The 288358-nt window shown below is 40.6% G+C and overlaps 2 protein-coding genes and 9 pseudogenes across 3 annotated transcripts; all 11 read right to left on the reverse strand.

The window, feature by feature from the left end:
• Positions 1–3390: 3390 nt before the first annotated feature.
• XK (X-linked Kx blood group antigen, Kell and VPS13A binding protein) lies at positions 3391–26493 on the reverse strand. The gene is made up of 3 exons (XM_024557565.3): positions 25941–26493; positions 18008–18270; positions 3391–7228 (listed from the first exon to the last, which is right to left on the reverse strand). The coding sequence occupies exons 1-3, from the start codon at positions 26183–26185 to the stop codon at positions 6402–6404; spliced, it is 1335 nt and encodes a 444-aa protein (XP_024413333.1). The 5' UTR covers positions 26186–26493; the 3' UTR covers positions 3391–6401.
• A 2329-nt stretch (positions 26494–28822) lies between these two features.
• On the reverse strand, positions 28823–140165 carry LANCL3 (LanC like family member 3). Of its 2 annotated transcripts, XM_045192976.2 has the most exons (6): positions 139269–140165; positions 54746–54869; positions 52288–52485; positions 45622–45829; positions 40857–40933; positions 36541–36617 (listed from the first exon to the last, which is right to left on the reverse strand). In XM_045192976.2, the coding sequence occupies exons 1-5, from the start codon at positions 139839–139841 to the stop codon at positions 40894–40896; spliced, it is 1143 nt and encodes a 380-aa protein (XP_045048911.1). In that variant the 5' UTR covers positions 139842–140165; the 3' UTR covers positions 36541–36617; positions 40857–40893. The 2 variants fall into 2 exon arrangements, with proteins under 2 accessions (XP_024413337.1, XP_045048911.1); XM_024557569.4 differs by lacking the exon at positions 40857–40933 and having other exon boundaries at positions 28823–36617.
• A 38503-nt stretch (positions 140166–178668) lies between these two features.
• LOC112301990 (ferritin heavy chain pseudogene) lies at positions 178669–179224 on the reverse strand (annotated as a pseudogene).
• A 22220-nt stretch (positions 179225–201444) lies between these two features.
• Positions 201445–201993, reverse strand: LOC128779934 (ferritin heavy chain pseudogene; annotated as a pseudogene).
• A 5977-nt stretch (positions 201994–207970) lies between these two features.
• LOC112301997 (ferritin heavy chain pseudogene) lies at positions 207971–208522 on the reverse strand (annotated as a pseudogene).
• A 9791-nt stretch (positions 208523–218313) lies between these two features.
• LOC128780004 (ferritin heavy chain pseudogene) lies at positions 218314–218869 on the reverse strand (annotated as a pseudogene).
• Positions 218870–241088: 22219 nt separating this feature from the next.
• LOC128779935 (ferritin heavy chain pseudogene) lies at positions 241089–241637 on the reverse strand (annotated as a pseudogene).
• A 5977-nt stretch (positions 241638–247614) lies between these two features.
• On the reverse strand, positions 247615–248166 carry LOC128779936 (ferritin heavy chain pseudogene; annotated as a pseudogene).
• A 9789-nt stretch (positions 248167–257955) lies between these two features.
• Positions 257956–258510, reverse strand: LOC128780005 (ferritin heavy chain pseudogene; annotated as a pseudogene).
• Positions 258511–273206: 14696 nt separating this feature from the next.
• On the reverse strand, positions 273207–273755 carry LOC112301991 (ferritin heavy chain pseudogene; annotated as a pseudogene).
• Positions 273756–279732: 5977 nt separating this feature from the next.
• Positions 279733–280284, reverse strand: LOC128779937 (ferritin heavy chain pseudogene; annotated as a pseudogene).
• Between the last annotated feature and the right edge of the window lie 8074 nt (positions 280285–288358).

Here is a 288358-nt window from a genome sequence, read left to right on the forward strand (position 1 = left end):
GGTAGGAGACGTGGAACAGGCCAGTCCACACCCGTGTGTGGTGGATAAAATCGAGGGGGATATCTTGAGAGTGAGGGGGTTCCAGCCCCACACCAGGGTCCCCAGCCCCGGGTTCCAGTGCCAGGAAGAGAAGCCCTTGTGACTTCTGTCTGTAAAAACCAGTGGAGATTGAGTCGGTGAAAGAAACTGCTGAATTCCCAGGCAGTTCCTCTTAAAGAACCCACATACACATTTACTCAGACTCATTCCCACTGAGTTCCACCACGAGGGCAGCAGCTTGAAAGGCAGCAGTGGCATGTGGGGAGGAACTGAAGTGTCTGGCATCAGAGTGAGAGCCTGGGGACAACCTTCTCCAAGACAAAACTGCTGGCAGAGGCCATTGCTCCTCTTCTGAGCCCTCCCCCCACAGAGCCACAGAGAACGATAGGCATCATATCTGAGACACGATCAACCTGGCTCACACTGTTTTCCCCGCCCAGTGATTTCCCGAGACTTCACCTCACCCAACTCACTGGCCCACCCAAGCAGTTAACAGTAGCTTTTCCATATGAATAACTTGTGTTGGTACATGCTTCTGATCTTTCAAAATCCCCTCAAAGAAGCCTCTGTACCTTGCTAAGTGGACCCAGGCCTGGCACTAGCAAAAGCTGACCTTGGTTCACAGCCTGGCTTCAATAGAGCACCTCCAAGCCCAGCACAGGAAGCAGCCAGCTGCTGATCACTTTATAGCTTATACCAAGTGGACCCAGGTAGAGCACAAGGAGGTACAAGAGCCCTGCTGAAGCCCTGCTCTGTGGAGTGGGGCCCCTGCACGGCTGATCTTCCACAGACTGGAAGTTGGTGGTCAGAGGTCACAACCAGTCCTTGTAGCTGATGGACCTGGGTAAATCCCTCCCATTGACCTGCCAACAGCAACCAAGGCTCAACTACAAGAGGAAGGTATACTCAGCCCACATGCAGGGTGCATCTCAGGTACTCAGCTTGGGTGAGAGGGGAGGCTGTGCCACTGAACCCTACAGGACACCTACTACATTAGGCCATACTACCAAGACACAGAGTCAAAGCAGCTCTATCTAATACAGAGAAACAAACACAGGGAGGCTGCCAAAATGAGGAGACAAAGAAACATGGCCCAAATGAAAAAACAGATCAAAACTCCAGAGAAAGAGCTAAACGAAACGGAGATAAGCAATCTATCAGATGCAGAGTTGAAAACACTGGTTCTAAGGATGCTCGAGGAACTTAGTACCTCAACAGCATAAAAAGGTTCAGTCAGAAATGAAGGATACGCTGATTGAAATAAAGAACAATTTACAGGTAATCAGCAGTAGAGTGGGTGAAGCTGAGAATCAGATCAATGATTTGGAACATAAGGAACCAAAAACCAACCAACCAGAAGAGCAAGAAGAAAAAAGAATCTAAAAAAAATGAGGATAGTGTGAGGAGCCTCTGGGACAACTTCAAGCATTCCAACATTCGCATCATAGGGGCTACCAGAAAGAGAAGAGAAAGAGTAAGAAATTGAAAACTTAGTGGAAAAAATAATGAAAGAAAAATTCCCTGATTTGATGAAGGGAATACACATACAAGTCCAGGAAGCATAGACAGTCCAAAACAAGAAGGATGCAAAGAGGCCCACTCCAAGATACATCATAATTAAAATGCTAAAGGTTAAAGATAAAAAGAGAATGTTAAAAGCAGCAAGAGAAAAGAAGTTGGTTACATACAGGGGAGTTCCCATAAAACTGTCAGCCAATTTCTCAAAAGAAACTTTGCATGCTATAAGGGATTGGCAGAGAATATTCAAAGTGATGAAAAGCAAGGACCTACAACCAAGATTACTCTATCCAGCAAAGCTATCATTTAGAATCAAAGGGCAGATAAAGAACTCCCCAGACAAGAAAAAACTAAAGGAGTTCAACATCACCAAACCATTATTATATGAAATGTTAAAGGGACTTATTTAAGAAAAAAATCAAAACTATGAACAATAAAATGGCAATAAATACATATATATCAAGAATTGAAGCTAAAAAGCAAACTAAGCAAACAAGAAGAACAGAGACAGAATCATGGATATGGAGAGCATTTTGATGGTTGCCAGATGGCAGGGCGATGTGGGGGAATGGGTGACGAGGTGAGGGGATTAAAAAGTACAAATAGGTAGTTACAGAATAGCCGTGGGTACATAAAGTACAGTATAGGAAATGGAGTAGCCAAAGAACTTATACGCATGACCCACGGACATGAACAATGGTGGGGAGATTGCCTGAGGGAGTGGGAGGTGCTGGGTTGGGGAGGCAAAGGGGGAAAATCAGGACAACTGTAATAGCATAATCAATAAAATATAATTTGAAAAAACTTACTGATAAATTTAAACAAAAAGAACCTCATAGAAGAGAACTGAGTAAATCTTCTTTGTTGAGGAAGTTTTGTGAAAACAAATGAAGTGAAGGCACAATTGTTAAACAGAGTATGGACTCTAGATAAGATGCTAGTATTGTACCCGTGTTAAATTTCCTGAATTTGATCACTGTATTGTGGCTACGGAACAGGATGACTTTGTTCCTAGGAAATACACACTGAAGTATTTTAGGGAAAGAGGGGTCTCATTTTCTTAAATGAGGAAGATAAAGGAAACATAGCAAAATGTTAATAGGTGAATATGGGTGAAGGATATGAAGGAATTCTTTGCAGTATTCTCAAGGATCTTCTACTAATTAGCTTGAAATTATTTCAAAATAAAACATTTACACATACCAAATGAAGTAATTTTAGTTTAACGTACTTAAACACTATATTTGTAGACATTTGGTTTTCTCAAGGGATTGATTTAACAGCAAGAGTTCTCCTTCAAAAGACTTGTCCTATAGTTAAGTCTTTCCCAATTGCAAGGCCACCTTCAGAAGAAAATTAAGTAGCGAAACAATTCATGTCTATCTCATACTCTGAAGTGACCCCTTTAATGATAAATAACTGATGTTTTTTTTCTAACCATGGATCATAATTTACATTTGATTATATGTTTATGTTAATATCAAGTCACCACTTTGGTATTTTATATTTCGGAATCAGTGTACCATTTATATTCATCTAGAAGAGATTTATATCGCCTCTCTTCTTTTGTATTGCTCACAGCAATCAACAGACAGCTGAGCAGAATCTTAGTATCCAGCGATGCAGCTTTAACAAACAGAGTAAATGCTAACAAAAACAATCAGAGGAGATTCCATGCACTGTTATTCTCACAAGGCAGAATCCTAGCTACCAGGTGCGGTTACAAAACCATAATTAATCACAGCAAAAACCATTTTCAAATTGCTGTTTTTAAAACAGTCCCTGAAGTCAAAAAGCCATAAAATGACTGTAGAAAGAATGAAAGGCAAGGAATATTTCAAAAATTAATTTATTATGTGAAGAAACATAAACAATATTAGCATCAATGGCTGTAGAGCATCAGCCTGCAAAAACTCACATCCACAATTTACTGGCTGAGAAGTACTGACACATACACTCATAAACATAGCAGTAATTTTCCAAGGTGGTTTCCAAAAAAAAAATGCTTCACTTGACAATCAATTTGTTTGTTTCCCATTTACAAGGCTGAAAAGATTAAACCCACATTCAGCAAAAGTCTAGCAGGATCTCAGGCATTTGAGTTGTAAATGACCCAAACATGCTGCTATGTCCTTTATGAACGATGACAGATACAAAAATCATAAACTCATCTGCCATCAAAAGCAGTTTCTCAGACTGCAGTGGGTCTTTTCGCTCCAAGAACTGTGGGTTTCGGTGCGAATTTTTGTAAGCAAATAACGTTAAGAGAAGGGCAAAGGCTGAGTTTTCTCCAAAAGTAAAGACAACTTACACTTGCCCTTCCATAAGGCCAAAGGCCAATGTATTTACTCCACACTCATGTGGATGATCCTACTTGTTTCTTTTCTAACAGTAAAAAAGTAACAATAACCTGTTTATCAATTTGAATAACTATAATAATAACTCCTTCAACATACATGGCACTTGAAAAATATTTTCAAAGCATTTTCACACTATAATTTAATTTGATCTTCCTGACAACCTTGTGAGGTAGGCTGGGCAAATAAAACTTCAAATCATTCCAATTTGGTGGGTGGGGAAACTGAGGCATAGAGCTGTTAAGTAACTTGAAGGGCTTGACAGGGAGATGCCAATCTCTATACCACACTGTCTCCAGTAATGAAGAGAGAAAGTTTAAACATGTCTGATGATCTTATTTCAATATATTTTAAGAAAATACATGACTTCCATCGAGCCAAATGATAGTAATTCAATTAGGCATGACAAGTTATGGTGGCATATAATTAATTAGATAAAGTTCTGAGAGTTTTAAAAATTGAAGTTCTAACTGAAAACCACATTTTAACTCTCAACATGTAAGGGAATTTGCTGGTTTGTTTGTCTTTAGGGCAACGCAGATCTGCAGTCTGTACTATAGTTTTACTATTTCAGAGATATAATCTAAAACATTTTAAAACAAAAATTCTTAGTTCACCATGACTTAACTTTTCACCATGCAGAAAAAAAGCAGTGTTTTTTCTCTTCCAAAGTGAATGGACACACATGGTCCCAAAGCAAAGGTATCTGTATATCAAGGGTTAAAGATGACAAAATATCCCATTTAGTTACCAAACCTCTTTGCCCTTATATAAGTGGCTTATACTTGAGCTTTGGAAATCTGACAGGTCATCAATGTTAGTTTGATTTGAGGTCACTCAAAATGCTTACCTATTTTCTACATTAAAGTAATTTAAAATGTATTTGAAGACTCAGATTTCATAATGGTTCTTGAAATAGTCTTCCAAACCAAGGCTGGGAAGTACCAGTCTCTCCATCCCTGTCTAATTCTGACTACTACTCCTGCTCAAACTCACCATTTTTAACCTGTTGGCTCACAGACTAGCTGTTAGAAACTGGATGGGCCAGAAAGTTCAGCCAAGTATTTAGACTGTCAACTCCGACAGACATGCAATGTCCAGCCTAGTTGGTGACAGGTCACCTGCTTCTAGGTATTTCATTATCAAGTTGCTTATGGTAGAAATAATGGCACTAAATCCAGGCATTTTTCTAAGACTATTGAGGATATGCTACACAGTCCTTTTATGAAACAAATAGGGTTCAGAAAGTGTACTGAAGATAGAAGGATGTAGAAGAATAAAATTGGAGATCTTGTACAAATTAACTCATAATCACACCAAATCAAAATGCATTCAGTTAAAGACAAGTATCTTCTAGTCATTTCATCACTTTCTATAATTTAAAAGTTTCTGAGGACAATATCTCACTTGGTGGGAGGAGATAAACATTTTTCCTTCAACTAATAAAAAATGAAATGTCTTTTATACCCACACTAGGTGAAAGATTTCTGTGGAATTTTCTAGAAAAAAAAAAAACTTAAGTTAACCAAAGTAACTATTGTCTGCAATTTTCCTAACAGGCATGGATGAAGCACAGTAAAGACTATAAATTTTATTTTCTTCTCTATTAAGGAGGTAAATCCTAGCAAATTGTACTAGAAATTTCCCAGAATTGTAGGACAGGACTGAACCTCGAAAAGGTTTAAGCTTCACATTTTCAACCTTCCAAAGAACTTAAGAATTCTGCTTACCAAAAGCCTACATCATTTTGATTTTTTAATGATCCTCTTTTTCCAGAACTTCTTCAACATATTGAAGGAACACACAATTTTCCTAAAATTCTAGGGCTCCCATAACCAAATTTAGAATTCAATTTTGTATCCATGGATCTTTGGGTATAAAGTCTCCAAATCTAGACTTTTAAATCTATTACATATAGCAAACCAAGGTGCCTAGAGTTGATTATCTAAAAAGAGTCCTAATGAAATGAAAATGGAACACCTCTCTATTCAAAAACCAAACTTGAATAGCTCTCTCTGAAAATTCTGACAGTAATGATGTTGCCAATGGCAAAACCCCAGTAAACTTCTCTGATCACCAAGCCAGCTCTTGGGTGAAAACTATGCTTGGTGACAATAAAATATTAGTCTACCCGGATCAGAAATCCAGAAAACTAGAAAACAAGAAAGCCCCTGTCCTCATTCCACCTGACAGATCTAACCAGCTCAACTCAGATATCATGGGTACTTTGTCAGTGGAAAGGCCAGTAATGCCTGGGAGAACAGTCAACTGTGAATGGTGGTGCCTTAGACTGCTCCTCTAACACTCAGACGTTTCCCTGGCTTCTCTCCACGTTCCCACACACCAAAGAGCTCTCTAAAGGGAAGCAACTCACAAGGAGTTGAAACTAACTTCCTGCTTTGTTACCTGTGCAGGACTCATCACTTGTATCATGAGCAGCAATGCACCCAGAAAACAATGTTTTTGCCCCAAGTGACTCAGGTTCCATTAAGCAGAGCAGAGCTCATCAGCATTCAAGATCTGGCTGGGCATAGAACTTATTTTACTGCTAGAAGGTGTCTCATCTCTGTCTCCAGATGACCTTACATCTGTCTTTCCTACAGATGTTGAGGATTTCTGCCACCGGCACTGACAGCAAATACACCTCAGCCACCGCTGAAAACTTTCAGAAACACTGGAGGAAAAGAGCTTTTTGCAAGGATGGAAAAACTGGTAGAATATCAGCATGAATAGAATGGCTGTGCAGTACCCAATGAGCAACTTCAAAATCAACAGAGGCGCACACACATACATATAGATGTCGGTCTTGAATATATACCACATAAGGAGGAGGAAGGCGTTCTCAATGAATCTCAGCATGTAGTACACCAGGAGCCGGTACCAGTTCTGGGACTTGCTGATAAGGTCGGGACTGTTGATTTTCAACTGCACAGCTGACCAGCAGAACATGTTGATACCGGCATAAAGGAAGGTGAGGAAACATAGGACGATGGTGGTGCCCACTCGACTGAGGGCCTTCTCAATGTTCTCAGGGAATGGGGAGCCACTGCACCAGAAGAGGATCCAGGGGTACAGGAAGAAGCTGAAGAAGTTGATGAATATGACGAGCACCACCCAGGCCTTCAGAACGGAGGTAAAGAGGACCAGGACAATGACTCGAGTAGCAATTTCAAAGCTCCTCCAGAGGAAGATGCAGACATAGGCCAGAGGCTTCACTTTGACATCGTATTCATCATACTTGATCTTGATGGCTAGGATGTTGCAGCGCAAGGCTCCATACACAATGGACAACAGGGATAGCAACATGCAAACACCTGGGGAGAGATGAGAAAGAGCACTGTCAAGTCTCACCTCCACCACGAATCCTACTACGATAAGCCCTGGCCAGATAGCTCAGTTGGTTAGAGTGTCATTCCCATATGCTAAGGTTGTGGGTTGACTGCAGGTCAGGGCACATACAAGAATGAACCAATGAATGCATAAATCAGTGGAACAACAAATGGATGTTTCTCTTCCTCTCTCTCTCTCCCTCTCTCTCTCCCTTCCTCTGTCTCTAAAATCAATTTTTTAAAAAGAGAATCATACTATGGCAGTCCACTATCCATATTCCTTGGACACTTCTGTTTTATGTGCACAAGCTGACTTCCACCTGTCAGTTTCTGTGCACTGTGCCTGAGGGCATTTTCCAGGGCTGTAGAAGACTGCTCTGGCAAGGTGCTGGACAGTTCTGGAAGAGTCCTCATCACTACGTTAGCTCCCCCACCCTCTGAGTATAATAACTGTGAGGTATATGTTCTATACCCTTTACCAGTATTTTCTCATAGGATTACTTGCTAGTCACCCATGGTGATGCTATCTAGTAACGCTCCCTTTACTGGCTGCCTTCCCTTCCCTGTTTCCTTTCCCTTCTCCCATGGTCCTTCCACCTTCCACCAAAAATGCATGGCCTCAAATCCTCGTCTCGGGGTCTGCTTCAGAGTCAACTCAAACTAAAACACCTTCCTGACCCCATGTTGCTCTGCCTGAACATATAGGGTACTTTACATGGTGTGTTTTGTTTCCTCAATTGGCTTATAAGTTTCTGAGGAGTCAAGAGTGACAAGGTCTGATATTTTTTCTTGATCTCAACATATACCAGCAATAGGTACACAAACAGAAGGGGCTGAATAATAAATTTCTCAGTGAGTTCTTCTTTATGTGCAGGATCTTTTATATTTATATACTGACTACAGAATGCTCACTTTCCTTTAATCTTTAGTTATAGTCCCAAATTCTGCAGATTGCTAAAGAAATGAGAACCTCACTGTTACTGTGAGTCAATCTACCTTGGGCTGAAAGATCTCAGTGTTTCAAGAAGTCTCAACTCAAAGTAGTTTTATTTCTTAAAATGACATGGCTAATGGGTTTATACAGTTTATACAAAGCAGCAGGACAAGCTATGGCTCATTTAAATGGAGCATGGTACTGTGTTTGAGAGCATGACACTGTTTACTATGAATTCTACTACCTAAGAAATGTGCTGCCAACTCATGAGTACAAACTGTGTGGTCAAAAAAAATATATAATCATTTAACACATGCTGCCACCAACTCCAAATACTGGAGCAAGGAGGAACAGGAGGCAGGGCTTGGAGTTAAAAACCAAGAATCTAGCTCTGGTTTTAGTCTTATATTGCCAGGCTACACTGGGGAAATGGCAATCTCTCTGGGTTCTGTTTTCTTACCTGTAATATTGACCTAACACTTTGCATGCCTGCTTCTTAAAATGCAATGTCGTTGTAACATAACTGTCTCTTCCTAAATGTATAAGTTTAAATGAATGGGAATTAAAGGGTTTGAATCTTATTTAAGTTCTGAATCAATGGAAAAATATCCATATTTGGTGGGCATAAAAACTCTGAAGCCTTGGTACTTATTTCCCTGGGAGAAGCTCAATCTTACTCATCAAATTTTCTCATAGTCTTTGGCACTGGTTTAAATTATTAATATCATTGACTGGAAAGACCATTGTCTATTAATCAAATTTAAAAGATTTGGGGGAGTAATGGGGGGGAAATGGAGACAACTGTACTTGAATAACAATTAAAAAATGTGAAAAAAAAAGACAAATACTATCACAAGAGTAGACCGAGAAGTAACTGGACTGAGTCATTTTTCTGGAGAGGTTAATTCAGTGAAATATTATAAAGCAGTACATGTTGGTGAAATGTTTTTCTACGTGTGCTTACAAATTTCTGTACCCTAAGAATCTAGTATTGAATCCTTTTCTTTTAGTCCTTATATTTTTCAAGTACAATAGCAGAGAAAGGCATATCTTTGTAAAATCTCTAAACTTACTTTTAAACGTGTTTTAATGCTAAAATAGAATGTCGATCTGTCTATGGACAAATCCAGATTTGACCAGAAAAAAATACTTCAGATGCAGAATATGAGTTAAGTGTAAATAATTAAAGTGTAAATTATGTATTCATACACATACAGTATTTATATTGTTATATTTATGGTACTTTAACTCCAAATTATTTTTCCTTTTTATTAAATGTATTGGGGGTGACAATGGTTAATAAAATTATACAGGCTAAATTATACAGGTTTCAGGCGCACAATTCTACAATACTTCATCTGTATATTGTATTGTGTGTTCATCACCCCATGTCAAGTCTCTGCCCATCACCATTTATTCCCCCTAAACCCTCCTCCAACTGCCCTCACTCTACCTCCCCCTGGTAATCACCACACTGTTGTCCGTGTCCATGAGTTTATTCTCTTTTTTGCTCAATCCCTCCACAGGCACCCCAACAAGCAATCCTCCTGGCAGCTGTCAGCCTGTTCTCTATGAGTCTCTCTTGAGTTTGCTTCAATTTCACTAGCTGTAATCTGTCTATTCAGATTATCTGATTCTTCCTGATTTAGTTTTGGAAGATTGTTTCTAGGAATCTATCCATTTCTTCCAGATCATCCAATTTTGGGCATATAGTTGTTTGTAATATTTTCTTACAATCCTTTGTATTTCTGTAATGTCAGTTGTTACTTCTCTTTAATTTCTGATTTTATTTATCTGGGTCTTCTCCATTTTTTCTTGATGAGTCTGGTTATAGGTTTGTTAACCTTGTTTATCTTTTCAAATAATCAGCTATTAGACTAATTTATCTTTTGTATTGCTGTTTTAACTCTATTTCATTTATTTCTGCTCTGCTCTTCATTATTTCCTTCCTTCTACTCACTTTGGGCTTTGTTTGCTGTTCTTCTTCAAGTTCCTTCAAGTATAAAGTTAGATTGTTTGAGACTTTTCTTGTTTCTTGAGACAGGCCTGTAATGCTATGAATTTCCCAGTTAGGACTGCTTTTCTATGTCCCATATATTATGCTATACTGTTTTTATTACTATACTTTTGTAGTAAATCAGAAATGAAAGAGAAGTTATAGAAGATACCAAAGAAATACAGTGGGTTATAAAAGAACACTATGAAAGGTGACATGCCACCATATTGAACAACCTAGAGGAAATGGACAAATTCTTACAGGCATACAACCTTCTTAGGCTGAATCATGAAGAATTTGAAAACTTGAATAAGGATATTGAAACAGCAATAAAAAACCTCCAGAAAACAAAAGTTTAGGACGAGACAGTTTCACTGGTAAATTCTAATTCAAAGATGTAATACCTATCCTTCTCAAACCCTTCCAAAGAATTGAAGATGAGGGAATGCTTCCTAACTCATTTTACAAGGCCAATATTACCCTCATACCAAAACTAGGAAAGGATATCCCCAAAAAGAAAATTACAGGCTACTATCTCTGATGAACATCAATGTAAAAATCCTCAACGAAATACTAGCAAATTGAATACAACAATACATTAAAAGGATCATACACCACAGACAAGTAGGATTCATTTCAAGGATACAAGGATGGTTCAACATCTAGAAATCAATCGACTTGATATACTATATTAACAAAAAAGGATAAAATTATATGATAATCACAAAAGATGCAGAAAATGCATCTGACAAGATACAATATCCATTTGTGATCAAACTCTCAATAAAAATGGGCATGAAAGGAAAGTACCTCAATATAATAAAGGCCATATAAGACAAACCCACACAGGAACTACTATAAAGGACACATAGACAAAATCAAGGGGGAGGGTGGGGGAGGGAGGGGGGTTTGGCTGGGGTGGGGTGGAGGGATGGGGAGAAAAGGCACACAACTGTAATTGAATAACAATAAAAAATTTAAAAAGACAAACCCACAGCTAGCATCATACTCAATGTTAATAAACTTAAAGCTTTCCCTCTAAGACCAGAAATAAGACAAGGATGCCCACTCTTGACACTTTTATTCAGCATAATACTGGAGGTCCTAGCCAGAACAATGAGGCCAAAAAAAGAAAAAAAAGAAAAGAAAGAAAAGAAAAAGAAAGAAAAGGCATTCAAATTGGAAAGGAAGAAATAGAGTTGTCACTGTTTGTGGATAACATACTTTTATATATAGAAAACCATAAAGATTTCACTAGAAAAACTATTGGAAATAATAAATGAATACAATAAATTTGCAGGATACAAAATTAATATACAAAAATCTATTGAATTCCTGTATACTAACAATGAACTATCAGAAAGAGAAATGAAGAAAATCCCATTTACAATGACAACAAAAAGAATAAAATACCTGGAATAAACTTAACAAAGGAGGTAAAAGACCTGTACAATGAAAACTAGAAGACACTGTTGAAAGAAACTAAAGACACAAAAAAATGGAAAGATATTCTGCGGTCATGGACTGGAATAATTAACATTGTTAATATGGTCATATTACCTAAAGAAATCTATGGATTCAATGTAATCCCTATCAAAATACCAATGGCATTTTTCATAGAAATAAAACCAAAACCCACTATAGTTTGTATATAGCCACAAACAACCAGAAATAGCCAAAGCAATCCTGAAAGAGTAGTCAATTTTAGTACATTTTTATCACTTCAGAAAGAAACCCTATACTCTTAACTATATTTCCCCACTTCCCCACCCAGTCCTAAGCAACCACTAATCTACTTCCTGTCCCTATAGATTTCCCTATCATATGTGATCTTTTGTGACTGGACTCTTTCACTTAGCATAATGTTTTCAAAGTTCATCTACATTGTAGCATGTACCAGTCCTTCATTTTTTTATGGTTAAATAATATTATAATTGTAGATATACAACATTTGTTTAGCCACTCATCACTTGATGAAAATTTGCAATATTTACACTGTATGGCTATTGTGAACAGTACTGCTATGAACATTTCTTACAAATATGTTTTCATTTTTCTTGGGTCTATATGAGTACAATTGCTAGGTCATATGGTAACTTCATGTTTAATTGTCTGAGGAAATGCCAGACTGTTTTCCAAAGTGACTACATCAATTTACAGTACAACCATCAGTGCATGAGGGTTCCAATTTCTCCACATCCTCATCAGTGTTTATTTATTATTAACTTGAATTTTTATTAACTTTTTGATTCTAGCCATCCTAGTGGGTATGAAATAGTATCTCATTGTAATTTTGATTACATCTTCCTGATAACTAATGATGTCAAGCATCTTTTCATGTGTTTATTGGCCATTTATGTATCTTCCTTAGCTGCTTATGGTTCATAACTATCACAAAAACTCATATTAGGTTTCACATTGCCCCCATATATATCTCAAAAAGTTTTCCATAATTCAAAGGCAAGATCTGCATAGTCTAATTTCAGAACAATATACTAGCCTCTCCCACAGCCATCAATGAACACTGAACTTTTTTTTTAAATCTAGGGATATTATTTTTTTCATTTTAAAAAATTGTTGTTCAAGTTCAGTTGTCTCCATTTTTACCCCACCATGCCCCCTCATGCCACCCATCCCTGCCTCCCACCCTCGAACCTACCCCCTTTGGCTTTACCCATGTGTCCTTTATACATGTTCCTTGATGGCCCCTCCCCTACTTCCCCCCACTATCCTTCTCCCCACTCCTCTCTAGTTACTGTCAGTTTGTTCTTTATTTTAACGTCTCTGGTTGTATTTTGCTTGCTTCTTTGTTTTGTTGATTAGGTTCCACTTATAGGTGAGATCATATGGTATTTGTCTTTCACCACCGGCTTATTTCACTTAGCATGATGCTCTCCAGTTCCATCCATGCTGTCACAAAGGGTAGGAGCTCCTTATTTCTTTCTGCTGTGTAGTAGTCCACCATGTAAATGTACCACAGTTTGTGATCCACTCATTTACTGATGGGCGCTTAGGTTGCTTCCAGCACTTGGCTATTGTAAATTGTGCTGCTATGAACATTGGGGTGCATGGGTTCTTTTGAACTGGTATTCCAGTGAACATTTAACTTTTTTAAAAAGTTAGTACAATTCAAACTTCTCATGACTTTTTCATTTTTTAAAGATTTTATTTCTTATTTTTAGAGGGAGGGGGATGAAGAGAGAGAGAGAAAGAGAAACACCAATGTGTGGTTGCCTCTCGCCGCACTTCCCACCCCCACTAGGGACCTGCCCTGCAACCCAGGCATGTGTCCTGACTGAGAATTGAACCAGCAACCCTTTGGTTTGCAGGCCAGCACTCAATCCCCTGAGCCACACCAGCCAGGGGCAAACTTCTCATGATTTTTAATGCCCAAAATGCATCAAAGAAGAAAACGAAGATTTCCATTCTGGCAAGAGTAGATTAGTTTGTTTTGGTTCAATTGTTTCTGCTAAGAACAACTGCACAAACACCTGTTCAATGGCATCAGAAAGCAGTGAATGCTTATGGCACCAAGATCTCAGACAGTAAAAGTCCCAAGAGAAAATTTTAAAGCTGCTTTTCCCTTCAAGACATTTGCCTATATGATAGTGAGTAGTAAGAGACTAAGAATCCAAACACCGCATTTAGCAGTCTCTCAAAGCTGGTGGGTATGTTAACATTCTGGCCCTGTAATGGTCCTGGTATACAGCGAAAACTTTCTAGTGGGACCATAAACGTCAAAACATTGGGAGTAAGGGTGACTGGAAATAGATAAGCCCTCCCAAAAACGGAAGTACAAATTTCAACCAACTCCAGTTGTGAATGAGTCAAGTTGATCTCTATCTAATCTAATTACCTGTCATAAACAAAAGTAGTAATATCTTCCAGGAGAAAGATAACTCACCCAAATTATCTCCATTTTTAATACACTCATCTGACATTTGTTTATTTAAGATTTAAAAAAATATCCTCACCTGAGGATATGTTTATTGACTTTAGAGAGAGAAGGAGAGACAGACAGAGACAGGTGTGTGAGAAAAACATCAATCTGTTGCCTCCTGTGTGTGACCCAACCAGGGATCAAACTCACAACCTAGTTATGTGCCCTGACTGGGAATCAAAACTGCAACCTTTTTGGTGTGTGGGACAATGCTCCAACCAACTGGCTCATCCAGCCAGGGCCGAACATCTGATATTTAATGAAAAATAACATGGCATGCCAAGAAACAAGATCAAAATCCAAGGATATGAGAACAAAGATGGCGGCGTAGGTAGACACACTGCACCTCCTCGCACAACCAGAGCTGACAGAGGGTCAAACGGCAAGGAGGTCCGACACCAGGGAAATAAAAAATAAACATTCATCCAGACCGGTGGGAGGGGTGGAGACGGGCAGCCGGGGCAGAGAGGACTCGAGTTGCCGTGGCGGGGCCAAGACTGGTGGAGTGTGGGACCAACAGGGCAGGCAGTCTGACCACTAGCAGACCCTGCGACCCCACATTCGTGCACAGATAAACCGAGAGGGCCGGACTCGGGGTGGCGGAGAGCGGGGCAGGCAGAGCGGCGGGTGGCACCCCGCAGCCCCACATTCATGCGCAGATGGTGGAGAGCAAAGTGAGCTGCGCGGCCCAGGGCTCTAGCGCGGGGAAATAAAGCCTCAAACCTCTGATTGAAAACGCCTGTGGGGGTTGGGCAGCAGCAGGAGAGACTCCCAGCCTCACAGGAGAGGTCGTTGGAGAGACCCACGGGGGCCTAGAGTGTGCACAGGCCCACCCACTCAGGAACCAGCACCAGAGGGGCCCAGTTTGATTGTGGGTAGCGGAGTGAAAGACTGAAATCCGGTGGAGAGGGGAGCGGGCGCCATTGCTCCCACTCGGCCCCTCCCCCACGTACAGCGTCACAGCGCAGCCCCGCCCCCGTGAACACCTAAGGTTCCGCTCCTTTAAGTAACAGCCGCGCCAAGACAAAAAAAAAAAAAAAAAAAAAAAAAAAAGGCCCAAATAACAGAACACTTCAAAGCTCCAGAAAAAATACAACTAAGCGAGGAAGAGATAGCCAACCTATCGGATGCACAGTTCAAAACACTGGCTATCAAGACGCTCACAGAATTGGCAGAATCTGTTCAAAAACCAGATGAAAAAATGAAGCCTATGCTAAGAGAAACAAAGGAAAATGTACAGGGAACCAACAGTGATGCGAAGGAAACTGGGACTCAAATCAATGGTGTGGACCAGAAGGAAGAAACAAACATCCAACCAGAAAAGAATGAAGAAACAAGAATGCAGAAAAATGAGGAGAGGCTTAGCAACCTCCAGGACATCTTGAAACGTTCCAACATCCAAATTATAGGGGTGCCAGAAGGAGAAGAGGAAGAACAAAAAATGGAAAACTTATTTGAACAAATAATGGAGAACTTCCCTCATCTGGCAAAGGAAATAGACTTCCAGGAAGTCCAGGAAGCTCAGAGAGTCCCAAAGAAGCTGAACCCAGGGAGGAACACACCAAGGCACATCATAGTTACATTCACCAAGATGAAACAGAAGGAGACAATCTTAGAAGCAGCAAGAGAAAAGGACACAGTTACCTACAAAGGACTTCCCATAAGACTGTCAGCTGATTTCTCCAAAGAGACCTTACAGGCAAGAAGGGACTGGCAAGAAGTATTCCAAGTCATGAAAGGCAAGGACCTACATCCAAGATTACTGTATCCAGCAAAGCTATCATTTAGAATGGAAGGGAAGATAAAGTGCTTCTCAGATAAGGTCAAGTTAAAGAAGTTCATCATCACCAAGCCCTTATTATATGAAATGTTAAAGGGAGTTACCTAAGAAAAAGAAGATCAAAAATAGGAACAGTAAAAATGACAGCAAACTCACAGTTATTAACGACCACACCTAAAACAAAAACAAGAGCAGACTAGGCAAACAACTAGAACAGGAACAGAACCATAGAGATGGAGATCACATGGAGGGTTGTCAATAGGGGAGTGGGAGGGGGAGAGAGGGGGGAAAGGTACAGAGAATAAGTAGCATAAACGATAGGTAGAAAATAGTCAGGGGGAGGTTAAGAATAGTGTAGGAAATGTAGAAGCCAAAGAACTTACATGTATGACCCATGGACATGAACTATAGAGGGGAATGTGGGCAGGAGGGGGTGTGCAGGGTGGAGGGGAGTGAAGGGGGGAAAGTGGGACAACTGTAATAGCATAATCAATAAAGTATATTGAAAAAAGAAAAAAATTTATTTATAAAAACAAGCAGTGCTCTCAGTTGGGTCCATGGGCTGTTGCTTGCTGACCTCTGAACTATAAGATAATCTTCATTTAGAAAAAATTGGGTCTACTTGTAAAAATCAAACAGACTATTACCACATCTGGTCTCTCGCTGTGTCTCTGCCCGCCACATGGAAAAACAATGAACTGGAAAAAGGATAGCATGGCATACAGCGAACTCGCCTCGATTAATGGTGATTCCACTAATGAGTCCTTAGAAAACAAAGATGCTGTGGTATTTATTGAGCACCTACTATTTTTTCTGTAGCTGTGGAAGTCATTTTCACCTAAATATTAACCCACCAAGGATCAAGACTTCAACTTAAGGTCCGGGATGAGGGAGACAGTTGTGATATGCAAATACCCTGTGACCCAGCCATAAATTAAGACATTTTACCATCCAGCCTGGAATATAGGCAGAAAGAGGATAATATTAAGGGCAATGAAATTAATAAAAGTGATTTACTTTTCAAATTCTAATTTTGATATTACCTTAAATATGAATTTTGTAGCTTAAGGCTTTTAAGCTCATTTTTGCTTATCTATATAGTAAAATTTATCAGAATATCTAGTTTTCATTTACCCATAATATTTACATTTGAAAGGGGCTATCTCCTCTCCACATATGAAGGTTTTTCACTGTGTCCATGCACATAGGTTTGTTTTTGTTTTTGTTTTTTTTTGAAATCTGGCTTAACCAAAACCTGCCCTTAATTTGATAATGTGAGAGTAGCCCAAAGGTTAGAGAACTGTTCATTTAAAAGCTAAGATACGTATTCAAACTGCGAGACGACAGAAGAGTGCTCTTGCTTCCATCATTTACCACAAAGAAGCTATTACAACCAACCATCTCAGCTGGTTTACAACTATCACTGAAAGATAGAGGCAAAATCCAAAGAGGCCTGGTCCCTGGCAGCTGTATTTTCAATCTACGGCAAACTGTATTTTCCAAAATGGTCACTGCTGTGAACTTACTTTCAAAACTCTACACTTCCCCAACAAGAGTCAGTTTCCTTCCCTCCTCTTCCCTTCAACTTCAGCAGGATTCATGACTGCTTCCACAAACACAATACAGCAGAAGTGATGTCACGTGACTCCCAAGGCTGCATCACAAGAAGTGATAACTCTTCTACCTGACCATCTCTCCGTCTTAGGACACTGATGCTTGAAGACAGCCACCATGCCTTGAAGAAGCCCAAACCGGTCCACACAGAAAGATGAAATGGAGAAGATCTGAGACCACCAGCAACAGCTAGCACCAACCGTAAGAAGTGTGAATAAATGGGCTTTCAATGGATTCTAACCACACATCTTTGAGCCGCGCCAGCTGATGGACAGTAGAGCATAGGTGTGTCCTCTTGAGCCATGCCCAAATCACAAATTTGTAAGCAAATAAACACTGTTATTGTTTTAACTCACTAAGTTTTGAGCTTAGTAACTGGAATGCAAACTCAGCATTGAATGCACATATGAATGAATTTCACCTAAAATAAAATCAACTTTATATTTTGCCCCCCATTTTGATCCCCACATGAAGGCAGAAGTAAAAATATATATACATACATCTTCCGGCAGTGATTGTCTGCTGCAAGGTGCTTATATATAGCTGCAGGGTCAGCTGGGGGGCTGAGCCCAAGAAAGCCTGGATCACCGATGCCCGACTGAACGCAGATCGATGGGTGAACATCTTGCCCTCTGCTTGGCCCACTTCCTTCTCAATCTCCTCTGAGAAGCCATTTTTTGGCATCTGTCGCTTCTTGGTGATGCTGACATAAGGCTCTTCAATGTGGCCTGACTGGCAATAGATACATAAGACTTCAAAACACCTGGAGACAAACCAGTAAGACATGATAAAGAGGCAGACAGGATTCTCTTTCCTCAGTTACCCTGCTTATCCTTAGGCTTCTCAAAGCCTTGACTTGGCTGCTCTGGACTGGAGCCCCTCCTCTAATATCATCCATTCCAAAAAGCAGTTTTGAGCGTGCAGTCCTCTGGAGTCCCCCCAGCAGGCCAAATGGAACTGAGTGAGAACAAAAGTGAGAAGTGACACCAAAGCCCACTGAGACAAGGAAACCAAATAGAGCTACAGAAAAATATTAAATTTGCCTTCCTGACACTAATTAGCTGTGCAGCCCTGGACAAGGCATTCGGTCCTTGAGCCACTTCCCTCAATTATAAAGCACAGATAAAACCTATTTTACCACATCGTTATAGAGATAATACAGGATATATGTTCATCCACGTACATACATACATGTCTATTTACACTTATATGCATGGATATCTATATCTAAAAGTATCTCTCTCATATGTGTGTGTGTGTATATATAATTTATTTTATACATCCAATAGATACCCTAAATCTCCTCAGTTAAAGCAGCAGCTATGGCTGAGAGACCCCCCAGCACAGAGCAGTTTGCCATTTAGTGTTCCCCTGGAAGACCACAACACGTTTCCTATGTCTCTGCTCTCACAGCCCTTACAGAAGAGGGCTAAAGCCAAACATGCAGGGGGCCGGCCAGCTATGTCTTATTTATGGAATTTCAAGCCTACCCTGGGCATAAAACTGTTACCTTTCTACACTGAGAGAGTACCTGGCTTTTTACATTGGGTTTCCTTTCCAGGTAATGAAATGGATACTGAAGGGAGGAAGAGTACTGATGTGTCTGATTTACTCTGAAGTCACACACACACAAATGTACTAATGCATTGATAGATGGATGGAGAAATTTGTGATATAAAATGTTAATTATAGAATCTAGGTGGTTAGTATTTAGATGTTCACTGTACATTTCTTTCAGGTTGTCTTCTGTATGTTCAGATGTTTTCATAATAAAATGCTGGGGAAAATATTCTTTTTCCTAGGAATAAGAAAAATACCCATGGTCTTAGGTTTAAAATTATTAAAGGGCATTTTTCCTAAACTTGTTTTTTAAAAATATTTATTTATTTTTAGAGAGAGGGGAAAGGAGGGAGAGAAACATCAATGTGCGGCTGCCTCTCACACACCCACTACTGCAGACCTGGCCCGCAACCCAGGCATGTGCCCTGACTGGAAAATCGATCCAGTGACCCTTTGGTTGGCAGGCCAGAGCTCAATCCACTGAGCCACACCAACCAGGGCACATGCTTTTTAATAACAATCTTATAAAGCTGCTGGAAGTTTTTATGGCTTCACTTATTTTATTAATATTGCTAACTTTGTACTCTCACTCCTAGGCAACTATGACAATAAAAATACATTCATAATTTGAAATAATAAAACAATGTAAAAGAAGTAATGCAGGACTATATCTGGTGAGTACAAATTAGACATATTTTGTGATAATCGCTTTTGTTCATTTGTTCCTGGGATAAAGAAGGTACATAGCAGTGTGTGTGTGTGTGTGGTCTGTCTGCTACATTTTGTCCAGTGAGGTCATAGATATGTTAACATATTACATTAAGACATGTAAAACAGCCTGGACCAATTTGTTCACCTGAAAATATGAAGTTCAAGTTATGAGTACAAGTGCAGCTGATGCAACTCAATGTATTCTGAGGAAAAATTCCAATCTATGTATGACTGAGGACTGTCTGAAGCCTAGAAACTTCACACTGTTGGACCACTGACCACAACAAGGTCTAGAAGACAGAATAAACTGACCATCGTCTTCACTCTTAAATGTGTGATGAATGGAGATGCACTTTGCTATGTGCTGTGGGGGAATTGGTATCCAGCAAAGACAGCTGGATACCAATGTCTCCTTCAGAGGCAATCACAATCTAAATGGGAAAATGGGACATATACATGATAAGAAAAATGAATAATAAATATAACTAACATTTATACAGAGCTTCCTATTTATAAAATATTTCTCACATATTATCTCACTTAAGAAAGCCTAGCGCAAGAATTTGAATATGGCATTATTTGTAATAGCAAAATTCTGGGAATACTTTAAAGGTCCCCAAATAAAACAATAATAAAATAAATTATATTATATGTATTCAATGAAATATTATCCAGTCATTTTAAATTCACAGTATACACATACAAGGTCTGTCCAGAAAAAGTCCAGCCATTGTTAATATAAAGAGACCACTTTGCTCAATATTGATGTAACCTGGCAGCCAAGGAGAGTGGACTGGAATGTGCATGTGTGAACAATGACAACTTCACTGTACTAGTCAGTGGGGGTGGTAGACACCATTGAGTGAGCATGAGTACTGTGTGGCCATCACATTCAAAATGACTGAGTGAGTAGAACGACAAATCGGCCTCGAATTCTACATAAATCTTGAAACTTCCTCCACGGATACTATTCAGATGATTCAGAAGGCCACAGCTATGGGCAACTGGTCATTAGCAGCTTCATCACGATGATGCACCTGCTCATGCATCACGTCTGGTACAGAGTTTTTTGGAGAAACATCAAATCACCCAGATGACTCAGTGCCCCTATAGCACCCTGTGACTTCTGGCTTCTCCCAAAACTAAAATCACCTTTGAAAGGGAAGAGATTTCAGACTGTAGATGAGATTCAGGAAAATATAACAGAGTTGATGGAGACTGGGAGAACTGTGTGAGGTCCCAAGGTGCCTACTTTGAAGGGGACTGAGGCATCATTGTCCTATGGACAATGTTTCTTGTACCTTGTATCTTCTTCAATAAATACCTCTATTTTTCATATGACATGGATGGATACCTTCTGGACAGACCTCTTGTATCTACTGATATATAAAAATGTCTACTATATTTGGTAAGTGAAAGGAATAAATTACAATTGAATTTATTTATAAAATTCCTTTTTTTAAAAAAAGAAAACTGCATGTGTATAAAATATACACAAATCTCTCACACACACACATATAAACAGTGGAGTACTTGAGCTGACTCATACTGTTCAATAGTTTTGTCAGCCAGTTGTTAAACAACTGGTAGCTTGAAATAGGCCATGAGGGAAATTTTACATCACATAAATCAGCAAATACTGCAAATCAGGGATTTTTTTTCCCTCTGAGAGACAGTTTACTAGCCTACTGTGTAAAAATATTAGTAAAGATATACATACAACAAAATGTTAAGAAGGGTTCTCTTTAGTCAAATTAGAGGGGGGGGGTTATTTTCTTTAATTGTCCTTATGTATTTTTTGCTCTTTGTAACAAATGTTTTACCTGAACAATGAAATCAACCTTAGAATTAAAGACTAAACAAACAAACAAAAGAAACACCAGCACATGCTAAAAGACGAATTAATAAAATGAAGGTTCGGAGGAGAAAGTAGTTCTCTTGATGCTGGCGGGGGGCATTAAACAAGAACTTACAAAATTGTAGATGAAATGACACTTCAGTGTCTACCAACTGAAATGAAAGAACGTCCCAGAATGAGCTATCCACTGTTTTTCCCAACTAAATACACTTATCTCAGCACAGAACTTTACAAGTAATAGATGTTTAATTAATTTGTGCAAGGCCATAAGACCTCCACTACTTACCACTTCTGGTAAAGAAACTGATAAGAAACAAATTTTATTTCTTATTAGAATTCTCTAAGACTCATCCAATTACTCAAACCCTGGTTTCTTTGTTTGTTTTTTGCTTGAGAGGTTGTCTAAATATAGCCATACATTAAATATATTCATTTTCATTAAAATCATTCAAGGTAGTTTTTCCATAACATGTAGACCAAGGATTGGCACACTTTTTCTGTATTTACAAAAAGTAAATATTTTAGCCTTTGCAGGTCATGGTCTCTATTGCAACTGTGCCACTAGTGCAAAAGCAGTCACACACAGCACATACATGAATGAGCATGGCTGTTCCAATAAAACTTTATTTACAAAACAGACAGAGGGGGGGTTTTGGCCTATGAGGCATAGTTTGTCAACCCCTAATGTAGATAATCAGCAGGCTGATCCTTTTTTTTTATTATTACTTTTTCTCATTTTCAAGCACCACAGTGGAAGGAGTTCATTCCTTAGCTGAAACCATGCATGCTGGTGTCAGCATAAATAATCTGGTTAACAGAAAACCTTGAAGGTAGTTAATCAAAGTATGTTTTCAAAAGAAATACTGATTATGATTTCCTATATGCCATGTTATTTTCATAAGACACATATGCTTAGCGAGGGTACACTATGAACCAAACAGGGTAAATAGAAAGTGCCACGTGACCTTTGAAAAGCCACTTGCATACTCTCACTGAGCCTCAATTCCTCAACTGTAAAAAAAAGATAACGACAGTTAGCTCACAGGGTTTTACAGTGGACGGAATGAACTATTGTTTGTAAAAGCACTTTGCAAATAAAAATGCTCTTCGAATTTGGGCTATTGTTATTTTAAAGTCTTTTGAGAGTTTACAAGAGACAAATACTATGGCGAATCATTCTGCAATGTTCTATAAACTATTACTGGAACTTCTTAGCTTTTATTTATACACCCAGATTTTCATGTGCCATTTTTTCCTCATTATACCAGTAAATAAAATGAAGAAAAATTACTCGAACTAGTAACTCATTTATATTCATTCTTTCTCCTAATTAATTTATAAAATTAACATATTGTAAAATAATAAACAAATTTTGTTGGTGGTGGTAAGATGTATTTTCCCCCCTCTGGTTTTCCAGAACATCGCTTATCATTCACAATAAGACTGTCCTTAAACTTAAAAAAAAATTCAAGACATTATTCTGTGCTCTTATCATCGAAACCCAGCATGCGTGAGTAAACAACCGCATACACCGCGACTTTAGTTTTAAATATAAGACTGATATAAATGAAATATGGAGCTCTCCGGTACTTCCCTAGAGGAAAGAAGCAGTGGGACCTAGTTTGCAGTACTTAGCCCATAATTATTATAGTATAACATAATGCAATGTAACTGAGTAAATTCAAAAGCAGCATCTCATCTGAAAAGATGATGTGCTGGGCCAGCTAGTATGCACCCCAAAATAAACAGAGCTAAATTTTTCAAAAACAATTCCAAAATATTACTAAGTCTAATCGATCAGGAAGGGAAAGAAACACACCATGACTCTCCTTTGTAAGAGAGAGATAATACTGATTCTATGGGAAAATCTGAAGAGTTAAAATAGAATCAGACAGTCAGCACGAAGAACTTCCAATAACATATTAAGTCCTGCTAATACGCAACATCAAATTGCTCATTTTTTTCATCTGGAAGCTAAGAGGCTTGGAATTGCATCTTGTGCATCTCAACTCTAAGCTCATGAGTCCAATAGTTCCTTGAAATAAATCAGCTCCATTAGAATGACAGAGCCCTTGTTGACAGAAGGGGGTTGTTTGTTGCTTTGTTGTCCATGGTTTATTTTGTTGTTCCCTGAAAGAAGACAATGACTCATTCAGAATTTTTTTGAAATACATTTTTTCATGGGGTTGAATTTTTTTTAATATACCTAGCATCCACCTTTTTCTTTCTTCAATAAAGTTAAACTATTTATTGGCAGCTGAGGTGCCTCTCTGGCCCTTCTATGTTAAAAAGTTAAAGTTAAACTGAAAAATGTAGAGGACTATATAATAAAGGAGGAAATTATGCACTTTCTATATTTTGCAGGAGAAAATTAAAATCTCCCAGAATTCCGCCATCCAGAAATTACCACTCCTAACTTGGTATATTTCCTTGAGCTCACGTTTGTAAGTGCCATCCTGTTTTTATACATAATATTGTATCATTAGCTTTGTCTTTGGTCACTGTTAGTATTTAGAAACATTTTGAATGGCAAAAATGATATGGTATTATCATTTATCTGGATGACTATTTAGGCTGTGTTTTTAAATTTTGCCAACATGACCAAACTTTCTTAAGACCGAACTATTGATAAAATACACTCCACACTGCTCTGCCTTATTTCACAGAGTATAGGGAACATAATTCACTCTACTCCATTTCTAAGAGGCCTTGTGGACACGATGTAGGGTCTCATTTTCCTCCTCTATAATAGGGACAATTACATCTGGGTAGTTCACGATGAGGAATCAGTGAACTGAGGCATATAACTACCTACAACCTATTGAGCACAAACGCATTTGAGAAATGTCAGTTCCCTTTTCTCCTGCACATTAGTTAAACATCACCAGCAATGAGTTTTATTTTCAGAGATGAGGTTAAGAAATGATAACTGCTTTGTCCAAATTCAGATCACACTGATTTTAATGAGCGGGATCACAATCAGGATGCTGTGGCCTACTTAGCCACAGAGGATGAACTCTCTCACTAATGGCTCCTGGTTGCAGTTTTTAAATTCTTCTTTCTCCCCTTCTCTTTCTCTCTCTCTCCCCTGCTCTCTCTCTCTCCTTTTCCCCCCAACTCTTCCCTTGCCCTCAAGATGTCAGTAGCAACTTCTTTTTCCTTCCAATGTACCCGTTTCTCTTCCTTTCTAGAATTTTGCAGCTTCTGGAGAACTTGTTCACCAACTTTGTCCTAACTGTGTAAACCACAAGTCCATATTCTGAGTGTCAGCTAGAATGGCTGTCTTTAATATGAAGTGCAAATATTTATTACAGTGCACTGTAAAACCTCTCTCGCTGCTTGACTTTGTGTTGTATGTGGATGTGTGGGTGGGTAGGGGGTCTTAGGGGGAGATACTTCCTGGTAGGACAGGTCCCTGGCTAAAATAGCTGAATTTTCTGGCAGATGAAATTTCACCTACTTCTCAAGTTCAATATTACTTTATATATAATCCAGATAGAAACCCCTGGTTTTGCTTTTCCTACAAAGATGAAAGACATCAAAACATCACATTTTAAACTCTCTTCATGGCCTTTGGATAAGCCAATGCCTACTTTATTACCATGTATTTCTCTTTGTGTTAATAAAAACGAATTTCCAGAAATGTCACTGGAGTTTTTCTTTCCTTAACACACCGCAAGTTTTTGTCTGCATGGCATCTTGTGTTCCAGCTTCAACAATTCGGTTTGTAACTCAGGCGAGGGTGGAAGACGGTTCTACAACCCCGTATGTTTCCACATACAAGAAAAAAAAGACTGAGGTGTGGCTTTCTAGAGCTATGTATGAAAATAGAATAAATTAATATTTGTAAAGCGCTCAGAACAGTACCTGGAACATAATAAACTCCACGTGTTTAATAAATTAAACAATCTATCCCCGCTTTTGCTCCAATGGTGATTTGGGACACACTTCCCAAGGGTTAGTCACGACACAAGCCAATCCTGCCAGAGCCCACCTGACCGCAGAGAAAGCCTGGATTTTTAGGACGTCGAACCACATGAAATTGCCACTTTTGTCAGTCAAATTCCACTGAGTGTTGGCAATTTCTTGGCAAGAACCTAACAGGAACGTCGTACGCCCAGCTTTATTGCCACTATCCCAGGATACTGTCGCATTCCCGGGACAGTAACGGTTGGGCTGACTGACAGGGTGGGCCGGCCTGGGCCCGGTCCCCGGTCCGGCCACTCGTCCCTCCCGGAAGGCCGCCCCCTTGGGTTGGGGAAGCGTTGGTGGTCTGCGGCCGGGGCCCGTAGTCCCGCACGCACCTGAAGAGGGGCCCGAGCTGCAGCAGGTGCAGCAGCAACACGAGCGGCCGGTCACGACTGAAGTCGCGGTGCACGAAGAGGAGCGTGAGCTGCACGAGCGCGCAGGGCAGCAGCGAGAAAAGCAGCGTCAGGGACTGCCACATGCGGTCCCCGCCCGAGCGGTAGGTACTGCTCAGGTACAGCGCCGCCATCGTCTCGGCCACGAACAGGAACACGGACGCCAGCACGGAGCCCGGGAATTTCATCGCCGCGCGTCAGCGGCGCGCACCGCTGGCGGACGCGGTGACTGTAGCGGTAGCGGCAGCGGCAGCGGCCTGAGGGTCGACCGGCTCGCCCGGCCCCGCCGGCTCCCGCGCTGTGCGCTGCCCGCCGAGGGCCCGGGGCCCGGGCGCTGGAGCGGAGCCTGGGGGCGACCTATCCAGCTGCGGTGAGGCGGAGAGCGCGGCCCCGATCGGACACGCCCACGCGCGCCGCGCACCGCCCTCGCGCCAGAGTGCCCGCGGCGTCTCTGCCGTGAGGGTCCCCGGCGGGTCGCGAACTCGCACCCGGCAACAGCCCGCGCGGGGCCCCAAAGCCTCCCGAGGCGCTACCGGCCCTGCGCGTAGCCTCTGGGTCCTAGAGCCCCTTGGTCGGCGTTCGCGTTAGACACAGTTCACAACCTTCTGAAAAACTGCAACCGACAGAGCCCATTGTTAGCCTTTCCAGCCCAGTCTCTATTTTCTGGGCCTAGGGAACAGCCAAATCCTCAAAGGGCCTGCGTTTCCGGTCATTTAAAAACAACCTGACCACACAGATACTTTTCAAACTTACAAGTGTATTGTCATGTACCCAGGATTACCTTTTCACCGGGCCAAGTAAGCGTGCCCCTCAGCTGTTCAAATATAATGGTCTGAAGCATTCCTTCTAGTGGTGGAAGAGCACCAGACATAATCCTTAGGAGCCAACACCATCTCTCCCAAACGAACTGTCTATAAAATTTATTCTTTTATAACTGTGACTGAGGGCAAAGACCAAGGCCTAATAAGGAAACGGTTTTCTGGCCTTGCTGGTGTGTGCCAGCCTCAAGACTAACACAATTCCTCTCCATTCACTGAATTTGTGATAACCTTCTGGGCATCAGGATGAGCTCAACCCACCTTGTTCCTCAGAGCTTAAGCAGGCCACTAAATCTCTAAAATTCAGGTCCTAACCTGTTCCAAGGGATTAGACTTTAATACTGACAATCCTTTTTCCCTGCTGAAATTAGGCGATTCCATCAATCTGCAGTAATCTCTAGCATTTTTCTATTTTGGAAAATGATGTCATCACAAATAGACTGTGAAGATTCGGTAGGAATCAAGACAAATGTTGTAAAGGGAGAAAACATGAAGAGTTGTTTTTCTTCATTCTTGTGTGGCCTGGGAAAATCTATTTATAAGGGTTAAGGGGAGGATTCAGCCAACAGCTGAGTGGTACCAGGCCCATTCTCTAAAAGGATTACTAATGTCTATTTATAGAACCCAGCCGGCCACTGTGTCCTGGATCAAGATACACACACTGTCACAAATACAGAATAGGCAGCAACACTCCACAGAGTATTTTTATAATATTTTATTTGACACTGTCTTAAGCTTTAAAGGAAACATTTATTTGTAGCTTAGACTTATTCATTAGAGCACAATGAATTTTATTGAGCATCAGATTTTATTTTAAGGCAAAGGATTATCACACGCTTTATTTTATTAAGTAGACCATACATAAATGGCGGCGGTTATAAGCCAATAAATAACATCACTTTAAACACAGAGTCCAGTTGACAGCAAATTATTTTCTACAGTACAAAACTAATACGGAAAACATTTGGAAAGATCACAGTGTTTAGAACATTGTAACAGCAGTTTTAAAAAATAGTAAGGTGCATCTCTAAACTTCTGACTCAATCCTGCTTCTAAAGAGATTTCATTACACCATGCAGTGGCTGTGAGCAAAAACCCCACGTGAAGGGGAGGCAACATCAACTGAGTGCGGCACTGTCCCCTCCAGGAACGACCGATAACAAAAGCTAAAGTCTGATGAGCTTTTGCATGTTGATCCTTGTCAGTCTGCACACCAGCTAACTTGCCCCAGTGACCGTGACTTCATGTATTCTCATTTGCCTTTTTGTCCTTGAGAAAAAAATGCATACATTCGAGCTTATGATTGCTAGTTTCCCTGTCAAATACATAAATGGATTTTGACTAAAGATCAATTTAAGACCACGTATGGCATTATACTTTCTTGCTAGGATTGAAATACCCATCATTTTTTAAAATATTATGTACACAACAATAGACTTATAGAAAGTGGTTTTTTTGGTATAATAATATGTAACATACCAGAACACTTGAAAATTTGTTTTTTTTTTAATAAAATACAGTACTACAACATTTTGTGATATAGTAAAATATCTGATTGAATGTTCTGCTCTATATTTAGACCTAACTGCTAGACATATGTCTTTGAAAGCGCCTCCCGGTACCCCTAAAGGAATATAATAATTAGCAAGAGGTCATAGAACCTGTTTTTGGCAAAAAGGCATTTTTGAAGAAGCCTCTTGTGTGCAAGACTTTCAAAATTTATATACTACAGATAAACGGTGTTGGATTTAGTGCTAATGGAAATTAGTATGATTTGAAGGTAATAACTAATCTTTATTATTTGATGTATTTTTCATAAATTTATGTTTTTAACTGCATTTGTGCTGAGGCAAATCTATTGCAAAGAGTACAGTTTTATTAATAATACTAATTTGTTGAGCAGTTCTTCAAAATTCAATAATACTTTCATAGTATGTATTCATTCCTGGATATAATTAGGAATAAGCAATTGTATTCTATCGACTGATTATTCTTTTGTATACCTCCCCCAAATAATAAAGGAATTGCACTAGTTTACTAGTGAATGTAAAAAAATATCATTAGGAAGATAAGCTTTTTTCCTCCAACAATACAATTATACTTCTGTAAGTATTGTGAATTGTGCAAAAACTATTTTTGGTGAAGTAAATTCTATTCGCTTGGGAAATGCACATTCTGAAACTGACATGGGGTCTTCAACTATTCCTGTATATGGCTTTGCAAAATTTCCCATAATCTTTGGATTCTACGAAATCCATTTTTAAATGTTTTTAAATTTAGTGCGACTAAATCCACGAGATTAAAAATCTGACTTCCTTTCCAAGCAGACCTATCACAGATGTTCACAGTTGGTAAAGCTGTTACCTTTTTGGAGAATGGGCTGCCCTTCCTTATCAGACAGATTCTAAAACCAAACTTTGGCACTTAGAATGTTCCACTCCTACTCCTGGACAGTCTACATAAAACTGATGGCAAACTTTGCATTTTCAGAAGACATCTCTGATATTGAAATACTAAAGTCCTAAAAAAAGAGACAAAACTAATCATTTTAATCAATCTTCTGACTTGACTGCATCCACATATAAAGGTTACTATAGTCAACTTGGACCAAATTCAGCAACAGAAGTTACTTTTAACTGGTAATTGCCACATAAGCACAGATTATAAAACAAAACAGGGGCAGCATCGCAGGTCCCACTAAAACAAAGGCAAAAAGATCATTTGCTAAAGATTGACAGTTGTCAAGTATAGTCTATATCTTCTTTAAACTGATTGCTAAGTTACTGCTACTCTACACACTTGACAAAAACGGTACACATTAAAGCATTGTAAATCAATACCACACACAAAGTACAAAAAAGAAAGCGTCAGCAGGATGGTATTATTCTACTTAAGAAACTGTATTCTATGTTTATACACAGGTATGCACATCCAGATGTTTCTCCCCTCATCTCTTTAGAGTGGTCATAATTTCTGAAATGACAGCAAGGTGTGCATTTAGGGACTTTTTTGAAGATTAATGTCCATGTGCAAGACATTAAAGCCATCTGCTGGTTTCAATTTAGTAGGTGGTTCCAGAACAAGAACATATATCTTGGCTCTAGGGTGATTCTGAATACAAAGGCTAAGTAGAGATAGGCTCCAAAAAGAGAAGAAAAAGAAGGGAAGTCACAGAGTTTTTCTTACTTTGAGACACTTGTGGCAATTTCCAAAATTCTTGTTCCCAAAAGTGTAGTGAAGAATGACCTCGGGTCACTGTGAGTGCGAGGTTTAGTAGGTTCAATACTGTGGCTCAGCCCCATTGTTGTATCTTTAATGGGCCTGGGCATGGGGAAGAGGGAGGGGGGCTTAGAAAAAAATAAATAAGCACATCATAAATGTACTGTGTCAGACTAAGCATGTTTTTATAGTGGTAGCTGGGCAACGGTACAATCAGGAGGTTGAACCTTACAGAGACAGAACTCAAGAACCTCAAACAGGTTTCTCTACCCGGGACAGTTTTCTGAGTCTGTGATATGTTAATGCATCATGAAAATCTCCAAAGAGGGGTAAAAGTATAGAATTTTCCTAACTTATTTAATCACAGATCCTATTTTTCCACAGGGAAGCTCTTGGTACTAGTGTTTTACATTTGGGGAAACACTGCGGTACTCAAATAACATACAGTGTTCTGTTTACATTTTCTTTTGTAACAACAAAAACACACATAAGCTATACGAAGACCCTATTATTGCTGTGAAACAGCAGTGGGATGCTAGCCCTGTGCTGTCCAATATACTAGCCAAACTACATGTGGCTCTCGAGCACTGGAAATGTGACTAGTCTGATTGGAGATGAACAGTAAGTGTAAAATATACATCAGATTTTGAAGACTCAGTACAAAAAAAAAGTAAAATAGTGCAAAAATTTTATATTGAGTACATGTTGAAATGATAATATTTTGAATATACTGAATTTTACCTGTTAGCCTTCACTTTCTTAATGGGGCTACTAGAAAATTTAAGAATTATATACATGGCTCATTTGCAGCTCTATTTGTGAAACTCACATCTGTTATCTTGTACAGATGGCTAATGGCTTTAACCCGACAGAAGAAGTTTTAATGGAAATTAATGCTTAAGATATACAACTAGAAGTGTAACTAGGGCCCTCATTAATTATGTGCTAATTTACTAGAGAGCACTCAACACACAATGGAGACCCATTCATTAATGAATGTGTACTCTCATCTATGTGTTCACTCAGATATATCTAATAGCTAAATGTTGGGTTTTATTTCATATGTGATACTGACTCTTCCTAAGCCCATCAGTCCCTCTCAGTGCTCAGTGTCTCTGCCTCTCTCTTTCTTGCACACACATACATACAATTTCCTACAGGAACTAAGAAAAACCAAAGGGAAACAAACAGGCAGTCCTTGCAAACTGTTTCCAGTCAAGCCTCCTACATCTTTTCTCCCTGTTCTTCCTCCATACTGTACAGAGAGGAGAAAGGCAAGAAAAAGAAAAGGTAGTCTGCTCTTTTAACCACACTGGTCACCAACAAATCCCCCACGAAGAACAAAAATACAGGTGATTTGGTTTTCATTTTATATAATTTTTCAAATTCAGTTCAGCGGGGTAAGTTCATAGGTACACAGAGGCAAAGACGATGCAGGAAATTCTGCAGACAAAAGACTGCCATTTGTGGAAGAGTCTAGGTGGGAATGACAAGATCCAACACTTTAAGAAAATTTAAAAAACAAGTATTTTTAAACCCTAAAGGCATTATCTATCAGGCCTCAATTTATTATCACTTTCAATTAAGGAAACCAGGAGAGAACACCCCCAGTATAAGATTTATGATAATGCAGGAGGCCCAGATATTTAACACTATCATCCCCCCCCTTTTTTTTTCCCATCACAGGACAAATAAAATGGCCAGGTTTCTTTTGGGAGAAGCAGGCTGAATGCAGCTGCCATTCTACTCTCCTGCACATCACACCTGAGGTAAGCTGGGCTGGACCTGTGATCTGGCTAAAGAACCGATCCGACTCCTTCTGCTGCTGCCCTTGAGGTCAGCCCTTTTGTCTAGAGTGGAATCTGGTCTTTACTGAGCCTGAAGCTCTTAGCTACCAATGGACGTAGATAGATGGAAGAGATAAGGAGAAAACCTGCCTGCCCAGGTGAAAGGAGGTCACATGATTAAGCACACAGGAAAAAAAAAACACATCAGTGTATAACTATTTAAAGAGGAAGAAGACAAGAAGCTGCTGAATTGGGGGAGGGAGTAATTAGAGATCCTAGGAAGCAATAAAAACCATGAGTAAGATGTGTGGTTCTTAACAGCATTGAACATACATCTACAAGTCACACTGAGATGCTGAGCTGCAGCAAGTTTTCACCCACCCACCCTTTTGCCTGCCTTCTCATTTGCTTTCCTTGCCAAGTTTATGCTAAGGTCACATGGCCTTGGTGAATCTGAGGCTTACTCATTTAGCTATTAATTTGGTACTGTGTTGAATAAATAACTGAGGTCCTAAAAGGAAGGCCTTATATGCAATGTACAGTATATTTCTATCACTATATGTCATGCAGTTCTGAGGCCTAAACTAAATACAGACCAAACTCAAGCAAAAATAGTTTATTTCCCATTTCATGTTTGCTCTGCCAGCCTAGGCTGCTAACTCCTTTTCTTGCATTACTGGCACCTTAATCCTCTATTTCAGCAAGTAAGATAAATATTTGCATTTAAAAGGAGCTCACCAGCTAAAACAGCCTATGCCTATGTACTAAGCCTCAGTAAATCAGAACCTTCTGAGGCACAAATACTACAGTCAGGATTGATTCTAGAATATAAAAAACATACACTTCGTTTTTTTACCAGGTAGGTGATCCAGAAAGTACTGCATCCACACATGCAGATTCCATTTCCCTAAAATGCTTATTTGAAGACATAATTAAGCATGATTTTTCTACGCATGTAACAGGTACTTAAAATCCAGCTTCCCTTTTTAAATATGTAAAGTAACTGCAAATTAAAAGCTCTCATCTTATCACTGACAACCCTCATCACAACCCTGTGAGGTGGAGATGGTGATAACAATTATTATTATAGTGGCCCATGGAATTGGCAGAGAAAGGCTTTAAGATTTCCAACACAGGGTTCTTTGCATTACTGATGTTTTTTCTTTTAATCACGTGTTTCCTTAATATGGTTGTAAATCACAAATTTACATTTTTTTGCATTGAAATTATTGACATTTCCTCTCTACGGAAACTGAAACAATTTGAGTACTACCTTGATTCAAATAAAATATTAGTTTGTCAAAGGAAGTTAACTACACAAATTGCCAAGGAGGAGTTGCAATTTAGCATAGACTAACAAAAGACTCTCTTTTTCAAGATATCAAAAAGTGAAAACTATAAACTTAAGAGTGTAGTCAGTTACCTGAAGAATCACAGGGCAATATATACTGTCAAATCTCTGTTCTTTTTTATTTCATTTTTAAATTTTTTAATTTAATCTTTATTGTATGTTTTCCATTACCACTTAGTCCCCTTATCCTACTTCCCCCCCCCCAGCAATCACCACACTGTTGTCCATGTCAATGAGTCCTTTTTCCTTTTCTGCTCAATCCCTCCACCCCCTAACCTCCCCCCACTAGCTGTCATCTGCTCTCCATCTATGAGTCTGTCTCTGTTTTCCCTGTTAGCTCAGTTTGTTTATTACATTCCACATATGAGTGAAATCATATGGTATTTGTCTTTCTCTGACTGGCTTATTAAATATCTGTTCTTATCAGGTTACAAATGGAACAAAAAATAAAAACTGATGGCTAAAATGGGATTGGGTAACATAAAGATATGTAATATTTTGGGATATGTGTGGGAGAGAAAGTTCATAAATGTGTTAATGAAACAAAATGCACAGAGTTGTGATATGTCTCAAAACTTCCTGTTCTCAAAATATAATGCAGTCTTCCCATTGTTAGGAGATTCTTTCAATATCCTCACATACCTCCAATGTTACCTTCAGGGTTTATAATTGTTCATGTCACATATAGTAAGTAATATTATAGTTATACTAGTGGTGGTGAATTGCCCTATAATCTTCAAGAGGCAACATGCTTAATTAAGCACTATTCGAACAATTATATTACTACATACAAGGGAAAAAAGGGTTAATTAAATAAGAAGTCACATGTCACACTTTTCTATAGCAACACCTAGGGGTATTTTTCCACTTCTTGGAAAAACAACATCATAGAAGAGTACCTTCCCAAACCTATAATTCTACTCTTTCAGGAAAATGAAAATTTACAGTATGTTTAAGTGCCAAAGAAGCTTACCCTTTTTGCTAATTTACCAGCATGTCAATTCATAAAGACACATTCAAACATGGCCTTTGCTTGGATTTGACACACAAAAGGGTTATCTTTTCACAATGGTCAGCGTAACAACGTCAGTTACCCTACTAAACCTTGAAAGGGCAAGGAAGCAAGACAGGCCAGCCTTTCTGAAGTTCCTAGAAATGAAACTGATATATTGAGCTAGATGATCACTTCTTAGTGCTTTAGGTTTCAGGTCTCAAGGATGAATGGTGGAAGGATCAGCAAACAGAAACAGAAGGTAACCTCCAGGGGTATTTTGTTTACTGCTACATCCCCAGCTTCTTCTGGTCTAGAATACTGAATAAATATACTTGGGAAGTGAAACCCTGGTTTGAAAAGCAGGTATCACTCTCATTTCAAAAGGAGCCCACTTGTAGAAAGCATTTTTGCCTTAAGGCTTTCAGAGAGGTACTTCACTATTCTTGAAAGACCTTGTAGAACCCAAGTTTGGCAGTCATCTTAAAACTGCTACTTATGTGGTATTGCCCCAATCTGAGTACCTTCAAAGATGAACAAATGAGGCCAATTTTACATAGTTATATCTGAGGATGTGAAAATGAAACAACAAGCTAAAAAGGTGCGTGCTTTTCAAAACCATTGTGTACGAGTTTGTTCTGATGAGTAAAAACATGAACAGTCATAAAGTATACACAGGCGGTTCTTACCTTTTTTCAGCCACAGATTTCTTTGAGAATCTTATGAATGCTAGAGATCATCCCAGAAAAATGAGCACACACACACACTCACACACACAAGCACATGGGCACATGCCAACACACATACATGTACATATACATATTTTTAGGCAACGGAGTATTCCCCCACTGCTCCCAAAGTTCACCTATGAATCAAGAAGTTAAGAACTACTGAACTAAGTAAGTGCTTGAATTACATGAGGATATGTGTAAAATATACATATATATATATCCAAATATTTAATTACTATTTAAATAATTGTTGAATCTTACATGGTATACAGCTTCCTCCTCCTCTTTGATACATGAAATTGCCAGTGACCAAGTCCTAGGAAAGGTGTAAACTCATGTTCTGAGTATTGAAGTGGCAGATGTTCCTACAGTGTTCTGAAAAGCACTATTTACTTGAAGTAGTTTTACAATTTCTATGTGTTTACAGCAAGGTTGAATTTATTATGACAACTTGGCTCAGTGGGAATTGTAGACAATTTCTTGTGGAGCTTGTGACTTGGAAGATAAGGTAATCAGCCAACGAGTTCACTCATCTTTTAATCTAACAGTATAAAGTTGAGCAACGTTCTTTTCACAACCACTAGCCCCTTCCTCGGCCAGTGTCTGACTGTTCTATAGGACACAGTATTCCATCAAAGGCAGAAACGACACACTTTGGTAGTGGTTACCCTGATCTTTGAGATGAGTGATTTTTACCACAAGTACATGAATTACATAGTCATTTAAAAAATTACAATAGATAATAACAGCTGACGCTTCAAATTGAGAAAAACATTTGACAGCAACACTTGTTACAGTATTTGCTAGCCTATGAATTTTACTATTCTAATTGAGCTTTAGGGGGGAAAAGGAACCAGGAAAAGAGATGCGCTGAGGCCTAAGGAAACTTCAAATTTCAGGGTTTAAATGAAGTTATGATATGTGCCCAGGGTAATGATAAAAATAGAGATTCATATGAAAATTTCTCCACTTAGTAAAAATCATGAATTTCAGTAAATAAAGGCATAGGACAACCAAGAGTTGCCTTTTTTTTTTTTTTTTTGTCCTTCAGCAGCCTGACACTTCATCCATCCTAGCAGCTTTCTGCTGGGCAATTATTTTAGTTTCAGATTGTCTTTAGTTCTGAATTTAGGGGTGGAGGGTACCCACAAATGGTCAAATTCTCTCTCCAATTGCAAAGGTATTGACATTTTATTGCCGTTGCTCACATTTCAATTTGGTTTTTTATACCCTAACTGAAAAATGAATGATTTATCTTTCCATATCTCCTGTGATTTCTGGTTTCATCCCTAGTGTCTGAAATATTGAATTTCTATGGTTTTTAGAAGAGTTGTGGTATCTTTATTTTGCAAGTTCTCAGACTATTCTCCCTTAAGTCTGGTATCACATTGCCTTCACATGCCTGATCCCTCCTCCCTCCCTTCCTTTTTTCCTTCCTTCCTGTGGCAATGTTAAGGCTCATGGTTGTGATACCATTGAATGTGGCTTGTGTGGAAACTGCCTCCAGTAGGCTCAGGAAATCTCAGGGACCATCTGCAGGGCCACAGTGGGACACGGAGCTTTCTAAACAAAGACGCTGAAGAGAGGGAACTCAGCCTGACTGGGCTGCAGCAGATCAATCAGAAAGCACACAGTCCCAGAGAAGCCTTCATACAAGCTGTATATACTTTCAAGGACGCGAGAACCTGCCTTGAATTCCTCGGTAAATAAAAACTCAGCAAACCTAAAAGAAGAAGAAGAAAATACAGAGTTTTAACATTAGTGTTTCCACATTATTGACCTTGGGTTGCTTCTTTCTCCTCTCTGCTAAATTCAAGTTTTAGCATCATTTTCTTTCCAGAATTGTATAATATTTTAAGAAAGACATTGTTACAACAACAGAGGAGCCATTATGGAACCGTGTGTGTTTCACAACAAATGATGTTGGCAGGCAAATTCAACTGTTTTGAGTATTTGCAAAGCAAATCACTGTGTTTTTTCCTTAGGATTTCATTCCTTCTGTCATCCAATAATGAAAAGTAAGAAAGACAGATAAGTAGCCATACTTTCATTTACCTTGAATAGCAAGCTGAAATATGACTGTTCCTTTTAAAAAAATAAATACGCTATTATTCTGCAGGAATATTATTTCTGAGCTAGGTGTCATTTGTATGTGACAGAGAGGAGATTGTGAAAATAAATGTGCAAGATTTTATACAATCTGTGCTTTGGGTAAACGAATAAGATGAATGAGAAAAGGTGAACCACATTTTATAATCATGGCATCAAATAGCAAACTCAGCTACAAGATAGATTATTTTTAGGACATCTGCCTTAAAAATAAATCACTGGCCTCTAAATTCTCTATGAAAGAGCTTTATACTTTTACTGGTTTTTGCCACAAATCCTATTCATGTTATTTATACTGGGTAACATTTTCAGTAGTTAATGGCATTTAAAATGCTGTCACCTATGTCATCTCTTCACTGACTTGCTCTCATCCCCATCACCAACAAAAATTATCACCAATTCACAGGCTAGCGCTCACAGGTTGGTAAGGCCTGACAGCTGATACTGCCATAAATTTAGATGATTGCTACTACACAGGGGGTCTTATGAAGAGTGATTACTCATTTGATCTTTTTAAGGTTTTTGGAATTATTGATGGCAGCTTAAAATAAATCAGCAGGACACATATTACAATTCTGTTTGGTGCAAATTTTCTATCAACTGTTTTCCTGAATATGCAGTAATTTCTAAATAAAGTTCAAAAAATTAGCCCATCGCCATTTTTGCTCAGAATAATGATGCATCCAATAAGTTAATTCAAAATTTGTAATTACACGATGAAGCTTTGTGATATAGCTTCAAGGAATATTGACATTATTAGTGCCATGGATCATTTGGCAGTCTGGACTTCATCTCAGAAAACAAATACATAAAATAAAATACATAGGATTCCAAAGAAAATTAACTATATTAAAGGCAATAGTTAGCAACAAATTTAAACCAAATTTGTGATATAATAATATGTGTATTCTTTATTAACACATTAAATAGTAGTAGATCTAATAACTGTGGACATTTCTAAGTAGTGGTGGGCATGAAATAAATTTCACAATATCTGCAACAAGAGTAATATGTGACTTCTACTGGTGACAGAGTCACAGCTACTGCTAATTTTCCTGTGGCTCATTACTTACATTCAAAATTGAAAACAATGCTACATTTCAGTTTGAGATGTAATACACAAACCCTAGATTAAGAAGCTGTGGTGAGAAAAAAAAAGCTGAGGTAGCAATACTTATATCTGACAAAACAGACTTCAAAACAAAGGCCACAAAGAGACACAGAAGGACACTTCATAATACTCAAGAGAAGAATCCATCAAGAAGACATAAATATTTAAACACATATGCACCCAACCCTGGAGCACCCAAGTACATAAAGAAAATCTTGGAGGACTTCAAGAAAGATATTGACAGAAACACAATTATAGAAGGGGACTCTAACACCCCACTGTCAAAAATGGACAGCTCTTCCAAACAAAATATCAACAAGGATATTGTGGAACTGAACAATGTCCTAGATCAATGAACTTAACTGATATATATGGAACCTTTCATTCCAAAGAGGCAAAGTACACATTGTTTTCAAATACACATGTAACATTTTCAAAGATAGACCACATCATAGGACGCAAAACCAGCTTCAACAAACTCAAGAAAACTGAAGTCACGTCAAGAATTTTCTCAGACCACAAGGGCTTGAAACTAGAAACCAACCTCAAGGAAAAAACTCAAAAATATTCAAATTCATGGAGACCAAATAGCATGCTATTAAACAATGAAAGGGTGAATAATGAGATCAAGGAAGAAGTCAAAGAGATTCTGGAAACAAATGAAAGTGAACACAAAACAGTCCAAAAGTTATGGGACACAGCAAAGGTGTCCTCAGAGGGAAGTTCATAGCAATACAGGCCTACCTAAAAGACAGAAACATTTCAAATAAACAAGCTAACCCTACACCTACAAGAACTGAAGGAACAACAACAAACAAAGCCCAGAGTGAGTAGAAGGAAGGAAATAATCAAGATCAGAGCAGAATTAATGACATAGAGACTAAAAGAACAATTCAAAGCATCAATAAATCCAGGAGCTGGTTCTTTGAAAAGATAAACAAAATCAATAAGCCTTTAAGCAGATTCATCGAGAAAATAAGAGAGAGGACCCAAATAAATAAAATCAGAAATGAAAGAGGAGAGATTACAACTGATACTACAGAAATACAAAGGATTATAAGAAATTACTATGAAGAACTATATGCCAAGAAATTTGAAAACCTGAGTGAGATGGACAAGTTTCTAGAAAAATATAGTCTTCCAAAACTGAATGAAGAAGAAGCAGAAAGCCTAAACAGACTAATAAGAGCCAGTGAAATTGAAGCGGTCATCAAAAAACTCCCATCACACAAAAGCCCTGGACCAGACAGTTTCACAGGAGAATTTTATAAAACATTTAAGGAAGAGCTATCCCCTATCCTTCTCAGATTATTCCAAAAATCCAAGAAGAAGGAAGATTCCCAAACTCTTTTTATGAGGACAGCATCATCCTAATCCCAAAACCAGACAAAAACACAACACAGAAAGAAAACTACTGACCAATATCACTGATGAACATAGATGCTAAAATCCTCAACAAAATATTGGCAAACTGCTTCAAACAATACATCAAAAAGACCATACACCATGATCAAGTGGGATTCATCCCAGGGATGCAAGGATGGTTCAATATTTGCAAATGAATAAACATAATACATCACATCAACAACAGCAAAGACAAAAATCACAAGATCATATCAATAGATGTGGAAAGCGCATTTGATAAGGTACAGCACCCATTTATTATAAAAACACTCAGCAAAGTGGGAGTAGAGGGAGCATACCTCAACATAATAAAGGCAATATATGAAAAATATAGCCAACATCATACTCAATGGGCAAAAACTGAAAGCTTTCCCACTAAGATCAGGAACAAGACAAGGATGTCCGCTTTCACCACTTCTATTCAACATAGTATTGGAAGTCCTAGCCACAGCAATCAGACAAGAGAAGGAAATAAAAGGCATCCAAGTTGGAAAGGAAGAAGCAAAACTGCCATTGCTTGCAGACGACATGATAGTGTGCATAGAAAATCCTATAGACTCCACCAAAAAACTACTCGACCTAATAAATGAATTTGGCACAACAGTTGGATACAAAGTCAATACTCAGAAATCAAAGGCATTCTAGTATACCAACAATGAAACATCAGAAACAGAAATCAGGAAAAAAAAAAACCCATTTGATATAGCAACAAGAAAAATAAAGTACCTAGGAATAAACCTAACCAAGGAGGTAAAAGACCTTTACTCAGAAAACTACACAACACTGAGGAAAATAATTAAGGAAGACACAAACAAATGGAAGCATATACTATGTTCATGGATTGGAAGAATTAACATCATTGAAATGCCCATAGTACTCAAAAGAATGTATAGATTCAACACAATCCTTATTAAAATACTAATGACATATTTCACAGGTACAGAACAAACATTTCAAAAATTTATATGGAACCATAAATGACTGCAAATGGTCATAGCAATTTGGCAAAGAAGAGCAAAGAGGGATCACAATACCTTACATCAAACTATATTACAAGGCCACGGTAATCAAAACAGTCTGGTACTCGCATAAGAACTGACACATAGACCAATGGAACAGAATAGAGGACCCAGAAATAAACCCAAGTCTCTATGGTCAATTAATAATTGGCAAATGGGGCAGAAGCATAAAATGGAGTAAAAAAAGCCTCTTCCAGAAATGGTGTTGGGAGATCTGGACAGCTACATGCAAAACAATGAAATTCGACCACCACCAACTTACACCATACACAAAAATAAACTCAAGATGGATAAAAGACTTAAATATAAGTTGTGATACCATAAAAGTCCTTGAGGTGAATACAGGGAGGAAAATCTCAGATATTCCATGCAGCAATATTTTCACCGATGTGTCCCCTAGAGCAAGGGACATAAAGGAAAGAATAAACAAATGGGACTTCATCAAAATAAAAAGTTTCTGCATGGCTAAAGAAAACATCAGCAAAATGAAAAGGGAATAGTGCATCCACTGTGTAAAACAGTATGGAATTTCTTCAAAAAATTAAAAATGGAACTTCCTTTGATCCGGCAGTTCCACTGCTGGGATTATACTCTAAGGATCCTGAATCACCATTTCTAAAGAACCTATGCACCCCAATGTTCATAGCAGCACAATTCACAATAGCCAAGTGCTGGAAGCAACCTAAGTTCCTGTCAGTAAATGAGTAGATCAAAGAATTGTGGTACATTTACACAATCGAATACTATGCAGCAGAAAGAAGGAAGGAGTTCCTACCCTTTGCGACAGCATGGATGGAACTGGAGAGTATTATGCTAAGTGAAATAAGCCAGGTGGTGAAAGACAAATACCATATGATCTTACCTATAAATAGAACCTAATCAACAAAATAAACAAGCAAGCAAAATATAACCAGAGGCATTGAAATATAGAGCAAACTGACAGTAACTACAGGAGAGGGGGAAAGAAGGGAAAGGTTTGTCAAGGAACATGTATAAAGGACCCATGGACAAAGCTAAAGGGGCTAAGGTTGGAGAGTGAGAGGTGGGGGTGGAGAGGTGGCAGAAAGTGGTGGTTGGAAAATGGAGACAACTGTATTCGAGCAACAATAAAAAATGATAAAAACAAGAAGCCCTGGTGTAGTAGAAAGAGGAAGAACTTTGAAGTTGGAATCCCCCACTCTGATAATTTCATGTTTATGCCATTTTGAAAATTTCTTAATCTGAGTTTAAAATAGTGAAGTTGCAGAGCTGCACAAAATTATCTGTAATAATTAAAGATACCATATGTTAAGTTCTGAGCATATAGGAAACATTCAATACATGGTAAATTTCATTTATTCACATAAACATAAAAATTCTATGGCAGAGTATTTGTTAAACAGAGACAACCATTCCACCATACTTTAAAAGAAGTCCACAGTTAATTTCGCTCTGTCTTCTTCCAACGTTTTCCCTAAGTTTAATTGATTTATTATATTGTTAAAATTAGTCTGTATAATATTTGGTATCCTACATTGTTTTACTTCAAATAATATGATGAATATTTTTGTGCTATTCAAAATAATTTCTAAACGATATATGAGCACAATTTAGAAGCACAATAGCAATGTAGGAGAGTCACAGTTTCATTGTGTTCTGACCTGTGTAGTGTGTTATCATATTAAAATGAAAATGATTGTTATGGTAATTATAGAACTATAAAGAATTAAAGACACTTAGATCATTATATATCAAAACCTGGTGGTTATGACCAACTAAACTCAGATGAAAATTCAGTGATTTGAGTTTTTAATTACTATTATTTTTTATTAGGATGATGAAACATTCTAATTAAACATTCTTTTAAACTGTTCAAAAATAACAAAACAAAGGAAAGGAACACTGGAAAGTCAACATATAGGCAGAAAATAATAAATTAGAGAGCAAAAGAGAAAAACAAAGAGAATTAATAAACAAAACGAAAGCCAGTTCTTTGAAAGCATGAACAACATAGTCAAAATGCTGGCGTGTCTGACCAAAAAGGAGAAGTATTAGGAGGCATATAAGCACAGATATGTGAGATTTAAAATATCATAGGACTACAGAGTTACAGCTTTACCGCAAACATTTGAAAATCCAATCAGATGAGACGTTTTTGTAAGAACACATTTCATTCAAAAATTAATTCAAGAACAGATAGAAAATCTGAAAAATTAAGTAATCACAGAAGAAATTGAAAAGGTTGTCAAATATTTTTCTGGGACCATCAATTCCAACTGTATGTTAAGAGTAATAGGCGATGACCAAGTAATGTTTATTCCAGAGAGGTATATATTGCCCCCAAACAATATATACCTCTCTGGACCATCATTGTCTTAGGAACTGCCAAAATGAAGGAAGTCCCCCCACTTTGTGGCACCAAATAATTCATTTAGCTTTGAATTATAATGAAGTAGAAATTTTAGTATTCTATGCACTTAAATGCAATGCCCTATACTATTAAGATATTACCTGAAAATTTTCATTCTGTAACTGTGAGGAATTCAAGTTTTCTAAAGGGCCCTGGACTCCAGAACCTTATAACTAAGACTCTGTAAGCTAGAACTGGCTGCCAGAAAAATAAGGAGTTGTTCTGGCCCTTTTTAATATTCTTTCCAGAGCATGACAACCTCTGATGAAATTTATCCCAAAGGTGATATAGCATCAATCTGATAAGATCCAAAAAGACTTTCTTTTTCTACATTTGGGAAATAAAGGGTCAGGTTGCAACCTGAACAGTTTAGGGAGCCATGAATCAAAATATGTTAACAGAATTCCTACACAATGGAGCCTCAAAAGAGGACTTGCATATGGTAATATTTTTTCTTCAGTACACACACACAAATATCATAAATGATATTTTATGTTTAACATTGCATATTATATAAGTTGGCTTAGGAAAGCCTTTCTGAGACAATGACTTCTGAGTAAAGGTTTGAATGAACTGAGGTACTGGGAGATATACACATACATAAAACTGAGCATTACAGGTGGAAAGAACCAAAACTTCAAAGGCCTTGAGAGAGATTGTAGCTGGCATCCTAACAAAATCACGAGGAAGCTACTATGGTGGAAAGAACCAAGAAGAAGAGTAGGGGATGGTATCAAAATGGTAAAGGGAGGCAAAATCCTGTAGGCCGCAGGGCGGGCTGCATGTGGCCCAGGATGGCTACGAATGTGGCCCAACACAAAATTGCTAATTTACTTAAAATCTTTTTTTTTTTTTGCTCATCATTTTTCATTAGTGTTTGTGTATTTAATGTGTCACCCACAACAACTCTTCTTCCAGTGTCGCCCAGAGATACCAAAAGGTTGGACATCCCTGCTTAGGGCCTTTCATTCAAAGGACAGACTTTGGCTTTAACTCTGACATATGGGAAACCACTGAATTATTCTGAGCAGAAGCATGTCATAATGTGACATGATATATGCCATGGGAAGCAAATTTAAAAAATCATGTGAAACTGAAAAGCATTCCTAATGAAATAAGTACAAAGGTGAGGATGTTCACTCTCCCTCTTATTACTGAACATTGTTTTGGAGATTCTGACCCATGCAATAGGAAAAAATTTTTAAAGAGTATACATGAGAAAGTAACAAAATTATAATTATTTGCAGGTCATATTAGTGTCTATTTAGAAAACCCAGTGGAATCTAATGTAAGTTTCATAGAAACAGTAATAGAGTTCAGTAAGCTGGATAGATATATCATTAGAATATTTATCAAAATTGAGATGTTTATAAGATGCAAAGCAGATTTATATGAAAGAAGTGCATCTTAGATTGCTAAACTGAAGTGATATGTATGTTTTAAAAAACTTTCATAAGTACCAATAATAAATTACCTGAAAATACAGAAGAGGAAAACATTCCACTCACAAATCTGGAAATAAAATACTAGGAATAAAATTAACAGGAAATATACATGATCTCCTCCGTAAGATCAAAACTTTAGCAAACGGTATTTTTTAAAACTGAAATAAAGGGACAACATACCATGTTCCTGGATGGAAAAATTCAGTTTTCTAAAGATGTTAATTCTCACTAATGTAAGCTATAAATTCATTGAAACTCCAATGAAATTGCCATAGGGATTTTTTAAATTTGAAAAACTGATTCTAAAATACAATTGGAAGAATGAGAGAACAGCTAAGGAAAATTAGAAATAAATAAATAATGAAATAGAAAGTCCAGAAACAAACCCATACATTTATATAAATTCAGTTTATGATAAAACTGGGATTTCAAATCATTAGGGTAATCAATCAACATATATTAGTGTAGTTGTGTCTTTTATTTAAAAAACACAAAGATTGATACCTGTCTGGCAGCATTAAACAAAAATAGTAAGTTCTAGAATATCAAAGACTTAAAATGTAAAATCATAATGGTACTCAAAGTCAGTGTAAATACTTTCCCCTTTTTTGTAATCTTAAAGTGGGAAGGGTCTTTTTAGCAAAACACAGATTCCAGAAAGCTTGAAAATTCAACAACTTTGACCAGAAAAATACTTAAAATTTTTGTCTGGTGAAAGACCATGAACTAAGTTGAAAGAAAAATGACAAAGTAGGAAAATATTTACAGCGTATATTGACAGAGTTACAATTGTCAATATAAGCATCATAATAGAAAAAATGGGCAAAAATGGGTTAGAAATACCTGTGGGTCTAACGTCTTCAATTCTAAAATTTCTCTTATAAGAAATGCTTGCACAAGGGCATATAAGTGTATGTACTGGATATTTAGGACAATTTAGTTTGTGTTAGTAAATACTGAACATGTACAACTGTCCATTGCTTATAGATTAAATTAGTAACGGTGCATCTACAGTGAATAACTATGTAGTCTTTAAAATTATGAGATAGATCTATATAAACTGAAATGGTGTCTCTTTAAATTGTTTATTTAAAATACAAGTTGCAATCAATATACATAGTACTGTTATACATTTAGGTGCATAGTTAATGTATTTATTTTTACACTTTTTAAACTATGTGACTCTCACCTATTCAGAACATTAGTTAGATTAACATTTGGGGAAAAATTACATGTGAGTAATGGCTGACCTTTGGGCTCGGTAGATGTATTTAGAGTTTCCTGTGAGCCGATATAGCAGCAGGAAGACATAAGCACTGCCAGCTACACCATGGCAAATTCCCGGCCCCTTCTTTAGCAGGCCCTTCTGCCATGTGAGTTCCCCACACCGGATACATGTGTCCAGGTACTGCGGTTTCTTGGAAACAAGATAAGCTTTGGCAAACAGATAGGCAATTCCTGTGGAAACATCAAAGACATTAGAGGTGACTTTCAGGGCTTAATACTATAAAGCAGAACTTCTCAAACTGTAAAAGGCTCACAAATCACCAGTGTATTGGTAAAATATCCATTTTAATCTGGTAGTTCTGAGGTGGGGCCTGAAATACTACATTTCTAACAAGTGTCCTGCTGGAGACCACATTTTGGCTATGTCCTGCAAGGGAGTCTTATTTTTTCCTGTGAGATTTAAGTTGTTTGAATTGTATCATGGTGTTGGTCCCTGGAGAAAGAGCAGCAAATACAGAGATTGATAAAATCCATAATTTAAAAATTAATATTTAACTATGCATACTCTGGTAAGCATTATGCATACCTGGCTATTTGGAATGGCTAAATGTTTATAGTTTGCCTATTTTGTCTCCCACCCCAAGGTTCAGAATTTATAATGTTAAAGTACTTATAACTATACACCTTTTCTTAAGAGCAAATCTGGGAGTCCTGCCAAAAACTATAATGGTCCCAAATGACTTGACCAAGACTTCTGCTCCAGCTGTGAAATGAATTCATCCCAACTTGATTGTTCCAAGGAAAGACATTTTCCTTCAAAGCTTCTCAACAAAGGCAATCTCAATTACATAGGCAGGAATAGAAATAACAGAAGCAACAACTATTAATAGCAACATTTCCCCCAAGTTTTAGGTGCTCATACTCAGAAAAGAGGTTAGGAACCCAAGATCACTCTCTAATACATGGGCTACTTTACTCCTGTTTAAGGTAGAAAAGACTGGAATTTAGTAAGTATCTTAACTAACTCATCGAGGTTTTCTCTGCCTTTCCTTGTCTTTGACTGGGCTCTTTTACAACTCTGTAGAAATAAGTTTACTGTTTAGAAAATTGATAGTAATTGAAAGAATTTCTGTCCCTAGGAACTCGCATTCTGTTTGATAGAGGTTGGATTGATATCCCTCAACCTTTGTGGAAGGAAGCAGCAGATTTTGCATCTACTGAGCAAATTCATGTCAGCATTACTAATGGCCTATAAATATGTCTGCTCTTTGGATTTTCTTTTGAACCAGTTGTAACACCTTTCTGGTTCCCTTATTAATTAATGAGCAAATAAAAGAATTCATATATGTTTATTTTATATTTGTCTGAGAGTCATGACTTTATTCTCTTTTAATATTTATCCTTTAACACTTCCTATGATTAACACTTACATAAGAGCATCTCTTCAGCCAGTGGTTTCCAGTCAGCCCCTGATAATGGTCATCTAGAGTAGTAGTCCCCAACCTTTTTGCACTACAGACCAGTTCTGTGGAAGACTGGGGTGGGGGGAACAGGAGGAGGAACTCAGGCGAGCTTTGCTTGAGGCCAGGTTGAGTTCGTCTGATCTATAGCATTGTCCTCCTTCAGTTTTAGGAACAAAGTATCTCCTACCAACTAAGGATGATTTAAAAATAATTGAACTGATTTAATTACACATATATTCATTCACTGTACCCATTCATTTGAAAGTGTTCAATATCTACTGTATACACAGCCCTAGGCATGGCTGATTTCATGGGCACGTACAGTGTCACAAGGGCCTCCAAAAGGGCTCCATCCTGTGTTTGATGCTCTGTTGTTGCCATCTCGAAATTCTTAATCATTTTTAAGAGAGGTACATTTTCACTTTGTATCAAGCTCTGCATATTATGTAGCAAGTCCTGGCCTTGGGTAATTCAAAATAAGTGCTAAACATGATTCTTGCCCTTCAGGAAGGCAGCTGTCTAGAAAAGAAGAGAAAAATATATACATATGACTGACACATAATAGGACATGTAGTTCATGCTTTTGCAGCATAAAATGAATGGTTCTGCCAATTATACTAGAGGGATCAGAAAAGTGGAAGTTCCCTGAGGGAGACAAGTGAAGTAAGGCTTTCTTTAAGACTATGTAGGATACATAGGAAACTCCAGGCCCAAGGTTAGGGACAGACAGCATTGTAGGCATCAATATCATCCAGGGCAAAGATTCAGAGCCTGGACAAACAATCTACATGAAGACCAGTGGGGCAATATTCTAACCAACAGGACAGCGGGGTGGAAGGCTAAATGGGGTTCACATTAGGGATGGTTTTACAAGTCCAGTTAGGCAGTTTGGAGTGTATTCTGTGAGAAACAGGGAACCAGCCAGGGCGAGTGTTTTTGTTGTGGATTGGTTGGGTTTTCTTTTTAATGATGTGATTAGTAGTATAGACAAAGTACCCCACACTGGTGTCAGGAGAGACCTAAAGAAGGGCAACGGGATAGCTGCGAACCAATCATGTGGCAAAAAGAGGGCAAAGAGGCTAATGAAAGAGATTGCTGACAGGATTTGGTGGTTCTTTAGATATTAATTGAATGCTTACTATATGCCAGGCACACCAGTAGGTGCCAAGGTTTTAAAAAGTCCCTGCCTTCATAGTGTTTACAACCTAATTGGAGGTATTAATTAGGCTATGTGAGGGGGTAACTAGGGTATGAAGAAGCACACAGGAAAGCTCCTAACCCACACTTAGAGGCAGGAAAGGTGGCCCATGAAGGGGAGTGACACAATCTAGCCTGAGTATCAAAGGATGAGGAAGAACTAGCCAGGTGAATTGAAGGCCCTTCATGCTCTGCCGGATCACCCTAACCTTGCCAGCAGGTGCCCCATCTCACATTTACTATGACCTGGCTGCTAACAAAGTTCACAGCTGCTCTCTTCTTGGGAGATATGCCCTCAGCCAAATGGGAAGTCAGGCTAGATGCCCAACCCCCAGCAGATTTCAGCCAATGACTGACACAGGGTACAAAAGGTCAGCCCCCTGCCTCAAGACAAACCAATTCTGTGGCGTAATCTGTGCCTCTTAGTTTCCCCTCAAAATCCAGGTGAAGCTAGTCTCCAGGTGAGACACAGAAAGCCCTTTGTGGCCCATCTCCTACTCTGTTCTGCAATTTTTCCCTCTATTCCCTACCTAAAGCTTTCCACTTTGGTAAAACCAAACTGCCCAGATCCCCTTCCTTCACTATGGATCCCATGCCTCTTGCTGACTTTTGCTGGAACAAATTTCCCACCTTTCTTGGCCTGGCCAACTTCCCTCAAGTATCACCTCCTTCAGGAATCCTTACCTAAACCTGGAGGAACACCAAGAATCCCTCCTCTGAGCTCCCATCACTCCCTATACAAACCTTAGCACTTATTCAGTTATCACATTAAAATTCTCCGTGTACATGTCTGCCTCCCCTAGTATAGTGGAAACTACTCAAGGGTGGGATCTCTATCTTGTTCATTTTTGCTCCCTGAGTTTGTGGCATGGTGTTTGACACAAGGCAAGGAGTTCACAAATGTCTGCTGACCCAATAATGTCTCATTTCTCAACCCAGCATAGGCCATCACTGAGCAGAGATAAGACATGGGGAAGGAAGAAGGGCTAGGATGGCCCAATTGCTATAGACCACTAATCCCAGGCACGTAATAGGTATGAGGTATAATAGGTATTATAACAGATCCTATGGTTCTGGCCAGAGAGAAAGGGTCTCTTCTTGCAGTCTGGATCACAGAATGGTAAATGGAAGGGACCTTGAAAAACTTCTAAAACTATTGTCTCCTAATCCCACCTAATGAAATCCACAATAAGACTTTAAAAGGAAGGAATGTTGGATTTCTTTGCTTTTGATGGGAACTATGTCATTTCACCATGGGAATGCTAAGGTGTACTGATGATAAGAAACCTGAGTCAGCAACAATATATGCCTCTGCCAAAGACAATTGGAGAAAGGAATTATTACTTAAGAACTAATGTTTGAGAGACTAAGTCTTTGAAAATGTGCAATGAAGCAGAGCCTTGAGACAGCCAGACTTGGCATATACAGTTTCAACATACTGGGGATCACCAGGCGGGTCCATTCTTGGATGAGTAATTTCACAGAGGCATGCACTGCACAGTGTGGACTACAAAGCTGAGTGACAATGACACCTGTGATGGACGAGCCCTTGTTGTTTTCAATTCAGTTACCTACCCAGGAGCCCTTGTGAAATGATTTAAAAAAAACCCCAGCCACACCTGTATTTCACACAGAGGAAAGGAAACGCACAGTTAGTGTTACCACAACAATGATGTTACATAATGCAATCTAAACTTTATTTTAGCTACAGCATTTGTTTTAATGACTTTTAAATGACTTTTGTCCTGTATTTCAGAATCATTAAGGCTATGACAAGGTCATATGAATCTGCCTGCTATACTTCTTTGTGTTTAGTGATAAAAACTATACAACACACTGGGTATTTATATATGAGGGCATCTGCAAATCTTTTGGGATATACCCCTCAGAGATGGCAAAGGTGCACAGGATAAAAGAGGGTCTGTGGTGATAAAAATATTGAGTTTTACTACTCCATCTCAATGGGCTCATTTCACAGATGAAGAAATAAAGACAAAATAAACAAAGTGTTTTTTTCAAGGTCACATAAATAGTTACTGTCAGAGCTACAAATAGAACCCAGTGTTATTATTTTAACTTAGAGTTAAGAACTATTTCTACACTGCATAAATGAAAACTACTAAGGTGGTCACCTGTAGAGGTGGGTTAAAGGAAAGTCAATAGGAAACAATTATAAGAGGAAATAAAGTATCACTGATGAAGTTCCACATTGTAGATGATCTGTGGCAGGTTTTTAATCACAGAATCAATCTGCTGTCCCAAACCATCTGCACTATTCATAAATCTACTCTCAAAAAATATTTTCCTCAAAAAGTAAAAATTATTTTTCTAGATCATCTTCTGTTTAATTTTTGATAATTTTTGAGAGTTTAATATTGTCATCTTCAGAGAAATCATGATGGTCTCTGACATGCACTTATCAATCAGACTTATAGTCATACTTGATGCTGTTTCTAGCTGGTCTCTTAGGAGGAAGACCAATACCCTTGAGGTGGGAGTGCAGACTGGAAGACATAATGGGCTCCATTTGGTTCTTTATTCATTTATAAATTGGTTTATTTTTGGTAGTCCAGTGAATACATGGGTTGAATGATTTTTCTTTGCAACCTGTATTTAATCTTACCAAGATACTGAACGTGAATGATACATGAGGATAAAGTTCCCAAGGTGATGAATCCTTTGCGGTATTGTTATGGTACGTGATTTATGAAGACAGATGGAGTATGGGTACAACAAAGGATGGAATAAGTACCCTTTAAGACACCCACATCAATGAACTGACCCACTCATTTTAGTAGATTATCTTGCATTTCTTTACAGGGCTGTTACTGGTACAACTGAGTCCTTTTAAAATATTCTGTATTTAACTTGGGAAATCTGTAAAATTCAAGGATCCCTGTGTGCTTGAAGGATATCTAGATATCATCACTGCCAATGATGAAAGAGAATAGGAAATGGGATTGTTAAGCATATAATGAAAAGCTATCATTTCCAGAATGGTAAATAACTTGTTTTTCTCCAAAAAGTTCAAAGCAATAAGAAATGAGCTCAAATTGTAACTGGCAGAATTAGCCTATTCATAATGCACAATGTTCTGGCACTGGTACAAGTACACATAGGAGCCTTTGAAATCCCTTCCTTAGGTAATATGGCAGGCAGAGAAAAAATGGCCAATGGAATAAAGCTTGTACTGTTAATCAACTCAAACTGTATCAAGGGAAAAATGAAATTATAGTTCGATTAATGAACACTAATTAGGTAAGGAGGGGGAGGGAAATAATAAAAACCTGGTAACAAACTAAAGAAAAATATATTTTATAGCTGTGTTTATGGCATTGAGGTATAGCCTTGAAAATTAAATCCATTCCTAATCCAAAAATTTTATGTTATTTTGGTACTTTAAATCTTCCACCTGGCCATTCAAACAAAATTAATTGATTTATTTGAATTTAACTTGCCCCTTCTTCGAAAACCTAATTAGCAGTGTAATGAGGTTTTAAAAAAGGAAAAGATGGGATCTGATAAGTTTCTAGGCTCAGTTCCAGAAAGTTCAGTGCAGATGGCTTTTCTTCTCTAGACATTTTTATTAGGTGATGATGGAAATCCTCATTTAAAAAAGAATTCTAGAACAGTGCATCTCAAATGTTAATGTGCATACCAATCACCCAGGGATCTTATTAAAACACAGATTCTGGCCCTGGCTGCTGTGGCTCAGCAGATTGAGTGCAGGCCTGTGAACCAAAGAGTTGCTGGTTCGATTCCCAGTCAGGGCACATGCCTGGGTTGCAGGCCAGGTCCCCAGTATGGGGCATGAGAGGCAACCACATATTGATGTTTCTCTCCCTGTCTTTCTCCCTCCCTTCCCCCTCTCTAAAAATAAATAAATAAAATCTTTAAAATTTTTTCATATTGACCTTTTTATCTCATGTAGTAATGATATCAGAAACACCCTCACTTCTCAGAAAGGGCACCTTTCTTTGGCTAAGCCTGATGAAAGGCAATGTTTTGAGATAATAATGGGTGTGATACCTGGGGCGCCGTGGCACCAGTGCACCAGCTCATTCTCTCTCTCAATGGCCTCGCCAAGCTCAGGAGGCCAGTTGCAGTTCTGTTCCTGTTCCATGAGGAAGTCCACACTCTGCCATACCAGCTCCTGATCTGAGGGCTTGATGTGCTCATAGTAAGAAAGAAGCATCTGGAGAATGGACGACAGGCCATGAGCTGCTCCTATGTTGACAAACAAAGCATAATTAATTCACACAATTGGGAAGAGAGCCAGTTTAATTTAGTGAAAAGACAATCATAGCATAAATAAAAAGAATGGCAATATTACTTGGAAGCACACAGTGATATAATAGTTGAGCTGACAGAGAACTAGGCTTCTGGGGAACATATGTTACAACAGGGGTGGGCAAATTACAACCAAACTAAGGCCAAATTTGGCTCATTGCCTGTTTTGTAAATAAAGTTTTATCGAAACACGAGCTTGCTCATTCATTAGTCTATTGTCTATGGCTGCTGTTGTACTACAATGGCAGAGTTGTTTATGTGATAGATACCACAGGGACCAAGAAACCTAAAATATGTATTATTTATTCATTTACTTTAAAAAGTTTAGTAATCAACCCCTGTTTTAGACGAAATATTTTTTTGAAAGCTTTGTTATTAACATATTGATAGCTTTTATGAAAATGTACTTAAAGTGCTTAAAAATAATTTATTCTGGGTATCCTAAACATTCACACATTCATTCACACACTCATTCAACACATAAGAATTAAACACCTACTATGTGCCAGATACTGTTAGAGGCTGAAGATAGATCAGTGAACAAAACAGAAAATCCTTTCTTTATTGATGGAAGCAGGGAGTTGGTGAATGAATACCCCAACTTCCTTACCCCTTCAGTGGGACAATTCTGACACATGTTCTATACAATCTCTAAGAATCTCCAGTGGAACTGAGTCTCAACTATCCACAATTGCTCATTACTACATACTCTATTAACTTCTTTCTCTAACCTGACTCAATTACTCATTCTTCTATCAACACTTTCTCAGATCATCTCCCAAATAAACTATTTATACTTTCTCTTAAGGTCTGATTCTAAGCCCCAGCTGGTGTGGCTCAGTGGATTCAGTGCAGGCCTGCAAAACAAATAAGCAAGCAAAATATAACCAGAGACACTGAAATAAAGAACAAACTGACAGTAACCAGACAGGAGGTGGGAGGGGATAATGGGGGGGAAACGGGGAAGGGTTGTCAAGGAACATGTATAAATGACCCATTGACAAAGCCAAAGTGGGGTAGGATGGAGGGTGGGAGATGGGGATGGCTGGGATGGAGGGGAGTGGGGGGGGAAATGGAGACAACTGTACTTGAACAACAATAAAAAAAATGTGGAAAAAATAAAATAAAAATATTAGCAGAAAAAGGTCTGGTTCTAAGAAAAGTTAGACAGGAACTTAAAAGTTTCTTTTAGAAAATTCTCAGGGAATTGCTTGTCTATAAGCTCATTGTTCCTGAGCCATTCATTCATTTGTGTACTCTCATTATGTTTAGGCTCTTGCTAAAGATCCAGATCACTAAGATAAATGAGATAAAGGCTTTATCTGGAAGGTGCACAGAGCCCATTAAAGCTCTTGGACAGTTAAGCCACTAATACAGTCCAATGTGATAAGGGCTGTTAGAAGTGTGGCAGGGTAACAGGATACGACCCAATTTGCTTCGGGGCAAAACCTGAACCCTGTGAACATTTCTCCAGAGAGCATTCAATAAACCCATTTTTCCAAAGCACAAAAATTCTCTATAGATCTAATGATGTTTAAACAGAGTCTTGAAGTCTGGGTATAAGTATTACAGATAGATGAAGGGGTTGGGGGAAGCCAGACATTCAATTTGCAAGTCAGACATGCAAAAAGAAAAGGCTCCAAGGTTACAAAGATATGAGAACGTTTTGCTTGTAGGAGACTGTGCTGGACAGGACCAGCAAGGGGAGGAGATAAGGTTTAGTTAGGAGAAGGAGGTAGGTGACCTATAAAGAGCCTTGCAAATCATGCTCAGAGGTAAGGGGAGCAATTAATTTTCACTTTATGTGCCTCATAGCTCAAAAGTCGCCATTGTTTTATTCAGCAATCTGTTATTGATCCACTAATACTAAAACTTGAGAATGTTAGTAGTCAAACCCTGTTTCCCTGTGCAGGCACACTACTAATAATGAGTGTATAAGCTGTTCACAAACTCAGAAAAATTGAGCCAATAAACTCACAATTTAGAATGAGCAAAGTAATTGTTAAAATAGCTACATTTCTATCAGGTAGACTGTGGAAATAAATATTAAATTGTAATTTGTATTATCTATCATATTTAATGGCATTTTAATGTACTTCTAGTTAAATGAACAGTGATGACCTGTTTCAAAAACAAATCTTGTAGTCAATGCTGATATTAGAAACTCCCTTCATCTTTCACCAGCACCTTTACTCACCCAAATATTCAGTTCCATAGTAAGAATACATCAGGGGAAATGGTTTCCTCTTTTTCATGGCATACTGCTTCCCGGAGTCTAGAATTGCTTGGCAAATTGATTTGATCTGTGCTGGAGTCAGCACCTGAGTAAGGAAATCAAGAAGCAGAAGTCAAATCAGGATCTGTTTTCCTCAGACATTGGGTTTTCTTGCTTAAAAAGGCCATCAGCATATCCCCTAAATCCTTTCCCTAGGTGTAAATAAGCTTTGCCAACTGTAAGGTTTTTTGAACTACTGATCCTCTCCTTGTCGTTTTCTCTACCTCCTTTGGAAAATTTGCTGTTTTGATGGGAAATACACGCCTTTACTACTATGGACTTTTATAAAATGCAAAGGCCACATTACAGTTGTCATATCATTAATCCTTGTCACAGGAACAAGAAATTGTTCAGAAAAGAACAAATACTGGTCCTAACTGATTATGCTTAACAGAGCTGTTACTCCTGGTGTACGGTGCAGGTCTGGCCCAGACAATGCGTCTTCAATTTGTGTCATTTTGTTGGTGCTCATAAAACCACAATTCTATGACAAGCTGCTGCATGATGGACTCACTTGTAGTCTTTGGCATTCCTGGATGAAATTAAAGTCCAATAAGTACCAAGGCAAAATCACTTTTAATATCAAAAGGATTCTGAATAGAGAATGGCTAAAATGCAGTGATTTGCATTTGTCAATATTTTATTCAATCTATCCACAGTCATTTTTAGGACTACGGAGATTAAAATGTTCTGAAGCTTGCAAAGCATTACTGAATTTATTAGGATTATGCTCAGGTTTGTGATGTTTTCTGCCTCCCTCTCCTCCTCTGGGTAGATCAGATGATCCCTTTAGCATACTCCCGTACCACTACAACTCCTTGGTGTAGCACTTACAACCTGGTGTATTATGACTTTCTCTACTAAACAATCAATTATTTGAGGACAGAGACTGTGGCCTGTCCTCATCATCAGGTCTCATCATTTTGGCATCCTTGGTTCCTAACACAGAAACTAAGAGAGCCTTTGTTTCCAACTGGTTGCTCAGAAACAATTATGTCATGGCTTTTGACTTAAATTTTCCTTTTATTACCTATGTATTTTGTCTCTTCGGTTTACTCTTCCCTTCTGCCTAAAATTCCCAAACGCCTTACCTTCCCATGCATTCCCAGAAACATTTCTGGGCTCAACCTCAGGTCTTTCCTTAGCTGAACAACAAATTTCTCCTAAATGATTTCCTGCTCTGCATCTATTCAAATTGCTGTCAGCATTTTCATTTGGTATTGAAAATATCTTACTCTTTATGCCTTTATCGGCACCAACTGATCTTACATTTAATTTTGCTGTACTTAATGTCTGGCATCACCAGTTACACGGCAAAATCCCTCCATCCTGGCTCACTCTCAAAAATCTCCTGAAAGCCTTGAATGGCATGAAATTAATAGGAATCTAATCTGGATCCCATATTTTCCCATATTTTCCTTGGAATATATGTGGCTTTTCAACTGAACTTAGGTCTCATCTGCCAATATTGCTCTTGAATCCATGTGACAGAGGCAGTTTTTGTGATAGGAAAAGGTCAGTGAATTTTGGGGGCATGTACTCATTTGAATTACTAAAATTCTCCCTGTTTGACTATTGTACCAATAATTGAAAACTGGCTTATTCTTTCCTCAGTTGAACATTTTACCATATATCCCTTCCTCTTTCTCTGTGTGTGTGTGTGTGTGTGTGAGTTCACCTGTTTGTTTTTAACCCAGAGGAAAAAATCAACTTAGGTTAATATGTGGTGCACTGTCCCATTCTTTCCATCTCTAATCCACAGCTCGGAATAGAGAATGAGTTTATATTTCAAAATGTCCTCAGTCATGCACCATGCGGGGGTGGTTTCCTCTTATCTCTTAGAAACACTGTGAAAAACAAAGAGAAACCATGCTTCCACGATAAAAACCAGTTATACATGCAGTTCTTTATCTCTGGGAACAGACAAGACCTATCCTTGAGTTTACTGATTAGTAAATAAAAAGTGAAAATAGTACTCATTAAAAGTGTGTAGAAGGGAACATTGAGGAACAGGGTGCTCTTCTGCCCCACGAACAAACAGTAGACAAAGAAGAAAGATGAGATGCGAGAGAAGGGGCCTGTTCTTGGTCTCTCATTTGTCAGCTTTCTCAGACACCCCTCCATTTCCCAGTCCCAGCACATAGGAACATGCTCATGAGCATACACACTACCTCCAAGAAGATGGCCTCTTGTGCTTTTGAAATATTCTGAGGCCTTGGGAATAAGGAAATGGCATTTCCAGTGGGAAAAAAGTGACTGGGGATGACAGAGAACTCTGCCAATTAGGCCTTTATCAACACAAACCCAAATTCCCTTTCCTGAATTTGGAACACATGAGGCCTATGCATGTGTTGATATCGTGGATGGATTTGGTTCTTTAAATAAATTTTTTACATTGAATTAAAATAAATTAAAATATCTGAAGAGTACAAAGTAAGGAAGTCTGTGGTAGTTTGGTTTAAACAGTTTCATTCATTTAACTAATTCCTTTTGCTGATTCTCAAAGAGAAATGTTTGTTGTAAAATGTTCCTGTTGGGCTGGGCTCTGAGTATGAAGAGATGAGAGAGCAATGAAGTCCATGCTTGGTTTCTTGGCCCCACCTGAAGGTCATGCTGTTACTGAACCACCTCCATGAGGAGGAGAGATGACCTTCGTTAATTACAAGAATGGAATGGACCAGGTCACCGAAGGCTTGCCTCACTTCAGACCCCTTTCTACGGCAAATGTCCTGCCCATGGGCACTTGGAAGTAGAAGTCTTTGCTAGTTATATATGAACCACTGCCAACATTACCAAGCAATAGTTCAAAATGCCCTGAGTATGTGACTGCCCATCTACACAGTGCAGAGTCACTCCACTATCATGCCAAACACATAAGTAACAGAATAAGAATCTGACATTAACTTAGGTGTTTTCTTCCAGCAATTAATTTCACGCCAATCCTTCATTCTACCATTCTGGTAGTAGCACAGGCTTCTGCTCACAGCAAGAAACAAGCCTTTTGACTACCAATGAACATCAAAATGACCTTTGATACCTAAGGATAATAGTTCTGAGGATAAAGGTTTTTGAGTTGTTAGAACCTGCGTATTTTAGTATCAATACTTAAAGTTGATAGTATATTAACAAGACAAATAATAGCAAGTGTTAGAGAGGGTATGGAGAAAAAAGAAACCCTCATTCACTGCTGTTAGAGTATAAACTGGAATAGCTACCATGCAAAAGAATATGAAGGTTCCTCAAAAAATTAACAATAGAGTTACCATATGATCCAGCAACTCCTGACCCAGGTATCTACACAAAAAATTGAAAACATTTATTCATAAAAATATATGCACCCCTGTGTTCACTGCAACATTATTCACAGTGGCCAAGACATGGAAACAACTGAAGTGTTCTTCAGTAGGTGATTGGATAAAGAAGATGTGGTCCATATAGACAATGGAATACTACTCAGCCATAAGAAAAGCTGAAATACTGGCTTTTGCAACAAGATGAATGGATCTTGAGAATGTCATGCTAAGCAAAATAAGCCAGACAGAAAAAGTCAAGAGCCATATGATATCACTCATATGTGAGATATAAAACTGAAAGTAACAAATGAACAAGACAGACACAGACAACAGTGTGGAGACACAGACAACAGTGTGGAGGTTACCAGGGGGAAGGGGATAGGTGGGTGGTAAAGGGGGTCAAATATATGCTGACAGAAGGAGATTTTCCTTTGAATGATGAATACACAATACAATATACAGATGATGTATCATAGAATTGTACACTTGAAACCTATATAATTTTTTTAACCAATGTCACTCCAATAAATTTAATTTAAAAACCAATAGCCTTGAAGTATACACCTATAGCCATCAGGAAGTTGAAAGTCAGTGTGGAGTTCCTGCTACACCCCCTTTGCCAAACCTTAGAAGAGATCCTGTAATCCCCCAGATAGGTTTAGGGATCTATAGGTAGTTAGGATGTGTGCCCCCCTCCTGCCTGGACAGATGGTAGCCTCAAAGATGTGTCTACTGCCTCAGGGTCTGGGGCCAGTAAAAGAGATACCACTACATGGCACATCCCACAGGAAAGCCAGAAACAATCCTGAGTTTTCTGTGGGTACCATGGTAGACCAGAAGAAAAATCCATCCACTGAAGCAAATTTATTTTTAAAAATTCTCAATCCAACAGTATGGATGGACCTGGAGAGCATTATGTTAAGTGAAATAAGCCAGGCGGAGAAAGACAAGTACCACATGATTTCACTCACATGTGCAATCTAATGAACAAACTGAACTAACTAGCAAAATAGAGACAGATCCATAGACAGAGAACAGGATGACAGCTAAGGAGGGGAGGGATTGGGGATGGAGGGATTGAGTCAAAAGGAAAAAGGACTTATGGACGTGGACAACAGGGTGGTGATTGCAGGGGTGGGGTTATAAGGAGACTAAATGGTAATGGAAAACTACAATAAAATATTTCCAAATAATTTCAAATTAAAAACTTGGGGAAACTTTTTGGTACAAAGTCAATTTTCACAATTGGTTAGATTTTTACTTTGAAGCCTCTTTGGGGCTGTGCTTGGGTTGGAACCCACTAACTTACAGGGAAGAATGAGGTTTCAGGAAATCTCTGGAGTGGGTCGAGAGTTACTTCAGGTGTTGAGAAGACAAAAGCTGAGGGGAGCTGCTGTGAGTCAGAAGCTTAAACAAAGAAGGTAGGGCTAAAGGAAAGCTTTTAAACAGGAAACAGACTTTGATGAGTCGAACATTTCATATTATGTGCAAAGCCTGTGCCAGGCACTTTAAGGGAAAATGTAATCTTAATAATTAGACTAAGTTAACATCTGAACCATACAGATAATGAAACATTCAGCATTTAAATTCTAAAATCACAGGTGTAAGGTGGAGAGAGTAAATACGGGGGGCTTCACTGAGGGAGAGGGATATGAGCCATGCATTGAAGGACAAGTATGAAGTGGATAAATGAAAATGGGGGGGGAGAGGGCATTTGAAGCTGTGGGATAATGGGGAAAACCCTGTGTATTAGGGCAATGCTTCTCAAACTGCAATGTGCACACAAGCCACCTGGTTAAAATGCAGATTCTGATTCAGCAGGTCTCCGGTGGGGCCAGGATTCTACATTTCTAACAAGTTCCCAGGTGATGCTGCTGCTGGTCCGTGGAAACATATGTGAAGTAGCAAGGGATTATGGAAATGGAGAGGTTGGTTGCAACAGAGAATTTCTCTTGGGAAGGGTGAGAAGTTAGACTGAAAGAACTAAAGAAGTTCCCAAAGACATGCAAGGAAGCAAAAGGGAAAACCAGGCAAGAACATTGCACACCATCATTTAAGTGATCAGATTCCCCAGAAAAGAGAAGCAGCAACAATTGGAAATTTTCTTCCAATATGTGATGTATAGGAAAAATATGTGCAAATTTGCAACCCCCACTGGGGAGTTCTCTTAGCCAGTGTGGCCAGGTTTGTTATTTTTTAAAATTAGTCTCTAAATGGGCACATGCGCTGGTGCAGAATGAGCCAGTCCCTTCCATCTGGTTTTCTTGATGCTCCCTGACCATGATTATGCTGGATGAAGAATGGGAGGTGGGTTGCTCTAGTAATGCTTATCTTCTGATCATTAAAGGGATTCGTCAGATACCATTTCAAAGTTGTTTCATTTTCCTTCTCACGTCAAGGAACACAAGCCAAGGAAACACTGGAAACCAGAAAAGTAAAACAGGTTTTACCCCATTCTTGCAGGGTGGCTGCTCACTTTAAAGATTTATTACAAGTACCTGGTAACCCAGTCTGCACCGGGTGTCAGTAGATGAATTCACTGCAAGACATTAAATGTCTCAGGGCCCAGACTTCATTATCTACAAAAAAAGGGATCACAATGGCTTGTTCCACCTACCTGCCAGTATGATGGTGAGACTTTTACAAAAAGCCGTTCTCAATATTTGGCTGTACACTGCAATCATCTGGGGATCTTATACAAATCCCAATGCACTGACCACACCCCAAACCAATGATATCAGACACTTTGGGTGTGGGACCAGGCATCAGTATTTTTTAAAGCTCTCCAGGTGATTCCAAAGTACTGTCAGATTTGAGAATCACTGTTATGAAATATTGAATGAAAAAAAAGTATTTAAAAGCAAAGTAATAATATGATGATGACTATAATGATGAAGAGAGCTAAAGGAAAGACAAGCAAAACATACTCCCAGGTAGAAAGAAATACCTTTGGTCTGAGTCATGGGAGAGTGAAAGCGAGAAACCCTATGTGAACATGAATGGACATGCTGGGTCAGGACAGAAGTCCAGTGAACCTCATCCAGTGTTTCCAACACATACGCCAATGCACACTTTGTGGTAGAGTCATGAAAGGTACAGGTAGAAACCATAGGACACAGCAGACAGTGCACCGGACTAGGATTCAGAAGATCTGGGCTTGAGAGCCAGCTTTGCCACAGTAACCATGGTTAAATCATCAGAGATCTGTTTCCTCATCTGTAATATAAAAGGACTGGATTAGACTGTGTCCACTAAGTCAGTGCTTCTTAAATTTTAGTGTGCCTACAAATCATCTAATGAGCTAGCTAAAACACAGCTTCTGGGGCCTCACCCTCAGAGATTCTGATTCAGTAGCTGTGGAATGGGGCCTTGCGCTCTGAGGTGATGTGCATGCTGCTGGGCTGGGGAAGAGCGCTGTACTAGGTAACCTCTAAGGTTTTCTAAGGCATTGAAAGAGTCTGGCTCTTAAACTGAAGAAAGAATATAGCATGGTGATAAAATAAAAATAAAACAAAACATGTGTTCCAACTTTAGCGTCACCGTTTTCCAGCAGTGTGGATTTAGGCAAGTTCCTTAATACTTTCTAAGCCTCAGTTGACTTATTTGTAAAAAGCAGTAATAATAAGACTTACTTATCTCACTGGATTGCTACGAGGCTTCCAAGTAAAACACTTAGCACAGTTCCTGGCATAAAACATGTGCACAATGTATATAAGGTATAGTTAAAACAGACATCGGCCCTCGGCTCTAGCGGGTGTGGCTCAGTGGAATGAGCACTGGCCTGACAACCGAAAGGTCACTGGTTCAATTCCAAGTTGGGGCACATGCCTGGGTTGTGACTGGGTCCCTAGTTAAGCGCATGCAAGAGGCAACTGATCGGTGTTTCTCTCCTTCTCTTTCTCTCTCCCTTCCCCTCTCTCTAAAAATAAATAAATAAAATCTTTAAAAAGTTAAAAAAACAGACATCAAAGTCCAATAGCAACTCACCTTGCACCATTCAAAACCATACGCCTTGGAGGTCTATGCCGAGGATATCTCACATAAAATAACTATGTTGTTGCTTACCTCCCATCCCCAACTTCCACCCAAAGCCAGCTTGTGTCATCTTGCATTCCCAAGTTGTTGTAACTTGTAATTCATAAACTAGTAATGTATGTACCTTCATTTGTGTATGTACTTTTCTCATCACCACACTTTGAGCCTTTCACTGTCCTGTGTTTCCCAAACATTTCTTTTTGCTCTTTCAAAGTACTTTTCAAGTTTTTCTGGTTTCCAAACAAGTCTCTGTCACCAACTATGTAAATTGAGCCCAATCACATAACCTCTCTGAACCTGTTTCATCTGAAAAAACAAGGAGTTAAGCTGAGGTGGTTTTTAATGCGCCTTTCAGTGATAGCATTTTGTTATTTTGTGATTCAACACTTGACATCAACTATTTACAAATCTACATATACCTATTTGAGCTCTAATTCTGGGATGTGGATGTGATGGTATGTTGCAGTGGTTTCATTTCTTACAGGCTAGGCAAAAAGCCCTTTGTAATGAGATTATAGCATATGTTTAACTTGTCCTCAATTCTAGGCATTTTATTTCATCAAGATACATAGCCTCTTATGTACTTCCTTCAAGATAAAAAGCTAAAAAAAATAGAAGTTGTTTTAGCCTCTTTGTATTAGTTATGTGAATATCTGGAGTCTTTGGGCTCATGATGCCCCCAAATTGAATGGCTGTGTTATTAAGGCTGAATGAGTAATTGGCCATTTTACATCAGAACCTCCTCTAAGCCAGTGTTGAATGAATATGTCATTTGCAGTACTCTTTTTTAAAAATTTAATCTTTATTGTATTTCTTTCCATTACCATTTAGTCCCCTTATACCCCCCTCCCACAAGCAACCACCACACTGTTGATCATGTCCATGAGTCCTTTTTCCTCAATTCCTCTACACCCTACCATGCCTCTCCTTAGCTGTCAGCCTGCTCTGTATCGATGGGTCTGTCTCTGTTTTGCTTGTTAGATCAGTTTGTTCATTAGCTTCCACATATGAGTGAAATAATGTGCTATTTGTCTTTCTCTGACTGGCTTATTTCACTTAGCATTGTGTTCTCCAGGTCCATTCATACTGTTGCAAAGGGTAAAATTTTTTTTTTTTTATGGTTGAACAGTATTCCATGGTGTAAATGTTCCATAGTTGTTTTATCCACTGATCTACTAATGGACACTTGGGCTGCTTCCATATCTTGGCAATTGTAAGTAAAGCTGCAATGAACATAGGGGTGCTTATGTTGTTTCAAATTAGTGTTTTGGTTTCCTTCGGTATATTCTCAGATGTGGGGTCGCTGGGTTAAAAGGCAGTTTTGTTTTTAATTTTTTGAGGTATCTCATACTGTTTTCCACAGTGGCTATACCAGTTCATTGCCATATTCTTAAATCATGGTTCAACAGATATTTTTCAAGTGCTTGCTGAGTGCATGATACAGTGCTAGGGAGTACAGAAAGTACAGAGAGATCAATAGTTATGCATAATCAGGTAGACGATAAATAGCTTTTTTCTTTTTCTTTTGAAAGGCTTATTCTTATAACATATTTGTGGCTTCCAGTATTAATTAGCTATATCATCCCCTCCTACCTCCCCTCTGGTTACTGTCAGATTGTTCTTAATTTCAATGTCTCTGGTTACATTTTCCTTGCTTGTTTGTTTTGTTGATTAGGTTCCACTTAAAGGTGAGATCACATGGTTTTTCTTATTAAGTGGTTCTGGAGCCCAGAGAAAAAGCCTGGAAAATACACTGTCACTTTGATGCCATGGCCCTGGGTGACTCCCCTAATTCTTCCACTTATCCTGTTCCAGGTCAGGGACAATGGGCACTCTGAAATCTGCTAGCATAACAGTGGATCCTCAAATCCTCAAAGTCGATATGGAAAGGCAAAGAGGAGGCCCATGGGCACCTCAGCAACAAGTGCTGTAAAGCAATTACCTTCTTTTCCAAGAACCTCTGTCACCTCAACTTAAGTGATTATATTAGGTACTACCTACTCTCACTTTAGAGACCTTTTCTCAAAAATGGTCCTAGATGAACAATACCTGAACAATTTGTGCTCTTTTGTCATTCAATAACTCTTTCACCTAGATACTTTGTACAAAACAAGCTGAAAAGGTTTTTTTTTGTTTTGTTTTGTTTGTTTTTTACTATGCTCTTTGACATGGACCCTAAAGATCACAAACTGGGGAGGGAATGCAGAGATTCTTTAAAACTGATTAATGTTGTCTTCCTTTTTCAATGCCTTACAAACACATTTTAGTAAATGTGTTTATTGGGGCTCAGGGAAGCAGTGTGATATAGTGCAGGTTTGTCCATGAATGGTACCTTCTCTCTGTGCAAAGTGAAACCTAAAGCTATTGGGGCTGGGGTGACATAGGATATATTGAGTGACCATGGTTGAGGAAATTCAGACTTTCTGGCTCTGTCATTATAAGGCAACTGATTGAACCCCTCTGGCTTCATTGTCTTCATCTGTAAAATTAACAGCTTCCTAGGTCCTTTCTGAAGGTTCATAATTTACATTATATAGATCTTTCAGAGAGCTAGATTATAAAATCCAGACGGTATCACTTTCTATATAAACAACACATCAAAAAAGGCAATTTGGAGAGGGCCAAATATATGATGACAGATTATTTGACTTTGGACGGTGGGCACACAATACAAAATACAGATCTAGTATCATAGAAATGTACACTTGAAGCCTATATGACCCTATTAACCAATGTCACCCCAATACATTTAATAAGAAAGGCAATTTGGGATGACCTGGCCATGAAGGCATGCTGAAGGGAGCTGCCGCTGCCCAACCCCCATGTCAGCCATGATGAATGAAACTGTCACTGTGGCCATTTTCATTTTACACCTAGGGGAAGGAGAAGGAATGAAGAAGCTCAGGAGGAGCTGGCTCTGTGGCTGAAGAGAAGAGTGAAGTAAACTGACACCTTGATTCTGTTAAGGACAAGAAGCTCTACAAAGCCTCTCCTTGGATTTGAGCTTCCACAAGTTCCAAGTGGTTGCTGACAAAGGAATGCAGCTAGGAAGGCTTATTCCTGATTCTTAGAGAGGCTGGGATGAGCAATTGGGATATATTACCAGTACTAAGCAAAGCAGGATTTATAACCTTGTGAGTTAGTAACTAAGGTTCTTATCTTATACATACAAGGTTTATTGTGGAAATATTATTGACCCCTGCCATGGCTTACTAGGAGAACTTCTGTGAACAAAAGAGAAACAAATCCCTGCAATCATGGAGATTACATTCCAGTCTGAATAAATTCATATTGTACTCCACAGTTTATTATCCCAAATATGGCTTATTCAGTCACTCTCCATAATTTGTTATTATTCTAATGGGGCTGTCTTCATAAAGAAATCAATATTAAGTAAATTGTCTGCCTCATCTCATGTTGCCTGGAAAAAATTTTAACAGATGAAATCCATTCACAGGCTCCAATGTGTTCAACTGAGGGTAGTCACCAGAATTGTAAGGATGGACATAGGAAAGAAATGGCCAGCTGGCCAGCTGCTATGATATAATTACATGAAAAAGTTTAAAAAGAGAGGTCACTTTCCACACCAAGATTTTATGGGGTTAGGACCACTCACGTGTTTTCAAAAAGCTCCACTCATGATGCTAAGATACAGACATTGCTTCATAGGGCTTTGCCTAACAAATCAGTACTATTTAGTATTACAAATAGCACAGGTGGTTGGAACAAGGAACTCAGCTTAATCTTATGTGGTTCATGTAGCTTTGCTGTATTTAGCCCTGGTCACAGAGTAAACTCTTATTTATAAGTTTAATGTCAAATGCCCTTGCTATAAATTTGCTTCATTTGTTGTAACACTAACTACTACTGACCATTCATCAATTTTTAAACAAACAAAAGCATGCATCCCCATAATACTGAGAGGGTAGTCCTATGTTTAATATGTAAAAATGGGCACATGCATTACATATATAATTTGTAATGGAGAGGTACTCCCAAAATAAGGCCTCCCAATTACATTATGAAGAAACAACTTAAGAAAAATTTATACAGGTGCATATGAGATCTATATCTATATATCTACATCTGTACCATTAACTGTGAAAGACGTATAATTTGGACTTCTACTATAGTATATCAGTGACAGAGAGAAATATGTACCTAGGTTCACTTGTATAAGAATGTCCACGGCAACTTTATTCATAAGAATTTATTCATAAGACCTGGAAACATCCTAAATGTCCATCAGCAGGAGGATGAATGAATAAATTGTGGTATATTCACCCAACAGAACACTACTCAACAATAAAAAGTGAACGAATTACTGATAAATGCAACAACATGGACAGATCTCCTGAACATGTTGAGCAAAAGAAGCCAGGCACAAAAGGACACTTGCTATATGATTCCACTTGTATAAAATTCAAGAACAGGCAAAATCAAACTATGGTGATAGATGTCAGAAGAGTGGCTACCTCCCTGTGTCCCTGGTGTGTGTCTAGGAAAGTGGATAAAGAGACCTTCTGGGACAATAGAAATGTTCTTTTTCATAATCTGGGTAGTGGATTTATGAGTCACAGTGAAATCATTCAATTATACACTTATGATTTGTACATTTTGTTACATGTCAATTATACTTCAATTTTAAAAAGCAAAATAAATCAGGGCATATCAAGTGGTTTAGCTGTTTGTTAATACATTTTGTCTGCATGTCAAGGTCCTTCGTTTGTAAGACACCAACTTTAGTTGCTATTCTGAAGAAGGGCCTTCCTAAGTCTTGTATGAAATTCAAAAAAATAAAAAAAGGTGTACTCTCTTCTGAGCAGAAGAGACGCATAAAGAAGCACATTACCTGCCACTAGACTGATACAACCCCAGGCCAAAGCTTATTGACCAAAACACGGAGGCTGGATTTCACTTTCCTCACCATTTTGGCCAGGTGCCCTTGTGCAGGGCACAGCTGTGGCAATCACACAGGGCTGCCTGGTTCTTGGGAAGAAAACTGGGGTAATACTGGAATCTGAGGACTGCCAGGCCAGAAAAGTGGCTAGTACTTGGACCCGGAAAGTTGTTAGGACCCAGGCAGTGTTCTCTCTCAATGACACTGGTCTCTGCCTCTCACTTTCACTGTCTACAGACCTATTATGTCTAGTTCTCTATGGCTGAAGAATGTCCTCCCATCACACATTCACATACAACAATTTCCACATTTTATTATCTATTTCCATTTTGACACACTGCAGGATGAGCTAGAACCACTAAAGCACAATTTCAAATTCCTGAGAGAGAATCTGATTGGCTCATCCTCAGTCAGGTGTGTTTAGTCCAACTGCATGAACATGGGTGCAAAGATCCATCGAGAGAGAAATGGGGACAGCGTGTCACAGAGAACTGGGGTTATTTTGAGCTAGGCCAACTTCCACAGCAGAGTCTACTACACTTGTATCAGGAATGTTTTTAAGTTAATTATTACAAAATCTGACTTCCAGTGGCTTAACCAAATAAAATGTTATTTTTTTCATATAACAAAAAGTTAGAAAGCAGCCAACTGCTGATATTGCTTAATGGTTTGTGATGTCAGAGCCAGGATGTCACAATTCTCTCTTCCTTCCCTCATGTTGGTGCATAGATACAAAATGGCTGTGGTAACTCCAGACACCATGTCTATATCCAAGGCAGGAAGAAAAGGGGAATGGCAGCACCAATCACATCTATTTTTTTTTTTTTATCAAGAAAGCAAAAGGTTTCCCGGAGCTCCCCATCAGACTTACACAGCAAACACTGATGTATCATTAGTTAGTGCTATTTGACATAGCCCCTGTGACAGAAAGGTTGAAAAATCAAGTAATTATCTAAGAACATTGCTATGTCAAACAAGATTAGGGTTCCATTAGTAAGGACAGCATGGAAAATGAATGTCTGGTAGACAATAGATGGTGTCTGTCACCAGACCGAACTAGAGAAATCCATATTCTCTGAAAAATTTGTTAGCCATTCATGATTGCATCTGAACACAGGTGATGGAAAGCACACTTAATTTTTTTTTTAATTCATTGCTTTTCACCACACACTAAGCCACTATATATTCAATTTTGCACTCCATCACCGAGGATCATTTGGCTAGGATTTGCATTCTATTTCAATAGCTGTCATGGAGGTCAAGGCAGGTTTATCAGCTCCCAGTCTAACTATCCAACCACTACACAGATGCCTTTTCTTTTCTTTTTTATTGAATTTATTGAGGTGACATTGGTTCACAAAACCACACAGGTTTCAATCGTACAACTTAAGAAAATATCATCTGCACATTGCATCGAACTCTCTTTCTGTCCCCATTTTCCCTCACCTTTGCCCAACTCCACCTCCACCCACTCCCCCTTCCCTCTGGCTATCGCCACATTGTTCTGTTTATCTATTCCTTTTGTATACCAAAACATAATACAGGGTTAAAGAAAGCATGATTAAAGTAGCTCTGCTTTCTCTAAATATACTGCTATTTCATAAGTGATCTCAAAGATAATTATTTCAACATGCACAGGTACTATCCCATTCCTTTGTGTGAAACAGATGCAGGAGATGAAGGGAGAGTAAGTAACTAACTACAGGCAGTCTTCAGCTTTAAAAGAAATCGGCGAGACTAGATAGCTTCTAAGCATCCCTACATTCCTGATGTTATGCTGTCTCAATGGACTGTAATCACAGTCTCTCCAAATCACAAAGGACATTTTAAATAATAGAGGCTAGATTACTGCTATTTTTCAACTGAGAGACAATATATTCTATGACACGAGAAAAATGCTGTGGAAAAGGACAGGCTGTACCCATCCACATGATAAGTGGAGAAAATCAAATCTTCTAGCTAATTTTCATGTATGAATAAAATGATGCTATAAGACAATTACAGTTGCTTTTTATGTTGAAATATTTTAGTTACCATACACACATTTAATGGGAAAATTGGAGGGAATTATGTTGTTAATCATATGGGGGATGGATCTTTTGTAGATATTTGTTCATACAACATATTCATGTTACAGCATGCTTATGACTTATGTTAAGCTGTTCTTACTGCAACTCATATTCTAACTTAAAAGTGAAAGGAAAAGAGCAAACTTTGGGATCTACTTATAAACCAATTTGAAAAAGAGTTCTAAATGTCTGTGGTTGGAAACTGTTATCTGTGAGTCCTTGAACAAATCACTTTTGCTGTTTGAATCTCAGCATTCTCATCCTTGAAATGTAGACACTTAAGGACCTTAAAAGCCTTTTTCTTGCTCTAAACTTCCAAGTTTCTGTTACTGTGTTAAAAATGTTTATTCATGCCCTGGCTGGGGTAGCTCAGTGGATTGAGCACGGGCTATGAACCGAAGGGTCGTCAGTTCGATTCCCAGTCATGGCACATGTCTGAGTTGCGGGCCAGGTCCCCAGTGGGGGCCACGTGAGAGGCAACCACACACTGATGTTTCTCTCCCTCTCTTTCTCCCTCCCCTCCCCTCTCTCTAAAAATAAATAAATAAAATCTTTAAAAAATGTTTATTCAGGTCATAGTTTGCTGTGGTGGCATCAAGTCTTCACTTCCAGTTCCCAAAGTCCCCATGCTGTCCTGAGTTTTACACCTCTTCCTTTAATTCTTTGAGGTTCTCCGGTATTCTGTTAATAAAACCCCCTTTATTTTTATTTTTGTGAATTTTTAGTATAGAATTCCAATAGTATAACATCTCCCATATACCACTGACCATAATCACCTTTTGTTAATATTTTGTCACATTTGCTTTCTCATTCTTTATTTTTGGAGGGAGCATTTTAGAGTAAGTTGCAGACATAGTGCCCCTTTACTCAAAAATACTTCAGCTTATACTTCCTATAAACAAAGACATTCTCTTACCTAACTACAGTACAATAGTCAAAAATTAGGAAATTTAACATCATATTGTATTGTACTATTATCTAATCTACAGTCCATATTTAAATTTTTCCAATAATCCCAATAATGTCCCTTAAATATAGAATGAATATATATATATATTCTGTTACAGGATCCAATCCAGAATCACACATTGCACTTAGTTGTCATGTTCTATAGATTCCATTAACATTAATCTGGAATAGATCCTCAGCCTTTCTTTGTCTTTCTTGACTTTGACATTTCTGAAGAGTATGGGCAATTTATTTCACAGGATATCCCTCAATTTGGATGTGTCTAATGTTTCTCGTGATCAAATTGATTCACGTTATGCACTAGGGGCAGAAATATCCCATAAATGATGTCATGATATATGGTCCAGATTGGTGCCCCCCTTTTAAAAGTAAGTTACTTCAAGCTGAATTTCTATCATCTGAGATTTTAAAAGTTATGACTAATTTAAAGCTTTCATTGCTGAAGACCCACAGGCCCTTTTAATATGGCCTCAACGGGAAGGTGTGTCATCACTTAGTCTGACTACATTCAAGCTGGGAAGAACCAGAATTTAGGACTCTTGGTCAAAGAAGACCAGATACTAAATATACTATGGAAGTCAGCTAAGTCAGGCAGGAGGTAGACAGGCCCAGGAAGTCAGAGTCCATGGGGTCAATGTCAGCAAGCTCCAGTCAACAAGGCCAGTAAGCACTGATAGCAGGGCAGGGGTTGTGGGGTCACCGCCCAGCGTTATAAAGCGAGTGGGTGGAGCTGGCCCTGGGCCCATGGGTTTTAGTCACAGACTTCGGTGGTGTGGAGGAATAAGGTGTTCCTGGTTGTGGCAGATTCAGAGGTGCCAGAACTATCTCACATACCTCAGGGGTGGCATTACTGTGAGATCTCCCTTTCCTCCAGACCAGGACTTCTCAAATTTTAATGTGCATATGAATTCCCTGGAGATTTTGTAAATGTGCAGAGTCAGATTCTGTAGGTCTGAGGTGAGGTCTGAGACTTTGAAGTTCTAACAAGTCCACAGGTGATGCTGGTGGTGCGTGTTCAGACTATACTTTGAGTCAAAGCTGGAGGAAAACACTGTTTGGGGCTGTGGCAGAATATGGAGATGCTACCCACTACCTCACATACATTGAAGTCGCCATTACTGCAAGATTCCCCTTTATTCTGTACCATCACATAGAAGCTTCTTTTACTCAGTCAATTCAGAATTCACTACATACTAAGTCATTTAAGCCCAAAAAGTGACTCCAAAAAGAAGTAAAGTGAGAAAGGAGAAGGAGACATACTTGGCATACCACCAAGCCAGAAATAAAATGAAACTCTGTAAACATTAAGCAATGGGTTATGGCTTTATAAAAAATAAATTCACATAATATCTTTTGTTGATAGCCCTGAACACCTGTGTGTCCTGAGAAAAGGTGACTCCCCTGGCAGGGAAAGTGTTGGCTTTGCATTGATCCTCAATTTTTTCCATAGAAAATGATACCCTATCTATATAACAAACCTGGTGATTCAGGCTAAATTTCCTTTCAGCAAACACCTGTAAAAGGCTCATCCCAGCTTTCCCATAATATCCCCAGATGTTCTAAAACTGGGAAGGTTAGGATTGAAGTAAAAAGGGCATTATACACAGGAAACAAGAATCTGCTTATTATTAACAATTCACATTTCTGGCAAATTCTTTAAAATCAGTGTGCTTTTAAGGCTCTGCTTTGAAAAGGCAGTTGTTACAGGTCTGTGGCAGGTAAATTTAGGACATGACTGCATAGATTTAGGACATATAGTGCAGAAACACTACATGAAAAGCCAGGCTAGCAATGCAGCAAATTGTTTATCACATTTGTTTTCATTTAAAGGGAAAGGATCTTCAAGTCTTGAGAAAAAAGATGCCATTTTACTCCAGCAGAGGGAGTCTATGAAACAGCCAAAATCAACCCTAAAATACCTGTGTTCCAATGATCTTCTCAGAGTGAATTAAGGGTCATTTGCCAAAAATAAATAAATAAATAAATAAATAAATAAATAAATAAAAGAGGAAAAAAAGTTACAGTTTATTGAAGCATGATAATGACCTTGAAATAATGGTTTTAGGCTTGCTTAGTGAATAAACGTTTTGTCTCCTTCCATAGGGAGCCTTTATCTTGGTGAGTTCTCATCCACTATCATCCTCATAGAATAAGGATGATAGACCTGACTTCTGGGAGAAACTCATTTAGTAAACTCAGAGTTTGGTGGTTGGGACAGGGGGCTAACTTTTGTTAAAGGCCTTCTATGGTGCATGGTTTATGTTTAATCTTCACACCAATCCAGAGAAAAGAGCCCAGTGCCATCTTAAAGGAAAGGAAAATAAAGTTCTAAAAAGCTAGTGATTTGTTTCTGTTCACACAACTAGAAAGTATGAGAGGTTGGGCTACTGTTTTAAGCTTCATTCTACTATAATAAAATTACACATCTACACCTTTGCCGTGTAACTATAGTACCTTCCATTGTGGATGGAGGATTATTTCCCTTTTCTCTTGATGGCCTTGGCCATGTAAGCTGCTTTGGTCATAGGCATGTTGGTGATAAAAAGCTTTAAATATACTTGCATAGTTTGCCTTGTCCTGAAACACATTGAGTTGGGCTGAACCTTACCCACAGCCTAAAGCAGAGCCACTCCTACCCTAGATGACCTGCAGACCATTAGCAAGAAAAATATGTTATTGTAAACCACTGGATTTAGGATTATTTGTGAGAAAGTAAGTTTGACTAATACAAGAACTCTGTAAATTACATCTAGCTCCAATTTGCAATGAGAACATTGAGGAGTTGAAAAATTAAGTGGCTTGTTTGAGTAGGAAAATAATTTCCCAGGGGCAAAGAGAAGACTTCTCCTGTCTCATTGGCCAGAACTGTGTAACACAGCTACTTACAGCTGCAACAGATGCTGGAGAAGTATCTGGAATCATGAACTTCTATTGTGAGGACTAGGGGCTACCATCATGGAAGGAAGGGGAAAGGAATGATTTTTGAGTAGGCACTCAACAGTGTCTGCCATTCCATTGTTGTCAGGCTCCAAAGTCCACTAACTTTACCAGTACCCAATGTTGTGTTCTGTGATAGGTAAGCAGAAGCTACATGGAAGTCCCTTCAACTTGACCTTGATGAGCTCAATATGATGGCATGAATTGACTTGTCCTTTTCTACTTCTGCACTTGCCATGAGAAAAGCATCCTCCAGGTAACTGATGGCCCAGGGAGAATGAAGACGTACATGGGGCCAACCTGAACCCACACAGACCTGCCCCATGAGTAAGGAAAAGTAAAAATTGTTGTAAGTCACTGAGGTTTAGGGATGCTTTTTATGGATTTTAAAATCAGAGTATTTTGCTCTGGCCAGGTGGCTCAGTTGGTTGGAACATCATCCCATACACCAAAGGGTTATGGGTTCGATCCCTAGTCAGGGTGCATACAGGAGGCAACTGATCAATGTTTCTCTCTCACATTGATATTTCCCTCTCTCTCTTCCTTCCTCTCTCTCTAAAATCAATGAATATATCCTTGGGTGAGGATTAAAATTAATTAATTAAAAAATAAGAGTATTTTGAAGTTCACCGAGCTGTACCTGGCTATCAATTCCACATTCCAAACTAATGGTAGAGGTGAGTTTCAATTGTAACCACCCATGGGTGTCTGCACTTCGTACAGTCAAACCATAGTCAAAGAGCACTCCAAAAAATCTTCTAGGATGTTCACCTCTCCCCAGTGCTCTCAGTTTGACTGGTATACAATACTGTGGGTTTTCCTCCATTCAGAGGCCTCTGTTTTCATGGAACTTATAACTGATTTAAATGGTATTGTTTTACGATCATTTAGTATAATAATTTCCAGATGGATAAAATAATTAAACATTAAAAAAATAATAAAAGTTGCAAAAGAAAACACATAGAAATGATTTTGTGTATGTTGACAAAATACATGACAGATGTATTAATATTTTATTTTTATTTTATTTTTAAATTGAATATTTATTTAGAATATGAAAAGAAATGGCAACAGATTACAAGTGTTTTAAAGCTGCAGGACAAGAAGAAGAACATGGGAGGAGTAAGTCCCTTCCCCACTCTCCCCTGCACTGGGGCGGGGTACTGCACTCCCCACCCCTTAAAAAGGTTTAAGTTAGAGCATAAGAAACCTGTTACAGTTTGAGGTATTGACAAGAAAATAAGAGGTCATTGCAAAAATGTTACAAATATAAATATTCAAGTCTATTTTGCCCAGATTTTACTGAGAGTTTCATACCTTATAGTAGAATAGAATTCTAGGAAAGACAAGATATTAATATTTTAAATTTTATAAATGAATCAGAGAAAAGCGGCAATTCAAAGAAAAAGTGGAAAAGTATATGAACAAGGAATTTGCATATAATGATATGGAAAGCATTTGAAACTTATGCAAAGATGATTTTCATTTATAATTAGAAAAATGCAAATTAAAATGAGATACCATTTTTAATTTAGTGGAAGGGCATAAATGGGTAAGTAAAATTTATAGAACAGGCAACTGACGGGAGACAGGCATTCATGCACTATTGAGGGCGAAGGTAAATAGGTGCTACCTCTCTAGAAGGCACTTTGGCAATATGGATCAAAAATTGCCTTAGCAATTCCAACAAATATTTCTGCCCATGTGTACAGAGAAGTATGTGTAGTGCATTGCAGCATTATATACAATGGCAAAGTTACAGAACAGACCCAGGGGTGGTGGTGAACAATATACTATTACTGAATGCACACACCCTTGTGCTCTGGGGGTCCTCCATCCCGTACTAGGTTCGCCTTACCCGCTGCCAGGGAAAGATGTCTCTCAGTGCTAGAGATTGGTGAAAAGGAAAGGGATTATTTATTTAAAGAGTTATACAAATTGAAGAGTAATGACTTAATGTCTTCATTGAGATCCCAAAGTCCTTTAGAATAGCCACAGACGCACAGTCCTTCCTTCCCCTCTGCCCAGTCCAGGGTACCGTATCTCAGAAAAAGAAATAGAAGTCCGTGGCTCTTCTCTGCCCAAGCCGCGTGGTCCCAAAAAGACACTGCGTGGCTGCCACGCCTGGGTTTAAATCCCAGTGCCAATCTTCCTCAGCTGCACCAATTCCAATTCCTCCCACAATGGGCCACAGCTCATTCCCATATTCTTCTAGCTTTACTGGGCTGCCATAGTAAGTCCAGGCAGGCATGGCCCCCTGATGTGGAGCCAATCATCTCCAAGCTCTTACTCAGGCTCTTTAACCAGGGGTAGTTGCCTCCCAGTTACATCATGGGTTGAAGTCACTCCCATTCCCCTGGCTCAAAGCATGGCCACAGCTGTTTAACGTATCTATGAAACCAGTTAAAGGTTATAGATATGTTAAACGACCGTTCTAGAGGTTATCTGCAAAACTGTTGCTATTCAAAACAACTCTCAATGGCCCTGCTCCTTGCGTCCCATCCCCCAGCTCAGACTTGTGGGGGACATCCTATATATATATTTTTTCTAATATTACCTGGACCTCATTACAAATCCCTGTTTGGGCCCCTCCCCCTTGGCTGAACCCTGTTACAAAAGGACTAAAACCAACCAAAATGCCTGCTAACAGGTACTAGATAAATAAACTGTGGTACCACCTATACAATGAAATATTATCCAGCCATGAATGGTTGTTGATATGGAAGCTCCCTAACATATATGGTCAGATTAAAAAATACAGTGCCTAACAGTGTTTGTTGCATGTTTCACTTACACATGCATGTGCATGGATATGTTTAGCATGTTCCTGGGAAGATTCACAAGAAACACACAAAATTGTTTATCTACAGAGATAAAGGAGACTCTGAGTCTGAGGTGAGAGGAAGACTTAGCTCTGATTTTATACACCCTTTGTACACTTTGGGTGTGTGTATATATGTGTGTACCAAGTATATGCAGTATTTTTAAAAATGAAAACCTAGTTAATAAAAATAAATATAATAAATAATAACAGCCCCTCAAAGTATATAGGAAAACAAAAATAAATAAATAAAACAAAACTTAATAGCCTTCCCATTATTCTAGAAAAATCAATGCATTTAAAAGGATAACTTTTTTTCCAAACAATGATCTAGTGATTAGACTGTGGAAGGCTGAATTTTCAAGGACTATTGAATTTCATTCAGTAGACAGAGAATGACCTGAAAAGGAAACGAATGACAGTTTTTCAGTCAGGAAGGGGGGTAGGGTTATTTACATAACTCTGAGGACACAGTAAAGGTAATGCCTGCATTATCTTCATAGCTCATCTTCCACTGCAGAGAGCTGGAGGGACAAGACCCTGCAGTTAAACCTATGGTATGACTGGCCCAGAAGAATTAAAATGTTTCTGAGGCACTGAGCCATTATGAAATATCAAAGCAATCACTTCTGTTAAATTAGAAAAAAAAAGGCCCATAACATTCATTTTCTCCTTAAAGTAGAAATAAGTGTATTAGGTTTTCAAGGGGTAAATGCAGAGTAGCTACATTCTCAGGGAAAATTTGAACTATATCTGGTTAAAGAAACAACACTGAATGCAAAAAACCCCCCCAAAAAACCCTGCTTATCAAAAGGTGCCTCTTCTGTCATCAAATGAACATCCTGTTATCCATTGATCATTGAAGAAGTGTTTAATGCATTTCTTATATCCTCAGAAGGAAGTAAAAAAACTAATGCAGTTAGATGTGATATGGTCATGCCTTATGGGAATGTACAGTTTTGTTTTGGGGGCAGAATTAGGTCTTAATTGGTGCTGTACTGTAGACAAAGAGTATTGGCACTTAGAGAAAGGAGAAGCTGGAAAAGGCTTCACACTGGATCTGAAACACAAGCCCCGCCTAAAGGTAAGAGTACTCAGGTTGATAAAATGGCATGCGCAAAGACTTGGAGGTGAACCACCAGAAAACTGAGAAAGTGGACACCAGCAGCAGTGCATCATGTTGTGAAGGAGAGAGCACGTTCTGTTTGAAAAAAATCGCTCAATTCAGTTTGCAGCAGGCTTGCAAGCCACAGGAAGTGTGCAATTCATGTATTACCCATGTGTTTACAAAATTCTGTCCAAACAGATAACAGATAACCCGTTGGGGGGCAGGGGGGCAGCAGGAAGTGAGGGTCCTGGTCCTTGTGGTTAAATATTTGAGAAATGCTATGTTAAAAAGGTTTCCTCCTCCCCCCCATACACAATGTAGTATTTCTTGGTGTAGTATGCATCTCCAAGAGTGGGCTAGAGCTTACAAAAGAAAATATTTGACAAAAGTGTCTTTTTTGTACAACCTCCAATAATATCACAACTCTCTGGGAAATGCCAGGGAAGCAACAGGGAACCCCTTATTCATTCCAGAGAAAGGAAATGATGCAAGGATCTGCACAAGGTCTATAAAATGAGACCTTGTAGGTTATAAAATGAGTTAAAGTACTGACATGAAACATTAGATACTTTCCTTTACGAGTACACAAGTTTCTCTCTAACTTGAGTTCCTCTCACATACCTATTCTCACATCTTTTCACTACTCTAAGAAGTGTGATATTAGGAAATTCCAAGTGTGAGGGTCAATCCTGGAGTCAGGGCCTCTTAGAATAAAAAGGAATCTGAGAATTAATTAGCATGTAAAACAGATGGTAAAGAGGAGCAGAGGCTCTGGCAACTTCTTGGGAAAGACAAAGGGAGATGAGATCAGCCTAGGCCTCAAAATTGTAAATTATCCCCAGGGGCCAGAGAAACAAGTGTGAGGGAAGCTGACAGTAGGTGCTTTGGGTTGAGCTATGGGGATGGGGGTGGAGGAGGGGGCTGAGGGAATACCACCAGTTAAGACGAGTAGGGGCAGGAGCTGAGTTGGATCTATACCAGCATAGCATTTTCAATTTCAAGCTTCCAAGTGCCTTTACATCCCTGGGGTACAATGGTTCACAAAGGTGGATCACTTGGAGTTCAAGGTCAACAATTTCAAGTTATAAAAATCAAAAAGACTGAAATTCTGGTCATAGGACCAGATGTAGTCCAAAAGAGTCTTTTAACAAATGAATATTTTCTGTAAGCAAGCAAAACAAATCATTTTATTGAAACTGGAGGGAAGAAAGACACTTCTCAAGTGAGCTGAAGAAAATGGAAAACAGGGAAAAAAAATGAAGTATTTTTAAGGTGATAAAATGTGTTATTGCCATTGTTTTTATTTAGAATGCCACTTTTAATGTTTTCTTTCAGTGAATGTGAAAATAATTGAATGGGTTGCCATTGATACACCACATTTACTTCCAACATAAAGATGACCTTCAACCAGGATTTCGTTTAGCACAAGGTTTTTCTGGAACTTCATGCCTACAGCTAGAGAAAGCATACATAATTGATCTCCCCCAGAATCAAGCAAGCATCTTGAATTTACTTGTCAGGCAATAACATCTGGGTGTTCTACAAATGCTGTGTCAAGCTCGGAGTAGAGTCTGAAAAACGAATAAAGACACAGTGCATGACCTTAAACTATGGGTAATTAGACAAGAGGGGCAGGGCTACACAAATACTTCACCATCCGCCAGTGCTGCAGACTGCCTGAGGAGTAAAATGGAGGAAAAAGGGCAAGGAGCTTGTTCCCGAGCTACCCAAAGTCAGCTTGGTCCAATCTGGAAAGGATAAAATGTTACATTAAGATTTTCTTAATTTGGATTTAAATGAGACGAGGGAGCTATTGGTGTGATGGAAACTAGGCTGTGATCTATGGGGAATCGGTGTTGAGAAATTGTGAGCTAAGAGTCTGCTGCCATTTTCCCAATCCTTTGAGTCATTCCAGGCATGTCCTAGAAGAATGCGTGCCATGGCAAGGGCCTCTCAACTTTGGCAAGGACCCTCCTTTAAGTCAGGCATGTGGGGTTCAATGCCAAAGAATAACCAAGCATCCAGATGACTGTTCAGGAAACAAGACTTCATCAGTTTCCAATAGCTGTTATTACTGGTCTGGAGATATTAAGGAATATAACTGAACCCCTCAGTCTTGGCCATGGTCTCACAGTTAATCCTACAGTCTTGGTCTCATTTGCAAGTTCTCTGGGGCATTGGGAAGCAATGCTGGGATTTCTGGTTCTGGAAGTGGGGCCAGAAATTAAGAACTGCATAGGTAGGGTGGAGTTTATGCTGGAGTGGTATCCAAAATCCAGGCTATACTGGGCTTAAAAATCTCTGGAATTTCTCTGCAACTTGCCCCAGCTTCTGTATAACCACATAGACTGTAGAGCTGGTCCTAATTTCCCCAGACCTAATGGGAACTGGGTAGATGAAATTCACTGACTCCCTCACAGGCCTAAACATCTGCCTCCTTTTCTTCTTTAGGTTTCATCCTCCAAGATCCAAGTGTTACCTAAATCTATGTGTGTTCCCTGTTGATTGTAGTTGTCTTCCTGTGTCCAAGACCCCAAGTGTCATCTGCTCTTTTGCCTTAGGCTTTCCTTCTCTTGAGATTCCCACACTCTGTATTTTACCCTAAAAGTTAGCTGACTTTTATGAGAGTAAAAGTCCCAATTAGTCAATAATGATCAGCACGTTAGGAATGTCAGACTAGGAGGGCTACAGAGAAAGAGAAGGAAGCCAAGCTGTGTCACCTGAGGATTTGTTTATCTGCCTTTCTGGAGGCTTCCCTATTTTATTTCTTCTTATATGAGCCCCAGAGGTCTCCCCTTGGCTAAGACTTGAAGGAAGAGGGACTATTTGGCAGAAAATGAAGAGGGAAACACATTCTTGGTAGAAGTGACAGTGTGATCAATGTCTAAGTGTCATGCTTAAAGGACTCTGAAGAAGATAAATGAATAGAGCTTGTTGATAGATTTGGATAAAGAAGAGAGAGGAGTTGAAGACACAAATGAAAGTTGGGGAGTACAAGGAGGGCTAATGAAGGATCTCTGCAGCTGTTTTCTATTTCCAGGGAAAACGGGAAAGGGGGAAATTTCCATTGAGTAAGAGGAAACAGTCTTAACATCTGACAACACGGTTGAGTGCAAGAAAGTGAAGAGACTATAACCTGCATGGTAACTTCTCCTTTTTTTCTTCCTTGGTCAAGGGCAGATTTTGTCACTAATAACTAATGTTTAATTAGCAAGTTTCAAAGTTTAATAATAAAGTGTACTGCCAAATTAGGACCATAAAATCTAAAAATAACTAGGCTCAAACAAATTTTAACTCCATCTTTATCTGTGCCCTTAACAAAAAAATATATATGATTTAAAAATTTTTTTTCCTTTTAGTTCTGACTGGTGTACCTTAGTGGGATGGGCATCATCCTGCAAACTGAAAGGTTGCTGGTTTGATTCCTGGTCAGGGCACATGTGTGGGTTATGGGCCAGGTCCCCATTTGGGGGTGTGTGAGAGGCAACTGATTGATATTTCTCTCACACTAATGTTTCTCTCCTTCTATTTCTCTCTTCCCCTCCCCAAAAATAAATACAATCTTTTTAAAAATTTAAAAATTTTCTCCCATTTTATATTTCTTCATTGTCTCATTTACTATCACTCTCTATCTTCCCTTACTTGGGTTTCGGCTCTGCATGAACTCTACTAAATTTAAGACGATCAGATTACCTCTCTAAGTAAAGGGCTCTTTGCAGGCAGTCCTGTCAGAAAACATCATCAAGGAAGATTTATTGAGGAGTAAAAGTGCATGGGGAAAAGAGATCGTGATCACTGGCAGAAAGAAATGTGCTTCCAAATGAGAATCTGTGTGAAAGTGCTATATATACATATATAATAGTAGTAATAATTATAATAATTAGTATTTCATCTTTTGACTTCACTTTTTTTATTCAAACTTAAGATCCCATGCACAAGATTGAATATAGCTGCAATTTAATTCTAGTTCTATTTTCATATACTATTCTACACAATCACCTCTTCAAAAACGGAGCAATTAAGATAAAATCTTCGTTAAAACAACCCACCTGTCCCACTAAATCCCACCAGTGTAAATGTTAAATGACTGGACTGTGGCCACTGAGATCAAGAGTGGGAGGGAAAAGCCCCAGAGAAAGGGAAGTGGAGGTTTGGAATATGGGACGTGTTATGGTTTAAACTGTAGGTGTTGAAGTCCTAACCTCTAGTACCTATGAAGTTGACCTTATTTGGAAATTGATGATTAAGTTAAGATAAGGTCATTAGGGTAGGCCTTAGATTTGGACTCAGATGATCATGCACACCAGGAAGACAATGTGAAGGCATAGAAGTAATATACCATGTGAAGATGAAGGTAGAAATCTACAAGCCAAGGGCCACCAAAGATTGCCAGCAAATCACCACAAGCCAAATCACCACAATCCTCCCTCACAGTCCTCAGAAGCCCTGCTGTCAGCAACCAGCCCTGCTGACATCTTTACCTCAGACTTCTGGCCTTCAGACTGTGAGACAATACATTTCTATTGTTTAAGCCACCAAGTTCATGGTACCTTGTTCCAATAGCCCTAGGAAACTCATATAGGGTGGAAAGGGTAGAAGGTGAGAAGGCAACCTACTTCTCACAAGTCATAGAGCTCCCCTTCATCTATTTGTTTTCCTGTGGTGCTCTCTTTTTCTACTGTTTTAGACATTCAGTGTCAGGAACAGGATTAAGAGGTGCAGGGCTGGCCACATGTGGTTTTTTGCAGAGTAACACTATAAAAACAGATACACGTACCCAGCCCAGATCATTATATTTTCCACATAAACCTCTGAAATTCCAGCTTGAGGACAAATGGGTGATGTTGCTAGATGCCTCCTAGACTCCTGCGAGAAGAGGGCCCCAGGGAACCATGGCTGGGGCAGGGCCAAAGGCACAGTATCTGGGGCACTGTTCTTCAGTTTGGCCTTTAGGAAGCCCTTGTAGTACAATATGATCACTATAGTTAACACTGCTGTATGGTATATTTGAAAGTTGCCAAGAGAATAGATTGTAAAAGTTCTCATCAAAAGGAAAAAAACCTTTTTTTGTATCTATATGAGATGATGGATGTTCACCTAAATTTATTGTGGGAATCATTTCACAATATATGTAAGTCAAGTCATTATGCTGCACACCTTAAAACTTACACAGTATGTTAATTGTATCTCAATAAAGCAAAAAAGATGATGTCCTTTCAGCTGTGGTAGGCCAGAGGCTGAGCAGGTCAGCAAGCTTCTCATCCTACTTTTGACCACAGTAGCTCCTTTTGTGAATTGGGCTTCCACATGTGATTCCAATTGAACAAAGTGTTCCACAGATTAATAATAAATGTATTTAAATTTATAAAGACATTTATAAGATCCCTTCATAAAATCCCTATGCTTCAATGAAGCATATCTAGTAACTATTCTTCACACACACTTCACCTTCCATGGCTTCTTTAACACCTTTCCCTGTCTTGAGAATGCCCTTACTCCTGCTTACACTGACTGAAATCCTCCTCTTCCCGATGGTGTTGGTACACTACCCAAAGATTTTTCCATTTAAAAATACTTGTACCGGGGAGAACCAAGATGGCGGCGTAGGTAGACACACTGCGCCTCCTCGCACAACCAGAACTGACAGAGAATCGAACAGCAAGGGGGACCAACACCAAGGAAACAGAAAATAATCATTCATCCAGACTGGTAGGAGGGGCGGAGACGGCACTGGGGTGGAGAGGACTCGCGTGGCTGTGGCGGGACTGAGACTGGCGGAGTGTGGGACAAATGGCGCAGGCAGTCCGAGCACTAGCAGACCCTGCGGTCCCACATTTGCACAGATAAACCCAGAGGGCCAGACTCAGAGTGGCGGAGAACGGGGCAGGCAGAGTGGCGGATAGCACCCTGTGGCACATTCGCCCACAGATAAACCGGACGAACGGCGGGCAGAGAAGCAGACCGCTGCGCAACCCAGGGCTCCAGCTCGGGGAAAATAAAGCCTCAAACCTCTGATTGAAAGCGCCCCTGGGGGTTGGGGCGGCAGGAGAGACTCCCAGCCTCACAGGAGAGGTTGTTGGAGAGACCCACAGGGGCCTAGAGTGTGCACAGGCCCACTTACTCGGGAACCAGCACCAGAGGGGCCCAGTTTGATTGTGGGTAGCGGAGTGAAAGACTGAAATCCGGAGGACAGTGAAGCGGGCGCCATTGCTCCCTCTCGGCCCCGCCCCCACGTACAGCATCACAGCGCAGCGACCAGCATTACCCCGCCCCGGTGAACACCTAAGGCTCCGCCCCTTAAAGTAACAGATGCGCCAAGACAAACAAACAAAAAAAATGGCCCAAATGACAGAACACTTCAAAGCTCCAGAAAAAATACAACTAAGCGACGAAGAGATAGCCAACCTATCGGATGCACAGTTCAAAGCACTGGTTATCAATATGCTCACAGACTTGGTTGAATCTATTCGAAAAACAGATGAAAAAATGAAGCCTATGCTAAGAGAAACAAAGGAAAATGTACAGGGAACCAATAGTGATGAGAAGGAAACTGGGACTCAAATCAATGGTATGGACCAGAAGGAAGAAACAAACATTCAACCAGAAAAGAATGAAGAAACAAGAACTTGGAAAAATGAGGAGAGGCTTAGGAACCTCCAGGACACCTTGAAACGTTCCAACATCCGAATTATAGGGGTGCCAGAAGGAGAAGAGGAAGAACAAAAAATTGAAAACTTATTTGAACAAATAATGGAGAACTTCCCTAATCTGGCAAAGGAAATAGACTTCCGGGAAGTCCAGGAAGCTCAGAGAGTCCCAAAGAAGCTGGACCCAAGGAGGAACACAACAAGACACATCATAATTACATTACCCAAGATTAAACGCAAGGACCTACGTTCAAGATTACTGTATCCAGCAAAGCTATCATTTAGAATGGAAGGGAGGATAAAGTGCTTCTCAGATAAGGTCAAGTTGAAGAGGCTCATCATCACCAAGCCCTTATTATATGAAATGTTAAAGGGAGTTACCTAAGAAAAAGATCAAAAATAGGAACAGTAAAAATGACAGCAAACTCACAGTTTTTAACGACCACACATAAAACAAAAACGAGAGCAAACTAGGCAAACAACTAGAACATGAGGGTTGTCAATAAGGGAGTGGGAGGGGGAGAGGGAGGTAAAGGTACAGAGAATAAGTAGCATAGATGATAGGTGGAAAATAGACAGGGCGAGGGTAAAAATAGTGTAGGAAATGTAGAAGCCAAAGAACTTATAAGTATGACCCATGGACATGAACTATGGGGGGGGAATGTGGGAGGGAGGGGGGTGGGCAGGATGGAGTGGAGTGGGGGGGGAAATGGGACAACTGTAATAGCATAATCAATAAATATATTAAAAAAAAAATACTTGTACCAAGGATATGGAAAAAGAGGAACCCTTTTGCACTGTTGGTGGGAATGTGGATTGGTGCAGCCACTGTGGAAAGCAGTGTGAGATACCTCAAAAAATTAAAAATGAAACTGCCGTTTGACCCAGGGATCCCACTTCTGGGAATATATCTGAAGGAATCCAAAACACTAATTCAAAAGAACGTAAGCACCCCTATGTTCATTGCAGTGTTATTCACAATTGCCAAGATATGGAAGCAGCCCAAGTGCCCATCAATAGAGAGTGGATAAAACAACTATGGGGCATTTACACCATGGAATACTATTCAGCGATAAAAAAAAAAGAAAATTTTACCCTTTGCAACAGTATGGATGGACCTGGAGAACATTATGCTAAGTGAAATAAACCAGTTAGAGAAAGACAAATACCATATGATTTCATTCATGTGTGGAAGCTAATGAACAAACTGAACTAACAAGCAGAATAGAGACAGACTCACAGGTGGAGAGCAGGATGACAGCTAGTGAGTGGAGAGGGAGGGAGGGGAGGAGGGTAGAAGGATTGAGCAAAAAGGACTCATTGACATGGACAACAGTGCGGAGATTGCTGTGGGGAGGGGGTATAAGGGGACTAAAGGGTAATGAAAAGAAAACAACAAAGATTAATTAAAATACAAAATTAAAAAATTAAAAAAAATACTTGTATCCTGGCTAAAAGAAGTCCACTTCTACTTGAATATTGGGCTAGTCTAGGATTCCTAGAAGCCACAGAAGGTCAAACAGCCCCTGGTGTACTGGTGGTCATATACCCAGTTCCAGTCAATGAAACTAGGGTGAAGTTTGTTGGGAGGCCCCTAAGAGAGAGTTGCCTCCTTGATAAGAAGGCAGGAGGAGAACTGTTTCCCTCATGCCTCTCTACTTCTTGCACTTGAACACAGTTGAACGAGGATGTGATTCTTACAGCTACAACAGCCAACTTGTGATCATAAAGGAAAAAACAGAGGGCTGCACATTTGGGACAACATGGATAGACCTTGGGGGCATTATGCTAAGTGAAATTAAGTCAGACAGAGGAAGATATATGATCTCAATATGTAGAATAAAAAAAAAACAAGCTCATAGATACAGAGAACATACTGATGATTGCCAGAGACAGGGGTTGGGGGTTGGGAGGTAGGCAAAATGGGTGAATAGTGTCAAAAGGTACAAATTTCCAACTATAAAATAAATAAGTCATGGAGATATAACATACAGCATGGCACAGCAGTTAATAATACTGTATAGCATATTCAAAAGTTGTTAGGAGAGTGGATCTAAAAAGTCTTCATCACAAGAAAAAAAGTTTTTCTAACTATGTATGGTGACAGATATTAACTAGGCTTATTGTGGTCATTTTGCAATATATACAAATATCAAATCATTATGTTATATACTTGAAACTAACATAATGGTGTCAATTATACCTCAATTTTAAAAAAGAGGACTGCAGAGACATTGATCAGAACCCTGGTCAGAACCCTGACATCCCTGAATACCTGAAGTAGCACTAGAGGCTGCCTACTTCCAGACTACTTCTTGTGAAATAAAAGAATAACTCCTCTTCTTTAATTCACTCTCAATCATATTTTCTGTTAACAGCCAAATACAGTCTTAACTGATACATTTCCTGTCCTCCAAGAAACATTCAGAGATCTCCCCACCTGCTACCAGTTAAAATATCTCTACTCCCTCTCTCTTCTTCATTCCCACAGTTACATTTGTTGATGTTCCTTATCACATTTCATTATTCATATTCAAATTTGATTTTTTCTTTTAAATGATAGTCCCATGATGGAAAGACTTTAATGTGTCCTCCCTCTGAGAGAAATGATCTTTTAAAACACTACTTCTAAAATGTTAATGTGCATACACATCATCATGTTTAAAAAATGAATATCCTTGAGCCACAACCACAAAGCTTTTTTTTTTTTTTTTGCTTTGTTCTTGGGAAGGCTTTCTTCCTGAACCAAAGAGAGGTGATAAGGAAAATCTAGGCAGGTTAGAGAGGCATTTCTGGGATAGGATTAATTCCATTTGGATATGATGGATGAGAAAGGTGCAAAAAAAGGATAGAGTTGAAAATGACCCTGGTGTTGGGAGTTTAGAATTGGGTAGGGAAGTGACACCGTGAACTGAGTTCAAAATACAGGAAGAACCCCCTTGGAAGAATGATCATAAATTCCATCTGCAGGGGGAACAAAAGCTGCCTCTGATTCAGCCAGATGGAGACATACAGTCAGCATGGGGAACTATAAATCTGGATTCAGGGAGGAATCAGAGGCAGAGCTTCTAAAACTTTAATGTGCATCATAATCATTAAGGGATTTCGTTAAAATGCAGATTCTACTTCAGTAGGTCTGTGGGAGAACAGAGCTTCTGTATTTTTACTAGTTGTCAGGTGATGCCAATATTGCTGGTCCAAGGATAACACTGAACAACAAGGTTCTCACTAATCTGAAGTAAACTCTTTAAACAGGTTCCTCATTTGGACAGAAATGGGTCTCAGATATGGACAAGCCAGGGTGGTCTGTAAATTCACCAAGAAAGAAGATTTTATCACATAATATAACTTTGGTTTTGTTTCATGTCTTCCCTTCCAGATGGAAACTCAATGAGGGATACATGACTTTAATCACAATTTTTTTTATTTAAAATGACTGCATTTAAGATATAATTTAGTGAATGTTATAATCTCAGAACCTACAAGTGCCAAACCAGAGGACAGGGTGATGGGCATGTTCATAGATTTCCCTGAGGGAAATGGTTTCCAGTTCTAGTTTGCCACCAGCTTGCTGTGTGACCATCTGGACTTTCCACTCCTTCATTAATTGAAGAATTTAATCTAGAAGATGTTTATTTCTCTCTCTCATTTCCCCATTGAACATTGTAGCCTATTAAATCATTCATCTGATCCAAAAGAACCTATGCACCCCAATGTTCATAGCAGCATAATTTACAATAGCCAAGTACTGGAAGCAGCCTAAGTGCCCATCAGCAAATGAGTGGATCAAAAAACTATGGTACATTTACACAATGGAATTCTATGCAGCAGAGAGAAAGGAGGAGCTTATACTCTTTGCAACAGCATGGATGGAACTGGAGAGCACTACGCTAAGTGAAATAAGCCAGGTGGTGAGGGACAAATACCATATGATCTCACCTTTAACTGGAACATAATCAACAAAAGAAAAAAGCAAACAAAATATAACCAGAGACATTGAAGTCAAGAACAATCTAACAATAGCCAGAGGGGAGGGGGGAAGGGACAGTGGGGAGAAGGGTTTTCAGGAACTACTATAAAGGACACATGGACAAAACCAAGGGGGAGGGTGGAAGCAGGGGACGGAGGTGGGTTTGGCTGGGGTGGGGTAGAGGGGTGGGGAGAAAATGCAGACAACTGTAACTGAACAACAATAAAACAATTTAAAAAATCATTCATCTGAGTTGACTTCTATTAGGCATTTGGGTGGGTGTTTCAGCCCTTCCATGTCCATTGAAAAAGGTAGGGACCATATTTGGCTTTCTATGTTCATTACCAAACCCTTCCTTACACACAGGCCTTTACTCATAGCAGCTGTTCACTAACATTCCATGATTTCTTTTTTTTTTATTTGAACTTTTAAAATTGTTGTTCAAGTATAGTTGTCTCTATTTGACCCCCACCACTCCCCCACACCCCAGCCATCCCCACCTCCCATCCTCAATCCTACCCCCTTTGGCTTTGTCCATGAGTCCTTTATACATGTTCCTAACCACCCTTCCCCTTCCCCTCCCCTCATTATCTCCTCCAACCTCCCCTCTGGATATTGTCAGTTTGTTCTTTATTTCAATGTCTCTGGTTATATTTTGTTTGTTTTGTTGATTAGGTTCCACTTATAGGTGAGGTCATATGGTATTTGTCTTTCACCACCTGGCTTACTTCACTTAGCATAATAGTCTCCAGTTCCATCCATGCTGTTGTGAAGGGTAGGAGCTCCTTTCTCTCTGCTGTGTAGTATTCCATTGTGTAAATGTACCACAGGTTTTTGATCCACTCATTTGTTGATGGGCACTCAGGTTGCTTCCAGCACTTGGCTATTGTAAATTGTGCTGCTATGAACCTTGGGATGCATAGGTTCTTTTGACTTGGTGTATCGGGATTCTTAGGGTATAGTCCCAACAGTGGAATTGCTGGGTCAAAGGCAGTTCCATTTTTAGTTTTCTGAGGAAATTCCATACTGTTTTCCACAGTGGCTGCACCAGTCTGCATTCCCACCAACAGTGCACTAGGGTTCCCTTTTCTCCATGACCTCACCAGCACTTGTTGTTTGTTTATGATGGCCATTCTAAGTGGTGTGAAGTGGTATCTCATTATGGTTTTAATTTGCATCTCTCTGATGGCTAGTGATGCTGAGCATCCTTTCATATGTCTCTGGAAGAAGTGTCTGTTCATTTTTTAAATGGGCTGTTTGTCTTCCTGGAGTTGACTTGTGTGAGTTCTTTATATATATTGGAGATCAAACCCTTGTCCAAAGTATCATTGGCAAATAAAAAAAAAAATGAAGATCCTTGAGCCCCAATCACAAAGCTTCTGATTCAGTGGGTCTGAGGTGGGGCCCAAGAATCTGCATCTCAAACAAGCTCTCAGATGATGCTGATGTACGGTCCAGGGCACAATTTGAGGAACCACTGCTCTAAGACACTGTGTACCATTTGTGTTATCCTTGACACACACTATCTCTTACTGTTAACCTCTTTCCTTTTTGTATTTTATCTCCAGTAATTTTGTGAACTCCTTGAGGACAAGGACCCTGTTTTGTGCTCCCTGGTACCTCTGGAGTACCTATTACAGTGGCACTCAACAACCTTTATTGAATGAGCAAAGTGAATACAGCCACTAATCTTCAGGTCTAGTTTCTTATTCCTGGTAGTGATAAACATGAGACAAGCCAGTGTACTTCAACAGACATTTCTGCTGAGGAATTCTAGTCAATAAATGCAGCCAAGAGTCCTTTTCTTAAAATTGGACCCTATTTACCATGTAGACACGCCACAATTTCAGCCCTGATTTCTGTTGCATGAAGTCACATATTTTTATGAGTCACATATTTTATATTACACATTTTCCTCTGGTTCTCTGAGCCAAGAAGTGCCTCTTAAAATAACCTAATAAGTAAATAAATTTTCTTCCAGACAGCCTCTTTGCCACATATATGCATTATCTAGTTGGAAAATATTATCCTGAGTGGTGGGAGTGGGTAGAGTTCTTCCTGAAACCTGTAATGGTTGAACTGCTGCAAAGAACATGACATTTAATTCTGATTTTGTTCTCTGATGAGCCCTGTTCTCATGATTAAATCTATAGTAGTAACAGAGTGAGAGATGGCAGCCTGAATCTCATCCACCACACAATTTCATTGAACGTGGGGGTCAAGGTTAGTAATGGAAATATTTCCTTTCGTCTAAAAAGAGGAAAACAATCTCTTTGTTGATGACAAAATCTTAAATAGTGGTACTATTTTTGAGTGAATATCCCTTCTATATCTACTGGTATTGTTATTCAGTTTAATAAGAAATATTCCAAGCCTGTGTCACTTTTTCAAAAGCAAAGGCAATGGCAAAAAAAAAAAAAAAAAAAAAAAAAAAGACACAAAGATATCCCCAATGAAAATTTGTCAAACTGTTTCCTCTTTGTTTCCTATTAAGAGCAAAGGTGAAACGACCTGTTTAGGCCATGAAAAAAAAGAAAAGGTGGTAAAGATAAAAGCTGATAGTAGATTAATTACCAAGGTTAAAAAGTACTGATGAAAGATGTAATTACTTGGTCTCTATTCATTACAGTTCAACCTTTGACTATACAATGATGCACACAGCATCCAATGTCAGTTTACTTATTTATTCAGTAGCCACTTACCAACCATCCAAGCACAGTAGTTAAACAAGCACCATTGAGACCCATTACATGAATTCTAATTGTAGCTTCACCGTGTATTTGCTGTGATAAGCTGATAACACAGCTCTCCTCCCTAAGCATGAGAGCAGAGTAGTCCCCCCATTTTCTGTAGTTTCACCTTCCATGGTTTTGGTTACCAATGGTCAACTGTTCTCCAAAAACACTAAATGGAAAATTTCAGAAATAAACAATTCATAAGTTTTATTTTAAGTATATTTTATTGATTATGCTATTACAGTTGTCCCAATTTTTTCTCCCCTATGTCCCCTTCCTCCCTGCACTGGCCCCCTGATCCTCCAGCATTTCCTCCCTCCCTTAGTTCATGTCCATGAGTTGTACATATAAGTTCTTTGGCTCCTTCATCTCCTATACTGTTCTTAACCTCCCCCTGTCCATTTTATACCTACCATTTCTGCTTCTTATTCCCTGTACCTTTCCCCCCCATTCTCCCCTCCCCCTCCCCACTGAAAACCCCGCATGTGATCTCCATTTCTCTGGTTCTGTTCCTGTTCTAGTTGTTTGCTTAGTTTTTGTCTTTGATTTTTAGGTTCAGTTGTTGACAGTTGTGAGTTTGTTGTCATTTTATTGTTCATAGTTTTTGATCTTCTGTTTTGTAGATAAGTCCCTGTAACATTTCATATAATAAGGACTTGGTGATGATGAACTCCTTTAACTTGACCTTATCTGGGAAGCACTTTATCTGTCCTTCCCTTCTAAATGAAAGCTTTGCTGGATACAGTAATCTTGGGTGTAGGTCCTTGCCTTTCATAACTTGGAATACTTCTTTCTGGCCCCTTCTTGCCTGTAAAGTTTCTTTTGAGAAATCAGCTGATAGTCTTATGGGAACTCCTTTGTATGTAACTTTCTCCTTTCCTCTTATTGCTTTTAAGATTCTCTCCTTATCTTTAATCTTGAGTAACTTAATTATGATGTCCCTTGGTGTGTTCCTCTCTGGGTCCAATTTCTTGAGGACTCTCTGGGCTTTCTGGACTTCCTGGAAGTCTATTTCCTTCACCAGATTGGGGAAATTTTCCTTCATTATTTGTTCAAATAAGTTTTCAATTTTTTGCTCTTCCCCTTCTCCTTCTGGCACCCCTATAATTCAGATATTGGAATGCTTAAAGTTGTACCAGAGGTTCCTAAGCCTCTCATTTTTTTGCATTCTTGTTTCTTTATTCTGTTCCACTTGGATACTTATTTCTTCCTTTTGTTCCAAATCACTGATTTGAGTCCTGATTTCTTTCCCTTCGCTGTTGGTTCCCTGTATATTTTACTTTATTTCACTTTGTGTAGCCTTCTTTTTTTTTAAATTGTTGTTCAAGTACAGTTGTCTCCGTTTTTAACCCCAACACAACTCCCCACCCCACCCATCCCTACCTCCCACCCTCAAACATACCCCCTTTGGCTTTGTCCATGTGTCCTTTATACGTGCTCCTTTATACATGTCCCCTCCTCTATTATCACTCTGCCCCCTTCTCTCAGGTAACTGTTAGTTTGTTCTTAATTTAAATGTTCTGGTTATATTTTGCTGGCTTGTTTTGTTGATTATTTTTCACTTATAGGTAAGATCATATGGTATTTGTCTTCTGCCGCCTGGCTTATTTCACTTAGCAAAATGCTCTCCAGTTCTATCCATGCTGTTGCATATGGTAGGAGCTCCTCCTTTCTTTCTGCTGCATAGTATTCCATTGTGTAAATGTCCCAGTTTTTTGATCCACTCATTTGCTGATGGGCACTTAGGTTGCTTCCAGCACTTGGCTATTGTAAACTGTGCTGCTATGAACCTTGGGATGCATAGGTTCTTTTGAATTGGTGTTTCAGGAATCTTAGGGTATACTCCCAAAAGTGGAATTGCTGGGTCAAAAGGCAGTTCCATTTTTAGTTTTGTGAGGAAATTCCATACTGTTTTCCACAGTGGCTGCACCAGTCTGCATTCCCACCAACAGTGCACTAGGGTTCCCTTTTCTCCACAACCCCGCCAGCACTTGTTGTTTGTTGATTTGTTTATGATGGCCATTCTAAGTGGTGTGCAGTGGTATCTCATTGTGGTTTTAATTTGCATCTCTGTGGTGATGTTGAGCATCTTTTCTACCCTTCATTTCTTCCTTCATTTTGTGACCGAGCTCAAATCAATTCTGTAGGCATTCTGATTACCAGTGTTTTGAACTCTGCATCAGCTAGGTTGTCCATCTCGTCGTCACTTAGTTCTTTTTCTGGAGTTTTGACCTGTTCTTTCATTTGGGCCACATTTCCTTGTGTCAACACACCTATTACATGGTAAGGGGTGGAACCTTAGGTATTCACCAGGGCAGGGCAACCCTCTTTGCTGTGTTGTGGCATTGTCTGTGGGGGAGGAGTGAGAGAGGGAGTAATGCAGCTTGCTCCACTCTCTCCCACTTTCTGTCACTTCCCTGGCTTCCCACAAGCAGATTGTGCCCTTTCAGGTGCTGATTCGCAGGTGGGTGGGTTTGTGTAAGTTTTATGATGCTGTGAGCTTCTCCAATGAACTCTACTGTGAGGCTGGGAGTTTTTCCTGCTGCTGCAACCCCCACAGATATTTTTACTACCAGGAGTTTTTTTTAATTAATTAATTTATTTTTATTGTATTTTTTGCATTACCACTTAGTCAGTCTCCTTATACCCTCCTCACCAACCCCCTGTAATCACCACACTGTCATCCATGTCCATGAGTCCTTTTTCCTTTTTGCTCAATCCCTCCACCCCCATCCCTCCATGCCCTTAGCTGTCATCTTGTTCTGTATCCATGAGTCTCTATTTTGCTTGTTTGTTCAGTTTGTTAATTAGATTCCACATACAAGTGAACAGGAGTTTTGAGTCTTTAGTTTCCCCGCACTGAAACCCTGAGTTTCACAGTCTGTCTCACTCCCCTGTTATCTGTGCATGAATGTGGGATTGCCCTCGAGGTCCACCACCTTGCCAAGTGTCCTCTCCACCCTGGCTGCCTGTTTCTGCCCCTCCTACCAGTCTGGATGAATGTTTCTCTAACTCTTTGGTTGTAGGACTTCCATGCAAATGATTTTCTGACAGGTCTGGTTGTTCTTTGTTTTTAAATTGGTTGTTATCCTTCTTTTGGTTGTGCAAGGAAGTGAGGCATTTCTGCTTATGCCTACATCTTGGCCAGAACCTAGGAAACTTAATAATTCACAAGTTTCAAAATGCAACAGGTTCTGAGTGGCATGATGAAATCTCACACCATGCTGACCTGTCCTGCCTGGTACATGAATCATCCCTTTGTCCAACATCTCCATGCTGTATACAATACCTGCCCATTAGTCACTTAGTAGCCCTCTGGGCTATCAGATCGACTATCACAGTGTCACAGTACTTGTGTTTAAGTAACCCTCCTAGTAGCCTAGCATTATATCACAATGCCTATGTCAGTCACCTCCCTTCATCTCACCATGCACGCACTGTATCATCTCACATCGTCACAAGAAGGGTCAGTATAGTACAATAAGATATTTTGAGAGAGAGAGAGACCATATTTGCACACTTTTATTACAGTACATTGTAATTATTGTTCTATTTTATTGGGAGTTATCATTGTTAATCTCTTGCTGTGCCTAATTTAGAAATTAAACTTTACCATAGGTATTATGTATACTTGTATATCTATAGAAAAAGATACCTAGTACATACAGGGTTTAGTACTATCCATGGTTTCAAGCATCCACTCTGGATCTTGGAACATATCCCCCACAGATATGGGAGGACTACTGTACTCACCTAAGAATAGGGACAGTAGTAGAACTTATCTTGTAGGGTAACTTACCTTGCTATTCAAAACATGAAGCATACACCTGTCGCATCAACACCACCTGGGAGCTTGTTAGAAATGCAGCTCTAGTGAGCCAGAATCTGCATTTTAACAAGATCCTCAGGTAATTTCTATGCATGTTAAAATTTGAGAAGTACTTGGTAGATGATAAGGAAACATCCTCTAAGCCCAAACTACTTCAATCCTAGGCTCTACCAGTTACCATCTGTGAGCCTTTGGTATGGTATTATACTTAAACAATTTGTGCCTCAGATTCTTAATCCATAAAATGGGGACAATAAAAATTCAACTCATAGGGTTATTTTTTTTTTACTCATAGGGTTATTGAAAAGAATAAATGAATGAATACACGTAGAGAGCTTAGAAAAGGGAGCAGTATGTAGTGTTTAGTACACTATTGTTATACTGAGGATTAACTGAGTTGTAAATGTTGACTACAGTAAATAACAAATAGAAAGCACTTGGTAAATGCTAGCTGCAGTGGGCAAAATACTGTTGGTTATTGTCAGGGAACAGATGATTAAAAAATAGACTCTGAACTCATGATACTTGTGACCTATTGGTGCTAATTCTACTTATATTCATGTGTGGTTCCCATTTAAGAGAAAAGAATCACAGTAACAGTATTTCCAGTAGTACCCATTCAACAGTAGTCATAGCATCCCTGTCACAGCTTGGAGTTTAAATGATGGGTCTAAGTTGTAATTCATGAGCTAAATTGAATTAGTACTGCTCTAGGCCCCATGGAGTAACTAATGCAGTAGGGAAAAAAAGCCACATTGCCTGACTTGCTCATTTTCAAGCAATTCTCATATAAATTGCTCCCTGAGATTTAGAAAGTGACAGTATTCAAAAGAGCCCTACCTAGTAAGTTATGTGGAAACAAGTTGATTCTGCCTGATGGGGAAAAGGGGTTGAGTTGAATCTATACATGTGCTCTGTTTCCTAGGATGTGTCCTGCAATGGTTCTCAAGCTTGGCTGCCTATTAGAATAACCTGGAGAGCTTTTCAAAAATACTAATATCCAGGCACCATCCCCAGAGACATGGATTTAATTGCTTTGGAGTGGGACTCAGGCATGGGTATTTTTGAAAGTTCCCCAAGAGATTATAATGTGCAGCCATGGTTGAGAACTACTGCTAGAAAACACATTAGGCCCAAAGGTGCCCCAGTTAGTGGAGGGAATTAGCAGAAAGTGAACAGGAATCAAGGACAAAGAGGAAGAGAAGGGAAGGACATCGGAAGGGATAGCTCATCAGAATTCTGCTTCTATGTTTTGGGATGAACCACCAGGAATGTGACTTTGCTCTATCAGGCCAAGTAGGGGTTTTGTAAATTTGATTTAGCTCCAGAGAGACATCACAGATCCAAGCATAAATCAGAAGCCTGAAGTAGCAGGAAGAAAGGAGACAGTTCAAGAAATGTAGGAGTGAAAAAATGGGGTAAGGTGTTAACCATCCAAAGCAGTTGCCATAAAATCCATGCCCTTTACTCACAGATCCTTGCAGGACCATTCTCAAAGCTCATTTTCCATATTTGCTCATTTCCATATAAACCTGAAAACAACCCACATGTGAGCAGAGTGGGTTAAATATATTGCAGTCAATTTACTTGGAATATCACAAGCAGTAAAACCAAGCATAAAGTGCAGCTGCATGCAACAACATGGATGAATGTCACAGACATGATACTGAAAAAGCTGACACATAAGAGCACAAACTACATGATTACATTTATATGAAAAATCGATGGTGAGAGAAGTCAGAAGTGGGGTTACATTTTGGAGGAGGTACTGACTGGGAGGAGTCCGAGGGAGCCTGCAGGGTGACTACTGCAAATGCCCTATAACTTGGTCTGGGTGCAGTGATAATGTGTGCACATACACACTGTTCACTGAGTTGAACACTTACGATGGGTGCATGCAACACGATACAAGTTGGGCCTCAAAAAAGAAAAAGAAGTGTATTTGCTATTATCATTACTCACTCAATAAACATTTATGAAAAGCCTACTCTGAGGCAGGTTATATTCTAGGTGATGGATAAAGAGGTGTAGTAAACTGACAAAGCCCCTTCCTTCTTGGCGCTTACATGCTAATGAAGAAAACAAACCACAGAACATAAACAAATACATGTAATATGTTGTCAGGTTGTGATAAATACCATGAAGGAAATTCAAACAGGGTAACGGGCTGCAGAGTATGTATGTGTGGGGGGACAGTGGGGCATGCTATTTTAGATGGCAAGGTCAGAGAAGGCCTGTCTGAGAGGGCAACATTCCAGCAACTTCAGGGGATCTGGTTTCCAGTCCACAGCAGAATAGAAGCAACGCATTAGATGAGGATGGGAATGTTGCTTGAAAGCAGACAAACTGACAGAAGTAAGGACTGTCCTTTGACAACAAGGGAAGGACACAGAAACTATAAATCAGTAGGCCCAAGCAAGCACTCAGCAGACCCAGCATGAGGGCCACATACCTTCCCACTTCATTAGTTTTTAAGAAATCCTGGTGATAAAGCTTAAAAGAGGCTCCTGTTGTATCATTTCTCTTACTGTCTCAGTGTCATTTCCTCGCCTCTCCTCCACTAGACAGTGAGCATCTTGAAGGCAGGGATTTGGTCCTGTTTGTCATTGTATCCCCAGCACCTACCATAATGAGGGGATATACCAAGGCAGTCAATAAATATTTACTATCTGCCTGGCTGTCTGATGCTGTTGAATTACCTGCCAAATATTGCTACAACACTACTATTTCCAGAATTCTGTAAAGTATGTAACAGAATTTAGACTTCAAAATTAACAATACATCAAGTTTTAACTTTTAAGATTGGGCGTTTAAAAAGAGGAAAGAGTCAGCCAACTGGAGAACTCACTTAAACTCCTCATTTCCCAAAGTTGCTGAGGAAATGAGGTGTTACTGTGCTAATCAATCTTGTCTTGACAATACCTGATCTCTCTCTCTCTCTCTCTCTCTCTCTCTGCCTCTCAGACTGGAGCACTGGTGTTCAAACTTCAGGAGGTATATGAAACACATGAGGGGCTCGTTAGAAATGCAGATTTCCAGGCTTTGTCTTTAGAGGTTATGATTCACTAGATCTGGGAAATGGACAATAATAATAATAAAAACAACTCAAATTCCTGAACACTTCATAATTGCCAGGTATCATTCTAAATCAACGCCATGTTCTATCTAATTTAATCCACAAAACAATCATATGACACACTTTACAGATGAGGAAAATGAGGCACAGACAACTCAGGTAACTTCCCCAGGGTCACACAACTAGCAAGTAGCTCTGGGATTCAAACTCGGGCACTCTATATCTGAAGCTCCTCAGTTAATTGCCAGCCGGGATGGATTTTCATCAAGAAAGCCAGTTATGCTGGTGGCCTAGGAACTTCACCTTAGTAAAAGATGAAAGATTTGTATATTCTGAAAAGATACCAGGGCTTCAGTCTTTGCCTTCAATTCTTGCACCCTCTAACTATAATTACTGTTACCTTGACCCTGGACATTCAGGGAATCCTTACATTTTCCACATCATAAGGGGACCACAGGCCCCATCCTTTTTGTTTTATTTATTTTGCATAATAAAAGAAGAGAGTTTTCGGTTCTTCATTAAAATAATGTCTCCAAAAACTTGAATAGCCCACTGTACTTCACCCCCTAAGCATGGGCTGAGCAACTGCGGTTTCTATCTCCAACCTGATCATAGCCATATCCTCCTTGTTTTAAATAAGAGGCTCATTAGGCCTACATCCATGGGAAGAATGGAGTATGATACAAATCATGGTAAGACAAAGCATACACACCTCAAACCATAGTTTGGGATGGGAGCCATGGAATACAGGAGATGGACAAGGGAGGGGTGTTATGTAAGAAGAGGAGGAGAGAAAACTAATCAGCATTCTGCTTCTCTGACTTGGACTAGACCAGCAGCATCTGGGAAATAATGTAAAACCTGGCACTCTCTGCCTGAAGCCTTTCCCTGGCTTCATGAGCAGGTTTGGTCCGGGTATTAGATAGGCTGAAAGTGTCAGAGTTAATGCCCCCTACCAACCAGGGACAGGAACTGGTGATTAATTGCTCCATTTTCCTAACTCCTCCAAGGGGACAACTCAAGGGCATATTCCACACCACCTATCAAAGGTCCCCAGGGGGTTGTGCCCCAGATGCCCAGCGGGGCAACCTGCTCATCATCACACACTCTGCTGGCTTAACTTCCTTACTTCACTTTCTACTCCTTCACTGTGGCTCCTGAATCACCTCTCCACTAAACTATCTGCTCTAAAATCCTTGTCTCAGTGTATTTTAGGGGAACGCAAACCAAAATAAGGAGTATATACAATAAATATAGTGCCTACTACAGGTGAATTTCTAAAATTGTCCGCTGCTAGTTGGAAAGGCCACTGGTTAATACTTGCAACTTCTGCTTCTCTTGTTTAATACTTCTTGGTTCTCTTCTTCCTAGATTTGTGATCTGAAATGTTTAAAATGGCCAAAGTTGGCCTCTTAAACAAAGATGGGGCGAGATTAGAGTTGCTTTTTGGAATAGGACTTTTAACTAAGGGCCAAACATTCTTTCTACAACATTAAAAAGAGGAAAAGGAGCAAGGTGAGAAACAGTAAGACACCTGTTTGACTTTTGTAAACACTTATTTAAAGCCTAGAGCACCAGTTAGGTTCATCTGTGTAACAAATATTACCTACAATGTCCACAACAGCCCATCAACATGCTTTTCCAGAACCTTTCCATCCCCCTTGTGACTCAAAGGCCAGCATGATTTCACTGACCAACAGAATACTTCAGAAGTGACACTATATGACATCTGAGGCTAGGTCATGAAATGCCATACACTTTTGCCATATTCTTTTAGGATGTTCACTTAATCCAGCCACCATGCTGTAAGAAAGCCCATGCACTCCATGTAAAGGCCAGTGGGGAGAGGAACTAAGGCTCCCAATGCCAGATGAGTTTGCAGTAGACAACCAGCACAAATTTGCCACCCATGTGAGTGAGCCATCTTGAAAACGGTTTCTCTAGCCCCATGTTGAGCTTTGCCAACTGAAAACAGAAAAAGAAACAAGCCCTACCTGCTGAACCCTACACAATTACATTTTTGAACAAAATTTTGTTATTTTGAACTGCTTAGTTTTGAGGCAGTGTGTTATGCAGCAAAAGGGAGCTGATATACTAAGTTTCCCGAGAAAATGGACTCAAGAGTTTTTAGCAGAACCTTTCTTTGATGCCACAGTATATCTTCACCTTTTTGAAATCTGTAGTCTCAAGTTCTCCCCTGGATCCCCATGCCCCTACCTCTTTTGCTACTTAGGCTGGAGCAATAGGAAATGCTTCCCATCTCACCAACAGCAAGAGCTTTCATGTCACTGTAAATATTTGTTAACCAATGGATAGACATAGTGTTCCTCTTATTCACCCAGGTTGGCTTCCTTGGAAACCTGATTTTCCACTGATCCCTTTGATTTCACTTTGCAAACAAATTTTATTAGAGAAGAGGTGGAGTTATAGGATCTTTGAATGAACTTAATAAATCCAAGGACCCCTGTGGTCCAATCTTGGAGTAATACCTCTTTTGGCAGCTACAGATCATCAAAAAGCAGCTTTCTTTACCATCTTTCAAAGTACCATAATAGAAATCCATTCATCGCCCACAATAACACTTCCTCAAACCCATTCCCCTAGTCTTCAATTCCTTTGTCCCTCACACAAATGATTTTTCAAGCCCCCAAATCCATTTGGATTCTTTTTTCCTCTGTCTCTTTTCTCTCCTCTTCTCCCAAAACCTTAATTTAGCCTGTAGGTCAGCAAGGAATAATTTTTACCCATTCTAGGAAGATGAAAGGGACAAAAAGGATGGATTCTGAGCAGGCAAATATGGGTTTCTTTTTAGCAGATAGAAGGCTTCTGGAAGGAGGCGGAAATTAAGATCACTACCACCAATTTTGATTTGGTCTGAATACATTACAAAGCACCCGTGCTGACTAAAAGATAACAGGAAATAAGTAAAGATAAATGTTATATTAATGAAAAATGTGCTTAGAATATACATAAGAATTTGGTTGTTACATTTAATCTTAATATCAGGAAGTCTTCCCATTCTGTAGCACCAAGGAAAACCTGAAGCACATTTCTGGCAACAAATTTGTTCACTGGCCCAAACAAATTTGGAGGGATTAAAGTCCTGCTCTAAGTTCAATTATCTTTCTCAACTCAAATACCCAATTTTTTTTCAGTCATCGTTTCTGGATCTCTTTTTTCCTGTTAATGTAAATAATCAAGATGAGTAAAGGCAATTTGAGGATTTCCTAGTAAGAATTTGGATTCTGAAGAGATTTTTGATAATGAGCCATTATTCCATATTTTAAAATACCTCATGGATTTTTTTTCCTTGTCATTGGTTTGCTATCATCCCTTTTACCCATTATCCAGGCCCCCAGTGGGTCATAATTCTGAATCAGGTCAGAAATTTACCAGGTATTTGTGCTTATAGTTGAATCCTTCATTAACAAAAATTACAAGTGCAATAGGAAAAGTAAAATTACTAACAGACCTTCTAGTCTCTGAGCACAAAGATATTCAGAACTAGCTAAAAAAAAAAGAAAAAAAAATCAAATCAATCAATAATTCCCTTTTTCCCTGCAGAAAATTCCACATTTATTCTTTCCTGACTATGCCTTCAACACCTGAGTCCAGTGTTTCTCAAAGTGTGGTCAATGGACTATAGAATCATCACCACCACCTGGGCACTTGATAGAAATGCAAATTCCCTGCCCCTATCCCAGAACTATGGAAACAGAAACTCTTGAGTAGGGCCCAGCAATCTGTGTATTAACAAGCCCTCCAGGAGATTCTGATGCCTGGGAGATTGACAGAACCACTGCTTTAGAACATGAAAGTGGATCACAATGGTACAATGACCTGAAAGTGAAAGGACCCTGAGCTCTGTTCTGTGCTCTGCTATTGGTCTACTGTGTGGCCTTCACTATGCCACAGCACCTCTCTGAACTGCAGTTTTCCCATCTATAAAAGACTTGAGACAGCAATTCTTTTAGGCCCTTGCCAGTTCTATAAAGTAACAAAACCATTGCCCTCAAGAATGCTAGCTGAGTACTGTAATATCTTGGCATATGATTCCATTTTTTTATGTCAGATTTTTTAAATTTCAGGAAAGGCTAACCCAATATTGTCAAAATGACTGAATATTTTAAACAGCTAGATCTGTATTTAAAACGTTTCTGTCAAGACCAAGTCATTTGTAAAAGTTGCTGGTGAATGCTCCCTGACAGTTTATCTCCCTCAGAATTTATCTTTTCTCTGCCAAGAATATTAATTCATTTGATCGGTCCAGGAATCTTGATGTGCAATTATTTTTTATCTGCCCTAAGAATAGATTTGTAATTCTCCTTCCATTCAGAAGAATATTCTCCCTATACAAAAGTGACTCAGCAATAGTTAAGATGGTTATTAAGGTGCCAACCTATTGGTAGGAATATATTTCAATACATTCTTGCAGTAATGTTAAAACTTAATTTTGATGACAAATGTTATATAAGATTTATATTCTAAGATGGTACTATGATATTCATTTTGAAAACCTTTTTCTCCTGATGATAAATTCGATTTCGTATCTTTGAGCTGAGACCAGTCTTAAGCAAATCTGAAGAAAATCTTGTGCAGAACAAGGGCTGGGTGCTCTTTGTTGAATTTCAACAAATAATTCATTCCATCCATTTGTCAAACTACAGAATGTGACAAGCAAGCCTCTAATGAAATCAACTTTCCACATGGGATGAATCCTGACACAAGTAGTTTTGCAATTAGCTTAATCTTTCTATTACAGAGGGAGCAGGGAATGAAAAATGAGGTTTTTACCTGAAGAGTCACTGATAATAGGTAAACTAAAGAGCTTACATAGTCACAGTGAAAGATGGTTGAGTTCTGAAAGCAAAGAAAAAGAAGGAAATGTATATGGTGTGGGGGAAAAGTCCTTTAACATGGCATTTTGCCTTTAAAAATAAACTTTAAAAGAAGAAATAAGATATTGCTTACATAAATGTCACAGACCCAGGAAAAGTTAAAGGACCCATCCAGGCCAGTCTTCAGACCAAACCAGTTAATAATGTTTAAGACAGCCCTGGCTGGCATGGCTCAGTTGGCTAGGTGTTGTCCCACAAACTGAAAGGTCACAGATTCAATTTCCAGTCAGGGCACATGCCTGGATTGCAAGTTCAGACACAGTAGAGGCCTGTGCAAGACACAACTGATCTATGTTTCTCTCTCACATCAATGATTCTCTCTGTCTTTTTCTCCCTCTCTTTCCTTCTCTCTAGAGTTAATTCTTAGAAAAAAATTTAAAAAATAATGTTTAAGACAATATAACATTTGCTTAGCACCATGCTAGGCACTGTGGGATGGCAAAAACCAAACATGGTGAAGAAGAAAAACAAGTTCAAGAGACCAGGGTCCTTACTAAGCAATTAACTAGGTTACTCTGGACATGTTGCTTGTAGCAAATGGACTCATGAGGGAGAAGGTCCTTTGCAGCTCCTATGCTGCATGATTCCATCATAAGAGTTTGGCACTTTGTTGAGGAGACAGACTTACATGTGACACAAGCAGAAAATCAGATTAGGATATGGAGGCTCAGCTAGTTTCAGGCCCCCAAGACAGAGTTATCTGGGTGGAAGTTTATGGGCCTGCTAGTTCAGGTAAAACCTCACAGAGGTAAATCAGGAGATTGTTCCTCCTTTGCATGGTATTTCTGCCATAGAGAAAGTCTACTCAAGGGCCTGGGTTCTATCTCTTCATTCGATCAATATTCATGGAGCACTTGCCATGTGTCAGACAGTGTTATGGGGGATGCATCATGGTACAAACAAAGATCTCTGTCCTCAACAAGCTTATATTGTTGCATGGTGTGGAGAAAAGAATTATCATGGTAGGCCTAAGACCACCTTCCTTAGAAAGTGCTGCTTGCAAGGTTGGTCCTCAGCTGGTGTTTGGGAACTTGGATTTCTCGACAACCATTCCCAGGAAAGGAAAGAGTGACTCACTGTGCCTAAACTGTTTGTGCAAACACAATATTCAGAACACCTGCTTTCCTTCTGGAAGTCTGGAGTTTTGATACATGCTGGGCAGAGGCTGACTATGTGACCACCCCCCAGTAAAAATCCTAGGCCCTGAGTGTCTAATAGGCTTCCATAGTTGGCAATATCTTAGACATGTTGTCACAGTTCGTCGCTGTAGGGATTAAGTCAGTCTGTCTGTCTGTCTCTCTCTTATCCACCAAGAGAGGACCCTTGGAAACTTGTGCTGGGTTTTGCACAGACTTCACTCCAGACACCTTTTACCCTTGCTGATTTTGCTGTGTGTCCTTTCATAAGCAATTAACTAGGTTGCTCTGGACATGTTGCTTCTGGCAAATGGACTCATGAGGGAAAAGGTTCTTTGCAGCTCCTATGCTGCATGATTCCATCATAAAAGTCTGGCACTTTGTTGAGGAGACAGACTTACATGTGAAGCAATGAGAAAATCAGATTAGGATGTCGAAGCTATGACTATATGCTGGGTCCTTGGAGTTCTTCGAGTGAATCTCAATCCTGGGGTAGTCTTGGGGATCCTAAAACTCAGGAGGGGGAGGATCAGACAATATGTAATATTATAAATTAGTAAATTATCTAATAAACTATAAGGTATTGGTGTTAAGGAAAAAAGAAAGTGTAGAGCAGGGAATAAGGATGGGGATGTTTTGGTAAAGAGTTGTAATGCACTGTATTAAATAGGAGGGTCAACATATGTCTCACTGAAAAGGAGCAATCTGATGAAGGGCTTGAAGCAGGTGAAGACATTAACTGAGGTGATATGTGAAGGAAGAGTTTTCTAGGCCAAGGGCACAGCTCATGTCAAGGCCCTAATGTGGAAGTGTATCTGTGTGTCTGAGGAATACTAAGGAGGCATGTGAGTATGAAGCAGTGACAACCAGGGGAGACAGGTAGGAAATGAGTTTGGAGAGGTGATGCCAGGAAAAGAGGATGCCCATCATATAGGATTTTATAGGCCACCATGAGGTTAACAAGAAATGAAAATAAGAATAGGATAACTAAGATGAAGTCAAGGGTGAGGTGGATATACAAAGATATGTACACCATGGACTTTCATAGCTGGTAAGTGGGCTGCATATCTGCATTGGTCTGAGGGACAAAATCTCAGGTGTTGAGTCATTATATGGCAGGTCCTCAAATAATGTCATTTTATTGTAATGTTCATGAGGTACCACAGGAACTTAACTCTCGTTTAGATCAATTAGGCTATGGTAAAACTTGCTTCATTATATGTTATTTCACAAAAAGGCTCAGAACCTATCCACCATGTTAAGTGAGAACTTACTGTATTTCGATCTTAAGGCAGGAATATGTCAAATACAACAACATAAAAGCTTAATAATTGGGTTGAATAATCACTATCCATTTTTTACTTTTCATATGAACAGCAAATTACAAAAGCACATTACTGAACACTACCACCTCTATTCAGGCCTCACTTTGCAGTTATAAACATTTATTGCCTAGCAAGGGCCCTATAAAGGTACAAAGGGATAAATGGCCTATGATACCTATAGGGTAAATAAAGCAGTTTGGGACTACTTACAGCATCCATAATGAGAGATGTTGAAGGCAAAGAGGATTCGGAGGTGGGAAATAGTCCTCAGAACCTGTCCCACCGTTTCTCCAGTATATGCGGCTTCCCATACTTCCCAGAAGTCTAGAATCCTGAGAATGCACATGCACACACCCATGCCCAACACACTACTTTATGATGCCTCTTATATCCCACACTGTGACAGACTGCAAAGCGTGCCACAAAGTCTTTCCCTCTCTGTACCCATGCCCTTGCAATCTTCCTTTGTAGGTCCTTTCATCTAGAGGTGGAGTCTAGGTATCCACACTTTGAAATTGCACTAACCATATGACTTGCTTTAGTCAAAAGAATTCAGTGGAAGGGGTAAGGCACCACTCCTGAACCTAAGCCTCACAGGGCCTTGCATGCTTCCATTCCTGCTCTTATAATTCAGTCACCCCCATTATCCCAACTGAGAGGTGGCTAATTGAGAGACATATAGGTGAGGCCATCCCAGACCAGCCAGTTTCAGCTGAACTTGCAACTAACTGCAGACACGACACATGAGCAAGCCCAGCCAAGATCAGTCGAGCCTGGTTCAGGTCAACAGAACCACCAGATGGCATGTAGACTTCTGAGCAATAAAAATAAATGAAATATAAGCCACCAAGTTTAGAGATAGTGTGCTTTGCAGCAATAGATAACTGACACATGTGCCCAAGCTTGAGTGTGTGTCTCTCAAAAAGTTTTCCAGATGCCTCATAACAGAAGCACCAAAGTTAAAATCACAGCAGAATGTCTTACAGTATCTCTTAGTACAATGGCAGATCTGACTACCACATCAAAGCCAGAAGGAGTTGAAAGGAGGCCACTCATTTCACAGATGGCGTGCTTAACTTCAGAACAGCCTGGAAACATTCTCTGCTTAAGTACAACAAAGGGCAGATTCTCACGTGGTTCAGGGATGCTGGCCCTTTGGCAAAGCAGGGAACAGCAGGAAGGGCACAGACACCAGAACAGCTGAGAAAGAACTCAGTACTGGGGTGAAATGTAAGCAGGCTGCCCGGCAGGGAGGCTGGCATCATTTCAATATTACAGCCTCATTTTGTAGAGCTGAGAGAGTATTTTCATCTCCCAAGAATAACAGAGCTTCCCACACTACTGTGTGTTTCTTAGTCAGCAACATGCAAATTTAATTTAAAGACTGTTGTGTGTCCATGCCCATCAACCTCAAGAACTTTTATCATTCTCATCTCCCAAATCTGTGTGTGTGTGTGATTTAACTGCTACACAAGGTATCCCTTCTAATCATTGTGCTCTGAAAATAAAAGGTCAAGATATTTCCAGTACCTTGCAAAGTCATACCAAGAATTCTCACAAGTTGAATAAGTACAGTAAAAGCAGCACAAATTTCCAATGAAAATGTGAATCACAGAATGATATTCAAACTCAAATGTAAAAATCACAGTGGCATTCTTCATTCATTCACCACGTTCTTTGGCATCAAGAATGGTGGTGAACAAGACAGAACATACTTCTTGCCCTCTGGAGTTTGAGGGCTTGGGTCTGGCCTCAAAGAGCTCTCAGACTTGCCAGAGCTCAGGAACCATGGTGCCAAGTGCTATGGTTCTGTGCCAATGCAATAGAGGGCCAAGTGCTTACAAGTAGGTCAATAAGGGCAGAGGAACCAATATGAAGCTAGAGCACCGCAATCCACTTCAGTGTTTATATCTCCCCAGGTCTGTAAGTTCAGTTCATGTACTCAGAGGTACACATGAAAAACCCTGAAATTCCCCTTTGCTGTATTTCTGTCACATAATCCCACTAGGACCCTACCCATCCCTTTTCCCCCAACACAAGCTATTTTATACTCTCTTTTGGAAGAAAGGGAATTTTCTGTAAGAACTAATCTCATTCAAGATAGATCAAAAGAAGCCCACCCTTATCTTTCCACAATTGCCATCTTCTGCCAGACTGCCTATGGGAGTCTGTGAAACACTTCTATTTCCTTTAGGTGAATGAAACAAAATGAAAACTTGTCTTTTATCTCACTTTTCTCCTCTAAATTCTAAACTCTGCACAATATGGAAATCATCATTCCCTTTCATCCAGTGACTAGGCTACAGATAAAAATATATAAACTAAATTGGAACCAGAAAGCACAGAGGATTAAACAAGGCAATCACCTTCACAAATAATACAAAGCCAGGCTGAAAGGCTTGATCTTGAGTGTCCACACTATGTTTTTAATCAAAAAAGTTATCTTAAGGTTAAATGAAGAAGGATAAAGAAAGTTCCACAGTGTGCAAAATCCTAACCTAATCTAATTAACTCTAACTGATACAAAAGGTCCTCTAAAAATCAACAGCAAATGCATAGTAACATCACTGAAAAGATATCTATTATTTAAGGATCAAAGTCCAAAGAATATTTTTAAAAGGGACACACCTCCAAGGTTTTCACATTCCATGCTGTTTCATTCTTTATCAAAAGTCTTTATTGACTGGTCCTTATCAAGAACTGAATCTTGAAGTGTCCCAAGAGGCCTTCTAATTATAATTAATAGTACAAGGTTTTCTCTCACAATCATTAAGGATTCATTAAGCTGACAACACAAGCTGTTTACTACTTGAACTTTCTAATAAAACTGCAGGGTAAGGGGTACCACCATATTTGTGGCTTTGGAAATTCTGTTGCTAAACTTCCAAACTACATTGTGTACACAATGCGATGTCCATTTACTTTTCCTTTTGATTTTAGGTGTAATTTGTGCCTTCAGAACCCAATGTGTATATGTATCTCACTCAGAGGAATGGAGTTTGGATACTGAAAAGCTGTTTGATTTTTGCTTCTTCCCTCTACCAAACCTTCCCCTGCCATACACTCACTGTATTTCCTAGTAATGAATATTGGATTCTGCTATGGTAAAAAGAAAGTTAATCATAGAAGGCAGAGAAATTTTACTTCTAGTTACTGTAGATGTGGTACACAGTTCGTTGTCTACCCAATATCCATTTCTACTTCTTTATTCCTAACAGAATCTCAATAGTTTCAAGGTGGCACAGATAAATGCAAGCTTTCCCAGTCTCCCTTGTATGGTCAGGCAACTGTTCTGGTCAGCAGACACAAGGAGAAATTTACTGGAGATTTCTTGGACAGCTTTTGCTTCCATGATAAGTTCAGACATGGTACAGTCTTCCCTCTTCCTCCTGCCTTGAATATAGATACGGTATATGGAGCTTCCACACATTGTACAACCATGAAGTGGAAAAGGCAAAGAAGTGCATAGACACTGGCCCTGACATCAGCAAGTGAATGAACAAATACCAGTAGCCACCTAATTCCAGACTTATTTATATGTTAGAATGATAACCCACTGTTTATGCCCCTGAAAGTCAGTTCTATCAGTTAACAGTTAAAACCATTGGTATATGATTTGGCCATTTGGCCAGGAAAAGAACACGGCCTTGACCCTCAGATTGCAGCAGATTTCACTGTCTAAAAGATTCTTATTTGGTTACTGCAATTTGCCTGCTCCTTGGGAATAGAAGCATGTGAGGGCCTCACAGTGAGAGATGGCCACACTGGGGCTCTAATATCTCTCATCACTCCTGTTTCGCCCAAGACCAAAGCAGAATATTTTACTAACTGCACATAAGGATACAGGAAATGACCACGCTGGGTTACCAGACTAAGCTTCTGGGTTGAAGGGCTACACCAGTATCCCACTTGCTAGTATGCAAGAGGCATACTTCCATGAAAGCAGGTGGTTTGAAAGTGTTTAGCATCTTGCCACTCAAAGTGTTGCCCACAGACTAGCAACACTGGCATCACCTAGAAGCTTCTAAGAAATGCAGAATCTCAGGCCCTGTCCCAGATCTTTAATAGGTTCTCCAGGTTATTCAGATGCATTAATGTTTGAGAAGCACTGGTTCAGAACTCTAAGAATGTTCCTAGCATGTCATAACACTTGGAATCAAGATATGTTAATTATTTCCACTCTAGCAAATAGCAGGCATTGTCCAGTATTCAGAGGGCCATAAATGTCACCTGAGGATCCTGCAAGGATTTACAGCACTTGCCATGGCAGTAAGAAGGAAATTTGCTCTGCCTATGACATCAATAATTAATATATTTGAGTCATCTACAGACAGTAATTTTCCCCTAAAGGGTCATTTATCAAGGTCTCTGAGGTCAATATGTGTTCTACAGGATGACAGCAATAACAACAGTTAATGTTGGGAACTATGCTGTGGATATGCAATACATATTTTTCATAAAGACACTTTCTCCTATCACCTCAACAAAGCTATACAAATATTTCAGAAGTCTGATATACAGTCTGGCTAATACCACTAGAAAGGGTCACCTTGGGTATTTGTGCTGCTTGGTCAGACCTTAGAATGCTGTCAACAGACTGCCCATGGCATTATCAACAAGAACTGGCTGGAAGCTTATTTACACCCAGTCATGGTACCAATTCACTTAAGTCATAAAATACACATTTTGCTATTCCAGAAGTGTGAACATTTGATCAAGTATGATCACATATACCCTGCAACATACACGGAATGTGCCAGTCCTGAAAGTCAGTGGTGTTGTGAACAGTGCACCAAGGAGATTAAACAAATAGAAATTAAGGAAGTTATTCTAAATTTATTAAAAAAGTAATTATTGGAAAAAGGAAATTCCAAGAGAGCAACAGGATATCCTATCAAACAGGGTTTGAAATTCTAGGCCATAAGATTTCTGCTTCTAGCAGTATGGTGGCCTAGGGCAGTGGCTCTGGAAGTGTGGTCCCTAAAATAGCAGTATCAGCATCACCTAGAAACTCATTAGAAATGCAAATTCTCACACTCTACCCCAGACCTACCATAAGGCCAGCAACCTGTGTTTTAACAACCCCTCCAGGTGATTCTGTCGGGAGCTAAACTTTGAAGACTATTATCATCAATGCTACTCAAACTATCATTCCTGAATGACCTGTTTTTTATTTTGTTTTTTATTTCTAATCCATCATGGACTGATACTTTTGTAAAACAGCTTACTGATACACTGCCGGGAAAATGAAATTTAAAAGACACATGAAATGTAACTCCCAATATTTTTTATTTTATTTTTTTAAATATATTTATTGATTATGCTATTACAGTTGTCCCATTCCCCCCCACTCCACTCCATCCTGCCCACCCCCCTCCCTCCCACATTCCCCCCCCATAGTTCATGTCCATGGGTCATACTTATAAGTTCTTTGGCTTCTACATTTCCTACACTATTCTTACCCTCCCCCTGTCTATTTTCCACCTATCATCCCAATATTTTTACACCATGTTTTTTCCCAATGTTTTATTATTAGATTCAACTAATTAAAATTTATTTGAGTTAATTTCTAAATGCTTACTTGCAATTACTGTACTTATCATCCTTTTAGACCACTAACAAATTTACAGAATGGCACGGGCTTGATAATCACATTTTGAGCAGCACCTGTCTACATACTCAGGAAGGCCTTTTTCTATAATAGAGTGACTATATAATTTTGTTGCTTTTAAGATGCAACTTTTTCACATTTTAATATCTCTGAGATTGGAATATATCTCAAAATCACTACCCACCTAGATGCAGTAAAATTTAGTACTCATGGTATGTGCATGTGCATTAAAACCTCCCAAATGGGTGTCAACCACTTGGGAAGAAATGCCAGTAACAAAGTAGAAGACTCTTTTAAGAAATGCTGCATCACCAGCACCTTCTTTTTCCCTTTTTTTATTGTTGCACAATTGCAGTTGTCCCATTTCCTCCCCCTCCCCCTGCCAATACTCTACCCCGCCATATCCATGGGTACTTTATACATGTTCCTCGATGACCCTTCGCCTTCTTTGCCCTGTTATTCCCCTATCCCCTCCCCTTTGGTTACTGTCAGTTTGTTCTTTATTTCAATGTCTCTGGTTCTATTTTGCTGGCTTGTTTGTTTTGTTGATTAGGTTCCATTTATAGGTGAGATCATATGGAATTTGTCTTCACCTGGCTTACTTCACTTAGCATAATACTCTGCAGTTCCATCCATGCTGTTGTGAAGGGTAGGAGTTCCTTCTTTCTTTCTGCTGCATAGTATTCCACTGTGTAAATGTACCATAGTTTTTTGACCCACTCATTTGCTGATGGGCACTTAGGTTGCTTCCAGTACTTGGCTATTGTAAATTGTGCTGCTGCGAACATTGGGGTGCATAGGTACTTTTGGAGTGGTGTTTCAGGGTTCTTAGGGTATAATCCCAGCAGTGGTATTGCTGGTCAAAAGGCGGTTCCATTTTTAGTTTTCTGAGGAAATTCCATACTGGTTTTCACAGCAGCTGCACCAGTCTATATTCCCACCAACAGTGCACTAGGGTTCCCTTTTCTCCACATCCTTGCCAGCACTTGTTGTTTGTTGATTTGGTTACAATGGCCATTCTAAGTGGTGTGAAGTGGTATCTCACTGTGGTTTTAATTTGCATCTCTCTGATGGCTAGTGATGCTGAGCATCCTTCCATGTGTCTCTGGGCCTTCTGTATGTCCTCCTTGGGGAAGTGTCTGTTCAGGTCCTTTTCCCAATTTTTAATTGGGTTGTTTGTCTTCCTGGAGTAGAGTTGTGTGGGTTCTTTACATGTTTAGGAGATCAAGCCCTTCTCTGAAGTATAATTGGCAAATGTATCTTCCCATATGTTCGCTTCCCTTTCCATTTTGCTGATGTTTTCTTTAGTTGTGCAGAAACTTTTTTACTTTGATGAAGTCCCATTTGTTTATTGTTTCCTTTACGTCACCAGCACTTTTGATGGGACAGAGGATATTTTGGAAAAAATCATGAGCATCAGTGACTTGGAGGAGAAAGCTATTCAGGCCTGTGGGGGTGTGAATATGAGAAAGTTTTGACTATCCTAATGAATTTATTTTGCTTATATACTTTTTTAAGGTGCATAATTAAAGTCAATGTCTAGGTAACTCTAAAAGAGCTCTTTTAATAAGTACAAAACCCCAAGTGATAACAAGTATTCTACCTGCTTAATTGAGTATATTTTTTCCTCTTTTTTACTGGTATATAAGAAATGTATCTTTTTTCTTGGAATTATTTTTATTAAATATATTTATTGATTATGCTATTATAGTTGTCCCATTTCTGCTTCTTCACTCAACTCCATCCTGCCCACACCCTGCCTCCCACATTCCGCCCCCCCCCCCCCATAGTTCATGTCCATGGGTCATACATATAAGTTCTTTGGCTTCTACATTTCTTACACTATTCTTACCCTCCCCCTGTCTATTTTCTACCTACCATTTATGCTACTTATTCTCTGTACCTTTCCCTCCCTCTTGCCCTCCCACTCCCCTGTTGATAACCCTCCATGTGATCTCCATTTCTGTGGTTCTGTTTCTGTTCTAGTTGTTTGCTTAGTTTGCTTTTGTTTTGGTTTTAGGTGTGGTTGTTAATAACTGTGAGTTTGCTGTCATTTTTACAGTTCATATTTTTTATCTTCTTTTTCTTAGATAAATCCCTTTAACATTTCATATAATAAGGGCTTGGTGATGATGAACTACTTCAACTTGACCTTATCTGAGAATCACTTTATCTTCCCTTCCATTCTAAATGATAGCTTTGCTGGATACAGTAATCTTGGATGTAGGTCCTTGCCTTTCATCACTTGGAATACTTCTTGCCAGCCCCTTCTTGCCTGTAAGGTCTCTTTGGAGAAATCTGCTTACAGTCTTATGGGAACTCCTTTGTAGTTAACTGTGCCCTTTTCCCTTGCTGCTTCTAAGATTCTCTCCTTCTCTTTAATCTTGGGTAATGTAATTATGATGTGCCTTGGTGTGTTCCTCCTTGGGTCCAGCTTCTTTGGGACTCTCTGAGCTTCCTGGACTTCCTGGAAGTCTATTTCCTTTGCCAGATGAGGGAAGTTCTCCTTCATTATTTGTTCAAATAAGTTTTCAATTTTTTGTTCTTCCTCTTCTCCTTCTGGCACCCCTATAATTCGGATGTTGGAACATTTAAAGATATCCTGGAGGTTCCTAAGCCTCTCCTCATTTTTTTGCATTCTTGTTTCTTCATTCTTTTCTGGTTGGATGTTTCTTTCTTCCTTCTGGTCCACACTGTTGATTTCAGTCCCACTTTCCTTCCCATCACTATTGATTCCCTGTACATTTTCCTTTGTTTCTCTTAGCATAGCCTTCATTTTTTCCTCTAATTTGTGACCAAATTCAACCAGTTCTGTGAGCTTCCTGATTACCAGTGTTTTGAACTGTGCTTCTGATAGGTTGGCTATCTCTTTGTTGCTTAGTTGCATTTTTTCTGGAGCTTTGATCTGTTCTTTCATCTGGGCCATTTTTTTTTTGTCTTGGTGCGCCTGTTACATAAAGGGACAGAGCCTTAGGTGTTCACCAGGGTCAGATAATGCTGGTATCTGCACAGTGATGCTGTATGTGGGGGAGGGGCCGAGAGGGAGCAATGGCCCCCGCTCCATTCTCTGCCAGTTTTCAGTCACTCCCTCCAGTATCCACAATCAAATTGGGCTCCTCTGGTGTGGATTCCCGAGTGGGTGAGCTTGTGCACACTCTAGGCCCCTGTGGGTCTCTCCAATAACCTCTTCTGTGAGGCTGGGAGTTTCTCCTACTGCCACCTCAACCCTCACGGGTGTTTTCAATCAGAGGTTTCAGGCTTTATTTCCTGGTGCTGGAGCCCTGGGTTGTGCAGTCTGTTTCGCTCCCACACTGTTCCTCCCGGTTTATCTTTGTGCGAATGTGGGGCCACAGGGACCTCCAGCCACCACCTTGTGGGGTCTGCCAGCTGCAGCCTGGCCTGTGCCTTTCCACAATCTGCCACCTCGCTGGGTCCACCAGCTGCCGCCTTTCCATGAGTCCTCTCCACCCCAGCGGCCTGTCTCCGCCCCTCCTACTGGTCTGGATGAATGTTTCTTCTTTATCTCCTTGGTTGTGAGACTTCCATATAGTTCAATTTTCTGTCAGTTCTGGTTGTTTTTTGTTTTTAAATTGTTGCTGTCCTTCTTTCGGTTGTGCAAGGAGGCACAGTGTGTCTACCTATGCCTTCATCTTGGCTGGAAGCCCAAGAAATGCATCTTATACATGGCAGAATATTATAATTGGTTAAATATTGTACATATTATAGGAAACTTATTTACCAATATATAGTAGGCCAAATACAGTAAGGGGATGACCTAAGTTCTCCCTAAAGAAGCAAAACAAAACAAAAAATCTGAGATGAATTGCAAGGTTGTCCTGAAGGCAAATGTGGATTTCTCTTGCATCAAGTTGGGGACCCAGGAAGAAGGCTAAAGTGGTTCCAGGCTGCCAATGCCCCTGCATTACAGAAATAGCAAACACAAATCTTTGTAGGAAAGCATCCTCAATTTCAATACCACATATTAAAATCAAGGAGATATGTATGCATGGTGAAAGATCAAAGACCCAAGGAAACAACTCACCATGGGTGAAGGTATGCAGAAACAGCAAGGAAATTAGACCACCAAAGAGTTCTAATACTGAAACTGTCAGATATGGAATGCAAAAATGTATTAAATGCTCCCCCAAAAAGGTAAAAATCACAAAATTTAGCAAGCAATACAGGGTGGGGCAAAGGTAGGTTTACAGTTGTTTACATGGAAAATAATATGATAATTAGTAAATAATAAAAGAGTAAACCCTGTGTTTCATGTACTCAGAACTGTAAGACTACTTTTGCCCCACCCTGTCTGAAACCATGAGAAAGGCTCACCTGGAAATTACAGAAAAGAAAAATAAAATTGTTAGATATAAAACTCTATGGGTGGGTTAAACAGCAGGTGAAAAACTGCTCAAGAGAACTGGTGAACTGGAAGATAGATCTGAAGAAGTTACCAACAATGCAACACAAAGAATTGATTAAATAGAAATGTAAAAGAGAAGATAAGCAATATGAAGTGACACAAAGGTGTAATATATCGGGTTGGCCAAAAAACTCCATTACATTTTTTTCTGTTAAAAAAAAGACACCTCTTTCATTTTCCACAATAATTTGAATGATTTCGATATTTTCAGTATGTTGGCTATCTCCCACTATTGGCTTCTAGTGGGTAGAGGCCAGGGCTCCTGCTAAACATCTTCCAATGCTGAAGACAGCCCCACAACAAAGAATTATTTGGCCAAAATGTCAATAGTACCAATAAACTTCACAAACCACCTTTGACACATTTGATCAGTCACAGAACCTTCTTCATACACTGCACAATTTTTTGTGTGTTTCAGTTGTGTTTTTACCTTTCTTGAAATAATAAATCATAATACACAGAAAATGTTGCATATTTTCTTCCATCTTCAATATTAAAATGGCTGCACAAAAAATCACCATTTTTTGATATAGATTTTATTCATTTATCTTTAGAGGGAAGGGAAGAGAGGGAGGAGGAGAGGGAGAGAAACACCAATGTGTGGTTGCCTCTTGTGAGCCCCCAACCAGGGACCTAGCCCACAACCCAGGCATGTGCCCTGACTAGGAATCCAACCAGTGACCCATGGCTCACAAGCTGGCACCCAATCCATTGAACCACACCAGCCAGGGCTAAAATTCACCAATTTTGACAAGTTTTTTTAAATGCACAATGATATGACATCTCTCACAATACAATCTAACAAAATTGGTTCAAATGAAGTTAAAGACAACTAAATACTACTAGAGCCATTGCACAAAAAACACTAAACAAACTTTGGCCAACCCAATATGTTCATTTGGATCACAGAGGGATACAGAGCAGCAATTCTCTACCGTGGTTACACAATGGATTCACCTGTGGGGCTGTAAAACTATTGATGCCTAGGTCACACCTCAGTAGATTTTGATTTAATTGTTATGGAGCATGGCCTGGGCTTCAGAAACTTAAAGTTGCCAAGGTAATTCTAACATACAACCAAGGTAGAGAAGGAAGCATTGATATAAAAAAATGGAGATCGTGAACTCAGTTTAGGCAGTTGTCTTTGATATAACACCAAAAACACAAAATGACAAAAGAAAGAGCAGATAAATTGGGCTTTATAAAAATTAAAATTTTTCTGCTTCAAAGGAAATCAATACAGTTAAAATATGACCCATACAATGGGAGAATATATTGGCAAATTATATTTGTAATAAGGGACTTGTATCCAATAATATAAAGAACTATTACAACTCAATAAAAAACAAATAACTCCCTCAAAAATGAGCAAAGGATCCAAAAAGACATTTTTCCAAAGATGTCCCAATGGTTGATAAGCAATTGAAAAGATGTTCAACATCAATTAGTCATCAGAAAAAATGCATACCAAAGCCATAATTATATACCACTTCACACCCACTTAACATGATTATAATCAAAAAGTCTGATAACAGCTCCGGCCAGCTGGCTCAGCTGGATGGAGTGTTTTCCTATACACCAAATGGTTGCGGGTTTAATTCCTGTTCATGGCACATACCTAGGTTGCGGGTTTGATCCCTGGTCAGTGTGCAAATGGGAGGTGCCCGATCGATGTTTCTCTCTCAGATCAATGTTCCTTTCTGTCTCTCTCTTTCTCTCCCCTTCCTTTCTCTTTAAAAATCAATAAACATCCTCAGGTGAGGAATTTTTTTAAAAAGTCTGATAATTACAGTGGTGGGTGTATGAAGAAACTGGAACCTTCATGAATTGCTGGTGTTGATGGAAAATGGTACAACTGCTGTAGAATAGAGCATGATAGTTTCTGAAAATGTTAAACAGAATTATCACATGGCCTAGCAATTCCCTTCCTAGGTATATACCCAAGAGAAATAATAACATATGTCTATACAAAACCTATACATGAATGTTCATGGAAGCATTATTCATAATAGCCAATAACTGGAAATGACTCAAATGCCCATCAACTGATGCATGAATAAATAAAATGTGATATATTCATGCAATGGGATATTATTTGGCAATAAAAGGGAATTATGCACTGATACATGCTACAACACAGATAAACTGTGACAACATTTTGCTAAGAAGTCAGCTGCAGAAGACCACATATTGTATTATATCTATTTGTACGAAATGTCCAGAATAGGCAAATCCTAAAAGGAAAAAGTAGATTAGTGATTTTCTAGGGCAGTAGGGGTTGGGGCAGGGGTAAGGGTTGGGTAGGGTAGAGGAGGGACTGCTAATAGTTCAGCATTTCCTTTGGGGTAATGAAAATCTTCTAAAATCTATTGTGGTGATGGTTGTGCAACCATATAAACATATTAAAACCATTGAATTGTATAATTTAAATGGGCTAATTGTGGGGTATGTGAATTATATCTCAATAGAGTTATTAAAAATGGAAAAGAGGTAATACCTAAAGGAATAATGGCTAATAATTTGCCAGAGGCAATTAAATATATGAACCTACAAATACAAGAAGTGCAACATATAACAGCTAGGATAAGTAAAATGAAATCTAGACTCACTACAGTGAAACTGCAGGCAGCCAAATACAAAGAAACCCCTGGCAATAAAAATTCAGACGGCATTGCAAACACATTGAAATCATCACAGCATCTTAACTGTCAGAGAACAGAACTTCAGAACAAGGGATTACTTAGAAGATAGCACATTTGGACTGAAATCCCTAAGAAAACAAAAACAAAAACAAAACACTAGACCAGGGGTGTCAAACTCATTTTCACTGGGGGCCACATCAGCCTCATGGCTGCCTTCAAAGGGCTGAATGTAATTTCAGCTCCTTAACTGTTGAGGAGTAGTTACATGTATACAGTCCTAAAATGACATTCAGCCCCTTGAAGGCAACCATGAAGCTGATGTAGCCCCCGGTGAAAATGAGTTTGACAGCCCTGCACTAGACAGACACAGAAGTGAAAGTGGTATTGCCCTGCGTTTGATTCATATTTGGTTTTCAGAACAGGAACATAGTTTGTCTGATGGAAAACATAAAATGCCTCAAGTTTGAAAGATAAATGTTAAAAGCCATTTGACACAGTAGTTTTAGTTAGAATCTCTAAGAAGTCACCTGCACAAAGGGGAAGAATAGGGACTTTTCTCTGATTGCTGGAGATACTGATGATTACCTGTTTGTCAATACTGAAGAGTATAAATCAGAAACAGCTATGCTTATCTTGGTAATTAAAAGCTCATGTTACCGAAGATGAAGAGAAATATTAAATTAAGTCATAGTATGCTGAAGGAAAACTGAGGGTCCATTTTTCCTCCTAATTTCTGATGTAATTACCCTCTTCAGGTATTTTGTTTATTCAAAATGGGAAGGACGTGATGAGGTATTCAGTTTTTAGCTGAATAAAAGTATACATACTGAAAACTGGCTTTGATTCTTCTATTCCTGTACATATTGGATTCATAAATATTTAATTTAACAACTGTTTGAGGAACAGTATTTTAAGATGCAATTAAAGTGACAGTTTTCTACATGACATTTTCCTTTATTTACAGGAAAAGCATAAATCCTTAAAGACAAACAAACAAAAAAGAAATTCTAATAGCTCATTAAGTGTCTACATGTGTCTGTCAATGTTTGTCAAGAATGAATGCAAGCTTTAAAGTAGAGAGATAAAGGTTGAGAAACATACACAAGATTTTATCATCTGCATGAATACAAAAGTAACAGATTATTTAAAAAACAAATACCTTTGTATATGTCAGGTATTATACAAGTCCAAAATAATAGTTTCCTAAAAGGTAACTTTATGTTAACAATGAGAGAGTTTTATTTGTCAGCATAGAAGTGCACAGGCAAGCACATTTCTGATTTTGCAATGTAAGAGGGGTAGAATTTTACCATTCTTTGGCTGTAAAAAAGGCTGATTGTGAGTAAAAACGTGACAACACCCATGAACGACCAAGCATCCTGTCCATCACATACTTAATCCTAAGTGGTGCTGCTAATGTGGGTTGTCTGTTTTGTTTGTTCGTTTGTTGCTTTCAGTTTTATATCCCATGTATGAATGAAATCATATGGTTCTTGTTTTTATCTAATTTTGCTTAACATATTTTCAAAATCCACCTATGTAAACATACAATGCAGTATACAGATGATATATTCTAGAATTGTACACTTGAAACTTATATAATCTTACTAACTAATGTCATAAATTTAATAATTTTTTTTAAATAAAAAATATGTGTTGTCCCTTCTGAGCCTCAAATAAAGGGGGCTATTTAGTTTCATGAAATTAAAAACACTTCATCTGTATTCCTTTCTTTCTTCAGGAAATTTGTATCACAAATCTTCTGTTCACTAAGAGTGTGCCTGTTACTTAGCCCAGTGGTAGTAAAAAGGTAGTGGAGATTAAAAGCTTGTGGTTGCCCCAGTTATGCTGCAGGAAAGGCTCCTTCTTAATGTGGAAGATGAAAACAAACATGATATGTGCAATGAACAGTACACCCAAAAAGGCAGCCAGAGATGCTGGGGAAAGGGATCGATTATGGAAAGAAAAAAAGGCTTGTGAGAAAAATAGCAAAAGAAACTCAGGGGACAAATGTGATGTGAGAAACGTTCTGCTAAGTATTATTTATCTCAAAATTTGCTATCTACTTTCAATTCTCACACTTAGTCATCTGTGCTTGTCTCCAATATCCCACCACCACTTCTTTTACCACTTTCTATTTGGGAACTTCTCATATGTACCAGAATACCTTACAAATACCTCCTCTCTGAGTTTTCAAACTGCTCTGAGGAATCTGGGGTGAGAATAAGCAACTAATTCAGTCCTGAATCACCAGAACTGACTTAGAAGCTTTACCCACTCCTTTGAAGGTTCTTTCAAAAGAAGAGAAACAATTATTGGTTTTATTGGTCAACATTTCTTGGCATATTTAAGGAATGGCAAATTTTGCTCAACACTAATGGTACCAAAAGCCCAAGGCAGTAGAAAAATTACAATTTTGGGAAAGAACTTGAGTGCTAGACTAGAATGAATCCCTTGTCAATTAGAAGCCACAGTCCCATAGGTAAGTTTTGGTTTATATCTCTTGTCTTAGATCCCCAACTGGATGGTTCCTATCAAAAGTATCATGCTTTGGCAGTAAATTATCCATTACAAATTATTAATATAAATAAGATAAATACCATTATCCTACTTAACCCTATACACTTGGGAAAGTTATTTAAACTCTGCAATGTTTTCTATACTGAATATGGAAACAGTAATATATCTAACTTAAGGTATTGTGAGAATTAAAAGAGACAGGTTACATAAAAAGTACTTAGCAGACCTAACGTTCTATATAATTATTAGTTACTTTTGGTTGCAATGACTTGCAAGCATTTTAGGATTTTTAGGATTTTTCTCTATCTCCTCATCACAAAATAAGTGATGAGGAGACAACCTATCGGATATGGACTTCAGAACACTTGCAATCTGGATGCTCACAGAAACGGCTGAGTATGGCTGCAAAATAAAGGAAGAAGTGAAGGCTATGCAATGTGAAATAAAGCAAAATATACAGGGAACCAACAGTGAAGGGAAGGAAACCAGGACTCAAATAAGCAATATGGAACAAAACGAAGAAATAAGCATCCAACCGGAACAGAATGAAGAAACAAGAATACAAAAACATGAGGAGAGGATTAGGAACCTCCAGCACAATTTTAAACGTTCCAACATCCGAATCATAGGGGTGCCAGAAGGAGAAGAGGAAGAGCAAGAAATTGAAAACGTGTTTGAACAAATAATGAAGGAGAACTTCCCCAATCTGGTGAAGGAAATAGACTTCCAGGAAGTCCAGGAAGTTCAGAGAGCCCCCAAAAAACTGGACGCAAAGAGAAACACGCCAAGACACATCATAATTACATTACCCAAGATTAAAGATAAGGAGAGAATCTTAAAAGCAACAAGAGGAAAGGAGAGAGTTACCTACAAAGGAGTGCCCATTAGACTATCAGCTGATTTCTCAAAAGAAACCTTGCAGGCAAGAAGGGGCTGGAAAGAAGTATTCCAACTCATGAAAGGCAAGGACCTATATACAAGATTGCTCTATCCAGCAAAGCTATCATTTAGAATGGAAGGACAGATAAAGTGCTTCCCAGATAAGGTCAAGTTAAAGGAGTTCATCATCAGCAAGCCCTTATTATATAAAACATTAAAGGGACTTACCTAAGAAATAGAAGATAAAAAACTATGAACAATAAAATGACAACAAACTCACAACTATCAACAAGTGAACCTAAAAAACAAAGACAAAAACTAAGCAAACAACTAGAACAGGAGTGGAACCAGAGAAATCGAGATCACATGGAGGGTTTTCAGTAAGGAGGGGGAGGGGGGAAAGAATGGTGGGGGGGGAGTACAGGGAAGAAGAAGCATAATTGGTAGGCATAAAATAGACAGGGAGAGGTTAAAAATTGTGTAGGAAACAGAGAAGTCAAAGAACTTATATGTACAACCCACAGACATGAACTAAGGGGGGAAGGCTGGAGGGTTGGGAGGTGCAGGGCCAAGGGGTATACAGGGGAGAAAAAATTGGGAAAACTATAATGGCATAATCAATAAAATATACTTTTAAAAGAGAACAGTGTAGGAAATGGAGAAGCCAAAGAACTTATATGCATGACCCTTGGACATGAACTAAAGGAGGGGGCGGACCGCTGATGGGAATGGGGGTACTGGGTGGAGGTGGGAAAAAAGGGAAAATTGGGACAACTGTAATAACATAATCAATAAAATATATTTTAAAAAAGAATTCTAGTTGACAAATAATTTTCTCTGTGAATTTTTGGAGGCCTTGCTCCATTGTCTGGTAGCTTTGTGAGTTGCTACGGAAGTCCAGTGCTAATCCTTTTATGGAACCAGTATTTTTTTGCTTGAAAGCCTTTAGAATCTCTTTATTCTTTTTCCATCCAACATGCTGGTGGGCCCCTTAAATCTGGCAACTCATGTCTTTTACTTGTGAAAATATTCTTGAGTTCTTTTTTCATAATTTTTCCCTTTCATTTAATTTGTTCTCTTTTATTAGGACTGACTACAAGATAGAGGTTGGACTTTCTCTACTTAGTCTTTTCTCTTTTATCAATCTGATTGTCTTATGGTTGACCTTTCAGGGACATTTCCTCAACTTAATATTCTAATCCTTCTACTGAATTGTTTTATTTCCCCTAACATATTTTTAATTTCTAAGAGTTTTTTGTTCTCTGAATATTCCTTTTGATATTATCTTGTCTTTATTTCATACAAGTGATTGCTTTCCTGACAATATTAATTATATATTTGGGCACTTAGGAAGTTTTCTTCTGCTCTCAGTATTAACTGTTTACTGTAAGTTCAGTTTTCCTATTTGTTTATTTTGTTATGATCGCTGTGTTTCACATTAGATGCTTTCCTCAAATGTCTTTTGACTGACAGTCCTATTTAAGGGTCTCAACCTAAAAAAGCTCATTGGGATTTCTGGGCATGGAAGAGGGCTGGCTAATTGGTGGGATTTACTATAGTGTGACAAGGCAGTGTAAATGATTTTGCATTGGTAGGGGATACAACTACAAATGTGAGTATTTGTGGTTCTTTTTGTTAAATCTACCTGAGAACCTACCACTTGGTGTCTGCCAGTGTTACGGGAGTTGAGCTGAGGAAGAAACTAGATGTACGTTTGAGGGGGAAGCAGATAGAGGGTATGTCTCACCATTCAGCATGTAGTGCTGCTGTTTTCAGTGAAGTACCTTATCTCTGTCCTTGACAGTGCCTTGGGCCTCAAAGTCCAGAGCTCCTCTAATTCAATTTGGCAAGAAAGTGAACTTCAAGGCTTCTACTAAGGTCTGGAGGGTACATGTATGGAAACTGTGGGTGTTCCTACCAGATCCCTTCAGATCCTTCCTATTGATTCTATGAATCTATCCCCCAGTGTCCATGTGCTTTACTTCTACTAACTCTCACCTTCACCTCCAGCCTTATTCAGAGCCTTATTTTCAGGCTACAGCAGAGCTGTACGTACCTGGAAGATAACACCCCCACCCCCAGCTATAGTGAATTATTTGTGTAAGAGCATGCCTCTAGTCAGGACAAACTCTGAGATGTAATGTACACTCCAGAGCTCCCCTACAGGATGAGACAGAAGGTGTGACAGCCTAAAATCATCCTTTTGCTTGCCTTCCTACCCTTCACTGTTTCCCCCACTCCTATACTGGTTTCTCCCAGGAGCACTTCCTTACCGAAGTACTTCCACATGAATCTACATCTCAAAGTCAGCTTTTGGAGACCTGGCCTAAGACCATCATCTATTTGCTTAGGTTTGGGATAGGATCCAGGAGTTTAACCACTTTTCATCAAACTTGCAACTAGTACTTATGATCTGTGGCCTGACCCAAATTCCCACTACCACCAGAGGTTTCAAGAGCCTCCAATTCCTAAACCTTTATAGAGTGTTCCGGGAAGCTGAAACTGGAAGTTTGGAACAATTATAGGGCAATTTCTTGTACTGTCATTTTTTTTCAATTTTAAGTTAAACTTCAGATACACCTTGAGCTTCAGAGTTCAGTTCAGGTTATTCTTCCAAAAGTCTTTGAGCACAACTCACTCTCCTACTGACAGTGTGTACTTTAGTAGAAAAAAACATGCAAAAATCTTACCTGATTTAAATCTAGAGAGGATGCTCTATAGTCAGAAAATGTGGGTACAATTACTTTACCATCTGTGATGACAGGCAAGTTATTGAACCTCTCTGTCACAATTTTCTCCCCGGAAATGGATATGCTTATCACAGTACCTGCCGTATAGTGAGTCCTATCCTTTGAGTTATTTTCCGGTGGTGATAATGATTTTGGTATTACCACCATATGCCTCCATTTATCTCCCACATTTCCTAGATGTTTGGCAAAGATTAAGGGTATAGTCTAAGGCAGTGTTTCAAAAAAAAAAATGTAGGCTCCAAACAAGCAGCAGCATCCTTGGGAACTTGTTAATAAGGCAAAGTCTCTGGTACTATTCTATACCTACTAAATCAGAAAATTTGCTGATGGAGCCCAGACATGTGTTATATCCTGGGGATTCTAATGCAAAATCAAGTATGAGAAACACTGACTTAAGGAAACAGATCAGAGAAAAATGTAACAGACCCCCATTGAGAAGAACAATAAGACCTAGAGTCAGTTGGTATAGTAATGAAAATCATAAGCAGAACTAACAAATATCTATATAAACCAAATTATTAGGGAAAGGAGGAAGTCATAGTTATACTTTTATTATTAGAGTAGTATAGTTGTAAACATTAAGATCATCATGTTATATGAGGGGGAACCCAAAAAATGGAATTTATAAAAAATTGTGTGTTTATTCTTACATGTTTAAACTTCAATCATCTTCAAAGTACTCTCCATTTGATGCAATACATCTATCAAGATATTTTTTCCACTGCTCAAAAGTTTTTTATATTTTAAGTATATTTTATTGATTATGCTATGACACTTATCCCATTTTTTCTCCCCTTAATGCCCCTCTGCCCTATACCCCCCTCACTCCATCATCCCCCCAGACCTTAGTTCATATCCATGGGTCATACATATAAGTTCTTTGGCTTCTCCATTTCCCAAACTATTCTTAACTTCCCCCTGTGTATTTTCTACCTACCATTTATGCTTCTTATTCCCTGTACCTTTTCCCCCATTTCCCCTCTCCCCTCCTCACTGATAACACTCTATGTGATCTCCATTTCTGTGATTCTGTTACTGTTCTAGTTGTTTACTTAGTTTGGTTTTGTTTTTGTGTTTTTTCTAGGTTCAGTTGTTGATAGTTGTGAGTTTGTTGTCACTTTACTGTTCATATTTTTGATCATCTTCTTTTTCTTGGATAAGTCCCTTTAACATTTCATGTAATAAGGGCTTGCTGATGATGAACTCCTTTAACTTGACCTTATCTGGGAAGCACTTTATCTGCCCTTCCATTCTAAATGATAGCTTTGCTGGATAGTGTCATCTTGGATGTAGGTTCCTGCTTTTCATTACTTTGAATACTTCTTTCCAGCCCCTTCTTGCCTGTATGGTTTCTTTTGAGATCTCAGCTGATAGTCTTATGGGAACTCCTTTGTAGGTAACTGTCTCCTTTTCTCTTGCTGCTTTTAAGATTCTCCTCTTATCTTTAATCTTGGGTAATGTAATTATGATGTGCCTTGGGGTGTGCTTCCTTGGGTCCAGTTTTTGGGGGCTCTCTGAACTTCCTGGACTTCCTGGAAGTCTATTTCCTTCACCAGATTGGGGAAGTTCTCCTTCATTATTTGTTCAAACACCTTTTCAATTTCTTGCTCTTCCTCTTCTCCTTCTGGCACCCCTATAATTCGGATGTAGAAATGTTTAAAGTTGACCCAGATGTTCCTAAGCCTCTCCTTGTTTTGGGTTTTTTTTTTTTTTTTTTTTGAATTCTTGTTTCTTCATTCTGTTCTGGTTGAATGTTTATTTCTTCCTTCTGGTCCAAACTGTAGTTTTGAGTCCTGGTTCCCTTCCCTTCACTGTTGGTTCCCTGTACATTTTCCTTTATTGCACTTTTCATAGCCTTCACTTTTTCCTCTGTTTTGCAACCATACTCAACCATTTCTGTGAGCATCCTGATTACCAGTGTTTTGAACCCTGAGTCTGATAGGTTGGCTATCTCTTCATCATGTAGTTCTATTTTTGAAGCTTTAATTGTTCTTTCATTTGGGCCATATTTCATTGTCTCCGTGCCGCTGTTATTTAGAAGGAGCAGAGCCTTAGGTATTTGCCTGGGCAGGGCAACCCAATCACTATGTTGTGGCACTGTCTATGGGGGACGGGTCAGAGAGGGAACAACAATGCCACTTGCTCAGCTCTTGACCAGCTTTCAGTCACTTCTCCTGCTACCCACAAGCAAATTGGGCCCTTCTAGTGTTGATTTCCAGGTGGATGGTCTTTTATACATTCTAGGACCCTGTGGGTCTCTCCAACGAACTCTCCTGTGAGGTTGCTGCCACAACCACCACAGGTTTTTACAGCAGATGTTTTAAGGCTTCCTTTTCTCATGCTGGAACCCTGGGTTGTGTGGTCTGTCTCACTCCCCAGTTGTTCCTCCAAGTTTATCTGCACACAAATGTGGGACCACCCAGTGGGTCCGTCAGCTGCTGCCTTGCATGCCCTGGTCTGCTGGCCACCACCCAGTCCTCCAGCCACTGACTTGCCATGTGTCTTCACCCACTCAGCTACTTGTCTCTGCCCCTCCTACCAGTGTGAATGAATGTTTCTTCTTTAATTCCTTGGTTGTCAGAATTCCATACAGTTTGATTTTCTGGCAGCTCTGGTGATTTTTAATTTTAATTTTGTTGTTGTCCTTCTTTTGGTTGTCTGAGAAGGCAAAGTATATTGACCTATGCCTCCATCTTGGCTGGAAGTCCTCAAAACAGTTTTGAATTCATTGATTTTGATGTGTTTTAATGTGCCTGCTGTTTGTTTCACCTCTTCCACATCAGCAAAATGTTTCTCTTTGAGGACTTTTTTCTTGTGGGGAAACAAAAAAAATGTCACTCGGGGTGAGATGGGGTGAATAGGGAGGGCGGGGCATGGGGGTCATGTTGTTTTGGGTCAAAAACTGCTGAACATTCGGTGTGATGTGGGCAGGTGCACTTGTAAATCACCTATCATGAAATGGGCAAACATGTTGAAAGTCTTCAAAAAAAAATTTACTGAAGCTGAACCCAGCTTCTCACAACAATGCTAGCTGGTACACTGATACAAGTGGGTTCCTAGAACACTTACCCAGTAGGGGAAGCCTGTACTACAAGGGGCCCACCCTCCAGAAGATAATTCCATTTTTTGGAGGGCCCCCCTTGTAAATAAATATGAATTGGAGCTGGGAGCTAAAGAGTAAAATGTATATTTTACGTTTGTAAAATTGATAGCAAGTCTATACGACACAGTCTTAAAATACAAATAGAAAAGTGCATTAATGCAAAAAAATCATAGTTTCTGGGCACAGAAGCTAAAGAAACAATTGATAGAATCCTTAATTATATTACTGTTTTTCTGAAACAACCTACCAAATGTACATAGTCTGAAACACTTGCTGAGGAAAACTCATTTGAAGTTGTAACTTCAACAGGGACACAACTATTGAAATTCCTTTGAGATTCTGAATTAGTACCATGCAACCAAATGATCTTTAGAAGCAGAGAACATAAGAGTATAAAATAGCTCCTTGATTCTGCCACTCAGAATCTGGGGGAACTGAGCAAGAAATAAACATTCCAACATCATCTGTGTAGCAATTTATAGTTACTTAAAGCCAATTAGGTGATTTACTCCGAGTACAGATTAGAGACACAAGAAAGCCAATCCCTACATTAACTCTACCAAGAGCCTGAAATTTTAAAAAGAGCAAAGAACAGCCCTGTCCCTAGAGGAAGCAAATCTCAGAGGGTAACCTACTGTTTCATGTTCAAGGGTGATGACCAGCTACTCAATTTACTTTGACACATAATCTCTCTGAGCAGCTCAGCCTAATCTCCTGCATGAGAGAGCAGAGGATATTTCCCTCCAGCCCTTTATGGCCTCTGTGTGAAGATCTCAAAGCTCTGCTGTTGGGACATAACAGCTCTAAATACCACCATAGGGAACATTACACAGACTGGCTGAATGTCTGAAAACCATACTTATATTCTTTAGTCAACACACAGTCTCACTTTACATTAATGATAATAATACTCAAAACACTAATAAAATAATAACTTATACAGTCTTTATGCCTAACAGAGCCTTTGCTAACCACATTACATGCACATTGTCAGTGGATCTTCATAACACACCTATGAGATGGGTGCTGCTTGTATTACATATCCAGGCCAGGAAATTAAGCCTCAGTGAAGCTAAGTAACTTGGTTAAGGTAAACCAGCTACTGTGGGGCAGTCTGGATTCCATCCCAAGGCTATCTGACTCTGAATGTTCTGTATTTAACCACAAATGTTTTAATGCCTTCATTCAGAGTCCCACCTATTTCAGCAAGTTGCAGTCTGTGATACATGTGCAATTCTCTTTGCCTCACAAGGATTGAAAACATTTCAGGTAGCAATATTATGTTACTGAAGTGTGCATGAGGACAAACTTCCTTTGTGGTTGAGTACTGGATGTCTGTAGCCTTAGATAGCTGTAAAGTCTGTTAGGAATCTCCCTCCTAAAGTCACTGTATCAGTGGAGATTCAGCTGGTCTCCATAGTGCTTGCTTTGAGATTGGTGATGGTTTGGTTGCCATGGATACCAAATTTCAACACACCACTGAGCACAGGGAATCCATCCCAGGCAAAGCAATGGAACCAGCAGATGGGCACACTAACAGCTAACTGCACATAATGCTATGACCAATATTTGTTTTGCCATCTCTCGTTTAGATGATATCCTCACCTGTGAAGTCTGTAAGACTGCATCTCATGTGGGAAACAGCTTCTTTATGGCCCAGGTAGCAACACTCACACTTAATGCATCAAAGTCATTTATTTGTCTAGGTTGTGAAGTGGGTAAAGCTATTCAGGAAAGGAAATCTAATCTTACACAAACACTTCTTTGTTCAGTTTGTTAAAATAAATAATGGATCAAATGACTTCTTGAAAATTCAGTTTCTCCAAGTGGCTAGCACCCCAAGAATAATGAGCCTATTAACTTAAATCCATAAAGAAAATAACTAGGAAAAGATTATATAGATATACATATACATATATGTGTGTGTGTGTGTGTGTGTGTATATATATATATATCACAAGAACAACATATTTTTCCTTGAAACAAACCAAACATCCAAGGCATTGTATTTAATTAACAGGTCAGAGATTGATTAGTAAAAGTGAATCATGAAGAGAAACAATTACTTGAACACGTCACGGACTATCAGCCAATATCAAAAGACCATCACCACATGGGGATATTAAAGGACTGCCCTGACACATAAAGGAAATCTGCTGTGTATCATGTAGGAGCCACTCACATCACAAACACCACTCACTAAATTAACCAGCAAAAATGAAATTAGCCAAGTTAATAAGAAATTAATACTATCTATCATTTTCACAGAGATCAATAAATATAGTGAAATTCCACTAAAACAACCTCCTTATACACCAATGGGAGGTTAAATTATTGGCAAAATAAATAATTCAGTATATTTAAAAGAATATTTACTATGCCTATTTTATTTCCCCAATGTATTTATTCAGTAATAAGAAAATTACAAACCATGCTCTTTTTGAATAATTACAACACAAATAATAAGTTTAGGTTTTAGGACTGTATGTTAATAAATGAAAAGGTATAGATAAATTATATCTAAGAAAATTGGGATTATTTTGACTAGATTTGTTAAATTATTCTATCAGAACAAATTTCAAATAAAAAAATAACAAGGAAAATGTCTAGGTACCTTCAATTTAAACTAATTTAGAGTTAGGAGTAGCACTACTTCATCTCACACAAGTAAATGTAATTGAATGATTCTAAAATGGAATGGTCCCATGAGCATCGAGATCATATTTTCTATCTGATCTAGGAATGTTATAATAAAATGTCTCTTCTTTTATCGTTATGAAATAATTTAAAACTGTTGGAATGACGTCTATTTGGGCTTTTAAAGAAATTCTAAAAAATCTTTTGTATATAGTGAAAAATTACACTTATCAGAAAAAAGAAATCCACACATTCACTCACAGATGCTGAGTCCTTAGTCCTGCAAGGAGATGTGCCAGTCAGTGAATCTTTCCTTTACTATAAGCTACAAACGAGAGAGCTGATATTCAGGCATTTGTGGAAGAAGTCATTTTCAGTATGAAGGACAAACAATGAAAATCATGAATTTTTATGGATTCAAATTTGTTGTTACGCTGTCCCATAAAATTGAAAACAAATAGTGATTCAGAGCTTTGTACGCCAGCCTGCACAATAACCCAGCAGCAGTAGTGTTACCTGGGGATTTGCTAGAAATGCAGAATCTTGGGACTCACCCTAGACCTGCTGAATCAAAACCTGACTTTTAACAAGATCCCCAGGAGATTTGTGTGCACATTAAAGTGTAAATAGCACTAACTGAAAGCACAGATTTGGCAACCAGCCTGTGTGATATGGAAGACCATCTCTGCCACTATCTGAGGAACTTGGAACAAGTTCCACAACCGCTCTGTGACTCAGTTGCCTCACTGGGTATGATGGAGATAGTAACAGTGCCTATGTCATAAAATTGCTGGTAGTATTAAATGACAATACCTCTAAAGTGCTTATGAGGGTATATACAATAAGTGAACAATCAGGGTTAGTTCTTATATCCTTTTAGCAATCACAGGGTTCTATGTGAAGAGTAACAAAAGATCTAAGCTATAGCTTACACAAACAACCACCCCATTTTCTGGCAGTTCTATATCAGGCAATTAGGAACTAGACTTGGACTTGGCCTACAAAAAAAAATCCTGCTTCCTTAATCTACTGTCATTTCAAGCCAAACTTGAGGGTTTACTTAAGCAGTGCACACACACAGCTGCTTACAAAACAGAGACCACTGATATTCAGACTGAAGTGGTTGTTGAAAGCAACAATAAAGGGACTAATGTGCTACCCTAGATACCTCCATCTTCATTTTATACCTATCAGTTTGTCATATATTAAAAAGTCAGATTCAACCCAGTGTTCAAAATAGTATGGGAACACAGGCACTCCCAAATGCACTCCCATAAACTTTTTGGAAACCAGTTTGATAATCTCTATCAACTGAAAAATACCTGTAAACTTTGACTTACCAACTGTTTTAAAAATATATCACATGGAGGGCTATCAGCGGTAAGAGGAGGGGGAAGAATGGGGGAAAAGGTACAGGGAATAAGTAGCATAAATGGCAGGTACAAAATAGACAAAAAACATTTATCCTACATACACAGGGTCCAGCAGAAGTAAGGCTTGTTTGATTGTGGTTGGTAGGGTACATGAATGTCTCACACAAGATGGACTGCAATTTGAACATTTCACCTAAAATGTCATATGGGCTGCTTGAGTGTGATATTGTTATGTCACACAATTACCTGCTTATGATTTCCTAATAAAATATTTTGTAATAAAAAGTGGTGTTATTTGTGCCAGACCCTGTATATTTGCAACAGAAGGCAAAGATACATATATAGACAGATGAATGTTATATGTACATATGCATATTATACATATATATGTGTATTCTTTACAGCACTGGTTTTGATAGCAAAAAAAAAACCAAAACCTTGAATCAACTTAATATCCAATAATGATTCAGTGGTGGTATAATCATCAAGTCAAATCAGTATAAAGAATGAGACATCTCTCTATGCAGTATGTGCTAAAATGCCCAAGGTACTAAAGTAGCAAAAAAGTAAGCTACAGAAAAAATACACATGCACGATATGATCATTTGTCCGAGTGTATAACAATATAGATATTTATGCAATATAGTATTTCTAAAAAATAAAATGTTGACAATTATGCTAAAAGACATTTTATTATATATCTTCTTGTATCCTCTTTTTGTTTGATATTACTTGGTATGATGACAGTAATAATTTTTAAGAAAAACTAAGAAAACAAAGATCTTAAACAACCTAACATTATACCCCCATGAACTGGAAAAAGAAGAAAAACTATAACCTCCAAGTTAGCAGAAGGAAGAATAAACAGAGCAGAAATAATTGAAATAGAGACAAGGATAAAATAGAAAAGATCAACAAAACTAAAATTGGTTCTTTGAAAAGATAAACAAAACTGACAAACCTTTAACTAAACTAAGAAAAAAAAAAGAATCAAATAACCAAAATCAGAAATGAAAGAGGAGACATTATAACTGACACCACGCAAATACAGAGGGTCACAAGAGACTCCTATGAATAAGGAGACACCAACAAACTGTAGAACCTAGAAAAAATGAATGAATTCATAGAAACATACAACCTACCAAGACTAAATCATGAAGAAATAGAAAATCTGAACAGACCAATAACAAGTAAGGAGACTGAATAAGTAATCAAAAACCCTCTAAAAAAGCACTTATTATAAAAGCATCCCATATGTTAAAGAAGATAGTGCAGCAGTCAGCAAACTACAACCAAATCCAGCCTGCCTGTTTTATAAATTAAGTTTAATTGGACTATAAAAAAAAAAAAGAAAAGCCAAGAACATTGGTTTCTGGGGAATTCAAACATTTAAAGAAAAATTAACACCAATCCTTCTCAAACGCTTCCAAAAAAACTGAAAAGAAGAGAACACTTTCAAACTCATTTACTTTCAAACTCATTTTATAAAACCAGCAGTACTCTGCTAACAAAGCCAGATAAGGACACTACAAGAAAACTACAGCCCAATATCCCTGGTAAGTATAGATTTAAAAATGTCAACAAAATACTATCAAACCAAATTTAACAAAACATTAAAAGGATCATACAACATGTTTTTAAATGGTATTCATCCCTGGGACACAAGGATGATACATCACATTAATAGAATGAAAGATAAAAATCATATGATCATCTCAATAGTGCATAAATTGCATTTGAGAAAATTCAACATTGCTTCATGATAAAAAGTCTCAATAAATTTGGTATAGAAAGAACACATCTCAACATAATAAAGGCCATATAAAAGAAGCCCACAGCTAACATCATACTCAATGATGAATGCTTTTCATCTAAGATCTGGAACAAGTGCCCACACTCACCACCCCTACTGAACATAGTACTAGAAAAAATAATCCCAAAGTTCATATGGAACCACAACACACTCCTAATAGCTAAAGCAATCTTGAGAAAGAAGAACAAAGCTGGAGGAATCATACTTTCTGATTTCAAACTATTATAAAACTACAGTAATCAAAACAGTGTGGTACTGGCATAAAAACAGACACACAGACCATGAAACAGAATCAAAAGGCCCAAAATAAATCCATGTGTATATGGTCAATTAATATTTGACAAGGGAGCCAAGAATAATTAATGGGGAAAGGATAGTGTCTCCAATAAATGGCACTGGGAAAACTAGATAACAACAGGCAGAAGAATATCTTACACTACTCACAAAAATTAACTCAAAATGGATTAAAGACTGTAACCATAAGACCTGAAACTGTAGAACATAAAGAAAACATAGGGAAGAAGCTCCTTGACATTGGTCTTGGTGACAATTTTCTGGTTATGACACTAAAAGAGCAGGCAACAACAGTAAAAATCAGTAAGCGGGACCACATCAAACTAAAAAAACTTCTGTGCAGCAAAAGAACAATCAACAAAATGAAAACACAATCTACAGAACAGGAGAAAATATTTTCAAATCATATTTTAGGTAAAGAGTTAATATCTAAAATAAAGAAAGAACTCATATAACTCAATAGCAAAACAACTCAATTAAAAGATGAGCAGAGGAACATCATAGACATTTTTCCAAATAAGACAAATAGGCAAGAAGTACATGAAAAGGTGCTCAACATCACTAATCATTAGGGAAGTGCAAATCAAAACCACAGTGAGGTATCACCTCATGCCTGTTAGAATGCCTATCATCAAAAAGATAAGAGATAACAAGTACCGTCAAGGACGTAGAAAAAAAAAGAACCCTTGTGCTCTGTTGGTGGGAATATAAATTTGTACAGGCAATGTGGAAAAACAGTATGGAGTTTCCTCAAGAAATTAAAAAGAGAACTAATATATGATTCAGCAGTCTCACTTTTACGTATTCAAAGGAAATAAAAACAGGATTTCAAAGAGATACCTGCATCCCCATGTTCACTGTAGCATAATTCATAATAACCAAGGAAGTAGAAGGTCACAAGACAGACCTTGCCAAGGGACAGACACTTCGGTAACCACACAACAGCCATTCCCCTCTCCTTTCTTCTTTTCTTGTCAGAATCTGCCTCTAATGATGCAGGTTAGAAATGAAGGACACTAGCCTTCCCAGTTTCCCCTGAAACCAGAAATGGCCAGTGATCAAGTGCTGGGCCATGAGGCAGAGGGGAAATTCTTCAAGGATAAAATCATCTATATGATTTTTTTTAATGATGCAAGAAAAAAAACCTCACATCCTCCAATTCTACTTCAGTTGTACAGGAACTTGGAATGGCAGCAGCCATGTCACAACCTTGAAGAGTGCTACAGCTCTCCCACTGAGAATAGCAGAGACAAAGGTTGGAAAGGGCTTGGGTTCTTACAACTTTCCTGAGCTGCTGAACCAATCCTGGAATGGCCTAGTTCTACACCCCTTGTAAAATGAGGTAATAAATGTTCCCATTAATGAGATCACTTCTCATTGGATATTCATTTATTTGCAAACCAAAGCATCGCCACTGACACAGCTGCTAACCACCTGCTTTAGAAATAAGTTGAGGACCCAATTAACAATTATGCAGTAGTTCTTTTTTTAAATCATGACAGGAAGATAGATTCCTTGTATTGGGTATAATTTTCTATGCGCTGTTCAGAATCACTTTTGATTTTCTGTTAGTAGACGCAAAACGGAATAATGCTCATCATTAAGCAGCTACTATCTGCCAAATACTATACTGGGCACTTTATCTATAGTGAATCATCACAGCAACTTCCAGACAATTTCCCCTTTGGCTGGGAAAATAAAATCACATCTATATTTTCTGAAGTCTTACTTAAACAATTTAGCATTTCCTTTCATTACAAACACAGACCACAAACCACCAGTAATACTTGTACCTTTGCCATTTATAGAAATTACAGATATATTCATATCATACTGCAGTTGTTGAAGATATCTTGAAATATCATTGACCCCATCACTGTTTCAAACATACCATAATTCCTAGACCTGCTGCTAAATCTTGTTATTTAATGTGTGAATAAAGAAGCACATCACACATTTTTTAAGTATTTTGGTAATTAAATGTCCATATAATTGGCTTCCTTTATAATCTGATGTGTTTTACTTTATGCGTCCAAAATGTTATTATAAGAAGTACTGTAGGGCCCTGGCCAGGTAGCTCAGTTGGTTAGAGTGTCATCCCATATGCCAAGGTTGTGGGTTTGATTGCCAGTCAAGAAATACACAAGAATCAAACAAGGAATGCATAAATAAGTAGAAAACAAATTGATGTGTCTCTCTCTAAAATCAATCAATAAAAAAAAAATTTTAAGAAGCACCATAAGTTTCACCAGATTTACAAAGGAGTTATTGGCACAAAAGGTATTTAGACACCCTGTAACCGGTCCTCCTTGTGACCATTCTTAACACAATTAAATCCACTTTCCATGTGGAAGAGTAAGCTTTTTGAAAGGTCAATAAAATGAAGACATTCCCCTGTTTAAACCGGAAACAAATGCAAACTCCTAACTGTGACTGGCTTGGCCCTGCAGGATCTGATTTTACCCTGCTCAGGACTCCTACTTGGTCTTGAACTATCACCCTGGCCCCTGCTCACTCTGCTCCAACCATGCTGGCCACCTTACACTTCTTTGAAATCTGCAAGCAGTTTCAGGGACTCTGTCCTTGCTATCCCCTCTGCCTGGGATGACTGCTTTTGAAGCAGCCACTTCATTCTCATGCTTCAGTGATGAGCCAGGAACTCACCCCCACAAAGAAGCCTTCCTCACTAACCTATGACAAGCCCGCTCCCCTCTCCTGCCCTGTCCCCAGTTAGTTCCTATTTACTTCCTTCAGAGCACTTATAACAACATAATTATAGTGAGTTTTGTCCAGTACTAAATCCTGGCATCTAGCAAGGTACCTGGCACATGTAAATTCTTGACATTCACTGAATAAATGAATAAATGACAGAAGAAGTGAACGAGGACGCTATTATTAATCCATTTTACAAGTAAGGAAATTGAGGCTCAAAAATGTTCAATTATTTGTCCAAGGTCACCCAGTGGCAAAGTTATTATTTTAACTATGGTCCCTAGCCCACCCCCTAATCCCTTCTCCACTTTTTCTAACTCCCTTTTCCCTGCTACATTTCAGTCAATTTGTAGAAAACAGAATAGACTCAATACAACTTTTTACGGTGTGATTTTGGGGGGATTTTAGCGCCCATTGCTCAAGGATATGACTAACCCTCAATGCTACTTCCCTTAAGTATTTCCAGGAAGTATTTCCATTTCTGTTTCTGTCTCTCTCTACATTTTCTTCATTTCTGAATCTTATAACCCTAAATACAAACAATAAAATCAAATGCAAGGAATAGAATTCAGAAAAGGGTAAACTAAGGAAGAAAAATATTAGACAGACTTGAGGTAAATGCTAGTATACAAAAGTACTTGTGATGAGGGACTGTCCACAAGCCTACGAGCACCACAGTTCTGGCCCTATGCTTCTCAAGAGCCAACGTAAAGTAAAAAAACACAATCAGTTACATGACACGTTCTGATGATTTAAAAATTCAATCAATTTCCAGGAGGAGCACAACTATTCCTGTTTCGAAATCCTGAGAGAAATTCCTCTTGTGGATCCTCATAATGAAAGCATGGTGAGACAAAGTAATCATTATTCTAAACTACAACCTTATAAATAAATATATTAAGCTTCATAGAATGGTGTCTTACAGCATCCCTTAACAGATGTGGCTCGTATAATGCCAAAACCTATGTAGCAATGTATTGCCCTGTTATCCAAACCATGGTCCCTGACCACTAGCATCAGCATCACCTGGGCACTTGTTAGAAATGCAGAATCTCAGGCCCAATCACATGCCTGCTGAAACAGAATTGGTATTTTATTAATGACATCTGCAGGTGATTCCTATGAACATTAAAATTGAATGAGCACTGGTCTAATGGTTAGGCCTGATCTGAGGCAAAATTTGTAAGAAATTAGTATTTATTTATTCATTCATTCATTCATTCAAAGAATATTTACTGAGACCTCAGCAGTAATAAAGTTGTTTTTTTTAAACATGACAGCAAAAGCACCGCTATAAAGGAACATATTGATACATGAGATGGCATTGAAACTGAATGATAAAGCAAGCCATGGAGTAGACACTATTTGCAACACCAAAAAAGGAAAGTTGAAAACCTAAATATGTACTAGGCACTGTCTTAATGCTGGGTAATGAAACAAAAACTCTACTCTTATGGAGCTTACATTCTAAATGGAGAAGGCATAAATCAACAGAATAAGTAAAATGAAGCAAGAAAGGGGCAAAGTCAGGGAATGGGGTTGCAGTTTTAAATAGGGTGGACAGGGAAGGCCTCATTAAGGAGGTAACAACCTGTACAAGGTCAGGGAGCTAGCTATAAAAATAGCTAAGAGAAGTCTTCCAAGCAGAAGGAACAACCTGAGACAGTGAATGACTGAAACAGCAAGGCCAGTGTGGCTGAGGCAAAGGGAGCAAGAAATAGAGTCGATATGCAGGGGGCCAGGTCTTGTGGGGCCTTGTCAGCCATTTTCAGAGTCTTAGCTATAACTGCATGTGAGATGAGAAGCCACTGGAGAAAAGGTAACAGGGAGTCATTGCAGGATGTCGAGCAGAGAAATAACGTAATGAAAAGTGTTAAAGAATGGCTTTGAGTGAGAAAATCCAGCTCACAGTATAGTGCACTAATCCCAGTAAATGGTACTTCATTCAACTATTAGGTGCCAAAGATGTGCCAAGTAGTGTGGGGAGGATCTAGACCAGGGTGATAACTGAGAGAACTGCCAGAGGAAAATGACTCTAAATGACATTGAAGGGAAACAAACTCAGGACATAATGACAGATTATTTATAGAGAATGGACAGAAGTTCGCAATTCAATTTAATCAGGGTTTATGGATCACCTACTGAGGGCGAAGCCATATTCTCGCTAGCACTTAAAGGGAGGAGATGGTGCACAAGACTTGTATTTTTCCTTCCAAGGGCTTCCAGCCTGGTGTACTTAGCCCTCACCTTCCCCCTTCCTTTCAAGCCTAAACTTCATGGACTGCCCCAGCTGAGGCTGACACAGACTAGCTGATTTGTTCCAGTACAGAGCTGTCTCTTTACTCTCAGAGCTGTTCTGTCTCCTAGGAGCAGGGGCCAAAGCACCTCAACTTAATTAGTGTAAAAAGACGGATCTGGTTTGGCAGCAGGGCAGAAGAGAGGTCCTAATAACTGTGTTAGTGTATCAGCCTTACAGACTGTCACTGGGACCCTAGTTTTGCAGAATGGAGTCCTTCTGGTCCGTTTCCACTTGTATGACCTGATGGGTGTCCCACTCTGCCATTCCATACTAGAGAAAAGGCCCCGCAGCACTGAAAGGGAAAGAAGCTACGTTTAAGGAAAACAACTGGGGAAAAAAGAATATGAAAATTGCCTACTGCCAGACAGCAAGGTCTGAGGAACAGATGCAAATAAATGCAAATGATATGTAAATAGCCGTGTGGCCTTCTAAAAGGTTTTACACAACTGGAAAGGCCCTTGAGAAACTGCTAGCAGATAATAGTGATTCAGAGGCAGAGTGACTATTTCAAGAAACTTTGTCACACAGATCTTTGCTACCCTGCTAGCGCAGTGTAGTCTTTAGTAATCTTTTCTCTCACTTGAACCAACCTCACCTTCTATAAATAAAAAAAAGAAATCACATCTGCCTCTGTAAAGGCTAAGTTAATTACACATTTAAAACACTCTGTGTACCTTTAATTTTTCCTCAGACGCCTCTCTCACCCAAATAAAAGCTCCAGTGGGTTATGAATGAAAGAGTTTCTCAGTTCGAGTTACTATGATCCTTAGGAGAATTTTTTTCCTACTCTACAGTAACTAACACATTTTCTTCTAATATCCACACACTGTATTCAAAGTTAATCCAGAGGGAAAAAACACCCCTACATATGGTTGTGAAATCCAATTCACTTTCAAGGAGCCACTGGAAAACTATTCATTAGAAAACCTGCCCTGTCAAGTATGCTGTCTTTTTTGACAATCCTAACTAGGCATTTAAAAATGAAAAATACACATTTGGTTACAACGGGATACAATTCTTCCTACATTTATGTATTTAAAAGAGGACACCCCTAACAGATATGAATTTTGTAAGAGCCATGAGATGACCTGAATAGAAGCGCATCAAACTTATAACTGGGCAGTTATTGTAGGTTACAGACCCGGGAGTTACAGAAGCGACTGACCTCCACATTAGTGATGGAAACAGTAATGGCATAATCAGGTCCCCAAACTCCACCACTTTTCTAGTAGTTAACATTCGAGGGTACTTCAGCTTTTGACAAGAGGGCCAAAGGAAGAGAAATCCCTTTCGTTCCCGAGGTTTTTAAAATCTCACTTGAAAGCGCCTCCAGAAAGCTATGGGTGAAGAGGGATCTGGGCAGATGCCACGTTCAGCGGAAAACCCAGACAGCGCAAAGACGCGGAATCCCAACACGGAGAGAGAGAAAGGTGGGGTGGGAGCTGGTAAGGAAACAGACAAAAGCAGGAGATAAATCTCAAGAGAGTGAAGAAATGACAGCGCTTAGAGTAACAAAGAGATGGAGAATGGCCGGGGGTGCTGCTCCTGGTGCCTTGGAGTCCCGGGACTGGTGGGGGGGCAGGGCCGGGCCGGCGGCGAGGGACCCTCCCCTCCCCAACCTTGCTGCCGGGGCTACCTTACCTCCTGGGCGAGTTTCTGCTTGAGCACCAGCGCAGCACACAGGTAGCCCGCGCGGCCCACAAACAACTCGTCGGAGCCACACTCCAGGAAGGAGACAGGCGCGCAGACGGCGCACAGAGCCCGGAACTTGCCCAGCGGTTGCACGTAGTCAGACCGGCCCAGGGCGTGGTACACGAGTGTAGCCACGGTGTACACGCCCGCGCCCCCCAGCAGGAAGGCTGCGCGGGTGTCGGCGTCCGGCTCGCCCCACTCCTCAGCGCGGGCGCACGCGTCTATGAGGCGCTTGGCCGAGCGCAGGTAGCGCTCCCGGGCCGCGGCAAAGAGCGGGCTCTGCGAGACGTGGTAGAGCATGTAGGCCACCCCGGCGACGCCGCCGTACAGCCCCCCTTGACAGCTGCTGGCCGCGGCTGCCGACCCCCGGGCCTCAGCGCCGCCCCCGAGCGGGGGCAGCTCCTTGAGGATGCGCTCGATAGTGGCGGTGACCAACGGTGCCACCGCGTCCTCACATTGGCCGGCCAGCAGGCTGCCCTGGTAGTCATCGAAGCGGTTGGCGAAGCAGCGTTTGGTGTCCATGCTGCTGCCTGTGCCCCCCAATGCCGAGCCGGGATCCACTTGAGGGCGCGTCCTGTAGCCCCGCACACCACCTTTCGGTTTCTGCAGCGCTCGGAAGGCTGTAGATTCGGAGGGGATTGAGCAAAGAGGCTGAGACGGGAGGTGACAAGAGGAGGCGGGCGCGAGGAAGAAGCACGGACCGGATTGCCAAGTGGGCCACACAGCTGCTGAGACGGTACCGAGTAGCCGGGATGAGCGCGGGGGTTGTGCGTGGTCCGTCCCCCTCCCAGAGGCCGCGCCCTCGCCGAACCGCCCCCTCCTGCGCCGCCGCAGCTCGGCCGCCTCTCTGGGGGCCGAAGTGCGCTCTCGCTTGACCCACGCGGAGTCCGCGCCACTCCTCCCGCCCCGCCCCCGGCTCCTCCCCTCCTGGCGGAAGGCCTAGGAAGCGCGGGACACCGGTTCCGAACGCTGAGGCTGGGCCAACGCTGAGGCTGGGCGTAAGCACACCTGGCGGTGGAGGTGAAGACCTCCTGTATCTTGTCTATTTACGCATTGTGGTCCTGGAGTCAGCAAATCAGCATCACCTGGAAGTATGTTAACACTGCAGCATCCCAGACTTCGCTCCAGACCTACTGAATCCCAATCAGCATATTAGCAAGCTCCCCAAGTGATTCTCATGCACATTAAAGGTTTCGGATGTCACTGAACTAGAGTACTAGGAAAAAACTGAGCATCTTCTTGAAACTTGTTTTTCTTTTTGCTGACTTGGTCATTTGGAGTTCTCATTCTGAATACTTCAATCCCAAAGGCTAAAAGGTTTGAGTACTTCACGTTTCATGCATTTAAAAGGTTAATTGCCCAATGAGGAAACTGCTTCTTGGCCTTGATTGTTGTGACATTTTTCTTGAGCTATACAAAATTAACAATTCAAAGAACCATAGCAAGTTAAGGTAAGAGGGCGAGAGGGAGTGTTCTATCTTTCTCCTGCTCTAGAGCCACTCCTCTCCATGTATGCATAGTAAGAGCTCAATAAATATCTGAGGTCATTAACTATCATATAAGATTAATATAAGGCTAAATGCTGCGCGAGAATTTTAAGTAGGCTTTTTACCTTTTTACATGTCCTGAGTTACCTCTTTCCCTCCTTTCCTTCCTTCCCACGTTTCTTCTCTACTGCTTTCATTCTAAAGACATTATTGAGGGTCTCCTATGAGTCCTGGACTCTGGAAATAGAGGGATAAACAAAAAAGACATGGTCCTAGGCCTCCTAGAGTTTATACTCCAGCGGGAATGGCAGAAAATGAACAATTACACAATGAGAGGCCTTTGTTTTGCTCTGCTGTTTTAAAACAATTCTCCTTTTCCCTGCACTGACCAGTGTGGCACAGTTGGTTGGGCGTCATCTACCAAAGCAAAAGGTCGCTGGTTGGATTCCTGGTCAGGGCACATGCCTGGGTTGTGGGTTCGGTCCCCCATCCAAGCACGTGTGAGGCAACCGATGTATATTTCTCTCCCTCTCTTCCTCCCCTCCTTCCTCTCTCTCTAAAAAGATAAATAAATAAAATGTTTTTTAAATAAAATAAAATAATTCTTCCTTTCCCAAAGGGTCAACTAGTCAAGGCCAGATGTCACCTCTCCTGGGGTATTTACATTTTGATAGGGACTATGCAAGACACAAAAGAAGAAGTGACTCATGGAAAAGTTTCTGACACTTTGTGGGGAGGCCACCAAGTTTGGGGGTAATTTGTTATGTAGCAATGATAACTGGAATATCCTGCGAGCTCCCCGACGGCTCCAAGCAAGACTTACTTGAAAGGCCAGTTTTGTTTGGAAGCAATTTTTTCCCTCAAAAGTGTTCAGTGTCACAATGATTTGGAAGCAGAGATTAAATAGCCTGCCCCTTCCTTCATCCTTGTTTGATGTATCCTGGAAAAGGAGCTCTCTTGGCCAAGATTACTGCCAGGACTGACATCCATACAATGGGTAGTATGGCCTCCATCCTGATATAACACTGCCAAACAGGATTTTTTTTTTAAAATTATATTAAGCTAAGTCCACTTTTAGGCAGAGAGCTTGGTGTCATTTACTTAATTCCCAAGCAGTATTATTTATTTTAATGTCATGACTCCACTAGAATACACTGTCCATGAGGGTCGGAGTTTTTGTTACATTTACTTACTGATAGAACCAAGAGCCTAAAATGGTCCCCAGCGCATATAGTAGGCATTCACTAAAAGTCTGTGGAATGGTGAATGAATTGCCAGAACAGTACCATTAGCAAGGTGTCCTGGAGTGTAGAATGCAGAGTGAAGCCCTTATTGAAACTTTAACCTGACTTGATTAAATTCCCTGTTTTCCTGGATTCCTTTGCTCTTGTGAGTTCAAGAATATAAACGTTCTGCAGTTTCTGTCTCCTTACTTTGTTTCTGAATAAAGCCTGGTGACCTCTATACTTTACCTTGAATTCAGTGACTTCACACATTCTATTTTTAATAACTAACCTTGTATAGCAGATTGTATTTTCCAAAATGGCCCCAATAATATCTCCTATGCCACATGCTCCTCTAAAATGTGACCTTGACATTCTCCTCATCACCAGTAGGGTATATGTACCCTCCTCTTGAATCTGAGTGGGCTTATGGTTCACTTATGTCCAATAGAACGTGATGGAAATGACAGGCATGACATCCTAGGCTAGGTCATAAGAAATGATGAAGCCTCCATCTTACATGCAGAAACACTCATATTTGGAGCCTTGAGCCACCTTATAAGAATCTGACTACCCTGAGGCTGCCAAATTGTGAGGAAGTTCAGGCAACATAAAGAGGTCATGTGCAGGTGCTTGGGTCAACAGCCCAGCTGACAGTACCAACTGGCAGCCATGTGTGTGAACCACCTTGGATATGCAGGTCAGTTGAGCTTTCAGATGACTGCAGCTCCATGAGAACTGCCATCCCAAGGCCTTCCACAATTCCTAACCCACAATATTATGAGCAAAATGAAGTAGTTATATTAGGCCACCAAGTTTTGGGGTAATTTGTTATGTAGCAATGATAACTAGAATATCCTGCAAGCTCCCCATCATTCAATACTATAGAAGTACCCTATAATCAATAGTGTTCACTCAAGAGAGCAATGAGTAGTTGGATAGAGGCATGTTTGGGGGGAATCTGGATGAGGAGACAAGAAGTATGCAGGCACACAGAAAGTTGTGTTCCAAAGTAATAATTCTAGTTGGATTCTTTAGAAGAGCAGTGACGCCACAAGAAATATGCAACCTATACAAAATCTTGCCAAGGCCATTAATTTTGCCCTTATCTGCAAGATCTTTCCTGAGAGTTACAGAATCTCTAGCAGCATTTGCTGACAGGCAGCTCCCTACACATGGTTTCCGTGATCTTGCTGAATTGCCAAGTTCATAGTTCTTCAATATTTCCTTATTGTGCAGATTATGCAAAACTATGGATGAAAACTAGTTTTAAGTGGGCTCATCAAGAAGATCACTTCAAATTATGCAAAACTATCCAAGAAAAAGTGTTTAAACCAAAGGGTTCCTCTTATGTAGATCATTGCTATCTAAGGGTGAATATGAAAAAAAATTGGTAATTGTATAACTGTCAAACCTTAACACAAGGCTTAGTATGGGATAAACTATCTTTAAAATACATGCAGAATACTTTGCATCCTAGAAATGGTTTAGATACCTTAACCAGTGCTATGTTCAGTCCCCAGAGTACATTCTCTTTGCAGCTGCATCTCTGAAATACTAGCTTAGCAACGTAATTGTAGACTTCTCCTGCTTCAGCTCTTTTGCCCCAATAGGCCCTTCTCAAAACAGCGGCCAGACTCATATAAGTCACACCCTGTCTTCTGACTGATGTCAATGTCTTACCTGTCCGTCAAAGTAAACTCCAGAGTTCCCAGGATGACCTAAAAGGCCCACTGCCACCTGGCCCTCGTTAGTTCTCTGACCTCTCCTCATATTCTTCCCCTTGCTCCTTCAGTTCCAGCCATACTGGCCACCTTGGTATTTCTTAAACATACTAGTTATAGTCTTAATCTGGAGTTTCCTTTGCAATTTCCTATTCCTGGGATACTCTTTAAAAGATATACTCATGGCTTGCCCCTCACCTCTAGGTCATTGAAATCTTCCATGACTTATTATTTTAAATTACAATCTTTTCCCCCAACCATTAGTATCTAATAACTATATTATTTTTACTGATGTATGTTATTTCTTGTTTATCTTCCTCCACTAGCATTCAACCCCCACGAGGACAGGAGTTTTTGTCCCTGTTGCACCCTACTTTATCCCCAGCATCTAGATTAATGCCTGGCATGCAATATTTCCTCAAGAGATATTTATCGATGCTATGATACCCTTCACAATGTCAAAATTTCTACCATTTTCTAAGTGATGGCTGAACTTTGCTCTCTTCTTTCTTGACTGGTTTCTTGATCCTGCTCCGCTGTACAAGCAGCCATAAAAATGTGCATTTTAACATAGGGTTTCTCTTTTTTGTCTCTTTTTATCTACACCCAGTATTATCACTTTAAAGCATTTTTAGCTTTTATATGTCAAACATGGTCACCAGTACACAATGCAATGGGGCAGAATTAGAAACCAGTGCAATAAGTGAACTAGCACTCATCACTCCATCTGAAAGAGGGATAGTACAGTTTCATCGATTACATTGGCCAAGATCGAGTAATAAGGCACCCCCCAGCTTACCAGTATCAGAAAAATATATATCAATTAGAACTTTAGGTGATACTATAATATGTGTATGGATGCATGATTTCAATATACTATAATAAATCATTGCTGGATGGGTCAGTACTAAAAGAGATATGTCTCTATTTTACACTGATGAATCTGTAAAGTTACCTTAAATTGGCAAGTAGAGATGGAGGCATTGCTTTGGTCAAAGTAAATTCTTTATTGTAAAAATTATACCAGTTTCCTAGATGTTGTCATTTCTAAGGGTTTTCTTCCTTTTTTTTATTATTGTTCAAATATAGTTGTCTCCATTTCCCCACCAACAATCCCCCCCCCACCCCAGCCATCCCCGTCTCCCTCCCCTGATCCCACCCCCCTTGGTTTTGTCCATGTGTCATTTATAGTTGTTCCTGAAAACCCTTGCCCCTTTTCTCCCCTTTATCCTCTCCCACCTCCCCTCTGCTTACTGTCAGTTTGCTCTTAATTTCAATGTCTCTGGTTATATTTTGCTCATTTGTTTGTTTTCTTGATTAGATTTCACTTGTAAGTGAGATACTATGCTATTTGTCTTTCACCCCCTCGCTTACTTCACTTAGCATAATACTTTCCAGATCCATCCATGCTGTTGTGAAGGGTAGGAGTTCCTCTTTCTTTCTGCTGTGTAGTATTCCATTGTGTAAATGTACCATACTTTTTTGATCCACTCATTTACTGAAGGGCACTTAGGTTGCTTCCAGCACTTGGCTATTGTAAATTATACTGCTATGAACATTGGGGTGCATAGGTTCTTTTGAATTGGTGTTTCAGGATTCTTAGGGTATAATCCCAGCAGTGGAATTGCCAGGTCAAAAAGCAGTTCCATTTTTAGTTTTCTGAGGAAATTCCATACTGTTTTCCAAGGTGGCCTCACCAGTCTTCATTCCCACCAACAGTATACTAGGGTTCCCTTTTCTCCACATCCTCTCCAACATTTGTTTGTTGATTTGTTTATGATGGCCACTCTGACCAGTGTGAGGTGGTATCTCATTGTGGTTTTAATTTGCGTCTCTCTGATGGCTAGTGATGCTGAGCATCCTTTTATATGTCTCTGGGCCTTCTGTATGTCCTCCTTGGAGAAGTGTCTGTTCAAGTCCTTTGCCCATTTTTTAATTGGGCTTTTTGTCTTCCTGGAGTGGGATTGTGTGAGTTCTTTATATATTTTGGAGATCAAACCCTTGTCCAAGGTATCATTGGCAAATAAGTTTTCCCATACGGTTGGTTCTATTTTCATTTTAATGCTGTTTTGTTAGCCTTACAGAAGCTTTTTATTTTGATGAGATCCCATTTGTTTATTCTTTCTTTTATGTCCCTTGCTCTAGGGGACATATTGGTGAAAATATAGCTGTGTGGAATATCTGAGATTTTCCTACCTATGTTCTCCTCTAGGACTTTTATGATGTCATGATTTATATTGAAGTCTTTTATTCATCTTGAGTTTACTTTTGTATATGCCATAAGTTGGTGATCGAGTTTCTTTTTCTTTTTCTTTTTTGCATGTAGCTGTCCAGATTTTCCAACACCATTTGTTGAAGAGGCTATTTTTACTCCATGTTATGCTTCTACCCCCTGTGTCAAATATTAATTTACTATAGAGACTAGGGTTTATTTCTGGGCTCTCTATTCTGTTCCATTGATCTATGTGTCAGAACTTATGCCAGTACCAGACTGTTTTGATCACCGTGACGTGACCTTGTAATATAGTTTGATGTCAAGTATTGTGATCCCTCCTACTTTGTTCTTCTTTATCAAAATCGCTATAGCTATTTGTGGTCTTTTATACATTTTTAATAAATTTTTGAAATGTTTTTTCTATGTCTGTGAAATATGTCATTGGTATTTTAATAGGGATTGCATTGAATCTATAAATTGCTTTGGATATTATGGACATTTTGATGAAGTTAATTCTTCCTATCCATAAACATGGTATATGCTTCCGTTCACTTGTGTTTCTGAATATTGACTTTGTATCCCGCCGTTTTGCCAAATTCACTTATTAGGTTGAGAATTTTTTTGGTGGAGTCTATAGGATTTTCTATGTACACTATTATGTCATCTGCAAACAATGACAATTTTACTTCCTCTTTTCAGTTTGGATGCCTTTTATTTATTTTTCTTGTCTGATCACTGGCCAAATTTTTGAGGGAAAAATAAGGATGCATACTATACATGGGTCGAATTCTGTATCTATATAAATGTTTTTAATTCTTTTATTTATGCTTATGAGTTAAAAGTGTAAATCTAGAAAGCAATAATGATATCCATATGCAAAATAATACCCTCAAATATGATAATCTATTTTGTTGAACTTGCAAATAAATAAGAAATTGAATTAAAACAAGATATTTTTTTCCCTGAATGGTTGGGCCAAAAATGTGGGTGCACACTATACACAGGTGTGCATTATACATGGCAAATACAGTAAGTATCCAGACCAAAGAAAGATATGAAGTATGAGGCTACCTAAGGGATTACCATCTGGATGTCTGATCTCTTCTTCCTAATTAACCCAAACAGCACAAGAGCCATTGTTTTCCTACTGGTAAAAACAAAAACAAATCAAACAGGAGGACTTCCTTTCCTAGAAACTGTATTTTTATATATTTTCATTATTTTTAAAAAGCTTACTCTTTTCATAAAATATTTGGGATAAGAAAATATTTGAGAAAATAAAATTATTTTTTAGTTTTTATTGAATTTATTGGAATGGCATTGGTTAATAAAATTATATGGGTTTCAGTTCTATAATACATCATCTGTATATTGTATTGTGTGTTCACCACCCTAAGTCAAGAAGTTGAATCACCTTCCATCACCATTTGTCTCCCCTTTACCCTTTTCCACCTCCCCTCAACCCCTTTCCCTCTGGTAATCACCATACTGTGTTTATGAGGGTTTTCTTTTTTGCTTAACACCTTCACCTTTTTCATCCAGCCCCCCAAACCCCTCCCCTCTGACAGCTGTTAGTCTGTTCTCTGTATCTATGAGTCTGTTTCTATTTTGTTAGTTTATTTTGTCCATTAGATTCCACATATAAGTGAAATCATATGGCCCTTGTATTTCTCTGATTTGAATTTTAGATTTATAGTGTCCTAGATTTGTAAAGTTTTAAGACTTCAACTATTAGCTACCACCCAAAGCAGGCATCTATCTGCATCCATTAGTATTATATTAGGTGCCTGAAAAGAAAATAATCAAAAATTCTAACCACAATAGGAGTTTATTTCTGTTTCCTATTAAAAAAGAGACAAAGCTATAAAGAGTGACATCATCAAGATGGTAGAATAGAAGCTCCAGACCTTCCTTGCTCTCAGCAAAATACTGATTCAACAACAAAACATGGACCAATTCCCTCTGTGAAAAATCCAGAAAATGGTTAAGAGGCTTCTACATCCAAGACAAGTGTGAAACCAGTCACCTTGAGGCCCACAGAAAAATTTGTAGTGATCTCTTTGCCATAGTCTCTCTCCCCAGCACAATGCCATGTGATTTGGAGCAAACTGTTAACTCCTGGCTTCTCTGTGCAGATATAAAGTGAAGACTGGATCAAACATTCAATGTTTTGACTTTCAAACTTTTCCAAGGGCTTGGCTTCTATTTCACCTGTGTTGGACCACTAATGAAAACATACACACTCTGGATGCCTAGGTGTTGCTCAGAACAACAACAAAAAAGAGCTGGACAGCATGTTAGAGCTCCAGGAGAACCACAGCATAGTGGACAACGGCTGATATAACTCAGCAGCCTTTCTTTTGGGGGTAGAGTAGGGGGTAAGAGTACAATATGTCCCTAACATTCTGTATTTTCAGGGGGCTTCCTCAGGGACTGACTTCTGTCTTTCCTATCTCAGAATATGGATGGGCCCACCATACTGTAAGTGTTTAAGGACCAGTGAGAACAAAGAATAGCTGTGTGGCATTCTGCTATTCCAGAAGGCCTGTGGCACAGTAGACAAAGGCTGATACAGCTTGGTGACCTCCCCCTAAAGTGGAGAGGAATGAAGTATGCGTCCAACATTCTGGCTTTGGGGGGGGGGGCTGCCCAAAGGACTAGTTTCTGTCTCACTTTTCTCAGAGCACAGACAGGAACTGGCATATTTGAGATGCCTGGGGGGCAATTGAGTACAAAAAAGAGTTGAGCAGCATGCTGCTGCTTCAGAAGACCTGCAGCAGACCAGACAGACAGCAGAGAAAATAAGAGATTATAAGGTCCTGGAAAAAAAAGAAACTAGCAAATACCTTTAATTAGGAATCTACATACACAAGTCCAGAGAAGACACATCCACAGAAAAGGTTTCAGAGGCCCCTGTAACCTCTAGCTGGACTGACTACTGAAAGTATTTGTTTGTATGAAGCCAGTTCATTAAAGACTGGGAGAGTTGACTGCTTTATCAAATGTGCAGATACCAACACAAAGTTACAAGAAACACAGAGAAACAAGGAAAAATAGCCCAACCAAAGAAACAAAGTAAATCTCCAGAAACCAGCACTAAGGAAACAGAGGTGTATGAATTACCTGGCACAGAATTCAAAATAACTCTTATAAAGATTCTCAAGGATCTTAGGTAAGTTATGCATGAATGAAATGAGAATTTCAACAGAGATAAAAATATAAACAAATAAACAAGTTTTGTAACTAAATGCAATGACTGAATTGATTTTTTTCTTCGAGAGATTTGATACCAGACACGTTCAAGCATGAGAAAGAATCAGCAAACTCAAAGAAAAGATCATTTATAATTACCCAGTACAAGGACCAAAAAGAAAAACAGCAAAAAAAAAAAAAAAAGAGTGAAAAAAACTAAGAAAATATGTGACATCAAAAAAGGGACAAATATCTGAATTATTAGAGTACAAGAGGATGAAGAAGAAGAAGAATAGAAGAAGAAGAAGAAGAAGAAGAAGAAGAAGAAGAAGAAGAAGAAGAAGAAGAAGAAGAAGAAGAAGAAAGAAGAAAAGGGAGAAAGTGAAGAGAAACTAAGGGGTAGAAAGTTTATTTAAAGAAATAAACTTCCAGATTCAAGAAACCCAACTGGTCCCAAATAAGATGAATCTAAAGAAGTTCAAACTGAAATATATTATAATCAAATCGTCAAAAGTCAAAGACAAAGAGAAAGTTTTGAAAGCAGCAGGAGAAAAGTGTCTCCTCACATACAAGAGAACCCCATAAGAATATAACAAATTTCTCTGCAGAAACTCTGCAAGCCAAAAGTAAATGGGATGATATATTCAAAGTGCTGAAAGAAAAAATACTGCCAAACAAACATAGTATATCCAAACAAACTTTTGCTTTTTGCCATACCACTATGTAAAATTAAACAAATTTCCCAGATAAACATGAGCTTAGAGAATTTATGGCCACTAGACCTACCTCATGAGAAATTTTAAAGGGAAACCTTCAAGTTAAAATGAAAATATGCTAAACAGCAACACAAAATGATAAGAAAATATAAAGCTCACTAGTAAAGGTGTATATAGACAAGCACATAACATTGTAATACTAAAATTGTGGTGTGTGAATCACTTTTAATTCTGGTATACAAGTTAAAAGATAAAGTATAAAAAGTAAATATAGCTATAAAAATGTATTAATGGATATGCAATATAAAAATGTAATTTATTAGATCAATAACAAAGTGTCTGGGGGTGATGTAAAAGTATAGAGTTGTTGTATTTGATTGATGTTGAAGTGCTATCAGCCTAAAATAGCTTGTTATAACTACAAGGTACTCATTGTAAGCACCATGGTAACCACAAAGAAAATACCTTTAGAAGATACACAAAAGAAAATGAGAAATGAATCAAAGCATGCCACTACGAAAAAAAATCAATGAAACACAAAGGAAAACAGCAAGAGGGGAAAAGAAGGAGAGTATAGTTCCAAGTCAGACAGAATATAATTTGTAACGGCAACAAGTAATTGCCTATCAATAATTACTTTATGTATAAATGGATTAGTCTTCAATCAAAAACAGGGAGTGACTAAATGGATTTTTAAGAGGATCCAAATATATACTGTCTAAAAGATTCACTTTAGATTTAAGAACACACATAGGCTAAAAGTGAAAAGACTGGAAATGATATTCCATGCAAATGGTAACCAAAAGGGAGCAGCGGTAGCCATACTTACGCCAGACAACAGAAGTAAAATATTGTCACAAGAGACAAAGAAGGACATTATATAAGATAAAATGGCCAATTCACCAGGAAGACTTAGCAATTATAAATATGTGTGTTTATGTATGTATGTGTGTATATGTGTGTGTGCATATATATATATATATAAAATCCCCAAGAAAAGAGCACCTAAATATATGAAGCAAACATTGACAGAACTGAGGGGAGAAATTGAAAGCAACACAATAATAGTAGGATATTTTATTATATAATTTTCAATAATGTATAGAGCATCCGTTCAGAAGATCAACAGGAAACAGAGGACCTAACTGCACTATAGACTAATGCACCTAACAGACATATATAAAACATTCCACCCAACAGCAGCAAAATAAACATTCTCCTGAATAACAAATGGAATAATCTCTAGGATAGATCATATGTTAGATCACAAAACAAGTCTTAACAAATTGAAGAAAATTTAATACCAAGTATCTTTTCTGACCACAATTAAATGAAACTAAAAATCGATAGCATGAGGAAAACTGGCAAATTCACAAACACATGGAAATTAAATAACACATTTTTGAACAAACAATTGGTCAAAGAAGAAAACAAAACAGAAATCTAAAAATATTTTGAGACAAATAGAAACACAATATACTAAAACTATGAGATGCAACAAAAGCAGAAATCATAGGGAAGTTTATACCAAAAGAAAAAGCCCACATAAAAAAGATCACTCTCAAATAAGAAACCCTAAGGAACTAGGAAAAGAACTATGCCAGAAGGAAGGAAAAGATAAAGATTAGAATCAAAATAAGTGAAAGAATTTTTTTTAAATTGAGAGTTGGTTTTTGAAAAGAACAACAAAATTGACAAATCTATAGCTAGACTAAGAAACAAAGAGAGGACTCAAATAATTAAGCTCAGAAATGAAAGAGAAGAGATTACAACTGATGCCACAGAAATAAAATGGATTATAAAAGAACAATTATACACTAAGAAATTGGATAACTTGGAAGAAATGGATAAATTCCTAGAAAGATATGATCTACTAAAACTGAATCATGAAGAAATAGAACATCTGAATAGACCTACAACTAGTAAGGAGATTGAAGTAGTAATCAAAACCTCCTCACAAAGAAAAGCCCAGGACCAGATGGCTTTATGGGTGTTTTCTGCCAAACATTTAAAGAACAAATAATGCCAATTCTCAAATTTCCCCCAAAAAATTTAAAGAAGAGGCAATGCTGTCAAACTCATTTCATGGGACCAGCCTTACCCTAATAACAAAGCCAGAAAAAGACACTACAAAAAAAAACCCTACAGGTCAATATCCCTGATGAACATGGATGCAAAAATTCTCAACAAAATACTAGCAAGCATTAAAAGGATCTTACAGCATAATCAAGTGGCATCCATCCCTGCAATTCAAGGAAGGTTCTACATACCCAATCAATAAATGTCATATATCACATTAATAGAATTGAGGATAAAAATCACATGATCATCTCAATGTAGGTAGAAAAAGCATTGTACAAAATGCAACACCTTTTCATGATCAAAACTCTCAGCAAACTAAGTATAGAATAAATTTACCTCAGCACATTAAAGGCTATATATGAAAAGCTTGAGGAATTCACACTTTGCTTTAGTGAGCAGCAAAACCTATTTCTTTCTGTAGAATTAAAAATGTCACATTCGGCCCTGGCTGGTGTGGCTCAGTGGACTGAACACAGGCTGCAAACCAAAAAGGTCGCCCGTTGAATTCCCAGTCAGGGCACATGCCTGGGTTGCGGGCCAGGTCCCCAGTGGGGGCGTGTGAGAGGCAACCACACATTGATGTTTCTCTCCCTCTCTTTCTCCCTCCCTTCCCCTCTCTCTAAAAATAAATAAATAAAATATTTTTTAAATGCCATATTCAGATTTTTCCCAGCATTCCTTGCATCTAGGATGTGAATACATAACTACATTCTGCTAATCAGATACACTTGTCAGTGCATTCAGACTCTGAATTGAAGCCAACCATGCACAAAATCTGTGGCTATAGAGGGTCATATCTGGTGAAAAGAATAGTTGTGTCAAGATACTGAATCCTAGTGGCAGCATATAAGTTCCAATACCGTGGTAATTGTGTCACAAACTGTAGTATTCACTGCACAGTGATGGTGGCAGCTGAGTCCTTAATAGGCTGTTCTGTGGGGTCATTTAGATTAATATCTCTGGTCATTAGTCTCTGTGCCCAGCTTTCCATCCCAATGAGCTTCCCAACTTCTATAAGCTTCCTAATTTCCTGTTAATAAATCACTTTCCTGTTGAAATCAACCAGTTGTTTTCAGACCAACATATATCCAACCTCTGTAAGTGTTCAGGGTTTCAGTTTTCTCCTTATCTTTGTTATTATAACCTTATCAATTTGAAAATAATTTTCCTCAATGGAAAAATAGAAACATAATAGAAGTAGGATACTTTTAACTTTCCTTCTGTCATCTGTTATGACCCAACAGATTCTCTTACCATCTTGATGAGAAAATAATTTTTTTAAACTATGTTTTGTTTCTGCACATATACTTAATACACCTAAATACTCTCTGTGTCTTCCTGATGCCATTCTTAGGGCTTTCTGCTACTCCTTCTTATTCATATGTGGTTAGTGATTCCATCTTGCCTTTGCCTTATAAAAATCTTTGCAAATTTCCTGTGTAAATGCATTGGTTTCTCTAGATGACTCTGTATTAAGCAAAACCCAATTCAACTTCTCTACCTAGCTTTCAACAAAATGGAACTTCAGGGTCATAATCAAAATGCCTTGGTGTGGCTGGTATGAAGTGCTGAAATAATGATGTTAAGAACCCCCTTCCATTGGATTCAATCTCAGGCAGCCTCATTGCTTGTACTGACAAAATAGCCACCCTCAGACAGTGGAGACAGGCTTAAATTCTATAGGTTGACAGTCCTAATAAAATTAGTACTTCTGTCTATTATTTATTTTTTTTTATTTTAGAGAAAGGGAAAGGGAGGGAGACAGAAAGGGAGAGAAACATCAATGTGAGAGAAACATCAATTGGCTGTCTTCCATACGTGTCCTCACTGGGGACTGAACCCACAAACCAGGCATGTGCCCTGACCAGGAATCAAACCAGCAACATTTTGGTTTGCAAGATGACACCCAACCAACTGGCAAGAGTATTTCTCTCTAGGTTTTGGCTGTCTTTGGTCTGATTTGGGTCACATGCCCATTCCAGAACAGATCTGACTGGCCAAATTTTGGTTATATGCTCATGTGTGGGACCAAACAACATGTTCTGGGAGTGAAATGATTCCCCAACAGAAATTAGGGTGTTGATGCCAAAGCAGATGGTGAAGGATGCTGGGCAAACAGAACATCCCAACCTCTTCTTAGTCTTTCACCTCTACACTTACAGCACAACTATCAAAGTTTATTTCTATTTTTCCTGTGAAAAAATTTGAAATCTCTGCTTCTCTAATATATATTCAGATATATCCAATGTCTAAGACAATTTCTAAGATAGCAAAGTAATACTTTTTAGACTCCTAAGACTTTCACATCACCACCATCACCATGTAATTCTTCTTTGTGGTTAGAATGAAATCAAAGCAGCAATTTCCTCCTTACCCTCCCTCTTCATTGACAGATGAAACCTTTACCAGGGCTACACAAGAACTTATCAGATAGTCTATCTTATATTTTATCTTTAGTAGAATGAGATTTCTGTAAGTGCCTAGTAGCTGAAATCCTCCCTCATCACTGAGCCAGTTATGGTATAATTTTAAATAATTAGAAAGCATTAGAGGTAAAAAGAATTCAAAGCTCTTGATATCTCTCAACTTTTTATCTATCTATTCTCTTCCATCAAGAAGGAAGCATCAATGTGAATTTTATTCCTGGTTTTGTCGCACACTAGCATATGACTTTAGGCAAGTTTTCTCAACATTTTGTATCTCAAACATTTTTTAATCTATTTCAGAGGTTGATTTAGGCTAGAGAGTGGTAAAATATAATAAGATAATTTACAAATAAGACAGACACTGTAAGATCCTGGCTGTACTTATTAGAATATTTTTGTTCCAAGTGACAGAAACCCAAATCAAGAAACGCAAATTTAAGCGATAAATTCAGCCAATTTATTGGTTCACAAAAACCAAAAAAAACCAATATGCAAGTAAAGCATAGAGAGGTAACTAGGCCTCAGGGACAATTGGAATTAGAGACTTGAGTATTTCCAGGACAGTCTCCTTCTGTTTCTATACTTCTACCAAATGTGGGACAATATGGCTGCCTCAGAGTTCACAATGTTCACCATTAAATGGAAACTGAGATTTACTTTATTAATTCAATTTAATATACTCTTACTATGTACCCAACACTATCTGAGGCACTAGAAATACATCGGAGAACACAACAAAAAGGGTTTTGCTCCTCATGGAGCTTCCAGTCCAGGAGCCCCAAATTTAAAAGTCTAAGGAAAAGTTCTGATTGACTCTGTTTAAGTCATGCACTCACTCCTGGGCCAATCAGTGATAGTTAAGTGGAGCTTGAGAAAAGGGAGGACCCAGTCTCCAGAAATTTGGTTTTAATTGTTACGGGACAAATGACTCAGACGAAGTCCTGGGGTAGTGAAGTGGAGTTTATTTACGCATGCAGACCCAGAGGAGGCAGTCTCCAAATTCTGGGCCCCCGAGCTCTGACCTCCTGGGGTTTAAATAGCCCCCTGCTTCCTGCCTACGTGGCAAAGCAAGGTTACAGAAGCCCAAAGCGGAAGTTAGGTCTAGCTACCTTATTTGGTAAAAACAATAGCCCCCTGCTGGTAAAAACAAAGAACAAAGTGCAGAAAACCGGACAGCACAGGGGCTTAACACAGAGGTTGCCTGTCACATAATCAGTGGATCCCGGGAACTAGCTTTGTTAACAAGCTCTTCAAACTGATTCTAGTTTAGGTGATTCTTGAAAGAAACTGAGAAACATTTTTCTCTGGCACCGAGACACCCTTATTTTTGACATTGTCTTAAGAGTGTCACACCTCCATCTACATGCCCTAATACTAGGAGATATGTTCTGCTAGTACTTTGGCAATAAGGGCCAACCATGACAATAGATGAAAAACTATAGAATTAAAATAGCAAGAATCACATTGAAACAATTGTTGACTTTTGTGAAGAACAGGCATGAAGCAGCTACTCAGGCATGGGGAAGCTTATGGAAAAATGATTTTTCTTTACCACCTTTCCTTTCCAAAAATAGGTCTTTGGAATTTCTGCAACAGCTTTTTTTTTAAGCTACATGTTTAGTCAAACCTAATTTGCATGGAAATTGGTTGAAGGCGGAGATCAATTTTATCTCTATTAAGATGACTTCTGAAATTCAGTATATAAGTGCCTGATGGGAAGAACATTCCAAGGCTTTGCAGGTAACTAAGTTAAAGCAAAGAGACTGGAAGGGGTCACTTTCCTTTTTCTGGGGACTATCAGTGTTTGGAAATGATAAAACAGAGCATTTTTCAGGGCAGCCAGGTTGCCAAGCGCATTTGCCTGCTGTGAAAATTTTGCATGAGTGTCCCAAATGGGGTTTAGCTAAAGGATGTTAGGGAAACAGAATTCATGAAAAGTAATTGGGCAGAACTGAATTGAATAGCAAAAGAAAGAGGCTTGAAACCTTTTTATCTCCTCTTTTATTTCTCATTATGGCTTTTTGAAAAATCTGTGTCAGATTATATTTGAATAATTTTAGCAGGCATTAATCATAAAATAATCCAAAAGAGAGATTCTGAGGGGTATAATTATTTTCACCATTTCTGACTTTTAAACCTTTTTTCTGATGAATTCATTTTAAATAAAATCCACTTGGTTATTTTTAAGTCAGAAGGCTTTTAAATATATGTTCTGCCTGCTTGGAAGAATAATCCTTTAATAACATATGATTTAAGTTCTTTGACTATTCGTAATTAATGTATATGTCTATAAAATGTATGTGTATCCTATCTTGTTTGAAAAACACAAACAACATTATTGAGCAGGCATTCTCTATGGGTAGTCTATGAGGTATTGTGGTGAAGGGGAAAGGGAATTGAACAATGGATGCAAAGGAAATAAAATATTTCTCATTCTTAAGTATCTTTTAACCCAGTGGGAAATACAGCTGCATAAAGAATATAAAGGACAAATTGACAAAAGCAAAATAAAATACAGGCTAAAGAGTCCTGACTGTGTAAACCTCTGTGTGTATGTGTGTGTATTTACATATTTATATAGAAATACAGCCTTAAAAAAACTTCCTAGTTCATTATCCCCAGAAGCAGACCCTGAGAAAAGGATAAGAATGCAAGTGGTAGCAGGGTGTTGGATGGAGTGGGGGTGGGGCAGGGAAGGCACCAATAATGGGCATGGGAGAAGTAAAAGGGCAGAAGAGAAAAAGCCAAGTAAGGGTGCCATTTTAGGCCAAATCTCATAAAAAGTAGTTTCAACCTCTTTCTGTGAGAAAACTCTGGAATGTAAACTGCGTTTTCAGACTTCCAGCTCCATAATCATTGCAAAGCAGTTCCAGTATTCTGAGGGGCATCCACCTCCTGAAGAAGAGCTGCAGGTGTTGGCTAGGACGTTGAAAGCACTACAAAACTGAGGCAGGAATACACAAAAGCCCATAAAAATAGATCCTTGTGCCCGCTGCAACAAATGTGGGATATTTTGCCTAATTGCAAGCTATACATCATCTCTTATTGTAAGACATTATGATATGATGATAGTGTTCCTACTTAATCCTGCTAAGCAGTGATACATTCATACTGTTATGCCCTCCTGTAGGCACTTAAACCATTTAATGCTTTAGAGCAGACATTTAAAATGATTTACTATGGAATGAATAAGTGAATTAATTAATTAATGCACAAGGAACAGATAAAAGCCCAGTTCTTATAATGTGAAAATTTCTTTGGAAGCCATATATGAGAAATAGGAGACTCTACAGTTCAGGGTTTTAAAGAATGCACTATTAAAAAAAATTTCCTTAAACTGTAAATGCATAATAAAAATACATCTCATAACTCTATCATTTTCAAAACCAGATGCTTTCTGTTGGTATTTTATTCTGCCCAAATAGAACCTCTGCCACGCACTTGGCAAGTCTCCATAAAGGAAGATGGTTCTTTCAGTTGTTGATCCATCATATTCATATTTATGAAGAGCCGAGGAGATCTAGGGGTTCAAGGACATCTGGTACCTCTTCTAAAGGAGCACACAGAGAGGAGGAACTACAGCCTAGCAGCAGATGAATTATAGTCACAGAAGTCCACACACCGGAGGGACTCCTCATCTGAGGGTGCTTAGGATGAGGCTACATAGTGAGTCAGTATTTGAATGCTAACTTTGCATTTGCCAGGTGAGGAAGGTAGAAATAATAGTAATGTCTAGCTAATATTTATTGAGGGCTTCCTCTGTGCAATATGAATCATGCACGTGTGAAAGACTTTGGGTTCCAGGAGTAATGTGACTGAAGTAGGTAGAATCTGATTGTGAAAAGTCTTGTGTGATGAGATTCATAAATGGTGTCAGAGTAATTCATATCATAAATGCTATCTTGGGGTGATAAGGAACTCCTAACAAAGAATAGAAACATCCTTTACATTGGGAGGCCATTACAAGCACTCATCTACCCATGAGCACAAAAGACTAATTACACACTTGACCGTTAAATTAGAACACATTGAACACAAATGCTATCTCAAATATAGCCAGACTGCTTGAGACATGGGTCACACTCATGATCTTGGTCTTACTAACTTCAATCATTCAGTTGAGGACTCTAGAAGAGTGCTTCTCAACCTTTAACATGCATGTGAATAATCTATGGATCTTGTGAAAATGCAGATTCTGATTTAGTAGGTTTGGAGCGGGGTCTAAGCTTCTGTAATTCTGATAAGGTCTCAGGTAATGCTCATCTTGCTGTTTATGGACCATACTGTGGGCAATAAACTCTAGCACACTGACTCTCAGCACTGGCTTCACATTAGAACCACCTGGGAAGATTTACACACTGCTGGTGCCTGGATTTCAGCCACATAAATTCTGGTTTATGTGTCAGAGTGTGGCCTGAGCATCAAGATTGTTTAACATCCCCAAAGTGATTTCAATGAATAGCAAAGATTGAGAACCACCACAGTTAGTTATAAATCCACAGGTGAGTAACTAACAGGTATTTCTGACATGTGGACAAAGCACAGTTCAGAGGAGAAAAAATTGTTGAAGAGATGACTTTGGAAAAGGAAAGGACTACCACTTTTTATTGGAATAGAACACAACATATGAGAACCAAGATGGCGGCATAGGTAGACACACTGCGCCTCCTCGCACAACAAGAACTGACGGAAAATCAAATGGCAAGGAAGTCCGACACCAAGGAAATAAAAATTAAACATTCATCCAGACCGGTAGGAGGGGCGGAGACTGGCAGCCGGGGCAGAGAGGACTCACGTGGCCCTGGCGGGACTGAGACTGGCTGAGTGTGGGACGAACGGGGCAGGCAGTCGGACCACTAGCAGACCCTGCGGCCCCACATTCGCGCACAGATAAACAGAGAGGGCAGGACTCAGAGTGGTGGAGAACAGGGCAGGCAGAGCGGCGGGTAGCACCCCATGGCCCCACACTCGTGCACAGATAAACCGGGATGAACGGCGGGAGCAAAGCAGACCACATAACCCAGGGCTCTGGCGCGGGGAAATAAAGCCTCAAACCTCTGATTGAAAACGCCAGTGGGGGTTGGGGCGGCAGCAGGAGAAACCCCCAGCCTCACAGGAGAGGTTGTTGGAGAGACCCACAGGGGTCTAGAGTGTGCACAAGCCCACCCACTCGGGAGCCAGCACCAGAGGGGCCCAATTTGATTGTGGGTAGCAGAGGGAGTGACTGAAGTCTGGTGCAGAGTGGAGCAGGCGCCATTGCTCCCTCTCGGCCCCTCCCCCATGTACAGTGTCACAGCGCAGCAACCAGCATTACCCCGCCCCGCGGAACACCTAAGGCTCCGCCCCTTAAAGTAACAGACGCGCGCCAAGACAAAAAAAAAAAAAAAGGCCCAAATGACAGAACACTTCAAAGCTCCAGAAAAAATACAGTTAAGCGAGGAAGAGATAGCCAACCTATCAGATGCACAGTTCAAAACACTGGTTATCAAGACGCTCACAGAATTTGTTGAATTTGTTCGAAAACTAGATGAAAAAATGAAGGCTATGCTAAGAGAAACAAAGGAAAATGTACAGGGAACCAACAGTGAGGTGAAGGAAACTGGGACTCAAATCAACAGTGTGGACCAGAAGGAAGAAAGAAACATCCAACCAGAAAAGAATGAAGAAACAAGAATGCGGAAAAATGAGGAGAGGTTTAGGAACCTCCAGGACATCTTGAAACATTCCAACATCCGAATTATAGGGGTGCCAGAAGGAGAAGAGGAAGAACAAAAAATTGAAAACTTATTTGAACAAATAATGGAGAACTTCCCTCATCTGGCAAAGGAAATAGACTTCCAGGAAGTCCAGGAAGCTCAGAGAGTCCCAAAGAAACTGGACCCAAGGAAGAACACACCAAGGCACATCATAATGACATTAGCCAAGATTAAAGAGAAGGAGAGAATCTTAGAAGCAGCAAGAGAAAAGGAGACAGTTACCTACAAAGGGGTTCCCATAAGACTGTCAGCTGATTTCTCCAAAGAGACCTTACAGGCAAGAAGGGACTGGCAAGAAGTATTCCAAGTCATGAAAGGCAAGGGCCTACATCCAAGATTACCGTATCCAACAAAGCTATCATTTAGAATGGAAGGGCAGATAAAGTGTTTCCCAGATAAGGTCAAGTTAAAGGAGTTCATCATCACCAAGCCATTATTATATGAAATGTTAAAGGGACTTATCTAAGAAAAAGAAGATAAAAAATAGGAACAATAAAAATGACAGCAAACTCACAGTTATTAACAACCACACCTAAAACCAAAACAAAAGCAAACTAAGCAAACAACTAGAACAGAAACAGAACCACAGAAATGGAGATCACATGGAGGGTTATCAATAGGGGATTGGGAGGGGGAGAGGGGGGGAAAGGTACAGAGAATAAGTAGCATAAATGATAGGTGGAAGATAGACAGGGGGAGGGTAAGAATAGTGTAAGAAATGTAGAAGCCAAAGAACTTATAAGTATGACCCATGGACATGAACTATAGGGGGGGAATGTGGGAGGGAGAGGGTGGGCAGGATGGAGTTGAGTGAAGAGGCGGAAATGGGACAACTGTAATAGCATAATCAATAAATATATCAAAAAAAGTTTTAAAGCTATATGTGCTCATGGTAGAAAATTTGAAAACTATAACCTGTAACCCAATATCTAGAGATATTTCCTTTCATAATCATTTATGTATTTACACAAGGTGTGTTGATTTTAACAAAACTGTGAAAGTGCTATATTTTTTATTAAAAGTACCTTAAAAGTATATTTTTTGATCCTCACCCGAGTATCTGTTTATTGATTTTAGATAGAGAGGAAGAGAGAGAGAGTGAAAGGGAGAGAAAAACACCAATTGGTTGCCTCTCGTACGTTCCCTGACCTGGGATGCAATCTGTAACCCAGGTATGTGTTCTGACAGGAAATTGAACCCACAACCTTTTGGTGTATGGGACAATGCTCTAACCAACTGAGCCACCCTGCCAGGGCCTTAAAAGTATAATTTGTAATGGCTGCATTCCTCTATTGTTGTTTGTGTAATATTTCATTATTTTTTATAAGTCAATATGGGACATAATGTCCTTTCCCCCTTCTTTGGCAGAGTGGTTCATGAGAGTATATGTCATAGCAGAACTTAAATAATTCAGTTAAGTGATTTTTACCACACTGCCATACTCTCTCATTTCTAAAAGAAAAAACCTATTGTGAAGCGTCAGTATGAAAATTATGTAACTATCAAATAACTGCGCAACTAAGCTGTGATACAGGACTGCTTTTATTATTGTAAGTGGGTTGGATTTTACTTGCCCTTTGGACAAATGGGGCTTAGCTTAAAAACACACAGTGATCCTTATCTTGCTTGTTTATTCATACATGTAGTTGCTAATTTGAATATTGGGACTGCTGCCAAAGAGATATATAGAAATTGCTCAAGACCTGACAGATACTTAAAATAGCTCAAGCCAAACAATGGAAGTATCCTCTGGCTGAAAATGTGCAATCAGCTTTCCTCTAAGTTTGTCTGAAGGAAGAAGCATCATCTTTCTCATTGCTAAGCAATAATCAAACAGTAACTCTCATTATTTAGTTTGATATGGTTCTAGTGATGGCTTTTTACAATTTAACTCAGGCTAGCAGTTGGTGGCTTTCTCATCTCATTTAAACTCCCTAAATACTTTATGTACATAAAGTAATCAGTGGTGAGACTTTGAAAATGGTGTTTTAATCATTCCCTTATGAATATTTTTAGTTAGACGATTTTAAGACAATATCCTTATTGAACATTATGTATTCTTCCCCTCTAGGGGTTACCACAACCCTCTAGTTGGTATTTATTATTTTCATTCATATTTCCATGTGTTATATATGCCATATATATGTATGTATATATATAGCACGTTGATAAACTCTATACAAATGATATCATATTGCACATAACCCCTGTAACTTACTTTTCTAATCAACGTAAGTTTTTCTGCACTTTTTAAGAATTTTTTTTATTGTTGTTCAATTACATTTGTCTCCCTTTTCCCCTCATTACTCTCCCCTGTCCTGCCCACCCCACTCCCATATTCAATCTTCCCATGCTGCTTTGTCCTTGCCCATGGGTCCTTTGTACATGTTCCTTAACTGGGCCCTTCCCCTTTTTTCCCTGTTATTCCACACCGCACCCCTCCCCTGGTCACTGTCAGTTTGTTCCTTATTTCCATGTCCCTGGTTCTATTTTGCTCATTTGTTTGTTTTCTTGATTAGGTTCCACTTATAGGTGAGATCATATGGTATTTGTCCCTCACCACCTGGCTTATTTCACTTAGCATAATGCTCTCCAGTTTCATCCATGCTGTTGCAAAGGGTATAAGCTCCTTCTTTCTTTCTGCTGTGTAGTATTCCATTGTGTAAATATACCATAGTTTTTGGATCCACTCATTCACTGATGGGCAATTAGGTTGCTTCCACCACTTGGCTATTGTAAATTGTGCGGCTATGAACATTGGGGTGCATAGGTTCTTTTGGATTGGTGTTTCAGGGCTCTTAGGATAAAATCCCAGCAGCGGAATTGCTGGGTCAAAAGGCAGTTCCATTTTTCATTTTGTGAGGAAATTCCATACTGTTTTCCACAGTGGCTGCACCAGTCTTCATTCCCGCCAACAGTATACTAGGGTTCCCTTTTCTCCACAACCTTACCAGCACTTGTTGTTTTCTTTATTATGGCTATCCTGACCTGTGTGAAGTGGTATCTCGTGGTTTGAATTTGCATCTCTCTGATGTAATCAACATAGGTTTTGGGTATCTATCTCTATTGGTACATGTAGCTCCAGTTCATTCATTTGCATTGCTGTGTAGTATTTCATTGTATGACCATGCTATACCACAGTACACTTATCCATTTTGCATTGATGAAAATTAGAACTGCTTTATTCTTTTTCTTACTAAAACAGTGTTTTAGTAATTCTCTGTGTGAGAGTTTTTTATGGAGTATACCTAGGATCAGAACTGCCGGGTCATGAAATAGGCATGTCTTACGTTTTACTAGATAGTGTCAAAATTTAAGCCAAAATGGTTGAGGCAATTTTCAATCCCTACCAGCAATAATTGAGAGGTTGCATTGGTTTAACTCCTCATCATCCCAAGCTTTTACTTTTGTCAAGCTGATGGATGTAAAATGGTATCTCATGGTTGCTTTAATATTCATCTCCCGTATTATAGCATCATTACTTTTTTCATTAGTCAATGGGCTTTTCTAGTCTATGAAGTACTTTTACATATCTGTGGCCTTTTTTTGATTGGGTTGTTTATTTTCTTATATTCATTGATAGTAGCTTTTAAAATATTCTGATAACTAATCCTGTCAGTTATATGTGTTATAAAAATCTCACAGTCTATATATTGTCTTGTCAATGTTTTGTGGTGTTTTTGATGCATAGACATTTTCAATTTTAATTTAGTTAATCTTTAAACTTATCACTCTTTCCCAATTGTGGTTGATACTCTTAAAGTCTTGTTTAAGAACCCATTTCCTACCTCATATTGTAAAGAAAAAATTTTAAATGATTTTCTTATAGTGTCCTTCTAAATTAAACATTTCTTCTAAACATCGTTTTTCATACTTAAATATCACTGTCTACTGAAATTGGTTTTGATGTATGATGTGAGATATGGATTCATTGTTTTCTCTGTTGCTAACCAACTGCCCTACACTATTTATCAAAACATTTATCCTTTTCCTACTGAAGCTGCAGTTCTATCATATATAAAGTTTCTATATATACATAGGTCTGAACTTTCTCCTCAGTTCCATTTGTCTGTTTATCTTTGAACCAATACCACTTTTTACTAGACACTATGGCTTTCTAATAAGTCTTGATATCTGGTAAAGGGAGGCCTTCTCTCTAGTTCATTTCTTCAAAATAATGCTGGGTATTCTTGGTCCATTTGTTCATCCATATCAATTTTAAAATCAGCTGATAAAGTCCCATGAAAGTTAAGTTTAAATTTTGATTAAAATTGCATTGAACTTATTGATTAAAATGTGGAGTAAATATCTTTAAAATATTTAGTGTTCCTATCCATTGATATGATTTACCTCTACATTTACTTAAATTTTTATTGTCTATTGCCCTTCAATAGTTTTGAATTCTTTGGCATAAAAGTTTTGCATGACTTTTATTAGATTTATCCCTTATAAAGAATTTTGTATTTTTATTGCCAATATCTATAGTCCTTTTTGGAAATTACTTTTTCTAACTCTTTATTGCTAACCCTGTTTTATTTTTTCTAATAATGTATCATACTAGTAACATTTTAAAGCCTGGATAAATTATAAGAGTTTCCCTGAATACAAACATAATACCTGGTCATTCTAAAAAAATTTTGAAAGCACTCAAAGAAAATCCTTGCAAATGTTTTGCCTTATTTATTTTATTTCATTTTGTTTGTCTTCTTACCTTTCTTCTTTAAAAACTTTTATTATATAAAATGTCCAACATATGTAAAATTAAACAGGAGAGTATAATGAACCTCCATATTTTATATTCCAGTTTCCACAATTGCCAAATCATGGTTGATCTTTATAATATTATTACCCCCTTTCTACTCCTTTGTCTCCCTCCCAGATTATTTTGAAACAAATCTCAAACATATAATTCCATCGGTAAATATATCAGAATATATTTCTAAAACTGTGGTTCTCAATTTGTGGTCCCCATATCAGCAGCTTCAGCATCACTGGGGAATTAGTCAGAAATGCAAATTCTCAGGCTCTCCCAAAGATCTGCTAAATTAGAAACTCTGGGCATGAGGGTTTAGCAATCTCTTTTTTAATTAGTCTCCCATTTATGCTGATGTACATTCAAGTTTGAGAACCCCTCTACTAAAACATAAGAACACTTAGGAAAGGATAACCTCAATATTGTTAATATGCTTAAGTAACAATTTCTTTATGTCATCAGTCAGTGTTCAAATTTCTCTAGAGTTTTGGTTTGCTTGATTGGAATTTTGGGCAAGAATGCTTTATATTATTCTTCCATCATGAGGCTCATAATGTCTGATTTTCTTGCTTTTGGAGCAGTTAGCAGACATCGATGGTCTCTTGCAAGATTCGTTACATTGTTAGGGTCACAAAATGGTAATATTCTAACTCTCATTCCTTCTTATTGCTGGAAAACTTCTAATAACAGAAAATTTCCTTCAAAAACTGTTGGTTATTTTGACATACAGTGTGTATAGGAAAAACAAGATGAATTATCATTTTTTTCCCTTTATTTCCCAGCTTTCAAAATAATAAGTTGTTTTCCTGGCATAAAATAAACCATATTTGATGTGCTTTGATTATTATTTTTATTGATGTCCTCTTTCTTTCTTTCTTTCTTTCTTTCTTTCTTTCTTTCTTTCTTTCTTATAATGGAGCTTTTATTTATATCAAAGCTATATTTGCACAGAATATAAAAGTCAAATCACTTTCCCACTGGCAACAATTTTCAATTATTTTAGATAATTAGTTTGATATCTTTAAATAACTTGCTTATTACTTCCTTTGTTTTCAGTTTTCAGCATTATCTGTTGACACTCATCTTCATATAGTTACAGCAAAATAGTGGTCGGTTCAATATTAACGTTTTGATTGACTATGTAAATACTATTCACATCTGAGCCCCATACAATACAATGGTTCTTTCCCATTTTTGCACAACTTTTAATTTTACCTGTAGTTAATGATTGCCATTATTTGCTTGCTTAGTTTTTTACATTCTTATTACCAACTCAATCCCTGACTCTCTACTGGTTGTCTAAATCTCCTTTTAACACCTTTGATACATCATGTGTTCTCTCTGTTTCAACATTTTAAGTGAGCTCTCTAAAGTCTTCTGAGCACCTCCAACGTCGACTTCTGGGTCCCTTCTTCTGGTGCACAGCTGCCATTCTATGGTCTTCCCTCAACATTCAGCCTGTGAAATTCTGTGCCTTCTTTAGTTGCATCTAATGTTCTTTGGCTTCCATATCTCCCTTTCCCTTGATTTATTCCCTTATTTTTACAGAGCTCATCTTCTAGTAGGTTCCTGGAAAGGACTTAAACGAAGCAAATTTGGTGGAACTTTACTTATATGAAAATATTTTCATTATACTCTATCACTTCATTGATAATTAAATAGAATTCTAGATTGGGAGTCATTTTCCCTTGGAATCTTGAAGGCATTTCCCCATTGCCTTTCAGCTACTGGGCTGCTGTTGAGAGAACTAAAGTCATTCTGATTTCTGGCCGTTTTTTAAAGATTTTATTTATTTATTTTAGAGAGAGGGAAAGGGAGGGAGAGAGACAGGGAGAGAAACATCAAGGTGTGGTTGCCTCTCACGTGCCCCCTACTGGGGACCTGGCCTGGAACCCAGGCACATGCCCTAGACTGGGAATCAGAGTGGTGATCCTTTGGTTCGCAGGTTGGCACTCAATCCACTGAGCCACTCCAGCCGGGGCTGATTTCTGGCCTTTTGAATGTGAATAATTTTCCTCTTTTTGGAAGGAAGTAGGATCATGTCTTTGTTCCTAGGGTTCTAAAAATTAGTGATGATATGCTTTGGTGTAGCTACTTTTATAAATTCTGCTGGGCACTTGATAGGTCCTTTAAATAAAAAAGAGCTCATGTCTTTTAGTAATGGGACACTTTATTACTAGTTCTTTAGCAATCTCTTCCTCTCTGTTTTTCTTAATTCTTATGAATTGGATGTTGGATGATCTAAACTGGTCCTTTAAATTTGTTAACTTTACCATATTATCACTTTGTGTTCTTGCTCTACATTCTGGAAGATGTCTTCAACTTTATATTCCAAACTTTTTATTTCTCTATCTTAATTTTCATCTCTAAGATACTTTCTTTGGTCCTCTGGATGTTCCTTTTACTAACACCCTCTTCTTATTTTATAAATTCAATATTCTCTTTTCTCTCTGAGGATATTAATGCAGTTCTCCTCTTTAAAGTTTTCTTCTTGCAAATTCAATTCTTCCTTGCCACACTTATTTTTCTGTTTTCCTGTTTATTTTGTATTGTTTGGCCTCTGTTTTTCATGTTAGAGGCTTTCTTTAGGCTATTGCTCTTTGGTTTGTTTATACTTAAGAATTGAATACTAAGAATCTGACTAAAAGCTTTATGGGAGTAGGTAGGTTTTGTTCAGTATGGGTGGCATGGTAATGTGCTGACATGGCCAGCATATTCACTTGGGGGAACATATGACATGTACATCCACAAGGAAGGCTAGAATCTGCTTGGAAGGCACAAAGTCTGGTTGCCATTGTTACATGGTCTGAATGGAAGAAGAGGGCTGGGAGAAGTGGCATATCAAATTCAGTACATAAATGTTGGCTTAATCCTCTATTTTTCATACAGTACTCCAGTTCAGAAGTCCCCTGTTTTATCCTGTCCAAAGAAAGGTCTATCCCCAGTTGCTGCCAGAGTGTGGGCAGGGCAGTCAAATGATGCACATAGTGAAGTAAGGGATCTGGACTCTAAATGATCCATAAAGAGAATTTCACCCAATCCTGCTTTCACTCTCATCCTCACCCCAACTTCTGGGATTAGCTATTAGCACAAATTCCTAAATTTTTCAAGGTGCTGCTGGCTACATTAATTGGTTCTCAGCTTTTCCTGCTGCCTGTTTAAGATTTTAGATTTCTCAGGTTTTCCAGGTCATTTACTGCTTTCCCATTTCCAAATGTTGTTGCTGCTGTCTTATCTCCTATTGTACTTATCCTTTCAGGTTTCTATCTTTAACACCTTTTCTGTTATTTTAGTGGAGCTTTGGGAAGGAGCAAAAGGAAGGTCATACATTTCCAGATTTACAGGTCCCTCAAACATAAGGACTCTTTGTTCTAGTTTTGAAGAAGACAGTTCAGTCATTGATCCTCAGGAAATAAAATCATATCCCCATTTTACAGATAGAACATTGTGGGGACAGAAAAGCCAAGTCATTTTGTCAAGATGACAGAGTTGCGGGTGGGACAGTGGCTCAGTGCATGTTGAAGGAGAAAACAATGCTGTGACACTATGCAGTTATCACATTCCTGACATAAGTTACTCCATCCTGCCTGCTCCTTGCTTTGCAGTTGACCTCTACCAATGTCACAGCCAAGCAATAAAAGCCAGTTAGTTGCTGAATACAAAATGACCAGGCTAAACATTCATACATTACTCTCTTCTGCAAAAAAAGGAAGTAATGTGACCTAGTATTTTTCATGATAATGACTGTAATTAACTAACCAAGCTGAGCAAGGCTTGGAATTCATCTGAAAAAAGATTACCATTGCCAAATTTCTAAAACTGGAGGCATGACAAATTTGTGAGTTGGATCTTTTAGGGACAGGAAAAAAGCTGAGGCCATCTAAAATTTAATTTAGCACCTGAAAGTAGGTCTCACAATGAAAATGATGCTTACCCTTTAGAAGCAGAGTTTTCTGGATTCTTATGCCTCCTGAAGCAATTTACTGTGGGATTTCTCTTAGGTCAGTAGGATGGTTACTCCAGGTTTAAGCCAAGAACACTTCACAATCAATTTTTCCTCAAATTCATTACTCTTACAGCTAGCTGTCGGGCATATATTACATTACTAGGAGTCAGACTAATACTGCCACCAGATAATGTCATAATCTGTTGATGAAACTATTCATTTTTTATCATTTCTTTATTTACCTGGAATATAAACTGCATCTCCCCTGCTGAAATGTGTCAGATGTGCTGATGTACTATATACCTCAGTCATGTTCCCTTGACTCTGTGGTAAAATGAACCTATACAAAAAACCTGAAGTTACTCTGTAAGAATGCCTCTGAATTAATTATACTTCCTGTTAGTACAATTCTATTCTAAATTGCATTAAATTGCATTTCCAGACATTTATATTGTAACTGGTCATTACTGCCAGTTTGTGGCTTTACTTCAGGAAGAAGACTGCTATATTTAAATGAATCAATAAAGAAAGAATACAGTTGAAAAACAATTTATGACTTAGTGTCATTGGAATGAAGATATGAAAAGAGACTTCCTATAGAGTGTGAGAACAAGAATCTGCCCTGGAGACTACCTAGATCAGTTCTTGCATTTTATAGAAAAACTTGAGTCCAGGAGTGATTTAGTGACTTCACCTCACAATACTTAGTTATTGTTGCTGGAGCTAGCAGTAATGAATTCTATTCTCTTTACTTTACTGTGGAATAAGGATATTTTTTTAAAAAAACCTTTCTCTCTGTTATTTACTTTTAATAAAATAATAAGTAATATTTTAATCTTTATATTCTAAGAACAGCGTAATTATCTTACAAAACCAAAGTACAAGAACCAAATTCAGGAAATTTAACATTGATTTTCAGTGCTATTTATTATATAAGATATGGTCCAAATTCAATTTTCACTAGTGATCTCCACATTGCCTTTCTGGAAATTCTATTTTTCCCCTAGATCCAATCCAAGTTTATGCATTGCATTTAGTTGCCATGCCTCTCTAGCCTCCTTTAATATGGAGTATTTGTTAGTTTCCCCTTGTCTTCTGAGACACCATGACGCAGGCATTCTTAAAGAATATAGGCCAGCTGTTTTGTAGGAGTTTCTCAGTTTGGGTTCATCTGATGTATCCTCATGGTTAGATTTGGTTTATGTACTCTCCTGGCAGAAATGCTACAGGAATGGCTTTGTTTCCTTCTTAGAGCAACACATCAGGAGGCACATGATGTTAGTTTATCCATTATTGGTAATAACATCTTTGACATTTGGTTAAGTGGGGTCTTCCAGGTTTCTTAGCAGGATATGTTCAGCACAGCATAAGGAGCAGGAAAGTCTGCATGGCAGGGGAGACCTACCTAAGGTCTCTCTGTGAACTGCACCAAATAAAAACTTGGCATGAGCTAGGATAAAGTATGGTTCCTTGCAGTGCCAGCCAGTGTAATTCAGCTTGTATAGTGTCTCCAGGCCCCCTGCTCTTGCCAAGACCTACAGTCTGCAGTGTTTTCATGGCAACCATTGATGGGACCTGCTGAGTCTCCTTCCTAGGAAGCCAACACTGCATAGATATCCCTTTAGATGAAGAGAACTCACAAAGGAACTCACAAAGCATTATCTCAAGATTCAAAAACACATGAGCTGTATGAAACTATGGTCTGCATAACCTGAGTCCTTTATTGATTGGTTGCAGAGATGTTTGCCTAACGTGCCTGATTTTATCTCTTTGGGCTCTCTTATGGAATAGGAAATGATAATGACCCAAGGAGTGCATTTGCCAAGGCTCTGACTGAAGTTGCAGAGACTGCCTTTCCCCACTCAAGTCCCTTGCTCTCTCCTCTGCTGAGGTAATTTAGCTGAATAGAAGGTATCTTGAAAAATGTGGTTGTGGTTGTTTTTCTCAGAGGATCCTTCTCACTCTGATGGAAGTCCTACTTGCCACTCACTCCTATCCCCTGCATTTCCTCTTACTAAGCTGGCATAATGTTTGAAAAAATGATGTGATAGAATTATTCATTCTTGACTGGTCATCACCGGGCTGCCTAAGAAAGGTGAAGTCATATGAGAACATGGGCATTCAAATAGGATACTCAAGCCTCTTTAGGGCTTGATCAGAAACTAACAAGTTAGAATCAAATAAAACAAAATTAACCAAATAGCTCTCTATAAAAATGTTTCCAGGCCTACCTTCCAAACTTCAAAATGATTTAATAATGAATTGCTGTTGCTAACAGAACTATTTCTCATTAAGAATTAATAATGAATTGCTGTTGGGAACAGGGTTATTGTTAAGAAAGATTGTCATTTACAATGAACCTGCTAGCTGCCTCAGTTTTTCCATTACTGATGAAAATAATATGATACAAGACATCAAGAGCAAGCTTAAATTCATTTTGCCTTCTGGTTGAGTCAAGTTTATTTAGCGTTTCTGTTTTAATTAGCCTGAGTCATATTGTATGGCTTGTCACCAAGAACTCTGACAGGTACAGAGATTATAGAAATTGTTTGGCCAGAAGTCTAGGGTGACTCTGAAATTTATTACTTGTGAGGCTATGGGAAGGTATGGCAAATGTAGGAAGAGTTTGGGGACTTTACAGTGAGTTCACCTGGGGACTTGTTGAGTCTGAGTTTTATGGGAGCATCCAGAGGGAGATGTTTCACAGATGGCTTTGCAAGTCTCATATTCAAGAGAAGCTTCTGGGGTGGGGGGAAGAGGGAGAGGGAGGTAGAGACAGACACTAAGATCAGCTATGGATGTAGTTGAACTCTAGGAATGTATAAAACAAGAGTTGAAGAGACCAACAGCAGAATCCAGGAGGGTGGTTAGGTCTATATATTTCTCCATAGATAAATCTTGCCTTTCTTTCCTAAGGCAAGGAAGGAAGAACTGGTTAACACTTAAATACTACAAAGTGATCAAATAGGGAAAATGTTGAAAAGCGATCAATGACTACCTTTGAGGGAAGAGTTTTTGTAGTTTCTTAAAATGAAAAAAAAAAAAAACTATCTCTCCTCATATGTAAGGTAAATCCAACACCTCTCTTCCTCTGGGTCTTCTTTCTTTAACTATACCCCTATGCACTCCTGAATTTGTAACCTTTACCTCTCTATTGGCCCCTCTGCAGCAAATACACATAGCTAAAATGCCCTTTCCTCTCTTCTCCACTTATAGAATTCCAATTCATCTTTCAACTCATTGGTATCTCCACAGTGGATATTTCCTAAGTCTCAGGTAAAATTTAGACCCCTTTGCTCTCCTGAACCCACATATCAATTTATGTTTACTTTACTTTATATCTTACCCGAACAGATTGAAGGAATCTATGTGTTTGTCTTTTCCACCATACTTGTGAGAAGAAACTACTCCTAGTGCCATGCGTAGTGCAGGACACTTCACAGGACTCAATATAATTTTTGCAAAAAATGGCTATTTGGCTAAAAAATTCAAAAACTGCATGAATGTTCCTTTCCTAGAATGTTTCATTTAGGTTTATTTTTTGATTTCTAGTTCTAAAATATATTTTAAACTGGAATTTTACTTCTCTATAAACTTTATATAAAAGAATTAAACTTTGGAAGAAAAAAGTCATGCAGAGTATTATCCTACAGAAAAAAAGAATAAATCTCATTGTATGTGGTATACTTAATATCATATATAATAAATTGTAGGCCAAAACCATTACAAAAAATAAATGTTGAAATACAGATAAAAGAGAAGGGGTATATTCCTTTCAGGCAACACAGTAGCTTTGCATACTAATGAAATTCAAATTCCTCACAGTAACAAAAATGATTGGAATAGATTGCAATGACTTAAAAATAAATTCACTTTAAACAGCCTCTTTGATGAATACGTAATTATGAAGAATCAGTCAAAAAGGCTAGTCAGGCATTATTCCACTGTGATGCTCCCAGAAGCAGGATGACTGATGGCCTTCAATTAAAAAAGGCACATTGAGGGACAGGGAAAACTGAAGACACAAAGAAAGTCCACAGGCTGACTTGCTAAATTACACAAAGGCATCAGTCTGGAAGGTAACAATTGCAATTCTAGTAAGTGGGAAAGTTAGGGGTGTGCGTAAAATATTATAAATATCCAAACTACTCTAGAATATTAATTGAAAGTGAGAGAAAATAAAAGGAAACAGAAAAAGACAAATAGATACATAAAGACAGATGAAAAGTTTAAAATATTTGACGGCTTTTAATGAACTCAGGGCCTGTGGCAAATTACTACAAAACATAGCTTGGCAAAGATTTTCTGTGAATGTTTTAGGCTTAGCAGGCCACATGGTCTTTCTTGCAACTACTAACTCTACTTTTATAATGCAAATGCAACCAAGACAATAGGTATTTTAATGGGTGCAGCTGTGTTCCAATAAAACTGTGTTTATAAAAACACAGAGGCCAGATTTGCTTGCAGGCTATAGTTTGCCAACCTATACTTTTAAGCAAATGAGTTTTTGATAAAACAGCAGATTGGCTAAAAGCTAATATATGAGTGACAGTGTACGTGTGTGTGATAAATAATTGTTGATTCAATAATTGTTGTTGAAGTTACACTATATTTTTGTTGTGCTAGGTCCTGAACTTTCATGAGTGTATGGCTAAGTGAGTTAAGTGGAGGCATCACTGTTATTTTCCAGTGCCTGAGGTGATCCAAGGTGCAGCCATGTTTGACAACCAGGATGCTGAAGAGTGCTTCTCAGTTCATCATATTCATCACCTTCAGTCTTCTTAAACATAGACACTGATTGAGTAGGTCTGGGATAAGGCGTGAGATTTTGCATTGCTAACAAGTTCTCAGGTAACACCGACATGCTGCTCCATAGACCACATTTTGGGTAGCAAGGCACTTATTTGCACGGTTTTTCAATGCCGGGGATATTGAGGTCCTGCCCCAGAGGTTAATAGGGTCAGCATGGGATGGGGCCTAGGAATTGAGACTTCTAAAAGCTTTCTAGGGTGTACTAATGTACAGCAAAGCTTGAGAACATCTGTTGGAAAGTGTATGGTAATTTACCCATTTTTATGTTATCAGTAGCCCTTTTGCTCATTCTCTGCTTTCAGTCCGCCCGTTCCTCTCCTTTTCAGGTCCAAACATCCAGATGATGGTGGGGTCAGGATTAGCATTTCATCTTTTCACTCTTTCCCACCTCTGAGGAGTGGAATGTCACTCAGGATGGAAAGACGAGGCTCAGGCAGCTGGGTGTGGGCAGAGTGAGCAAAAAGTGTTCCAGGGGGTGATTGAAAGGGAAGGCTGGTAGAGACAAATGGGGCATTACACAGACAGTTGTCACGGGAAACTCACCTCTAGACTTGGGCCTGAGTTTGGGGCAGCAGAAACAGCCATCCACCCTCCTGAGTCCTGGCAGCACCTGACAAATATGAAGGAATTTTCCTTCCCCAGATGCAGGGTGACAGCTAGTTGAAATGCAAGAGAGACCTCCAGTGGCAAAGTGTGCACATGAACTCTCCCCAAAGCATGCACACCGCAAAGGAACTCAGAAGTGAGGAGGTGATGATGATGACCATGGTGATGATGGGAAAGGAGGCTTACAAATAACCCGTCTGCTCTATGTGCTGGGCACTGTGGTAAGCATTGTAAATTACTGACTCATTTAATCTCTCGGCAACCAAATTTTATAGGTATATTTAACAATTTAGAAAGTGGCCAAACTGGGACTTGAACCCAGGCAATAAAGGTTAAGAAAGGCAATTACTGGGTAGCTAAGCTTGTGTATATATTAGTAACTGCTCAAAGCAACCAGCAAACTTTAAAAAGACTCAAGCTAGCCATGTGATATTGGTGAGGTATGCAAATCTGCAATGTTTCACTTTTATCTTTGTAACCACACCAGGCACAGAGGAAACGTGTTATGTTTTGTTTTGTTTTTGCAGGCAGGGGCAACCTTAGGGTTTAACATGGGTACAGCTTTCATATGGTCACAAACAGTGTACTGAGAGGGAGGCGGAGTTTTTAAAGGGGAACAGAAAAACAAACATCTAGAGAGAACCAAGATGGCGGCGTAGGTACACACACTGCGCCTACTCTCACAACCAGAACTGACGGAAAATCGAATGGCAAGGAAGTCCGACACCAAGGAAATAAAAAATAAACATTCATCCAGACGGGTAGGAGGGGCAGAGTCGGGCACCAGGGCGGAGAGGACTCGCATAGCCATGGCAGGACCGAGACTGGCGGAGTGTGGGACCAACGGGGCAGGCAGTCTGACCACTAGCAGACCCTGGGACTCCACAGTCGCGCACAAATAAACCGAGAGGGCCAGACTCAGAGTGGTGGAAAACGGGGCAGGCAAAGCGGCGGGTAGCAGACCCCAAGACCCCACATTCGCGCACAGATAAACTGGACGAACGAGGGGGGGGGGGAGCGAAGCAGACCGAGCAACCCAGGGCTACCGCGCAACGAAATAAAGCCTCAAACCTCTGAGTGAAAACACACGTGGGGGTTGGGGCGGCAGCAAGAGAAACTCCCAGCCTCACAGGAGGGGTCGTTGGAGAGACCCACAGGGGCCTAGAGCGTGCACAAGCCCACCCACTCAGGAACCAGCACCAGAGGGGCCCAGTTTGATTGTGGGTAGCAGAGGGAGTGACTAAAATCTGGCAGAGAGTGGAGCAGGCGCCATTACTCCCTCTCAGCCCCTTCCCCACGTACAGCCTCACAGTGTAGCAACCAGCGTTACCCCACCCCGGGGAACACCTAAGGCTCCGCCCCTTCAAGTAACAGAAGCAACAAGACAAAAAAAAAAAAAAAAAAAAAAGGCCCAAATGACAGAACACTTCAAAGCCCCAGAAATAATTCAACTAAGCAGCGAACAGGTAGCCAACCTATCAAATGCACAGTTCAAAACACTGGTAATCAAGAAGCTCACAGAATTAGTTGAATTTGGTCGAAAACTAGATGAAAAAATGAAGGCTATGCTAAGAGAAACAAAGGAAAATGTACAGGGAACCAATAATGATGGGAAGGAAACTGGAACTCAAATCAACGATGTGGGCCAAAAGGAAGAAAAAAACATCCAACCAGAAAAGAATGAAGAAACAAGAATTCGGAAAAAGGAGGGGAGGATGAGGAACCTCCAGGACATCATGAAACATTCCAACACCCGAATTATAGGGGTGCCAGAAGGAGAAGAGGAAGAACAAAAAATTGAAAACTTATTTGAACAAATAATGGAGAACTTCCCTCATCTGGCAAAGGAAATAGACTTCCAGGAAGTCCAGGAAGCTCAGAGAGTCCCAAAGAAGCTGGACCCAAGGAGGAACACACCAAGGCACATCATAATTACATTACCTAAGATGAAACAGAAGGAGAGAATCTTAGAAGCAGCAAGAGAAAAGGAGACAGTTACCTACAAAGGGGTTCCCATAAGACTGTCAGCTGATTTCTCCAAAGAGACCTCACAGGCAAGAAGGGACTGGCAAGAAGTATTCCAAGTCATGAAAGGCAAGAACCTACATCCAAGATTGCTCCATCCAGCAAAGCTATCATTTAGAATGGAAGGGAAGATAAAGTGCTTCTCAGATAAGGTCAAGTTCAAGGAGTTCATCATCACCAAGCCATTATTATATGAAATGTTAAAGGGAGTTACCTAAGAAAAAGAAGATAAAAAATATGAACAGTAAAAATGACAGCAAACTCACAGTTATAACAACCACACCTAAAACCAAAACAAAAGCAAACTAAGCAAACAATTAGAACAGGAACAGAACCACAGAAATGGATATCACATGGAGGGTTATAAACAGAGGAGTGGGGGGGGGGGAAGGTACAGAGAATAAGTAGCATAAATGATAGGTGGAAAATAGAAAGGGGGAGGGTAAGAATAGTACAGGAAATGTAGAAGCCAAAGAACTTACAAGTATGACCTATGGACATGAACTACAGGGGGGGAATGTGGGAGGGAGGGGGTGGGCAGGATGGAGTGGAGTGAAGAGGGGGAAATGGGATAACTGTACTAGCATAATCAATAAATATATCAAAAAAACCCAAACATCTATAATTTCTTTGTGAAATCTTTTATATTTAACTGGGAAATAATGTCTTTCTACCCACAGCTGTGAAGACAAGGTAACAGGCTGACTCCACTCCCCATCGTGCAGAAGAAAGCAGGGGCCATGCTGAGGTTAGGAACAGGCTGGTTCTCAGATAGACTCTGAGGAGACACCGGTGCCCACAGTCTGAAAGGACGTCATAGTCCCGGTGGGACCAGCAGTCACGTGGCTTTCCAACACTTCAACTCAACCCCTAATGCTAGCTGTCCTGCACCTGGGGCTGGCTGGGCCATACTCTCTCTACGCTATGTAGTGAGCTTATCCAGTCCCATGACCTCAAAGGCATCTACAGCTGATGTCTCCCTGTGTGTATTTCCAACCCTGACCTCCAACCTGAGCTCCCGATTCATTTACTTGCATGACCTTTCCACTTGGACGTCTAACGGGCATCTCAGATTCAACATGACAGGCCTTCCCCACCCCTCGTGTCTCCCTGCGGGTGTCCCCCGATTAATAAATAGCAACACCTTCAACCCGGGTGATCGAGTTCAAACACTACATACTTCATTATCGTTGTCATTTGTCATTACTTGCCTCTGGTCCATAAGTAAATCTTGTTGATTCATCCAAATCCAGTAGAATTTGCCTGCGTCTTCATTTCTTTCGCCTCCACTTCAGTCCAACCCCTCTTGTCTCTCACCAGGACAAGCTGTAGTATGTCCCAGCTGGCCTCCCAGCTTCAACTCTCCCCTGCCCTGTCCACTCTTCAAAGCAGGCAGTCACACACCTATCATTCCGTGGCATCTATTCCATTAAATATTTAATATCAGAAGTTGACCTCCAGTCATGATTTTATACTTTTCAGGCCTCTTACAGAGGTAAATTTTGGGTACCATGTTGCGTTAAGCAAGAGCAATCACACCTGCCTCTACTGTAAGGGCAGCATGCTAGCACAGCATGGGTGACGACAGGACCTCAGCCCATGTCTGCAGGAAAGCCAGCCCAGCACTCAGAGGCATTATCACGGTAGCCCAGGGTGAGCTTGTCCAAGGCCCCCAACTAGCTACCTGGAATGAACCATTAACATTTCAACAAAGCAAAGAGCCCTTTCATGTCAATCTCTGCCCAATTTAGTACATACTTCCCCCTCTTTTCCCCCTTCATTTCTTTATTTATTTTATGTTTTACTGTTGACTTTTACACTTTTACCATGCACATACACCCACATTCATCAGGGCCCTGCCTCACCTACCCCCATATACCACATCGTTTATAAGAGAAAGATTGATTGTGCTTTCTCCAGGGTCCCACGGTTTACCTCCTCCCTCCATCCAGGGTCCCACAGAATTCCTCCTCCCTCCATCCAGGGTCCCAGGGTATACCTCCTCCCTCCATCCAGGGTCCCACAGAATACTCCCTCCTTCCACCCAGGGTCCATGGAAAACCCCGTCCCTCCATCCACGGTCCAGAAAATACCTCCTCCCGCCATCCTTGGAGATAACCGAGTTGCACTTGATTGAGACATTGGAGGCGGGGGGCAGTGAAGAGACTCCTGCATACCCGTTTTAAAACTTAAAACTTAAAAGGCGAGGGTTTTGCACACACGAATCGATGAAACACCTTTATCTATTTAGGAACCAACAACTTTATCGGGAGAAATGGTAAAACTGGAACCTAAAAACTTAAGTGAACGGTTTGCAAGGCCAACATGGCAATAGGCATGCTGAGCACGGTGACCAGGGGAAGTCTCCCCGTGGCTATGGGGAAGGCAGTCCAGGCTCAGTCCTTCTTGCGGTCGCCCAGGGTGAGCTTGTCCAACAGGTACTCTGCCAGGCCGGATTCCGGAGCGCCCATCTTGCGCAGCTGGGTGACGTGGTCCCCCAGCTCTTTGATGAACATCACCTGTTGCTGCAGGTAGTGACTCTCCAGGAAATCGCACAGGTGGCCGTCCCCCTTCTCGGTGGCCTTCTGGTGCAGATCGAGCAGGCTCTGGTTCACCACGATGGACAGGTGCAAGGCGCACTCCAGGGCCTTCAGGCTGCTCTCCCAGTTGTTGCGGTCAGGCCTGCTGATGTCGCGCAGGCGGATTCGGCCCCCGCGCTGGTTCTGCAGCTGCATCAGCCTCTCCGCCAGTGCCTTCTCCTTGCCCGACCGCTGCAGGAGGAGCTCGGCCAAGTGCTTGCACGACACGCCATCGAAATAGGACGCCATGGACGTGTACACGTAGGAGGCGTAGAGCTGCAGGGTGATGTGGGAGTTGACGGCGGCCTCACACTCGGGGTGGTAGTTCTGGCGCACGTCCGAGGCTCCGGGTGGGGTCGCCATGTCTGGAGGTGCGGGCGCGGGGCACCGAGACGAAGGCTGCGGTGGAAGCGGCGGCGGCTGCAGGCGAGCAGCGGTGGCGTCGATGGTGGTGGCTCTGGGCCCTCAGAGTGTCCCTGCGGTGGGTGACCTGGGCGGCCGGAGTCTGACCTGTGGCAGAAGCAGGGAGACGTCAGAGCCTCCGCTCCTGGAATCCGAGAGGGGGACACCTGCTGGACCGGATCTGGGGTGGCACCGGAAGTGGGGTCTGTTACTAGGTGGGGGAGGGGACGGAGGCAGTTTCCTGGGGGGAGGGGCGAGGATGAGGGCGGAGGGGCGGGAGCCCTGCCTTTCAGGTTCCGCCAGAGCCTGGTGACACCTAGTGACTTTGTGCTGAGCGCCTAAGTTTTTAATTTGGCGATGTTTCTATTTCCAAGGATTTTCTCTTGTTTTCTAGTTACTTCCTTTAATAGCACCATGTTCTCATTTTATAAACCCAGCTTCTTCCTTAAAACTTGGGAATATTAATTTTGATTTGGGGGATATATATATATCTTCATTTGTTTGCTTATCACGATCTTCTTTTTAGCTTTCACATAATACTTACAACTTTGTGCATTCGTATTGAGCACTAAGGGGCACATTTGATTGCCCTAGGTGATTAGTTTGCATCTGATCTGCAGTTGTGATGTCCAGTTCACTAACAGACTTCTCTTCTGGGAGCGCATAGCATGTCAATTAGGGAGCAGTATTGTGTCCTTTGAGACCCATGGCATGGAATTTGCAGATAATGTCTGGACCATCCCAAATTCCAAAAAATTGGCGTTTTTCTGACATTGGAAGACTTCTCTGTATCGCTCTTCCAGGAAGATGTGTCCATTTGCTTCGTTTCCTTTCTGTTTTGTTGTGTTCTGTTTCTAACATGGTTTCCTTTCTCGAATCTTTGAATGATAAGGACAATAATCCACCATCACCTGTACCACCAGTGTGTACTGAAGTTTGGTAAGAACAAAAACTAAAAATTTAATGTTTTAAGCCAGTAAGACTCACATGTTTGTTACAGTAGTTAGCCTACCCTGACTAACTACCCGGTGAAAGTACGTTCTGGACCAGTACAGGTTAACAACCACTCCCCCAAACCCCTTATTATTTTCCCTTGGTAGAAATGCAGCTACCAAAGAAGAAAATTATAGATAACCAAATAATTATGCTGTATTTCTTTTGCTCCCTTTTGTTTCCTCATGGAGAATGGAATGAAAAATCCCTCAAAGATATATGGAGAGTAAGGAATACGTTTTTCAACTTCCCTCAATTCTGGAGACCAAAATCAGGCTGGTCATGAAGTGCCTGACCTTAAACTAACAGCAGAAGGCACGAGGGGCAGTGACCATTCCTGGCTGCCCCCTGAGTCATTCCGAGATGGTGAGGGAGACCTGGGTCACGTAAGAACTGGGGGCCGTCCACTGGACACACATAATTGGAGTATGTGTTGGTGTGGGGTAGTTCCCCTGAAAATAAGGATGCTATTCCAGAACTGGTACCAGAGCTAAGAAGATGGTGCAGGGGACAACACTATTTCATACCATTTAGTACCCCACAATTAGAATGAATCCCACATCTGTTTGTGTCTCCCACGTCACACAGCATGCCAGGCACTTCGCACATAATTCCCTGAGCCGACCTTCCCCTTTGGAAAAGAATATAGGCAGCCCTGACTGCTGTGGCTCAGTGGATTGGGGATTGTGGTGCAAACCAAAAGGTCGCTGGTTCAATTCTCTTCAGGGTCCAAGCCTGGGTCGCGGGCCAGGTCCGCAGCCGAGAGCATCCAAGGGGCAACCAATCGATGTTTCTCTCACACAATGATGTTTCTTTCCCTGTCTTTCTCCCTGTCCTTCTTCTCTCTCTAAAAATCAATTAATAAAATCTTTTTTTTTTTAAAGGAAGAGTATAGGCAGAAAGGAACAACAAATGTGGGCTCAGACTGGAAGATTCTGGGAAGATGCCATGTCTGTAGAGAGTGCTAAATGATATGTGACAATTGTATGATCTGTAAAAATAAAGTCACATTATCTGGAGCACAGTAAAGAAAAAAGAAAGAAAGAAAGAAAAAAAAAGAGTGGGCTCCAGAAGCAGAGGGACAGCCTGTTTGAGATATCTGTGGGGAATGGAAAACGGCTTCAGTTCCCAAATACAGATGCCAAATGCCATTAAGGCAGAGTTGTTTGGCAAAGCTCTCCATGAAGCCCAGGGTTCAGGAGCCTGGCCACAGTGAGCCATGGGTAGTAAAGGCGGCCAGGGAGCCAGTCCCAGTTTGTCACCAGATAATAAATGAAAGATTTAAGGAGTCCTTACCAGACTGGGTGGTTCCCGAGTGTCACTAACCCTCTCAATTCTGTGAAACAGCTGTTGTTTGTATCACCTCTCATTTGAGGAAACTGAAGTGCAGAAGATAAACTACTTGCCCAAGGTGATGGGGAAGGTGGATTAAAGTCAGTCTGACTCTCAACTATACCCCTAGTGACCTCAGCCCCCTCTTTGATGAAACGGGGTGCAAACAGGACACTGGGTCGCATAATTCCTTGAGGCCTCTCCCAGCTTTAAGTAATGTGAGAACCAGAGGTGCAGACACAACAGCAAACAGCTGTGAGGACTCTGCAGCAGCAAGGTACCCCCTCCCCAGCTTTCCTGGCACAGTGCTCAACTTCAAGGCCAAGTTCCTCCTACTCAACAACACACAGCAGTCTTTCCTTGCTCAGTGTCTACTCGGAAATGAGTTTAAGGACATTTTTAAAAATCACAAAGGGCCACCATTTGAAATTGAACAAAACTTCTCCTGAGTGGGCTGACAAGCCTCTGAGCATGGCTGGGATGAGGGAGTATTGGTGCTGTGTCACTCGTCTGATGGGCTGGCTACTGCACCCCTCCTTTGAGTTGTTTTCGATTTACATTTTGCTGTCTTATTTATGGGCGACATTTCCCAATAAGGTTGTGGTCTCTTGTTTTTGATCAGTGTGGGTAATCAATAGAACAGGTACTTGGATTGCCTTTCCTCATAGGATTAAAATAAGTTTTCCAGAAAGTTATTTAGCACCTCTCTCTCCCCCCCAAACTACTGTTCCTGGGTCAGTTCTCCAGATAACTATTGATATTTCTTTATGCTTATTTCCAACCAAACTGTATTCCGTGAGGTCTTATAAAGATTATCTCCCCGTTCCATCTGTGAACATTTTGGTGCTTGGAAGTCCCAAATAAGTGCTTGTTTATTATATAGACCTCTTCGTCTTAACTAAAACAACTCTTCTCGAATGTGGACCCTAATTCTTCACACCAGATTTTTGAATCTGGTATGAGGAGTGGGGTGGAATGTCAGAGAATTTTCAGGGTTCATGGTCTGCATTGTGTAGTCAGCAATAGACTCACACCCATTTGTTGTACTAATACACAAAGAAATGCAGACCATCACTAGTCTTTAATGCTCTCCTACATTTACTTTATGATTCAGCACATGTAATTCAAAATCCAATACCTCAGTTGCACTTTTTACTCTAGAAGGCGTTTAAACGATTTCTCTGTCACATGTGGCCAGAGATTGTGACTCGTTTGTGGAGACTTGTAGTCTAGCAGTGGCCTCAGACACCACTTCTGCTTATCACATGACCAGTTTCACCCAAGGAGGAGTGTGGGAGATCTGCTACAGGGGGCAGGTGGACAGCAGAAGTTTGGTGCGGGCTGCGCTACAGAGGGTGCTGCATCTCATTTACATCCTAGGATTGTCTACAAAAATGGTTGAGGGAACAGGGGTATCCTCTAAGGAAATAAGTGTGCAATATATTTTTTAAACAAGAAAAATATTTCCACTACCTTGTAACGTTTGTTATCAAGTTATATAGCACAATTGTCCTAATCTTTGGGATGTAGACCTTGGTACATAAAGTGAACAGCAGGCCAGAGGGAAGTTTCAGAGTTATTGCAAGTGGCCTTCAAATTCATTTTGTTCACTAAGCTTTGTCAGAGGGATGAATAATGGCTCACAAGTTTCGTAAGTATGCAGATGCTCCTGTGATTAAGAAAATCCATATTTATTTAGAAGTTGTTGCAGGCAGCTCTCCATATACTATAGGCCTATTCTGGGGACATCTGAAGATAGTTCCATTGCTCTCTGCCTGAGGGTTTTCATTCTCTCCAAGGGTAAGCTCAATTTGCAGATGGAGGATCAGAAGTGCTGGCACTTAATGTCCACAGGAACAACCCTGAAACAAGGAGGAAGAGTGGTTGGTACATAAATACTCCAGGTTCTTTGTCATAGAAGGGACAATTCTGACTTGTGTACTTCATAGTCTCTCTGAGACTCCCTGGTAGGACTGAACCCCAGTTGACTACGACAATAGCCTGCGCATTAATTTATTCTTTATTAGATTCTTTCCCTTCCCTGCCTCACTTTCTCATTCCCCTATTGTGTTTCTTGTTGTCACTTTGCAAGCAAACTATTTGCAATCAAATTCTTATTTCAAGGGTCTGCTTGGGGGAACCCTAAGACAAACTCTTACTTATTACTAGTAAATGTTCAATTTAGGCATCTTAATAATTAGATATTAAATTATTATTATTTATTATACTGTTGGGGGATATGAATCTTATTTTAGTTTTCAAAAGAGTCCTTACACACAGTAAAATTGTAAATATGGACTCAAAGAAAAGTGACTATTTTGTCCTCGTGATTGTCCTTACACCCAAAACTTTTTTGGACATGCGCTTTAAGAATACCTAGATATCTCTGTTTTTGAGTGTTAGCCAATTAAATTTCCTTATAGAAACAGACATATAACTACCTATACCATAAATGTCATGAAGCAAGGTCACCATTGTATCCACAACACCCAGAACAGGGGATAGAACACAGTGACAGTTCAATATTAGATATTTACAATATTTACAATTTTCGATATTTACAATAGCCACAATTCAGAAACAGCCCAAGTGCCCATCAGTGGATGAGTGAGTGAAAAAGCGGTGGTACCTCTACACAATGGAACACTACATCGCAGTAAAAAAGAAGGAAATTTTATCCTTTGTGACAGCATGGATGGGTCTGGAAAGCATTATGCTAAGTGAAATAAGCCAGACAGAAAAACACAAGTACCATATGATCTCACTTATAGCTGGAACCTAAGGAAGAAAATAAACTAATGAGTAAAATAAAATCAGAGGCACAGAAACAGACTGACAACTCTGAGAGGGGAGGAGGGAGGTGGAAACTGGGTGAAAGATGGTGGAGATTAGACAAAGGACATATATGCATGACCCATAGACACAAACAACACTGTGAAGATGGATTGCGGGAAGGGGGGCTGGGAGGAGGGGTGCAAAGAGGGGTGAAATTGGGACAATTGTAATAGCATAACAATAAAAAATTAAAAACATTTAAAAAAACAAATGAACTAAAATAAACACACCAGCCAAATAATGAATGAAACCACATGCTATGGAATTGCTGTGAATTTGGGCAGGGAGGATCTGTCTCAAAGCATAAGCCAAATGTCATGGCATCCCACAGAAATCAACATGAACTTTTTTTTCCATATAGATTTCTTTGTTCAGTTCTGGTCACAGACTTCAGACAGGACATTAGCAGTGCTGGAAACATCTCCAATGACAGCAATTTGTATAATTGAGGGGCTCCAGAACTCTACAGAGGGAGGTTTTCTAACGAAGAACTCCTCAGGCTTCAAAGGCAGACACTAGCTAGCGTGTAAGATGGAAACTTATAAAATCTGAACGAATATAGAGAAAGTTAACTTAGATTCGTTTTTTTTTAATTCCAAAATGAAGAGTCACCCCTTGGAACTTGAAAAAGATAGTTTAGTTCAAATTAAAGGCAGTAATGAATACTTTACAGTGTCCAACCTGTGGCCCATGGACTGCATGTGGCTCAGCATGGCTATGAATGTGGCCCAACACAAAAGTGTAAATTTACTTAAAACATTATGATATTTTTTTTTGTTTTTGTTACTGTTTGTATATTTAATGTGTGGCCCAAGACAACTTTTCTTCTTTCAGTGTGGCCCAGAGACACCAAAAGTTTGGACACCCCTGCTTTACACAGTAGACAGCAAATGTGAGGAGTGTTTCCCCAGGAGGGTGCATAGCCTCAAAATTTTCATGAGTTTAATAAAGTAAGATGAACTCATGGAAGATGGAAGACTACTAAGACAAGTAAGGGAAGTTTCAGGTATGATCTTAGCTTTTAAAGTCAATAAAGAGAAAAAAGCACCAAATAGGGCAAAGCATCATTTTGGTGCCATTAGGTCATCTGGAATACTGGTTGGACAGTATGTGGTATTTTATATGTTATGTTGCAATGTTCTGATGAAAGTGATTATCAACATATACTTTCTGCAAACACTGTAAAAGGCTATGAACAGTATGTAAAGAATGACATAACTAAAAGCACGTGTGAAAGTAGCTGTAAGTCTTGGGGCCCATATGCTGGAAGTTAGCCACATTATTACATTATATACAGGGTACGGCAGAAATAACGCCCCTTTTTAATTACAAAATCATAAGCAGATAATTCTGTAACAAAAACAATATCACACTCAGGCATACCATATGATATTTTAAGGGGAAATGTTCAAATTGCTGTCCACCTCATGTAAGACATTCACGTACCCTACCAACCACATTCAAGTAAGCCTTACATATGTTGGACCCTGTGCCAAACACTTGGTATTAACTGCCCTCACTTTCTTCAATCATCACCTTCATACTGTGCCATACAATTAAAAGTTCTGGTCTAGGTTTGCACAGGAAAATGTTAAATGGCCACATCTCTTGGTGTGACAGGGGGAGAAAAGGAGGACATGGTGGTGGTGGTGGGATTGCGGGTCCTGAGAGACATTGTCTCTGGGGAGAGAAGAGATCTTTACATGGGAGAAGAGTTGTTTAGGGTTTGAAGTTGTGGCTCACATTTTATCAATCACATGTCTTCAGTATGATCACAGTTTACAAACAAAACACATTTTGTAGACTCTTCCATGTTAGGAAACAAACTTTAAGTCATAGTTCACTGTTTCCAAATTCAGTACCAACCCTTTTAGTCAATACTTCTGAATAAAATTGTTGCTTTATAAAACTGGGGAATGGTTTAGGTGGCCATGACCACATACTAGATTAGTTTTTTGAGGTAATAACTTGCAAAGCTACATTTTCTAAGTGGAATGTCAAATCATTGCTTCTCATAAGTTTTTGAAGTCTTAATGGGAATTGTTTGAATAAAGTTAATTTTGGAAGTCAAATTTGAATCATTTTTCATATTGTCAACCCGCAATTCAAAAGAAGCATAACCATCTGTTTCTTACGCAGAAAAACAAAACTGCACACTCTCCTATTATCCTTAGATCTCTATAGTAGCAGTATTGTGTGCAATAACATATTTATGCATTGTTGTTTTCTCAGGAGTGGAAAATATTTTCTCAAGGTTCAGTTATTCAAAAATGGGGATACATAAATATTTTTAGAGGTTATCAGAAAAAGTTCTAGAATACACTATAAAAATAGTATAAATAACAGAAACTCACTTCTTACTAGATACATTAATGTGAGGGAGAACTAAGTAGATTTTATTCTCAAGTTATTTTTGTGATTATAAACAAGACTTAAGAGTTCCGGCCAAGATGGAAGCATAGGTAGAAACCCTTCGCTTCCTCGCACAACCAAAAGGAGGATAACAACCGATCTAAAATCAAGAAACAACCAGAAGTGCCAGAAAATCAAACTGCATGGAACTCTGTCAGCCAAGGAATTAAAGAAAAAGTCAACCAGAACAACCAGACCGGTAAGAACCCGCGGCAAGGCAGCAGACTGTGCAAGTGGGGCTGGCCGAAGGAGAAACTGAGACTCAGATTGACTGTGGACTACGGTGGTTGCCACGGTGGGAGAAGCTCCCAGTCTCACACAAGAGTTCATGGAAAAGTGGGCTAGAGACCAGCAGCCAAGCTGCATTGTTCCCTCTCTGACCCCTCCCCTACAGGAAGCACTGCAAAGAGGGTTGCTCTGCATGGGGGAATACTTAAGGCCCCACCCCCTTTCAACTTAACAGGTGCACCAAGACAAAGAAATATGGCCCAAATGAAAGAACACAGCATAAGCTCAGAACTAAGCCATAAAGGAGATAGCCAACCTATCTGATGGAGAGTTTAAAGCCCTGGTAATCAAAATGCTCACAGAACTGACTGAGCTTGGTTGAAAAATGAAAGATACCCAAAATGAAATAAAGCAAAATATTCAGGTAACCAACAGTGACAGGAAAGAAACCAGGACTCAGAGCAACGATTTGGAACAAAAGGGAAAAATAAACATCCAACTGGAACAGAATGAAGAAACAAAATTCAAAGAAGTGAAGAGAGTCTTACGAACCTCTGGGACAGCCTGAAACGTTCCAATATCCGAATTATAGGGGTGCCAGAAGGAGAAGAACAACTGCAAGATACTGAAAACTTATTTGAACAAGTAATAAAGGAAAACTTCCCCAATCCGGCAAAGGAAATAGACTTCCAGGAAGTCCAGAAAGCCCAGAGAGTCCCAAAGAAGTTGGACCCAAAGGGGAACACACCAAGGCACATCATCATTAAGTTACCCAAGATTAAAGATAAGGAGAGAATCCTAAAGGCAGCAAGAGGAAGGGAGAGACTTACCTACAAAGGAGTGCCCATAAGATTATCAGCTGATTTCTCAAAAGAAACCTTGCAGGCAGGAAGAGGCTGGAAAGAAGTACTTGAAGTCAACGGCCCAGAGACATATGAAAAGATGCTCAGCATCACTGGCCATCAGAGAGATGCAAATTAAAACCACAATGAGGTACCATCTCACACCAGTCAGAGTGGCCAGCATAAACAAATCCACAAACAAATGTTGGAGAGGACGCAGAGTAAAGGGAACCCTAGTGCACTGTTGGTGGGAATGCAGACTGGTGAGGCCACTGTGGAAAACAGTATGGAATTTCCTCAGAAAACTAAAAATGGAACTGCCCTTTGACCCAGCAATTCCACTGCTGGGATTATACCCTAAGAACCCTGAAACACCAATCCAAAAGAGCCTGTGCACCCCAATGTTCACAGCAGCACAATTTACAATAGCCAAGTACTGGAAGCAACCTAAGTGCCCATCAGCAAACGAGTGGATCCAAAAACTATGGTATATTTACACAATGGAATTCTACGCAGCAGAGGGAAAGAAGGAGCTTATACCCTTTGCAACAGCATGGATGGAACTGGAGAGCATTATGCTAAGTGAAATAAGCCAGGCGGTCAGGGACAAATACCATATGATCTCACCTTTAACGGAAACATAATCAATAGAAGAAAAAAGCAAACAAAATATAACCAGAGACATGGAAGTTAAGAACAACCTAACAACAGCCAGGGGGGAGTGGGGTGGGGACAGTGGGAAGAGGGGATTACAGGAACTACTATAAAGGACACATGGACAAAATCAAGGGGGAGGGTGCAGGTGGGTGAGGGAGGTGGGTTCAGCTGGGGTGGGTGTAGGGATGGGGAGAAAGGGCACACAGCTGTAATTGAATAACAATAAAAATTAAAAAAAAAAAAGAAGTACTTGAAGTCATGAAAGCAAGGACCTACATCTAAGATTAATCTATCCAGGAAAGCTATCATTTAGAATGGAAGGGCAGATAAAGTGCTTCCCGGATAAGGTCAAGTTAAAGAAGTTCATCATCACCAAGCCATTATTATATGAAATGTTAAAGGGACTTATCTAAGAAAAAGAAAATCAAAAACACAAACAGTAAAATCACAACAAACTCATCAACAAATGAACCTAAAAGAAAAGAAAAATAACAAAAACAAAAACGAAGCAAACAACTAGAACAGGAACAGAATCAGAGAAATGGACATCACATGGAGGGATTCAATGGGGAGGAGGAAGGGAGGAATGGGGGGGGTAGAGGAAAGAAGAAGCATAATTAGTAGGCATAAAATAGCCGGGGAGAGATAAAAATGTTTTAGGAAACAGAGAACTCATAGAACTCATAGATGTACAACCCATGGACATAAACTGAGGGGGGGATGCTGGAGGTTGGGGGATGCAGGGAGGAGAAGAGATAAAGGGGGAAAATTGGGAAAACTGTAATGGTATAATCAATAAAAAATACTTTAAAAAAGGCTTAATGATCCTAAAATGGTACAATATAATAAACTTAACAATAAATATAAATATTTAAAGTTATTGTTTTTGCAATACTTTGTGAAAAAACTATACCTGTGTAAAATAACGTTTTGTGCTGCCTACTGTGCTTTGCAGAGTATGAATTATCTCTTGGTTATGATCAATTTAAAATGTATACAAAAGTAGACAGAATATTATAATAAATCCCATGTTCCCATCTCTTACCTTCAACCATTATTAACTCATGGAAATATTTCTTCATTTCTCCCTTAATATTTTGAAGAAACTGTCAGGTATCATTTTATCCATAAATATGTCAGTATGTATTTATAAAATTGAGAAATTTTTGTTAAATAAATTACCATACTACCCTTAAATGTGCTTTTATTTTTATTGTTTTTTCTACTAAATATTATTAACATACAATATTATATTAGTTTCAGGTACACAGCATAGTTATTCAACCTTTGCATTCCAAGTGAAGTAATCACCACGATAAGTCTAGTAACCCTTGTCACTGTACACATTTATTGTGATAATAATGACTATATTCTGTATGCTCTACTTTACATCCCCATGACTAATTTATTTTATAAGTAGAAATCTGTACCTCTTAGTTCCCTTCACATTTTTACCCATCTCCCCAACCCCTTCCCCTCTGGAAATCAGTTTGTTCTCTATGAGTCTGTTTTTGTTTCATGTGTTCATTTGTTTTGTTTTTTAGAATCCACATACAAGTGAAATCATATGGTTTTGTCCTTCTCTGACTTATTCCACTTAGCATAATTCTCTCTACTTCTATCCATATTGTTGCAAATGGCAAGGTTTCTTTCTTTTTTACATATATACCACATCTTTATCCATTCATCTATTGATGGACATCTAACTTCCTTTCATATCCTGGCTATTGTAAATAATGCCGCAATGAATATAGGGGTGCATCTGTCTTTTCAAATTAGTGCTTTCATGTTCTTTGGATAGATACCAAGAAATAGAATTGCTGCTGGTTTAGTGGGGATAAACTCTTTCAGATTTTTGTCTAGGAAACTCTGTATTTTACCTTCAACTTCTGAGTGAAACTTTGCCAGGTAGAATATTCTTGGTTGTAGGTTTTCCCTTTTATGACTTGGAATACATAATGCCACTCCCTTCTAGCCTGCAAAGTTTCTGCTGACAAGTCAACTAATAGTCTATCAGGGGTTTCCTTGTAGATAGCTAGTTGTTTTTCTCTTGCTGCTTTTAAGATTCTCTGTCTTCAACATTTTAACATTTTAATTATAATGTGTCTTGGTATAACTGGAAAGGCATAACAATGACTTTCAAAGATGAAAACTTGACTGTCAGAAAGAGTGCATCAGGAAGTGTCTTGCTTTGGATGAGTGATTGTTGCCGAGACCATTTCATGTAAGTTGGCAGTTACTTGAGATAGAGCTGTAAAGAACAATGCACTGCAGTTCACAAATGGTTATAAGCTATGCTTTCCTTTTCTGATTAAAGTAATAAAAGTCCAGCATTCCAGGCCAGCAAATATGAAGGTACTGAAGTGTTTTCTCAAGCATATTTTATATTTGCTATAGTGAAAACAACTCCAAAACCTGTAGGTCCTCTCTGTAAATATTCAGAAGGTACCTTGAATTTTTTTGTTTGCTTTATTAATTTATTGTTTCTTTTATATTCCACATGTGAGTTGAAATCACACAGTTTTTGGCCTGTCTTGTCTGACTTTTTCACTTAGCATGATACTCTCAAGATCCACCCATGTTATCACACTCATAGATACAGACAATAGAATGAGGGTTACCAGAGGGAAGGGGGTAGCGGGAGCACTAATTAGGTAAAAAGGGTCAAATATATCATCACAGAAGGAAACTAGATTTCGAGTGGTGAACATGCAAGAGAGTAGACAGATATTGAATTATAATGTTATAAACCTAGAATATATGTAATGACATTGAACAATGTTACTTCAATAAATAATTTTTAAGTGAAAAAAAAGATGGCATCTTAGAATACTGGTTCAGTGATAAATATATCCCAGGAATATTTGTTCTTTAGAGTTTCATGTTTCTAGCCCAAGCACACAAGAGCTCTATAAGAGTGATTTTGAACAGTAATGGGTTTATCGACAAAGTACTAAGAAGAACTCAGTTCCCTATTTTTCTTGCATTGGCCATACCTTATTTAAGTATGATGTCTGGCAATGCTATTTCATAATTATCTTTAGGTATTTGGCATAATCTTGAATGTATCCCATCTTGAACAATTTGGCTTTCAAACAATTCTATTCTCGACCAAGTTGTTCCTAGAATAAATGTCTTGGTTGTCAAACAAAACTTTGGTCCTCAACCCAACAGCCCTTTCATGCTGATACCTGTATGATCAGTCACACAGCTCTCAGACGATAAAGGAGATTCAGTTTTCAAACAGATTGCTTCTCAAACAGCCTTCTGGAACGAATTAAGCTCAATGTATACATCAGTGACCATTTTAGGGAAAGCCTGGCATGTCTTCTCAATCTACATCAAAGGAAATGATGCTTGTATTCATATAAGATACCACTTTTAATCTCTTAGTAGGATATTTTCACTTCCTAATGAGTTTATAAACTGCCTTCTAAGAGTAGAATTTGCAAATCCAAAGTCTGTATCATTGAAAGCAAAAATGGCAACTTAGAACTTAAGAGATGTAGGCCTAGAGGAGACTTCAGAGGCTAGCTCATTGCAGTCAATATCGCTAATTGTCCCCTAATATTTTTGTATCTCCTCTCTCTGATAAAAATTCTAATATTTAGCTGGCCACATGGCCACCCAATGAAATCTTGTATCCCATGTATTCCTTGCAGTTAGTTGGGCCAGGTAACTGAGTCCTGACCAACGGATTGTGAGCAGACATAAACAGTTTCCTATCCTTCATCTGATTGGTTGCATAAAGAGGTGGTAGTGATGGTGGGCCCTCTTGGACCATTTATGTGAGGACAATATCCTATAAAATGAATAGCAATATGGAGGAGCCTGGGACTCTGTTATCCCAAAGTTACCACACTGCCTTGGGATGCTTACGCTCAGACTTCTACATGAAAAAGAGATAACGTATGCCCTAGGTATTATACCAGTCCAATGCTCTCAGTTTACAGGTGACGAAACAAAGACTCAGAGAAATAAACTTGCCTAGAATCACTCAGCCAGAGTGTGGCAGTGCTTAGAGTCTAACTCAGCTTTGAGCTAAATGCTTCTCATCCTCTATTGTCTCTGTGAAAATGGGACTATTTAAACACAAGAATTGAAATTTTAATTAATGTTTTCATTTATTGTTAATAATGTTCTTTCACTAAGCCAGGAAGTGAGGGACAAGTACCATATGATCTCACCTTTAACTGGAACATAAGCAATAGAAGAAAAAAGCAAACAAATATAACCAGAGACACTGAAGTTAAGAACAATCTAACAATAGCCAGGGCGGGGAAGGGGGGTGGGGGCGGGGACAGTGGGTAGAGGGGATTACAGGAACTACTATAAAGGACACATGGACAAAACCAAGGGGGAGGGTGGAGAGGGGGGAGGGAGGTGGGTTCACCTGGGGTGGGGTGGAGGGATGGGGAGAAAAGGCATACAACTGTAATTGAATAACAATAAAAAATAAATAAATAAATAAATAAATATTTAAAAAAAATAATAATGTTCTTTCACTAAGAGTGGAGCTCTGAAACAAATTAGAAGACAGTCTTCCTCAAACACAATAAAGTATTAGACATTCAGTCCTTGAGATTCACTGCCACATGTAAATTTCATTTTATAGTTATCCTTCTCAAGTTGATAGCATCGCATTTAAATTTCCTTGATCAAACAACAAAGACAGCCCAGAGCAAGCAGAAGGAAGGAAATAACCAAGATCAGAGCAGAACCAAATGACATAGAGACTAAAAGCACAATTCTAAGGATCAATGAATCCAGGAGCTGGTTCTTTGAAAAGATAAACAAAATTGACAAGCCTTTAAGTAGGCTCATCAAGAAGAAAAGAGAGAGGATCCAAATAAACACAATGAGAAATGAAAGAGGAGAGATTACAACTGATACCACAGAAATACAAAGGATTGTAAAAAATTACTACGAAGAACTATATGCTAAGAAATTTGAAAACCTAGGTGAAATGGACACATTTCAAGAAAAATATAATCTTCCAAAACTGAATGAAGAAGAAGCAGAAAACCTGAACAGACCAATAACAGCAGACGAAATTGAAGCAGTCATCCAAAAACTCCCAACACACAAAAGCGCTGGACCAGATGGTTTCACAGGAGAATTCTACAAAGCATTTAAGGAAGAGCTAACCCCTATCCTTCACAGACTATTCGAAAAAAATCCAAACTGATGGAAGACTCCCAAACTCTTTTTATGAAGCCAGCATCACCCTAATCCCAAAACCAGATAAAGACACAACGAAGAAAGAAAACTTCAGGCCAGTATCTCTGATGAACATAGACACTAAAATTCTCAACAAAATATTGGCAAACCGCATCCAGTAATACATTAAAAAGATCATCCACCATGACCAAGTGGGATTCATCCCAGGGATGCAAGGATGGTACAATATTCGCAAATCAATAAACATAATACATCACATCAACAACAGCAAAGACAAAAATCACATGATCATATCAATAGATGCAGAAAAAGCATTTGATAAGGTACAGCACCCATTTCTGATAAAAACACTCAGCAAAGTGGGAATAGAGGGAGCATTCCTCAACATCATAAAGGCCATATATGACAGACCTACAGCCAACATCATACTCAATGGACAAAAACTTAGAGCTTTCCCACTAAGATCAGGAGCAAGACAAGGATGCCCTCTCTCACCACTCCTATTCAACATAGTATTGGAAGTCCTAGCCACAGCAATCAGACAAGAAAAAGCAATAAAAGGCATCCAAATTGGAAAGGAGGAAATGAAACTGTCACTGTTTGCAGGTGACATGATAGTGTACATGGAAAATCCTATAGACTCCACCAAAAAACTACTCGACCTAATAAATGAATTTGGCAAAACAGCTGGATACAAAGTCAATACTCAGGAATCAAAGGCATTCCTGTACACCAGCAACGAAACTGCAGAAACGGAAATCAGGAAAAAAATCCCATTTGTTATAGCAACAAGAAAAATAAAGTACCTAGGAATAAACCTAACCAAGGAGGTAGAAGACCTGTACTCGGAAAACTACATGACATTGAAGAAAGAAATTAAGGAAGACACAAACAAATGGAAGCATGTACCATGCTCATGGATTGGAATAATTAACATCATCAAAATGGCCATACTACCCAAAGCAATTTATAGATTCAATGCAATCCCTATTAGAGTACCCTTGACATATTTCACAGATACAGAACGAACATTTCAGAAATTTATATGGAACCATAAACGACCCCGAATAGCTGCAGCAATTTTGAGAAAGAAGAACAAAGCAGGAGGGATCACAATACCTGATATCAAACTGTATTACCAGGCCACGGTAATCAAAACAGCCTGGTACTGGCATAAAAACAGGCACATAGACCAATGGAACAGAACAGAGAGCCCAGAAATAAACCCCAGTCTCTATGGTCAATTAATATTTGACAAAGGAGGCAGGAGCATAAAATGGAGCAAAAACAGCCTCTTCAACAGATGGTGTTGGGAGATCTGGACAGCTACATGCAAAAAAAAATGAAACTCGATCACCAACTTACGCCACACACAAAAATAAACTCAAGATGGATAAAAGACTTAAATATAAGTTGTAACACCATAAAAGTCCTCGAGGAAAACGTTGGCAGGAAAATCTCGGATATTCCACGCAGCAACATCCTCACAGACATGTCCCCTAAAGCAGGGGACATAAAGGAAAGAATAAACAAATGGGACCTCATCAAAATAAAAAGCTTCTGCAAGGCTAAAGAATATAGCACCAAATTACAAAGAGAACCAACAGTATGGGAAAACATATTTGCCAATGATACCTCAGACAAGGGCCTGATCTCCAAAATATATAAAGAACTCACACGACTCCACTCCAGGAAGACAAACAACCCAATTAAAAAATGGGCAAAGGACTTGAACAGAAACTTCTCTAAGGAAGACATACAGAGGGCCCAGAGACATATGAAAAGATGCTCAGCATCACTGGCCATCAGAGAGATGCAAATTAAAACCACAATGAGGTACCATCTCACACCAGTCAGAGTGGCCAGCATAAACAAATCCACAAACAAATGTTGGAGAGGATGCGGAGAAAAGGGAACCCTAGTGCACTGTTGGTGGGAATGCAGACTGGTGAGGCCACTGTGGAAAACAGTATGGAATTTCCTCAGAAAACTAAAAATGGAACTGCCCTTTGACCCAGCAATTCTGCTGCTGGGATTATACCCTAAGAACCCTGAAACACCAATCCAAAAGAGCCTGTGCACCCCAATGTTCATAGCAGCACAATTCACAATAGCCAAGTACTGGAAGCAACCTAAGTGCCCATCAGCAAACGAGTGGATCCAAAAACTATGGTATATTTACACAATGGAATTCTACGCAGCAGAGGGAAAGAAGGAGCTTATACCCTTTGCAACAGCATGGATGGAACTGGAGAGCATTATGCTAAGTGAAATAAGCCAGGCGGTGAGGGACAAATACCACATGATCTCACCTTTAACTGGAACATAATCAACAAAAGAAAAACGCAAACAAAATACAACCAGAGACACTGAGGTTGGGAACAGTCTAGCAGTGGCCAGGGGGGAGTGGGGTGGGGACAGTGGGAAGAGGGAATTGCAGGAACTATTACAAAGGACACATGGACAAAATTGGGGGGGATGGTGGGGGAGGGAGGTGGGTTCAGCTGGGGTGGGGGGAGGGAAGGGGAGAAAAGGCATACAACTGTAATTGAATAACAATAAAAATTAAAAAGAAATAAATTTCCTTGATCATAAAAATAGAACTAATGGATGATAGACTATGCCTGTGGGATTTCCAAAATTTTTCAAATGACGCAGCTTACCCTAAATAGCCTGAGGGACGTAATCAGGATGAAATTATTTCTGTCAACTCTGGGTGTGGGTTGGATAAGTCATCTAACCTTCTCTCCAAAAGATGGCCTTGTCACTAGAATAAAGTTTGGTAGTCAAGTGTTCCATCTGTTGTGTTTTTTTAAGGTAAATGAGCATGTATTATATTAGTTTCTAAACGATAAGCCTTAGTCTTCATAACTGATGCTGAAATTTGGGAGTAACTTAATCCTTTAGAAAAGTTACTAGGTTTTTCTCTTGGTCCAGAGCCACATTTCTACTTAAACATTGGCCCACACCTAAGCTTAGGACTTATCATAACGTTATTATAAAAATACGAAAGTTTTGGTTGAATTATAACAAACATCATTAAAAGTACATAAATCAGTCAGTTTGAGGGATTTTCACAAAGTCAACCAATATACTTGTGAAACTAGCTAGCATCCAGATCAAGTAACAGAACATAACCAGCATCCCAGAAGAGCCTGGTGTGCCATTTAGTCTTTGTTACCTATAAAGGGTAAGTAATCTCCTGATCTCTAACACCAGAGATTACTCCCCAATATTTGAATCTTATCTAAATGAAATCACACAGTATGTACTCTTTTGGGTATGGCTTCTTTTGCTCAACATTATGTGAGTGAGACTCATCCAAACTGATGGGTTTACTTGTAGTTTTGCTTTCTTGTCAATATGTAACATTATGTGAACATATGTATGTATATATTCCACTGTTGATGAACATTCCACTGTTTCTGTTGACATAGGATAGTTTCCAGCCTAATATGATTTTTTATTTAATGAAAACTTGTATGTTCTCTAACAATCAGACCATCTTGAATTCTATATTCTGTCATTGTGGACAGTTTTCATAAAAATGTGGTTATACTTAAAAGTACTTTTTTAAAAAAAGAGGCTTACAATTTGTCTACGATGATAAAAGAAGACAAATCCCAAATTTTGTTTTTATCTTGGTGATTCTACACTTTTGCCAAACTTTTATCAGAGCTTGTGCCCCTGGGAGCCTTTAGCTTATCATTACAATCTTTTCCGCTCTCTTTTTCAGTGATGATCTCTTAGGGAGAAAATGGCAAAAGTTCTAGCAAGTTCTGGGCAAGACAGGAGGGCTTGGAGGAGTCTGCCTATTCATAATCTCTCTTGGTTAATAGTGGCCTGTACAACATGACTGACATTGGTCAGGCCCTTTCTAGACTCTGTCACTCTCAGAGTAAAGCAGTGAGATGTTGACAAGTAAGGTAAATTTCTGAAAGATTGATACTGTCACAAGGTATCTCAGGAAATACAATTATAGGTATACTCATTTGTAAGAAGCCAATTTTACTATGTAGGCAATGAATATGTGTGAATGAACATCTTAATCACAATCAAAAACTGATGAGTGTGTAAAATAGAGTTTAAAATTTAAAATGAGTTTGAATGTGATGGCAGGGGCCTGAAATTATATTTTGGTGGCTCTGTGTGTGTATGTATGTGTGTGTGAACATTGGTGGAAAGGCTCATAAGACGTCTTTATGTAAATGTTTCAGAAGACTGTTTATCTCCTAATAAAATGTCTAAAACCCTGGAAGACTTGCACTTTAGTTCTTGGCTTCACATGACAGCTTTGCAATAGAAATGTAGATTCAGGTGTTGCAGACATTCCAATTTCTACTGTATTAGGGAGATTGGTTGACCAATGGGCAATCCTGCAAAAATCTCACCCATTTGTTACATTTAACTGGTTTATTTGGTTTGAACAAAAAAATCTACTGTAGCAAGGGTTTCTTTTAAAGCAGTAATAGCAAAATTTACAAATAACTTGTATACACAGATTCTAAGGAGATAGTGACAACCTTAGAAAAGTTTCATGGCAGAATCTAGAATAATCCCAATACATGTGATGGGGCACACTGAAATTCTGAGAGGTAAAAAAAAAGTCTTTGTGTAGAGAATCTGGAGTGTGGTGCACCCAACCAGGAGAACTGAAACAAAAAAAAAGTGATGATGATAATGGTGCCTCTCTCGCCTAACAGAAGCGAGAGTTAGGTTGGAAAACAACCTAACTTTTCATTGTTCCTGGCTCAGGCTGTGACATCAAGAAGGACAAAAAAATTTTGACAAATGTTACAGCCAGACCTCAAAGGAGCACCTGTAGTTTTCTTTCCATAAAACTGCAAGAGGCTGAACATAATGTGATTTCTTTGGTTACAGAAGATCCACAGGCTGCCTCATGCACTGAAAGAATGGGATCAAAACTCAGAGTGTAAAGGTGCGACTCTGAGCTGGCCGAATACAGAGAAACAAGTGAGAGTCCCAGGAGCACCCCACTTCCCATAATGAATTCATTGTCAAATCATGAAAATATTACTCTCTATGAAAATGGTATCTTTGGCCAGGCAGTTGCTATGTTATGTACTACGTATAGTACTTCAAAATATTCCTAGTTCCGCTTATGTTTCTTATAAGTATTGATTTTGTTAGTTTAAATTTAAATATAAACCACAAATCTCTAAAGTTGGAACTCAGTCAAAATTTTGAGAACTGAATTTTGCAGACAAGAATTTAAAATTAATTTTGATTATATAAATTTAAGGGTAACCTGCCCATTTATCTGATAAAATTTTTATTTTAGTAAAATAAGACAACAGGGCTGCATACCATAATTAGGTGGCTTGAAGTTTTCCACAGAGAACATTTCTATTCCCATTGTTAATTGCTCCTACGAAATTTTACAGGTGTTCACAAACAGCTGCTGATGAATATGAACGTTATTCTTATTAGATGGTGAGTGTTGTTAAATGGAATAAAAGCAAAATGACATCGAGATGAAAGGATAGTGCCTGAGAAACAGATGGAGAATCACAGAATCCCAGAGGATATTGGTGGTCATCTAGTCTCACCCTCTCAATTTACAAATGAAAGTCCAGTCCCAGAGTGATTAGCTAGTTGGTAGTGTGTGAGTAATAGCTTGTGACTCTGACTTCAACTCCAGAGTAGGAATTACTGCTAAAGGCACCCAGTCTACAAGATGGCCTCCAATGATCCTCACACTCCACACTGAATCTGAGCTAGCTCTGTGTGACCAATAGAATGTGGTGAAAGTGGCATTCTGGGACTTAAGACCTGTAGGCTAGGTCTAAAGAAGACTTGCAGCTTCCACCTGAGCCTCCTGGAATGCTCACTTTTGGGAAACCCTTCTATTAGGAGTCTGTTCCCATGATATGGGAAGCTCAAGCCACATGGAGGACTTGTAGACGCCCTAGTCAACAGACCTAGTTACCTTCCGTGTCAAACACCAAACACTAACTGGCAGCTTCATGAATGCACCACTTTGCACATTCCTCCCTATAGAGCCTTCTGAGAACTCTAGCCTTAGCCAGCATCTGACTCCAACCACATGATAGGCTCTAAGTGAGACATTTCTGGCCAAGTAGAGTGAACACAGAGAACCATGAGGGACTATAGTAAATTGTTGTCTTCATCCATTAAGTTTTAGAATGCTTTTTATGCAGCAACGAATAGATAATTGAAACAGAACTAAAAAGGGGTCCAGAATCTCACTCCTTTACTCACGCACGCAATGAATAAGTTTCATATGCATTACTTCATCAAGGAAACTGTCTTCCCCTCTCTTTTTAACCAAAGCAGATCTGACTCAGACATCCAAAGGCAAGGATTAGTCCTCTTTTTCCCATTCTAAATTCTCTAATCCTGAACTTCCCTAAAAATAATGACAATAACCTCAAATGGCATTTACGTGTTAGTCATTAATGCTAAGTGTTTACGCTCATTTAATCTTCACAAAACCATTGCGATCTGTTCTGTTATCATCCCCACTTATGTATGAAGAAACTGAAGCACAAAGGAGTTTACAAAAACTTGATGCACACCATTAAACTACTAAGTGTGCAGATTCCAAATCCTCAACAATCCAGCCCTTTATCCAGGGTTCAGGAAATACACCCTCTCTCCATCCAGGGTCCAAGTGATACCCCCTGACTCCATCCAGTGTCCCACAGAATAGCCCCATGGTTTCGGAAATATCCTCTCCCTCCATCCCAGGTTCAGGGAATACCCCCTACTTCCATCCAGGATCTCAGAGAATAGACCCACCCTCCTCCAGGGTTTGGGGATGCCCACTCCCTCCACCCAGGGTCAAAGGAATACCCCCTCCCTCCATCTGGGGTCCAGGAAATACCTCCTCCATCCATTCAGGACCCAGGAAATATCCCTCCGTCCAACCAGGGTCCACAGAACACCACCTCCCTCCATTCAGGGTCCAGGGAATACCCTCTCCCTACATCCTGGGTCCCACCAAATGCCCCTGCCTCCATCCAGGGCCCCAAGAATACCCCTCCCTCCATCCAGGGTCTCACAGAATAGCCCCTCCCTCATCCGGGGTTCAGGGAAAACAGCCTCTCTCCATCCAGGGTCCTGGGAATACACCTTCCCTTCATCCAAGGTCCAGGCAATACCTGCTGCCTCCATCCAGATTCCAGGGAACACCTTTTCCCTCTGTCTAGGGTCCCACAGAATAGGCCCAACCTCCTCCCTGGTTAAGGGAATACCCCCTCCCTCCCTCCAGGGTCCTGGGAATATGAACTCTCTTCTTCCAGGGCCCAGGGAACACCCCCTCCCTCAATTCCGGATCCAGGGAATACCTCCTACCTCCATCCAGGGCTCAGGGAATACCCACTCCCTCCATCCAGAGTCCAGGGAATACCCTCATCTTCCTCCAGGGTCCCAGGGTTACACCCTCCCGCCATCCATGGAGATCCCAAGCTGCACGTGATGGGGCATGGGTGAGTGAAGAGACGCCTGCACACGTACTTTAAAACTTAAAAGGTGAGGGTTTTGCACACACGAGCCAATGAAACACCCTTAATTATTTAGCAACCAATAACTAGGGAGTAATGATAAAACTCGAACATAAAAACTTAGCTGAACCTTTTATACAGCAATATGGCAATGGCAGGCATGGCAAGGTGCCCGGCGCAACTCACCTCATGGCTAGGGGAACGAAGTCCCGGCTCAGTTCTTGCCGTCGCCCAGGGTGAGCTTGCCAGAGAGGGAGTCTGCCAGGCTGTCTTCCGGGGCCGCCATCTTGCGCAGGTTGGTGATATGGTCCCCCAACTCTTGGATGAACATCACTTGTTGATGCAGGTAGCCCTGCTCCAGCAAGTTACAGATGCGACCCTCCTTCTTCTCGGTGGCCAGCTGGTGCAGATTCAGCAGGCTCTGGTGCACTCTCTGGGCCAGCTGCAAGGCGCTCTCGAAGACACTCAGGCTGCTCTCCCAGTTCTCTTCCTCAGGCCCGGAGACGTTGCACAGGCAGGGGTTGTTGCCACGCTGGCTCTTGAGCCCCAAAAGCTTCTCCACGTGCTCCCTCTCCGTGTTGGACTGCCGAAGGAAGAACAGGCTGAAGGGCTTCAAGGCCACGTCTTCCCGGTCGAAGTAGCGGGCCATGGACGAGTACACGTAGGAGGCGTGCAGCTCCAAGGTGACCAGGTTGTTGACGGCGGCCTCACACTCGGGGTGGTAGTTCTGACGCACATGCCAGGGCACCAATGCGGCCGCCATGTCCGGTAGCGTAGGTGCAGAGTCGGGGCACCAAAGGCAAAATGTCCTGGAAGCGCGAGCTGGAGCTGCGGTGTAGCCTGGAGCGGCTGCTGGATGAGTCAGCGGTGACGCGGAGGGGTGGTGCTCCAGTGTTCAGCAGCAGGCGGCTGGCGGTTGGCTCTGAGATGGAACCGGAAAATGGAAGGTTGGGCCTGAAGACGGAAGAAGTGACCAATTCTCGCGAGTGTTCAGGAGAGGACGCGAGGAGGATCCCTGGAGCGGGAGGGGGGCACAAAGCGGGGTGCCAGGGGCGTCCAAGTGGGCCGCGTAGCAGCCACATTTTCATGGTTCCATCACACCCTGGGGGAGGCAGGGAGAGTCTGTTCTCACCTCCTGACAGTTAATGTTTTTAATTTTGCAGTAATATTTCTATTTTGCAAAAACTTTATCTGTCTTCTAATTCCTTCTACGGTAGACATTTTTGTATTACAAATCCATTTTCTGCCCTTAAATTTCTGAGAATATGAATTTCAACTTGTGGTAAAATCCTCTTCTGTTTCCTGTGTTATATCTGGGTTCTCCCTGCCCGGGAGTAGTTCTGTGTATTCACGGTCTGTTTTTCTTTTTCTTTCTCCTACGTTCGGCAAACCTGTGTTCCTTCATAATTACGAATAAAGGACTTATGTGATCAACCGAGGTAATAATCACGCATGTGATCTGGAGTTGTGATGTCCATTGCGCTGCAGGGCTTCTGCTGGAGTGGAAGGCTGGAGTGTGCTGAGTTACTCAGTGGGGTTCCTTTGAGGACAGGTGCCCTGGCTTATAGGTAGGAAAGGGGCACTCCTTGTGGCCAAAATCAATATGACATTTCTGACATTGGGGGACTAATAGTTTTTACTTCTAGGTAGATGTGTCCTGTTGTTTCCCTTCTCTGCAGGTCTGCAATTGTTTAAGCACTCATTCACTGCCTTTGGAGTGTAGTTTGGGGAATGAAAGGGGTTAGATGCCACAGTTGAGTTCTGCCCTGTGTAAGTAGGGCTGGGGGATGGTTAGAGCAGGGCAGGGTGAAGCAGGCCTGCTGTTCACAGAGTAGCTCTTTAATCTCACAGTTGACCAAGGACCCTCTACAGTGCTGCAATTTCATTTACTCCCTTAGACTTTCTCTGAATGTGATCAGGTTTTCTACCGCGGTTGTTTCAAATTCTCTGCGTTAACCAATCTGGTAGCCTCTGCTTTTCCTGTCTTTCAAGAATCCCTCATAATTTCGGGTTTCCTAATGACATTCTTTCTTGTGTGGGGCATGTCTGTGCAAATAATGTCGGTGTTTAGTTTATGAACATGATTCTTTTGTGATCATTTCTTAAGCATTTTAGAATGAAAATACCCACTTTTTGAATATCCAATACATTCACAGATTCCAGAAACCACAGAGTTCTCTCTGCAGGCCACCATTGGGTATTATTTGTTATAATCAGGAGAAGAAAAAGAATTAAAAGGAAGAAATCGTACTCATGTTAAGAAAAATCAGAGAGTCAGACTGAAGAAACTTTACAAGCATATTCCTTAGCAGCACATTTTTTCAAGTGCATATAGAACATTTATTTACCAATATAGGCCATATCCTAAGCGACCATACAGCACTCAATAAATATAACATTATTCATATCACGAGAGAAATGTTCTCTGATCACAATGAAATAATTACATGAAGATATCTGAAAAACACCCAACTATTTGGAAGCTAATAATGCATTTCAAGTAATCCAAGTGTTGGAAAAGAAATTATTTGGGATTTAATGTCAACAAAAACTCAGCGTATCCACATCTGTAGGTTAAAGCAGTACTTGCATGTTAATTCATATCACTGAATTCCTATGTTTGAAAAGAGGAAAGCTCTCAAATCTATCATCTAACTTTTAACCTTAAAAAGTAGAAAAAGACTAAAGTAAACCCAAGTCAGGCAGAAAAAAAGAAATTATAAAGACAGGAGCAGGTAACAGTGAAATCGAACACACAGAAAAATAAAAACTCTATGAAATCAATGAAATCAAAGCAGTTTCTTTGAGAAAATTGAACAAGTCAATAAAAACATAAATCTCTAGACAGGCTAACCAGAAAGAGAAGGAGGAGGTGGAGGAGCAGGAGAAGGAAAAGGAGAGAGAAGGAGAAAAAACACAAATTACCAGTTTCAAGAATGAGAAAGAAGACATCACTATGGATCATACACTTACTCAAAGGATGAACAGGAAATACAATTGTCATACTGTATTATAGGAAATGTATATTTTGGTTTTCATCCCCAGGTCCCAGCCAGAGGTCCTAAAACCTTTTTCATTTTCCAAGTCATATGAGTGATAGAAGCCAATTTCATTATAATCCTTGATTTCTATCTCCTGCTTTGGAAAGGACTCTGGAGTGATAAAGGTGAAAGGGGACTTTGGCTATCTAAAACACACTCCTTTCAGCCATAAGTGAGTTTATGATGGTGAGGTAACTTTTGGGAATGACCTAAGGATGGAGGGCTGGTTGCCAGGGGAACCAAGTGTGCTACTAGAAGGTTGGGGCTTCAGGCCTTCATCCCGACCTCTGGGGAGGGGAGAAGGCTTGGAGGTTGATTTAATCAGGAATGGCCAATTGTTTAGTTAATTATGCCTATGGTAATGAGGCCTTCATTAAAGCCCTAAAGGAAGGGGTTCAGAAGCATCCGGGTGGGTGAACACACAGAGGTCCTATGACGGCCATGCAACTAGAGCAGTCAGGGAAGCTCCGTGTTCCTTCTCGCCTTACCTTGCCCATGCATCTCCTCCACCTGGCTGATCCTGAGTTGTATCCTGTTATAATAAACTGGTAATCTAGTCAGTAAACTCTTTTCCCGAGTTCTGTGAGCCGTTCCAGAAAATTGTCAAACTTGAGGAGGAGGTCACAGAAACTTCCAATTCATAGCCTGTTGGCCAGAAGCACAGCTGAGCACCTGACTTGCAAGCAGTGCCTGAAGTGCAGGACGGGAGGCAATCTCGGTCACCTGTGGGATCTGACTAACTCCAGGTAGTTCCTGTCGTTACTGAACTTTAGGTCTCCCAGTTGGTACATGGCAAGTTGGAGAATTGGTTGCTGTGGGAAAAAATGGACACATTTGTGCTCAGAAATGTACTCATCAGGAACGGGCAAATTTATGCCAATAAATTCAACAATGGAGTGCAAATTACACTATAGGGTCACCTAGTACATGAACTTAGATACAAAAATTCTAAATACAAATGGTACTAAAACAACTCCACATGACCATGGTGTATACATGTAATCACGAATGTTCCTTCCAGAAGAAATATTTACCCTCAATAGCCTCGTAAATTGAGCTTGGCTGTATTCCCTGCTCTTGAAATGTTTTTGAATAGCAAGAGAAGGAGAGGTGTTAGTTCTTGGAATGTTCGTTAAAATTCGCCTGTGAAGCCATCCGGTCCAGGGCTTTTTTTTGTTGGGAGGTGTTTTTTGTTTGTTTGTTTGTTTGTTAATAACTACTTCGATTTCCTTAGTTGTACGCCATCTGTTCAATTTTCCAGTTTCTTCTTGATTCAGTTTCAGAAGAGTATATATGTTTCTAGACGTTTATTCATTTCTTCTAGATTGTCCACTTTGGTGGCATATAGTTGTTCGTAATAGTTTCTTTTGCTACTTGCACACCTTAAACACAGATATTATTATATCAGTCTCATCCTACCAGTGGGTGGATGATCAGTGCCCACTGTGCGTAAATAACACCTACTGTGCATGAGTGAGTCAGCACAGCAGGACTGACACCGCTGTGTTTAGAAAGGCCTCCTCGTGAGGTTAGGCCTTGGGCCTGGTATCTGGGAACTTTGATTTGGGGAGTGTTCCCACCTTTCCCAATTGATAACCATGTCAATGTGCCTACAGTGGGTAAACAATATAGTTTATGCTGAACACATGTTTTGTTTCTGTGGGTATGAAGTCTTGGTACTTGCTAAGCCAAGGGTGCCAACACCCAGCCCCGGATACAAACCTGGAGCGCTGGGTCTATAAAGAGCTTCTGAGCCTCAGAGTTAGGTTCCTGATGGTTCAACTTGGAGGTCCAATGGGCATCTCAGGTTTTACATAATATGGCAGTCCCGCCCCTGGACAAAAGTCCTCAAATTAATAAACAGTGCTTCCATCAACCCAGCTATTCAATTCTAATCACCAGAACCTAGGTTATTTTCCTCATCTCTGAGTCTTCACCTCTGGTCCATAAGCAGAGCTTATCAGCTCATCCAATCCATGTGGAATTTGCCCACATCTCTTCATTTTCTCAGTCACCACAAGAGTTCAAATCCCATTGTCTTTCACCTGGACCAGCTACAAGATCTCTTAACTCACAGGTGGCAAACACAAGGCCCACAGGCTGAATCTGGCCCTCCACCTTGTTTTATCCAACCTGGCACCTTGTTTCTACCCAGCAGCAGCACTGAGCTCCTTGGCCCTAGTTAAGGAGTAGTTACATGTATACAGTCCTAAATTACATTGGGCCCTTTGAAAGCAACCACAAGGCTGATGTGGCCCCCAGTGAAAATGAGTCTGACACTCGTGTTAACTGGTTTCCCAGCGTCAGCTCTCCCTCACCCTCTACATTTTGCAAAGCACTGAGTCATTTATAACGTGCAAGGGGATTTATTCTACTTCGTACTCAATATCAGAAATTTGACCTTCAGCCTTAACTTTGTATTTTTCAGTCCTATGGAGATAATTTGCGGTTTGGGGTACCATGTCGCGCTAATGAAAGAAAGAGTACAACCAAAGCAAAAAACTGTATTTGGATGTTTTGTCAGGGTAATATGCATGTCCACCATGGGGACCATGGGAAGTCACTCCCATGTCTCTGGGAAAGCCAGCCTAAGGCTCAGTTATCATTGCAGTTGCTCAGGGTGAGCTTGTCAAAGTGGTACTCTGCCGTGATGGCTTCTGGGGACTTCATCTTGCTAGCCAGATATTGTTTAGAAACATTAACATTTCCATATTTTAATAAACTAAAAACCTTCAGGTAAAATGTAAGAACCCTCTAATTTTTGCCCAGTCTCTATTGTTTCTCCAGGGCAAGCACACAGATAATTTTAATGCCAGGCTTTGTACTTTTAGCATGGACATACATCTATTTTCACCAGGGCCCCAGACCATCCATCTCACCACCCCCTGCCATATAGCAGATGTTATATAAGCGGAAGATTAATTCTGCATTTTCCATAGTCCCAAGGAATATCCACTCCCTCCATCCAGGGTCCAGGGAATATGCTGTCCTTCCGTTCAGAGTCCAGGGAATACACCCATCCTCTCCAGGGTCCCAGGGATACCCCTTCCCTGCAGGGTCCAGGGAATACCCCCTCCCTCAATCCAGGGTCCAGGGAATACCCGTTTCCTCCATCCTGGGTCTCACGGAATACCCCTCCCTCTATTGAGGCTTCAGGGAATAATCCCTCCGTCCTTACATGGACACAGTGATACCCCCCAGGGCGCGGGGAATGCCTTCTCCCTCCATTTGGGGCCCAGGGAATAACCCCACCCTCCATCCAGGGTCCAGGTAATACACCCTCCCTCCATCCTGGGTCCCACGGAATGCCCCTCCCTCTATTCCAAGGCCCAGAGAATACCCTGCCCCGTATCCAGTGTCTGGGGAATACCCCCCCCTCCTCCATGTAGGGTCCACAGAATACCTCCTCCCTCCATCCTTGGAGATACCGAGTTGCACTTCTTTGGGGCATGGGTGGGGGGCGGTGGTGGAGAGACTGCTGCATACCTGTTTTAAAACTTAAAAGGCAAGGGTTTTTTCGCACAGGAATCGATGAAACACCTTAATTTCTTTAGGAACCAATAACTTTAATAGAAGAATTGGTAACGCTGGAACATGAAAACTTAAGTGAACGGTTTGCAAGGCCAACGTGGCAATAGGCACGCTCAGCACGGTGACCAGGGGAACTCACCCCGTGGCTATCGGGAAGGCAGTCCAGGCTCAGTCCTTCTTGCGGTCGTCCAGGGTGAGCTTGTCCAACAGGTACTCTGCCAGGCCGGATTCCGGAGCGCCCATCTTGCGCAGCGTGATCACGTGGTCCCCCAACTCTTTGATGAACATCACCTGTTGCTGCAGGTAGTGACTCTCCAGGAAATGGCACAGGTGGCCGTCTCCCCTCACGGTGGCCAGCAGGTGCAGGTGCAGCAGGTTCTGGTTCACGTTCTTCGCCAGGTGCAAGGCGCAGTTCATGGCCCTCAGGCCGCTGTCCCATTCATCCCAGGGAGGACTGCTGATGTCCCGCAGACGGATTCGGCCCCCGCGCAGGTTCTGCAGCCGCATCAGCCTCTCCGCGTGCTCCTTCTCCTTGTTGGACCTCTGCAGGAAGAACTGGCTGAAGTGCTTCAGGGCCACGTCTTCACGGTCGAAGTAGAAGGCCATGGACGAGTACACGTAGCAGGCGTGGAAGTGGACGCTGATGTGGGCGTTGACGGCGGCCTCACACTCAGGGTGGTAGTTCTGGCGCACAAGCGAAGGCTCGGGCAGCACCTCCATGTCTTCAGGCACAGGCACAGGGCACCAAGACTATGGCGGCGCAGAAGCCGGGGCTGCCGGGTGGGCTGTGGCAAGGAGGGCTGTGGAGACTGCGCAGCTCTGGAATGTCCGGCAGTGACGCGACACAGGCGCGATCACGTGTCAGCCCTCAGGCGCTGCGGTTGGCTCTGAGGGGGGACCGGAAGAAGCGACCCACTCAATAGTGTTGAGGGACGGAGGAAGGAGCATCCGGTACGGGGGTGGGACTTGCGGTCGGGGTCACAGAACGGCCATGATGGCGGGGATGCTGGAGGAGGGCCCAGGGTTGCCAGCGGCAATGACACTTTCCGAGTTTCATGCCAACCTGGCTGTCAGGTCCTCACAGTGCTGGGCATCTGCCCTGAATGCCACTTTAAAATGTTCTTCTGGAATACAAGTGCCCCTGTTTTGAGTTAATCAGCAGCATGATTTCTCTGAGCAACTTATTTGAATATTGCCCTAATGTGATTGTTTCATTAAACATGGCCCTTTTGTGGTGTCACTGGTTACATTTTATATCACAAGCTGTGTTTGAATGACTTCACATCTACATGACGACAGTTCCGACACCCCCACTGAGCTCCTAGACCTTGTTCCCCATCCCTCCACCCCACCGAAGCCAGTCCCCCCTCCCTCCCCCACCGCTACCCTCCCCCTTGATTTTGTCCTTGTGTCCTTTATAGTAGCTCCTATAGACCCCTCTCCCCACTATCCTCTCCCCACTCCCCTCTGGCTATTGTTACATTGTTCTGAATTTCAATGTCTCTGGTTATATTTTGTTCACTTTTTTCTTTTGTTGATTATGTTCCAGTTAAAGGTGAGATCGCATGGTATTCATTCAAACAAATAAACCCAGTTTATGCCACTGTAAGCCATGTAAGTAGTCCTTTATCTTACTGAAAAAGCAGCCAAAAGAGCAGTGTCTCCAAGACTTGGTAGACCAGTGCTTAGGGAATGAAAACGAGTGGTTGACAATTATACTCACACTCACACAAATTTCTATGAGCCTAATCAGGTATTTCTATAAGAATTAAATCACATTTTTACAAGAATCTTAAGCATAATGCAATGTAGGAGATTTGTTTAATGAAGAAAGAATCATAAACAGGTCTCAGTCATTTTCTATCAGACTAAAATTACACAAGTGATAAACGTAATCTGAGGCTGCCAGAGAGGTCTGACAACCACTTCACAGGGGAGTCCTGAGGGGTACATGTTTCACACAGTAGATGAGTTTTAGACCAAAATTCAGTATGTACACTAACTTATCAAAAATATTCATTTCCCTCTTATAAAATGTTGGATTTTCTGTTTCAGATTTTCTTGACACAATTTGTGAATAGGGCTTGAGTGTTTCAAGGCCTGAAGGAGTACTCATTATTCAGACCAGATCTGAGAATGTCTTGCAGTCTTTGATGAACTAGCTCAGAACCCGCCCTGTGAAGTTTGGAAGTGGGTAATGTTCCCAGTTGTGTTGCTGAGGAGGGCCCAGCAGCGTTTATACCCAGTGCTCACATGGCTTCTCCCTTCCTTGAACAAGTATCACAGGGAAGGGGAGGAAAGGCTATCCGACGAGGGATAAAAACCACAATCTTAACTCCCAAAGCTGCCTTGTTCGGAGCATACCTGCAAGTTGGGGCACTCCACAGAGAGGTAGTTGTATATCTGGAAGTTGTTCACAATTGATAAGATTTCTTATCATCCACTTGGATATTCTAGGGAAAATGGCTGGACTAACATATAAGTCGCTTAACATCTGTAATTTCTTCACCTATGTAATTTCATTAACTAATGTCACCCCAATAAATTCAATAAAAATAAAAATAAAAACATTTCCTCATCTATAAAGTAGGAATAAGAAGCTCAAACTTCTGGAGAAAATAAAAAGGTAGAACACGTGCAAATTGCAAAGTGCTGTGTGAGAACTAAGGCATTACATTGAAAACTGTCACTAGGGGATGGACACTTTGCTGAGCAACAATATTTATGCTGTGTGTTACCAGTGCCAATTTAATTTATTTTCCTACCAGCTCAAGATGATATAGCAAGAGGAAGAAGAAGCAGACTAAATTGGGTTACGTACTGTTACCTCAGATACTGTTTTGGGGCTTTTTTTTTTTTTTTGCAAGGTGGCACACAGCTTTTATAAAGTAAAACCTCTTTAATTGAGATGCAATATTTCAGAAAAGTGTTAAGATTTGTATTCAGGACATTTGAATGAAACCAATCAAGGAGGGAGGAGTTAGTAGCTCTTGTGGTATAAAAGACAACAGGAAGAATCTCAAGTCCCAAAGTATCCCTCATGACCAGTATGTAAAACGACCGTTAAAAATTCGTTATTTCTCCCTGGCTGGTGTAGCTCAGTGGATTGAGCACAGGCTGAGAACCAAAGGGTCACCAGTTCGATTCCCAGTCAGGGCACATGCCTGGGTAGCAGGCAGGTCCCCAGTGAGGGCCACAAGAGAGGCAACCACACATTGATCTTTCCTTCCTTCTTTCCCCCTCCCTTCCCTTATAAATAAATAAATAAAATCTTTAAAAAATTCGTTATTTCATGTTGCTAAGGAGAAAAAAGAAAAGTACAGGTCCTATCTATTATGCTATATTTTAGATAAGGATTCTATGTATCTGTATATGCTTTTATATACAGTAAACGGGTGTTTGTGAGGATATGCAGAATACTTCTAAGAAAATTACCTTTTAGAAAGTGGAGAGAATTGGAAAACTGGGGAACAATGTTAGAAAAAGGCTTCGTCATAAATTGCTATATAGGTTTTCTTTTCCGAACTTTGTGGATATTATTAGTAATTTCAAAAGTTAAAACAACGAATTCATTCTTTCAGAAGCCAGACTATGAATTAAAAAGAGAGCGCAGCCGAAAGGTGAGATAGAGGTGAGATTTAGGGAGCTGCAGTACTTAGTGAACGTCAAAAGGAGAATAGGTCATGTGGGACTGAACGCAACACAGAGAGCCCGCACTCTGGGCCTGAACACCAGGAATGAACATGCAAACACCACCTCCAAACCTAACTGCCAATTATTTATAAAACTGAAATGAAGGGACTCATCTCACAGGTCTGTTGCTTAAATCTAATCACCTATGTGATATGGATCACATAGTCCCCCAAAATGAGATGACAGAACAATAGAAACCACATAAAGACATTACCTCCTCTGAAACCAGATGATTCTGACTCCATCACTTACTGGCTGTCTAGTTCCAGACAGTGACACTACCCTGAAACCATTTTCTTAGAGGTAAAATAGGGGATGTCTATATTTCATGGGGTTGTTGTTAGAGTGACCCACACAAAATGTCTGGAAAGCACCAGAAACCATTCCTCACATATTCATGCATTTGGCAATACTGGGTTTTTAAAAACTGGGGGGAAAGATAAATTTAATATTTTTAATTTAAAAAAAATTTTCCATTAGTCTACAGTCAATCTAATTTTATATTAGTTTCAGGTGCACAGCATAGTGGTTAGACAATCATATCCTTTACAAACTGTTCCTGCTGATATTTCCAGTATGATGTTGAAAAATGCCTTCTCCTTATACTCTCTTATATCTGTTAGATATAAGAATCATAACTAACTGAATGTCCGCAAAGGCACTTAAGCAATAAAGTTCACTGTATTTATTTATCAAGAAGTGGGAAGTGGGATGGGGAAGAAACCTCATAGTTCATGCTTCTGGTTCAATTATAACAGGACTCTACACTGGGTTCTGCAATTCTCTTGGCCCTATCCTCATGGTTACATAGGGCTGCCCTTGTACCTGGCATCACACCCTCATACCAAAATCACAGTCAGAATGACAGGAATAGAGACAAAATGATTACTTTTCACAAAGCTCATCACTTTATCAGGCAAGTAAAATTTTATCAGAAATCCAGGCCATTTTTATTTACAACCTCAGTCAAAACCCAGTCATATCATCACCCTATCGGCAGGAGAGATTACCAAAACAAGCATCTTGAGGAGATTGTTTGAAAAAAACTTTCATGATTGATTCAGACTAATTCTGTTGTGTGCAACGGACCTGCACAGATTGGCACTGCAAAAAAAATGTAGTGTTCTCTTAGTAAGTAACAGGGGGTAAAACGACTGTGGGATTAGTGCTCAGGAGTCAGCCATACTATTTTTGCTGAGACAATGAATTAAGTCATCAGTATCTTAGACTAAATTAACTACAGGAATTGCTTTCCTTTCTACCAAAGGATTGTGGTGGTAGGGAAATGGATGATAAAACTGAAACAAGCATATTGAACACATGAAAACAATTAAAATGTTAAAGATATTTGGTGGTTTAGTTAAATTTAAGGGCATGTTACTATAGACAAGGGGCAGCAAACATTTCAGGAAAAGACAAAATAATAAAAGTTTTAGGCTTTGTGGGACGTATGAACTCCGTCTCACCTACTAACTGTCATTGTGGTGCACACACAGCAATAGGATATATATAAATAAATGGTAATGACTCATTTCCAGTCAAACTCCAGATACTTGACAGTTCAATAATTGCTATTGAAGATACAGTACATTTTTATGATGTTTGCTTCGGTACTTACGTGAGTGTATGGCTAAGTGAGTTAAGTGGAGGCATCACTGTTATTTTCCAGTGCCTGAGGTGATCCAAGGTGCAGCCATGTTTGACAACCAGGATGCTGAAGAGTGCTTCTCAGTTCATCATATTCATCACCTTCAGTCTTCTTAAACATAGACACTGATTGAGTAGGTCTGGGATAAGGCGTGAGATTTTGCATTGCTAACCAGTTCTCAGGTAACACCGACATGCTGCTCCATAGACCACATTTTGGGTAGCAAGGCACTTATTTGCACGGTTTTTCAATGCCGGGGATATTGAGGTCCTGCCCCAGAGGTTAATAGGGTCAGCATGGGATGGGGCCTAGGAATTGAGACTTCTAAAAGCTTTCTAGGGCGTACTAATGTACAGCAAAGCTTGAGAACATCTGTTGGAAAGTGTATGGTAATTTACCCATTTTTATGTTATCAGTAGCCCTTTTGCTCATTCTCTGCTTTCAGTCCGCCCGTTCCTCTCCTTTTCAGGTCCAAACATCCAGATGATGGTGGGGTCAGGATTAGCATTTCATCTTTTCACTCTTTCCCACCTCTGAGGAGTGGAATGTCACTCAGGATGGAAAGACGAGGCTCAGGCAGCTGGGTGTGGGCAGAGTGAGCAAAAAGTGTTCCAGGGGGTGATTGAAAGGGAAGGCTGGTAGAGACAAATGGGGCATTACACAGACAGTTGTCACGGGAAACTCACCTCTAGACTTGGGCCTGAGTTTGGGGCAGCAGAAACAGCCATCCACCCTCCTGAGTCCTGGCAGCACCTGACAAATATGAAGGAATTTTCCTTCCCCAGATGCAGGGTGACAGCTAGTTGAAATGCAAGAGAGACCTCCAGTGGCAAAGTGTGCACATGAACTCTCCCCAAAGCATGCACACCGCAAAGGAACTCAGAAGTGAGGAGGTGATGATGATGACCATGGTGATGATGGGAAAGGAGGCTTACAAATAACCCGTCTGCTCTATGTGCTGGGCACTGTGGTAAGCATTGTAAATTACTGACTCATTTAATCTCTCGGCAACCAAATTTTATAGGTATATTTAACAATTTAGAAAGTGGCCAAACTGGGACTTGAACCCAGGCAATAAAGGTTAAGAAAGGCAATTACTGGGTAGCTAAGCTTGTGTATATATTAGTAACTGCTCAAAGCAACCAGCAAACTTTAAAAAGACTCAAGCTAACCATGTGATATTCGTGAGGTATGCAAATCTGCAATGTTTCACTTTTATCTTTGTAACCACACCAGGCACAGAGGAAACGTGTTATGTTTTGTTTTGTTTTTGCAGGCAGGGGCAACCTTAGGGTTTAACATGGGTACAGCTTTCATATGGTCACAAACAGTGTACTGAGAGGGAGGCGGAGTTTTTAAAGGGGAACAGAAAAACAAACATCTAGAGAGAACCAAGATGGCGGCGTAGGTAGACACACTGCGCCTACTCTCACAACCAGAACTGACGGAAAATCCAACGGCAAGGAAGTCCGACACCAAGGAAATAAAAAATAAACATTCATCCAGACGGGTAGGAGGGGCAGAGTCGGGCACCGGGGCGGAGAGGACTCGCGTTGCCATGACAGGACCGAGACTGGCGGAGTGTGGGACCAACGGGGCAGGCAGTCTGACCACTAGCAGACCCTGCGACTCCACAGTCGCGCACAGATAAACGGAGAGGGCCAGACTCAGAGTGGTGGAAAATGGGGCAGGCAGAGCGGCGGGTAGCAGACCCCAAGACCCCACATTCGCGCACAGATAAACTGGACGAACGGGGTGGGGGGCGGGGGGGGGGGAGCGAAGCAGACCGAGCAACCCAGGGCTACCGCGCAACGAAATAAAGCCTCAAACCTCTGAGTGAAAACACACGTGGGGGTTGGGGCGGCAGCAAGAGAAACTCCCAGCCTCACAGGAGGGGTCGTTGGAGAGACCCACAGGGGCCTAGAGCGTGCACAAGCCCACCCACTCAGGAACCAGCACCAGAGGGGCCCAGTTTGATTGTGGGTAGCAGAGGGAGTGACTAAAATCTGGCAGAGAGGGGAGCAGGCACCATTACTCCCTCTCAGCCCCTTCCCCACGTACAGCCTCACAGTGTAGGGACCAGCATTACCCCACCCCGGGGAACACCTAAGGCTCCGCTCCTTCAAGTAACAGAAGCAACAAGACAAAAAAAAAAAAAAAAATGGCCCAAATGACAGAACACTTCAAAGCCCCAGAAATAATTCAACTAAGCAGCGAACAGGTAGCCAACCTATCAAATGCACAGTTCAAAACACTGGTAATCAAGAAGCTCACAGAATTAGTTGAATTTGGTCGAAAACTAGATGAAAAAATGAAGGCTATGCTAAGAGAAACAAAGGAAAATGTACAGGGAACCAATAGTGATGGGAAGGAAACTGGAACTCAAATCAACGGTGTGGGCCAAAAGGAAGAAAAAAACATCCAACCAGAAAAGAATGAAGAAACAAGAATTCGGAAGAAGGAGGGGAGGGTCACGAACCTCCAGGACATCATGAAACGTTCCAACACCCGAATTATAGGGGTGCCAGAAGGAGAAGAGGAAGAACAAAAAATTGAAAACTTATTTGAACAAATAATGGAGAACTTCCCTCATCTGGCAAAGGAAATAGACTTCCAGGAAGTCCAGGAAGCTCAGAGAGTCCCAAAGAAGCTGGACCCAAGGAGGAACACACCAAGGCACATCATAATTACATTACCTAAGATGAAACAGAAGGAGAGAATCTTAGAAGCAGCAAGAGAAAAGGAGACAGTTACCTACAAAGGGGTTCCCATAAGACTGTCAGCTGATTTCTCCAAAGAGACCTCACAGGCAAGAAGGGACTGGCAAGAAGTATTCCAAGTCATGAAAGGCAAGGACCTACATCCAAGATTGCTCCATCCAGCAAAGCTATCATTTAGAATGGAAGGGAAGATAAAGTGATTCTCAGATAAGGTCAAGTTCAAGGAGTTCATCATCACTAAGCCATTATTATATGAAATGTTAAAGGGAGTTACCTAAGAAAAAGAAGATAAAAAATATGAACAGTAAAAATGACAGCAAACTCACAGTTATTAACAACCACACCTAAAACCAAAACAAAAGCAAACTAAGCAAACAACTAGAACAGGAACAGAACCACAGAAATGGATATCACATGGAGGGTTATAAACAGAGGAGTGGGGGGGGGGGAAGGTACAGAGAATAAGTAGCATAAATGATAGGTGGAAAATAGAAAGGGGGAGGGTAAGAATAGTACAGGAAATGTAGAAGCCAAAGAACTTACAAGTATGACCCATGGACATGAACTACAGGGGGGGAATGTGGGAGGGAGGGGGTGGGCAGGATGGAGTGGAGTGAAGAGGGGGAAATGGGATAACTGTACTAGCATAATCAATAAATATATCAAAAATACCCCAAACATCTGTAATTTCTTTGTGAAATCTTTTATATTTAACTGGGAAATAATGTCTTTCTACCCATAGCTGTGAAGACAAGGTAACAGGCTGACTCCCCTCCCCATCGTGCAGAAGAAAGCAGGGGCCATGCTGAGGTTAGGAACAGGCTGGTTCTCAGATAGACTCTGAGGAGACACCGGTGCCCACAGTCTGAAAGGACGTCATAGTCCCGGTGGGACCAGCAGTCACGTGGCTTTCCAACACTTCAACTCAACCCCTAATGCTAGCTGTCCTGCACCTGGGGCTGGCTGGGCCATACTCTCTCTACGCTATGTAGTGAGCTTATCCAGTCCCATGACCTCAAAGGCATCTACAGCTGATGTCTCCCTGTGTGTATTTCCAACCCTGACCTCCAACCTGAGCTCCCGATTCATTTACTTGCATGACCTTTCCACTTGGACGTCTAACGGGCATCTCAGATTCAACATGACAGGCCTTCCCCACCCCTCGTGTCTCCCTGCGGGTGTCCCCCGATTAATAAATAGCAACACCTTCAACCCGGGTGATCGAGTTCAAACACTACATACTTCATTATCGTTGTCATTTGTCATTACTTGCCTCTGGTCCATAAGTAAATCTTGTTGATTCATCCAAATCCAGTAGAATTTGCCTGCGTCTTCATTTCTTTCGCCTCCACTTCAGTCCAACCCCTCTTGTCTCTCACCAGGACAAGCTGTAGTATGTCCCAGCTGGCCTCCCAGCTTCAACTCTCCCCTGCCCTGTCCACTCTTCAAAGCAGGCAGTCACACACCTTTCATTCCGTGGCATCTATTCCATTAAATATTTAATATCAGAAGTTGACCTCCAGTCATGATTTTATACTTTTCAGGCCTCTTACAGAGGTAAATTTTGGGTACCATGTTGCGTTAAGCAAGAGCAATCACACCTGCCTCTACTGTAAGGGCAGCATGCTAGCACAGCATGGGTGACGACAGGACCTCAGCCCATGTCTGCAGGAAAGCCAGCCCAGCACTCAGAGGCATTATCACGGTAGCCCAGGGTGAGCTTGTCCAAGGCCCCCAACTAGCTACCTGGAATGAACCATTAACATTTCAACAAAGCAAAGAGCCCTTTCATGTCAATCTCTGCCCAATTTAGTACATACTTCCCCCTCTTTTCCCCCTTCATTTCTTTATTTATTTTGTGTTTTACTGTTGACTTTTACACTTTTACCATGCACATACACCCACATTCATCAGGGCCCTGCCTCACCTACCCCCATATACCACATCGTTTATAAGAGAAAGATTGATTGTGCTTTCTCCAGGGTCCCACGGTTTACCTCCTCCCTCCATCCAGGGTCCCACAGAATTCCTCCTCCCTCCATCCAGGGTCCCAGGGTATACCTCCTCCCTCCATCCAGGGTCCCACAGAATACCCCCTCCTTCCACCCAGGGTCCATGGAAAACCCCGTCCCTCCATCCCTGGTCCAGAAAATACCTCCTCCCGCCATCCTTGGAGATAACCGAGTTGCACTTGATTGAGACATTGGGGGGGGGGGGGGCAGTGAAGAGACTCCTGCATACCCGTTTTAAAACTTAAAACTTAAAAGGCGAGGGTTTTGCACACACGAATCGATGAAACACCTTTATCTATTTAGGAACCAACAACTTTATCGGGAGAAATGGTAAAACTGGAACCTAAAAACTTAAGTGAACGGTTTGCAAGGCCAACATGGCAATAGGCATGCTGAGCACGGTGACCAGGGGAAGTCTCCCCGTGGCTATGGGGAAGGCAGTCCAGGCTCAGTCCTTCTTGCGGTCGCCCAGGGTGAGCTTGTCCAACAGGTACTCTGCCAGGCCGGATTCCGGAGCGCCCATCTTGCGCAGCTGGGTGACGTGGTCCCCCAGCTCTTTGATGAACATCACCTGTTGCTGCAGGTAGTGACTCTCCAGGAAATCGCACAGGTGGCCGTCCCCCTTCTCGGTGGCCTTCTGGTGCAGATCGAGCAGGCTCTGGTTCACCACGATGGACAGGTGCAAGGCGCACTCCAGGGCCTTCAGGCTGCTCTCCCAGTTGTTGCGGTCAGGCCTGCTGATGTCGCGCAGGCGGATTCGGGCCCCGCGCTGGTTCTGCAGCTGCATCAGCCTCTCCGCCAGTGCCTTCTCCTTGCCCGACCGCTGCAGGAGGAGCTCGGCCAAGTGCTTGCACGACACGCCATCGAAATAGGACGCCATGGACGTGTACACGTAGGAGGCGTAGAGCTGCAGGGTGATGTGGGAGTTGACGGCGGCCTCACACTCGGGGTGGTAGTTCTGGCGCACGTCCGAGGCTCCGGGTGGGGTCGCCATGTCTGGAGGTGCGGGCGCGGGGCACCGAGACGAAGGCTGCGGTGGAAGCGGCGGCGGCTGCAGGCGAGCAGCGGTGGCGTCGATGGTGGTGGCTCTGGGCCCTCAGAGTGTCCCTGCGGTGGGTGACCTGGGCGGCCGGAGTCTGACCTGTGGCGGAAGCAGGGAGACGTCAGAGCCTCCGCTCCTGGAATCCGAGAGGGGGACACCTGCTGGACCGGATCTGGGGTGGCACCGGAAGTGGGGTCTGTTACTAGGTGGGGGAGGGGACGGAGGCAGTTTCCTGGGGGGAGGGGCGAGGATGAGGGCGGAGGGGCGGGAGCCCTGCCTTTCAGGTTCCGCCAGAGCCTGGTGACACCTAGTGACTTTGTGCTGAGCGCCTAAGTTTTTAATTTGGCGATGTTTCTATTTCCAAGGATTTTCTCTTGTTTTCTAGTTACTTCCTTTAATAGCACCATGTTCTCATTTTATAAACCCAGCTTCTTCCTTAAAACTTGGGAATATTAATTTTGATTTGGGGGATATATATATATCTTTATTTGTTTGCTCATCACGATCTTCTCTTTAACTTTCACATAATACTTAAAACTTTGTGCATTCGTATTGAGCACTAAGGGGCACATTTGATTGCCCTAGGTGATTAGTTTGCATCTGATCTGCAGTTGTGATGTCCAGTTCACTAACAGACTTCTCTTCTGGGAGCGCATAGCATGTCAATTAGGGAGCAGTATTGTGTCCTTTGAGACCCATGGCATGGAATTTGCAGATAATGTCTGGACCATCCCAAATTCCAAAAAATTGGCGTTTTTCTGACATTGGAAGACTTCTCTGTATCGCTCTTCCAGGAAGATGTGTCCATTTGCTTCGTTTCCTTTCTGTTTTGTTGTGTTCTGTTTCTAACATGGTTTCCTTTCTCGAATCTTTGAATGATAAGGACAATAATCCACCATCACCTGTACCACCAGTGTGTACTGAAGTTTGGTAAGAACAAAAACTAAAAATTTAATGTTTTAAGCCAGTAAGACTCACATGTTTGTTACAGTAGTTAGCCTACCCTGACTAACTACCCGGTGAAAGTACGTTCTGGACCAGTACAGGTTAACAACCACTCCCCCAAACCCCTTATTATTTTCCCTTGGTAGAAATGCAGCTACCAAAGAAGAAAATTATAGATAACCAAATAATTATGCTGTATTTCTTTTGCTCCCTTTTGTTTCCTCATGGAGAATGGAATGAAAAATCCCTCAAAGATATATGGAGAGTAAGGAATACGTTTTTCAACTTCCCTCAATTCTGGAGACCAAAATCAGGCTGGTCATGAAGTGCCTGACCTTAAACTAACAGCAGAAGGCACGAGGGGCAGTGACCATTCCTGGCTGCCCCCTGAGTCATTCCGAGATGGTGAGGGAGACCTGGGTCACGTAAGAACTGGGGGCCGTCCACTGGACACACATAATTGGAGTATGTGTTGGTGTGGGGTAGTTCCCCTGAAAATAAGGATGCTATTCCAGAACTGGTACCAGAGCTAAGAAGATGGTGCAGGGGACAACACTATTTCATACCATTTAGTACCCCACAATTAGAATGAATCCCACATCTGTTTGTGTCTCCCACGTCACACAGCATGCCAGGCACTTCGCACATAATTCCCTGAGCCGACCTTCCCCTTTGGAAAAGAATATAGGCAGCCCTGACTGCTGTGGCTCAGTGGATTGGGGATTGTGGTGCAAACCAAAAGGTCGCTGGTTCAATTCTCTTCAGGGTCCAAGCCTGGGTCGCGGGCCAGGTCCGCAGCCGAGAGCATCCAAGGGGCAACCAATCGATGTTTCTCTCACACAATGATGTTTCTTTCCCTGTCTTTCTCCCTGTCCTTCTTCTCTCTCTAAAAATCAATTAATAAAATCTTTTTTTTTTTAAAGGAAGAGTATAGGCAGAAAGGAACAACAAATGTGGGCTCAGACTGGAAGATTCTGGGAAGATGCCATGTCTGTAGAGAGTGCTAAATGATATGTGACAATTGTATGATCTGTAAAAATAAAGTCACATTATCTGGAGCACAGTAAAGAAAAAAGAAAGAAAGAAAAAAAAAGAGTGGGCTCCAGAAGCAGAGGGACAGCCTGTTTGAGATATCTGTGGGGAATGGAAAACGGCTTCAGTTCCCAAATACAGATGCCAAATGCCATTAAGGCAGAGTTGTTTGGCAAAGCTCTCCATGAAGCCCAGGGTTCAGGAGCCTGGCCACAGTGAGCCATGGGTAGTAAAGGCGGCCAGGGAGCCAGTCCCAGTTTGTCACCAGATAATAAATGAAAGATTTAAGGAGTCCTTACCAGACTGGGTGGTTCCCGAGTGTCACTAACCCTCTCAATTCTGTGAAACAGCTGTTGTTTGTATCACCTCTCATTTGAGGAAACTGAAGTGCAGAAGATAAACTACTTGCCCAAGGTGATGGGGAAGGTGGATTAAAGTCAGTCTGACTCTCAACTATACCCCTAGTGACCTCAGCCCCCTCTTTGATGAAACGGGGTGCAAACAGGACACTGGGTCGCATAATTCCTTGAGGCCTCTCCCAGCTTTAAGTAATGTGAGAACCAGAGGTGCAGACACAACAGCAAACAGCTGTGAGGACTCTGCAGCAGCAAGGTACCCCCTCCCCAGCTTTCCTGGCACAGTGCTCAACTTCAAGGCCAAGTTCCTCCTACTCAACAACACACAGCAGTCTTTCCTTGCTCAGTGTCTACTCGGAAATGAGTTTAAGGACATTTTTAAAAATCACAAAGGGCCACCATTTGAAATTGAACAAAACTTCTCCTGAGTGGGCTGACAAGCCTCTGAGCATGGCTGGGATGAGGGAGTATTGGTGCTGTGTCACTCGTCTGATGGGCTGGCTACTGCACCCCTCCTTTGAGTTGTTTTCGATTTACATTTTGCTGTCTTATTTATGGGCGACATTTCCCAATAAGGTTGTGGTCTCTTGTTTTTGATCAGTGTGGGTAATCAATAGAACAGGTACTTGGATTGCCTTTCCTCATAGGATTAAAATAAGTTTTCCAGAAAGTTATTTAGCACCTCTCTCTCCCCCCCAAACTACTGTTCCTGGGTCAGTTCTCCAGATAACTATTGATATTTCTTTATGCTTATTTCCAACCAAACTGTATTCCGTGAGGTCTTATAAAGATTATCTCCCCGTTCCATCTGTGAACATTTTGGTGCTTGGAAGTCCCAAATAAGTGCTTGTTTATTATATAGACCTCTTCGTCTTAACTAAAACAACTCTTCTCGAATGTGGACCCTAATTCTTCACACCAGATTTTTGAATCTGGTATGAGGAGTGGGGTGGAATGTCAGAGAATTTTCAGGGTTCATGGTCTGCATTGTGTAGTCAGCAATAGACTCACACCCATTTGTTGTACTAATACACAAAGAAATGCAGACCATCACTAGTCTTTAATGCTCTCCTACATTTACTTTATGATTCAGCACATGTAATTCAAAATCCAATACCTCAGTTGCACTTTTTACTCTAGAAGGCGTTTAAACGATTTCTCTGTCACATGTGGCCAGAGATTGTGACTCGTTTGTGGAGACTTGTAGTCTAGCAGTGGCCTCAGACACCACTTCTGCTTATCACATGACCAGTTTCACCCAAGGAGGAGTGTGGGAGATCTGCTACAGGGGGCAGGTGGACAGCAGAAGTTTGGTGCGGGCTGCGCTACAGAGGGTGCTGCATCTCATTTACATCCTAGGATTGTCTACAAAAATGGTTGAGGGAACAGGGGTATCCTCTAAGGAAATAAGTGTGCAATATATTTTTTAAACAAGAAAAATATTTCCACTACCTTGTAACGTTTGTTATCAAGTTATATAGCACAATTGTCCTAATCTTTGGGATGTAGACCTTGGTACATAAAGTGAACAGCAGGCCAGAGGGAAGTTTCAGAGTTATTGCAAGTGGCCTTCAAATTCATTTTGTTCACTAAGCTTTGTCAGAGGGATGAATAATGGCTCACAAGTTTCGTAAGTATGCAGATGCTCCTGTGATTAAGAAAATCCATATTTATTTAGAAGTTGTTGCAGGCAGCTCTCCATATACTATAGGCCTATTCTGGGGACATCTGAAGATAGTTCCATTGCTCTCTGCCTGAGGGTTTTCATTCTCTCCAAGGGTAAGCTCAATTTGCAGATGGAGGATCAGAAGTGCTGGCACTTAATGTCCACAGGAACAACCCTGAAACAAGGAGGAAGAGTGGTTGGTACATAAATACTCCAGGTTCTTTGTCATAGAAGGGACAATTCTGACTTGTGTACTTCATAGTCTCTCTGAGACTCCCTGGTAGGACTGAACCCCAGTTGACTACGACAATAGCCTGCGCATTAATTTATTCTTTATTAGATTCTTTCCCTTCCCTGCCTCACTTTCTCATTCCCCTATTGTGTTTCTTGTTGTCACTTTGCAAGCAAACTATTTGCAATCAAATTCTTATTTCAAGGGTCTGCTTGGGGGAACCCTAAGACAAACTCTTACTTATTACTAGTAAATGTTCAATTTAGGCATCTTAATAATTAGATATTAAATTATTATTATTTATTATACTGTGTTGAGGGATATGAATCTTATTTTAGTTTTCAAAAGAGTCCTTACACACAGTAAAATTGTAAATATGGACTCAAAGAAAAGTGACTATTTTGTCCTCGTGATTGTCCTTATACCCAAAACTTTTTTGGACATGCGCTTTAAGAATACCTAGATATCTCTGTTTTTGAGTGTTAGCCAATTAAATTTCCTTATAGAAACAGACATATAACTACCTATACCATAAATGTCATGAAGCAAGGTCACCATTGTATCCACAACACCCAGAACAGGGGATAGAACACAGTGACAGTTCAATATTAGATATTTACAATATTTACAATTTTCGATATTTACAATAGCCACAATTCAGAAACAGCCCAAGTGCCCATCAGTGGATGAGTGAGTGAAAAAGCGGTGGTACCTCTACACAATGGAACACTACATCGCAGTAAAAAAGAAGGAAATTTTATCCTTTGTGACAGCATGGATGGGTCTGGAAAGCATTATGCTAAGTGAAATAAGCCAGACAGAAAAACACAAGTACCATATGATCTCACTTATAGCTGGAACCTAAGGAAGAAAATAAACTAATGAGTAAAATAAAATCAGAGGCACAGAAACAGACTGACAACTCTGAGAGGGGAGGAGGGAGGTGGAAACTGGGTGAAAGATGGTGGAGATTAGACAAAGGACATATATGCATGACCCATAGACACAAACAACACTGTGAAGATGGATTGCGGGAAGGGGGGCTGGGAGGAGGGGTGCAAAGAGGGGTGAAATTGGGACAATTGTAATAGCATAACAATAAAAAATTAAAAACATTTAAAAAAACAAATGAACTAAAATAAACACACCAGCCAAATAATGAATGAAACCACATGCTATGGAATTGCTGTGAATTTGGGCAGGGAGGATCTGTCTCAAAGCATAAGCCAAATGTCATGGCATCCCACAGAAATCAACATGAACTTTTTTTTCCATATAGATTTCTTTGTTCAGTTCTGGTCACAGACTTCAGACAGGACATTAGCAGTGCTGGAAACATCTCCAATGACAGCAATTTGTATAATTGAGGGGCTCCAGAACTCTACAGAGGGAGGTTTTCTAACGAAGAACTCCTCAGGCTTCAAAGGCAGACACTAGCTAGCGTGTAAGATGGAAACTTATAAAATCTGAACGAATATAGAGAAAGTTAACTTAGATTCGTTTTTTTTTAATTCCAAAATGAAGAGTCACCCCTTGGAACTTGAAAAAGATAGTTTAGTTCAAATTAAAGGCAGTAATGAATACTTTACAGTGTCCAACCTGTGGCCCATGGACTGCATGTGGCTCAGCATGGCTATGAATGTGGCCCAACACAAAAGTGTAAATTTACTTAAAACATTATGATATTTTTTTTTGTTTTTGTTACTGTTTGTATATTTAATGTGTGGCCCAAGACAACTTTTCTTCTTTCAGTGTGGCCCAGAGACACCAAAAGTTTGGACACCCCTGCTTTACACAGTAGACAGCAAATGTGAGGAGTGTTTCCCCAGGAGGGTGCATAGCCTCAAAATTTTCATGAGTTTAATAAAGTAAGATGAACTCATGGAAGATGGAAGACTACTAAGACAAGTAAGGGAAGTTTCAGGTATGATCTTAGCTTTTAAAGTCAATAAAGAGAAAAAAGCACCAAATAGGGCAAAGCATCATTTTGGTGCCATTAGGTCATCTGGAATACTGGTTGGACAGTATGTGGTATTTTATATGTTATGTTGCAATGTTCTGATGAAAGTGATTATCAACATATACTTTCTGCAAACACTGTAAAAGGCTATGAACAGTATGTAAAGAATGACATAACTAAAAGCACGTGTGAAAGTAGCTGTAAGTCTTGGGGCCCATATGCTGGAAGTTAGCCACATTATTACATTATATACAGGGTACGGCAGAAATAACGCCCCTTTTTAATTACAAAATCATAAGCAGATAATTCTGTAACAAAAACAATATCACACTCAGGCATACCATATGATATTTTAAGGGGAAATGTTCAAATTGCTGTCCACCTCATGTAAGACATTCACGTACCCTACCAACCACATTCAAGTAAGCCTTACATATGTTGGACCCTGTGCCAAACACTTGGTATTAACTGCCCTCACTTTCTTCAATCATCACCTTCATACTGTGCCATACAATTAAAAGTTCTGGTCTAGGTTTGCACAGGAAAATGTTAAATGGCCACATCTCTTGGTGTGACAGGGGGAGAAAAGGAGGACATGGTGGTGGTGGTGGGATTGCGGGTCCTGAGAGACATTGTCTCTGGGGAGAGAAGAGATCTTTACATGGGAGAAGAGTTGTTTAGGGTTTGAAGTTGTGGCTCACATTTTATCAATCACATGTCTTCAGTATGGTCACAGTTTACAAAAAAACACATTTTGTAGACTCTTCCATGTTAGGAAACAAACTTTAAGTCATAGTTCACTGTTTCCAAATTCAGTACCAACCCTTTTAGTCAATACTTCTGAATAAAATTGTTGCTTTATAAAACTGGGGAATGGTTTAGGTGGCCATGACCACATACTAGATTAGTTTTTTGAGGTAATAACTTGCAAAGCTACATTTTCTAAGTGGAATGTCAAATCATTGCTTCTCATAAGTTTTTGAAGTCTTAACGGGAATTGTTTGAATAAAGTTAATTTTGGAAGTCAAATTTGAATCATTTTTCATATTGTCAACCCGCAATTCAAAAGAAGCATAACCATCTGTTTCTTACGCAGAAAAACAAAACTGCACACTCTCCTATTATCCTTAGATCTCTATAGTAGCAGTATTGTGTGCAATAACATATTTATGCATTGTTGTTTTCTCAGGAGTGGAAAATATTTTCTCAAGGTTCAGTTATTCAAAAATGGGGATACATAAATATTTTTAGAGGTTATCAGAAAAAGTTCTAGAATACACTATAAAAATAGTATAAATAACAGAAACTCACTTCTTACTAGATACATTAATGTGAGGGAGAACTAAGTAGATTTTATTCTCAAGTTATTTTTGTGATTATAAACAAGACTTAAGAGTTCCGGCCAAGATGGAAGCATAGGTAGAAACCCTTCGCTTCCTCGCACAACCAAAAGGAGGATAACAACAGATCTAAAATCAAGAAACAACCAGAAGTGCCAGAAAATCAAACTGCATGGAACTCCGTCAGCCAAGGAATTAAAGAAAAAGTCAACCAGAACAACCAGACCGGTAAGAACCCGCGGCAAGGCAGCAGACTGTGCAAGTGGGGCTGGCTGAAGGAGAAACTGAGACTCAGATTGACTGTGGACTACGGTGGTTGCCACGGTGGGAGAAGCTCCCAGTCTCACACAAGAGTTCATGGAAAAGTGGGCTAGAGACCAGCAGCCAAGCTGCATTGTTCCCTCTCTGACCCCTCCCCTACAGGAAGCACTGCAAAGAGGGTTGCTCTGCATGGGTGAATACTTAAGGCCCCACCCCCTTTCAACTTAACAGGTGCGCCAAGACAAAGAAATATGGCCCAAATGAAAGAACACAGCATAAGCTCAGAACTAAGCGATAAGGAGATAGCCAACCTATCTGATGGAGAGTTTAAAGCCCTGGTAATCAAAATGCTCACAGAACTGACTGAGCTTGGTTGAAAAATGAAAGATACCCAAAATGAAATAAAGCAAAATATTCAGGTAACCAACAGTGACAGGAAAGAAACCAGGACTCAGAGCAACGATTTGGAACAAAAGGGAAAAATAAACATCCAACTGGAATAGAATGAAGAAACAAAATTCAAAGAAGTGAAGAGAGTCTTACGAACCTCTGGGACAGCCTGAAACGTTCCAATATCCGAATTATAGGGGTGCCAGAAGGAGAAGAACAACTGCAAGATACTGAAAACTTATTTGAACAAGTAATAAAGGAAAACTTCCCCAATCCGGCAAAGGAAATAGACTTCCAGGAAGTCCAGAAAGCCCAGAGAGTCCCAAAGAAGTTGGACCCAAAGGGGAACACACCAAGGCACATCATCATTAAGTTACCCAAGATTAAAGATAAGGAGAGAATCCTAAAGGCAGCAAGAGGAAGGGAGAGACTTACCTACAAAGGAGTGCCCATAAGATTATCAGCTGATTTCTCAAAAGAAACCTTGCAGGCAGGAAGAGGCTGGAAAGAAGTACTTGAAGTCAACGGCCCAGAGACATATGAAAAGATGCTCAGCATCACTAGCCATCAGAGAGATGCAAATTAAAACCACACTGAGGTACCATCTCACACCAGTGAGAGTGGCCAACATAAACAAATCCACAAACAAATGTTGGAGAGGATGCGGAGAAAAGGGAACCCTAGTGCACTGTTGGTGGGAATGCAGACTGGTGAGGCCACTGTGGAAAACAGTATGGAATTTCCTCAGAAAACTAAAAATGGAACTGCCCTTTGACCCAGCAATTCCACTGCTGGGATTATACCCTAAGAACCCTGAAACACCAATCCAAAAGAACCTGTGCACCCCAATGTTCACAGCAGCACAATTTACAATAGCCAAGTACTGGAAGCAACCTAAGTGCCCATCAGCAAACGAGTGGATCCAAAAACTATGGTATATTTACACAATGGAATTCTACGCAGCAGAGGGAAAGAAGGAGCTTATACCCTTTGCAACAGCATGGATGGAACTGGAGAGCATTATGCCAAGTGAAATAAGCCAGGCGGTGAGGGACAAATACCATATGATCTCACCTTTAACGGAAACATAATCAATAGAAGAAAAAAGCAAACAAAATATAACCAGAGACATGGAAGTTAAGAACAATCTAACAACAGCCAGGGGGGAGTGGGGTGGGGACAGTGGGAAGAGGGGATTACAGGAACTACTATAAAGGACACATGGACAAAATCAAGGGGGAGGGTGCAGGTGGGTGAGGGAGGTGGGTTCAGCTGGGGTGGGTGTAGGGATGGGGAGAAAGGGCACACAGCTGTAATTGAATAACAATAAAAATTAAAAAAAAAAAAGAAGTACTTGAAGTCATGAAAGCAAGGACCTACATCTAAGATTAATCTATCCAGGAAAGCTATCATTTAGAATGGAAGGGCAGATAAAGTGCTTCCCGGATAAGGTCAAGTTAAAGAAGTTCATCATCACCAAGCCATTATTATATGAAATGTTAAAGGGACTTATCTAAGAAAAAGAAAATCAAAAACACAAACAGTAAAATCACAACAAACTCATCAACAAATGAACCTAAAAGAAAAGAAAAATAACAAAAACAAAAACGAAGCAAACAACTAGAACAGGAACAGAATCAGAGAAATGGACATCACATGGAGGGATTCAATGGGGAGGAGGAAGGGAGGAATGGGGGGGGAGGTAGAGGAGAGAAGAAGCATAATTAGTAGGCATAAAATAGCCAGGGAGAGATAAAAATGTTTTAGGAAACAGAGAACTCATAGAACTCATAGATGTACAACCCATGGACATAAACTGAGGGGGGGATGCTGGAGGTTGGGGGATGCAGGGAGGAGAAGAGATAAAGGGGGAAAATTGGGAAAACTGTAATGGTATAATCAATAAAAAATACTTTAAAAAAGGCTTAATGATCCTAAAATGGTACAATATAATAAACTTAACAATAAATATAAATATTTAAAGTTATTGTTTTTGCAATACTTTGTGAAAAAACTATACCTGTGTAAAATAACGTTTTGTGCTGCCTACTGTGCTTTGCAGAGTATGAATTATCTCTTGGTTATGATCAATTTAAAATGTATACAAAAGTAGACAGAATATTATAATAAATCCCATGTTCCCATCTCTTACCTTCAACCATTATTAACTCATGGAAATATTTCTTCATTTCTCCCTTAATATTTTGAAGAAACTGTCAGGTATCATTTTATCCATAAATATGTCAGTATGTATTTATAAAATTGAGAAATTTTTGTTAAATAAATTACCATACTACCCTTAAATGTGCTTTTATTTTTATTGTTTTTTCTACTAAATATTATTAACATACAATATTATATTAGTTTCAGGTACACAGCATAGTTATTCAACCTTTGCATTCCAAGTGAAGTAATCACCACGATAAGTCTAGTAACCCTTGTCACTGTACACATTTATTGTGATAATAATGACTATATTCTGTATGCTCTACTTTACATCCCCATGACTAATTTATTTTATAAGTAGAAATCTGTACCTCTTAGTTCCCTTCACATTTTTACCCATCTCCCCAACCCCTTCCCCTCTGGAAATCAGTTTGTTCTCTATGAGTCTGTTTTTGTTTCATGTGTTCATTTGTTTTGTTTTTTAGAATCCACATACAAGTGAAATCATATGGTTTTGTCCTTCTCTGACTTATTCCACTTAGCATAATTCTCTCTACTTCTATCCATATTGTTGCAAATGGCAAGGTTTCTTTCTTTTTTACATATATACCACATCTTTATCCATTCATCTATTGATGGACATCTAACTTCCTTTCATATCCTGGCTATTGTAAATAATGCCGCAATGAATATAGGGGTGCATCTGTCTTTTCAAATTAGTGCTTTCATGTTCTTTGGATAGATACCAAGAAATAGAATTGCTGCTGGTTTAGTGGGGATAAACTCTTTCAGATTTTTGTCTAGGAAACTCTGTATTTTACCTTCAACTTCTGAGTGAAACTTTGCCAGGTAGAATATTCTTGGTTGTAGGTTTTCCCTTTTATGACTTGGAATACATAATGCCACTCCCTTCTAGCCTGCAAAGTTTCTGCTGACAAGTCAACTAATAGTCTATCAGGGGTTTCCTTGTAGATAGCTAGTTGTTTTTCTCTTGCTGCTTTTAAGATTCTCTGTCTTCAACATTTTAACATTTTAATTATAATGTGTCTTGGTATAACTGGAAAGGCATAACAATGACTTTCAAAGATGAAAACTTGACTGTCAGAAAGAGTGCATCAGGAAGTGTCTTGCTTTGGATGAGTGATTGTTGCCGAGACCATTTCATGTAAGTTGGCAGTTACTTGAGATAGAGCTGTAAAGAACAATGCACTGCAGTTCACAAATGGTTATAAGCTATGCTTTCCTTTTCTGATTAAAGTAATAAAAGTCCAGCATTCCAGGCCAGCAAATATGAAGGTACTGAAGTGTTTTCTCAAGCATATTTTATATTTGCTATAGTGAAAACAACTCCAAAACCTGTAGGTCCTCTCTGTAAATATTCAGAAGGTACCTTGAATTTTTTTGTTTGCTTTATTAATTTATTGTTTCTTTTATATTCCACATGTGAGTTGAAATCACAGTTTTTGGCCTGTCTTGTCTGACTTTTTCACTTAGCATGATACTCTCAAGATCCACCCATGTTATCACACTCATAGATACAGACAATAGAATGAGGGTTACCAGAGGGAAGGGGGTAGCGGGAGCACTAATTAGGTAAAAAGGGTCAAATATATCATCACAGAAGGAAACTAGATTTCGAGTGGTGAACATGCAAGAGAGTAGACAGATATTGAATTATAATGTTATAAACCTAGAATATATGTAATGACATTGAACAATGTTACTTCAATAAATAATTTTTAAGTGAAAAAAAAGATGGCATCTTAGAATACTGGTTCAGTGATAAATATATCCCAGGAATATTTGTTCTTTAGAGTTTCATGTTTCTAGCCCAAGCACACAAGAGCTCTATAAGAGTGATTTTGAACAGTAATGGGTTTATCGACAAAGTACTAAGAAGAACTCAGTTCCCTATTTTTCTTGCATTGGCCATACCTTATTTAAGTATGATGTCTGGCAATGCTATTTCATAATTATCTTTAGGTATTTGGCATAATCTTGAATGTATCCCATCTTGAACAATTTGGCTTTCAAACAATTCTATTCTCGACCAAGTTGTTCCTAGAATAAATGTCTTGGTTGTCAAACAAAACTTTGGTCCTCAACCCAACAGCCCTTTCATGCTGATACCTGTATGATCAGTCACACAGCTCTCAGACGATAAAGGAGATTCAGTTTTCAAACAGATTGCTTCTCAAACAGCCTTCTGGAACGAATTAAGCTCAATGTATACATCAGTGACCATTTTAGGGAAAGCCTGGCATGTCTTCTCAATCTACATCAAAGGAAATGATGCTTGTATTCATATAAGATACCACTTTTAATCTCTTAGTAGGATATTTTCACTTCCTAATGAGTTTATAAACTGCCTTCTAAGAGTAGAATTTGCAAATCCAAAGTCTGTATCATTGAAAGCAAAAATGGCAACTTAGAACTTAAGAGATGTAGGCCTAGAGGAGACTTCAGAGGCTAGCTCATTGCAGTCAATATCGCTAATTGTCCCCTAATATTTTTGTATCTCCTCTCTCTGATAAAAATTCTAATATTTAGCTGGCCACATGGCCACCCAATGAAATCTTGTATCCCATGTATTCCTTGCAGTTAGTTGGGCCAGGTAACTGAGTCCTGACCAACGGATTGTGAGCAGACATAAACAGTTTCCTATCCTTCATCTGATTGGCTGCATAAAGAGGTGGTAGTGATGGTGGGCCCTCTTGGACCATTTATGTGAGGACAATATCCTATAAAATGAATAGCAATATGGAGGAGCCTGGGACTCTGTTATCCCAAAGTTACCACACTGCCTTGGGATGCTTACGCTCAGACTTCTACATGAAAAAGAGATAACGTATGCCCTAGGTATTATACCAGTCCAATGCTCTCAGTTTACAGGTGACGAAACAAAGACTCAGAGAAATAAACTTGCCTAGAATCACTCAGCCAGAGTGTGGCAGTGCTTAGAGTCTAACTCAGCTTTGAGCTAAATGCTTCTCATCCTCTATTGTCTCTGTGAAAATGGGACTATTTAAACACAAGAATTGAAATTTTAATTAATGTTTTCATTTATTGTTAATAATGTTCTTTCACTAAGCCAGGAAGTGAGGGACAAGTACCATATGATCTCACCTTTAACTGGAACATAAGCAATAGAAGAAAAAAGCAAACAAATATAACCAGAGACATTGAAGTTAAGAACAATCTAACAATAGCCAGGGCGGGGAAGGGGGGTGGGGGCGGGGACAGTGGGTAGAGGGGATTACAGGAACTACTATAAAGGACACATGGACAAAACCAAGGGGGAGGGTGGAGAGGGGGGAGGGAGGTGGGTTCACCTGGGGTGGGGTGGAGGGATGGGGAGAAAAGGCATACAACTGTAATTGAATAACAATAAAAAATAAATAAATAAATAAATAAATATTAAAAAAAAATAATAATGTTCTTTCACTAAGAGTGGAGCTCTGAAACAAATTAGAAGACAGTCTTCCTCAAACACAATAAAGTATTAGACATTCAGTCCTTGAGATTCACTGCCACATGTAAATTTCATTTTATAGTTATCCTTCTCAAGTTGATAGCATCGCATTTAAATTTCCTTGATCAAACAACAAAGACAGCCCAGAGCAAGCAGAAGGAAGGAAATAACCAAGATCAGAGCAGAACCAAATGACATAGAGACTAAAAGCACAATTCTAAGGATCAATGAATCCAGGAGCTGGTTCTTTGAAAAGATAAACAAAATTGACAAGCCTTTAAGTAGGCTCATCAAGAAGAAAAGAGAGAGGATCCAAATAAACACAATGAGAAATGAAAGAGGAGAGATTACAACTGATACCACAGAAATACAAAGGATTGTAAAAAATTACTACGAAGAACTATATGCTAAGAAATTTGAAAACCTAGGTGAAATGGACACATTTCGAGAAAAATATAATCTTCCAAAACTGAATGAAGAAGAAGCAGAAAACCTGAACAGACCAATAACAGCAGACGAAATTGAAGCAGTCATCCAAAAACTCCCAACACACAAAAGCACTGGACCAGATGGTTTCACAGGAGAATTCTACAAAGCATTTAAGGAAGAGCTAACCCCTATCCTTCACAGACTATTCAAAAAAAATCCAAACTGATGGAAGACTCCCAAACTCTTTTTATGAAGCCAGCATCACCCTAATCCCAAAACCAGATAAAGACACAACGAAGAAAGAAAACTTCAGGCCAGTATCTCTGATGAACATAGACACTAAAATTCTCAACAAAATATTGGCAAACCGCATCCAGTAATACATTAAAAAGATCATCCACCATGACCAAGTGGGATTCATCCCAGGGATGCAAGGATGGTACAATATTCGCAAATCAATAAACATAATACATCACATCAACAACAGCAAAGACAAAAATCACATGATCATATCAATAGATGCAGAAAAAGCATTTGATAAGGTACAGCACCCATTTCTGATAAAAACACTCAGCAAAGTGGGAATAGAGGGAGCATTCCTCAACATCATAAAGGCCATATATGACAGACCTACAGCCAACATCATACTCAATGGACAAAAACTTAGAGCTTTCCCACTAAGATCAGGAGCAAGACAAGGATGCCCTCTCTCACCACTCCTATTCAACATAGTATTGGAAGTCCTAGCCACAGCAATCAGACAAGAAAAAGCAATAAAAGGCATCCAAATTGGAAAGGAGGAAATGAAACTGTCACTGTTTGCAGGTGACATGATAGTGTACATGGAAAATCCTATAGACTCCACCAAAAAACTACTCGACCTAATAAATGAATTTGGCAAAACAGCTGGATACAAAGTCAATACTCAGGAATCAAAGGCATTCCTGTACACCAGCAACGAAACTGCAGAAACGGAAATCAGGAAAAAAATCCCATTTGATATAGCAACAAGAAAAATAAAGTACCTAGGAATAAACCTAACCAAGGAGGTAGAAGACCTGTACTCGGAAAACTACATGACATTGAAGAAAGAAATTAAGGAAGACACAAACAAATGGAAGCATGTACCATGCTCATGGATTGGAAGAATTAACATCATCAAAATGGCCATACTACCCAAAGCAATTTATAGATTCAATGCAATCCCTATTAGAGTACCCTTGACATATTTCACAGATACAGAACGAACATTTCAGAAATTTATATGGAACCATAAACGACCCCGAATAGCTGCAGCAATTTTGAGAAAGAAGAACAAAGCAGGAGGGATCACAATACCTGATATCAAACTGTATTACCAGGCCACGGTAATCAAAACAGCCTGGTACTGGCATAAAAACAGGCACATAGACCAATGGAACAGAACAGAGAGCCCAGAAATAAACCCCAGTCTCTATGGTCAATTAATATTTGACAAAGGAGGCAGGAGCATAAAATGGAGCAAAAACAGCCTCTTCAACAGATGGTGTTGGGAGATCTGGACAGCTACATGCAAAAAAAAATGAAACTCGATCACCAACTTACGCCACACACAAAAATAAACTCAAGATGGATAAAAGACTTAAATATAAGTTGTAACACCATAAAAGTCCTCGAGGAAAACGTTGGCAGGAAAATCTCGGATATTCCACGCAGCAACATCCTCACAGACATGTCCCCTAAAGCAGGGGACATAAAGGAAAGAATAAACAAATGGGACCTCATCAAAATAAAAAGCTTCTGCAAGGCTAAAGAATATAGCACCAAATTACAAAGAGAACCAACAGTATGGGAAAACATATTTGCCAATGATACCTCAGACAAGGGCCTGATCTCCAAAATATATAAAGAACTCACACGACTCCACTCCAGGAAGACAAACAACCCAATTAAAAAATGGGCAAAGGACTTGAACAGAAACTTCTCTAAGGAAGACATACAGAGGGCCCAGAGACATATGAAAAGATGCTCAGCATCACTGGCCATCAGAGAGATGCAAATTAAAACCACAATGAGGTACCATCTCACACCAGTCAGAGTGGCCAGCATAAACAAATCCACAAACAAATGTTGGAGAGGATGCGGAGAAAAGGGAACCCTAGTGCACTGTTGGTGGGAATGCAGACTGGTGAGGCCACTGTGGAAAACAGTATGGAATTTCCTCAGAAAACTAAAAATGGAACTGCCCTTTGACCCAGCAATTCTGCTGCTGGGATTATACCCTAAGAACCCTGAAACACCAATCCAAAAGAGCCTGTGCACCCCAATGTTCATAGCAGCACAATTCACAATAGCCAAGTACTGGAAGCAACCTAAGTGCCCATCAGCAAACGAGTGGATCCAAAAACTATGGTATATTTACACAATGGAATTCTACGCAGCAGAGGGAAAGAAGGAGCTTATACCCTTTGCAACAGCATGGATGGAACTGGAGAGCATTATGCTAAGTGAAATAAGCCAGGCGGTGAGGGACAAATACCACATGATCTCACCTTTAACGGAAACATAATCAATAGAAGAAAAAAGCAAACAAAATATAACCAGAGACATGGAAGTTAAGAACAACCTAACAACAGCCAGGGGGGAGTGGGGTGGGGACAGTGGGAAGAGGGGATTACAGGAACTACTATAAAGGACACATGGACAAAATCAAGGGGGAGGGTGCAGGTGGGTGAGGGAGGTGGGTTCAGCTGGGGTGGGGGGAGGGAAGGGGAGAAAAGGCATACAAATGTAATTGAATAACAATAAAAATTAAAAAGAAATAAATTTCCTTGATCATAAAAATAGAACTAATGGATGATAGACTATGCCTGTGGGATTTCCAAAAATTGTCAAATGACGCAGCTTACTCTAAATAGCCTGAGGGACGTAATCAGGATGAAATTATTTCTGTCAACTCTGGGTGTGGGTTGGATAAGTCATCTAACCTTCTCTCCAAAAGATGGCCTTGTCACTAGAATAAAGTTTGGTAGTCAAGTGTTCCATCTGTTGTGTTTTTTTAAGGTAAATGAGCATGTATTATATTAGTTTCTAAACGATAAGCCTTAGTCTTCATAACTGATGCTGAAATTTGGGAGTAACTTAATCCTTTAGAAAAGTTACTAGGTTTTTCTCTTGGTCCAGAGCCACATTTCTACTTAAACATTGGCCCACACCTAAGCTTAGGACTTATCATAACATTATTATAAAAATACCAAAGTTTTGGTTGAAATATAACAAACATCATTAAAAGTACATAAATCAGTCAGTTTGAGGGATTTTCACAAAGTCAACCAATATACTTGTGAAACTAGCATCCAGATCAAGTAACAGAACATAACCAGCATCCCAGAAGAGCCTGGTGTGCCATTTAGTCTTTGTTACCTATAAAGGGTAAGTAATCTCCTGATCTCTAACACCAGAGATTACTCCCCAATATTTGAATCTTATCTAAATGAAATCACACAGTATGTACTCTTTTGGGTATGGCTTCTTTTGCTCAACATTATGTGAGTGAGACTCATCCAAACTGATGGGTTTACTTGTAGTTTTGCTTTCTTGTCAATATGTAACATTATGTGAACATATGTATGTATATATTCCACTGTTGATGAACATTCCACTGTTTCTGTTGACATAGGATAGTTTCCAGCCTAATATGATTTTTTATTTAATGAAAACTTGTATGTTCTCTAACAATCAGACCATCTTGAATTCTATATTCTGTCATTGTGGACAGTTTTCATAAAAATGTGGTTATACTTAAAAGTACTTTTTTAAAAAAAGAGGCTTACAATTTGTCTACGATGATAAAAGAAGACAAATCCCAAATTTTGTTTTTATCTTGGTGATTCTACACTTTTGCCAAACTTTTATCAGAGCTTGTGCCCCTGGGAGCCTTTAGCTTATCATTACAATCTTTTCCGCTCTCTTTTTCAGTGATGATCTCTTAGGGAGAAAATGGCAAAAGTTCTAGCAAGTTCTGGGCAAGATAGGAGGGCTTGGAGGAGTCTGCCTATTCATAATCTCTCTTGGTTAATAGTGGCCTGTACAACATGACTGACATTGGTCAGGCCCTTTCTAGACTCTGTCACTCTCAGAGTAAAGCAGTGAGATGTTGACAAGTAAGGTAAATTTCTGAAAGATTGATACTGTCACAAGGTATCTCAGGAAATACAATTATAGGTATACTCATTTGTAAGAAGCCAATTTTACTATGTAGGCAATGAATATGTGTGAATGAACATCTTAATCACAATCAAAAACTGATGAGTGTGTAAAATAGAGTTTAAAATTTAAAATGAGTTTGAATGTGATGGCAGGGGCCTGAAATTATATTTTGGTGGCTCTGTGTGTGTATGTATGTGTGTGTGAACATTGGTGGAAAGGCTCATAAGACGTCTTTATGTAAATGTTTCAGAAGACTGTTTATCTCCTAATAAAATGTCTAAAACCCTGGAAGACTTGCACTTTAGTTCTTGGCTTCACATGACAGCTTTGCAATAGAAATGTAGATTCAGGTGTTGCAGACATTCCAATTTCTACTGTATTAGGGAGATTGGTTGACCAATGGGCAATCCTGCAAAAATCTCACCCATTTGTTACATTTAACTGGTTTATTTGGTTTGAACAAAAAAATCTACTGTAGCAAGGGTTTCTTTTAAAGCAGTAATAGCAAAATTTACAAATAACTTGTATACACAGATTCTAAGGAGATAGTGACAACCTTAGAAAAGTTTCATGGCAGAATCTAGAATAATCCCAATACATGTGATGGGGCACACTGAAATTCTGAGAGGTAAAAAAAAAGTCTTTGTGTAGAGAATCTGGAGTGTGGTGCACCCAACCAGGAGAACTGAAACAAAAAAAAAGTGATGATGATAATGGTGCCTCTCTCGCCTAACAGAAGCGAGAGTTAGGTTGGAAAACAACCTAACTTTTCATTGTTCCTGGCTCAGGCTGTGACATCAAGAAGGACAAAAAAATTTTGACAAATGTTACAGCCAGACCTCAAAGGAGCACCTGTAGTTTTCTTTCCATAAAACTGCAAGAGGCTGAACATAATGTGATTTCTTTGGTTACAGAAGATCCACAGGCTGCCTCATGCACTGAAAGAATGGGATCAAAACTCAGAGTGTAAAGGTGCGACTCTGAGCTGGCCGAATACAGAGAAACAAGTGAGAGTCCCAGGAGCACCCCACTTCCCATAATGAATTCATTGTCAAATCATGAAAATATTACTCTCTATGAAAATGGTATCTTTGGCCAGGCAGTTGCTATGTTATGTACTACGTATAGTACTTCAAAATATTCCTAGTTCCGCTTATGTTTCTTATAAGTATTGATTTTGTTAGTTTAAATTTAAATATAAACCACAAATCTCTAAAGTTGGAACTCAGTCAAAATTTTGAGAACTGAATTTTGCAGACAAGAATTTAAAATTAATTTTGATTATATAAATTTAAGGGTAACCTGCCCATTTATCTGATAAAATTTTTATTTTAGTAAAATAAGACAACAGGGCTGCATACCATAATTAGGTGGCTTGAAGTTTTCCACAGAGAACATTTCTATTCCCATTGTTAATTGCTCCTACGAAATTTTACAGGTGTTCACAAACAGCTGCTGATGAATATGAACGTTATTCTTATTAGATGGTGAGTGTTGTTAAATGGAATAAAAGCAAAATGACATCGAGATGAAAGGATAGTGCCTGAGAAACAGATGGAGAATCACAGAATCCCAGAGGATATTGGTGGTCATCTAGTCTCACCCTCTCAATTTACAAATGAAAGTCCAGTCCCAGAGTGATTAGCTAGTTGGTAGTGTGTGAGTAATAGCTTGTGACTCTGACTTCAACTCCAGAGTAGGAATTACTGCTAAAGGCACCCAGTCTACAAGATGGCCTCCAATGATCCTCACACTCCACACTGAATCTGAGCTAGCTCTGTGTGACCAATAGAATGTGGTGAAAGTGGCATTCTGGGACTTAAGACCTGTAGGCTAGGTCTAAAGAAGACTTGCAGCTTCCACCTGAGCCTCCTGGAATGCTCACTTTTGGGAAACCCTTCTATTAGGAGTCTGTTCCCATGATATGGGAAGCTCAAGCCACATGGAGGACTTGTAGACGCCCTAGTCAACAGACCTAGTTACCTTCCGTGTCAAACACCAAACACTAACTGGCAGCTTCATGAATGCACCACTTTGCACATTCCTCCCTATAGAGCCTTCTGAGAACTCTAGCCTTAGCCAGCATCTGACTCCAACCACATGATAGGCTCTAAGTGAGACATTTCTGGCCAAGTAGAGTGAACACAGAGAACCATGAGGGACTATAGTAAATTGTTGTCTTCATCCATTAAGTTTTAGAATGCTTTTTATGCAGCAACGAATAGATAATTGAAACAGAACTAAAAAGGGGTCCAGAATCTCACTCCTTTACTCACGCACGCAATGAATAAGTTTCATATGCATTACTTCATCAAGGAAACTGTCTTCCCCTCTCTTTTTAACCAAAGCAGATCTGACTCAGACATCCAAAGGCAAGGATTAGTCCTCTTTTTCCCATTCTAAATTCTCTAATCCTGAACTTCCCTAAAAATAATGACAATAACCTCAAATGGCATTTACGTGTTAGTCATTAATGCTAAGTGTTTACGCTCATTTAATCTTCACAAAACCATTGCGATCTGTTCTGTTATCATCCCCACTTATGTATGAAGAAACTGAAGCACAAAGGAGTTTACAAAAACTTGATGCACACCATTAAACTACTAAGTGTGCAGATTCCAAATCCTCAACAATCCAGCCCTTTATCCAGGGTTCAGGAAATACACCCTCTCTCCATCCAGGGTCCAAGTGATACCCCCTGACTCCATCCAGTGTCCCACAGAATAGCCCCATGGTTTCGGAAATATCCTCTCCCTCCATCCCAGGTTCAGGGAATACCCCCTACTTCCATCCAGGATCTCAGAGAATAGACCCACCCTCCTCCAGGGTTTGGGGATGCCCACTCCCTCCACCCAGGGTCAAAGGAATACCCCCTCCCTCCATCTGGGGTCCAGGAAATACCTCCTCCATCCATTCAGGACCCAGGAAATATCCCTCCGTCCAACCAGGGTCCACAGAACACCACCTCCCTCCATTCAGGGTCCAGGGAATACCCTCTCCCTACATCCTGGGTCCCACCAAATGCCCCTGCCTCCATCCAGGGCCCCAAGAATACCCCTCCCTCCATCCAGGGTCTCACAGAATAGCCCCTCCCTCATCCGGGGTTCAGGGAAAACAGCCTCTCTCCATCCAGGGTCCTGGGAATACACCTTCCCTTCATCCAAGGTCCAGGCAATACCTGCTGCCTCCATCCAGATTCCAGGGAACACCTTTTCCCTCTGTCTAGGGTCCCACAGAATAGGCCCAACCTCCTCCCTGGTTAAGGGAATACCCCCTCCCTCCCTCCAGGGTCCTGGGAATATGAACTCTCTTCTTCCAGGGCCCAGGGAACACCCCCTCCCTCAATTCCGGATCCAGGGAATACCTCCTACCTCCATCCAGGGCTCAGGGAATACCCACTCCCTCCATCCAGAGTCCAGGGAATACCCTCATCTTCCTCCAGGGTCCCAGGGTTACACCCTCCCGCCATCCATGGAGATCCCAAGCTGCACGTGATGGGGCATGGGTGAGTGAAGAGACGCCTGCACACGTACTTTAAAACTTAAAAGGTGAGGGTTTTGCACACACGAGCCAATGAAACACCCTTAATTATTTAGCAACCAATAACTAGGGAGTAATGATAAAACTCGAACATAAAAACTTAGCTGAACCTTTTATACAGCAATATGGCAATGGCAGGCATGGCAAGGTGCCCGGCGCAACTCACCTCATGGCTAGGGGAACGAAGTCCCGGCTCAGTTCTTGCCGTCGCCCAGGGTGAGCTTGCCAGAGAGGGAGTCTGCCAGGCTGTCTTCCGGGGCCGCCATCTTGCGCAGGTTGGTGATATGGTCCCCCAACTCTTGGATGAACATCACTTGTTGATGCAGGTAGCCCTGCTCCAGCAAGTTACAGATGCGACCCTCCTTCTTCTCGGTGGCCAGCTGGTGCAGATTCAGCAGGCTCTGGTGCACTCTCTGGGCCAGCTGCAAGGCGCTCTCGAAGACACTCAGGCTGCTCTCCCAGTTCTCTTCCTCAGGCCCGGAGACGTTGCACAGGCAGGGGTTGTTGCCACGCTGGCTCTTGAGCCCCAAAAGCTTCTCCACGTGCTCCCTCTCCGTGTTGGACTGCCGAAGGAAGAACAGGCTGAAGGGCTTCAAGGCCACGTCTTCCCGGTCGAAGTAGCGGGCCATGGACGAGTACACGTAGGAGGCGTGCAGCTCCAAGGTGACCAGGTTGTTGACGGCGGCCTCACACTCGGGGTGGTAGTTCTGACGCACATGCCAGGGCACCAATGCGGCCGCCATGTCCGGTAGCGTAGGTGCAGAGTCGGGGCACCAAAGGCAAAATGTCCTGGAAGCGCGAGCTGGAGCTGCGGTGTAGCCTGGAGCGGCTGCTGGATGAGTCAGCGGTGACGCGGAGGGGTGGTGCTCCAGTGTTCAGCAGCAGGCGGCTGGCGGTTGGCTCTGAGATGGAACCGGAAAATGGAAGGTTGGGCCTGAAGACGGAAGAAGTGACCAATTCTCGCGAGTGTTCAGGAGAGGACGCGAGGAGGATCCCTGGAGCGGGAGGGGGGCACAAAGCGGGGTGCCAGGGGCGTCCAAGTGGGCCGCGTAGCAGCCACATTTTCATGGTTCCATCACACCCTGGGGGAGGCAGGGAGAGTCTGTTCTCACCTCCTGACAGTTAATGTTTTTAATTTTGCAGTAATATTTCTATTTTGCAAAAACTTTATCTGTCTTCTAATTCCTTCTACGGTAGACATTTTTGTATTACAAATCCATTTTCTGCCCTTAAATTTCTGAGAATATGAATTTCAACTTGTGGTAAAATCCTCTTCTGTTTCCTGTGTTATATCTGGGTTCTCCCTGCCCGGGAGTAGTTCTGTGTATTCACGGTCTGTTTTTCTTTTTCTTTCTCCTACGTTCGGCAAACCTGTGTTCCTTCATAATTACGAATAAAGGACTTATGTGATCAACCGAGGTAATAATCACGCATGTGATCTGGAGTTGTGATGTCCATTGCGCTGCAGGGCTTCTGCTGGAGTGGAAGGCTGGAGTGTGCTGAGTTACTCAGTGGGGTTCCTTTGAGGACAGGTGCCCTGGCTTATAGGTAGGAAAGGGGCACTCCTTGTGGCCAAAATCAATATGACATTTCTGACATTGGGGGACTAATAGTTTTTACTTCTAGGTAGATGTGTCCTGTTGTTTCCCTTCTCTGCAGGTCTGCAATTGTTTAAGCACTCATTCACTGCCTTTGGAGTGTAGTTTGGGGAATGAAAGGGGTTAGATGCCACAGTTGAGTTCTGCCCTGTGTAAGTAGGGCTGGGGGATGGTTAGAGCAGGGCAGGGTGAAGCAGGCCTGCTGTTCACAGAGTAGCTCTTTAATCTCACAGTTGACCAAGGACCCTCTACAGTGCTGCAATTTCATTTACTCCCTTAGACTTTCTCTGAATGTGATCAGGTTTTCTACCGCGGTTGTTTCAAATTCTCTGCGTTAACCAATCTGGTAGCCTCTGCTTTTCCTGTCTTTCAAGAATCCCTCATAATTTCGGGTTTCCTAATGACATTCTTTCTTGTGTGGGGCATGTCTGTGCAAATAATGTCGGTGTTTAGTTTATGAACATGATTCTTTTGTGATCATTTCTTAAGCATTTTAGAATGAAAATACCCACTTTTTGAATATCCAATACATTCACAGATTCCAGAAACCACAGAGTTCTCTCTGCAGGCCACCATTGGGTATTATTTGTTATAATCAGGAGAAGAAAAAGAATTAAAAGGAAGAAATCGTACTCATGTTAAGAAAAATCAGAGAGTCAGACTGAAGAAACTTTACAAGCATATTCCTTAGCAGCACATTTTTTCAAGTGCATATAGAACATTTATTTACCAATATAGGCCATATCCTAAGCGACCATACAGCACTCAATAAATATAACATTATTCATATCACGAGAGAAATGTTCTCTGATCACAATGAAATAATTACATGAAGATATCTGAAAAACACCCAACTATTTGGAAGCTAATAATGCATTTCAAGTAATCCAAGTGTTGGAAAAGAAATTATTTGGGATTTAATGTCAACAAAAACTCAGCGTATCCACATCTGTAGGTTAAAGCAGTACTTGCATGTTAATTCATATCACTGAATTCCTATGTTTGAAAAGAGGAAAGCTCTCAAATCTATCATCTAACTTTTAACCTTAAAAAGTAGAAAAAGACTAAAGTAAACCCAAGTCAGGCAGAAAAAAAGAAATTATAAAGACAGGAGCAGGTAACAGTGAAATCGAACACACAGAAAAATAAAAACTCTATGAAATCAATGAAATCAAAGCAGTTTCTTTGAGAAAATTGAACAAGTCAATAAAAACATAAATCTCTAGACAGGCTAACCAGAAAGAGAAGGAGGAGGCGGAGGAGCAGGAGAAGGAAAAGGAGAGAGAAGGAGAAAAAACACAAATTACCAGTTTCAAGAATGAGAAAGAAGACATCACTATGGATCATACACTTACTCAAAGGATGAACAGGAAATACAATTGTCATACTGTATTATAGGAAATGTATATTTTGGTTTTCATCCCCAGGTCCCAGCCAGAGGTCCTGAAACCTTTTTCATTTTCCAAGTCATATGAGTGATAGAAGCCAATTTCATTATAATCCTTGATTTCTATCTCCTGCTTTGGAAAGGACTCTGGAGTGATAAAGGTGAAAGGGGACTTTGGCTATCTAAAACACACTCCTTTCAGCCATAAGTGAGTTTATGATGGTGAGGTAACTTTTGGGAATGACCTAAGGATGGAGGGCTGGTTGCCAGGGGAACCAAGTGTGCTACTAGAAGGTTGGGGCTTCAGGCCTTCATCCCGACCTCTGGGGAGGGGAGAAGGCTTGGAGGTTGATTTAATCAGGAATGGCCAATTGTTTAGTTAATTATGCCTATGGTAATGAGGCCTTCATTAAAGCCCTAAAGGAAGGGGTTCAGAAGCATCCGGGTGGGTGAACACACAGAGGTCCTATGACGGCCATGCAACTAGAGCAGTCAGGGAAGCTCCGTGTTCCTTCTCGCCTTACCTTGCCCATGCATCTCCTCCACCTGGCTGATCCTGAGTTGTATCCTGTTATAATAAACTGGTAATCTAGTCAGTAAACTCTTTTCCCGAGTTCTGTGAGCCGTTCCAGAAAATTGTCAAACTTGAGGAGGAGGTCACAGAAACTTCCAATTCATAGCCTGTTGGCCAGAAGCACAGCTGAGCACCTGACTTGCAAGCAGTGCCTGAAGTGCAGGACGGGAGGCAATCTCGGTCACCTGTGGGATCTGACTAACTCCAGGTAGTTCCTGTCGTTACTGAACTTTAGGTCTCCCAGTTGGTACATGGCAAGTTGGAGAATTGGTTGCTGTGGGAAAAAATGGACACATTTGTGCTCAGAAATGTACTCATCAGGAACGGGCAAATTTATGCCAATAAATTCAACAATGGAGTGCAAATTACACTATAGGGTCACCTAGTACATGAACTTAGATACAAAAATTCTAAATACAAATGGTACTAAAACAACTCCACATGACCATGGTGTATACATGTAATCACGAATGTTCCTTCCAGAAGAAATATTTACCCTCAATAGCCTCGTAAATTGAGCTTGGCTGTATTCCCTGCTCTTGAAATGTTTTTGAATAGCAAGAGAAGGAGAGGTGTTAGTTCTTGGAATGTTCGTTAAAATTCGCCTGTGAAGCCATCCGGTCCAGGGCTTTTTTTTGTTGGGAGGTGCTTTTTGTTTGTTTGTTTGTTTGTTAATAACTACTTCGATTTCCTTAGTTGTACACCATCTGTTCAATTTTCCAGTTTCTTCTTGATTCAGTTTCAGAAGAGTATATATGTTTCTAGACGTTTATTCATTTCTTCTAGATTGTCCACTTTGGTGGCATATAGTTGTTCGTAATAGCTTCTTTTGCTACTTGCACACCTTAAACACAGATATTATTATATCAGTCTCATCCTACCAGTGGGTGGATGATCAGTGCCCACTGTGCGTAAATAACACCTACTGTGCATGAGTGAGTCAGCACAGCAGGACTGACACCGTTGTGTTTAGAAAGGCCTCCTCGTGAGGTTAGGCCTTGGGCCTGGTATCTGGGAACTTTGATTTGGGGAGTGTTCCCACCTTTCCCAATTGATAACCATGTCAATGTGCCTACAGTGGGTAAACAATATAGTTTATGCTGAACACATGTTTTGTTTCTGTGGGTATGAAGTCTTGGTACTTGCTAAGCCAAGGGTGCCAACACCCAGCCCCTGATACAAACCTGGAGCGCTGGGTCTATAAAGAGCTTCTGAGCCTCAGAGTTACGTTCCTGATGGTTCAACTTGGAGGTCCAATGGGCATCTCAGGTTTTACATAATATGGCAGTCCCGCCCCTGGACAAAAGTCCTCAAATTAATAAACAGTGCTTCCATCAACCCAGCTATTCAATTCTAATCACCAGAACCTAGGTTATTTTCCTCATCTCTGAGTCTTCACCTCTGGTCCATAAGCAGAGCTTATCAGCTCATCCAATCCATGTGGAATTTGCCCACATCTCTTCATTTTCTCAGTCACCACAAGAGTTCAAATCCCATTGTCTTTCACCTGGACCAGCTACAAGATCTCTTAACTCACAGGTGGCAAACACAAGGCCCACAGGCTGAATCTGGCCCTCCACCTTGTTTTATCCAACCTGGCACCTTGTTTCTACCCAGCAGCAGCACTGAGCTCCTTGGCCCTAGTTAAGGAGTAGTTACATGTATACAGTCCTAAATTACATTGGGCCCTTTGAAAGCAACCACAAGGCTGATGTGGCCCCCAGTGAAAATGAGTCTGACACTCGTGTTAACTGGTTTCCCAGCGTCAGCTCTCCCTCACCCTCTACATTTTGCAAAGCACTGAGTCATTTATAACGTGCAAGGGAATTTATTCTACTTCGTACTCAATATCAGAAATTTGACCTTCAGCCTTAACTTTGTATTTTTCAGTCCTATGGAGATAATTTGCGGTTTGGGGTACCATGTCGCGCTAATGAAAGAAAGAGTACAACCAAAGCAAAAAACTGTATTTGGATGTTTTGTCAGGGTAATATGCATGTCCACCATGGGGACCATGGGAAGTCACTCCCATGTCTCTGGGAAAGCCAGCCTAAGGCTCAGTTATCACTGCAGTTGCTCAGGGTGAGCTTGTCAACGTGGTACTCTGCCGTGATGGCTTCTGGGGACTTCATCTTGCTAGCCAGATATTGTTTAGAAACATTAACATTTCCATATTTTAATAAACTAAAAACCTTCAGGTAAAATGTAAGAACCCTCTAATTTTTGCCCAGTCTCTATTGTTTCTCCAGGGCAAGCACACAGATAATTTTAATGCCAGGCTTTGTACTTTTAGCATGAACATACATCTATTTTCACCAGGGCCCCAGACCATCCATCTCACCACCCCCTGCCATATAGCACATGTTATATAAGCGGAAGATTAATTCTGCATTTTCCATAGTCCCAAGGAATATCCACTCCCTCCATCCAGGGTCCAGGGAATATGCTGTCCTTCCGTTCAGAGTCCAGGGAATACACCCATCCTCTCCAGGGTCCCAGGGATACCCCTTCCCTGCAGGGTCCAGGGAATACCCCCTCCCTCAATCCAGGGTCCAGGGAATACCCGTTTCCTCCATCCTGGGTCTCACGGAATACCCCTCCCTCTATTGAGGCTTCAGGGAATAATCCCTCCGTCCTTACATGGACACAGTGATACCCCCCAGGGCGCGGGGAATGCCTTCTCCCTCCATTTGGGGCCCAGGGAATAACCCCACCCTCCATCCAGGGTCCAGGTAATACACCCTCCCTCCATCCTGGGTCCCACGGAATGCCCCTCCCTCTATTCCAAGGCCCAGAGAATACCCTGCCCCGTATCCAGTGTCTGGGGAATACCCCCCCCTCCTCCATGTAGGGTCCACAGAATACCTCCTCCCTCCATCCTTGGAGATACCGAGTTGCACTTCTTTGGGGCATGGGTGGGGGGCGGTGGTGGAGAGACTGCTGCATACCTGTTTTAAAACTTAAAAGGCAAGGGTTTTTTCGCACAGGAATCGATGAAACACCTTAATTTCTTTAGGAACCAATAACTTTAATAGAAGAATTGGTAACGCTGGAACATGAAAACTTAAGTGAACGGTTTGCAAGGCCAACGTGGCAATAGGCACGCTCAGCACGGTGACCAGGGGAACTCACCCCGTGGCTATCGGGAAGGCAGTCCAGGCTCAGTCCTTCTTGCTGTCGTCCAGGGTGAGCTTGTCCAACAGGTACTCTGCCAGGCCGGATTCCGGAGCGCCCATCTTGCGCAGCGTGATCACGTGGTCCCCCAACTCTTTGATGAACATCACCTGTTGCTGCAGGTAGTGACTCTCCAGGAAATGGCACAGGTGGCCGTCTCCCCTCACGGTGGCCAGCAGGTGCAGGTGCAGCAGGTTCTGGTTCACGTTCTTCGCCAGGTGCAAGGCGCAGTTCATGGCCCTCAGGCCGCTGTCCCATTCATCCCAGGGAGGACTGCTGATGTCCCGCAGACGGATTCGGCCCCCGCGCAGGTTCTGCAGCCGCATCAGCCTCTCCGCGTGCTCCTTCTCCTTGTTGGACCTCTGCAGGAAGAACTGGCTGAAGTGCTTCAGGGCCACGTCTTCACGGTCGAAGTAGAAGGCCATGGACGAGTACACGTAGCAGGCGTGGAAGTGGACGCTGATGTGGGCGTTGACGGCGGCCTCACACTCAGGGTGGTAGTTCTGGCGCACAAGCGAAGGCTCGGGCAGCACCTCCATGTCTTCAGGCACAGGCACAGGGCACCAAGACTATGGCGGCGCAGAAGCCGGGGCTGCCGGGTGGGCTGTGGCAAGGAGGGCTGTGGAGACTGCGCAGCTCTGGAATGTCCGGCAGTGACGCGACACAGGCGCGATCACGTGTCAGCCCTCAGGCGCTGCGGTTGGCTCTGAGGGGGGACCGGAAGAAGCGACCCACTCAATAGTGTTGAGGGACGGAGGAAGGAGCATCCGGTACGGGGGTGGGACTTGCGGTCGGGGTCACAGAACGGCCATGATGGCGGGGATGCTTGAGGGGGGCATAAGGGGGACAGCGGCAATGACACTTTCCGAGTTTCATGCCAACCTGGCTGTCAGGTCCTCACAGTGCTGGGCATCTGCCCTGAATGCCACTTTAAAATGTTCTTCTGGAATACAAGTGCCCCTGTTTTGAGTTAATCAGCAGCATGATTTCTCTGAGCAACTTATTTGAATATTGCCCTAATGTGATTGTTTCATTAAACATGGCCCTTTTGTGGTGTCACTGGTTACATTTTATATCACAAGCTGTGTTTGAATGACTTCACATCTACATGACGACAGTTCCGACACCCCCACTGAGCTCCTAGACCTTGTTCCCCATCCCTCCACCCCACCGAAGCCAGTCCCCCCTCCCTCCCCCACCGCTACCCTCCCCCTTGATTTTGTCCTTGTGTCCTTTATAGTAGCTCCTATAGACCCCTCTCCCCACTATCCTCTCCCCACTCCCCTCTGGCTATTGTTACATTGTTCTGAATTTCAATGTCTCTGGTTATATTTTGTTCACTTTTTTCTTTTGTTGATTATGTTCCAGTTAAAGGTGAGATCGCATGGTATTCATTCAAACAAATAAACCCAGTTTATGCCACTGTAAGCCATGTAAGTAGTCCTTTATCTTACTGAAAAAGCAGCCAAAAGAGCAGTGTCTCCAAGACTTGGTAGACCAGTGCTTAGGGAATGAAAACGAGTGGTTGACAATTATACTCACACTCACACAAATTTCTATGAGCCTAATCAGGTATTTCTATAAGAATTAAATCACATTTTTACAAGAATCTTAAGCATAATGCAATGTAGGAGATTTGTTTAATGAAGAAAGAATCATAAACAGGTCTCAGTCATTTTCTATCAGACTAAAATTACACAAGTGATAAACGTAATCTGAGGCTGCCAGAGAGGTCTGACAACCACTTCACAGGGGAGTCCTGAGGGGTACATGTTTCACACAGTAGATGAGTTTTAGACCAAAATTCAGTATGTACACTAACTTATCAAAAATATTCATTTCCCTCTTATAAAATGTTGGATTTTCTGTTTCAGATTTTCTTGACACAATTTGTGAATAGGGCTTGAGTGTTTCAAGGCCTGAAGGAGTACTCATTATTCAGACCAGATCTGAGAATGTCTTGCAGTCTTTGATGAACTAGCTCAGAACCCGCCCTGTGAAGTTTGGAAGTGGGTAATGTTCCCAGTTGTGTTGCTGAGGAGGGCCCAGCAGCGTTTATACCCAGTGCTCACATGGCTTCTCCCTTCCTTGAACAAGTATCACAGGGAAGGGGAGGAAAGGCTATCCGACGAGGGATAAAAACCACAATCTTAACTCCCAAAGCTGCCTTGTTCGGAGCATACCTGCAAGTTGGGGCACTCCACAGAGAGGTAGTTGTATATCTGGAAGTTGTTCACAATTGATAAGATTTCTTATCATCCACTTGGATATTCTAGGGAAAATGGCTGGACTAACATATAAGTCGCTTAACATCTGTAATTTCTTCACCTATGTAATTTCATTAACTAATGTCACCCCAATAAATTCAATAAAAATAAAAATAAAAACATTTCCTCATCTATAAAGTAGGAATAAGAAGCTCAAACTTCTGGAGAAAATAAAAAGGTAGAACACGTGCAAATTGCAAAGTGCTGTGTGAGAACTAAGGCATTACATTGAAAACTGTCACTAGGGGATGGACACTTTGCTGAGCAACAATATTTATGCTGTGTGTTACCAGTGCCAATTTAATTTATTTTCCTACCAGCTCAAGATGATATAGCAAGAGGAAGAAGAAGCAGACTAAATTGGGTTACGTACTGTTACCTCAGATACTGTTTTGGGGCTTTTTTTTTTTTTTTGCAAGGTGGCACACAGCTTTTATAAAGTAAAACCTCTTTAATTGAGATGCAATATTTCAGAAAAGTGTTAAGATTTGTATTCAGGACATTTGAATGAAACCAATCAAGGAGGGAGGAGTTAGTAGCTCTTGTGGTATAAAAGACAACAGGAAGAATCTCAAGTCCCAAAGTATCCCTCATGACCAGTATGTAAAACGACCGTTAAAAATTCGTTATTTCTCCCTGGCTGGTGTAGCTCAGTGGATTGAGCACAGGCTGAGAACCAAAGGGTCACCAGTTCGATTCCCAGTCAGGGCACATGCCTGGGTAGCAGGCAGGTCCCCAGTGAGGGCCACAAGAGAGGCAACCACACATTGATCTTTCCTTCCTTCTTTCCCCCTCCCTTCCCTTATAAATAAATAAATAAAATCTTTTAAAAATTCGTTATTTCATGTTGCTAAGGAGAAAAAAGAAAAGTACAGGTCCTATCTATTATGCTATATTTTAGATAAGGATTCTATGTATCTGTATATGCTTTTATATACAGTAAACGGGTGTTTGTGAGGATATGCAGAATACTTCTAAGAAAATTACCTTTTAGAAAGTGGAGAGAATTGGAAAACTGGGGAACAATGTTAGAAAAAGGCTTCGTCATAAATTGCTATATAGGTTTTCTTTTCCGAACTTTGTGGATATTATTAGTAATTTCAAAAGTTAAAACAACGAATTCATTCTTTCAGAAGCCAGACTATGAATTAAAAAGAGAGCGCAGCCGAAAGGTGAGATAGAGGTGAGATTTAGGGAGCTGCAGTACTTAGTGAACGTCAAAAGGAGAATAGGTCATGTGGGACTGAACGCAACACAGAGAGCCCGCACTCTGGGCCTGAACACCAGGAATGAACATGCAAACACCACCTCCAAACCTAACTGCCAATTATTTATAAAACTGAAATGAAGGGACTCATCTCACAGGTCTGTTGCTTAAATCTAATCACCTATGTGATATGGATCACATAGTCCCCCAAAATGAGATGACAGAACAATAGAAACCACATAAAGACATTACCTCCTCTGAAACCAGATGATTCTGACTCCATCACTTACTGGCTGTCTAGTTCCAGACAGTGACACTACCCTGAAACCATTTTCTTAGAGGTAAAATAGGGGATGTCTATATTTCATGGGGTTGTTGTTAGAGTGACCCACACAAAATGTCTGGAAAGCACCAGAAACCATTCCTCACATATTCATGCATTTGGCAATACTGGGTTTTTAAAAACTGGGGGGAAAGATAAATTTAATATTTTTAATTTAAAAAAAATTTTCCATTAGTCTACAGTCAATCTAATTTTATATTAGTTTCAGGTGCACAGCATAGTGGTTAGACAATCATATCCTTTACAAACTGTTCCTGCTGATATTTCCAGTATGATGTTGAAAAATGCCTTCTCCTTATACTCTCTTATATCTGTTAGATATAAGAATCATAACTAACTGAATGTCCGCAAAGGCACTTAAGCAATAAAGTTCACTGTATTTATTTATCAAGAAGTGGGAAGTGGGATGGGGAAGAAACCTCATAGTTCATGCTTCTGGTTCAATTATAACAGGACTCTACACTGGGTTCTGCAATTCTCTTGGCCCTATCCTCATGGTTACATAGGGCTGCCCTTGTACCTGGCATCACACCCTCATACCAAAATCACAGTCAGAATGACAGGAATAGAGACAAAATGATTACTTTTCACAAAGCTCATCACTTTATCAGGCAAGTAAAATTTTATCAGAAATCCAGGCCATTTTTATTTACAACCTCAGTCAAAACCCAGTCATATCATCACCCTATCGGCAGGAGAGATTACCAAAACAAGCATCTTGAGGAGATTGTTTGAAAAAAACTTTCATGATTGATTCAGACTAATTCTGTTGTGTGCAACGGACCTGCACAGATTGGCACTGCAAAAAAAATGTAGTGTTCTCTTAGTAAGTAACAGGGGGTAAAACGACTGTGGGATTAGTGCTCAGGAGTCAGCCATACTATTTTTGCTGAGACAATGAATTAAGTCATCAGTATCTTAGACTAAATTAACTACAGGAATTGCTTTCCTTTCTACCAAAGGATTGTGGTGGTAGGGAAATGGATGATAAAACTGAAACAAGCATATTGAACACATGAAAACAATTAAAATGTTAAAGATATTTGGTGGTTTAGTTAAATTTAAGGGCATGTTACTATAGACAAGGGGCAGCAAACATTTCAGGAAAAGACAAAATAATAAAAGTTTTAGGCTTTGTGGGACGTATGAACTCCGTCTCACCTACTAACTGTCATTGTGGTGCACACACAGCAATAGGATATATATAAATAAATGGTAATGACTCATTTCCAGTCAAACTCCAGATACTTGACAGTTCAATAATTGCTATTGAAGATACAGTACATTTTTATGATGTTTGCTTCGGTACTTACGTGAGTGTATGGCTAAGTGAGTTAAGTGGAGGCATCACTGTTATTTTCCAGTGCCTGAGGTGATCCAAGGTGCAGCCATGTTTGACAACCAGGATGCTGAAGAGTGCTTCTCAGTTCATCATATTCATCACCTTCAGTCTTCTTAAACATAGACACTGATTGAGTAGGTCTGGGATAAGGCGTGAGATTTTGCATTGCTAACCAGTTCTCAGGTAACACCGACATGCTGCTCCATAGACCACATTTTGGGTAGCAAGGCACTTATTTGCACGGTTTTTCAATGCCGGGGATATTGAGGTCCTGCCCCAGAGGTTAATAGGGTCAGCATGGGATGGGGCCTAGGAATTGAGACTTCTAAAAGCTTTCTAGGGCGTACTAATGTACAGCAAAGCTTGAGAACATCTGTTGGAAAGTGTATGGTAATTTACCCATTTTTATGTTATCAGTAGCCCTTTTGCTCATTCTCTGCTTTCAGTCCGCCCGTTCCTCTCCTTTTCAGGTCCAAACATCCAGATGATGGTGGGGTCAGGATTAGCATTTCATCTTTTCACTCTTTCCCACCTCTGAGGAGTGGAATGTCACTCAGGATGGAAAGACGAGGCTCAGGCAGCTGGGTGTGGGCAGAGTGAGCAAAAAGTGTTCCAGGGGGTGATTGAAAGGGAAGGCTGGTAGAGACAAATGGGGCATTACACAGACAGTTGTCACGGGAAACTCACCTCTAGACTTGGGCCTGAGTTTGGGGCAGCAGAAACAGCCATCCACCCTCCTGAGTCCTGGCAGCACCTGACAAATATGAAGGAATTTTCCTTCCCCAGATGCAGGGTGACAGCTAGTTGAAATGCAAGAGAGACCTCCAGTGGCAAAGTGTGCACATGAACTCTCCCCAAAGCATGCACACCGCAAAGGAACTCAGAAGTGAGGAGGTGATGATGATGACCATGGTGATGATGGGAAAGGAGGCTTACAAATAACCCGTCTGCTCTATGTGCCGGGCACTGTGGTAAGCATTGTAAATTATTGACTCATTTAACCTCTCGGCAACCAAATTTTATAGGTATATTTAACAATTTAGAAAGTGGCCAAACTGGGACTTGAACCCAGGCAATAAAGGTTAAGAAAGGCAATTACTGGGTAGCTAAGCTTGTGTATATATTAGTAACTGCTCAAAGCAACCAGCAAACTTTAAAAAGACTCAAGCTAGCCATGTGATATTGGTGAGGTATGCAAATCTGCAATGTTTCACTTTTATCTTTGTAACCACACCAGGCACAGAGGAAACGTGTTATGTTTTGTTTTGTTTTTGCAGGCAGGGGCAACCTTAGGGTTTAACATGGGTACAGCTTTCATATGGTCACAAACAGTGTACTGAGAGGGAGGCGGAGTTTTTAAAGGGGAACAGAAAAACAAACATCTAGAGAGAACCAAGATGGCGGCGTAGGTAGACACACTGCGCCTACTCTCACAACCAGAACTGACGGAAAATCCAACGGCAAGGAAGTCCGACACCAAGGAAATAAAAAATAAACATTCATCCAGACGGGTAGGAGGGGCAGAGTCGGGCACCGGGGCGGAGAGGACTCGCGTTGCCATGACAGGACCGAGACTGGCGGAGTGTGGGACCAACGGGGCAGGCAGTCTGACCACTAGCAGACCCTGCGACTCCACAGTCGCGCACAGATAAACGGAGAGGGCCAGACTCAGAGTGGTGGAAAATGGGGCAGGCAGAGCGGCGGGTAGCAGACCCCAAGACCCCACATTCGCGCACAGATAAACTGGACGAACGGGGTGGGGGGCGGGGGGGGGGGGAGCGAAGCAGACCGAGCAACCCAGGGCTACCGCGCAACGAAATAAAGCCTCAAACCTCTGAGTGAAAACACACGTGGGGGTTGGGGCGGCAGCAAGAGAAACTCCCAGCCTCACAGGAGGGGTCGTTGGAGAGACCCACAGGGGCCTAGAGCGTGCACAAGCCCACCCACTCAGGAACCAGCACCAGAGGGGCCCAGTTTGATTGTGGGTAGCAGAGGGAGTGACTAAAATCTGGCAGAGAGGGGAGCAGGCACCATTACTCCCTCTCAGCCCCTTCCCCACGTACAGCCTCACAGTGTAGGGACCAGCATTACCCCACCCCGGGGAACACCTAAGGCTCCGCTCCTTCAAGTAACAGAAGCAACAAGACAAAAAAAAAAAAAAAATGGCCCAAATGACAGAACACTTCAAAGCCCCAGAAATAATTCAACTAAGCAGCGAACAGGTAGCCAACCTATCAAATGCACAGTTCAAAACACTGGTAATCAAGAAGCTCACAGAATTAGTTGAATTTGGTCGAAAACTAGATGAAAAAATGAAGGCTATGCTAAGAGAAACAAAGGAAAATGTACAGGGAACCAATAGTGATGGGAAGGAAACTGGAACTCAAATCAACGGTGTGGGCCAAAAGGAAGAAAAAAACATCCAACCAGAAAAGAATGAAGAAACAAGAATTCGGAAGAAGGAGGGGAGGGTCACGAACCTCCAGGACATCATGAAACGTTCCAACACCCGAATTATAGGGGTGCCAGAAGGAGAAGAGGAAGAACAAAAAATTGAAAACTTATTTGAACAAATAATGGAGAACTTCCCTCATCTGGCAAAGGAAATAGACTTCCAGGAAGTCCAGGAAGCTCAGAGTCCCAAAGAAGCTGGACCCAAGGAGGAACACACCAAGGCACATCATAATTACATTACCTAAGATGAAACAGAAGGAGAGAATCTTAGAAGCAGCAAGAGAAAAGAACACAGTTACCTACAAAGGGGTTCCCATAAGACCGTCAGCTGATTTCTCCAAAGAGACCTCACAGGCAAGAAGGGACTGGCAAGAAGTATTCCAAGTCATGAAAGGCAAGGACCTACATCCAAGATTGCTCCATCCAGCAAAGCTATCATTTAGAATGGAAGGGAAGATAAAGTGCTTCTCAGATAAGGTCAAGTTCAAGGAGTTCATCATCACCAAGCCATTATTATATGAAATGTTAAAGGGAGTTACCTAAGAAAAAGAAGATAAAAAATATGAACAGTAAAAATGACAGCAAACTCACAGTTATTAACAACCACACCTAAAACCAAAACAAAAGCAAACTAAGCAAACAACTAGAACAGGAACAGAACCACAGAAATGGATATCACATGGAGGGTTATAAACAGAGGAGTGGGGGGGGGGGAAGGTACAGAGAATAAGTAGCATAAATGATAGGTGGAAAATAGAAAGGGGGAGGGTAAGAATAGTACAGGAAATGTAGAAGCCAAAGAACTTACAAGTATGACCCATGGACATGAACTACAGGGGGGGAATGTGGGAGGGAGGGGGTGGGCAGGATGGAGTGGAGTGAAGAGGGGGAAATGGGATAACTGTACTAGCATAATCAATAAATATATCAAAAATACCCCAAACATCTGTAATTTCTTTGTGAAATCTTTTATATTTAACTGGGAAATAATGTCTTTCTACCCATAGCTGTGAAGACAAGGTAACAGGCTGACTCCCCTCCCCATCGTGCAGAAGAAAGCAGGGGCCATGCTGAGGTTAGGAACAGGCTGGTTCTCAGATAGACTCTGAGGAGACACCGGTGCCCACAGTCTGGAAGGACGTCATAGTCCCGGTGGGACCAGCAGTCACGTGGCTTTCCAACACTTCAACTCAACCCCTAATGCTAGCTGTCCTGCACCTGGGGCTGGCTGGGCCATACTCTCTCTACGCTATGTAATGAGCTTATCCAGTCCCATGACCTCAAAGGCATCTACAGCTGATGTCTCCCTGTGTGTATTTCCAACCCTGACCTCCAACCTGAGCTCCCGATTCATTTACTTGCATGACCTTTCCACTTGGACGTCTAACGGGCATCTCAGATTCAACATGACAGGCCTTCCCCACCCCTCGTGTCTCCCTGCGGGTGTCCCCCGATTAATAAATAGCAACACCTTCAACCCGGGTGATCGAGTTCAAACACTACATACTTCATTATCGTTGTCATTTGTCATTACTTGCCTCTGGTCCATAAGTAAATCTTGTTGATTCATCCAAATCCAGTAGAATTTGCCTGCGTCTTCATTTCTTTCGCCTCCACTTCAGTCCAACCCCTCTTGTCTCTCACCAGGACAAGCTGTAGTATGTCCCAGCTGGCCTCCCAGCTTCAACTCTCCCCTGCCCTGTCCACTCTTCAAAGCAGGCAGTCACACACCTTTCATTCCGTGGCATCTATTCCATTAAATATTTAATATCAGAAGTTGACCTCCAGTCATGATTTTATACTTTTCAGGCCTCTTACAGAGGTAAATTTTGGGTACCATGTTGCGTTAAGCAAGAGCAATCACACCTGCCTCTACTGTAAGGGCAGCATGCTAGCACAGCATGGGTGACGACAGGACCTCAGCCCATGTCTACAGGAAAGCCAGCCCAGCACTCAGAGGCATTATCACGGTAGCCCAGGGTGAGCTTGTCCAAGGCCCCCAACTAGCTACCTGGAATGAACCATTAACATTTCAACAAAGCAAAGAGCCCTTTCATGTCAATCTCTGCCCAATTTAGTACATACTTCCCCCTCTTTTCCCCCTTCATTTCTTTATTTATTTTATGTTTTACTGTTGACTTTTACACTTTTACCATGCACATACACCCACATTCATCAGGGCCCTGCCTCACCTACCCCCATATACCACATTGTTTATAAGAGAAAGATTGATTGTGCTTTCTCCAGGGTCCCACGGTTTACCTCCTCCCTCCATCCAGGGTCCCACAGAATTCCTCCTCCCTCCATCCAGGGTCCCACGGTATACCTCCTCCCTCCATCCAGGGTCCCACAGAATACCCCCTCCTTCCACCCAGGGTCCATGGAAAACCCCGTCCCTCCATCCCTGGTCCAGAAAATACCTCCTCCCGCCATCCTTGGAGATAACCGAGTTGCACTTGATTGAGACATTGGAGGGGGGGGGGCAGTGAAGAGACTCCTGCATACCCGTTTTAAAACTTAAAACTTAAAAGGCGAGGGTTTTGCACACACGAATCGATGAAACACCTTTATCTATTTAGGAACCAACAACTTTATCGGAAGAAATGGTAAAACTGGAACCTAAAAACTTAAGTGAACGGTTTGCAAGGCCAACATGGCAATAGGCATGCTGAGCACGGTGACCAGGGGAAGTCTCCCCGTGGCTATGGGGAAGGCAGTCCAGGCTCAGTCCTTCTTGCGGTCGCCCAGGGTGAGCTTGTCCAACAGGTACTCTGCCAGGCCGGATTCCGGAGCGCCCATCTTGCGCAGCTGGGTGACGTGGTCCCCCAGCTCTTTGATGAACATCACCTGTTGCTGCAGGTAGTGACTCTCCAGGAAATCGCACAGGTGGCCGTCCCCCTTCTCGGTGGCCTTCTGGTGCAGATCGAGCAGGCTCTGGTTCACCACGATGGACAGGTGCAAGGCGCACTCCAGGGCCTTCAGGCTGCTCTCCCAGTTGTTGCGGTCAGGCCTGCTGATGTCGCGCAGGCGGATTCGGGCCCCGCGCTGGTTCTGCAGCTGCATCAGCCTCTCCGCCAGTGCCTTCTCCTTGCCCGACCGCTGCAGGAGGAGCTCGGCCAAGTGCTTGCACGACACGCCATCGAAATAGGACGCCATGGACGTGTACACGTAGGAGGCGTAGAGCTGCAGGGTGATGTGGGAGTTGACGGCGGCCTCACACTCGGGGTGGTAGTTCTGGCGCACGTCCGAGGCTCCGGGTGGGGTCGCCATGTCTGGAGGTGCGGGCGCGGGGCACCGAGACGAAGGCTGCGGTGGAAGCGGCGGCGGCTGCAGGCGAGCAGCGGTGGCGTCGATGGTGGTGGCTCTGGGCCCTCAGAGTGTCCCTGCGGTGGGTGACCTGGGCGGCCGGAGTCTGACCTGTGGCGGAAGCAGGGAGACGTCAGAGCCTCCGCTCCTGGAATCCGAGAGGGGGACACCTGCTGGACCGGATCTGGGGTGGCACCGGAAGTGGGGTCTGTTACTAGGTGGGGGAGGGGACGGAGGCAGTTTCCTGGGGGGAGGGGCGAGGATGAGGGCGGAGGGGCGGGAGCCCTGCCTTTCAGGTTCCGCCAGAGCCTGGTGACACCTAGTGACTTTGTGCTGAGCGCCTAAGTTTTTAATTTGGCGATGTTTCTATTTCCAAGGATTTTCTCTTGTTTTCTAGTTACTTCCTTTAATAGCACCATGTTCTCATTTTATAAACCCAGCTTCTTCCTTAAAACTTGGGAATATTAATTTTGATTTGGGGGATATATATATATCTTTATTTGTTTGCTCATCACGATCTTCTCTTTAACTTTCACATAATACTTAAAACTTTGTGCATTCGTATTGAGCACTAAGGGGCACATTTGATTGCCCTAGGTGATTAGTTTGCATCTGATCTGCAGTTGTGATGTCCAGTTCACTAACAGACTTCTCTTCTGGGAGCGCATAGCATGTCAATTAGGGAGCAGTATTGTGTCCTTTGAGACCCATGGCATGGAATTTGCAGATAATGTCTGGACCATCCCAAATTCCAAAAAATTGGCGTTTTTCTGACATTGGAAGACTTCTCTGTATCGCTCTTCCAGGAAGATGTGTCCATTTGCTTCGTTTCCTTTCTGTTTTGTTGTGTTCTGTTTCTAACATGGTTTCCTTTCTCGAATCTTTGAATGATAAGGACAATAATCCACCATCACCTGTACCACCAGTGTGTACTGAAGTTTGGTAAGAACAAAAACTAAAAATTTAATGTTTTAAGCCAGTAAGACTCACATGTTTGTTACAGTAGTTAGCCTACCCTGACTAACTACCCGGTGAAAGTACGTTCTGGACCAGTACAGGTTAACAACCACTCCCCCAAACCCCTTATTATTTTCCCTTGGTAGAAATGCAGCTACCAAAGAAGAAAATTATAGATAACCAAATAATTATGCTGTATTTCTTTTGCTCCCTTTTGTTTCCTCATGGAGAATGGAATGAGAAATCCCTCAAAGATATATGGAGAGTAAGGAATACGTTTTTCAACTTCCCTCAATTCTGGAGACCAAAATCAGGCTGGTCATGAAGTGCCTGACCTTAAACTAACAGCACAAGGCACGAGGGGCAGTGACCATTCCTGGCTGCCCCCTGAGTCATTCCGAGATGGTGAGGGAGACGTGGGTCACGTAAGAACTGGGGGCCGTCCACTGGACACACATAATTGGAGTATGTGTTGGTGTGGGGTAGTTCCCCTGAAAATAAGGATGCTATTCCAGAACTGGTACCAGGGCTAAGAAGATGGTGCAGGGGACAACACTATTTCATACCATTTAGTACCCCACAATTAGAATGAATCCCACATCTGTTTGTGTCTCCCACGTCACACAGCATGCCAGGCACTTCGCACATAATTCCCTGAGCCGACCTTCCCCTTTGGAAAAGAATATAGGCAGCCCTGACTGCTGTGGCTCAGTGGATTGGGGATTGTGGTGCAAACCAAAAGGTCGCTGGTTCAATTCTCTTCAGGGTCCAAGCCTGGGTCGCGGGCCAGGTCCGCAGCCGAGAGCATCCAAGGGGCAACCAATCGATGTTTCTCTCACACAATGATGTTTCTTTCCCTGTCTTTCTCCCTGCCCTTCTTCTCTCTCTAAAAATCAATTAATAAAATCTTTTTTTTTTTAAAGGAAAAGAGTATAGGCAGAAAGGAACAACAAATGTGGACTCAGACTGGAAGATTCTGGGAAGATGCCATGTCTGTAGAGAGTGCTAAATGATATGTGACAATTGTATGATCTGTAAAAATAAAGTCACATTATCTGGAGCACAGTAAAGAAAAAAGAAAGAAAGAAAAAAAAAGAGTGGGCTCCAGAAGCAGAGGGACAGCCTGTTTGAGATATCTGTGGGGAATGGAAAACGGCTTCAGTTCCCAAATACAGATGCCAAATGCCATTAAGGCAGAGTTGTCTGGCAAAGCTCTCCATGAAGCCCAGGGTTCAGGAGCCTGGCCACAGTGAGCCATGGGTAGTAAAGGCGGCCAGGGAGCCAGTCCCAGTCCTGTCACCAGATAATAAATGAAAGATTTAAGGAGTCCTTACCAGACTGGGTGGTTCCCGAGTGTCACTAACCCTCTCAATTCTGTGAGACAGCTGTTGTTTGTATCACCTCTCATTTGAGGAAACTGAAGTGCAGAAGATGAACTACTTGCCCAAGGTGATGGGGAAGGTGGATTAAAGTCAGTCTGACTCTCAACTATACCCCTAGTGACCTCAGCCCCCTCTTTGATGAAACGGGGTGCAAACAGGACACTGGGTCGCATAATTCCTTGAGGCCTCTCCCAGCTTTAAGTAATGTGAGAACCAGAGGTGCAGACACAACAGCAAACAGCTGTGAGGACTCTGCAGCAGCAAGGTACCCCCTCCCCAGCTTTCCTGGCACAGTGCTCAACTTCAAGGCCAAGTTCCTCCTACTCAACAACACACAGCAGTCTTTCCTTGCTCAGTGTCTACTCGGAAATGAGTTTAAGGACATTTTTAAAAATCACAAAGGGCCACCATTTGAAATTGAACAAAACTTCTCCTGAGTGGGCTGACAAGCCTCTGAGCATGGCTGGGATGAGGGAGTATTGGTGCTGTGTCACTCGTCTGATGGGCTGGCTACTGCACCCCTCCTTTGAGTTGTTTTCGATTTACATTTTGCTGTCTTATTTATGGGCGACATTTCCCAATAAGGTTGTGGTCTCTTGTTTTTGATCAGTGTGGGTAATCAACAGAACAGGTACTTGGATTGCCTTTCCTCATAGGATTAAAATAAGTTTTCCAGAAAGTTATTTAGCACCTCTCTCTCCCCGCCAAACTACTGTTCCTGGGTCAGTTCTCCAGATAACTATTGATACTTCTTTATGCTTATTTCCAACCAAACTGTATACCGTGAGGTCTTATAAAGATTATCTACCCGTTCCATCTGTGAACATTTTGGTGCTTGGAAGTCCCAAATAAGTGCTTGTTTATTATATAGACCTCTTCGTCTTAACTAAAACAACTCTTCTCGAATGTGGACCCTAATTCTTCACACCAGATTTTTGAATCTGGTATGAGGAGTGGGGTGGAATGTCAGAGAATTTTCAGGGTTCATGGTCTGCATTGTGTAGTCAGCAATAGACTCACACCCATTTGTTGTACTAATACACAAAGAAATGCAGACCATCACTAGTCTTTAATGCTCTCCTACATTTACTTTATGATTCAGCACATGTAATTCAAAATCCAATACCTCAGTTGCACTTTTTACTCTAGAAGGCGTTTAAACGATTTCTCTGTCACATGTGGCCAGAGATTGTGACTCGTTTGTGGAGACTTGTAGTCTAGCAGTGGCCTCAGACACCACTTCTGCTTACCACATGACCGGTTTCACCCAAGGAGGAGTGTGGGAGATCTGCTACAGGGGGCAGGTGGACAGCAGAAGTTTGGTGCGGGCTGTGCTACAGAGGGTGCTGCATCTCATTTACATCCTAGGATTGTCTACAAAAATGGTTGAGGGAACAGGGGTATCCTCTAAGGAAATAAGTGTGCAATATATTTTTTAAACAAGAAAAATATTTCCACTACCTTGTAACGTTTGTTATCAAGTTATATAGCACAATTGTCCTAATCTTTGGGATGTAGACCTTGGTACATAAAGTGAACAGCAGGCCAGAGGGAAGTTTCAGAGTTATTGCAAGTGGCCTTCAAATTCATTTTGTTCACTAAGCTTTGTCAGAGGGATGAATAATGGCTCACAAGTTTCGTAAGTATGCAGATGCTCCTGTGATTAAGAAAATCCATATTTATTTAGAAGTTGTTGCAGGCAGCTCTCCATATACTATAGGCCTATTCTGGGGACATCTGAAGATAGTTCCATTGCTCTCTGCCTGAGGGTTTTCATTCTCTCCAAGGGTAAGCTCAATTTGCAGATGGAGGATCAGAAGTGCTGGCACTTAATGTCCACAGGAACAACCCTGAAACAAGGAGGAAGAGTGGTTGGTACATAAATACTCCAGGTTCTTTGTCATAGAAGGGACAATTCTGACTTGTGTACTTCATAGTCTCTCTGAGACTCCCTGGTAGGACTGAACCCCAGTTGACTACGACAATAGCCTGCGCATTAATTTATTCTTTATTAGATTCTTTCCCTTCCCTGCCTCACTTTCTCATTCCCCTATTGTGTTTCTTGTTGTCACTTTGCAAACAAACTATTTGCAATCAAATTCTTATTTCAAGGGTCTGCTTGGGGGAACCCTAAGACAAACTCTTACTTATTACTAGTAAATGTTCAATTTAGGCATCTTAATAATTAGATATTAAATTATTATTATTTATTATACTGTTGGGGGATATGAATCTTATTTTAGTTTTCAAAAGAGTCCTTACACACAGTAAAATTGTAAATATGGACTCAAAGAAAAGTGACTATTTTGTCCTCGTGATTGTCCTTACACCCAAAACTTTTTTGGACATGCGCTTTAAGAATACCTAGATATCTCTGTTTTTGAGTGTTAGCCAATTAAATTTCCTTATAGAAACAGACATATAACTACCTATACCATAAATGTCATGAAGCAAGGTCACCATTGTATCCACAACACCCAGAACAGGGGATAGAACACAGTGACAGTTCAATATTAGATATTTACAATATTTACAATTTTCGATATTTACAATAGCCACAATTCAGAAACAGCCCAAGTGCCCATCAGTGGATGAGTGAGTGAAAAAGCGGTGGTACCTCTACACAATGGAACACTACATCGCAGTAAAAAAGAAGGAAATTTTATCCTTTGTGACAGCATGGATGGGTCTGGAAAGCATTATGCTAAGTGAAATAAGCCAGACAGAAAAACACAAGTACCATATGATCTCACTTATAGCTGGAACCTAAGGAAGAAAATAAACTAATGAGTAAAATAAAATCAGAGGCACAGAAACAGACTGACAACTCTGAGAGGGGAGGAGGGAGGTGGAAACTGGGTGAAAGATGGTGGAGATTAGACAAAGGACATATATGCATGACCCATAGACACAAACAACACTGTGAAGATGGATTGCGGGAAGGGGGGCTGGGAGGAGGGGTGCAAAGAGGGGTGAAATTGGGACAATTGTAATAGCATAACAATAAAAAATTAAAAACATTTAAAAAAACAAATGAACTAAAATAAACACACCAGCCAAATAATGAATGAAACCACATGCTATGGAATTGCTGTGAATTTGGGCAGGGAGGATCTGTCTCAAAGCATAAGCCAAATGTCATGGCATCCCGCAGAAATCAACATGAACTTTTTTTTCCATATAGATTTCCTTGTTCAGTTCTGGTCACAGACTTCAGACAGGACATTAGCAGTGCTGGAAACATCTCCAATGACAGCAATTTGTATAATTGAGGGGCTCCAGAACTCTACAGAGGGAGGTTTTCTAACGAAGAACTCCTCAGGCTTCAAAGGCAGACACTAGCTAGCGTGTAAGATGGAAACTTATAAAATCTGAACGAATATAGAGAAAGTTAACTTAGATTCGTTTTTTTTTTAATTCCAAAATGAAGAGTCACCCCTTGGAACTTGAAAAAGATAGTTTAGTTCAAATTAAAGGCAGTAATGAATACTTTACAGTGTCCAACCTGTGGCCCATGGACTGCATGTGGCTCAGCATGGCTATGAATGTGGCCCAACACAAAAGTGTAAATTTACTTAAAACATTATGATATTTTTTTTTTGTTTTTGTTACTGTTTGTATATTTAATGTGTGGCCCAAGACAACTTTTCTTCTTTCAGTGTGGCCCAGAGACACCAAAAGTTTGGACACCCCTGCTTTACACAGTAGACAGCAAATGTGAGGAGTGTTTCCCCAGGAGGGTGCATAGCCTCAAAATTTTCATGAGTTTAATAAAGTAAGATGAACTCATGGAAGATGGAAGACTACTAAGACAAGTAAGGGAAGTTTCAGGTATGATCTTAGCTTTTAAAGTCAATAAAGAGAAAAAAGCACCAAATAGGGCAAAGCATCATTTTGGTGCCATTAGGTCATCTGGAATACTGGTTGGACAGTATGTGGTATTTTATATGTTATGTTGCAATGTTCTGATGAAAGTGATTATCAACATATACTTTCTGCAAACACTGTAAAAGGCTATGAACAGTATGTAAAGAATGACATAACTAAAAGCACGTGTGAAAGTAGCTGTAAGTCTTGGGGCCCATATGCTGGAAGTTAGCCACATTATTACATTATATACAGGGTACGGCAGAAATAACGCCCCTTTTTAATTACAAAATCATAAGCAGATAATTCTGTAACAAAAACAATATCACACTCAGGCATACCATATGATATTTTAAGGGGAAATGTTCAAATTGCTGTCCACCTCATGTAAGACATTCACGTACCCTACCAACCACATTCAAGTAAGCCTTACATATGTTGGACCCTGTGCCAAACACTTGGTATTAACTGCCCTCACTTTCTTCAATCATCACCTTCATACTGTGCCATACAATTAAAAGTTCTGGTCTAGGTTTGCACAGGAAAATGTTAAATGGCCACATCTCTTGGTGTGACAGGGGGAGAAAAGGAGGACATGGTGGTGGTGGTGGGATTGCGGGTCCTGAGAGACATTGTCTCTGGGGAGAGAAGAGATCTTTACATGGGAGAAGAGTTGTTTAGGGTTTGAAGTTGTGGCTCACATTTTATCAATCACATGTCTTCAGTATGATCACAGTTTACAAACAAAACACATTTTGTAGACTCTTCCATGTTAGGAAACAAACTTTAAGTCATAGTTCACTGTTTCCAAATTCAGTACCAACCCTTTTAGTCAATACTTCTGAATAAAATTGTTGCTTTATAAAACTGGGGAATGGTTTAGGTGGCCATGACCACATACTAGATTAGTTTTTTGAGGTAATAACTTGCAAAGCTACATTTTCTAAGTGGAATGTCAAATCATTGCTTCTCATAAGTTTTTGAAGTCTTAATGGGAATTGTTTGAATAAAGTTAATTTTGGAAGTCAAATTTGAATCATTTTTCATATTGTCAACCCGCAATTCAAAAGAAGCATAACCATCTGTTTCTTACGCAGAAAAACAAAACTGCACACTCTCCTATTATCCTTAGATCTCTATAGTAGCAGTATTGTGTGCAATAACATATTTATGCATTGTTGTTTTCTCAGGAGTGGAAAATATTTTCTCAAGGTTCAGTTATTCAAAAATGGGGATACATAAATATTTTTAGAGGTTATCAGAAAAAGTTCTAGAATACACTATAAAAATAGTATAAATAACAGAAACTCACTTCTTACTAGATACATTAATGTGAGGGAGAACTAAGTAGATTTTATTCTCAAGTTATTTTTGTGATTATAAACAAGACTTAAGAGTTCCGGCCAAGATGGAAGCATAGGTAGAAACCCTTCGCTTCCTCGCACAACCAAAAGGAGGATAACAACCGATCTAAAATCAAGAAACAACCAGAAGTGCCAGAAAATCAAACTGCATGGAACTCTGTCAGCCAAGGAATTAAAGAAAAAGTCAACCAGAACAACCAGACCGGTAAGAACCCGAGGCAAGGCAGCAGACTGTGCAAGTGGGGCTGGCCGAAGGAGAAACTGAGACTCAGATTGACTGTGGACTACGGTGGTTGCCACGGTGGGAGAAGCTCCCAGTCTCACACAAGAGTTCATGGAAAAGTGGGCTAGAGACCAGCAGCCAAGCTGCATTGTTCCCTCTCTGACCCCTCCCCTACAGGAAGCACTGCAAAGAGGGTTGCTCTGCATGGGGGAATACTTAAGGCCCCACCCCCTTTCAACTTAACAGGTGCACCAAGACAAAGAAATATGGCCCAAATGAAAGAACACAGCATAAGCTCAGAACTAAGCGATAAGGAGATAGCCAACCTATCTGATGGAGAGTTTAAAGCCCTGGTAATCAAAATGCTCACAGAACTGACTGAGCTTGGTTGAAAAATGAAAGATACCCAAAATGAAATAAAGCAAAATATTCAGGTAACCAACAGTGACAGGAAAGAAACCAGGACTCAGAGCAACGATTTGGAACAAAAGGGAAAAATAAACATCCAACTGGAACAGAATGAAGAAACAAAATTCAAAGAAGTGAAGAGAGTCTTACGAACCTCTGGGACAGCCTGAAACGTTCCAATATCCGAATTATAGGGGTGCCAGAAGGAGAAGAACAACTGCAAGATACTGAAAACTTATTTGAACAAGTAATAAAGGAAAACTTCCCCAATCCGGCAAAGGAAATAGACTTCCAGGAAGTCCAGAAAGCCCAGAGAGTCCCAAAGAAGTTGGACCCAAAGGGGAACACACCAAGGCACATCATCATTAAGTTACCCAAGATTAAAGATAAGGAGAGAATCCTAAAGGCAGCAAGAGGAAGGGAGAGACTTACCTACAAAGGAGTGCCCATAAGATTATCAGCTGATTTCTCAAAAGAAACCTTGCAGGCAGGAAGAGGCTGGAAAGAAGTACTTGAAGTCAACGGCCCAGAGACATATGAAAAGATGCTCAGCATCACTAGCCATCAGAGAGATGCAAATTAAAACCACACTGAGGTACCATCTCACACCAGTCAGAGTGGCCAGCATAAACAAATCCACAAACAAATGTTGGAGAGGATGCGGAGAAAAGGGAACCCTAGTGCACTGTTGGTGGGAATGCAGACTGGTGAGGCCACTGTGGAAAACAGTATGGAATTTCCTCAGAAAACTAAAAATGGAACTGCCCTTTGACCCAGCAATTCCGCTGCTGGGATTATACCCTAAGAACCCTGAAACACCAATCCAAAAGAGCCTGTGCACCCCAATGTTCATAGCAGCACAATTTACAATAGCCAAGTACTGGAAGCAACCTAAGTGCCCATCAGCAAACGAGTGGATCCAAAAACTATGGTATATTTACACAGTGGAATTCTACGCAGCAGAGGGAAAGAAGGAGCTTATACCCTTTGCAACAGCATGGATGGAACTGGAGAGCATTATGCTAAGTGAAATAAGCCAGGCGGTGAGGGACAAATACCATATGATCTCACCTTTAACGGAAACATAATCAATAGAAGAAAAAAGCAAACAAAATATAACCAGAGACATGGAAGTTAAGAACAATCTAACAACAGCCAGGGGGGAGTGGGGTGGGGACAGTGGGAAGAGGGGATTACAGGAACTACTATAAAGGACACATGGACAAAATCAAGGGGGAGGGTGCAGGTGGGTGAGGGAGGTGGGTTCAGCTGGGGTGGGGGGAGGGAAGGGGAGAAAAGGCATACAAATGTAATTGAATAACAATAAAAATTAAAAAGAAATAAATTTCCTTGATCATAAAAATAGAACTAATGGATGATAGACTATGCCTGTGGGATTTCCAAAAATTGTCAAATGACGCAGCTTACTCTAAATAGCCTCAGGGACGTACTCAGGATGAAGTTATTTCTGTCAACTCTGGGTGTGGGTTGGATAAGTCATCTAACCTTCTCTCCAAAAGATGGCCTTGTCACTAGAATAAAGTTTGGTAGTCAAGTGTTCCATCTGTTGTGTTTTTTTAAGGTAAATGAGCATGTATTATATTAGTTTCTAAACGATAAGCCTTAGTCTTCATAACTGATGCTGAAATTTGGGAGTAACTTAATCCTTTAGAAAAGTTACTAGGTTTTTCTCTTGGTCCAGAGCCACATTTCTACTTAAACATTGGCCCACACCTAAGCTTAGGACTTATCATAACATTATTATAAAAATACCAAAGTTTTAGTTGAAATATAACAAACATCATTAAAAGTATATAAATCAGTCAGTTTGAGGGATTTTCACAAAGTCAACCAATATACTTGTGAAACTAGCTAGCATCCAGATCAAGTAACAGAACATAACCAGCATCCCAGAAGAGCCTGGTGTGCCATTTAGTCTTTGTTACCTATAAAGGGTAAGTAATCTCCTGATCTCTAACACCAGAGATTACTCCCCAATATTTGAATCTTATCTAAATGAAATCACACAGTATGTACTCTTTTGGGTATGGCTTCTTTTGCTCAACATTATGTGAGTGAGACTCATCCAAACTGATGGGTTTACTTGTAGTTTTGCTTTCTTGTCAATATGTAACATTATGTGAACATATGTATGTATATATTCCACTGTTGATGAACATTCCACTGTTTCTGTTGACATAGGATAGTTTCCAGCCTAATATGATTTTTTATTTAATGAAAACTTGTATGTTCTCTAACAATCAGACCACCTTGAATTCTATATTCTGTCATTGTGGACAGTTTTCATAAAAATGTGGTTATACTTAAAAGTACTTTTTTAAAAAAAGAGGCTTACAATTTGTCTACGATGATAAAAGAAGACAAATCCCAAATTTTGTTTTTATCTTGGTGATTCTACACTTTTGCCAAACTTTTATCAGAGCTTGTGCCCCTGGGAGCCTTTAGCTTATCATTACAATCTTTTCCGCTCTCTTTTTCAGTGATGATCTCTTAGGGAGAAAATGGCAAAAGTTCTAGCAAGTTCTGGGCAAGATAGGAGGGCTTGGAGGAGTCTGCCTATTCATAATCTCTCTTGGTTAATAGTGGCCTGTACAACATGACTGACATTGGTCAGGCCCTTTCTAGACTCTGTCACTCTCAGAGTAAAGCAGTGAGATGTTGACAAGTAAGGTAAATTTCTGAAAGATTGATACTGTCACAAGGTATCTCAGGAAATACAATTATAGGTATACTCATTTGTAAGAAGCCAATTTTACTATGTAGGCAATGAATATGTGTGAATGAACATCTTAATCACAATCAAAAACTGATGAGTGTGTAAAATAGAGTTTAAAATTTAAAATGAGTTTGAATGTGATGGCAGGGGCCTGAAATTATATTTTGGTGGCTCTGTGTGTGTATGTATGTGTGTGTGAACATTGGTGGAAAGGCTCATAAGACGTCTTTATGTAAATGTTTCAGAAGACTGTTTATCTCCTAATAAAATGTCTAAAACCCTGGAAGACTTGCACTTTAGTTCTTGGCTTCACATGACAGCTTTGCAATAGAAATGTAGATTCAGGTGTTGCAGACATTCCAATTTCTACTGTATTAGGGAGATTGGTTGACCAATGGGCAATCCTGCAAAAATCTCACCCATTTGTTACATTTAACTGGTTTATTTGGTTTGAACAAAAAAATCTACTGTAGCAAGGGTTTCTTTTAAAGCAGTAATAGCAAAATTTACAAATAACTTGTATACACAGATTCTAAGGAGATAGTGACAACCTTAGAAAAGTTTCATGGCAGAATCTAGAATAATCCCAATACATGTGATGGGGCACACTGAAATTCTGAGAGGTAAAAAAAAAGTCTTTGTGTAGAGAATCTGGAGTGTGGTGCACCCAACCAGGAGAACTGAAACAAAAAAAAAGTGATGATGATAATGGTGCCTCTCTCGCCTAACAGAAGCATTCTGGAAAACAACCTAACTTTTCATTGTTCCTGGCTCAGGCTGTGACATCAAGAAGGACAAAAAAATTTTGACAAATGTTACAGCCAGACCTCAAAGGAGCACCTGTAGTTTTCTTTCCATAAAACTGCAAGAGGCTGAACATAATGTGATTTCTTTGGTTACAGAAGATCCACAGGCTGCCTCATGCACTGAAAGAATGGGATCAAAACTCAGAGTGTAAAGGTGCGACTCTGAGCTGGCCGAATACAGAGAAACAAGTGAGAGTCCCAGGAGCACCCCACTTCCCATAATGAATTCATTGTCAAATCATGAAAATATTACTCTCTATGAAAATGGTATCTTTGGCCAGGCAGTTGCTATGTTATGTACTACGTATAGTACTTCAAAATATTCCTAGTTCCGCTTATGTTTCTTATAAGTATTGATTTTGTTAGTTTAAATTTAAATATAAACCACAAATCTCTAAAGTTGGAACTCAGTCAAAATTTTGAGAACTGAATTTTGCAGACAAGAATTTAAAATTAATTTTGATTATATAAATTTAAGGGTAACCTGCCCATTTATCTGATAAAATTTTTATTTTAGTAAAATAAGACAACAGGGCTGCATACCATAATTAGGTGGCTTGAAGTTTTCCACAGAGAACATTTCTATTCCCATTGTTAATTGCTCCTACGAAATTTTACAGGTGTTCACAAACAGCTGCTGATGAATATGAACGTTATTCTTATTAGATGGTGAGTGTTGTTAAATGGAATAAAAGCAAAATGACATCGAGATGAAAGGATAGTGCCTGAGAAACAGATGGAGAATCACAGAATCCCAGAGGATATTGGTGGTCATCTAGTCTCACCCTCTCAATTTACAAATGAAAGTCCAGTCCCAGAGTGATTAGCTAGTTGGTAGTGTGTGAGTAATAGCTTGTGACTCTGACTTCAACTCCAGAGTAGGAATTACTGCTAAAGGCACCCAGTCTACAAGATGGCCTCCAATGATCCTCACACTCCACACTGAATCTGAGCTAGCTCTGTGTGACCAATAGAATGTGGTGAAAGTGGCATTCTGGGACTTAAGACCTGTAGGCTAGGTCTAAAGAAGACTTGCAGCTTCCACCTGAGCCTCCTGGAATGCTCACTTTTGGGAAACCCTTCTATTAGGAGTCTGTTCCCATGATATGGGAAGCTCAAGCCACATGGAGGACTTGTAGACGCCCTAGTCAACAGACCTAGTTACCTTCCGTGTCAAACACCAAACACTAACTGGCAGCTTCATGAATGCACCACTTTGCACATTCCTCCCTATAGAGCCTTCTGAGAACTCTAGCCTTAGCCAGCATCTGACTCCAACCACATGATAGGCTCTAAGTGAGACATTTCTGGCCAAGTAGAGTGAACACAGAGAACCATGAGGGACTATAGTAAATTGTTGTCTTCATCCATTAAGTTTTAGAATGCTTTTTATGCAGCAACGAATAGATAATTGAAACAGAACTAAAAAGGGGTCCAGAATCTCACTCCTTTACTCACGCACGCAATGAATAAGTTTCATATGCATTACTTCATCAAGGAAACTGTCTTCCCCTCTCTTTTTAACCAAAGCAGATCTGACTCAGACATCCAAAGGCAAGGATTAGTCCTCTTTTTCCCATTCTAAATTCTCTAATCCTGAACTTCCCTAAAAATAATGACAATAACCTCAAATGGCATTTACGTGTTAGTCATTAATGCTAAGTGTTTACGCTCATTTAATCTTCACAAAACCATTGCGATCTGTTCTGTTATCATCCCCACTTATGTATGAAGAAACTGAAGCACAAAGGAGTTTACAAAAACTTGATGCACACCATTAAACTACTAAGTGTGCAGATTCCAAATCCTCAACAATCCAGCCCTTTATCCAGGGTTCAGGAAATACACCCTCTCTCCATCCAGGGTCCAAGTGATACCCCCTGACTCCATCCAGTGTCCCACAGAATAGCCCCATGGTTTCGGAAATATCCTCTCCCTCCATCCCAGGTTCAGGGAATACCCCCTACTTCCATCCAGGATCTCAGAGAATAGACCCACCCTCCTCCAGGGTTTGGGGATGCCCACTCCCTCCACCCAGGGTCAAAGGAATACCCCCTCCCTCCATCTGGGGTCCAGGAAATACCTCCTCCATCCATTCAGGACCCAGGAAATATCCCTCCGTCCAACCAGGGTCCACAGAACACCACCTCCCTCCATTCAGGGTCCAGGGAATACCCTCTCCCTACATCCTGGGTCCCACCAAATGCCCCTGCCTCCATCCAGGGCCCCAAGAATACCCCTCCCTCCATCCAGGGTCTCACAGAATAGCCCCTCCCTCATCCGGGGTTCAGGGAAAACAGCCTCTCTCCATCCAGGGTCCTGGGAATACACCTTCCCTTCATCCAAGGTCCAGGCAATACCTGCTGCCTCCATCCAGATTCCAGGGAACACCTTTTCCCTCTGTCTAGGGTCCCACAGAATAGGCCCAACCTCCTCCCTGGTTAAGGGAATACCCCCTCCCTCCCTCCAGGGTCCTGGGAATATGAACTCTCTTCTTCCAGGGCCCAGGGAACACCCCCTCCCTCAATTCCGGATCCAGGGAATACCTCCTACCTCCATCCAGGGCTCAGGGAATACCCACTCCCTCCATCCAGAGTCCAGGGAATACCCTCATCTTCCTCCAGGGTCCCAGGGTTACACCCTCCCGCCATCCATGGAGATCCCAAGCTGCACGTGATGGGGCATGGGTGAGTGAAGAGACGCCTGCACACGTACTTTAAAACTTAAAAGGTGAGGGTTTTGCACACACGAGCCAATGAAACACCCTTAATTATTTAGCAACCAATAACTAGGGAGTAATGATAAAACTCGAACATAAAAACTTAGCTGAACCTTTTATACAGCAATATGGCAATGGCAGGCATGGCAAGGTGCCCGGCGCAACTCACCTCATGGCTAGGGGAACGAAGTCCCGGCTCAGTTCTTGCCGTCGCCCAGGGTGAGCTTGCCAGAGAGGGAGTCTGCCAGGCTGTCTTCCGGGGCCGCCATCTTGCGCAGGTTGGTGATATGGTCCCCCAACTCTTGGATGAACATCACTTGTTGATGCAGGTAGCCCTGCTCCAGCAAGTTACAGATGCGACCCTCCTTCTTCTCGGTGGCCAGCTGGTGCAGATTCAGCAGGCTCTGGTGCACTCTCTGGGCCAGCTGCAAGGCGCTCTCGAAGACACTCAGGCTGCTCTCCCAGTTCTCTTCCTCAGGCCCGGAGACGTTGCACAGGCAGGGGTTGTTGCCACGCTGGCTCTTGAGCCCCAAAAGCTTCTCCACGTGCTCCCTCTCCGTGTTGGACTGCCGAAGGAAGAACAGGCTGAAGGGCTTCAAGGCCACGTCTTCCCGGTCGAAGTAGCGGGCCATGGACGAGTACACGTAGGAGGCGTGCAGCTCCAAGGTGACCAGGTTGTTGACGGCGGCCTCACACTCGGGGTGGTAGTTCTGACGCACATGCCAGGGCACCAATGCGGCCGCCATGTCCGGTAGCGTAGGTGCAGAGTCGGGGCACCAAAGGCAAAATGTCCTGGAAGCGCGAGCTGGAGCTGCGGTGTAGCCTGGAGCGGCTGCTGGATGAGTCAGCGGTGACGCGGAGGGGTGGTGCTCCAGTGTTCAGCAGCAGGCGGCTGGCGGTTGGCTCTGAGATGGAACCGGAAAATGGAAGGTTGGGCCTGAAGACGGAAGAAGTGACCAATTCTCGCGAGTGTTCAGGAGAGGACGCGAGGAGGATCCCTGGAGCGGGAGGGGGGCACAAAGCGGGGTGCCAGGGGCGTCCAAGTGGGCCGCGTAGCAGCCACATTTTCATGGTTCCATCACACCCTGGGGGAGGCAGGGAGAGTCTGTTCTCACCTCCTGACAGTTAATGTTTTTAATTTTGCAGTAATATTTCTATTTTGCAAAAACTTTATCTGTCTTCTAATTCCTTCTACGGTAGACATTTTTGTATTACAAATCCATTTTCTGCCCTTAAATTTCTGAGAATATGAATTTCAACTTGTGGTAAAATCCTCTTCTGTTTCCTGTGTTATATCTGGGTTCTCCCTGCCCGGGAGTAGTTCTGTGTATTCACGGTCTGTTTTTCTTTTTCTTTCTCCTACGTTCGGCAAACCTGTGTTCCTTCATAATTACGAATAAAGGACTTATGTGATCAACCGAGGTAATAATCACGCATGTGATCTGGAGTTGTGATGTCCATTGCGCTGCAGGGCTTCTGCTGGAGTGGAAGGCTGGAGTGTGCTGAGTTACTCAGTGGGGTTCCTTTGAGGACAGGTGCCCTGGCTTATAGGTAGGAAAGGGGCACTCCTTGTGGCCAAAATCAATATGACATTTCTGACATTGGGGGACTAATAGTTTTTACTTCTAGGTAGATGTGTCCTGTTGTTTCCCTTCTCTGCAGGTCTGCAATTGTTTAAGCACTCATTCACTGCCTTTGGAGTGTAGTTTGGGGAATGAAAGGGGTTAGATGCCACAGTTGAGTTCTGCCCTGTGTAAGTAGGGCTGGGGGATGGTTAGAGCAGGGCAGGGTGAAGCAGGCCTGCTGTTCACAGAGTAGCTCTTTAATCTCACAGTTGACCAAGGACCCTCTACAGTGCTGCAATTTCATTTACTCCCTTAGACTTTCTCTGAATGTGATCAGGTTTTCTACCGCGGTTGTTTCAAATTCTCTGCGTTAACCAATCTGGTAGCCTCTGCTTTTCCTGTCTTTCAAGAATCCCTCATAATTTCGGGTTTCCTAATGACATTCTTTCTTGTGTGGGGCATGTCTGTGCAAATAATGTCGGTGTTTAGTTTATGAACATGATTCTTTTGTGATCATTTCTTAAGCATTTTAGAATGAAAATACCCACTTTTTGAATATCCAATACATTCACAGATTCCAGAAACCACAGAGTTCTCTCTGCAGGCCACCATTGGGTATTATTTGTTATAATCAGGAGAAGAAAAAGAATTAAAAGGAAGAAATCGTACTCATGTTAAGAAAAATCAGAGAGTCAGACTGAAGAAACTTTACAAGCATATTCCTTAGCAGCACATTTTTTCAAGTGCATATAGAACATTTATTTACCAATATAGGCCATATCCTAAGCGACCATACAGCACTCAATAAATATAACATTATTCATATCACGAGAGAAATGTTCTCTGATCACAATGAAATAATTACATGAAGATATCTGAAAAACACCCAACTATTTGGAAGCTAATAATGCATTTCAAGTAATCCAAGTGTTGGAAAAGAAATTATTTGGGATTTAATGTCAACAAAAACTCAGCGTATCCACATCTGTAGGTTAAAGCAGTACTTGCATGTTAATTCATATCACTGAATTCCTATGTTTGAAAAGAGGAAAGCTCTCAAATCTATCATCTAACTTTTAACCTTAAAAAGTAGAAAAAGACTAAAGTAAACCCAAGTCAGGCAGAAAAAAAGAAATTATAAAGACAGGAGCAGGTAACAGTGAAATCGAACACACAGAAAAATAAAAACTCTATGAAATCAATGAAATCAAAGCAGTTTCTTTGAGAAAATTGAACAAGTCAATAAAAACATAAATCTCTAGACAGGCTAACCAGAAAGAGAAGGAGGAGGCGGAGGAGCAGGAGAAGGAAAAGGAGAGAGAAGGAGAAAAAACACAAATTACCAGTTTCAAGAATGAGAAAGAAGACATCACTATGGATCATACACTTACTCAAAGGATGAACAGGAAATACAATTGTCATACTGTATTATAGGAAATGTATATTTTGGTTTTCATCCCCAGGTCCCAGCCAGAGGTCCTGAAACCTTTTTCATTTTCCAAGTCATATGAGTGATAGAAGCCAATTTCATTATAATCCTTGATTTCTATCTCCTGCTTTGGAAAGGACTCTGGAGTGATAAAGGTGAAAGGGGACTTTGGCTATCTAAAACACACTCCTTTCAGCCATAAGTGAGTTTATGATGGTGAGGTAACTTTTGGGAATGACCTAAGGATGGAGGGCTGGTTGCCAGGGGAACCAAGTGTGCTACTAGAAGGTTGGGGCTTCAGGCCTTCATCCCGACCTCTGGGGAGGGGAGAAGGCTTGGAGGTTGATTTAATCAGGAATGGCCAATTGTTTAGTTAATTATGCCTATGGTAATGAGGCCTTCATTAAAGCCCTAAAGGAAGGGGTTCAGAAGCATCCGGGTGGGTGAACACACAGAGGTCCTATGACGGCCATGCAACTAGAGCAGTCAGGGAAGCTCCGTGTTCCTTCTCGCCTTACCTTGCCCATGCATCTCCTCCACCTGGCTGATCCTGAGTTGTATCCTGTTATAATAAACTGGTAATCTAGTCAGTAAACTCTTTTCCCGAGTTCTGTGAGCCGTTCCAGAAAATTGTCAAACTTGAGGAGGAGGTCACAGAAACTTCCAATTCATAGCCTGTTGGCCAGAAGCACAGCTGAGCACCTGACTTGCAAGCAGTGCCTGAAGTGCAGGACGGGAGGCAATCTCGGTCACCTGTGGGATCTGACTAACTCCAGGTAGTTCCTGTCGTTACTGAACTTTAGGTCTCCCAGTTGGTACATGGCAAGTTGGAGAATTGGTTGCTGTGGGAAAAAATGGACACATTTGTGCTCAGAAATGTACTCATCAGGAACGGGCAAATTTATGCCAATAAATTCAACAATGGAGTGCAAATTACACTATAGGGTCACCTAGTACATGAACTTAGATACAAAAATTCTAAATACAAATGGTACTAAAACAACTCCACATGACCATGGTGTATACATGTAATCACGAATGTTCCTTCCAGAAGAAATATTTACCCTCAATAGCCTCGTAAATTGAGCTTGGCTGTATTCCCTGCTCTTGAAATGTTTTTGAATAGCAAGAGAAGGAGAGGTGTTAGTTCTTGGAATGTTCGTTAAAATTCGCCTGTGAAGCCATCCGGTCCAGGGCTTTTTTTTGTTGGGAGGTGCTTTTTGTTTGTTTGTTTGTTTGTTAATAACTACTTCGATTTCCTTAGTTGTACACCATCTGTTCAATTTTCCAGTTTCTTCTTGATTCAGTTTCAGAAGAGTATATATGTTTCTAGACGTTTATTCATTTCTTCTAGATTGTCCACTTTGGTGGCATATAGTTGTTCGTAATAGCTTCTTTTGCTACTTGCACACCTTAAACACAGATATTATTATATCAGTCTCATCCTACCAGTGGGTGGATGATCAGTGCCCACTGTGCGTAAATAACACCTACTGTGCATGAGTGAGTCAGCACAGCAGGACTGACACCGTTGTGTTTAGAAAGGCCTCCTCGTGAGGTTAGGCCTTGGGCCTGGTATCTGGGAACTTTGATTTGGGGAGTGTTCCCACCTTTCCCAATTGATAACCATGTCAATGTGCCTACAGTGGGTAAACAATATAGTTTATGCTGAACACATGTTTTGTTTCTGTGGGTATGAAGTCTTGGTACTTGCTAAGCCAAGGGTGCCAACACCCAGCCCCTGATACAAACCTGGAGCGCTGGGTCTATAAAGAGCTTCTGAGCCTCAGAGTTACGTTCCTGATGGTTCAACTTGGAGGTCCAATGGGCATCTCAGGTTTTACATAATATGGCAGTCCCGCCCCTGGACAAAAGTCCTCAAATTAATAAACAGTGCTTCCATCAACCCAGCTATTCAATTCTAATCACCAGAACCTAGGTTATTTTCCTCATCTCTGAGTCTTCACCTCTGGTCCATAAGCAGAGCTTATCAGCTCATCCAATCCATGTGGAATTTGCCCACATCTCTTCATTTTCTCAGTCACCACAAGAGTTCAAATCCCATTGTCTTTCACCTGGACCAGCTACAAGATCTCTTAACTCACAGGTGGCAAACACAAGGCCCACAGGCTGAATCTGGCCCTCCACCTTGTTTTATCCAACCTGGCACCTTGTTTCTACCCAGCAGCAGCACTGAGCTCCTTGGCCCTAGTTAAGGAGTAGTTACATGTATACAGTCCTAAATTACATTGGGCCCTTTGAAAGCAACCACAAGGCTGATGTGGCCCCCAGTGAAAATGAGTCTGACACTCGTGTTAACTGGTTTCCCAGCGTCAGCTCTCCCTCACCCTCTACATTTTGCAAAGCACTGAGTCATTTATAACGTGCAAGGGAATTTATTCTACTTCGTACTCAATATCAGAAATTTGACCTTCAGCCTTAACTTTGTATTTTTCAGTCCTATGGAGATAATTTGCGGTTTGGGGTACCATGTCGCGCTAATGAAAGAAAGAGTACAACCAAAGCAAAAAACTGTATTTGGATGTTTTGTCAGGGTAATATGCATGTCCACCATGGGGACCATGGGAAGTCACTCCCATGTCTCTGGGAAAGCCAGCCTAAGGCTCAGTTATCACTGCAGTTGCTCAGGGTGAGCTTGTCAACGTGGTACTCTGCCGTGATGGCTTCTGGGGACTTCATCTTGCTAGCCAGATATTGTTTAGAAACATTAACATTTCCATATTTTAATAAACTAAAAACCTTCAGGTAAAATGTAAGAACCCTCTAATTTTTGCCCAGTCTCTATTGTTTCTCCAGGGCAAGCACACAGATAATTTTAATGCCAGGCTTTGTACTTTTAGCATGAACATACATCTATTTTCACCAGGGCCCCAGACCATCCATCTCACCACCCCCTGCCATATAGCACATGTTATATAAGCGGAAGATTAATTCTGCATTTTCCATAGTCCCAAGGAATATCCACTCCCTCCATCCAGGGTCCAGGGAATATGCTGTCCTTCCGTTCAGAGTCCAGGGAATACACCCATCCTCTCCAGGGTCCCAGGGATACCCCTTCCCTGCAGGGTCCAGGGAATACCCCCTCCCTCAATCCAGGGTCCAGGGAATACCCGTTTCCTCCATCCTGGGTCTCACGGAATACCCCTCCCTCTATTGAGGCTTCAGGGAATAATCCCTCCGTCCTTACATGGACACAGTGATACCCCCCAGGGCGCGGGGAATGCCTTCTCCCTCCATTTGGGGCCCAGGGAATAACCCCACCCTCCATCCAGGGTCCAGGTAATACACCCTCCCTCCATCCTGGGTCCCACGGAATGCCCCTCCCTCTATTCCAAGGCCCAGAGAATACCCTGCCCCGTATCCAGTGTCTGGGGAATACCCCCCCCTCCTCCATGTAGGGTCCACAGAATACCTCCTCCCTCCATCCTTGGAGATACCGAGTTGCACTTCTTTGGGGCATGGGTGGGGGGCGGTGGTGGAGAGACTGCTGCATACCTGTTTTAAAACTTAAAAGGCAAGGGTTTTTTCGCACAGGAATCGATGAAACACCTTAATTTCTTTAGGAACCAATAACTTTAATAGAAGAATTGGTAACGCTGGAACATGAAAACTTAAGTGAACGGTTTGCAAGGCCAACGTGGCAATAGGCACGCTCAGCACGGTGACCAGGGGAACTCACCCCGTGGCTATCGGGAAGGCAGTCCAGGCTCAGTCCTTCTTGCTGTCGTCCAGGGTGAGCTTGTCCAACAGGTACTCTGCCAGGCCGGATTCCGGAGCGCCCATCTTGCGCAGCGTGATCACGTGGTCCCCCAACTCTTTGATGAACATCACCTGTTGCTGCAGGTAGTGACTCTCCAGGAAATGGCACAGGTGGCCGTCTCCCCTCACGGTGGCCAGCAGGTGCAGGTGCAGCAGGTTCTGGTTCACGTTCTTCGCCAGGTGCAAGGCGCAGTTCATGGCCCTCAGGCCGCTGTCCCATTCATCCCAGGGAGGACTGCTGATGTCCCGCAGACGGATTCGGCCCCCGCGCAGGTTCTGCAGCCGCATCAGCCTCTCCGCGTGCTCCTTCTCCTTGTTGGACCTCTGCAGGAAGAACTGGCTGAAGTGCTTCAGGGCCACGTCTTCACGGTCGAAGTAGAAGGCCATGGACGAGTACACGTAGCAGGCGTGGAAGTGGACGCTGATGTGGGCGTTGACGGCGGCCTCACACTCAGGGTGGTAGTTCTGGCGCACAAGCGAAGGCTCGGGCAGCACCTCCATGTCTTCAGGCACAGGCACAGGGCACCAAGACTATGGCGGCGCAGAAGCCGGGGCTGCCGGGTGGGCTGTGGCAAGGAGGGCTGTGGAGACTGCGCAGCTCTGGAATGTCCGGCAGTGACGCGACACAGGCGCGATCACGTGTCAGCCCTCAGGCGCTGCGGTTGGCTCTGAGGGGGGACCGGAAGAAGCGACCCACTCAATAGTGTTGAGGGACGGAGGAAGGAGCATCCGGTACGGGGGTGGGACTTGCGGTCGGGGTCACAGAACGGCCATGATGGCGGGGATGCTTGAGGGGGGCATAAGGGGGACAGCGGCAATGACACTTTCCGAGTTTCATGCCAACCTGGCTGTCAGGTCCTCACAGTGCTGGGCATCTGCCCTGAATGCCACTTTAAAATGTTCTTCTGGAATACAAGTGCCCCTGTTTTGAGTTAATCAGCAGCATGATTTCTCTGAGCAACTTATTTGAATATTGCCCTAATGTGATTGTTTCATTAAACATGGCCCTTTTGTGGTGTCACTGGTTACATTTTATATCACAAGCTGTGTTTGAATGACTTCACATCTACATGACGACAGTTCCGACACCCCCACTGAGCTCCTAGACCTTGTTCCCCATCCCTCCACCCCACCGAAGCCAGTCCCCCCTCCCTCCCCCACCGCTACCCTCCCCCTTGATTTTGTCCTTGTGTCCTTTATAGTAGCTCCTATAGACCCCTCTCCCCACTATCCTCTCCCCACTCCCCTCTGGCTATTGTTACATTGTTCTGAATTTCAATGTCTCTGGTTATATTTTGTTCACTTTTTTCTTTTGTTGATTATGTTCCAGTTAAAGGTGAGATCGCATGGTATTCATTCAAACAAATAAACCCAGTTTATGCCACTGTAAGCCATGTAAGTAGTCCTTTATCTTACTGAAAAAGCAGCCAAAAGAGCAGTGTCTCCAAGACTTGGTAGACCAGTGCTTAGGGAATGAAAACGAGTGGTTGACAATTATACTCACACTCACACAAATTTCTATGAGCCTAATCAGGTATTTCTATAAGAATTAAATCACATTTTTACAAGAATCTTAAGCATAATGCAATGTAGGAGATTTGTTTAATGAAGAAAGAATCATAAACAGGTCTCAGTCATTTTCTATCAGACTAAAATTACACAAGTGATAAACGTAATCTGAGGCTGCCAGAGAGGTCTGACAACCACTTCACAGGGGAGTCCTGAGGGGTACATGTTTCACACAGTAGATGAGTTTTAGACCAAAATTCAGTATGTACACTAACTTATCAAAAATATTCATTTCCCTCTTATAAAATGTTGGATTTTCTGTTTCAGATTTTCTTGACACAATTTGTGAATAGGGCTTGAGTGTTTCAAGGCCTGAAGGAGTACTCATTATTCAGACCAGATCTGAGAATGTCTTGCAGTCTTTGATGAACTAGCTCAGAACCCGCCCTGTGAAGTTTGGAAGTGGGTAATGTTCCCAGTTGTGTTGCTGAGGAGGGCCCAGCAGCGTTTATACCCAGTGCTCACATGGCTTCTCCCTTCCTTGAACAAGTATCACAGGGAAGGGGAGGAAAGGCTATCCGACGAGGGATAAAAACCACAATCTTAACTCCCAAAGCTGCCTTGTTCGGAGCATACCTGCAAGTTGGGGCACTCCACAGAGAGGTAGTTGTATATCTGGAAGTTGTTCACAATTGATAAGATTTCTTATCATCCACTTGGATATTCTAGGGAAAATGGCTGGACTAACATATAAGTCGCTTAACATCTGTAATTTCTTCACCTATGTAATTTCATTAACTAATGTCACCCCAATAAATTCAATAAAAATAAAAATAAAAACATTTCCTCATCTATAAAGTAGGAATAAGAAGCTCAAACTTCTGGAGAAAATAAAAAGGTAGAACACGTGCAAATTGCAAAGTGCTGTGTGAGAACTAAGGCATTACATTGAAAACTGTCACTAGGGGATGGACACTTTGCTGAGCAACAATATTTATGCTGTGTGTTACCAGTGCCAATTTAATTTATTTTCCTACCAGCTCAAGATGATATAGCAAGAGGAAGAAGAAGCAGACTAAATTGGGTTACGTACTGTTACCTCAGATACTGTTTTGGGGCTTTTTTTTTTTTTTTGCAAGGTGGCACACAGCTTTTATAAAGTAAAACCTCTTTAATTGAGATGCAATATTTCAGAAAAGTGTTAAGATTTGTATTCAGGACATTTGAATGAAACCAATCAAGGAGGGAGGAGTTAGTAGCTCTTGTGGTATAAAAGACAACAGGAAGAATCTCAAGTCCCAAAGTATCCCTCATGACCAGTATGTAAAACGACTGTTAAAAATTCGTTATTTCTCCCTGGCTGGTGTAGCTCAGTGGATTGAGCACAGGCTGAGAACCAAAGGGTCACCAGTTCGATTCCCAGTCAGGGCACATGCCTGGGTAGCAGGCAGGTCCCCAGTGAGGGCCACAAGAGAGGCAACCACACATTGATCTTTCCTTCCTTCTTTCCCCCTCCCTTCCCTTATAAATAAATAAATAAAATCTTTTAAAAATTCAGTATTTCATGTTGCTAAGGAGAAAAAAGAAAAGTACAGGTCCTATCTATTATGCTATATTTTAGATAAGGATTCTATGTATCTGTATATGCTTTTATATACAGTAAACGGGTGTTTGTGAGGATATGCAGAATACTTCTAAGAAAATTACCTTTTAGAAAGTGGAGAGAATTGGAAAACTGGGGAACAATGTTAGAAAAAGGCTTCGTCATAAATTGCTATATAGGTTTTCTTTTCCGAACTTTGTGGATATTATTAGTAATTTCAAAAGTTAAAACAACGAATTCATTCTTTCAGAAGCCAGACTATGAATTAAAAAGAGAGCGCAGCCGAAAGGTGAGATAGAGGTGAGATTTAGGGAGCTGCAGTACTTAGTGAACGTCAAAAGGAGAATAGGTCATGTGGGACTGAACGCAACACAGAGAGCCCGCACTCTGGGCCTGAACACCAGGAATGAACATGCAAACACCACCTCCAAACCTAACTGCCAATTATTTATAAAACTGAAATGAAGGGACTCATCTCACAGGTCTGTTGCTTAAATCTAATCACCTATGTGATATGGATCACATAGTCCCCCAAAATGAGATGACAGAACAATAGAAACCACATAAAGACATTACCTCCTCTGAAACCAGATGATTCTGACTCCATCACTTACTGGCTGTCTAGTTCCAGACAGTGACACTACCCTGAAACCATTTTCTTAGAGGTAAAATAGGGGATGTCTATATTTCATGGGGTTGTTGTTAGAGTGACCCACACAAAATGTCTGGAAAGCACCAGAAACCATTCCTCACATATTCATGCATTTGGCAATACTGGGTTTTTAAAAACTGGGGGGAAAGATAAATTTAATATTTTTAATTTAAAAAAAATTTTCCATTAGTCTACAGTCAATCTAATTTTATATTAGTTTCAGGTGCACAGCATAGTGGTTAGACAATCATATCCTTTACAAACTGTTCCTGCTGATATTTCCAGTATGATGTTGAAAAATGCCTTCTCCTTATACTCTCTTATATCTGTTAGATATAAGAATCATAACTAACTGAATGTCCGCAAAGGCACTTAAGCAATAAAGTTCACTGTATTTATTTATCAAGAAGTGGGAAGTGGGATGGGGAAGAAACCTCATAGTTCATGCTTCTGGTTCAATTATAACAGGACTCTACACTGGGTTCTGCAATTCTCTTGGCCCTATCCTCATGGTTACATAGGGCTGCCCTTGTACCTGGCATCACACCCTCATACCAAAATCACAGTCAGAATGACAGGAATAGAGACAAAATGATTACTTTTCACAAAGCTCATCACTTTATCAGGCAAGTAAAATTTTATCAGAAATCCAGGCCATTTTTATTTACAACCTCAGTCAAAACCCAGTCATATCATCACCCTATCGGCAGGAGAGATTACCAAAACAAGCATCTTGAGGAGATTGTTTGAAAAAAACTTTCATGATTGATTCAGACTAATTCTGTTGTGTGCAACGGACCTGCACAGATTGGCACTGCAAAAAAAATGTAGTGTTCTCTTAGTAAGTAACAGGGGGTAAAACGACTGTGGGATTAGTGCTCAGGAGTCAGCCATACTATTTTTGCTGAGACAATGAATTAAGTCATCAGTATCTTAGACTAAATTAACTACAGGAATTGCTTTCCTTTCTACCAAAGGATTGTGGTGGTAGGGAAATGGATGATAAAACTGAAACAAGCATATTGAACACATGAAAACAATTAAAATGTTAAAGATATTTGGTGGTTTAGTTAAATTTAAGGGCATGTTACTATAGACAAGGGGCAGCAAACATTTCAGGAAAAGACAAAATAATAAAAGTTTTAGGCTTTGTGGGACGTATGAACTCCGTCTCACCTACTAACTGTCATTGTGGTGCACACACAGCAATAGGATATATATAAATAAATGGTAATGACTCATTTCCAGTCAAACTCCAGATACTTGACAGTTCAATAATTGCTATTGAAGATACAGTACATTTTTATGATGTTTGCTTCGGTACTTACGTGAGTGTATGGCTAAGTGAGTTAAGTGGAGGCATCACTGTTATTTTCCAGTGCCTGAGGTGATCCAAGGTGCAGCCATGTTTGACAACCAGGATGCTGAAGAGTGCTTCTCAGTTCATCATATTCATCACCTTCAGTCTTCTTAAACATAGACACTGATTGAGTAGGTCTGGGATAAGGCGTGAGATTTTGCATTGCTAACCAGTTCTCAGGTAACACCGACATGCTGCTCCATAGACCACATTTTGGGTAGCAAGGCACTTATTTGCACGGTTTTTCAATGCCGGGGATATTGAGGTCCTGCCCCAGAGGTTAATAGGGTCAGCATGGGATGGGGCCTAGGAATTGAGACTTCTAAAAGCTTTCTAGGGCGTACTAATGTACAGCAAAGCTTGAGAACATCTGTTGGAAAGTGTATGGTAATTTACCCATTTTTATGTTATCAGTAGCCCTTTTGCTCATTCTCTGCTTTCAGTCCGCCCGTTCCTCTCCTTTTCAGGTCCAAACATCCAGATGATGGTGGGGTCAGGATTAGCATTTCATCTTTTCACTCTTTCCCACCTCTGAGGAGTGGAATGTCACTCAGGATGGAAAGACGAGGCTCAGGCAGCTGGGTGTGGGCAGAGTGAGCAAAAAGTGTTCCAGGGGGTGATTGAAAGGGAAGGCTGGTAGAGACAAATGGGGCATTACACAGACAGTTGTCACGGGAAACTCACCTCTAGACTTGGGCCTGAGTTTGGGGCAGCAGAAACAGCCATCCACCCTCCTGAGTCCTGGCAGCACCTGACAAATATGAAGGAATTTTCCTTCCCCAGATGCAGGGTGACAGCTAGTTGAAATGCAAGAGAGACCTCCAGTGGCAAAGTGTGCACATGAACTCTCCCCAAAGCATGCACACCGCAAAGGAACTCAGAAGTGAGGAGGTGATGATGATGACCATGGTGATGATGGGAAAGGAGGCTTACAAATAACCCGTCTGCTCTATGTGCCGGGCACTGTGGTAAGCATTGTAAATTATTGACTCATTTAACCTCTCGGCAACCAAATTTTATAGGTATATTTAACAATTTAGAAAGTGGCCAAACTGGGACTTGAACCCAGGCAATAAAGGTTAAGAAAGGCAATTACTGGGTAGCTAAGCTTGTGTATATATTAGTAACTGCTCAAAGCAACCAGCAAACTTTAAAAAGACTCAAGCTAGCCATGTGATATTGGTGAGGTATGCAAATCTGCAATGTTTCACTTTTATCTTTGTAACCACACCAGGCACAGAGGAAACGTGTTATGTTTTGTTTTGTTTTTGCAGGCAGGGGCAACCTTAGGGTTTAACATGGGTACAGCTTTCATATGGTCACAAACAGTGTACTGAGAGGGAGGCGGAGTTTTTAAAGGGGAACAGAAAAACAAACATCTAGAGAGAACCAAGATGGCGGCGTAGGTAGACACACTGCGCCTACTCTCACAACCAGAACTGACGGAAAATCCAACGGCAAGGAAGTCCGACACCAAGGAAATAAAAAATAAACATTCATCCAGACGGGTAGGAGGGGCAGAGTCGGGCACCGGGGCGGAGAGGACTCGCGTTGCCATGACAGGACCGAGACTGGCGGAGTGTGGGACCAACGGGGCAGGCAGTCTGACCACTAGCAGACCCTGCGACTCCACAGTCGCGCACAGATAAACGGAGAGGGCCAGACTCAGAGTGGTGGAAAATGGGGCAGGCAGAGCGGCGGGTAGCAGACCCCAAGACCCCACATTCGCGCACAGATAAACTGGACGAACGGGGTGGGGGGCGGGGGGGGGGGGAGCGAAGCAGACCGAGCAACCCAGGGCTACCGCGCAACGAAATAAAGCCTCAAACCTCTGAGTGAAAACACACGTGGGGGTTGGGGCGGCAGCAAGAGAAACTCCCAGCCTCACAGGAGGGGTCGTTGGAGAGACCCACAGGGGCCTAGAGCGTGCACAAGCCCACCCACTCAGGAACCAGCACCAGAGGGGCCCAGTTTGATTGTGGGTAGCAGAGGGAGTGACTAAAATCTGGCAGAGAGGGGAGCAGGCACCATTACTCCCTCTCAGCCCCTTCCCCACGTACAGCCTCACAGTGTAGGGACCAGCATTACCCCACCCCGGGGAACACCTAAGGCTCCGCTCCTTCAAGTAACAGAAGCAACAAGACAAAAAAAAAAAAAAAATGGCCCAAATGACAGAACACTTCAAAGCCCCAGAAATAATTCAACTAAGCAGCGAACAGGTAGCCAACCTATCAAATGCACAGTTCAAAACACTGGTAATCAAGAAGCTCACAGAATTAGTTGAATTTGGTCGAAAACTAGATGAAAAAATGAAGGCTATGCTAAGAGAAACAAAGGAAAATGTACAGGGAACCAATAGTGATGGGAAGGAAACTGGAACTCAAATCAACGGTGTGGGCCAAAAGGAAGAAAAAAACATCCAACCAGAAAAGAATGAAGAAACAAGAATTCGGAAAAATGAGGGGAGGATCAGGAACCTCCAGGACATCATGAAACGTTCCAACACCCGAATTATAGGGGTGCCAGAAGGAGAAGAGGAAGAACAAAAAATTGAAAACTTATTTGAACAAATAATGGAGAACTTCCCTCATCTGGCAAAGGAAATAGACTTCCAGGAAGTCCAGGAAGCTCAGAGAGTCCCAAAGAAGCTGGACCCAAGGAGGAACACACCAAGGCACATCATAATTACATTACCTAAGATGAAACAGAAGGAGAGAATCTTAGAAGCAGCAAGAGAAAAGAACACAGTTACCTACAAAGGGGTTCCCATAAGACCGTCAGCTGATTTCTCCAAAGAGACCTCACAGGCAAGAAGGGACTGGCAAGAAGTATTCCAAGTCATGAAAGGCAAGGACCTACATCCAAGATTGCTCCATCCAGCAAAGCTATCATTTAGAATGGAAGGGAAGATAAAGTGATTCTCAGATAAGGTCAAGTTCAAGGAGTTCATCATCACCAAGCCATTATTATATGAAATGTTAAAGGGAGTTACCTAAGAAAAAGAAGATAAAAAATATGAACAGTAAAAATGACAGCAAACTCACAGTTATTAACAACCACACCTAAAACCAAAACAAAAGCAAACTAAGCAAACAACTAGAACAGGAACGGAACCACAGAAATGGATATCACATGGAGGGTTATAAACAGAGGAGTGGGGGGGGGGGAAGGTACAGAGAATAAGTAGCATAAATGATAGGTGGAAAATAGAAAGGGGGAGGGTAAGAATAGTACAGGAAATGTAGAAGCCAAAGAACTTACAAGTATGACCCATGGACATGAACTACAGGGGGGGAATGTGGGAGGGAGGGGGTGGGCAGGATGGAGTGGAGTGAAGAGGGGGAAATGGGATAACTGTACTAGCATAATCAATAAATATATCAAAAATACCCCAAACATCTGTAATTTCTTTGTGAAATCTTTTATATTTAACTGGGAAATAATGTCTTTC

Source organism: Desmodus rotundus, chromosome X, assembly GCF_022682495.2.
Source record: "Desmodus rotundus isolate HL8 chromosome X, HLdesRot8A.1, whole genome shotgun sequence".
In the NCBI taxonomy this organism is placed as follows: Eukaryota; Metazoa; Chordata; class Mammalia; order Chiroptera; family Phyllostomidae; genus Desmodus; species Desmodus rotundus.

Excerpts from the sequence above, each read along its gene's own strand:
- LANCL3 (XM_024557569.4), bottom strand. The coding sequence starts at position 139,841 with ATGGACACCAAACGCTGCTTCGCCAACCGCTTCGATGACTACCAGGGC. Across the intron at positions 52,486-54,745 it reads CTATGGAACTGAATATTTGG|GAGCAGCTCATGGCCTGTCG; the intron begins GTGAGTAAAGGT and ends TTGTCAACATAG. Across the intron at positions 45,830-52,287 it reads CTGGTGCCACGGCGCCCCAG|GAATTGCCTATCTGTTTGCC; the intron begins GTATCACACCCA and ends ATGTTTCCACAG.
- XK (XM_024557565.3), bottom strand. The coding sequence starts at position 26,185 with ATGAAATTCCCGGGCTCCGTGCTGGCGTCCGTGTTCCTGTTCGTGGCC. Across the intron at positions 18,271-25,940 it reads CAGCTCGGGCCCCTCTTCAG|GTGTTTTGAAGTCTTATGTA; the intron begins GTGCGTGCGGGA and ends GTTTGTCTCCAG. Across the intron at positions 7,229-18,007 it reads GACAATCACTGCCGGAAGAT|GTGTTTGCATGTTGCTATCC; the intron begins GTATGTATATAT and ends ATCTCTCCCCAG.